Here is a 258248-nt window from a genome sequence, read left to right as displayed (position 1 = left end):
ATCTCTCGGCACTGAACATTTTCATTTCTTCATTTTCATTGCTTCCCTTTGCCCACAGAAGATATAGAATGAGGAAGGAAGGAAGGAAGGAAGGAAGGAAGGAAGGAAGGAAGGAAGGAAGGAAGGAAGGAAAAACAAAGAAAAGAAAGCAGCCTCATTTTAAGCTGCTTTAACTCTGATGTCTATCTTTAAGAGAGTTAACATGACCTCTTTTTGGGGTTTAAAGAACACAATGGTTTTTAAATAACCTGTCTCAACATGTCTTGAGAATATGTTTCAGTTGCCTTAATTATTTTCGTTCTTTAGATCTAGCTGCAGTTTTAAACTTCCTCTCCTTTACTGCTGATTTTAATTTTATGCTTCATATGTTTTGTCATATAAACGAAGTGTTGGTAAAAACTGTGTAAGCTTATGCTTCCAGGAAAAAACTAATTTTGATTTAATTAAAATGGCTAAGTTGTCATCTTATTAAAGTCATATTTACACTTAGTCATATTAAAATTATAATTTAGTAACACCCAAAGCTTGGCCAGGGAGCTATTTAGGGCCCTGAGTCACAAGATGTTTACCCGTCTTGGGTAAATTGGGTGAATCTCTACTTGTAATTATCAAAATATCTTTTAGCCAAAAGGAAATATTTGATTAAAATGTTAGTATGGGTTGATTATAAGTGCTATTTTCCCTTGTGGAAAGGACTTGTTGAATTTGCATGAAATCAATTAGGACTGGAATCTATTAATAAATATACTTCTTTGATTCAGTATAAAATCAATTATCTGTAAATAAGTCATTCCCGATTATATTTGCATCAATACTAGTTCTTTGTTATTGCTCTGGTAAATAACTGGTAAATAACTACCACTGGCAATAAGGATAGGTTAACACACTGTGCTAACAGTTGTTTGTTATACTTGTAGTTATTGAAAAAGAACAACTGTCAAGATTCACACAAATATATCATATAATATGCCAAAATCAATTCAACCACATTCTGACTTACTATGTTTTGTGAAACAGGGCTAAATGTAAGCTTAACTGTTACATTGCTTCTCTACCTCTCTATCTCTGCGTAACAGATTCTGTTTAATCTGTTTCAGACTAGAGATTGCCAATAACTTTTAGTTCATTTATAAAATATAGAAGGCATTCTAGAAGGCATTCAAAACAGTAAAAGTTATATTGGCTGTGAGAGAAAAAAATCAAAATTTAATTACCTTTATTAGACCAACTGAAATTGTAAGAATTGCTGATAATGTTTCTGTTTCAAGACTTTTCATTAGGAAAGTTGGTTTGGGGAGCAAAAGGAAAGGAGCAAAATTTGGAGCAATGTCTGCAACAGCTTCCTGATACAATGGAAAACCTTTAGAGACGCCAACTGCATATTGTCATATAAAGTAATGTCAGAAGAATTAAAACAACTTGCAATTCTGATTTTCACAATTCAGCAGTCTTATGTTTCTCTGAAACCTGGTTAAATGAATCAATTGAAGATAGCAGCCTGCATATTCCAGGGTTTCAGATTGAACGATCAGACAGAATTACAGAAACATCTGGTAAAAAGAAGAGAGGAGGCTTATGCCTATATATTAATAGCAGCTGGTGTCAGGATTTAACTGTAATTTACAAATTCTGTGACGAAAATTTAGAGACTTTAATTATCAACTGCAAACCATACTATTTGCCTCGTGAATTTTCCTCATTTCTTCTAATTGCTGTTTATGTCCCACCACAAGCCTATGTAAACAAGGCATTATGAACTCTAGCTGACCAAATCATGGAGGCTGAAGCCAAACACCCCAATTCACTGGCCATTATTTTGGGAGATCTAAACAAGGCAAACTTAAAGAAAGAGCTACCAAAATACTTTCAGCATGTCAATTGTCCCACTTGAGGCAAGAATACTTTAGACCATTGCTACACAACACTAAAAGATGCTTATCGGTCTTTACCACGAGCAGCTGTAGGACACTCTGATCATTGCATGATTCACCTTGTACCTGCTTATAGGCAAAGACTTAAAACCACAAAACCAACAATTAAATCAGTGAAGACCTGGACTGAGGAGGCAAAATTAAAGCTACAGGCCTGCTTTGACTGCACTGATTGGAATATTTTTGAAGATACCTCTGCAGATCTGGATGAACTCACAGATACTGTAACATCATATGTCAACCTCTTTGAAGACCTATGTGTACCGACAAGGAACTTGCATATATACAGTAACAACAAACCTTGGTTCACACCTAAACTTAAGCAGCTATGTCATTCCAAAGAGGAAGCCTACAGAAAAGGTGATAAAATGCTGTACAATTAGGCCAGAAATGTACTAACAAGGGAGATCAGAGCAGCAAAAAGAAGCTACTCTGAAAAGCTAAAGAATCCGTTTTCAGCAAATAAACCAGCAAACATGTGGAAAACTTAAAAATATCACCGGCTATGGCAATCCTCCTTCCCAGGCTGAAGGAAATCAACAACTGGCAGATGACCTGAATGAGTTTTACTGCAGGTTTGAAAGGAAACTACAGCCACCTATCTCCACAACCCGCATCTCAGACACACCAACAACAGCCAAGCCTCCTACAACTGACCCCATCCCATTGGGTTCACAACCCCTAGTGATCACAGAAAAGGAAGTGCAGGACCTATTTCACAGATAAAAGCCAGGAAAAGCTCCAGGCCCAGACAAGATACCTCCTTCTTGCTTAAAAGTCTGTGCTGACCAATTGGCCCCCATCTTCACCCATATTTTCAATCACTAGAGATGTGCTATGTTCCTTCTTGCTTCAAAATCTCTACCATCATCTCAGTGCCGAAGAAGCCCACCATCAAGGAACTAAATGACTACAGACCAGTTGCTCTAACATCTGTAGTCATGAAAACCTTTGAAAGGCTAGTGCTTTCCTACTTGAAAACCATCACGGATCCACTGTTAGACCCCTTGCAACTTGCATACCGAGCAGATAGATCAACAGATGATGTTGTTAATATGGCTCTGCACTATAACCTAGAACATCTTGAATCTCCAAAGACCTATGCAAGGGTCCTCTTTGTAGACTTTAGTTCAGCATTCAATACCATCATTCCAGACACTCTTCTAACTAAGCTAAACCAGCTACAGGTACCTGAAAAGACTTGTAAGTGGATCACAAGCTTCCTAACAAACAGGAAGCAGCAGGTGAAGCTAAGCAAGATCACATCAGATACCTGTACAATTAGCACAGGGGCCCCCCAAGGCTGTGTGCTCTCCCCATTTCTCTTCTCTCTGTATACCAATGACTGCATCTCCAATGAACCATCTGTTAAACTACTGAAGTTTGCAGATGACACAATAGTGATTGGTCTTATTCGAGACGATGAATATAGATAGGAGGTCAAACGACTAGCCTTGTGGTGCGACTGAAACAATCTGGAACTGAACACACTCAAAACCGTAGAAATGGTGGTAGTCTTTAGGAGAAACCCTTCCCTACTTCCACCTCTCACAATACTAGAGAACATAGGATCAACAATAGAAACCTTCAAATTTTTAGGTTCTACCATATCGCAAGATCTAAAATGGACAGCTAACATCAAAAACATGATCAAAAAAGGACAACATAGAATGTTCTTTCTGCGCCAACTCAGAAAGCTCAAACTGCCCAAGGAGCTGCTGATCCAGTTCTACAGAGGAATTATTGAGTCTGTCATTTGCACCTCTATAACTGTTCTGCAACCCAACAAGAAAGACACAGACTTCAGAGGATAATTAGAACTGCAGAAAAAACAATTGCTACCAACCTGCCTTCCATTGAGGACCTGTATACTGCACGAACCAAGAAGAGGGCCATGAAAATATTTACAGATCCCTCACATCCTGGACACAAACTGTTTCAACTCCTACCCTCAAAACAACGCTATAGAGCACTGCACACCAGAACAACTAGACACAAGAATAGTTTTTTCCTGAAGGCCATCATTCTGCTAAACAAATAATTCCCTCAACACTGTCAAACTATTTACTAAATCTGCACTACTATTAATCTTCTCATTGTTCCCATCACCCATCTCCTTCCAATTATGACTGTACGACTGTAATTTTGTTGCTGGTAATCCTTATGATTTATATTGATATTGATTGTTTCCTGATTGCTTATTTGTACCCTATGATTATCTTTAAGTGTTGTATCATTAAGTGTTAAATTTGTACCCTATGACTATTGTTAAGTGTTGTAAATGTTGAACCTTGATGAAGGTATCTTTTCTTTTATGTACACTGAGAGCATATGCACCACGACAAATTCCTTCTGTGTCCAATCACATTTGGCCAATAAAAATTCTATTCTATTCTATTTTATTCTATTCTATTCTATTCTATTCTATTCTATTCTATTCTATTCTATTCTATTCTATTCTCCCACAGCCTATACCAAACCAGGAGTCCAATGAGTCAAAATATGTTTATTCAGTAAAAGTTTTCAATTTTGTGTGGCAGTAGGCAGCTTTGTTTCCCTTTTTATAGGTTTCTGAAGTTTAGAAATTTAGCCAATCATTATCAGTGGAATGGAATTATTACAAAAAAATGTTTCCTTATCTTAGAAAGCCTTCTTATTTATTGCTAAACCAATATCTATCTAGAGCCAAAACAGTTTTTATGCATATGTTTTCTTTACACACATATGTTATTTCTACCCATTTGTTTCAAATTGCAAGAACCAGAATCTTCTTTTTATAAAATGGCTACTACCTATACTACCTTTAAGCATATAAGAAAAATATTTCAACAGTTTACCATATAGATTACTATATTAATTGCCAGCTGAAACCATGGATTACCATAAAACCTTCTTAAAGCTCGCTGGGGAGAAAATCCTTTTGTAAATCTCTATTGTAAGTATAAGACCTCATTCACTTTTGTTTGTTATATCTTAAATTGATCTTAGTATTCATTTTAGTAATAATCTTGATACAGAGTTTTGTTATAGATTTCAATGCAGTAGGTGCTCTTGTTAAAATATATGCTAAGAATATACAAGGTGCTCAAAGAATATTAAGTAATTATTCTAAGTAGCCAAACTGCTTTTTAAAAAGGGTTGGCTTATATGTCAATTAATATAAAATGACATTAATTATATTTGATTTATTAAGAATTACATAAAATAGGAGAGCCTCAGTTATAGCTGTGCTACATTTTCAGAAGTGGAGAAACATGGGAGAACTGATTTTCCCCTTTGTCTCTTAAACTCATTTAACCAAAGCAGTCCAGGTGAGAAATAGGGGGAGTATGTGAAGACCTGTGCTGTAGCTGTCTTTTTGTCATTTGCCCTAATGGTCAAAACTACACAAGTTCAAAGAGATGGTGCAATTCCCAACAGTTAACAGTTAACCTTTTAACCTTTTATTTTGTTTTGGCTATTTATCTAGTTACCAAAAAAGGGATGATATATTTGCATAAATTAATAACTTTCTTCACACAAATTTAATTGTTAAAACTAATTTATCTCACTGCTGCTGTTCCCGCATTTTCTTGCCTATTTTACCCACCAATTCCAGCACAGCTGTAATTGAGAATGGGAGGAAATGGAGGATCTTTTAAGATATTTTATTTGGACTGGGCAACAACAATCCAGATTACCACTAGAGGGAAGCAAAGGTTTGCCAAATATTGCTTCCATCCGGAAGGGATTTTTTTTGGAGTCCAGGGTGATAAATCTGATCTTGATAAAAGGTTCCTCTAAACTAATCTGAGGCTGTAATCCTATGGTCACTTAATTGAAACAGCAAGCTGAACTTCTTCGATTGCGAGGTTCCCCTGCCTCGCAGGAATGGCCCTCCGTGTTATCGAGGGCCTGCCTTAACGAAGGGTCTTGGGACCCGGAGAGGTGGAATGCGATGAAGAAGAATCTCTGGGGATTTGTAAATAGGTTTTTTAAAAAAGGTCTTTTAAAGGGGGGGAGGGAAGAGACGGGTGGGGGGAAAACCCCGTTGGGGAGGGAATGTCCAGTCCCAGGGTTTGTTCACGGCGTTTTTTCATCTGGTCCGAGGGCGGGGGGGGGAGGGGTATGTTCCAGGTGTTGAGGGCTGTTCCATCTGTACGGTAAGTGGGAGGGGCAGATATGGCGGAAGCAAGGGGCCGTATCATTTTTTGGGAGCACGTGCTCGCTGTTTAAAAGCGATCACGTGCTCTGGCCCCTTAGTCCTTCTCTGTTCCCCGGAAGGTCAAGATCCTCAGAGCTTGGGCCTCCGGTTGATGTTGTGCAATGCCCGGTCCATGGTCAATAAGGCCCCCCTGATCTGCGATCTTATTCAGGGGGAGTCCGCGGACTTTATGGGCATTACGGAGACCTGGTTGGGCACAGAAGGGGGTGTACCCCTGGTTGAACTGTGCCCTCTGGGATTCCGAGCATTCCATCAGCTGAGGGCCCAGGGTAGGGGTGGAGGGGTGGCGGTTGTGATGAGGGAAGGTCTGGAGCCAAGAGAGTCCACTGTGCCTCAGATAGCCGGTTGTGAATCCCTCCTTGTGAAGTGGGGCCATAGGAATCAGATGGGTCTGTTGATCGCATACCTGGCTCCTTGCTGCGTGACTACAGCCCTGCCTGAGCTACTGGAGGTGCTTGCCGGAGTGGCGGTTGAGATCCCCAGAGTTTTGGTCATGGGGGATTTCAACCTGCCATCGGCCGGCTTGTCATCAGAGTTCCAGGCTTCCATGATGGCCTTGGACCTGATTCAAGTAACTGATGGCCCTACACACATTGGGGAGTCCACACTGGACTTGATTTATATCTCTGGACAGTAGTTTAATGATCTGGTATTAGGAGATTTAGTGACGGAACCTGTGTCATGGTCAGATCATTTTCTCCTCCGCCTAGACTTTCAGACCGCCACTCACCTCCGCAAGGAGATGGAACCAATGCGTTGGTTCCGTCCCAGGTGCCTGATGGACCCCGAGAGGTTCCTGACGGAGCTTGGGCCGTTCCCTGAGGATCTTGCCCACGGCACGACCGAAGAACTAGTTGCAGCCTGGGAATAGGCCGTGGCTGGGGCTTTGGACCGTGTCTATTTATTTATTTATTTATTTATTTATTTATTTATTTATTTATTTATTTATTTATTTATTTATTATTTTTTATTTTTTATTCAAAAAGTTTTACAAAATTTTTTTTCCCCTTTCCCCCCCTCCTCTCCCCTCCCTTCACAACCCCCCTCCCCCCCCCCGACTTCCCGGAACGGGCACAAGGTATAGTTAAAAATAAAACAAACATATGCTAAAAATTTTCATCCCAACTTAATTATACCCCTACAATCATCAATTCCTAACTTCCCCAAAACAATCAAGAATAATACATCATAATCATTCAAAACAGTCTGATAACTCTTAGTCTGATATCTATGTTGAATATAGTCAATCCATTTTTCCATTCCTTTAAGTATCTTTCTTGTATTGTCTTTCAAAAGGCTGATATCTTCGCCATCTCAGCCAAATTGGCAACCTTCAATATCCATTCTTCTATTGAAGGTACTTCTTTTTCTTCCAGTATTGTCCTATTAGTAATCTTGCTGTTATTAGGTTTAAAATCAATTTAGTCTCAATTACTGTACAATCCGTAATAATTCCCAACAAAAAAATTGCGGCAGGAACTTTATCTTCTTTTCAAAACATTTTGTAAAATCCACCAAATTTTTATCCAAAAGGCCTTTATGTCCTTACAAGTCCACCAAATGTGAAAATATGTAGCGTCATCACAATTACATCTCCAACATTTTGCTTGCATATCTGGATACATACGATAATTTTTAGGATCTAGATGCCATCTATAAAACATTTTATAAAAATTTTCCTCAGATTCTGTGCCTCGTGAATTTAACATTTCTAACCCAAATTTTTTCCCAAGTTTCCAATAATATTGGCTCCTGAAAATTTTGTGCCCACTTTATCATACAGTCCTTTACCAAGTCCCTTTCAGAATCTATTTCAAGTAACACATTATACAATCTCTTTATATGCTCCTGAGACTGATTTCTAATTTGCTTTACCAAATTTCCCTCGTTCTGCTCTATACCAATTTTCTGATCTTCCTTCCATCTAGCACGTAGTTGCTCATATTGAAACCAAGTATAATTTTTCCCTTCCTCCTTTAATACGTGCAGAGATTTTAATTGCAAATTACCTCTTTCAGTATACAAAAGATCTTTATATGTAATCATTTCCTGATTCTGTTCTATATTTATATTTTCTATTGTATGTCTAGGACTTGCCCATATAGGAACCTTATAATTTAGTTTATAAGAGTATTTTTTCCAAACACATGAAGGGCAGTTCTTAGCACATGATTTTTAAAGGCCTTATCCACTTTTTTGTCATAAATTAAATATGCATGCCATCCATATAACAAATCATAACCTTCTATATTCAAAATTCTTTCCTCTGTTAAATTAAACCAATCACTTATTGCAGAGAGAGCAGCTGCTTCATAGTATAATTTAAAATTGGGCATTTTTAAACCTCCCCTTTCCCGAGAATCTTGAATTATTTTCATTTTAACCCTAGCTTTTTTACCTTCCCATATAAATTTGTTAATTCCCTTCTGCCATTCCTCAAGATTCTTATCTTTCTTAATTATTGGTATCATCTGAAAGAGGAATAAAAATCTAGGTAAAACATTCATTTTAATAGCAGCAATTCTCCCCAGCAAAGATAATTGCAATTTTTTCCAAACAATCAACTCCTTCTGAACTTTTTGCCATAAAACCTCATAGTTATTCTTATACAATTTCACATTTGACGATGTAATATAAACCCCTAAGTACTTAACCTTCTTTACAATTTCAAATCCTGTTATTTCCTCTAGTTTTTCTTTCTGTTGTCTGGCCATATTTTTTATTATCACTTTTGTCTTTTTCTGATTTACCTTAAACCCTGAAACCTTCCCATATTGATCAATTATTTCCAACAAAGATTTACTAGAATTTATAGGGTTTGTTAAAGTAATCACCAGGTCATCTGCAAAAGCTCTTAGCTTATATTCATGTTTGTAATGTATCTTTAAGAGATTTGGAGGGAAATTAGAGCGGGAAATAGCACGTTGCTGATTGGCTGTTGCCTCTGACTGAACTGTATATAAAGAGGGGTTTTTCTGTTGTTCGCTGCTGGGTTCACTATAAACTAAAGAGCTGTTGTCACTCATCTGGTCTCCTGCCTCGTTATTGCCCGAATCTAACACTGGCGACGAAGGTGGGATCTCGAGGCAAAAGAGCGCCAGGAAAGAGCTGAGCTAACCAGAAATACGCGAACCCAGCAAAATAAGGGTGGATAGCAACGATGTCCAGCTACACACCGCCAGCGCCATTCGACCCAGCCAAAGAAAAATGGGGGTCATACATGGCTCGTTTTGAGTGTTTCCTCGAAGCAAACGAACTCCAGGGGTCTCCGACAACAGGAAGAGAGCGTACTTCCTAAGCCACTGCGGTTCGGAAGTTTTCGACACCGCAGAGTCGCTTTCGGAGCCAACGCCGGTACAGTCGGTACCGTGGCAAACCCTGCAGACCGCCCTTCGGGCTCACTACGCACCGACGCCCTCAAAATTTGTTCAAAGGTTCGAATTGCGGCAACGGATGCAACGAGAGGGCGAATCGATTCGCGTGTACATGGCAGCGCTGAGAAAAGCCGCCAACCATTGCGAATATCGAGACTTGGAAGACGCATTACTCGACCAACTCATTTGCGGGGTCAGAGACATCCGATTGCGACGGCGGCTGCTGTCCAAAAGCAACCTAACACTGGCAGTCGCCTTGGACGAAGCCAGGGCTCATGAGATGTCCACCCAAGCGGCAGAAACCCTGCAAACGCCGATCGTGCCGGGGACTGGGGCGAAAACAACCCCGGTCCACAATGAGGAAGTCCAGGCCGAGGAGGAAGGCGAGGAAGAGGAAGAAGTCTTCCACACCGGGAGGCCAGAGAAAGAAGACCGGGGCGAATGCGCGAGTTGCGGGGGACAACACAAACGACAAGACTGCAAGTTTAAGGATGCGACTTGTCGGTGGTGCGAAAGGAAGGGGCACATAGCGCAGGCCTGTCGAGCGCCCCAACCTTCCCGCCAAAAATTCAAACCGACCAATCAGAGCGCAGGAACGACGAAGAGGCCCGTGATTGGTCGATTCAAAAAAGGCGCGAAACTTAATCAGACTGCCGTGAGAGTAGGCCAAGCAGCCACGCGCCTTGAAAAAAAGATTTTTACTAAAACGCACATTGAAGGGGTGCCGTGCCGAATGGAAGTGGACACTGGTTCATCGATCACGATCATGTCCTGGGACACTCTCGTGAAACGTTTGCCAGCCATTGCAAAGCGCAAGCTGCAACCACAGAAACTAAGGGTACAAGATTACCAAGGAAATCGCATCCCCGTCCGAGGGGTAACGTCTGTCCAAGTCAAGTATGGACAGCACAACAAGACCCTGCCCATCACCGTGGTCGACGGAACCTTGCCGAGCTTGTTGGGACTGGACTGGTTCCGGGCATTGGGCATGGGAGTGACCGGAGTCTTCCGAAACGACGTCGACCTAAAAGACGAACTAATGAAGGAGTTCGGGACGTCTTCAAAGACTGTTTGGGCAAGTACGAGGGGACCCTGATCTCCTTTAACCTTGACCCACAGGTTGCCCCTATCCGGTTAAAGGCTAGGAGGGTTCCGTTCGCCCTAAAGCCCAAAATTGACCGGGAGCTGGACAAACTAGTAAGCCAGGGAATACTAGTGCCAGTTGACCATGCAAAGTGGGAGACACCCATAGTCACCCCAATCAAACCGGACGGGTCGGTCCGGATTTGTGCTGACTACAAGGCAACGCTTAATAAAGCGTTGCAAAAGAGTGCCTACCCCGTCCCAGTAGTACAACACTTACTGCACTCTTTGGGGCAAGGCCAGGTCTTCGCAAAGCTAGATTTGGCCCAAGCCTATCAACAGTTACCCGTAGATAGCAACACGGCCGAAGCACAAACGATAGTAACGCACAGGGGTGCTTTTAAATGCACCCGGTTACAGTTTGGGGTTAGTGTGGCTCCAGGGTTATTTCAGAACCTAATGGAGCGGCTATTGCAGGGACTTCCCGGGGTGGTACCGTACTTTGATGACGTACTGGTATCCGCCGACAATCTAGAAGAATTAGGGGTACGGCTGAGAAAAGTTTTGGGCATTTTCCGGTCCGCCGGTCTCAAAGTCAAACTGAATAAATGCCAGATCGGGGTAGGATCCGTGGAATTCCTGGGCTACCGGATAGACAAGGAGGGAATCCACCCCACTGAGAGCAAGGTCAGGGCAATCAGGAAGGCCCCAGCTCCCCAAAACAAAACGGAGTTACAGGCATTCTTAGGTCTGGTCAACTTTTACGCGGTATTTTTAAAAAATAAGGCGACCATAGCCGAACCGCTACACAAATTACTAACGAAGACAGCTGTGTGGTCTTGGGGAAAGGCGGAAGCTAGGGCATTCGAAGCAGTAAAAAACCTTCTGTCTAGCGATAGCCTACTGATTCAATACAATGGCACGCTGCCATTGGTGTTAGTTTGTGATGCATCTCCCTACGGGGTGGGGGCTGTGCTCAGCCACCGGTTGCCAAATGGCACAGAAGCCCCTATAGCATTTTACTCCCGAACAATGTCATCGGCTGAAAGAAACTATAGTCAGCTAGATAGGGAAGCCTTGGCCATAGTTTCCGGGGTAAAGAAGTTCCATGAATATGTATTTGGCCGTGACTTCGAAATCGTCACAGACCATAGACCCCTACTAGGTCTGTTGGCAGGCGACCGCCCAACGCCCGTGGCACTTTCGCCTAGACTGACCCGATGGACTATATTTCTGGCTGCGTATTCTTACAAATTGTTGCATCGGCCAGGAAAAGAGTTAGGGCATGCAGACGCTTTGAGCAGATGCCCACTACCAGAGACTATCGAAGACCCCACTCCGGGCACACCCGTCCTGCTAATTGACTCTTTGGACTCGGGTCCAGTCACTTCCAAGGAGGTGGCTCGGGCTTCTTACAAGGACATTACAATAAGAACTGTAATTGGTTGGGTGCAAAGAGGATGGCCCGCTGTGCCGGGCGAGCGGTTTAAGGAATATGTAAAGAAACGCGGGGAGTTGTCGGCTCAAGGAGGGTGTCTGCTCTGGGGGGATAGAGTGGTGATCCCGGAGAAATTGCGGAAAAAAGTTTTGGAACTCCTGCACGAGGGCCACCCTGGGATCGTGAGAATGAAGGGTTTAGCAAGGAGCTACGTGTGGTGGCCCTTGATGGACACGGAGATTAGTGACAGGGTAGGGAAATGCCAAGCCTGCCAGGAGTCCAGACCACTACCACCAACGGCCCCAACTCGGGAGTGGGAGAGACCCCAGGGCCCATGGTCTAGGATCCACATCGATTTTGCCGGCCCCTTCCATGGGCAAACATTCCTAGTGGTAGTCGATGCCTATTCCAAATGGCTGGAAATCATTCTTATGAAATCCATGACAGCCGAAGCCGTAATCTCAGTCCTGCGACACCCTAGTTTCCGACAATGGCCCTCAATTCACAGCGACCCTGTTTGAGGGGTACTTGGCAGAAGAGGGCATCCGGCATGTCCTCTCGGCGCCGTTCCACCCTGCGACGAACGGCCTTGCAGAACGTTTCGTACGGAGTGCAAAGGAAGCATTGTCCAGAATCAGGCCAGGCGATTGGCAATTAAAAATTGACACCTTCCTAGCAGTACAACACAGAACCCCTTGTGTAGCAACTGGCCGCAGCCCAGCAGAGCTACTGATGGGCAGGAAGCTTAGGTGCCCATTAGACCGGTTAAACCCAAACTACACCCCAGACGGGTACAAAGGGACAAACGGTAAAACAAGAGAAATGACAGTGGGAAGTCCAGTATGGGCACACAATTACGGAGAAGGCCCAAATTGGGTAAAGGGGACAATCCTTGAAACAACCGGACCCAAATCGTATCGGGTAGAGATAGAGGATGGCCAGGTTTGGAAGCGTCACATAGACCAATTAAGAAAAAGAACAACCAAAAGTCCAGAAACAGGCCCTGACTATCCAATGTTTGAATCCATAGCTGACTCAAACCCGGGGCAAACGCGGGACTTATCTGAGTTCGATGAGGTCCACCAACCGGTCCCTCCTGAAGGAAGCAGGGACGATTCTGCAAATAATCCAGGGCCGGATGGCCTAGAGGAGGAGCTGAGAGGAACAAACAGTCCCTCCGGCCAGCTCGACTCACTCCCAGAGAATGAATTGCGCAGGTCTGAAAGAGTTAGGAGACGCCCAGTCTACTTGCGTGACTACGTAGAGAAATAAGATGCTAATTTCATGTAAATAGGGGTAAAATGTTTTCTGGGAGGGAAGGAGTGTAATGTATCTTTAAGAGATTTGGAGGGAAATTAGAGCGGGAAATAGCACGTTGCTGATTGGCTGTTGCCTCTGACTGAACTGTATATAAAGAGGGGTTTTTCTGTTGTTCGCTGCTGGGTTCACTATAAACTAAAGAGCTGTTGTCACTCATCTGGTCTCCTGCCTTGTTATTGCCCGAATCTAACAATGTTGTCTAACTCTAATTCCCTCTATCTCCTTTACTTCTCGTATTTTATCCAATAATGGTTCTAGAGTTAAAATAAACAATAATGGTGATAAAGGACATCCCTGTCTTGTTCCTTTCGCAATCTTAAAAGGTTCTGTTAAGCTACCATTGATTATAATCTGTGCTGTTTGCTCTCCATAAATTGCCCTAATTATTCTTAAAAAACCATCTCCAAATTGCATCTTTTCTATTAATTTAAATAAAAAATCCCAATGCAATCGATCAAAAGCTTTCTCAGCATCGAGAAAAATAAATGCTGCTGGAATAAAATTTTTCTTTTCTAAATACTCCAGTAAATTAACAATCTGCCTAACATTATTCCTCATCTGTCTCCCTTTTATAAATCCAGATTGATCATTATGAATTCTTCGCTGCAGAATCAACATTAATCTATTAGCTATTATTTTAACAAAAATCTTATAATCATTATTTAAAAGTGAGATTGGCCTATAGTTCCCAGGTTTAGAACAATCCTGTTCCTCTTTTGGTATCAATGAAATAAAAGAGGTTCTCCATGAGGGGGGAATTCCCCCTCCTAGTTGTATCTGATTAAATAATTCCTTAAGTGGACCTAACATCTCATCCTGTAAATTCCTATAATAACTAACTGTGAGCCCATCTGTACCAGGAGTTTTCCCCATTTTTAATTGTTTAATTACCAAAATAATTTCTTCAGAGGTTATAGGCCGATTCAGTTCATCCGTTTGTTCTAAAGTTAAATTTTTAACCTTATATTCCTTTAAATAATTATCAATATTCCTATTCAATATATTATCTTTAAGATATAAATTTGTATAATATTCTAAAAAAGCTTTTTTAATTTGGTTGAACTGTGCCCTCCGGGATTCCGAGCATTCCATCAGCTGAGGGCCCAGGGTAGGGGTGGAGGGGTGGCGGTTGTGATGAGGGAAGGTCTGGAGCCAAGAGAGTCCACTGTGCCTCAGATAGCCGGTTGTGAATCCCTCCTTGTGAAGTGGGGCCATAGGAATCAGATGGGTCTGTTGATCGCGTACCTGGCTCCTTGCTGCGTGACTACAGCCCTGCCTGAGCTACTGGAGGTGCTTGCCGGAGTGGCGGTTGAGATCCCCAGAGTTTTGGTCATGGGGGATTTCAACCTGCCATCGGCCGGCTTGTCATCAGAGTTCCACGCTTCCATGATGGCCTTGGACCTGATTCAAGTAACTGATGGCCCTACACACATTGGGGGGTCCACACGGGACTTGATTTATATCTCTGGACAGTAGTTTAATGATCTGGTATTAGGAGATTTAGTGACGGAACCTGTGTCATGGTCAGATCATTTTCTCCTCCGCCTAGACTTTCAGACCGCCACTCACCACCGCAGGGAGATGGAACCAATGCGTTGGTTCCGTCCCAGGTGCCTGATGGACCCCGAGAGGTTCCTGACGGAGCTTGGGCCGTTCCCTGAGGATCTTGCCCACGGCACGACCGAAGAACTAGTTGCAGCCTGGGAACAGGCCGCGGCTGGGGCTTTGGACCGTATCTATTTATTTATTTATTTATTTATTTATTTATTTATTTATTTATTTATTTATTTATTTGTTCACACTTTTATACCGCCCTATCTTCCCAGGGACTCAGGGTGGTTTACAGCCATATAAAACACATATATATACAGAATAAAACACCAATTTAAAAAACTTATTACATAAGGCCGAATATTTAAAATAAGAATATAAATAATAAAACCCCATTAAAATCCGATTTAAAATTTAAAACATTTAAAAATCAAAAAATTTAAAAATTCTAGTCCAGTCCTGCGCAAATAAATAAATGTGTCTTAAGCTCGCGGCGGAAGGTTCGAAGGTCAGGAAGTTGGCGAAGTCCTGGGGGAAGCTCGTTCCAGAGGGTGGGGGCCCCCACAGAAAAGGCCCTTCCCCTGGGTGTCGCCAGTCGGCACTGCCTGGCCGACGGCAGCCTGAGGAGTCCCTCTCTGTGAGAGCGCACGGGTCGGTGAGAGGCAATCGGTGGCAGCAGACGGTCCTGTAAGTAGCCCGGCCCTATGTCGTGTCGTGCCTTTGTGGCCTCTGACCTGGCATAGATCTAAATTGGCTCCTTGGTTCTCTGAGGAGCTGAGAGAGATGAAACGCCTAGAGAGTACCTGGAGGTCCAGCCGTTCCGAGGCTGATCGGACACTAGTTAGGTCTTTCTCAAAGACCTACCTAGTGGCACTGAAGGAGGCGAAACGTTCCTACGTTTCCACCCTCATTGCGTCGGCAGATAACCGCCCGGCCGCCCTGTTTCAGGTGACCCGCTCTCTCCTACATCAGGAGGGGCGGGATGACCCCTTGCAGGGACGTGCCGAGGAGTTTAGTGGTTATCTATACGATAAAACCACTCAGCTCCGGGATAGTTTGGACCAAAATTGCGATGATCCAGGTGAGATGATGGAGACGCGTCTTGTCGATGTTGTTTGGGATGAGTTTGATTCTGTGGCTCTCAAGGACGTGGACAGGTTACTGGGGAGGTTACATGCCACTACATGTTTACTGGACCTGTGTCCCTCCTGGCTGGTGCTGGCCACTCAGGAGGTGACACGAGGCTGGCTCCGGGGAATTATAAATGCTTCATTGTTGGAAGGGGTTTTTCCCCGCCGCCTTGAAAGAGGCGGTGGTGAGACCCCTCCTCAAGAAGCCTTCCCTGGACCCAGCTATTTTGGGAAATTATCGTCCAGTCTCCAACCTTCGCTTTGTGGCGAAGGTTGTAGAGAGTGTGGTGGCATGGCAGCTTCCCCGGTACCTGGATGAAGCTGTCTATCTAGACCCGTTCCAGTCCGGCTTCCGGTCCGGATATAGTACGGAGACAGCTTTGGTCGCGTTGGTGGATGACCTCTGGAGGGCCAGGGATAGGGGTTGTTCCTCTGCCCTGGTCCTGTTAGATCTCTCAGTGGCTTTTGATACCATCGACCATGGTATCCTGCTGCACCGGTTGGAGGGATTGGGAGTGGGAGGCACCGTTTATCGGTGGTTCTCCTCCTATCTCTGACCGGTCGCAGACGGTGTTGACAGGAGGGCAGAGATCGACCGCGAGGCGCCTTACTTGTGGGGTGCCTCAGGGGTCAATTCTCTTGCCTCTCCTGTTCAACATCTATATGAAGCCGTAGGGCGAGGTCATCAGTGGCTTTGGGGTGAGTTACCAGCTGTACGCTGACGATACGCAGCTGTACTTTCCCACCCGGGTCACCCCAACGAAGCTGTCGAAGTGCTATCCCGGTGCCTGGAAGCCATACGGGTCTGGATGGGGAGAAACAGACTCAAGCTCAATCCCTCCAAGACGGAGTGGCTGTGGATGCCGGCACCCTGGTACAGTCAGCTGCAACCACAGCTGACTGTTGGGGGCGAGTCATTGGCCCCAACAGAAAGGGTGTGCAACTTGGGCGTTCTCCTGGATGGACGGCTGTCGTTTGAAGACCATTTGGCGGCCGTCTCCAGGAGAGCTTTTTACCAGGTCTGCCTGGTTCGCCAGTTGCGCCCCTTCCTTGACTGGGATGCCTTATGCATGGTCACTCATGCTCTTGTCATTTCTCGTCTGGATTATTGCAATGCTCTCTACATGGGGCTACCCCTGAAGTGCACTCGGAGGCTTCAGTTAGTTCAGAATGCAGCTGCGCGGGTGATTGAGGGAGCCACATGTTGCTCCCGTGTAACACCGCTCCTGCGCAGTCTGCACTGGCTACCTGTGGTCTTTCGGGTGCGCTTCAAGGTGTTGGTTACCACCTTTAAAGCGCTCCATGGCTTAGGGCCCGGGTACTTACGGGACCGCCTGCTGTTACCTTATGCCTCCCACCGACCCGTAAGCTCACACAGAGAGGGTCTTCTCAGGGTGCCGTCCGCCAAGCAATGTCAGCTGGCGGCCCCCAGGGGAAGGGTCTTCTCTGTTGGAGCACCTATCTTCTGGAACGAACTTCCCCCTGGTTTGCGTCAATTACCTGACCTTCGGACCTTTCGCCGTGAATTGAAAACGCACTTATTTATCCAAGCGGGACTGGCTTAATTTTTTAAACTTTTAGAATTTTAATAATTTTAATTGGGGTATTTTTATGAATTTTATGGGTCAAATTTGACGGTCTTAAATTTTCGGCCATTTATAGAATATGTTATTTTAATTTTGTTTTAATTTGTATATTGTACTGTTTTTTAATCTGGCTGTACACCGCCCTGAGTCCTTCGGGAGAAGGGCGGTATAAAAATATAAATAATAAATAAAAATAAATAAATAAGGGACACATGTTGAAAGGTGGCTGGACTGTAGAGGCATGTATAGTAGCTTGCATTGGGTTGCATTTGGTTCTGCAGCCCAACAAGACAGACACAGACTTCAGAGGATAATTAGAACTGCAGAAAAAACAATTACTACCAACCTGCCTTCCATTGAGGACCTGTATACTGCATGAATCAAAAAGAGGGCTGTGAAAATATTTATAGACCCCTTGCATCCTGGATATAAACTGTTTCAACTCCTACCCTCAAAACGATGCTATAGAGCACTGCACACCAGAACAACTAGACACAAGAACAATTTTTTCCTGAACGCCATCACTCTGCTAAAGAAATAATTCTCTCAACACTGTCAAACTATTTACTAAGTCTGCACTACTATTAATCTTCTCATCATTCCTATCACCCATCTCCTCCCACTTATGACTGTATGACTGTAACCTTGTTGTTGATATCCTTAAGATTTATATTGACTGTTTCCCTATGACTAACATTAAGTGTTGTACCTTATGATTCTTGACCAATCTATCTTTTCTTTTATGTACTCGAAGAGCGTATGCATGAAGACAAATTCCTTGTGTGTCCAATCACACTTGGCCATTAAAGAATTCTATTCTATTCTATTCTATTCTATTCTATTCTATTCTATTCTATTCTATTCTATTATTCCAGTTTTCCTCCCATTACTTTGCTGAAAAAAATCAATCCTTTTGAAAAGACAGACTGATTGCACTTTAGCAGGCTTAAGGATAAAATTGAAAGACCAGTCTGATTTTTCTGTATTTATCAATGAGTTTTCTTTCCAAGTCAGCTGATGTTTTTCTGCTGAAAAAGGCAAAGTTCATTACAGACAAGCATTCTGCCAAGAACAAGTTCAAATGTAGAAAGCAGCTATTGAAAAACTGAAATTGAATAAAGGTCCAAGATGATAGTGGTATTTCTAAAACTTACTAGAAATCTTTCCAAGAAATCCTTTAGGAATTTTCTGGACTAAAATATCAATATTTTATTTAAGAATAATTATTTTCTAACCTGGAAAAATAAATTAACAGATATTTCTAGATGGAAAAAAATTAAATCTATGTTGAGTAGGGAGAACCACAGCTTTCAAAATGACTATCCTACTAAGAGTACTTTAATTTTCAAATCACTTTAGTATTTATTGAGAATAAGGCATTAGATGTTTGGCACAGCCAAATAATGAATTCAATATGGTTCAGCAAAAGCCAAAGATTATTTTTAAATAATTGTAGGATTCAAGAGAACAAGATTACTTCATGGTTCCAAATTTTAAATTGTTGTTATCATGCCAGCTGTTTAACATGGATTTCAGAATGGATTATATCTCCTAATGGTTCCTTTACCTTGTGAGAGGTGCAGGTCTTCCACAGGGGGTGCAAAGGGACTGCATCTCGATCAATACATATAAAAAATAACCTACAAAAGATTTTGCAATGCTAAAAACCCACTGAATGTCTAGGATAAATACAGGAAAAGAATAAATGTAGGTCCTCCCCCTGTCAGCTTGTTATTAATTTTTTTTAAATTACACATTTTTATTGATAACAGTGTTATGTATTTGAATTTTGGAGGGAACTTTTGGAGGGAAAATGCATGTTGATAATTGGCTGGTGCCTCAGCCTGAATGGTATATAAGGAGGTGTGCTCCTCTGTTACAGTTGCTGGGTTCACACCATACAAAAAAGAGCTGTTGTTGCTAATGACCTGTCTCCTACCTCTTCATTCACCCAACACAACATTGGCGATGAGGATGGGATTGAGGTTGGCAGAGAGACCCTAAAAGAACTGATAGCTTCTGAACCCAGCCAGTATTAGGGTGGCCATGATAGAGGCGGACCAGAGAAATGTCCACCTACATGCCGCCAGCGCCATTTGATCCGGCCAAGGAGAAATGGGGATCATACATGGCCCGCTTCAAGTGTTTCCTCGAGGCAAACAATTTCCAGGGCCTATCGGACAATCAGAAATGAGCATACTTCTTGAGCCATTGTGGGCCCGAAGTCTGAGTCACTACCTGAGCCGACACCAGTCCAATCTGTGCCCTGGCAAGTTCTACAGGCAACCCTCAGAGTGCACTATGCCCTGGTGCATCGAAGTTTGTTCAATGCTATGAGTTCCGCCAAAGAGTACAACGTGAAGGTGAACCGATCAGCGTTTACATGGCTGCCCTGTGCAAGGCCGCAACGCACTGTGAATACCAAGACCTCAATGATGCACTCCTAGAGCAACTAATTTGTGGAGTGAGAGACATTCGCTTACAGAGGCGACTACTCGCCAAATCAAACCTAACGCTCCATGCTGCTCTAGATGAAGCCAGAGCTCATAAACTATCTGCAAAAGCTGCTGAAACGCTACAGAGGCCAACTCCAATCAATAACTCTTCAAAAATAATGCCAGTGCACCGGGAAGAAATTCAGCCCGAGAGTGACGGTGAATCAGAAGAAGTATTCAAAACTGATAAACCAGGGCAAAATGAGGGAGAAGGCTATGCGAGTTGTGGAGGTGCCCATCAGAGAAACTCATGCCATTTTAAAGATGTTATTTGTAGAAGGTGTGAGAAAAAAGGGTACTTAGCGAGAGTATGCTGAGCAAGCCAGCCTTGCTGCCAAAAGAACAGAGCTGACTACAATGCGTCCAATCAGCAGCAACCTTTCAGCCAGAGAAATCCCATTGGCCGAGCACAAAAGAGCACAAAGTCTAATCAAACCAGAGTCAGAATCGGCCAAGCAACCGCCAGACTAGAGGAAAAGATATTCACAGTCATTTACATCGAAGGCGTCCCATGCAGAATGGAGATCGACACAGGATCGTCAATCACGATCATGTCCTGGGCCAAGATAACCTCTGCACTTCCGCATCTCAAAAAGAGCCAACTCCAGCCGCAGAGATTACGAGTTCGTGACTATCAAGGGAACAGAATTCCGGTTGGAAGGTGCTGCAACTGTCCAAGTAACCTACGGCCAGCATGTGAAGAACCTACAAGTCACCATCATCAAGGGACACCTCCCCAGCCTCCTGGGTCTTGATTGGTTCTGGGCCCTGGGAATGGGAGTCTCCGGAGTCCACACCATTGGAGGTGACTTAAAAGAGGAGCTGCTCCAGGAGTTCTGGGACGTGTTCAAGGACAGCCTGGGCAAGTATGTGGGGACTCCTATCTCCTTTAATTTAGACCTGGCGGTTGCCCCAATATGACTGAAGGCCAGAAGGGTACCATTTGCCCTTAAATCTAAAATAGACCAGGAGCTGGACAAGCTAGTTAAACAAGGCATTCTAATACCGGTTGACCACACAAAGTGGGAGACCCCTATAGTACTCCAGTAAAGCCAGATGGATCTGTCCGCATCTGCGCTGACTACAAGGTGACCCTGAACAAAGCCTTGCGAAAGAGTGCCTACCCAGTCCCAATAGTTAAGCACCTTCTGCACTCACTGGGGCCCGGAAAAACAAGGGAATTTCTGGCAGGCGCCCAGTGTTTGCCAGGAATTATGCTGAGGGGCCCTTGTGGTTAGCAGGAACAATTATCAAAGTCACCAGCCCAAAATCATACTTAGTAGATATGGGTGACAGGCAGGCGACAGGCAGGGTCTGGAGATGACATGTTGATCAAATACGAAACCGTTTAGAAACCAATTCAGAACAACAACAACAACAACAACAACAACAACAAAACAGTCCCTGACTACCTGCCATTTCCTCCAATAGCTAACTCAAGCCCGAAGTGGCCAGAGGACTTATCTGAGGATTTCGGTGTCCAGGATCGCCCTCTTGACCAACCAGAAATCCTTGAAGAAAAATCAGCAAATAATCCAATCCAGAAAGGCCCATTAGAAGAGCTGGGAGGAACAGAAAGTCCCTCTGACCAGCTTAACACACCGCCTAGAACTGAATTGCGTAGGTCCATCAGACATAGGGAACGCCCTGGTTACCTGCGTGACTATATATGTAAATAGTTGTAAATTTCTGACCAAGTGTTTTCTGGGAAGGGAGGTGTTATGTCCTCGGAGTTACGACCCGAGGAACCTTTGCCTGTTGCTGGCCGCCTCTGATTGGTCCAGGCGCGGCTAGCCCAGAGCGGGAAACCGGTTGCCTTTTGATTGGTTCTTCAGACTTGACAGCTAGCTATTTAAGCTGCTGTCAAGGCAAGGAATGTTGTTGTTGTTCTGAGGAGCACATTAGCTCCAATTGTTATTCTTGAATGTGGATTAGATAATAAAGCCGGTTACTGCTTAAAGCCTCGGACTTCATTATTGTTCGTGAAAACAGAACACTGGCGACGAGGACGGGGGCCAGAAACCCATCACCGCAGAAATGACAACCACGCTTCCCACATTCCCTCCGTTCGAGCCGGCTAACGAGGCTTGGGACACTTATATCGAGCGCTTTGAATGCTTCCTTCAAGCTAATGATTTGTTAGATCTGTCAAGTGCCAGGAAGCGAGGCTTCTTCTTGAGCTCCTGCGGCCGTGAGATTTTTGCCACGGCTAGGGCTCTAACCGCCCCTCAACAGGTCTCCTCTGTTCCGTGGGGGACGCTGCTAGAAAAATTACGAGCTCATTTCTCTCCGGCTCCTTCCCGCATAGCAAGGCGACACGCTTTCAGGCAGCGTTTTCAGAAGGCAGGGGAATCCATTAATGAGTACATGGCTTCCCTACGTATCGCTGCTCTAGAGTGCGAATTTCGAGATTTGGATGAGATGTTGTTAGACCAACTGGTCACCGGGGTTCGAGACCTGCGGCTGCAGCGCCGCCTCCTAGCCCGCAAAGACGCAACCCTGCAAATTGCTTTGGATGAGGCGCGAGCCTCTGAGATGTCTGAACGGTCAGCGGCCGAAATCCAGAGGTCCCATGCTGGGACTGCTTCCGAAGGCAAGCCTCAAATGGTCCACCATGAGACCGTTGTTGATGACATACCATCCGACGAAGACGACGAAGTAAGCCGCCTCAAGGCGACGCGGAAAAATGTGTGGGACAGTGACTGGAAAGACCCTCAGGGAGGTTGCCTCGGATGCGGAGGAAATCACCACCGTTCTGACTGCCGTTTTAAAACAGCAATTTGCCGCCGCTGCGGCCGGAAGGGCCACCTTTTGCGGGTCTGCCGGGCATCCCTCCCCGCCTACCAGGGTGCCTCTCCCCAAGTGAAGCCCAAGCAAGGTGCCAGGAAGATGCTGCGCCGCCGTGATGAGTGCCATGCAGTTGACCGCAAGGTGATCAGCGCTGATACCGCTGTCAGCCACGCCTCCGCCACCGTTCCCACCAACAAGATTTACCTCAGGATACATCTGGAAGGTGTCCCTCTCAAGATGGAGGTTGACACCGGCTCTTCGAGGTCCCTCATAGCTTGGCATACCCTGCGGCGCCTATTGCCTAAGTTTACAAAACGGTGCCTCCAGCCCTGTCCAATTAATTTAAGGGACTATCAGGGGAATCCAATTCCTATTGCGGGTTGCACCTCTCTTAATGTCTCCTTTGGGACCTTTGCGGGTCGTTTACCCCTCATAGTAGTTAGAGACAACCTCCCAAGTCTCCTGGGCTTGGACTGGTTTGCTGCTCTGCATCTTGACGTATCAGGGATCCACACCACCGACCTAGACACCCCGGCTCAACTCTTCTCCGAATTTGCCGATGTATTTGAGGGCCAGTTAGGCAAATACACAGGACAACCTATTTCTTTTAATTTGGATCCTCAGGTTGCCCCAGTCCACTTAAAGCCGCGAAGGGTACCGCTAGCACTCCGTCCCAAAGTAGATACGGAGCTGGATAAACTTATTGCCCAAGGAGTCCTAGAATCTATTGAGTATTCACATTGGGAGACCCCTATTGTGATCCCCCTAAAACCGGACGGATCCATTAGGATCTGTGCCGATTACAAATGTACTATTAATAAGGCCCTGCAAGCTAATCAGTACCCCCTTCCGGTGGTGCAGCAATTGCTTCACTCATTAGGGCCTGGGCGGGTGTTTGCTAAATTGGACCTCGCCCAGGCGTATCAGCAGCTCCCGGTGGATGACGTGACTGCCAGGGCCCAGGCGATTGTCACCCATCGGGGCGCTTTCAGGTGCAACCGCCTGCAGTTTGGGGTCAGGATAGCTTCCGGGTTGTTCCAGGGATTGATGGAACGGTTGCTCCAGGGGCTCCCGGGGGTTGTGCCCTACTTCGACGACGTTCTGATCTCGGCCATCGACCGATTAAGACTCGTCGAACGGCTACGGGCCGTCCTCAGCCGTTTCCGGGCTGCAGGGTTGAAACTAAAAAAAGATAAGTGCCACATAGGGGTGCCACAGGTAGAGTTTCTAGGATTCTTGGTGGACTCCAACGGAATCCACCCCGCACCTTCTAAGGTCGAGGCAATTAAGAACGCCCCAACTCCAACTAATAAGGCGGAACTGCAAGCGTTCCTGGGGCTCCTTAATTTCTATTCCGTATTCTTGCCCCATAAGGCTACCTTAGCTGAGCCCCTCCATAGACTTTTAACCTCCAAGGCCCATTGGCACTGGAACCAGGCAGCTGCTAACGCATTTCAGGCTGTCAAAGACATCCTCGCGTCGGCGGCTGTGCTCGTTCAATACGACCCCTGTTTGCCGCTGTCCTTGACATGCGATGCCTCCCCCTATGGTTTGGGGTCCGTTTTGAGCCATCAACTTCCTGATGGCTCAGAGGCCCCTATTGCATTCTACTCACGCACCTTATCGGCTGCTGAGCGGAATTATAGCCAGCTAGATCGGGAAGCCCTAGCTGCGGTAGCTGGAATCAAAAAATTCCACTACTACCTCTATGGTCGGTTCTTCTCTCTTATTACCGAACACAAACCATTATTGGGGTTATTGTCAGGGAACAGACAAACACCCCAAATCCTATCCCCGCGTATGTCCCGGTGGGTGGAATTCCTAGCTGCCTACTCCTATCAGCTAATATATAAGCCAGGAAAGTTTATTGGGCACGCTGACGTGCTCAGTCGTTGCCCCCTCCCCATGACAGATGCAGACCCTGCCCCGACGTCCCCTATCCTTCTTGTTGAGGACTGGGACATACCCATCTCCACCACCTCTATACGTGAGCTTTCTGCAAGGGATCCTATTCTCTCTACAGTTTTGGACTGGGTGCGCAGGGGGTGGCCCCGGGGACAGGTAGCCCCCAGTTTCCAGCCTTTTGCCCGCCGGCAGCATGAGCTGTCCATCCTTAAGGGATGCCTATTGTGGGGAAATCGGGTAGTAGTTCCCCCCGACCTTAGACGGCGCATTTTGGCTTGTCTGCACGATGCCCACCCTGGCATCATGCGAATGAAAGCCCTGGGTCGTAGCTATGTCTGGTGGCCGGGCATGGATCAGGAGATCGAGGCCTGGGTAACTAGATGCCCCCAATGCCAGACCTCCAGACCTGCTCCGGCTGCTGCACCAGTTAGGAACTGGGAGCTTCCTAAGACCCCTTGGGCACGGGTCCACGTGGACTTCGCGGGACCCTTCCTAGGCCAGACTTTTCTGATTTTAGTAGATGCCTACTCGAAGTGGGTAGACATCGTCCTCACACCGTCCCCCACAGCGGGGGCAGTCATCCGAGCCCTAGACGGCCTATTCGCTACCCATGGGCTACCCGACGTTATCGTTACCGATAACGGAGCCCAGTTCACCTTGGCGCCTTTCCGGCAGTTTTTGACAAGGCTGGGCATCCGCCACGCCACCACGGCCCCGTTCCATCCGGCCGGGAATGGCCGGGCAGAGAGGGCCGTATGGTCAGCCAAGGAGGCTTTGGGACGCCTGAGTTCCGCAAATTGGCATCAAAAGATATGCCAATATCTCCTAGCGCAACATACCACCCCTTGCCCAGAAACTAACCAAAGCCCGGCTGAAATGCTAATGGGTCGGCGCTTATGGACCATCTTAGATCGCCTACACCCAAGTTATGCCCCTGAGACGCCAGCAATTCCAAGTTCCCCTTAAAGGACATTCCAGGCAGGGGACTTAGTATACGCGGAAAATTATGGGACTGGCAACCGATGGCTCTCAGGCCAAATCACCCAACTAACAGGCCTAACTACCCTATAAGAATAGGGCCCAACTGGAGGATGGTCGTCAGTGGCGCCGCCATGTGAACCAGTTACGGCACAGGGTCCCTGGAGTGAGTGAGCCATCCCCTGACCAAATCAACCTGTCGTCAACAACCGGCGCCATCCCTAATCAAACCACCTCTCCCTCAACGAATGGCGCCACGCCTGAGTTCTCAGGTATCCAGCCGGAACCCGCAGAAATGTCTGTTCCCGTTGCGGTCTCGGTGGATGCCTTACCTGGGGTCTATGGTCCTCCCGCGACGCTCCAGCCGGTTCCTAGTCCACAGGCAAAGTCTCCAGCCGCGCGTAGAGATGACAGCCCAGCTCCTCCTAATCCTACAACGCCAGCCCCTATACTACGAAGATCGGGGCGGAGCCGACGTCGTCCAGCGTACCTCGCTGACTACGCTTGCGCTGTCTGGGGGTGAGGGGTGTTATGTCCTCAGAGTTACGACCCGAGGAACCTTTGCCTGTTGCTGGCCGCCTCTGATTGGTCCAGGCGCGGCTAGCCCAGAGCGGGAAACCGGTTGCCTTTTGATTGGTTCTTCAGACTTGACAGCTAGCTATTTAAGCTGCTGTCAAGGCAAGGAATGTTGTTGTTGTTCTGAGGAGCACGTTAGCTCCAATTGTTATTCTTGAATGTGGATTAGATAATAAAGCCGGTTACTGCTTAAAGCCTCGGACTTCATTATTGTTCGTGAAAACAGAACAGGAGGGGCGTTATGTATTTGAATTTTGGAGGGAAAATGCACGTTGATGATTGGCTGGTGCCTCAGCCTGAATGGTACATAAGGAGGTGTGCTCCTTTGTTACAGTTGCTGGGTTCACACCATACAATAAAGAGCTGTTGTTGCTAATGACCTGTCTCCTACCTCCTCATTCACCCAACATAACAAACAGGACAAACATAAAATTTCTCAGGGCTCTTACTATAAAATGATTTTTTGTTCCAAGGGGCAGTATGTAAAGACCTGTCCTGTACCTTTCCCTCTACCTGTTTCAGTACCTTCAGATAAATAATGCAGCAAATCATAGAGGCAAGGGGAGTATTTAGAAGTTTAAACAATTTGAAAATTTGATAACACATATCATTCACCAGTTGCTAGGCATGTTTTATAAATTATGAGTGAAGTATGATTCAGAGTCTGAAGAAGTTACAGACTGCATGATTAAAAGGATAATGAATATGACGATAGTTTTAGAGTTGTAACAATGGCAATTTGAGTGGGAAAAAATTATTTTGAACAATGTACTCAAAAAGAATTTGTGCAAGGTACTTTTCCATTGGTATATCAGTTCAATCTTGATTACTAAGATGACTTTTTTCCTTAAAAATGTTGAAAATGTAACGAGTAGGTTGGAATGTTCTTTCATGTGTGATGTCAGTGATTCAACAATATTGGAACACATCCCCTCTAACCCTATTTCACCCAGAGATATTTTTACTAGATTTTACAAAACTATACATCCCTTGAAAATATACTCATATGGCATTGCATATATTAATGGATGCAAGGACATGCCTTTTTATTGGAAAAGACCTTTGATTCCCTCTTTGAAAGAATGGTTAACTAAACTGTCAGAAGATCCCTCTGGGTCTAAAATAATTTTGTTTCCATGTAAATCTGACACATTCCATTCAAACTGGAAACCATTCTTGGGTTATAATAAAAATGGAATTGTGCCACATCTAAAATTTGGTTTTTAGTTTGCTGCATAATTCATAGTATTAGTGGAACATTGTAACTTTTTCTTAACCATTTTAACACTATTACCAATTTTTTACTTTAAAACTCAACATACATAGTGGATTTTTACTAGAAAATGGGTATAGAATGTATCACATTATACGTTTCTAATGATGTATTAGATTTTATTTTTATAACATTGTTTTTCCACACATATATTGGTATGCCTGATTTTATTGTGCTAATTATTTCTTGTGTTGTTTAAAATATAAATAATAAAAAATGAAAAAAGACATTGTTGAAATTAAGCAGTTTGTTGTTTTAAGTCAGGAATTAAGTATGTGAGCATGGTTTGTCATTTATAAATGTAAAAGGAATATTGTTGCTGAAGTCAAATCAGAAGTATTGTTACATTAGGATTTATAGACTACAACCTACATCACTGGAGTCTGCATAAAATCTCACTATAACCAGTCATTTAAGACATTAGAAGACAAGAACTTACAAATGTTCCCTCAGACAACATCACTTTATATTTAACACTGAAAATATACAACTGCAATTATTACGAAAAATGAAAAATTTTGTGAAGAAAGCCCAGTAGGTGGTGCTCTTTGTCAATGCCAAAGTTTGATGTCTTTGGGGACAAACACTTCTTGATTAAAGAGCCTTTCTGTCTTTGTAATATGAATACTGTTAACCTATAGAAATAAATGAATCTAATAAATTGCACATATCAAAGCTGTGCATTTGAAAATGTAGGCCTGGAGCATTAAATCACTCCCTCAATTTCCAGTGTTCGTGTTTTAGTGTATGTGGTTGCTTCTGTGGTGAAAACAGCTGTGCCTACAAAGAGGCAGCGGAAGGATTCCAAATTTTACTGAATTTATTAAAGAAAATTAAGGATGGATGGAAACTCAAAAACAGTCCTATGGAGATAGTTCATTTTTGTGGTTACAAGGGGAGAGCAGAAATTCAAGAAGTAGGCAACAGAGCAGAGAAAGACATTATAGTATAACTTTTGCGGATATTGAACGATTTGTTATTTATATATCCTGCCTTTCTCCCAGGAGCTCAAGACAGGGTTTCCTCTTGCATTTTTTTTCCACACAACAACCCTGTGGCCATCAAACTGAAAGAGATTCAGTGGCCTGAGGTGATCCAGATGCTCCCAGTTCTAGTCCAACACCTTAATCATGACACTATTTTGACATATTTGATTGCAATCTATCTTTCAAACTTCTTTCTTCATAATTCTACTGAATCTACTTGGAAGAAAATGCAATCTGAAACATTATAAATGAGGACTCCTGAAAATATATTGACTAAAACTGCTCATTTTGACAACCAAACACATGGAGAAATGCCATGATCTCAACCTGTGAAAACACTGAGTTCTGGAAAAACATTATATAATCCAACAGTATAGTCAAAAAAGTCAAGGTGATGGCATGATGGTGTGTTTGGAGCTATGTGGCACCCATAAAAAATAAGCAGAGTTTTGGTCCCTCTTTTATGGCTGCCACTTTGATTTTCTTGGCCATACCTTTTGGACATGCCTGATATGATCTTTTACAGATAATCCTTAACGTACTTAGTGACTGTTTGAAGTTACAATGGCACTGCAAAAAGTGACTTATGACCATTTTTCACGCTTACAATTTTTAGCATCCCCATGGTCATGCAATCAAAATTAAGACACTTGGCAACTGACTCACATTTATGACAGTTGTAGTGTTGCGGGGTCATGTGATCACCTTTTGCGACCTTCTGACAAGCAAAGTCAACGGGAAACCAGATTCACTTAACAACTTAACTGTTACTAACTTAACAACTGCAGTGATTCACTTGACAGCTGAGGTCGTGAAATGGAGCAAAATTCACTTAACACAGGTCTCACTTAGCAACAAAAATTTGGGGCTCAATTGGGTTGTAAGTCAGGTATTCTCTGCAACATAAAACATGCTATGAAAAAATATGCTACTCTCCTTTTGTCAGCATAGTCAAAACAACTGTACTGACTCCTGCAAAATGAAAAAAGCTTTACTGCTACTTTTCTCCATACAAATAGTTCTCATGAACTACTATAAACAAATAGTACTTCCCTCCAGTCACCAGCCAGCATCCATCACAGCTATTTCTTTTCCCAGATTTGCCTGTTCCCCCAATAGTTTATTTCCTGGATTCTCTCCATCACCATTCCTTATATATTAACTTATTGCTAGGCTTCACACAAGATAGTGAAGAGGAGGACAGACCTCCACTATATCATTTGAAGATCATTTCAATGTCATTTAACTCTCTGAAATAATGTAAGCAGAGACCTGCTTTTCTTCCCTGTAGTGTCCTGTAAATGTTGAGGGATGTGGACTTAGGCTTTTGTTGCTTATTTGCCACCTTCAATCACTCCTCCTTTTCTTAAGCCTGGTAAATTAAAAGACTGGGTGCGTTGCTGAGCAGCTAGTCACTTTCAGTTATTTTCTCTTTACTACCTTGCTGCTCTGCTTACACAATCATCTGGGGATCTGTCTGCATCCTCCTTGGGGCTATTTCTGTCCTTTTGTATTATTTCACCTTGGAAGATGTCCAAATGGAGCATGGCACACACCAGAAGCCCAGATAACGTTTTAGTCAGGTGCACACCATTTGTGCTGAGCTGTGCCATTGGGACATGTATTCCCTGCTGGCTCTGTGACACCGCTGACAGCTGTCAGAGCAGATGACCTTTCCTCTAACTCTTGACACGCTGACTAATCAAAAGAAGGTGATACAGCAGTGATACAGAAATGATGCAAGAGGGGCCAAATAAGGATTGGCAAAGAGGGTGGAAAATTTTGGGGCAACACAGCACTTTCATTTGACCGCTGCTCCCAGAGTTGAAGTCCGCAAGTCTTAAAGGGACCAAGGTTGGAGACCCCTGGACTATAGGACACATATTCAAAAGAAATATTTTAAAGAATAGTTCTGTTGTGGGATATTTGCTATTTAGATTATATGAATCATATGTTTATATGTTTCAGTAATTAGATATTAATACCCAGAGATTTTTTTTATTGTATTCATCATATTCAGTCTTGACTATTATGGTTACAGCCCTATGCAGGATTTTCTTCTGAATACACAGAATTGAACTGCATGTTACTTAAAACTCTAATGGACCAATAAACTTTACTATAAAATCATTTGATGTACAGTAGTTATCTATCTATGGATTTGTTAAGAAAACAGTCTCAGTAGTGATTGATATTTTAGAGATAGTAGCAGATAAATTGGATTCAGCTTTTTATTTTTTGCAAAACCTGAAATATCTTTGATTGATAGAACTGGTAAGGTGAGCTATTGCTATCTAGCCTACCTCTTTTTGTTTGCTAGAAGATGGCGTTGATATACAGAAAAGATAAGTTTGCATTATAAAGCAATGTCAGCCATCTTGCGTTTATTGACTGATGTGTGGATGTCACTGGTAAAGTTTCTGGAATGTGTTCTTAAAAGATGTTTGTTTCCCACAACTTTTTATACATTGGATTATTATCTGCTATCTTCATCCAAAAATGTCTCTGAACCTATCAAATAACATAACATCCCTTTACCAAGTTGCTCACTTTATCTTAATTTTCAGTCTATCCTTGGACTTTTAATTTTTATTGAACCAGTAGTTCTCAAAAAATGTTGATTTCAGGACGTTATTATATTCTTAAAAATGATTGTGGATCACAGAGAACTTTAGTTTATATGGGTTATATGTTTCGATATCCACTGTGTTAGAAATGTAAATACTGAGAGGTTTAAAAATATTTATTTATTTTACTTTGTAGACCCATTGCAAAGGTCCTGGAGTCTCAGGCCATACTTTGAGCACTACTATATTAGGACAGGTACAAGACAATGTTGTGGAGAACAGTAACTATAAGCTCTTTTATATTCTGTAGTGGTAGTAGTAACAATATAAGTAATAGTAGTAGTGCCTGAAGATGTATTATATAATACTATTACTTGTGGAAATTGTATAGCAATACAGTTGATATTAAGAATATGCTATTAATCTAATTTGTTTTGTTCAGGATCAAAATATGTATATATTATTCTAAAAAGTTGGATTTTATAATATTATAGAAAATATTTGGAATTATATTTCTATAAAATATCTCAAAATATGATGAATTAAATATGTCTAAATGCATTGGATATATATCTCAGACCAAAATTATTTTTCTGGCTTAGGGATAAAATTAATGCAATTAAAATGCATACCCTTAGACTGATATATATCTTAAAAGGGATTCTAATGTTGATTCCTTTTAGATATCTTACAGATACATTGAGATACCCATTGAGATTTTCCTTGGTGGCAGGAGAAAATTTGTCAGTTGTCTCTGATTAAACCCAAGTTACTAATGAAGAGAGTGGTTTTCAACTATCAGATTTTGCACTTTATCGTTGGGCTTTTACTTTAATGTTAATATTCATTTGGAATGAAGTTTTGATTATTATCCCCTCTGGGCTTATTTAAAGAGCTAATACACAACTTCTTTGAAATCTTGGTAATTTTTGCAGTCAATTTGTAGAAGCAAAGATTGACTTCCCCAGCCTTGAAAGCTGCTGTTCAGGTTTAGTCAAGCAGTTAAATTTGGACCTAGATGCACATGACAAACAGACATTCTGGAGTGTAAAGTGAAGATCGGGAAAAACTTTTCAGTATAAATTCTGAGCTCAGCAAGAAATTAACATCTAAATCATTGGATGTTGGCAGTTAATACAATTAAAGTCAGTAGTTGTTACAAAAATACAGTCCAGACTCCAGATGTTTTAGTAGTCTCAGAGACAACTGCAATGCTTAGATTTTTATTAGATCTGTATTTGAATTAAAATCAATAATTTTATGAGAAACTAAAAATGTGTTGAAGGTTAATACTGATTCTCCCTCTCTCTGTGTATGTGTATGTACACACACACACACACAATATCTATCTATCTATCTATCTATCTATCTATCTATCTATCTATCTATCTATCTATCTATCTATCTATCTACCATCGAATAGGAACTGGAATATCCAGTTCTGGAAAAAGATCAGTGGATCTAGGTTTTAAGAAGTGTTGGATATACTTGTTATGGCTTGCATGAAATCTCCTAAAATCTTGTTTTGTGTTCGTTGGACTTTCCCCCAAAATGTTTTAAAAGGATCAATATTACAGATGACCCCCATCCTGTTAAAGACCTTGGAGTTTTCATGTCAAATGATCTAAGTGCCAAAGCCCACTGCAACTACATAGCAAAAAAAGCTCTAAGAGTTGTAAACCTAATTTTGCGTAGCTTCTTTTCCAAAAACACCACACTACTAACCAGAGCATATAAAACATTTGCTAGACCAATTCTAGAATACAGCTCACCTGTTTGGAACCCTCACCACATCTCTGACATCAGTACAATTGAACGTGTCCAGAAATATTTTACAAGAAGAGTTCTCCATTCCTCTGAAAACAATAAAATACCCTATCCCACCAGATTTGAAATCCTAGGCTTAGAAAACTTGGAACTCCGTCGCCTTCGACAAGACCTAAGCTTAACTCACAGAATCATCTATTGTAATGTCCTTCCTGTTAAAGACTACTTCAGCTTTAATTGCAATAATACTAGAGCAACTAATAGATTTAAACTTAATGTAAACCGCTTTAATCTAGATTGCAGAAAATATGACTTCTGTAACAGAATCATCAGTGCTTGGAATACTTTACCTGACTCTGTGGTCTCTTCCCATAATCCTAAAAGTTTTATCCAAAAACTTTCTACTATTGACCTCACCCCATTCCTAAGAAAACCATAAGGGGCGTGCATAAGCGCACAAACGTGCCTACCGTTCCTGTCCTATTGTTTTTCTTTTCTTCTTCCTATATATATGCTTATACCTCCTTATATTTACTCATATATGTGTTTATATACTATATAATCTTTTGTATGATACTTACATATATTGTTGTGACAAAATAAATAAATAAATAAATAAATAAATAAATAAATAAATAAATAAATCAGATTTTTGTGTTGACATTGTAATACATTTGAGGGCTCTATGATTCATATGATTTGGTTATGTTCCTTCTTGGTTTCATTTCATATCATTAATTCGATAATACAATTTTGATTAAAATCACAGTAGTTATGTACTACTATTACACAATGTGTAGTTTGATATCTCATTAAGAACTCTGGCCCTTTGGAGCTTAAGACTTAATTAAGAGAATCATATGTATTAATAGAAATAAAACAGCCTTCTAGATCTTGAAAATACATTCACAAGATGTGCTGTTTGTTTTTGAAATGCCTTTGTCTTTTACAAATAGAAGATGGAGCAGAATGTCTATATATAGCCTAGATTTAATAATATATAAAGCTAGTTATATATTAATACTATATGGATCTTTTTATTTTTCCTTTTAAGATTGACTTCCCCAGCCTTGAAAGCTGCTGTTCAGGTTTAGTCAAGCAGTTAAATTTGGACCTAGATGCACATGACAAACAGACATTCTGGAGTGTAAAGTGAAGATCGGGAAAAACTTTTCAGTATAAATTCTGAGCTCAGCAAGAAATTAACATCTAAATCATTGGATGTTGGCAGTTAATACAATTAAAGTCAGTAGTTGTTACAAAAATACAGTCCAGATGTTTTAGTAGTCTCAGAGACAACTGCAATGCTTAGATTTTTATTAGATCTGTATTTGAATTAAAATCAATAATTTTATGAGAAACTAAAAATGTGTTGAAGGTTAATACTGATTCTCCCTCTCTCTGTGTATGTGTATGTACACACACACACACACAATATCTATCTATCTATCTATCTATCTATCTATCTATCTATCTATCTATCTATCTATCTATCTATCTATCTATCTATCTACCATCGAATAGGAACTGGAATATCCAGTTCTGGAAAAAGATCAGTGGATCTAGGTTTTAAGAAGTGTTGGATATACTTGTTATGGCTTGCATGAAATCTCCTAAAATCTTGTTTTGTGTTCGTTGGACTTTCCCCCAAAATGTTTTAAAAGGATCAATATTACAGATGACCCCCATCCTGTTAAAGACCTTGGAGTTTTCATGTCAAATGATCTAAGTGCCAAAGCCCACTGCAACTACATAGCAAAAAAAGCTCTAAGAGTTGTAAACCTAATTTTGCGTAGCTTCTTTTCCAAAAACACCACACTACTAACCAGAGCATATAAAACATTTGCTAGACCAATTCTAGAATACAGCTCACCTGTTTGGAACCCTCACCACATCTCTGACATCAATACAATTGAACGTGTCCAGAAATATTTTACAAGAAGAGTTCTCCATTCCTCTGAAAACAATAAAATACCTTATCCCACCAGACTTGAAATCCTAGGCTTAGAAAACTTGGAACTCCGTCGCCTTCGACAAGACCTAAGTTTAACTCACAGAATCATCTATTGTAATGTCCTTCCTGTTAAAGACTACTTCAGCTTTAATTGCAATAATACTAGAGCAACCAATAGATTTAAACTTAATGTCAACCGCTTTAATCTAGATTGCAGAAAATATGACTTCTGTAACAGAATCATCAGTGCTTGGAATACTTTACCTGACTCTGTGGTCTCTTCCCATAATCCTAAAAGTTTTATCCAAAAACTTTCTACTATTGACCTCACCCCATTCCTAAGAGGACCATAAGGGGCGTGCATAAGCGCACAAACGTGCCTACCGTTCCTGTCCTATTGTTTTTCTTTTCTTCTTCCTATATATATGCTTATACCTCCTTATATTTACTCATATATGTGTTTATATACTATATAATCTTTTGTATGATACTTACATATATTGTTGTGACAAAATAAATAAATAAATAAATAAATAAATAAATAAATAAATAAATAAATAAATCAGATTTTTGTGTTGACATTGTAATACATTTGAGGGCTCTATGATTCATATGATTTGGTTATGTTCCTTCTTGGTTTCATTTCATATCATTAATTCGATAATACAATTTTGATTAAAATCACAGTAGTTATGTACTACTATTACACAATGTGTAGTTTGATATCTCATTAAGAACTCTGGCCCTTTGGAGCTTAAGACTTAATTAAGAGAATCATATGTATTAATAGAAATAAAACAGCCTTCTAGATCTTGAAAATACATTCACAAGATGTGCTGTTTGTTTTTGAAATGCCTTTGTCTTTTACAAATAGAAGATGGAGCAGAATGTCTATATATAGCCTAGATTTAATAATATATAAAGCTAGTTATATATTAATACTATATGGATCTTTTTATTTTTCCTTTTTAAGTTTTACTTCCTCGTATGTGTGTAATTATTGCTGCTGTATCATTTTTATTAAATTTTACTAATAAAACAAACCACAAACTAAAAACAAAACCACAAAACATCTCCTGAATTCCTGGGTGTAATGAAAAATAATTAATCACTGATGCCTGAGTTACTCTGTATTCATCACAGAAGGGTTTGCCTTTCCCAAACTGATAAATTCTGGTTCCATTTTGTGAATGGAAGTTGCTGTAGAATTCTGATCCTACCATCTTTCTGTGTATGTTTTTCGGTTTACTGTTAGAGAAGGATTCTCCTAAGGATTCAGTACAATTTTCTTCCTATTAAAGAAATAATGTCACCAACAAATAGCAAGCCATGACCTGGAAAGCAGAATCAGGAAACCATAGTATCTGGGAGCTGATATGTTTTATATCACTCTATATGGCATTTGCAATTCCCAGCCAGTTTTAGTTATTTATTCACCAAAAAGAGTAAAATTCTTTCATTGCAAATGGAGTACTACCTTGCAATGTTAATTTGAAAGATGATATCATAGTAAGCAGGAATAAAAAACAAACCCATAAAGATAGTTTGGAATGCAGCCTCTGGAATATTGCCAGTTCCAATGACTTTGGCTTGTTCCTAGAGCTACGTAATTTCAGATTTTTCAAGTTCTTGTCAACAGTGATCATAACTTTTGAAATAAGCAATTAGTTGTTTTCATTAAATCCTCCCACTAACACACAATTTCACTCAAACGCTTATTGCCATCTCTATGCTACAGCATTTCAGCATACCAGAAGCGCTACAGAAACAAGTCTAAACAAGGAAAATATTGGTGCTCGTTCATGCTGCACTTTTCTCTGAATGGAACGGTTGTTTTGTCTTTCCATTTTCCTGTCTTTTACTCTCTGAGGTAAGGCTGTCATGGGCATGTCTAAGCTTGAAATGGCGGTTCACTGGATTCACAGCCATGCACCAGAAGAACAAATGATATACCAGTGCTGATGATTCACAGTTAATGCAGTCAGGATTTCTGAACTGATGCACACAGTAGCAAGTCTAAGCCTTTCTCTGCAAATAGCTCAAAATATGTTCACTTGGGTTTGCTGCTGTTCAACAGACCTCAGATCAACTCTAGAGCTGCCCATGGCTCTCAGATGAACTGTGACGGTTACATCCAGTCAGGGTTCTTCTGAAATTTGGTATTCCTAGTTGAGTCCTTTTTCTGCATGTATAAAAGAAAAACAGGCTTGTTCGTGCAGCTGTCTTCCAATAGCAATAGAGGTAGTAATATGTCTCTGTTACTGCAGTTCAAAAAAGCTTTTTTTTCAAATGCTTTAACATTTCTCCATCTGTATCTTCTTTGTATGTGTGTGGATGTATAGACTTTAAATAGGTACAATTGTTCAAATAATCTTCCCAGAATCTGATTCCTGTAATCAATTTTTCAGAAGAATGGCTATCAAAAGGGGGGAAAAAAACCCACTTCTGGAGAAAATGGGAGATCAGGGGTGAAATCTAAAATTTTTCCCTACCAGTTCTATAGGCGTGGCTTGGTGGTCAGATGGCTGGGTGGGCGTGGCCAATAACAATAAATAATAAAAATAATAAACAAAGTATACAAAACAATAAGAGGTACCAAAAACCAACTTTCACACTTTACACACACACAACACAACACAACTGACTCACACACAATGTAAAAGCAGCTGCACTTCACCCAAAATGGCCCCTGTAACAAGCAGGAACCTCACACAGCCACAAAAAGCTCAAAAATCAACTTTCACATTTTACACACACACACACACAACACAACACAACTGACACACACAATGTAAAAAGCAGCTGCACTTCACCCAAAATGGCCCCTGTAACAAGCAGGAACCTCACACAGTCACAAAAAGCTCAAAAACCAACTTTCACACACACAACACAATACAACTGACTCTCCCTCTCTCACACACATACACAAATGCCAGATATAGCTTTGTGAGATTTTGTGAGATTTTGTGTGTTTGTGTAGTTAGAGTGAAACTACAGAAACACACCAAATCTCAGAAAGCTGCACAAATATTTTATTTTATTATTTTATTTTATTTATATTTTTTAGATCAGGGGTCTCCAACCTTAGTAACTTTAGCAAAGCTGGCTGAGGAACTCTGGGAGTTGAAGTCCACAAGCTTTAAAGTTACTAAGGTTGGAGACCCCTGTTTTAGATAAAAGCAGCTAAATTTAAAACTTCCTTAACTTTAAATTGCTGTCTAAAAAAAAACTCCTTAAAAAAACTCCAATTAACTATTTTTTAAAGCTCCCCCCATTTACTTATCCAGTTGGAGGCAGGCAGATTCAGTTGCTAGCTGATGCAACTGATTGTAGCAGCCGAAGCCAAGCAAGGCTTAGCGAGCCCGAAAGAAGCAGTAATTAGACAATTGGGGACAGGGCGATTGGGTGGGCATGGGCGGGGGCTGTTGTAAGAGGTTGTAAAAAAATGATTTTAAAAGCCAGTGATGATCAGGCAACTCAACTGGGATCGCCAGAGGAAAAAAAGATTTTGAAAGGCTCCTCTGACGATCCCAGCTGAAGTTGCCTGATCACCAGAACCTCTTAAAAGGATTGTTTTAACAACCTCTTTGTCCAAAGAGCTTGTAGAAAACATGTCTACATGTCAACCCAACCGACGGGCTTGGGTTGGGGGGTGGGAGGGAAGGGGTGGGTGTTGGGGGTAACCCGTCGGGGGGGAGTCCAGTTCCTGCACATGCTCGTGGCGGGGGGTTGGTGGGTCCGAGGGTCATGGGGGGAGTCGGTGTTCCATTGGTGGAGGGTGGTGCTATTTCCACGGTAAGGGGCAGGGGCAGATATGGCGGAAGTGGGGGCTCATATCGTGTTAGGGGGGTGCGCGCTCGATGCTTACAGGCGATCGCGCGCCCCGAGCCCTCAAACTTCTCCCGTTCCCCGGATGGTCAGGATCCTCAGGGCCCTGGCCTTCGGCTGATGTTATGCAATGCACGGTCCGTGGCCAATAAGGGCACCCTTATTCACGATCTTATTCAGGGGTGCCGCGGACCTTATGGGCGCATGGAGACCTGGTTGGGCCCAGAAGGGGCGTGCCCTTGATCAGATGTGCCCACCGGTTTCGCGACCATCTCATCACCCGAGGGGCCAGGGTAGGGGTGGTGGGGTGGCGGTTGTGATTAGAGAGAGTCTAGAGCCGAGGGAGACCACTGTACCTCAGATTGCCGGGTGCGAATCCCTCTTTGTGAGATGGGGTCATAGATGTCAGATGGGCTTGCTGGTCGCACCTGGCTCCTTGCTACGTGACAGCTGCCCTGCCCGAGCTCCTGGAGGTGCTTGCTGGGGTGGCAGTTGAGACCCCAGACTTTTAGTCGTGGGGACTTTAACTTGCCATCGTCCGCCTGCCATCGACGGTAGCTCGGGAGTTCATGGCTTCCATGACGGCCTTGGACCTGACCCAAGTAGTTGATGGCCCTACTCACGTTGGGGGTGGCACTCTGGACTTGATTTTTGTCTCTGGTCAGTGGTTGAGAGATCTGGACTTAAAGGAAATAGTCATTGAACCTTTGTCATGGTCAGATCACTCTTCTTCGCCTGGACTTTCTGACCGCCATTCACCACCGCAGGGAGACGGAGCCGACACGCTGGTTCCGGCCCCAGGCGCCTGATGGACCCGGAGGGGTTCCGGACGGAGCTTGGGCCATTTCCTGAGGGTCTGGCACACGGCTCGGCTGAGGAACTTGTTGCGCCTGGGAACGGGCCGCGCGGGGCCTTAGACCGGTCGTGCCTTTGCGGCCTCTGACCCAGCGCAGGTCCCAACCAGCCCCTTGGTTCTCCGAGGAGCTGAGAGGGATGAAGCGCCGGAGAAGACGCCTAGAGAGTTCCTGGAGGTCTAGCCGTTCAGAAGCTGATCGGGCACTAGTGAAGTCCTATACTAGGGCTTACCTAGTGGCAATGAGGGAAGCGAGGCGTACCTCGCCTCCTCCCTCATTGCATCGGCAGATAACCGCCCAGCCGCCCCAGCCTGGGTGACCCGCCTCCTCCTACACCAGGGGAGCGGGATGACCCGTTGCAGGGACGTGCTGAGGAGTTTAACGGTTATCTATACGATAAAATCGTTCAGCTTCGGGATGGTTTGGACCAAGATTGCGGTGATACGGGTGAGACGGCTGAGGGCGGTCTTGGTGACATTGTATGGGATGAGTTTGACCCTGTCGCTCCCGAGGACATGGACAGGTTGTTGGGGAGGCTAAATGCCACCACATGTTTACTGGACCCGTGCCTCCTGGTTGGTGCTGGCCACGCAGGAGGTGACACGAGGCTGGCTCCAGGCGATTACGAGCGCTTCTTTGGTGGAGGAGTCTTTCCGGCCGCCTTGAAAGAGGCGGTGGTGAGGCCCTCCTCAAGAAGCCTTCCTGACCCGCTGTTTTAGGTAATTATCGTCGGTCTCCAACCCGCCGCGCGAAGGTTGTAGAGAGTATGGTGGCATATCAGTTTCCTTGCACCTGGATGAAACTGTCTATCTAGACCTGCTCCAGTCCGGTTCCCGACCCGGTTACAGCACGGAGACGGCTTTGGTCGCGTTGGTGGATGATCTCTGGAGGGCCAGGGATAGGGGTTGTTCCTCTGCCCTGGTCCTATTAGACCTCTCAGCGGCTTTCGATACCATCGACCATGGTATCCTGCTGCGCCGATTGGAGGGATTGGGAGTGGGAGGCACCGTTTATCGGTGGTTCTCCTCCTATCTCTCCGACCGGTCGCAGTCGGTGTTGTCAGGGGGGCAGGGGTCGGCCCCGAGGCGCCTCACTTGTGGGTGCCGCAGGGTCGATTCTCTCGCCTTCTGTTTAACATCTACATGAAGCCGCTGGGTGAGATCATCAGTGGTTTCGTGTGAAGTACCAGCTGTATGCGGATGACACCCAGCTGTACTTTTCACACCGGACCACCCCAACGGTTATCAAGTGCTGTCCCGGTGTCTGGAGGCCGACGGGTCTGGATGGGGAGAAACAGGCTCAAGCTCAATCCTCCAAGACGGAGTGGCTGTGGATGCCGCATCCCGCACAGTCAGCTAACCGCGGCTGACCATCGGTGGCGAGTCACTGGCCCGATGGAGAGGGTGCGCAACTTAGGCGCCCTCCTGGATGAACGGCTGTCTCTAGAAGATCATTTGACGGCCGCTCCAGGAGAGCGTTCTACCAGGTTCGCCTGGTGCGCCAGTTGCGCCTTTCTGGACCGGGAGGCCCTATGCACGGTCACCACGCCTCGTGACGCCTCGCCTGGATTACTGCAACGCCTCTACATGGGGCTCCCTTGAAGGGCATCCGGAGGCTACAGTTAGTCCAGAATGCGGCTGCGCTGGTGATAGATGGAGCCCTCGTGGCTCCCGTGATAACACCCATCCTGCGAGGCTGCACTGGCTACCTGTGGCTTCCGGTGCGCTTCAAGGTTTTGGTGACCACCTTTAAAGCGCCCATGGCATAGGGCCGGGTTATCTACGGACCGCCTACTGCGACCAGATACCTCTCACCGACCCGTGCGCTCTCACAGGAGGGACTCCTCAGGGTGCCGTCAGCTAGGCAGTGTTGCCTGGCGACGCCCAGGAAGGGCCTTCTCTGTGGGGCTCCCGCCTCTGGAACGAGCTCCCCAGGACTCCGCCAACTTCCGGACCTTCAACCTTCCGTCATGAGCTCAAGACACATTTATTCATCTGTGCAGGACTGGCTTAGATTTTAAATTCTATAGGGGTTTTAATTGATTTTAATATTTATATTTCTATTTTTAATGATAGGGCATTGGAATAAGTTTTTTAAAGATTATTTTAATTTTATGTATCGATGTTTTATATGCCTGTGAACCGCCCTGAGTCCTTTGGGAGATAGGGCGGTATATAAATTTAAATAATAAATAAAATAAATAAATGTCGGCTGAAGAGGTTGTTAAAAAAAAAACTTGTAAAGGATTCTGATGATCCCAGCTGAGCCGCGCAATCATCAAAGGCTTTTTTTTTTACTTTTAAAAGCATTTTTTCAGTTGAAGAAAAAATGCTTTTAAAAGTAAAAAAAACCAAAAACCTGATGATGGCATGGCTCAGCTGGGGCAGGGGGTGGGGCCAGGGATTTTTGCTACTGGTTCTCCGAACCATCAGCCGCCATCGCTACTGGATCGGGCGATCCGGTCCGAACCGGGAGCATTTCACCCCTGTTGGAGACATATATTAAAAACATCCACACCCGCCCATCCATAAAAGTAGAATGTCAGTGGCTGGTTTTACATGTTGGGCTAAGCCAGTGGTTCTCAACCAGTGGGTCGTGACCCCATTGGGGGTCGAATGACGATTTGCCAGGGGTCGCCTAAGACCATCGGAAATATGGGAAGTATACTTGCGAGTCAAAGAATCGTGCTCCAATGGTTGACTCTACAAGCCAGCTGCAGGATCTTCAAATCGCTAGCTGAATTCGGTTTCAGGCGCGATGAATTAAAAAAGAGAGAAATCTTTGCTCTGATGTCTCCCTCTCAAGCCAGCTGCAATCACTCCCAATCACTAGCCTAATTTGGCTTCAGGCACGATAAACTTAACAGGGGAGGAGTCTTCGCTTTAATGCCTCCGTCCTCAAGGCAATTGCAAGCAGTTCAGATTGCTAGCCAATATGGCTTCAGGTGCGAAAATTCAAAAAAATAGTTTGCCGCTTTCCCCCCCCTTCTGCGGCTGCTGAGGCGCGCTGAGATCGCTGCCTAAAAAAAAATAATTTTACGGTTGGGGTCACCACATCGTGGGGAATTGTATTAAAGGGGTCGCAGCACTATAAAGGTTGAGAACCACTGGGCTAAGCTATAATGTGACTTTTTTTTATTCTGGCTTAGCTTCATATATAATTCAACTAACGGCACTCAGTGGTTCCTACATAATTTCCTACCCAATTTGCATGAGGGGGTGACTTCAGGAGAGGTCATAAAAATCAAGATAGTAGCCACATGTAAAAAATAAAGGTCGGGATTAAACCAGGGGTGAAATGCTCTTGGTTCGGACCGGATCATGTGATCCAGTAGCGATTGTTCCTGGTGGTTAGGCGATCTGGTAGTGATGGCGGAGTAAGGCTCTGCCCACCTGCTTGGAGTGTCATTACTTTGTGGTTTTAAACAGGAAGTAATGTGTTTTTTACCTTCTGCGCATGCGCAGGTTTTGTGCATGTGCAGGTTTTGTGCATGCACAGGTCTGCGCACGCATGTGACATGCGGTGCGTCCACTTCTAAACTGGTAAGGAAGGTAAGTAGATTTCACCCCTGGATTAAACCACATTGTTAAACATGATTCAACAGAAATGAATGAAGTTTTCAGGCAAAATAGCCTGAAGCAATTAAATTTCTTGATGTCTTACAGAAGATCGGGGCCATCTGATTTTTGGAAGGATGTGTTCCATAGGACAGGCACTGCCACAGAGAAGATCCCTGACTCCAAACAACATCACATCGGCTGTTGGAAGTGACCCAAAACATTCCCTCACTGTTAGATCTAATAGACTAAGCAGAAACATTTACAGAGAGGTGGCCCTAAGCCATGTATGACTTTATGGGGTGATAAGCATAACTTTGAATTGTATTCAAATGCCCACCAGAAGTAGGTGAATGTTTCTATAGCTTATCTTAATAAAATACAGGTAGTCCTCATATAGTGACCACAATTGGAACCGGCAGCTCCCAGTCCTGAGCACATTAGGCAAACAGCTGGTCTTAGTGCATTCTTTTTGATGTGTATTCCCCCTTGTAGGCCTGCTTCCTCTCTCTTCCTCTCCAATTTCTTGGTTCTGTGAGGGTGAGGGGAACGAAAAGAAAAACAAATCAGGCACAAATCTACGTATACCAACGGACTGTAATGGCAAACACATGACAGTAAGAGAGAGAGAGAGATGCTGTGAAAGTCATAAATGTACATCTTGATTGCAAAATATTATTTTTTCAGCAGTGATGTAACTTCGACAATTTGCTGAGGAAAGCAAATTTTGTCTGCAGTCTTTAGCCTTACAAGGAGTTTATTTCTTAGTCTAGACTGCCTTCTAAGGTTGTGATATCAGTGTAATGAGAAATTATTATAATAATTATTTATTAAATGCCCAAAATTGTCTGCATTTCTGTATTTTGGAGCAGCTGCAGCTTCCTAATGCTCTTTAAAGTCAGCCTCATATAGAGCATGTTAGAAAAATCCAAACAGGAAGTGACTATCGCATGAGCCACCACAAGCAGAGCAATAGGCACAGTTGGTGTGTGACAAACTTTTGGAAAGACATCCTTCCCCTCTAGCCATGGCTACCACCTGCTTTTTGAGCAAGAGCCTGACATCCAGGAGGACCTCCAAATTGTAGACTAACTCAAACTAAGAAACTGTGCCTCCAGGCAAAATGAAATGGGAAAATCTCCAGATGTGTGGGCTTTAAAGCCAACAGGCACCTGGTCTTGTGTCAGTGCGAAAACCAGGGTCACATGTGAAGGGTTCAATTTACTGTTTTATTGCTCAACCTTATACATAGGAATCTTCTCAGACTAATGATTTACGCCTGGGTAAAACATAAGGTTCAATGGCATTCAAGGGTGGGGGGAGGTTGGACTTTGCCCTCTTGTAACTATGTAGATTCTAAATTAATTCCCTGCTTGACGTCTCCTTGTGGTTCTGCCAGTCTCTCTCCCACATCTTGCTAGGATTGAGCCAAAGCCTGTCCTCTTCCATCCAAATTCCCACAACCTGCAGCCACTGAAAAAAAACCTTGGCCATATCATATGGTTGGCCCAAAGCAGATATTTATTTATTTATTTATTTTGTCACACAGTATATATAAGAATAAGCATGAAATAACTATACAATATATGAGCATATATATAAGCATGAGTATGTAATAACTATATTAATTGGATATAACAAAAGGAAACAATAGGACAGGAATGGTAGACACGCTTGTGCTCTTATGCACGCCCCTTACAGACCTCTTAGGAATAGGGTGAGGTCAATAGTAGACAGTTTTTGGTTGAAGCTTTGGGGATTTTGGGAAGAGACCACAGAGTCAGGTAGTATATTCCAAGTATTAACAACTCTGTTACTGAAGTCATATTTTCTGCAATCAAAATTGGAGCAGTTAACATTAAGCTTAAATCTATTGTGTGCTTGTGTATTGTTGCAATTGAAGCTGAAGTAGTCTTTGACAGGTAGGACTACTTCAGAAAAATTACTTCAAAAAAAGAAACCTACTTCAGAAAGATGATGGGTGTCTATGGAGGTGGCACATAGACCAGATACACAGCCACCTCTCCCCTATGCTAACAAATCTGATAATACCGAAGTAAAATCTACTCCCTCCTTAGCAGACTCGAGCCCAATGGAGACAGAGTACATACCTGAAAAATCGGCAATCCAGCGAAGTGAATCGGTTCTGGTCAATGACCAGGCCCCACTCGAAAACCTCCAGGAGTTTCCATGGACAGACCAAGATATATATGTCCAACTGGGTATCATTAGTGTATCAGGAATGATCTCACCTAATAGCTACATGTAGATATTAAACAGAAGCAGGGAGAGTAGAGATCTGAAGTACTCCACAAAGCAGGGGCTTGATGCTCAATCTTCCCACTCTCCCCCAACACCGACTGGAACTAGCCCCAGAGAAAGAAGAACTATTTCAATACCACGTTTCATACTTTCAATCTCCTGATACCGTGACTGATATCACTGAAAGTTGCTGAGACATCAAGGAAGGGCCAGGATAGATGTACTGACTCCATCTTATATTTTTTTGAAACCTGAAATAAGCACTTGGCCTCATTGCCATGCGCTCAAAAGCCCAGTTGGGCTTATTATCAGGGGATGTCTTATTTTGGAGGAAACAGGGTACTATCCCCATTTCAAGTCTGCTAAAAGTCATCAGTGAAAGTGATGAATGCCATCTTAGTGCTATGACCAGCCACTGATGGCATCAAATTCTTTAAAGCACTAATGAATGTATTCTTACTGCTGATAAAGAAATGAGTGTTGTAATTAAAATATGATCCATTGTAGATAAACAATTGAATAATATACATTAAGGCAAAACATGCTAATTTCATATATGCCCTATGCAATGGGATCTAAGATATAATAGACTAGAAAGGGATCTTGGGGGATCTTGGGATTATGATTAGCGGTGCTCATAGTGACCATAAATCTTTATTCATCAAGCTATCAACAATACATAAATCAGACTTAGCATTCCTGGAATATTGTTTCTCTGTTATAATGGACCAATGTACACTTTCAAGAGGGGTCTTCATCTGTTTATGGAAGCGAATTCTCCAGATGGGGAACACCAAAAACCATTTATTGCTCTGGATAATTAACTTTTAGAAATATATTGTTCGTGGAGTACTTGAAATTGCAGTTCCAGAGGAAAAGTTCAAGAACAGACTACACTGTTTTGCACATCTATCGTAGAAATAGTTCGATGAAAAAAAGCAAATTCCCTATTGGAGGATTTCAGAAAATGAATCACTTAATAGTATTGATTCTAACTGCAACCACACTTTGAATACTGTGGAATGCTGATTACTGCACATCAAAAAGGAAGATAACTTACCAGAGGAAAAGAGAGATACTCAAATGTCTTTAGTCAACCTCATGAGGGAGGTCTTGGTGAAATCATATTAGTAATATTTGTTGTATTATGACATGTAGCATTTCGGGATAAAAACCTTGCTATTCCCAGGTTTGAAAAACCAAAGACCACTAGTTACTAATGTGCTTCCTGCCAGGGATAAACTACAGCAGTTCCAGTGTGGCAAAGAACAGAAATAAATACTGTTTTTCTATTGGTGAAGCCAGAGTTTAACTGTAGGTGGTGTCCTTGATAAAAAAATGCTTCTGAGACAACTTGCCTGACAAAGAATTCTGGAGAACTCAAAAGCTTTTTATTTTTTGGGGAGTGGGAGGATTATTTTGGGCCTGAACAAAAATATCACTCTACAAAGGGTTTGGAATTACTATAGTGCCTGTGTTATATATCGATTGCTTCTGATTAAATTGTCAGAGAGGTAGTTGTGTTAGTATTTTGCAGCATAAACAAGGGAAAAAGACAGGACTAGATAAACTAGGCTATTGCACACATTTTAGAACATATTCATTTTATCAGTTGCACTTGCAGGACCATCTTCCATGCAACTCATTAGGTGACTTCGAATTACACAAGCTTATCATTAAGTGTTGTAAGTGTTGTATCTTGATGAAGGTATCTTTTATGTACACTGAGAGCATATGCACCAAGACAAATTCCTTGTGTGTCCAATCACACTTGGCCAATAAAAAATTCTATTCTATTCTATTCTATTCTATTCTATTCTATTCTATTCTATTCTATTCTATTCTGTTCTGTTCTGTTCTGTTCTGTTCTGTTCTATTCTGTTCTGTTCTATTCTATTCTATTCTATAGAATACCATACATTTTGTAGGCTCAAAGTGTTTTAAGTTTCTTGCTTTTGCTTGATAAATTAACTTCAATCTTCTGCTATAAAATGTGAGACATTGAGCTTAGCCTTCTGTAAAGATGGCCACATTTTGATATCATCCAATAAAAAGATGATATCTAGATGGTTAGTAAAGTTACAAGATGTTTGCAGAATCTCTTAGTTTAGAGAAAGGTTGGTTGCAATTCCGTGTCGATTGTGTTACATGTAAGTTACCATCTCTTGAATTAATAGCATCCATCCATCCAATACTACCAGCCATCAGTCAGTCAGTCAGTCAATCAACCAATCAGAATAGAGCTGGAAGGGACATTGGAGGTCTTGTAGTCCAATCCTTTGCTCAAATAGGAGATCTTATAACATATTTTAAATTTTATTTTGTCACAACAATAAACACAAGCATCAACATAAAATATCTACATATCATAGAATAGAATAGAATAGAATAGAATTTTATTGGCCAAGTGTGATTGGACACACAAGGAATTTGTCTTGGTGCATATGCTCTCAGTGTACATAAAAGAAAAGATACGTTCATCAAGGTACAACATTTACAACACAATTGATGATCAATATATCAATATAAATCATAAGGATTGCCAGCAACAAGTTATAGTCATACAGTCATAAGTGGAAAGAGATTGGTGATGGGAACTATGAAACGATTAATAGTGGTGCAGATTCAGTAAATAGTCTGACAGTGTTGAGGGAATTATTTGTTTAGCAGAGTGATCGCCTTCGGGAAAAAACTGTTCTTGTGTCTAGTTGTTCTGGTGTGCAGTGCTCTATAGCGTCGTTTTGAGGGTAGGAGTTGAAACAGTTTATGTCCAGGATGCGAGGGATCTGCAAATATTTTCACGGCCCTCTTCTTGATTCGTGCAGTATACAGGTCCTCAATGGAAGGCAAGTTGGTAGCAATTATATATAAGCATATATATGAGCAAAAGTCTGCAATAACTATATTTATTTGATATAATGAAAGGAAACAGTAGGACAGGAACGGTAGGCACGTTTGTGCTCTTATGCACACCCCTTATAGTCCTCTTAGGAATGGGGTGAGGTCAATAGTAGACAGTTTTTGGTTAAAGCTTTTGGGATTTTGAGAAGAGACCACAGAGTCAGGCAGTGTGTTCCAAGTGTTAATAACTCTGTTGCAGAAGTCATATTTTCTGCAATCAAGATTGAAGCGGTTAACATTAAGTTTAAATCTATTGTTTGCTCTTGTATTATTGCGATTGAAGCTGAAGTAGTCTTCAACAGGAAGGACATTGCAATAGATGATTTTATGAGTTAAGCACAGGTCTTGTCGGAGTCTGTGGAGTTCTAAGTTTTCTAAACCCAAGATTTCAAGTCTGGCGGTATAAGGTATTTTGTTGTTTTCAGAGGAGCGGAGAACTCTTCTTGTAAAATATTTCTGGACACATTCAATTGTGTTGATGTCAGAAATGTGGTATGGGTTCCAGACAAGTGAGCTGTATTCAAGAATAGGTCTAGCAAATGTTTTGTATTTCATTTTTTAAAACTTAAAATTTAAAACGTTTTTTAAAAAGATAGTCATTTCAGACAAATGACTATCTTTTAAAAAAACCTCCAGTGATGAAGCACCCACAACTTCTGAAAGGAAACTGTTCCACTGGTTAATTGTCCTCACTGTTGGGAAGTTTCTCCTTAGTTCCAGGTTGCTTCTCTTCCTCATTAGCCTCCATCTTTTGTTTCTTGTCCTGCCCTCTGGTGTTTTGGAAAAAAAGTTGTCTCCCCCCCACCTCTTTGTGGCAACCTCCCAAAGAGGACGGGATACCCACAATACCAATACCCACGAGTTAGAGTTTGCGCTCCAGCGACGCTTTTGTCTATTCGAAAAAACGGGATTAAACCCTGTCCCTCTTGTCTTCGTAATAAATAGCCAATCGCTAAAAATCCACTTCGGGGCGCGCATAATTTAATCCTAAATCCTCCTTCTGATTGGACCATTCGCCACTGGATTGGCTCAGGAGGGAAAAGCGGTACTTTTGTTTCAGGTAGGTCCTTTCCCCGCTCTCGGACCGCCTCCCTCGGCTCGGCAAAAGACTCGGAAGCTTAAACAAAACCCCTTTTCCCCCTTCCTGACTGGCTTTCCGCGTGCGGCTCCTATTGTCACGCCGCATTCTAACTCCAAAGGCCCCGCTGTTCATCGCCGGCTTGGCTCATTGGGCCGCGTCGGCTTGATTGGCCGGCCGGACGACCAATAGCCGTCGGTTTCCAAGGAGTCCTCTCGCCCCGCCCTTCGCAGCGCTTGCCGTAACAATATGGCAGCAGTTGCTATTGGCAGAATGGCATCGTGAGAACCGCGGCGGCGGCGGCTGCTCTGCAGTTGGAGAAAAGCCATCGTGTGCCTGCCCTTCTCGAAGATCTCTGGTTGCTGCGGCACTCCTGTCGGCTGCAGCGCCCGATCGGTGTCTCTTTGGCGGGCAAGAAAGCAATGCTTGGTAGGTACATCGCTATGTAGTTGACTGACTTGACTGGCCGAATGAATGAATGAATGAATGAATGGATGGATGGATGGATGAATGGAAGCTCCGGAAAGAGAGAGAGAAGGAGACGCAGAGAGAGTACCCCCCCACGCTTGTCCTTCTCCATCAAATTCCCCGTCTCTCCTTTACCCACTTCCCTAGCGCAGATGCGAGTGAGGCTGGCCTGCGCCGTGTATGGTACGCATTTCTCAACCGAGCACTCTGAATGGATGTCCGTCGGAAAGGAAAACGCTCCTGAGGAGTGCGGGGCCAAAGAAAGGTGCTGGATGGTCCGGGGGAAAAAAGAGAAGATCGTGTGCGAGTCTATCTGGCAAGCGGGAGGGATGCCTACCACAGAAGCCCGTTTTATCCTACCGGTGCAATCTGAGCCTCTGTGGCTCAGGGCAGTTTTGCGGGAGCGATGTCCTCCGTGCTTCAACGTAAGCCTTCCGTGCTCTCAGATCTGAGCTTATTATACAGCCTTGCCGACCAGGAGGGGGTTTAAGAAAACGGGATAAAGCTGCCGGGCTGAAGCGCGATGTAGCCGATCGGCACAACTGCGAGAAAAAATATTCGCATAATAGTGGCGTTGTGGGGGTTGGGGGAACGGAGCCCGAGAGGAAGAAAATCGGAAGGGCATAACTGCACAGATGGATCCGAAGGAGCCTTAGTTGTAAGCGCCTTCCCCGTCGTCTTTTATTTGCATTTCAAATGCTCGGAGATCAAAGCCAAGAAACTACTCGGGGGAGATAGCGGATGCTGTATAACCTGGGACATTCCAGGGAATAAATCCCATTGAAGTCGGTGGGTTTATTTCTCAGTAGATGGGTCAGACCACAGCGTTTAGGATTGGCTCATTGGTTTGCTTGTATATGGCAGTTTCTGGGTTTTGGGGTAGGAGGCTCTTGAAGAATTTCACTATTGGATTTGGGACCCTGGGATACCTGCCTGTATTACCTGTACTAGGGGTTGGACTAGAAGACCTCCAAAGACCCTTCCAGCTCTATTCTGATTGATTGATTGATTGCTGTTGAAGTCTCTTGTCCACTTTGAAAGGAAGGGAGTAGGTTGGTTTGGGTCAGAGACCTCTTTGGGCATATATTAATGGATGGATTGTGGATGGATTGTTGCTCTCCTCAAAGAAATGTGGGTGTCAAATTGCTGAGCATTTCTGTTTATGTTGGCAAATTCCAGAGGTTTCTTGCAGTGTCCTAATAAATTATGTAGCCGTGCATGTGATCATCTTTGATGGTCAGTTTAGACAACAGTAGGGTTCCCTGGGATGCTCTGTGTAAATTCAGCTTACTACACGAATGAGTTGCATCTCATTTTTGGAGCCATAAATATTACCGACCTACCTCACAACTCGTGTTTCTTTCTTTTACAAAACCTATTGCTGTATTTGTTTCTTTACTTCAGTTCTATAACACTGTATCAATGAATCCATTCTATAAATAGCTCTAGACGAATGTCATGGGCAGTAATAAGATTTAAAAATTAGCATAAACTGGCCTCTATCTCACTTGAAAGATACTTTTTAACACAAAGGCACAGAGATAATACAACATGCATTTGTAAATGCCTAACTACTTTATATGTTCTTAATATATTGTTTAAAAAACAGTTGTACAATCTGCAGGAGTATATTTTAACTTCTGCTTGGTATATTATGTGTTGTCCTAGCCTATTTCAGATGAAGTTTTCAGTGTTTAAGGAACATATTAATTGCAGATGGTCTAGTGCCTAGTGTGTTTAGCTATGGATATGGGGGAAGGGAAGGGTAGGGGAACAAAGAGCAGGAAATATATCCATTGCCACTTTTCCCCTTTCCCTGTTGCACATCATGCTAACCTTTTAATCATAGTTTGTTGAAAAAGCCAATGTAACAAGATTTACAGACTTAAGTTAATATGACAACCCAAGATTGTGGACCTCATATTACAGTTTACAGGAGTGTCTGAACTGAATAATAAAATATTGTGTAGTGTTGCAAATTCTCACAATGTATAATCAGACCATTTTAATATTTATGTTCTCTAAATCTGTATTCGCAGAATAATGTGAAAGGCTAATCTTTCAGACTTAGTTGAGATGCAGGAATGGCATTGGAATCTATACACTACTAAAACTCTAGTGTTTGTAAACTTTAATTGGGGAAAATTGTGCAAAAATATCGCAATTTTTTTTGAATCAAATGGACTAACTTAAAGAACGTGTCCTAAATCTGGAACCCATGACTCCTATGGAATTGATAGTTGGCAAATTTTGTAAAACATTTTATGACAAAACCAGATACTATTAAAATGTTATGACATAATACAAAATGTCATAAAACATTTCCTGTGGTCAGTTTGTGATGTTTGGCTGTGCTACTTTCAAGGCAGGTACATCTCTGAATATCTCCCTGAATTTTTAAGAACTTTTCCATCATATTAGAAGCTTTACAATTGATGAATGCCATTGAGGAATTTGGTAAGGAAATATCTCTGAAACAATGACCCAATGGGTCAAGAGTTATCTAGTGTTTTTTAAAGTCTAATTGCTTTAGCTGCCAAATAATATACAAATTATTGTGTTTGATATTTTCACTGCATGTTACCCATTTCTACTATAAAAAGTCTCTTAAAAAAAGTCTAGTTGCCTCAGTTGGCAAATAATATACAAATTACTATTTTTGGTATTTCTATTGTATGACTTTGCTACCTATTTCCCCCATTAAAAGTCTTTAGATAAAGAACAACTTGTATGAATGAGTTTCGGATTATCATTATACCAGAGCATGGTTATACGGTATTCAAAAAAGAGAAACTCTCTTGGCAGTGTATCAGATTAGAAGTTCACTGCTTCTTGTGTTCCACTTTATCTAAGTCCCATAGCTAACTGACGGTCTGTTATCAGTATAACAATATGGGGAAAGAGATAGCCTACAGTGCAGGGAACAAGTGTTGTTCAAGACCAGTATGTAATATTTAGTGTAAAACAGCCAATGTGGGCTTTTCCCCCAGAATATTTTAAATAAACAAGACAGCTTTCTCCTTATGTAACATATAAGACTGAATTGTCAGATGGTATTTATTTATCAGACATTGTAAGATCCAGTGAGAGCCTATTTGTGAAAGTAGAGCTTTAGTGTCTCTGACTTTGGCTGGGTGCAGAGCAGGGGTGAAATCTAAAAAAATTTCCTACCGGTTCTGTGGGCGTGGCTTAATTGGTAGGTGTGGCTTGGTGGTCAGTTGACTGAATGTGCATGGTCAATAATAATAAATAATAAAAATAATAAAGTATACAAAACTTGGGAGGCACCCATCTACCTTCTTTAAAAATAGAGGCCCCAGTCTACCAATTGCCTTTTACTGAGAGGCCCCGGTCTACTAAGTGCCTTTTTTTGGCAGGCACCGGTCTACCCTCTTTAAAAATAGAGGCACTGGTCTACTAGCTGCCTACAGCACTGATCAGCTGTAGTGCGGCCCTTTGAAGTGCAGTCATTTAAGGCCGTTTGCAGCTATATCACCACCCAGCGCTTCAGGGATAGAGAAGAGGAACAGTGAGGCTTGGGCAGTGGTGGGGGGGCAGGGATTTTTGCTACCGGTTCTCTGAACTACCTGCCCCCATCACTACCGGATCATGCGATCCAGTCCGAACTGGGAGCATTTCACCCCTGGTGCAGAGACATCTGCAGGATAGAAAAGTGGGGGAAATATGAGACAGGGGTCAGTTATCATGATGTAAGGGCTTGGTTGAGTCCTTTATACAATGATTTTATGATGTATGTTTCATCATTTTGAAATCAATGTGGTTGGTTATGGACATTGCTGGCTTGGCTCAGAGTCAGTGGTGGGTTTCAATTTTTTTTACTACCAGTTCTGTGGGTGTGGCTTGGTGGGTGTGGCATGGTTTGGTGGGCATGGCTTGGTGGGCATGGCAGGGGAAGGATACTGTAAATCTCCATTCCCACCCCACTCCAGGGGAAGGTTACTGCAAAAATCCCCATTTCCCTGGATCAGCTGGAAATTGGGAGGCAGAGAATAGACGGGGGTGGGGCCAGTCAGAATTTTTACTACCAGTTCTCTGAACTACTCAAAATTTCCACTACCGGTTCTCCAGAACTGGTCAGAACCTGCTGAAACCCACTTTTGCTCAGACTGGGCTAAATGGTAAAAGATTTCAGTTTGGCTTATCTTGGTATGTAAACTCAGGCACTTCCGTTTGTAATCAATGTTTTATGACTTTCCTTAAAATGTGTGAATATATATTTTTCAATGTCAAGAACTTCCACACCCTTTTGTAAAGTTTAGATATCAGAAATTTTTTGTATGATAACCTGAAGTAAAAAAATTGGTAAATTTTACATTCCTGTCACAGCTTAACCAACTTTTGTAGTTTGTTAAGCCTTAGCTCAAAATTTTGAATATATCATATGCAGATTTTTATCCAGGGTTTTTCATGAGCTACGTGCTCTTGTTTTCATAGTTCCAAAAATCACAACTATTTTGGATTCAGTCAACATAAAAAGTTACATGCTTAATTAAAGCTCTGTGCAAGACAGGGTTTAAGAGTAAAATGATAGCACCCACTCATTAACCAAGCATTTTAGTGTTGTGCAAACATATCACAATTGATAACATGAAAGGTAAGTTTGTATCTCTGCACAAACCATTAATGAATGTTTCTGTTGTTATTTTAAACATAGAGAACTCAAAAATTCTGCTTTCTCCCCTTTCTGAAAGTAAGATACATAAGAATGAAAACCTGACAACTATCCCACAGAAGGGATCTTTGCATTAGCCCTTTGAGAAGGGACTTCATTTATGCTAATTGGGGAAAATATGTTTAAGAGCAAAACAGAATACAGAACTTTGGATCATTTTATTTAATGTATGTATTAAGCAAATTCACATACTGTGCTAAATCATAGTTATTTAATCATTATTTGCTTAATAAAACATAATTAGTTGTGTACAATACACTTAGCTATACACCACTGATGGACAATGTGGAGCTCCAGGCTTATATGGTAATCAAGTTTCCTGATCACATAGTTGTGGAGATTTTTTCCAAAGAAATTTAGCATATTCAAGATAGGGAACTTGTCACCTTCCATTTATTGCTTAGCTACAATTCACAGCAAGTGAATGCAACTCAACAACATCTGGAGGTCACATTCCCAATCCTCCTTCAGCAGTATCAAAAAAGCTCAGCCCAAAAAGATAAAAGCAGGGACAGCTAATTCTTTGTCCACAAAAATGGAGAATGGAAATGTTATCATTCTGGAATTAAAAAAAATCCTCTTGCTATTGAGATATATTTGTGGAGTACTTGCAACTCACCAGAGATTGAGTGATCCTTGTTACAAATTTTTGTGTTAGACATGCGCACTCAAAGGTTATCGGTTTTTTCGTCTTCTTCCAAAACCTATTTAAGAATCTGATTATCCCCCTCCTTGCTCCCCCCTTCTGTAATTTGCAATTATTGCCTAATAGAGTTGCCTACAACTCTAATCAGTTTGAGCAGAAGATGCTTTTTAAAACTACAGTATGTGTGTCCGTGCACACACTACTGTAGGTATAGGTGATTTTGAAGATACGCCTAAATTACTGCAAGTTACATGATAATGAAGAATATAATGTTTTGAATTTTAGTTCAGAATTACTGCCACTGTGCAACATTTCTGAATTTGCTTTAAAGCTGCATCAATGGAAGTGATACTGACGAGTGTAGCTACCTTGGCAGAATGACTAAAGTTTAGTAACAGAAGTCAAAGTTCTTATCTCCATAGCAACTGTTGCTGGAGCCTCTTTAGATGCGGATAACATTTTGCTTTTTTAAAAGGCTTAGCTTTTCATGCTTTATCACGTCAACTCCTCCTCCCTGACCAAATCTTGCTGTTCCTCCTACTCTTCTCTCCTTTCTTCTCTCTTCTTCATCCTTGAGAACCCCCTGCTGTTTTTTGTGCTGCCTCCTACTTCCAACAGCTCAGAGATGCATCACTACTTACATAATAATTGTCTGTTGTCTGTGAGCTTTATTTTGCAACTGTTGTATGATTCCAGCCAGGTCTACAAATAACATGCCATGATACTTTATAGACAGGATCTTAGCTAGAGATGAACTAAGACATTTTTCTTCTTGATTGAATAGACTCACATTTATGCTGTTCAGAATGAACCCCTTTCTATAAAAAAAGCTGTATTTGCTTTTTTTATGATTATATACTATATTCAAGCTTAATTTGACAAGCATAAATTCTAGAATAGATATTTTTGCCTTAAGAGCAAACTTGAAATTCTAGCAAAATTGGTCTCCCAAAATGAGCCTCAAGGGATCTCCATGATACTATATGAATAACTAGGCTATCCTATCTACTAATAAATATAGATTTATTCCCAGGTAAATAATTCCATTGAACTATCTGGGGTTACTTAAGAATATATTCATGTAAAACTGTACTGCAAAATATGTTTTTTGACTGACAGTTCTCAAATTCAACAGCAAATTAATTCCACTTTGAATGTTTGGAATGACATGTTAGAATTTCCTCTCTACAGTCTGAAGAGCTAAAATCCTATAAGCTTTTTTTTTTTATTCAAAAAGTTTTACAAAAATTCCCCTTTCCCCCAACCCTCTCCTTCACAAATCCCTCCCCTCCCCTGACTTCCCGGAACAAGCACAAGGTATAGTTAAAAATAAAAAAAACATATGCTAAAAATTTTTTTTCCCCCCAAAACTATTATACCAATTTTCCTTCTCTAGCTCTGACTTCCTCCTTACATAACCAAAATCCTTCAAAAAATTAACAATAAACAGTAATAAAATATATAGATCAATAGAACAAATTAATCCTAAAGTATTTAAAACCAGCTAAAGCATAAAAATCCAATCCAATTCAGAGAATATCTCTCTTACAGCTTCTATAACCATATAATTTTCCCCCCAAGTCTTTCTTACATAAGATCTTTCGAGAATATTCTATTTAAAATTCAATACAACAGATTATAAAATTTCAATACAGGGAAATTACAATATCTATTCAACTTTAGTCCTTCCTCGTCAAAATCCAGTATAAATCCAAATATCTAGTCTTTTATGATAGTTATAAAACATATAATCAACCCATTTCTTCCAGATCTTCCTCACGTATTGTCTTTCAGGAACGCTAATATCTTTTTCTGTTAATATTTCCAAAAAAAAATTCTTTCAAGGATGATACTTTTGTCTCTTGCCATTTTTTTTGATGCATTAGTCTCTGTCTTTCCTTCATTACTCCTTTTGAAAAGTCAGTCACAATATTTCCTAATAGTTCCTTATGTCCAAGAATCCACGAGTTACTGCCGTATATTCCCTCAATCCGAAAAGAGAACTCTTGGAAAGCATTAACCCTGTGAATTTTTCCATTTCGGGAGACAGCCTCCTGTAGCACAAATTCAGACATTTCATCCAAACTTTTTAAAAAAGGCTTCTTTACATCAACTTGTTTATTCAGGATCCTATCTTCATATTTATCCACTTTTGTTATCTCCTTCATTCCATATTCCAAGTCCTGATTACATTGGTTAATTTCCTCCAAACTCTCATCCAAAAGTCTCCATTTTTTTCCAATTCGTATTTTTGAGTAATTAAATACATTCTTTCTGTATAATCCTGTATAAAGTCACGAATCCATTCTTCTGAAAAAACCTTCATGGCAAAGTTCTTGCTGAAAATCCCCTTATAAAATACTTAAACAAACTAAAATAATCCAACAACCCACAGTCAAGTACAATAAGATAAAATCTCCATTCAGTTTCATTTTCTCAGCAAGTAGACGCCATTTTATTTCATTGTGTTGATTGTAGATGAGAGAATTTTTTTTTAAAAAAAATAGAAGTCAGATTTAATACTTGCAATTTAAATGACTGATCTCCTGTGTTTATTCTGTCTGCTTATAAATATCCATAACAATCACTTGAAGCAGAAGTGGTCGCTCTCTTCTCTGTCTGCATGAAGCAGAGACACGCTGGGGCTGGAGCTGCTGCAGAAGGATTTCCAGGGAACTTTCCCTTTCGAGTTCCCCAAACGGGGCCTCTAGAGAGAGCTCTACCTTTCCTTCTTCTTGCTCTTTCCCTTCCCCTTACTGGGGAAGGTACTTTCAGCCGCTGTTTTCGCCGGCTTTAACAGAATCCCAGCGCGGGTGCCCTTAGGGCGTCCTTCGGAGAGAGCGGAGCCACCAGAAGTCCAAATCCTATAAGCTTCTTGTATTGACTTTCATAGGTCAATCAAAGATGTGGTAACTTTAAAAAAGCCCTAATATGTTTCAGAGGAAAGATTTCTTAATCTGTATGTAGCATGTAGGTCTTTGATAATAGTGCCCTACAGAGCCTTACTTAGTGCAGTGAGATACATCGAGGTAAGTGTATAAGATTGTAGTTAGTCTTTAAACATTTTTTTCATGAGTTTTTCAGCTTCAGCTATCTTTCTTAGTTGAATCATTTCCATATTTTTGATAAATTCAAAATTGGGATGTATTCTTGCTAATTGGGAACTTTATTCTGTGAAATTCTGGAATATGCTAGATTAGAGATGCTGCTGTACATATTCCTGAGTGTAAATTACATTTGATTCAGAGGACTTATTTCTGAGATTTGCATTTTTAAACATTCCTGTCATTAATGTGTTCACAATAGATTTTATGACGTGTATTTTTTTTAGACAAACTAAATTTGTTATCATAAAAGTTCACAATGTTATTGTATTTCCCTCCCCTTTTAAAATTAAATATTTTTGCCTCAATTTGGTATATTGCACTTCAACTGCCACAATTACCCAGCCACCATCCTGACGGATATATATGGGGACTGGTCCAATATAGCTGGTAATACTAACAATTCAGCAGCACATATTTATGTAATTATGTCTCCAAAATATTGAGAAATTACAATACATAATCATTAAAATAAATTCTAAGTATAGCTTCAAATGTACTATTAAGTGGTCGTTCTATTTGATTTTTTTTCTTTCCTTATCAATATCTCCATTTATTTTTCTTGTGGTAATTAGGTATATAAACAGGCTGTTTGTTTGAATCTATTCTTCTGGCTCTGCATTTTAACCACAATGGATATGTTATGGGTAGGATCTTTAATGACATTGCTTAAAACTGTATGAGATTCCTAAATGGTTCTTATAATCCCTACAGTTACTTAGAACTACTACTACAACTGGATAGGCTATATAACTTTGATTTCAGTAGGGACATGTAATGTGATACATTTTCAAACATTTTTTTTAAAAAAAAACATTGCTCACAAGAAAGGCTCTTTCTTACTTCATTAGCTATGTATGTCTTTGCTGGATATTCAAGATTAGTGCAGTTATCAGCGATTCTGTAAAGCCTGAAGGCTGCTTAAGATCATAGGCAGAATGCCTTAAAAGTGTAAGTTTTGATGGAAAAGTATTACTGTACATTATCATTCAGGGGATCTGAATATATGTTTTTCTTTTCCTGTTTGTAGGTTTCAACTCAATCTGTCCTTCATTTGTATGCCCTATCCACAAATCCTTATCATAACTGGTTAAAGAATTGTTAAGCAGAGGGAAAAAAAATCCTTCACATAGGAAAAATATTTCTTTCCCTCTCCCCCAGAAATGGGTTAGTGTGTATCCAGCAAAAGCATTAATAGAGATGCACATAGATGATATACTTCAGTGTCTCCAGTGGGGTACCTTAATGGTAACTGAAATCTTAGCAACTTGATGCCTCAAAGGCTATTTTTAATGCAAGTATGACCTCATGATACTTTGGAGAAAATGCCATCAAGAAAATGTATTACCTGAAAAAAATCACTAAAATCTATGGAGTAGAACTTGGCAGATGAATGAACTTTAATTGCCAGGAAGCATCTCCCAGGATTTTAAATGCTGCTCTTATGTCATTCAGCAGGCACTTTGCCACACATTTTGAGATACGTAACTATGAGGGGATATTGGAAACCTCATAAGCCGGTTAGAGTAGCGGAACAGAGTATTTGCATTTTAGTAATATGTTGAAAGCTCATTTAATTTATTAAATATCAGTAAAATAATGCTTTTTGTAATGTCCAAAAGTCATTGCCTTAATACTCTGGGAAAATCACCATACATATAGACTCAAGAAATGGCAAAAAACATAACAGACGAGAGAAGGCGGTAATAACATTCTTGTTTCCTTTTATAGTAGAAAGGTAGCTTCTCTTAATCAGGCACTTCTAAATGTTTTGAGACTTCATTTCCCAGAATTCTTAGTGATCTCAAGCATATTTTCCCCTAACAAATCATATGAAACAATAGTAAATATTTTGGTGCTTGCAAATAACCTTGATTTTTGTACCATGTCTGCCGCAAAACATGACAGTAAGCCACAAGAGACTGCAGGAAAATGCATAGGGTGAGTTACTCACAGAAAGCACAATCCTATCTTACCATGCAACTCTCTCAGCAAGCAAGCAAGCAAGCAAGCAAGCAAGCAATGCACTGGCCCTCTGTGGAGGTTGCTGGACACCCCTGCCAGGGAGAACAATGCTGTTCTGTTTTGGGTTTTTTTTGGGGGGGGGATATATGATTCGGAAGTGTTGGAATGGGGTGTGTGTCTATATGTATGTGTGTGTGAAATGTAAAACAAATAATCTGTACAAGAGTTTTTATTAGGCTGATTAATAGAGACAGGCTTTCTTTTTATGAGTCCCTCTCTCTCTACTAGGGCTATAAAATCTATCAAGCCAGCAGCAGAATAATGGCTTGGGGTTGTAATGGAGCTGATTTCCTGCTTTATCATGGAAACCAGACATAGGAATAAGATGCTTACTACAGATTATTCTAACCTTCTAATATAGTCCTAAAGGCTGGAGGGAATGGGAAAGAATCTTTGTTGATATTATTACAGAACTGGGATTCAAATTCTTGATATATTGCAGATGTTTGTATAATCAATATCTGACATCAAATGTCTTTAATCATGGAATTAGAAAACTTCAATTAGGCCACTGAATCCACCTTTGTGCTTAATGTAAGAATTCAGATAAAACTTGCTGTGATAAATGATTGAAGATGTCCTAATCAACATACCAACATTCCAAGATACATGAAGAGTTAAAGACATATTTAAACATCTTGTGTTTTATATTGTTTTACTCCCATCATGTTACTTTGCTCATAAAATTTGTCATTGAGGGACTGTAAAAATCTCTGGTAGTTTCAAATTATTTTCTTATTAAATTTTTGAGATAGATACAGACACAGAACTTTCCGGTTTTTTAAGACATCATTCATTTTGACACAATTGGTGCCTCACTAACTGGTATAGCTTCAACTGAAGAATGGCACACTCTTTCGGTCTGGGGTGATCATCCTTTTTCAACCAGAATGCAATTTTGGGAAAGATGCATGGGAGCGGTAAAGGAGGAAGAGGATACCTGCCTAGTCAGCCAAATCTGCTGAATCAATCAATCTGCTGCTGATGTCGCATCCAGATGGCCCTCCATTAACTGGTTGCGTAGCAAACTCTCTAGTTTGCTGTGTTACCAACTTTCCAATTGCACAGTGGCTCCCCTGCTTGATCTATTCAGTCACCTTGGGGCTGGCTGGTGTTTGATAAAGATAAAGGTAAAGATTCCCCTCGCACATATGTGCTAGTCGTTCCCGATTCTAGGGGACGGTGCTCATCTCCGTTTCAAAGCCGAAGAGCCAGCACTGTCTGAAGATGTCTCCATGATCATGTGGCCGACACCAAAGGCCCATGGAACGCTGTTACCTTCTCACCAAAGGTGGTTCCTATTTTTTTACTTGCATTTTTTACGTGCTTTTGAACTGCTAGGTTGGCAGAAGCTGGAACAAGTAATGGGAGATCACCCCGTTATGCGGCACTAGGGATTTGAACGATTTCAACCTAAAATTCCAGGGAGAGAAATCTAATGTGGCTCCTGCTTATGGCCAGTAAGACAACCATAGGTTTGTTCAAGTTAATTTCATGTCTGACACGTAGTGGGTGAGAGGGGTAAATAAATTTTGGTCTATGTCTTGGAGCAGCTGAGATGATACATACAGAATATCTATATACAACTAAAACTCTTGTATCTGTAACATTTAACTGGGCAAAACTGTGCACTATAGGGCAAAACGTTTTCAACTAAGGTACCTCAGGTGGGTTTACTTACAGAATGCACCCATTGTTGAAACCATTGTTGAATCTGATAAGGAATTACACCTCCCCCAGCAAATTAGCAGGCATTTCTGCTGGTCACCCACGGAGGAGGAGGAGGTAGAAGTGGATGCTTCCCCAGGGCTCTCCTAAGGGTTGTGAAGGAGGGAGAAATCGCACAAGCCTATATAATATTTGGAAAGAAGAATGACTCAATGGGTCACAGGTTGTCTTGTAAGGATTATTCCATGTCATGGACTGCTTTCAGATGACCTCTGGCCCAGATAACTACTAGATCCAGTTTCATTTCCAGGAGGTGCCTGGGAAGTTTCCCAGTAACTTGGAGAGTCCAGCAGAGAGTCTAGCAAATGAAAGAAAGGATTGCCCCTAAATGGTGTCTTCCTGTGTTCTGATCTCTAGGCAAGAGATGAAGCAGGTATTTGGAATAATGCTGATGGGAAATGGGCAGCAAATCTGGATATGGGTAGAAGCCCAAATTTGAGCCTGCACTATAGCAATAATGGCAATAAAGTAGAATTACTTTTCTACCCTTATTTCCCCTGAAGAGTACTGTATGCTGTTTTTTTTTAAGTTGCCCAGACTATTTTTAGGAAGGCTGCTGTGAGAGGCTAACAGAGCACTTTGCAGATAAAATCCCCCCTGTATTCACTCAGATGAAAGCTGACTGGATGGAATCCAAAGAGGTTTGGGTAATATTTGACAGTGTTATTTGTGAATAGTTTAACGTGTTGATCCTAAGGAAGTGGACAGATTCCTTGAAGAATTGAGTTCTGTTACCTGCCCTGCCTTGCTAATACAGTAGTCAAAAAGAGAATGAGAGGCTGGATTGGGGTATTGTGTGTCATTGTGGTGGTGGTGGAGAGGGTGAAGTGTGGACCTCCTTAAGGAGGGAATTGTACACCTTCCCTTTAAGGAGGTGACTTTGGATTTAGTATATTAGACAACTAATGCCTAATCTCCAACCTTCCTTTTTGGGGGAAAATGATGGAAGGTAGTGAATGACAGCTACAAAAGGCTTTTGATAAAGTGGATTATTTTGATCCTTTTTAATCATAATTCAAGTCCAGACAAGGGACAGAAACTATACTGGTTGCTGTCATCAGTAACTTGGGGTAACATCTACATAATGGAAGTGTAATCATATTAATTCTGCTGAATTTTTAGGTGACCTAGTACATCATAACTATACCATTTTCAACGCGGCATCCTTTTGAACTGTTTGCAAGGATTGGGGGTGTTGTTTCACTGTGGCCCCATTCCTTGTTAGGTTGATAGTTCTAATTGATTGACAGGTAGCAGGAAATAGTGAGCTCCGGGGTACTACAGCATGTAATTTGGAGATTTTTGGGAGCTTCAGCTTCTAATGGAAAAGCAGGTGGATGGTGAAATGAGGAACAGATTTATCTGAGATGTATGTCAACATTATCAGTCTGGATTGCTTTATTTAGTTTTATGATAGATTGGTTTATGTTAGAAATGTCAGAGGTTATGACATGGTGGTTTCTAACTTTTATGGGTCTTTTTTATATTTTTTGCTATTGTTGGTATAAACTGCTTGGAATAGGAGGGTTTGAAGCATAAACACATTAATCAAAATGTTATTTTACTTTCTCTAGGTACTGATATTATTAAAACACTTTAAAAATGAAATCATTACTATTTTAGTGATTAGGTTCATTTAATATGGATTAGAGCCCTATGTGGAAATGGAAATACCAGATGGAAATGTCAGCCAGTTACAGAAAAGGCTGACAGACAAGAGACATTATTTCTGGTGCATGCAGGACAATTGAGAAGACCATACACTCTCAATATGTGCTTTACTAATTATAGAAAGGGCTTTGATTGAGTCCACCATGTTAAATGGAATGTGCTTAAAAAAAGTGGTAATCCCAGAATATCTCATTATCCTCATGTGAAACCATTACGCAGGCCTGGTAGCTACTGTCTGGATGGAAAACGGTGAAAAAGACAAACTCCAAATCAGCAAAGGAGTGAGACAAGGTTGTATGCTCCTTCCTTATTTATTCAACCTGTATTTTGAATATATATTGAGGGAATCTGGATTGGAAGAAGATGATCAGATTTTAAAATGGAGGGAGGAATGTCAATAATTGCACTATGCTGATGACATGACTATGATAGTTAAAAATGCAAACGACCTGCAAATTCTAGTAATGGAAGTCAAAGAGCACAATGAAAATAGGACTAAGATTGAATATAAAGAAGACAAAACTAGTGGCAACAGGTACAACTACTGTTAGAACTGACATATTGAAGAGTTTCTGCCTTTTAGAATCAACTGTTAAAAGTAAAGGAATCAGCTGTCAAGTAATACACCACAAACTAGTGTTTGAAAAGATGTCAGTGAAGGTCTTGGAAAAAATATTCAAATGCCATGGTATGTCTATCACAAATATGTCTATCACAAATATCATGTTGTTGCGATGGCCTATAGAAACAAAGATAGAAAAGTATTAGCACTTTTGTGTTGGGGAAAACTCTTGAGAATACCAAGGATAGTCAAAAACAAAGAAACAAATGGAATGTAGAACAAATTGTTCAAAGTTCTTCCTTGAGGCACGAATGTCCAAGCTCAAATTTTTGTATACATTATATAACTGAGTCACCTATGTTGTTTGAAAAGGTATAAAAAAAGAAAAGAGGAGAACCACCAGCAAGATATGGAAAAATCAATGGAAGACCTGAATGACCAAGTTGGAGACAGATCATTATGGAGAAGATCTATTACTAAGGTTGCTAAGAGTCAACACTACTTGATGGCAGATAATCAATCAATCACTCAATCACAATCAAGTATGGTTCAATTGTATTTTTAAAGTTTAGAACTGTTCAGAGATAAATCCAGGATCCATGTTAACATAGTTTAGAGCATTTTCTCTAGAAATAAATTATCTTTCTAGAATTGATGTTTCAGTTTAGTAGAATTTTGAATGTGCATTGTTAGGAAAGAGTGAAACTTTATAGAGACATTTGTTATTTATATCGCCAATATAAGATAAAGGATTTAGGTAAGTATTCATGACTAGTGCCTTTCTTACAATACATGATAAACAATATAAAATGTGAATAGATGGAGATTTTTTAAAGAAACAATGTAATATTGTATTTGTACTCTAGGTTGAATGAATAAATTTGCAAACACTCATAAAATGATTGAATACACCCTCAAACTTATTTTTTATCCTTAGAGTCTCAATGCCACGATTGACGGCTTTTTGTAAGTTGGAAAAAAAAAGATTAAATTGAAATAGGATGTTAGCTTAATTAAAAGGCTGTTGCTTGCTTATTTAGATAACTTGATTTTAATATATTCTTGGGAGAAATAACCTTCAGCCACCAGAAAGAAGCATGTGGAAGCCAACTCTTCAGCCTTCTTCCCTTCCACCCCAAACTCCCTCTAAAAATGATATAAAAAGTATTAGGAGCACTTCCTGAATGTTGGAGTTATGCCAGAAGGGTCTGAAATGATCCTGAAAAATCAGGCAGAGGCACGGTGCATGCAGGAGCGCGCCAGGATTTTTGCAAAATAGATGCCAATGGATGCAATCCAGTCAACTTCTAAAGTTACGTTAGTTATCACTATAACTCTAGCTGTGCAATTCAGTCCCAAACTTCAGAAAATGTTCAAAGAAATAATCATTATAAACATAGTATCCTGAATGTGGGGAAAGGGAGCTACTTGGAGAGAAGTAAAAGCTTGGGAGGACAAATAGCAAAAGAAAAAGAAGCTGAGTACAAGATGAAGACTCTGTACTATCTTGATTTTGTTTATTTTTGCAGCCAACTAAGTGGACCAGCTCACTTCATATTTCTGTATGTAGCCTAGAAATCACTTGGAAGCCACTGATGTTTAATTGGTATGATATATGAATCAAAAAGCGCTATTGATTCAAGGCCTCTTATAGGTGTCTATCTTATTAATATTTAGTTAGTTGCTGTGAGGATAGAAGGCTGGATTCAATGGCCTGTAGTCTGAGAGAGTAAGGCAGGTTACTTCAGTGTAAAAAGAAGATATGATCTTACTATCAGTTTTAATTTATACTCTATGTAGTATCAGATGTATGTGCGTCTACCCGTGTTTTCCCGAAAATAAGGCCCTGTCTTATATTTTTTTGAACCCTGAAATAAGTACTTGGCCTTATTTTCTGGGAGGTCTTATTATTTTGGGGCACATGGAGAAAGATGGGGCTCTTCTTGATGTCTTACCTGATTTCCAGCTCTGCACTTAATTTTTTTCGGGGGGGGGGAGGCTTATTTTAGTGCATGCACTCAGAAGCCTGATTGGGCTTATTATGAGGGGATGTCTTATTTTTGGAGAAACAAGGGTAAGCACTTGAAGAATGGGTTCACCAAAGGAAAATACCTTTTGTACAGTATGTGTATAAAAATGTATTTGATATTAAATAAAAAAGAAGGCTTTTACACTGTTGTATGTATAGTTTTTGAGGTTTACATTTTTTTTGTTCTAATCAGATTCTGTTTAGTTATCTAATCCTACTTCTAAAAAAGCCATATGGATTTATTTCCTAAGGACTATAATATGAAAAAAGTGTGAACATGATTTATTGAGCTGTTACCTGCAAAGGCTGGCTTAAATTAAGGGAGAATCAGCCAAAATAATTGTTAGAATGTATGCATCAGCTAGAGACTAGGGTGAATAACTATTTGTATAAATAAGTTTATCAGATTTGCTGATGACAAGTTAGTATATATGAATCTGAAAGTAAAGGAAGACATATGAATTGATTTGGTTTTTCCCATTAATTAGATGAAATCCTTTGTGCTTGGTAATATCCAGTCAGATAGCAAAGAATGCATGCATTTGATAGGTTTTAATGAAGGTTTCTTTTAAATGATAATTAAATACAAGAAAAGAGGTTCCATTATATGTAAATTAAGCTTCAAATTATTTCTCCAAAAGTCCTTTTGAGTTCTTTTTATTCCTCAATGTACAATAAATGGCACTTTCAAGCGTCTGATTAAAAACAAAAATCTACGAAGAATGTCTTTTATAGTGAGAGAGAATGATCTCTGGAGGCTGTTATCACCTCTCACAATGGTGACTTGTAGTTTGAATACAGCTATGCTCATTTGTCTAATGAGCAGTGGCCATGGTCATTTGTCAAAGAGGAAGAAATGTCTTTCATTGGGATATTAATTTTGGGCTCAGTTTGAAATTTGAATTGTTTCTCCTCTCCGTAAGTTATATTAACAATTTGAATTTCTTTCGTGACTCTGTAAACTATGCCTTGAAACTGAGTAGCTCTTGTAATGATTGCCTAATGATTCTGTCTACAAAATGTATATGTGTGTGTGCATGTACCTTTAAATAATGCCCAGTCCTTAGACTTTCTATTTGTGTTTGCAATTCCTGTTTGCAATTCTTACATATGGGAATTAAAGGTTCAGAAAAGACATGTGCAAGACCACTAGCTGGAGCCCAAGGATAATTTTTCTGAAATCAATGTATCTTATAAGTCCCCTTCCACATTCAGACTGGGTTAGAAATGTGCTTTGTTTGATTTTGGCTTAGAATGCCTTATGAACTTGTCTATTAAGGCTTTTAAACTATGATCTATAGTGGTGTGGTATGTTGTGCAAAGTGAGATAATTCTAGTTTATTTTACTTAATTCAGTAATTTTGGTTGTATAAGCCATGCTGCAGCTTAGTGCATTGAATGCATCTAGTGGCTAAAATCTCAATTTGTATCCATGGTTTCCTGGGTCATAAATGATTTTTAAATCTATTTTAATTCTGAAATTACATTTGCAGCATAACTTGTCCTAGAGTTTTTCTGTCATGCCTTTACACACCTACTCAATGTTCTTTGGATTCTATTTTGGTAAACAAAAATTGCAACAACTCTATATTTTTTTCATTGAGCATATCAAAAACCCAAATCTGGTACAATTGCAGTTTAGAAATTAACTAGATCACAGATGTTTTTTCAGGATTTTTTTTAAAATCTTCACATCAATATATCTTTCCAAGACATACTCAGAATAGCCTTTTTCAGCAGCTCTTGTAGCTCTGAAGATTGCATTGCTGCGATTTGCTGGTGAACTGATTTAAAAAATGCTACAACTTTTACTTCTTAAAATAATAATAGATGCATTATCTTCTGATAAACTCAATGCACCTAGTTTATTAACCCACATTTTTCATGAATACGCAATCTAGAATAAATAAATAGCAATAAAATCTGCAATTTAGCTTAATTGTCTCTTTTCTATAGAAATGTGCTTCCGACTAGATCCCATAACTCTGTTTTGGGGCTACTAAAGAAAATGTACCCTTTCTCCTTTGTTCCTGTCTTCACAAGTAACCTTGTATTGTCAGATCCCAAAATAGACATTTTCTCTGGCATATGAACTAGAATAATTCAGAAATGTTATGATGGAAATCAAATTAAAACATATTATGTGGTATTTTAAGATGATGCAGAGTGGTTTTAAAAAAGGAAATCAGATACACACTTCATTTTTAATATTAGTGCCAGTATTTTGAATAATCAACAGTTAAAAATATTATTTTAACACCAGAGGTGGAAAGGTTCATATATTGGAAGCTATATGAAATATAGATGTTAACATAAAGAAACTGAAAATAATTGTCATACTGAAAGTACTGTAGTGAAAAAAGTGGAAATAGCAGAGGCTATACAGACTAACAGTTTTTGGGCTCAATATTAATTATATATACTTATATTGGGCCTCTGGTGGCTCAACAGACTAAGACAGTCTATTAACACAGCTGCTTGCAATTACTGCAAGTTCAAGTCCCACCAGGCCCAAGGTTGACTCAGCCTTCCATCCTTTATAAGGTAGGTAAAATGAGGACCCAGATTGTTGGGGGCAATAAGTTGACTTTGTATATAATATACAAATGGATGAAGACTATTGCTTAACACAGTGTAAGCCGCCCTGAGTCTTCGGAGAAGGGCGGGATATAAACGCAAATAAAAAAAAATACTGTTAAATAGTTGTTTAATTTGAAAAGTGAGGGATTTATCATATTAAGATATATAAATAAATTGATAGCTAAGTGTGTTTTGAACATAGAAATGTTGTATCCAAATCCAGCAAATCATTTATGATGATATGTTTGAAGACTGACTTCTATGGGCCTTTGGTAAAGAAACTGCAGAGTAAGTTACTTACTGTTCATTCTATGCAAATGCTTAATAAGGAGTCTTGGTATTACGAGGAGGACAGTGTTGATAATTTGTGATTCAAAATGCTGATTTGGAATTGTAATTCATTATACCATTTTTACATGATTACTGCATTCCACAAATAGAATACTTACCTTTATGGCTTAGCCTGAATAAATAGCTAATAAAAATTTTAATGGATTTATAGATTGCAATCTGACATGATAAAATATTTTATTTTGTTGAAAACTACAATCAAAAATATACATTTCTATTTGTTGTTTTTTAAAAATATTTCTCATTTTTAAAATATTTCTCTTGCTTTATTATATAGAAAGAAAAACAAAAATAAAAAGGGGAAAGCAATCCCAAAACAATTTAAGGAAAAAGAGAAAGAAGAAAACAGAAGAAAAAAAAATAGAAATGTAGATTCTGCTTACAACAAACATCACTGTTTTAAATACATTATAAACTCTTGACTGAATAGAATAAAATAAATCTTTCTATTTTGTTCCAAACAGAGACAGAACATATCTCATAAATCTGAGACTATAAATTCAGGATGATGCTGCCATTCCATCATAACAAAATGATTTTTTCTCTGCTATGCCAAGTCAATAAATGAATATATTTTTACATATTCCAAATGTAAGGTGTATAGTATATTTAGAATCACATATACATTTTAAGCCTTTTTTCTTTACCAATGAGTAAAAAAAAAAAAAGAACCAACTTGTTACAAAGGTATCACATAATAGTTTACCAATTGGTTTAAATTCCATAAAGAAACATGTTAAATTGTATGTTAAATTAAAAAACTAAGAGTTTATTCTTCTTATAAAATGTTCTTAATATCAACCTTCTTAAGTTACTTTTAAGCTATTAACAAAGGAAATACATTTAGAAAGATACTGATGGCTTTAGTCCTGAATGGTAGGAGATATATAAAAAAATATATGTAAAAAGAAGTCTGTTTTCTTTTACAGCTGTCTGTAAGAAGCAATGAAGTTTTATTTCACCTTTTGTGATTTTGGCTAAGCTAGGTGAGGGTTATAGGCAACATTTTTGAAGAGTACCAAGTTGGAGAAGGTTTTTATACTATAGTGATGTCATATACTATAGTGGATGCCAAGCCTGCATGCATGCATACATACAATACACATTTTGAAAAGGTCAAAATATTGGCCTATTGCCTTATTGTGCAACATTCTGATAGTCTCATCCAATACTTTTCAATATCTTTCCAGTAGGAAAACAAACTTTGATGAAATGTTGCCATTTTCTGGCTGTTTTATTTATTACATTTTAAAAAATGGAAGTAATTTTTATTTAAGTTTAGAATTCTGCTAATGCAATGAAATGGAGGCACACTGTCAATTCTTGGTTTATGTGTCAATCCTCAAAAACTGACTGATGGTGATGATTTGAAAAAAAAATCTTTTTTTTTTTTGAAGCAAACAGTCTTTTTGTTGTTTGCTTTAATTTTAAATTCTGAATCCATCTGTGAGATTAGTTCTAATTCTGTTTCAGCAGGAAATAATTCTCTTTAAGTACTCACAGTGTGAGTACTTCATTTGGAGCAGTGTCCTCTTGAAATGCCTTTGTCCTGTCAGAAGGGGCCATCTAGCTCTCTTCACTTCAATTTCTAGAAAATGAAGATTTCCATAATTGAACTGGACCATGAAGTAGCTTTAAAGTAGTCTTCTTTACTTACCTTTTGACCCCAACACAGACTCACAAATACTTAGTTGCCCTTGCTGGCTGTGGAGTGTTAAGCTTCTGCATTATCTTTTGCTCCCAAAGGAAGAGATGCTTGGCTAAAGTGCTGGTTCCCTGTCAAAATAAACAGCTCCATTTTAATGCTTTGTACACTACAAATAAAGGGTAAGATTAATTGCACTTAGGTTGTCATAACTTAGGAAGAATGCCTTCTTCATAGTTACACTACACACATGATTTGACCTGTGGCTCTGAAATCTGATGTGTATTCAAATGATCTATTCTTTCCTGTTCCTTTTTTCTATTCAGTGTGATAACCTTGTCAGTGTAGGAGCCTGAAAGTCTCGTTCTGTAGTGTCGCCCCAGGAAAATTTCCTGTTCCCCCACTGAACTGAAAAGCAGAAGAAAACTGAAGGTCATGGGTGTGTGTGTGGGAAAATGTAAGCAATGAATGAACCTCCTTTTTTATTCTCTCCCTGTGTTTCTCAAACAACAAAATATTGTTCTATTTACTTCATATAATAGGATGAAATCCTGGATATCATTCTGCTAGCATTGATTTCCCAAATCTGATATCTTCAAAATCTTTAGGACCAAACTCCCATGAACACAAATGGACTAGAAGGGATTTAGTCTTGTTAAGCCATGGATAGCTTCAACAAACTAAAATTAAGAAAACTATGGATGATTTATAAATCAGATCTGTGTGAATTTCTACATACAGACATATATACAGATATACAATGAAAGTTATTCAGTCAAAAGACAGGGTAAGTGCATTACCAGTTTAGGGTTGGAAAAGCAATTTAAACATTCTACACAAAATTGATTTTAGTGCAGTTTTAAGAAATTCTTTAAAAGTCTAATATTTAAGGTAACGGATGGCACATTCAGTTTGGTTAGACTCCATAGATAACTCTTTCTGAAAACGAGAGTTATCATTGCTAAAAACCAGAAATGTGCTGATTTTCAAATGTGCTGATAGTTATGCTGCATAATAAATTTGAGATAGAATATTAGTTCTAGGGAGAATTTAAAATGAAAAAAAGGTTTATTGGCCGTATGGAAGCTGCTGAGCTAAAATTAAGGTCTAAGTGATTGGAACTGGTTGTGCTGACAGGGATGACACTGGGTACCAGAAATATAAACCAGTGATTTTCTAGGAAAGATGGCATCTATTCTTAAGCACTGTAAATTATTTATCATGGCAACGTGGTACTTTGTATAGAGCTTTATTAAGCTAGTTTTAATGGAATGGAATTCATAAAATATTTTCACCTTTTTCATTACTTCAGTGTAATTGTCTTTAATAGGTTATTTTTACATGCAGTTTTCTCCTGTTTTGCCAATTTCCTTTGTCAAATTAGGATGCCTAAAATTTATTTTAATATATATTCATTAGATGTAAGTAAAAATACTATATGTATATGAGGATATGTGTAGAAAAACCCCTTACCTTGCATTTTAGCTAGCAAGAAAATTTATGCGTATTTTAATTAATACAAACCTCCAGTAGAACGAGACAAGCATTAAATAGATTGATAAACGGAAGCTCTTGGCCAAAAAAAATATTCTAATGCAGAAAACAAAACTAACATAAGAGAATCATCCATAGGTGGGGTTTCCAATAAAAGATTTGGACTCTGCCTTTAGTGGAAGCGTGATAAAATAAGAGAAGGGGTTCAAAGTATGCTATTAAAATATTGGTGGGTTTGCATTGGGAAGAATAAACTTAAGGATTAGAGGCTAAAAGATCATCTGCTGAGTAGAGTATATCCTGATTGTGCGAGATGGAGGAAAATAATCTTAGATGTTGTGTATTCTAAGGAATTGTGTTATAAACTATGAGGGGTGACAAGGTCACCTACAAGGTCATAGCTGCTGTACAAGAAATGTATCTTGAGAGCTGTTGATTGCCCAGCATGTTTGAATGACTACTTTCAGCTGAATGAGCAGAGACTATAGAAGATAGCAGGAGGAGTTAACAAGAATATGTTAGGTGAGTTGGGGAGATGTAGGAGTCCCTAACAATTTTTCCTCTAAATCAAGAATTTACTAACTTAAGAGCCTAAGAAGGACATAAATACACGTGTTTCTAATAGTAGTGCTCTAAGGAACAAACGTGAGGATAAATGATGAAGAATCCATAATCTGCAGTGCTTGTGGTATGTTAAAAAGTAAAATAAAATGTGTTTGCAGATATTAGCAGCATAGATAAGCTCAAATCAGTGCTTAAGGAAAAAGGCAAAGGTTTGGAGAATGGCCATTTTCCAGAAAGTCATAATAGAAGCAAATATCCAAAATGAAACCAATAGCGATGTAAGCCGATTGGATAAGAGTAACTATCAGAAATAAGATGCAGAAATCATTCCTTCGTTGTTGGAACTCAGAAACATATTTAAGCCAGTGTAGATAAAACAGAGAAAGAAAAAGAAAACCTGCATCATGGGAGAACAGAATGATGGATTCCTTAAAGCAGAGAGGATGCAACTATACTCTATGAGAATAGCAAGAAAAGAATCATTGCTGTTCTTGACTCACGGAACTGAAAGAAATGTGTTCTGACCACACCCGTAAGTTTGGTAAGGTGCTGATTGTCATTAGTAAGGATCAGATATGGAAAGATGAACAACAGTTGAGAATTATCAAGCCTCCTGAAAATAATTACTTGCTGTTAATACATATATGGACGAATGAAATAGCAAAGATCAATCTTTGAAGATCTAGGAAGGAAGCATGATATCCTAGGGCCTCAGCAGGTTTTAAAAATCTATTTCTCTGGTTGATGAAAGAATATTGAAATGAGTTACAGTTTGTGTCAACGGAAGAAGTACAATTTCTGGGGCAAGAACAAAATTATCTAGATGCTAGATAAACTGGAGGCATGAAATGAGTTCATCATGAAAAGACTGGTAAAAATGTGTTTGGCCCAAACATAGGATGATTATTAAAGCTTTGAACTGAATTCTGTAAAGTTGGTAACTGTACTTGTGAAAGATAGCTTGTAATTACAAACTGAATATGAGGCAACAGATGTTCCTGCAAAGAAAGAATATACAGTTTTAGACTGCATCAACAGAAGTATGCCTTCCAAATCATAGCATCTAGTTGCTGCACTTCATTTTGCTTTGGTAAGATTCTATTTTTGTGTCCAGTTCTGAGCATTGCATTTAAAAAGGCTTCAGAGAAATTAAAATAGAGAAGAGCAGCGAGGATGATCAAGAGTCTAGAAAAGCCCTGTCAGTGAGGAGCTGTTGATATTTAGCCTTGAGAAAAGATAACTAAGGGAAGAAATTATAGCAATATTTAAATACCTGAAAGTATATCACATTGAAGAAGGTCAACCTCTATTATCTATCATTAAAAAATATAGAATGCAGAATAATAGACTTAAATTACAGGAAGACAGATTCTATTTGGATTTTAGAAAGAAAAAAAAGCAACTTCCTAACAGTTCAGAGTGAAATCAATTACAGAGAAAGTGGTAGATTTCTCTTCACTGGATTTCTCTTCACTTAACCGTAAAAGAATAACCACTCTATCACCCTATAATAAACATCCCCCTTGTACAGACAATTCAGAACGTTTGGTTGCAAACTCTTTAAATTCCCCGCCCGGTTCAACGGACCATCCTCTCTGCACCCAGCCAATTACAGTGTGGATAATAATGTCTTTAGATGATGCCTTAGCCACTTCAGCAGAAGTGACAGGGCCAGTGTCCAAAGAGTCAATTAGTAAACTCGGCATTCCCGGGGTCGGGTCTTGGATTGTGTCCAAGAAGAGATGGACTTGTTAGGATTAAGCCCAAGATGACAGAAATCTAGTTTAGGTCAATCCTTTATTTGCTTACACCTAATCGTCAGAATCTTGCCAAACTGAAGCTATAATCTTCTAATCTGATATATCCTGAGAGATTCTAGGGTGTGGCTATTCTAAACCTCTTCCCCCTCTCTCCCATCTAGTTTGGGACTGCACAGTGTCTTAATCTGAGCCTCTCTCTGAGAAAGCTCTGTGTTGCCAAAACTCTTCCCCCAATGCTCCTCCAGGTGCACATTCCATCACAAGACTAGACATTTAATTTGGATTTGTGCAATGAGTGGGGGATGAGGAGCTGGACTCTCTGGCATAGATGGCCCTTTCCAAGTTTATAATTCTATTAGTCAGTACTTTTAGAAGCCAGGTCAAAGCACATGGACTCCTTAGAATAAGTAAAGTATATTGCCTTCTGAAATATTCTATAAAGATACAGTTTGACAAATTACTTAAAAAGAAGTAAGATATATTCTTTTTGCCTTATTCCAATCAAATATTTAGCTGCAGTGAAGTCTTTTGAACATTTTTCAGAATCGGTTCCACATCCAATATCCTCATGTCAGATGTAAACACCTGCAGAAAGTAAGTTAAAGCACATTTAAAAAAAATGTAAAGCATGCACTGTATATTGCTTCCACCCACCTCAGCTGCCAGACTGTGCCTCCACCGCAGAGATGGCTCGTCTTTTATTAAAGAGAAGGGTCAGTTGAAAGTACCATTACTTTCTACACGGCTCACATACACACAATATGGAAATAGCTACGTATGTCTTCCAGCTCTTGTAAATCTGAAAATGGTAACTAGTTTTTGTTTGATATGGCAGATAGGGCATTCATAAAGCTGCTATCTTTATGAGTGCTCATCATCTCAAATACTAATTTTTGTTGCATATAATTTAAGCAAATCAGTGATTATTTTAGCTTACTAATCATTACCCATCACCAGCTCCACTTTGGTTTACCCAGAAGTTAGAGAAAGGAAAGTAGCATGCTTTTCACATCTACTAAGCCAAAACACGGTTGATTTAGTTTTGGCATACCTTATCAAGTAAGGCCATCCATTGAGATATGTAAATAATGGTTTTTAACTATTTTTAACTAATAACCAATTTTGCTGTATACATGATGTACAATAACAATAAAGGCTAATATTATTACTTGCTTAAACTTGTATAAATGCAGTCAGGGTGGCTTATACAATAAATTGCAGTTAAGCCATCACATTATTTATGTTATAGAGAAAGTAAGAAACTGCTATTTCTCATGTTTCCTGCATTTTTAATATTGCAGTCGAAGAGAGAATTGAGGAGTGGCCCCCTTTCTAGTAGACCAGAAACATTTGTCTCTGTCTTGTGGAGTTTTGGTATCTGCTCCAACAATACTCCTATTCCCCCACTATTGTTTTTTCCCCCCATTGAGCTATAACACGCACACTCCACGGGTGAGTTTGCTGCTGTTGCGAACATTTTCAGTCATGTCTGGCTGTCTCTCTTCCTTCTTCCTGGCCTGGAAGCTGTTCCTAACAGACCCCATTCCAGAGCTTTCCAATTTCACTTCCTCCAGAAAGATTGGCTACAGTTTCCAGAATTGTGAGCCAGTACAATATGGCCAACAGCAGTTGTAATCCAACATTTTTGAATTTCTGAATCCACAGCTGGATTGTAGAAGGCTTTGGTGTACAATCACATGTTCAGTGTAGGACTTTCTCTCCCTGTTTATTGCTCTCTGAATGTCCTTCTGTCCTGTTTTAGCTCAGAAGTAGAATGCTTGCTTTCCTGAAATCCTACACCTAGTTCTACAAGTTGCTCTCCTAATCCATTGCTAGTGAGAAGGCTGTTTATGTCAGTGTGCTTGTGCAATGTGTGTGGGAAGGCTCTGCAGACCAGTTCCATCATGCTGTCACTGCCCCTCACTGTTCAGTGGAATATAATAATTGAACGTGATTATGATTAGTCATTGCAGTGCTCCGTGGGAAGTTGCTCCTGCTGCTGCTTTGTTGGCGTTTTCACTCATAGCAACAATTGAAGTTTTAATTGTGTCACTAGGAGAGCATGCAATTAGAATTTGTTATTTTAGTTAAGGTTAGTGTATTGATAACTGTTTCATCAAAGCCCAATGTCTTGGATTAGTGACTTGAAGTTAATTTTCATTTCCAACCTCCTCTGTAAAATACGTTTTACACATGATTTTCCTACCTTTTATAAATGGAATTCTTTTTTCTTTGCACTATTAGGATTTGTGGCGGTGTCTTTTGTTTTAAGAGAATGAATGAAGATAAAAAAAATCTTCCATGTTTGAAACGAAATGACAGTATCATAAGAATAAGGTATGCTACTGCACAGCTTCCAGTCTATTTAATGGTCTCTATGTACATGAACTTCTCAATACATCACAACCTTTGAGGATTTTTTCCCTCAGTTACTTGGAAATGAACTGCTCATGGAGGTCTTTATACAATGGCTACACATATACTTGTTTCAAGCTAGTCTCGGAACTATTTTGAGAATCCTATAGTAATTCTTTAATAGGATGGGCTGGGAGAGTTTGGCTCTTTTTGGATCTAATTTTAAACAAAATATTACATTTTGCTATTTGTATTTTAAGCCATATACATTCAAATGATTTTTTTTTCATTTTGAAGTTCAGCATTGCTGTTATCTTTCCAAAGTTTGGGTGATCTTAAAAAGAAACGTCATTATGGAAATGTAGTTAATAAAATCCTGTGATTATTGCATTTTTACAGTCAGCTGCCATCACAGTATTTTGCCTATCCTGCATGGTCATTGGTAAATGGAGGTCATTGGTAAAAAGTGTATTGGGCGTGTATTGCATTTCAGCATCTTCTGCAACCTATTAAAATTAGCCATTTTAAAGATCAGTGGATGCCGAATTCTTTGTGTGCTGTCACTATTCATATGATAGCACTTGTGTTGGTATAAGCAACTAAAACAAAAAAAGTAGTTGTGAAATTGATCCCACTTTTAATTAAAATTCTTTCATTAGGAAGAGGGTAAATGCAACTCTAAATATTGCACATGTTTCTATGTTCAAGTCAGAACTGGCTGGTCTGACTATACAATTACGCTACAAAAATGGAATGTAACTGCAAGGATGAATTCACTCTCAGCATTGAACTGTAGCTTCCTTTTCCTGCCTCCAGTTCTGTTCTTGGCACCTCCCTTGAATTATGTCTTGTGCTTGCTAACCATCTGCTTCCTCCTGCCCTACATGCCATTCTGATGGAACTGGAAAGGTGTGTTTAAATATTAATAAAATCAAGACAGGCTGACTAGTTCCTGATGTTTGAACCAGTCAGTTCAAACTCTGTTTGCTTTGCTGTCCAATAATATTTTTTTTTAAAAAAGGTCTTAGCATTCATTTTTAAAGAAAAGTTCTGTAAAGTGCGCATGTTTATGGCTTTGCTCATGCATAAGATTCTATTCTATTCTATTCTATTCTATTCTATTCTATTCTATTCTATTCTATTCTATTCTATTCTATTCTATTCTATTCTATTCGTAACGTAGTTAATATTACTATCCCAAAGTCACATTAATCAATCTATAAATATGAAAAACACATACATAGGGCAACTTTAACAGAAAAACTGATTGTGTTTTTAGTCTGGACAGATTTTATCATTAAAACAGGAGTTTTAAACATTGGCAACACATGAAAGAAATGCAGTTTAAAATCAGAATCTGATTTATTAAACTTCAGTGAATTATATTCTAGCTTAAATCTGTATTGTAAATGTATTGGTGGTAGAATTGATATAGAACAGGGCAGTGAGCAATCAGATGGACCCTATATAGTACATTAGGGAGATGTGAAGTCCCTTTATATGTTTCATGACCTTGCACAAGACTTCATATATTTATTACATATAGCTTTGGGTGCTTGCTTGTTAGGAGCACTGATTTTGAATTGTGTGCCCTGGGCATACTATAGGAAGGACTTGGGAATTGCTTAATAGTGAAGGTAGTGAATTTTATTGTAAACCAGAGTGTTTTAAAGAAATGTTAATAGGAATGCATGTACTGATAGGGCTATTAATGTGGCGGCTGTTCTAAACAGACATCCTAGGGAGTAACTATAATTGAATGTAGTAGGATTTATAAGATAACATTATATGACTGGGCTACAAATGCTTTTAAAAAGAAATCGTAAGGCAGCTATTTATTCAACATATCTTAAAATATTATCTGTGCATAATACTATGTAGCTTGTTGACTTTTGCTACTAAATTAGCTTTTAAAGGCAAGTGAAGTAAAAATTGGTTGCCTAGCAACCTGTTCCAGTTTAAAAGTATTAGTGAATGGGTCAATAAGTAACCAGCAGTATCATGTGACATTGGTATGAGGATCTATGACCCCCCAAAATTTATGCCGCTTGTTAATTTTTAATGTTCCACAAAATTATTGTTGATGGCTAACCGGATTATAATGATTTGTGAGCTGGAATATTTGAAGATAAATATTTGAAAGATTAACTTTTCATTTCATTAGAACACATTATTCAAAACAGAAGGGATGCATTTTCCAATAGTGATGGATAGTACGAATGGGTTTCACAAATGGATATATGGTGTCATGGTTTCTGCAGTAATAAGTAGAATCAGTTGTATGAATCCTGGTTCAAACAATCTGGTACATTGTAGTCATGTTTTACAAATCATCACAGTATTGCTCACACAACAACCAAAATGAAAGCTACTTAATGGCATTGATTGATATGTGAATCAGGACCCAAGCAACCAAATTTCAGTAAATGACAATTCTGCTTCTTCACTGGGTTGAATGTGTATTCCCACTGATTTGGAGAATAGCCATAGATTTCTTCTTACATGTGTGTGCACACCTGCACATTCTGCGCATATTCTACATACACGTTTTACTTGGGATGTGCGTCGAAGTAGTCACTTTCTGTCTCTCCAGTGGAACTATGGTGAGTCTCTGTGGTTTTATCTAGAACTTTTAAGTCAGAAATGATGTAGATCTTTCCAAATTAAAAAATGAATGGTATAAGTGAAAGCAGGAGTCAATGTTAATTGACTTTTAAAAAGCATGCAGTGTGATAGCCTGTGATAATATCTTCAGTTGATGACCAGAGAAGGAAGAGAATAAAGTTCTCCAATCTCACCAATTGATACTTAGTAAAATTGATATTGTTTAAAGAAAAACAAAGGAAAATGGAAACATACAAAGGAGAAAAACAAACGGAAAAGGGAAACATTTGGATTATCTGAAGCGTACTGTGGTCTCTTATATCCAGTTCTGTGTTCACAAATGGAAACAAACATAACTGGCAGATATGTAACTTATCACAGCAGCCTTGGTGGTAGAAAACTACATTGCTGCTTTTGCCTATTACTTGGGAATGTCAGATCTTTTGTGGATTAGCATTACTGCTCCTGGTAACATTTCTTCTTAAAACAGAGTTTGTGATTTGGCTCACAGCAGGACTCACCAGGAATGACATTGCATCTCTTGGGTGATAAGTTTCTTTCTCTCCAGGCCACTATTGTTGAGAGGCCTTCTTATTGTCTGCTGAAAGCATCCTGCTGGATATATGAAAAGACGTGTTCATGCAAAGATTCCTAAGCATTTTCATAATGTCTAATTTGCAAAGATTGTGTGCTTTGATGGAAAGAAGCATATTCATTCTTACTCATTCTTGTGTACCATCAAATCCTGTAGAGCTCCCAATGGTTACTTTGTTTGCACACGTAAACATCCATGGAAGGTAACATGAAAACCTTTATGGTAAAGAAAAATAAAATTAAATAAATCAAACTATAGAAAGTACACATCATCATGCATACATACCTTGAGGTTAGATGGCACAGTCAATTTACAAGTGCTCTGTGAAAGTTTTGAGCATCTCCCTGAACCAGATAAAAAAGAAAGAACAAGCCTAACTGAGAGTCCAGGTGCTGCTACACCAGTGATGGGTTTCAAATTTTTTTACTAACGGTTCTGTGGGTGTGGCTTGGTGGGCATGGCAGGGGGAGGATACTGTAAAATCTCCATTCTTTCCCCAATGCAGGGGAAAGTTACTGCAAAATCCCCATTTCTTCCCGATCAGCTGGGACTTGGGAGGCAGAGAATAGATGGGGGTGGGGCCAGCCAGAATTTCCACTACCGGTTCTCCAGAACTGATCAGAACCTCCTGAAACTCACCTCTGTCTACACTGACTGTCCATATTAGCTGATTATACTTCTGATCCCGAAACTGATTTTTCTGACAAAGGATTGTGAAATGGCACACGGGGAGTGGAGGGAGAGCATGTCTGTGCCCTTTCCTCTCTTAACAGGGGCTATGGGTTGTCAAAGGAAGTGATTTTAGGAAGATTTGTAATGGGGTGATACTGTACGGCATGGTTTGACATGCAGAGGCCCTGTTCCGGTGTTATAAAAATCCTTTGAAAAGCATTAGGACGCTAAGCCACATGGCCCAACTTAAGAAATTTCTCTTGCCTTCATTGGTGTGGGTTGGGGAATATTTCCAATACTGAAAGCATTTTCTTTTTTAAAAAAAATGACATCCCCTGCAAAACAGTGCATTTGCTATGGCAAAAAGCACCTTCTCTCTAGTTTCCATGGTAAATACTCCCCCATAATTGAGTCATAGACACAGGAGGTGCTATAAAAGAAACAAATGTCTCGAGCCCACCTAGGAAGGTTGCCTGTGTTAATAGTGTATGTACTTTCACAACAAATTCCAGTGGTAGAACCAAAACGCATAAAGGCAAAACTGCTTAACACCTCTGTTGTGTACCTCCTTAGTTCTTAGGGATGATCAAAATGATTCATATCATCTGGACTTTTAAAAATGTTTAATTCTACCAATTTTTGTAAGAAAATAATTGAGCCAGTTTAAGCAAGAGATTAGCAGGGGTCGGGGTCTTGGTATGCTGCAGATCAGTGGGAGGGAAAATAACAGGATTTGGTGTAACATTGTTAAAAGAGAGCCATTATGATGTATTCAGAATTTTCTATTTCTTTCTTATTTTGTATAGAAGATCATTCCTTTTCAGCAGGGTGCTGAGGAACTCTGGCTAACTTGAAATACCAGCACTACAGATACTAATAAAATATACTGTCTTGTTTCAATCCTTACACACAAAAGTTTTAAGGGATTAATTGATAGTCCCAGCCCTTAATGTGAATTTCGCAGTTTCCCACTCGCACCATGGCAAAGTACCTTTCAGTCCAGCAATGCTCAATTTAGGCAAGAATAAAAGTTAAAGATTCCCCTCGCACATATGTGCTAGTCGTTCCTGACTCTAGGGGGCAGTGCTCATCTCCGTTTCAAAGCCGAAGAGCCAGCACTGTCTGAAGATGTCTCCATGGTCATGTGGTCGGCATGACTAAATGCCAAAGGCACACGGAACACTGTTATCTTCCCACCAAAGGTGGTCCCTGTTTTCTACTTGCATTTTTTATGTGCTTTCGAATTGCTAGGTTGGCAGAAGCTGGGATAAGTAACGGGAGCTCACCTTGTTATATGGCAGTAGGGATTTGAACTGCTGAACTGCCAACCTTTCGATCGACAAGCTCAGTGTCTTAGCCACTAAGCCACGGCATCCCTTAGGCAAGGATACTGAATTCAAAAGCAAAGGCAAGGGAAGAGTCCACAAAGCCATAATCTAGGTCCAATCCGCAGTCCAAGGTATGAGTCCAAAATCCACGAGCAAGTCTAAAATGCAAATGCAGCTCATTCCAGAGCCCAGGAAAACCAAGTCACAAAGACAAAACATGCACACAGCAGGAGACTGGGTGGTTGTTTCCAATAACTCCCTGCCCCACTTGTCCAACTAAATAGGTGCTCACTGGTGTTTCCTTGTGAGTAGCCTTGCCAATCTCCATTGAGTCTGCCTCCCTTTCACTCTGCGCATCTGCAGATCAGGTGGAGGAAGCAATTCTTCCTCATCCCCACTGGCCACCTACAGCTGTGCACCTTCTCCATCCTGAACTTCCGGAAGGGCCTCTGAGCTCTCCTGATGCAGCTGTGCCTCTCCTTTTTCTTCTCCAGCTGGGCATTCATTAGGTTGCCCCCTGAGAGACCCCTCTGCTGTGTCTTGCCTCTCTATTCCTGGCTTGGAGCTCTCAGCAACTTCCCGGTGCTTCTCTGTACCCCACCTCAAGTCTACAGAGCTGGCTCTTCCTCATCTTCTGAGCTGGTGTCTGGGGAAGCCATCATATATATTGCCTTATCACTTCTTATACTGGAGTGACTACTGAAGATTTTCTGGAACAAATACCTCATTCTAATTTCTTCCCCTACAAATGTAAGAACTGTACCAGTTTTGATTAATATCCCCCCCCCAAGTGAGTAAAAGTCTATGGGATTTGTTGTGGAAGCATTTATCTTTTCTTACAATTCCATGTAGGACATACAGAAATGAGATTAAAGCTTTTTGTGAACCATTGTATATTAAATTCCACCCAGAATAGGGTTACCAGATGTCCGATACTCTGGTAGGCATGGCCTTAAAATCAAATTTGTCCATTTTTTAAAAAGTGCTTTGATTTAACAAAGAAATATTTTCACAATAGTTGTTCAAAGTTTCATCTAGTGCATCTTTGTAAATTGTATGTTTCTTTTACCTCATCTGCCAACCGACAGATTTAACAGCTAGTTTTATGTGAATTAATGTATTTCCTGATTCCAGCAATCCGCTTCACTCCAGCCCCTTCAAATCTATTACCGCTGTAGTCTGTAGATCACATTATTCATCAAAAGTTGAAAAGCCCACCATTGTGGATTCTGCATTAGCACTAGTATATGTGCTTGAAAATAAAGATTTGTTAGGAAAAATACTATGAGTGAAAAACCAGTCTTTTAGATATTGAAAAAATAATTTCATATACATGTAGTAGGCCTAAGTACTTTTTTCATAGTTTTTTTTTTGCCGTGATTTATCTTGCAGATGCCAAGAAAGCTAAACATTTGGTGCATCCTCCCCTCTCCCTCCATTTCCTATTTTCTAATATGTCCCCCTTTAGCTGTTCAGATAGTAGGTAAGTCTAACCCAGAAGAACTTAAAGCCAATTGAACTGAATTACATTCCAGTTAGAATGTTGTATACGGAGAAAATTGCCACATGGTCTAATACTACCTAGAAATGTCAGATGATGAGGTTTTATTAGTACTCCTCCTCTCTTTTCAATTAATGGAGAATTTGCAAGTTTGTATCTTGAAGAATGGGTATTGCTTTCAGTTTTATGCAACAGCATAAGAGTATGAGAACAGATTACAAGTTACAGCAAATCTTAAAAGTTGTACAATATTGGCTTATGAAACAGAAGGGTGGGAAGATTTCTCTATCAAGATCAGATATTGTTGAGCAAATAGTTTAGTTATCTTGTCAGTAGATGTATTTATTAGCAGGAGAGAATGAGATCTTGTGTATTGTCCTTTAATTATATTTCAGATCACCACCTTTCTTACTCATTAACAATTAACTTAAAAATGAAATATTTTAAAAATGAAAAAAAAAGATGACTTTCAGAAATGCTCAGAAATTTTTCTTGTTTCAGTGGCCATTAAAAATTGCAATATGACAAATTGCAAAATTAAAATTGCAAAATTAAAAAGTGGGACAATTGAAAAAAAAATGGATGGAAGGTTAAAGTAATGTCTTTGATGTTAATCTGAGCTCTGCATGCTAGTCAGAAAGCAGCAAGAGTTTTACTGTTTTCTAAGTACTTTCTAAGGTTATGATTATGCTGAATTTGAGATGCTTGTAAAGAGAGATACATCTCTTAAACTACTTCAACAGCAGAGGTGATTACCATCTTTTTATTATGCCTGAAGGAAGGTAGAATACGGTCACTTATGATGAACACTTTTATAGACTCCTGTCAATTTTGGCAATCTAAAAAACTAATTTACTAATCAAGAGAAAAGACCATAAGACCTATTGAAACTGATTCAGAAATGTTTCAGGACCATAGACCTAGTCTCCTATTCTTTCATTGCGGATAAGAAAAAGTTATCAGTTTTTAAAATATGTCAGGAATTCCATCATCTAGAGCAGCGGTCTCCAACTGCTGTGACTTAGTGGTTGGGGGGGGGGAGGGAAACCAGTTCACATGAATAGTGGGCACAGAAGTTTTTATACTTGCTTAACCACCCTGGATGGCAAATATAAAGGGATACCGCTGGCTGAAAGACTCTGTCCCTGTGATTCTGGAGAGGTGGAAGCCTCTGGTCCTGTCTCTCTTCGCTACTCTTTTTATAGAGACATTCAAACAAAACGTATTTTCCCAAAAATTAATAGGTAACCTGGCCAGTGTGACACTGATTATCTTCATTGGTTGCTTAAAGACGACAGATTGTAGTCACAGTGCAGGTAGCCAGATTCTGTGCAACACTAAAGATTTGCTGGAACTTGATGAATAATCCATTATAACCATTTTATATAACTAATGCACCAAATCTGTTGATATTATCATCATGTTGTATTTTAGTTCCTAAGAACTATAGGTTTTACAATGTAAGGATTAACAGAGCCGTGGTGGCACAGTGATTAGAATGCAGTATTGTAGGCTAATTTACTGCTGACCGGCTCAAGGTTGACTCAGCCTTCCAGCCTTCCAAGGTCCGTAAAATGAGAACCCAGATTGCTGGGGGTAATATACTGAGTTTGTAAATTCTGTAAACAGTTAGAGAGGACTGTAAAGCACTGTGAAGTGGTACACAAGTCTAGGTGCTATTGCTATTACATTATAGACCTTGCTCTTGTTTATGTGATAGATAGGCTTCCAAATTAGGATTTCAACATTGTTTTTATTAGTCATTTGTCATTATTTTATTCGGAAACTTTTAACTAGATACCCTTTGAATATTTTTAATTATACTGGTCCTTGACTGTAATAAATATTTGATTTGATTTATACTTGCTTACTAAATACAAATGCAGCATGAATACAGTATAGAACAGTACTAAATTTGTTTAACAGTAGTTTGAAGCTCCAATGGTGCTAAAAAAAAGTGATCAATCTGTATTTATGACTGTGCAGTGTCCCTGTAATCACATTATCAGAACATAGATGCTTGGCAACCCACATTTATTTATGACAGATGCAGTGTCCTAGGTTCACATGATTGCTATTTGCAATCTTTCCAGGGGGGTTCCCACAAGCTAAAATCAATGGGGCAACCTGGATTCACTTAATCACTGCATGACTTGCTTAATAGTTATGGTGATTTGCTTAACAACTGTGACAAAAAGGTCATATAATTGGGCCTGATTCAGTTAATAACAGCATTGCTTTGTGATGGAGATTCTGTTCTCAGTTGTAGTCATAGGTCAAGGGTTACCTATATTCCTATTTTAAAAAATACTAAAACCATATATTCTTATAAAAATAATAAACCTAGTTCATTTACTGTTAAGCAATTACTGTTAAGATCTGAAGAAACAAGACAGCGCAATATGTGTTATCTTTGGAATAGAATCTTGTTTTCGTTGTGAGCGTGACCTCCACAAATACACACACACATTAAAAAATGTTCAGAGATTGATGGTATATGGTTTTTTAGTCTCTAGGGAGAATGTCTGACTTGCGGTGAGTGAGTGGGATTTCAAGCTCGGCTGACCAAGACGTTGTTAATAAAAACAGCCAGTAAGGAATGCCATATTGCAGCAATTAATCATCTGTCTCTAATATTTTCCACTTGCACTTGAATAAGTGACCCATACTAGAAAGTAAAGGTTGGTAGCTCTCTTCATAAGTGCCAAAAGTACCAAAAGACACTTTATTCAGCTATGGAATTATTATTTAGTAGACTATATTCAATGTGCCATGACATGTGTGTCTTTTGTCTTGATATTTTTATGCTTTAAAATTGTTATTTTCTTGTTGCAAACATTCGTACATGTTACAATTGGTCCATAAATGTCTGCTGCTTTTTGGAATAATATTCCTCTTAATCTAGGTCATTGTTTCTCAACCTTGGCAACTTTAAGATGTATGGACTTCCGAATTGGCTGGGGAATTCTGGGAATTGAAGTCCAGACAATTTAAAGTTGCCAAGGTTGAGAAATACTGATCTAAGTCATAATCACATGAAAATCTGTGCTATTCAGTCAATTTATATAACACACCCAAATGAACTTTCTGAGAATCTTTTACAGTCTTTGACTATGAAGGAAGACCAGTTTCCAGAAATGTCTGGTTTTCCTTTGGAATGGTTATACCTATTTATATAGCTTATCTAGTGCAATCTGTGTACCTCTAGATGATTCTGAATGGACATTTTATATTTATTACATCATTGATTACTTTGATATTTGGAATCTTAACATTTTTTTCTGAGAAAGTTTTAAGGGAAATAAGCTTTGGAACAAAGTGAGCAAATTGTCAGGAGGCCACAGTTACTCTAATATGACATATTTATCATTTGAATTTCCGTTAATATTTTTTTAATTGGGAAGTTTTTCAACAGAATTAAAAACAGTAAAAATTTTAAGAAGAGTAATAAAGAGAAAAGTAATAAAAAAGTGAACATATAGAAAAACAAATAGAAAAGAAAAAAGGAAAAGAAAAGAGAAAAGAAAAGAAAAGAAAAATTTAGTGGCTTTTGATCTTCTTGACAGCAGTTATAGATACATTTATATTTTATTCTCTCTTTAAGTTTACATCATAATTTTCTTCAAATTTCCAAACATATAAATCCCAAGTTTATTTTATCCTCTTTCAGCAAAAACTCCACAAGAGGTTTCCAGTCACCAATAAAGGTAGCCTTGATCTTTCTGTAATCAAACAAGTTCATTTTGTCTTCTCTGCTAGTTCAGTCATTTTTACCAACCAATCCTACAATGTGTATTTCAGAGTCTTTCCATTTTTGTACATATAATAGTCTTATAGTTGTAATCATATACAAAAATAATATTTCATGTCTCTTTATTAATTGTCCATTAAACCCACCAAGAAATTCTGGTTTCAGTTGAATGTTGATTTTGGTATGTATGTATTTATGTATGTATGTATGTATGTATGTATATATTTGAACCTGAAAATTTCTTTTCAACCAACTTTCTGTGGAAAATCTGTATGTTTATTTAATTAATTCCACATAATGCCAAAAGTACTTTTGCCTTGCCAAAATCTTTATCTTTCAAATTTCTGTCCCCTTTATCTTGATTATATTCTTTGCTGTTTTGAAATATTTAAAAATGTTATTTTCCTCTTTATTTCACTTTCTATAACTCAGAAGAAAGAGTAACTCATGGAGAAGTTGTCTTTCTCCTGTTGTTTTCAAGGAGCTCTTCTCAACTGTAAATTGATTATATCCCAAAGTGATTAAGAAAATGTGGCTTGGTCATGTTTAGTGTCATTCAAGTGAGCTGTTTCTCCCATGATCCTCCAGCTACTCTACCTATAAGAAGACCACAAGACTTCTAACATGCAGTATCCACTTGAGGAGCAGCTATCCATTGCGCAGATGGGCAAACTCTTGTTCTCTCCTTTATCTAGAAAGACTTTTGCCAGCCAGAAATCACCGCTAGCCAGTGTTTACTTTGTATACTGTTTCTGCTTCTTCAGAGAGATCTAGTAAGCAAGAGAATTTCACCTGGAAGCAAATCATTTGAATTTACTTAGAAAATTTATATTAACAAAGAGTTTACATAATGCATCTTTTGCTGGAAAGATTAGTAGGAAAGAGTAACCAATGAACCATCGTAATAAAATTATTAGGAGAGCTGAGAATTGCTATTCATATGGATCAGTCTATAGGGCTAAGTTGTGGGTCTCAAAAGGTAGATTTATGCTCATTTTTTCACAAGTAACCTAGCCCCCACTTTTTTAGAGGAGCATATAGGTCAACATGTTTTGCATGTGAACAAGTAGTACAGCAAACATACCAAATATGTGAATCACTTCTGTTGTCTTGTAGTACTACTGTCTAAAACATTTTGAGGTTGTATAAGTGCATACATAATATTCCTGTGTATGTGTATTTTTGTGTGTTTTCATTAGGTCACAAGTGACATGAATAATTATAGAGATATAATCTGTTGAACTGCCACTCTGCAAAATCTAGAATTTAAAACAAGTTAAGGCATAATACCATTTGCTTCCGTAGGAAGATTGGAGTCTATGTGTCTGTGTCCTAGTAAGATAGGTTGAAGATGCTTAATTTAAAGATGCATCTTTTAGTTTTTTTTATTTTACATGCTCGTGCATGCCATTTGATTGTTCCTTCTTGACTCCTCCCAGCAAGAGTATCTTAAAAACAACAACAGGAAGTCCCTATGTTTTAGTGTACATTCATCATGGATTCTGAACAATTTGGATTTTGACATCAGTACTTTGTTCTTTGATTCCAGTTCTTGACATATTTGAGAACAAGAAGTCAAGAGTTCTTGCTTTGCATGCAATACTTAAATAAACCAGAGAGAAGTGTTTTTATTAAAAAATTTCCCCTGTCAGGAGAATATATTACACTAGTGGGGAAGGATATCCATTTTCCTTTTCTACTAGTGGCTTCTCATATCCTCCTCTATGTCTTGAAGTGATTGGTTGAATGCCTTATGTCATTTTATTTTATTTGGTACAGTTCTTTAGTAGGATTCAGTAACTGCCTATCTAAATATCTCATGGCAAACTCTTCTTCAGTTCCTCTTGATGGCTAGCAGACAAATAAATATGGCTTCCACAGCAGTTCTGAAATAACACTTTGTCTAAAGTTGGTGCATAAGCTACTGTGTATGACTTTTAATCTTGTTTGAAGATTTGCCTTCATTGAACATCCAGATACGTTGGATTACAACTCCTGGAAATGGTGGAGCTTAATATTTGGAGAACTTGTGTATTTCTTTTTCAAATGATTCTCAGGCAGGTGAGTTCACCTATTGTATATGTATTTTCATGTCCTTTAGACTCTTTGCAGTGCTGATGAATTAAATACAGGGTGACCAAAACTAAATCTGCAAGTTGGTACATGCTGTGTCCTGATGGCTTTGTGCAATTCTATTTCTCAGATTTAAAGCTGCAAAGTGACACAATGGATTTCCTGTTTCCCTGGCTCATATATATCATACTGTAATGCTTTCCTTTGCTCTTTGTTTATATAGATCCAGGCTAAAAGAAAGGTATTTGAAAATTAAGGTACTTGTTAGGACTGGATAAGCCTTTGTCTGGCTTCTCAAATGCATTATATTGGAAGATCTTCTCCTTTGAAGTATGTGGTAAGAATAGGTTGAGAGATAAATTGAATCCTTCAATACAATATACAATTGTATGAGTCATGAGAACTTTGGAAAGGATCAGCCAGTTAAAGAGTGGAGATTTAAAGTGAAAAATGGTGCTCCAATTAGGGTTTGAGGAGAGTGGTGGTGGAGGAAAGCATATTTGAACAAGAAAGGATTTTGATGTGCATGAAGGCTAATTATAGGGTACTTGTGTTTTATTAGCTCAGTGCCCAAAATCTTGTAAGAACTCTTAATGGGACATACACTTCCTTACAACGGAGTTCCTAAATGATGTACAGTCTGGGTTGAAATTACAGGCCTGGAAAATTGTCAAAATTATGTTGATTTTCCATTTCAACACAATGCTCTTCAAAATTTTCCCATTCTTCATGTTTTAATCACTGAACAAATCTGTGCTTCAGTAGATAGTTTAAGTCAGTGTGCAAAACCTGGGAGTATGCAAATTAAAAGAGCTTTGAGAAGTTGGTTGATAGATGGATTTTATGCACTTTGTTCTTCCAGGTCTTGAATTCAGTGTTGGGTTCATTGGGTTGGTATTGATATATAATTTAAACAATGAATTGTGAACATTGAATTATTTCCGTTATTAACTTTTACTGATCAGGGAGTTACATTTAATGGCCTAAATGGCCCCTTCCAATTCAGAGATTAAAATGATTGTAGAGTCAACTCATTAAATATTAGAACACTTAGATTTGTAATATACCAGATTACTTGAAAGAGAGGAAGAACATAGTCCAAATAATGGAAATATGATCTGACCTAACCTAACCTAACCTAACCTAACCTAACCTAACCTAACCTAACCTAACCTAACCTAACCTAACCATACCATGTGTCATCTTTATATTGTTTTCCCAAGGCATATTCCTTTAATAATACTTTTCTATTTAGGAGATGGAGAGAACCAATTTGGTATAGTGGTTAAGGCATCAGGCTAAAAACTGGAAGTAGCTAAGTTTACTCTTGCCCTAGGCACAAAATCAGCTTGGTATCCTTGGGCCAATCACACTCTCTCAGCCCTAGGAAAAAGGCCATGGCAAACAACTTACAAAATCTTGTCAAGAAAACTGCAGGGACTTCTCTGGCAGTTTCCCAGAGTCAAGATTGATTTGAAGGCACTTAAAAAAACCTCATACACACATAAACCAGCTTACTCTATTTGTTCTTGATAACTGCTTCTTCCTTCCTTTTCAGGCAAAGCAGAATGTGTTTTGACTTTTTGTTGACTGATAATCCACATTCCTCTTGTAATCTAAAACATTCTTTCTCTCTTAGGTAGATGTAGACCTAGATCTAAAGCAGTGAGGAATTTATCTGTTGCATTAGAAACCAGTGTTTTCATATGATTTGGACTGTAATAGTTAACAAGCTGCCCTCCAGATGTTTTGGCTACAACTTTCATAATTCCTGACTATGCTGCAACTAATGAGTTATAATCCAAAAATCTGGAGGACATTAGATAATTTAACTCTTATTTAGGGATTCAGTTCATATACTTTGAGTTCTTTTGTGAACGGGGCTTGTACCCAAATACTGATTTGTCTGATTTTGATAATACTATTTAAATATTATAGGGTTAAATTTAAATTTATGTTGTGTCTAGTATCTTCATGATAAGTGATAATAATAAGCACAAATCAGTCCCTAGCAGAATGAATGCCCCTTGTTTCATAATAATTATATTTTTTTACAAAACAAATAACAGCTAACATGAACTAACCACCAGGAAGATAGATAAAGAGGAAAGAAGTAGATACAAATAGGGATGCAAAATGATATAAAGAAAAAGAAAAGAAAGGAAACATATGTATAAAGAATAACTTCCAACTTCTTCCAAGGTTGTAAGAAACACATTAAACACTTAGTTTAATACTATAATATGATGCCCATTTTCCCTCAAAAAGGAAAAAAATTAAGTTTTAGCAATGATCAAATCCATATGTCATAATTTGATTTTTTAAAAATTTCCTGTAAAAATTCCACAAAAGGTTTCCAATTGTAGATACATTTCTTCAGTTAATTTTTTCTCACAAGAGTTGGATGCCTCTTAATTGAAGATTATGGACCTTAGTCTACCATGCAAGTCCAGTGCAGATCAGTAGATCTTTTTAAACCCCTTGTTCTAGGGCTGAAAAAAAGTGACTGACTGAAAGGTTAGATGCCACTTCTAGGCTATCACCTTAATTAACTACTACATTACACTGACTATCATTCTCATATGAGTATGTATGTGCATGTGTATATGTATGTATGTATCTTTGTATGTATATAATATCTCCCCCTCATGATTAGCAGGAAGCCATATTTGTTGGGCAGAACCTTTTAGATCTATTTACAACTATTAAAGAGATAGTGTGCCCCCTTGGGATAAAAGCAGAGGTGGGCATCACATACTGTAACAACTGGTTTGCCCAGAACTGAAAACGTGAGCGTGTGCACATGCCTGTGACATTGAGAAACTGGCAATTATATAGGACATGATAGCTGGTGGATGGGCCCAGCCACTTGTCAGGACTACTGGTTTTCCCAAACCAGTCCAAACTGGCAGCAGTTCACCACTGGCTAAGGTGTTGTTAATTGTAGATATGCGGTTGTATGTTTTTTCGATATACTGATATTTCAGACTTTACAGAGTGATCCTTTTTTATGTATAAACAATGTTTTTTTTATGTATAAACAAATATCAGTGTGTGATATTTGTTTTCTGAGGTTTTCGCGGGTATTTGTAGGTCTTTGGTTATTCGGGTTTTCAAAACGTTGCCAAGACACTTCCAATTTTACGCGGGAGAAAACCCTAATAACCAAAGACCTACCTACCTACCCACCCACCCACCTACCTACCTACCTACCTACCTACCTACCTACCTACCTACACACACATACATATAGTAAAATTCTAGAACCCACTTATGCATCCTTCTCCCTCCCCTTCTCACCTGAGGTCTAGTAAAAGTAAAATGTAGGTAAGAAGAATCACAAAATGTTATCTGATTCTGTGATCTTCAGTTGCTTAATCCATAATTGAATCTGTACAACGATTGACCATGAACGGGCTATTCTTTTAAAAGCATTCATCCAGAAAGAACACTTTATGTGCATTTTCTTAAAATTCTGCTTAGAGCCAGGGCTGCTAAAATGGTAAAGATTCAGAGGGGCAAATGGAACATTATTCTCTCAGTTGGGCAGATGGCTGTGACTTTTGTAACAATGGTATTAATAACCTCAGTAGGCTGCAAAAGGAACAAAATGTGAAGTGATTGAGTTTATTTTGGATATGTTTATAGTGAAGAAACAACCACGTATTTTACTCAAAATGGAAAAAATTGTTGCTACCTTGGAATATGTGACAAATAGAAAGTCGTGTACATAATGATTTAAAAACTGATGAAAGACAATAGTTTTTAAACTGGTGAGAAACTGAAAAGTAGGTTTATTGGATTATGAAACAATTAGCTATGTTTCCATAGTTCAATTTATGTAGATTAATAACCACAGCCTTATGGATAAATTAATGTACTGTAGAAAAATGATACATTTTAGGGGGATTGTTTCACAGGATTATCATATACTTTACTATCAACTGTTGTAGACACTAATAATAATAAGCCCAAGTCAGGACCAAAAATATTGAAATGTGAAGAGTATCTCCAGATGTAAAGATATTAAACTATTATCTCTTCTCTTTTTGAGTAATATAAATATATTATTGTACTGTAACTGTACTGCCTTTATAAAAAGACTACCCATGTCATAAAGGGAAAAAAAGAAATGTTTTCATATTAGAAGCTGAAGCTGATCTCTACCCCTGATGTGTATCTATGTGTGTCATTTAATTTACAGCTTTCAATTTGGACATCATCTTTGGGAGCAACTTCCCTCACGAGATATGTATTGCCCTAAAGATGTGCTGGCTTTTAAAAATATGATGTGCTAAATTGTTGCTGCTGGGCCCTCTTCAGTGTGTGATTTGGAATGCTGAACTTCAAGACTATATAGCATCAAGGTCATTGAACTGCTTTTCTCATGGAGCAAAGGTATTTTTTATTATTATGTAGCATTGTAAATCCTTTGTTTTAAACTTAATGCTTCAGATCCAGATTTGAATAGTCCCATGGGTTTGGTCTGACTAGTTTTTCCCCGTAATTAACTTGGGTTTATTTTGGTTAATATGCATTCAACCCATTCAGTGATGAACAATTTGCATGTTCATTTCAGGATTCTAAGATATTCAATAAGTGATGCGAACATGAAAACAAATTTGCGAATGCAGAGCTAAGCACATTCTTGTTACCTTAACATATATCTATTTTGAGGATGGACAGTACTTTACTGTCAGAGCATATCCTGTACATCCAGAAATTCCAGATTCTATCTCTAAGTAGAATGTGGGGAAATCTGAAACCTTGGGAAAATCTGCCTGTCAATGTAGAAAGTTTTCCTTCAACTGATTGGCTAGGGAAGTGCCAAGTTGTTATCCAATATAGTAAAAAAAGGTGCAAGGTTAAGAAGGTAATATTGTACCAGTCTGTATAAAAAAATGATCTAAAATAGCTTAATATATTCTTATTACATTCTTTTATCATATATATATATATATTTATTTTCTGAGGTTTTCGCGGGTGTTTGTATGTAGGTCTTTGGTTATTCGGGTTTTCTGCCGCGTAAAATTGGAAGTGTCCTGGCGACGTTTCGGCAAAGTCTCATTCGTCATCTTCAAGCTTCAGCTTTGTGCTTCTGGGAGCAATGTATGATTGCAGCTGTTTCTTCCTTTCAAATCCCCCTGCAACTCAGACTAATCTGAGCACAACCAAGCCCCCACCCAAACAGGACACACCCCCATCCAATCAAAGCACTAAAAACCCCCATCCAATCAGAGCACAGCCAAGCTCCCACCCAATCAGTTCAAACCCCCACTAGCAGTTAAAAAGGAAGAAACAGCTGCAATCACACATTGCTCCCAGAAGCACGAAGCTGAAGCCTGAAGATGACGAATGAGACTTCGTCGAAACGTCGCCAAGACACTTCCAATTTTACGCAGGAGAAAACCCGAATAACCAAAGACCTATATATTTATATATACACACACATATACATACACACACACACACACACACACACACACACACACACACACACACAGATACATATACATATACACACACACACATACACATACAGTATATACATATATATTTTACAACTTGCTGCACATCCTATATTTTCAGAGTCTACGATTTATGAATCAGGATGACATTTGTCAAAAAATCATATATCCAAGTTTCTTTTGCCAGAATGGCTTTAATGCTTAAGAAAATTACATGAAATTCTTCTCAAGGTTCCTTGCAAAATGAATCAAGTTATGGTTAATTTGATACGTAACAATCCCCCAATCTCTTTCGTTATGTTGCTAAACAATCTGAGCTGTAGACAATTCTTTTCAGATTCCCAAGGTCCTTATCTAACAGTCCCCAAGGATGACACACATCCCATGCTGCAAAACTGTGTAAATAAAAAATGGCTTTATTTGTACACAGCCATCACTCTGAAATTATGGAGCCGTGATGTCAAGTGAGCTCATCAGATTGCATCGCTTCTAATGGAGAGACTACAATTCGTAAGTCAACATTCTAAGCATAGTATCATTTCTTATCACTATTATCATGATTGTAATTTACTAAATGTTTCTTTCTCATATCACTAAGAAAGCTTCATGCTTCTAACTTCTAATTATGCTTGAGCTACAGTCTTTTGGAATGCTAGAATTCTCCATTTTCTCTTAAAAGAAAGGTGCTATACGAAGATAGTGCACAATGATGCATAATTCTTGCAAAATAAACAAAACCCCTCCACATATATAATACATTATAATAATTAATTGCAGTGGATAGTGAGAATGTAACTTGTAAAAAAGAGGCAAATGCTATACAACAAATAATTAGAAAAAGAAATGAAAATAAAGTTGCTAGCCTAACCCTGATATAAATCTATATTATGATTGCACTTAAAATATTAAATGTATTTTTTGGCAATCTACCTTTAAAAAGATATTACAGAACTGAAAAAATGCAGAATAGAATGAATCAAATGACTGGGGAATTAGACTAATTCCCCTACAAGGAAGTATAGGAAATGGGGCTTTTATATTTGGAATAAGAATAATTAAAGGAAAGCATGATAAAGGCATATAAAGTCATGCATGGTAAGAGAAATGCAGCTAGGGAGAATATTTTTTTCTCAGAATGTTAGAGCACACAATCATTTATTGTCATGAAATGCAGATAATTTCAAGACTAATAAAGCAAGTATTTCTTTAAACAATGCATACTTAAACTATTTAATTTACTGGATTTACATGATGACCAACAAATTTTGTGTTTTGTCAAAAATTTTTAAAAGGCTAGTTTAATTTATAAAAGACGGAGCTATCAATGATTACTAGCTTGATGGCTTTGGACTACCTCTGGAAACAGTGCATGTTAAGTGGCTGCTGCGGGGAACAACAATGAAAGAGATCTGTTGCTCTTCCATCCATATTTATGAGATTCTCAAATGCATCTGGTTGACCAAGAAGAGATATATTATGTTGGACAAGGTGACTCTGCTCTGATCCAACAAGAGGTCCCCCTACATTCTCAATGTGCAAATTATTTTGAAGAATTTTATGCCAGAAGAGGTTCAAATAATATGTTATATTTTTTCTTGTTCTGATTGAATTTCTGTGTATGTAACTTTAACATTCCCCCCCCCCCGCTTAGATAGAAATAAAAAATCATGCGCCTTAACTTGCAGAGAAACTATGCTGGTACATAGTCCCCAAAAGCTAAATTAGATGTATTGTAGAGCAGGCATTTGTACTGGATACAAATTCATGTTGGCTAGTATAGCCTCAAAATGAGTGATTAGAGTTGAAAAAGCTCTCCTCCCTCCCTCCCTCCCTCCTTTTCTTTCTCTTTCTTTCTCTTTCTGTTTCTCTGTCTCTGTCTCTTTTTCTCCCTCCCTCCCTCCCTCCCTTCCTTCTGCTGGAAACCATACTTGAGATGTTTCTGAAGCTGAAGCATTGACAGGTATCTGTTTTTCTAACCAAAGATGCAAATTTTTAAAAAAAAAATAATTTGAAGCTGATGGAATAAAAGGTGAAGTTAATAATTCCCAGAGATAAATTTTAAGTATTATACATTTGCCTAATTACTGATGAAAACATTTCCTTCTAGAATTACTTTTATGGCTAAAGATGAAGGAAGGAAAGACTGCCAGTGTTTTATGTGGCTATGTTTGCACAAGTCAAGAAGTAATGCTAAGACTGCATTCTGAAAGATGGGATTTCCTGTCTCAGATTAAATTCTTAACAAGAATAAATTCTCTGGAGTGGCTTCCTATTATTCTGGGCTCTGCTAGAAGTGCTGCAAATATTTCTGCTTTGTCTGGCTTTTAATCTATGATTTATTATTGTTTTTGACTTCTAGTGACCAGTGGGGGAAGTGATTTTAAGGGTTAGCTGTGTAATTAATCTCAATGCACGTTATTGTACAAATCAGTGAGACTTAATTTTTTCACGTTGTTTGAAGTGTTTACATTCAAAGGGCATATTAGAAAATCACTGCATCTATTTTTATGAATGTTGGCATATTAATTGTACTGGCAAAAAATACAATTGCTTTGTTTTCCTAAGTTAGACTAGAGGAGATGGAGACCCTTTTCTTTAAAGCTTGTTCCAGTTTTAGGTATCACACACATCTCTCTCACTGTGGTTGCCAGTTCCCTGCTCCACCTGAATTTTTTTTTTACATTTTTTAAAAAATACATTCTTTTTTGAAGAGAAAAGGAACCTGGAATACTCTACAGCAAAGTTTTAGACTCTGCTGTCTTCATTGGAGGAATGCCTAGGGTTGACTTAAAGGTATTTGCAAAACATTATTGAGAGAAATGAACATTCGGGAGGGGGGGGAGTTTGTGCTTTTTATGTAGCCATGACTTTAGCTCACAGCCACTTTATAAGTGGGTATTTCCCCCATATTACAAAATGTAATTCTAAGAGAATTATTCTTAACTCATTACCCCTACTTTAAAATAAGTCTGATCAGATTTTGTGTTGCCAGCAAAAATTTTATGTTACTACAGTCTTATTCTTTTAACTGTATTCTAGTAACAGCAATGTACTTTCTATTCTGCCTTTTAATGATGCAATGAGAGCAGCCAACATTATTGACAAATTGTTTTTGGAACAGAACGTTTGTAAAGGATAATGTAATACTGTCTTTTGTTAGAAATGGGTGAAAATGCTTATCTCTGTGCTCAGAGGGCAGCTAGTAAACCCAAACTGGCTATGTCTTCAATAGAGACCCTAACAACATCATTTTGAATGTTGCTTGGCAGAGGTTCAACTGTATTTAATCCCAGATAAGTAGTATGGGTTTGGAGTCAAACATTAACATATTTACGTTCTTCTGCAATTTGTTCCTAGCACGGAAAGTGATTTTTATTTTATGCATTTTCAGAAGCAGTTGTACATATTATCATTGTATAATGATAATTTATTGTAAATTTCAGTCACTCTTGAGTTAAGTATCTACTTTATGTATTATCATTGTTTTTTATTTACAAACACAGAAACATAAAACAAATATAAAACACAAAAAGAAGAATCTAAATCAGGAACAATAAAGTAAATGGAATAAAACAATTGGCAGCAATTCAGGAAGAAGCTATTATGCGAGCAGTCCATTAAAGCTAAAAACAATATATCCTCTTCAAAAAGCCTGGGAAAATGAATACTTCTTTGCTTTATGTGCAAAGTTGGATGTCGGAGAGAGACTTGATTTATTAAGTCCCTCAGAAACATGAAGGCAAGTATTGGAGAAAGCCTTCAGAAACAAAGTCTTCTGTTGCTCATCTGCAATCTAAATAAATGACTCTTGTTGTAGCTTCAGAATGAACTTGCCTAGATTGGAGTTCACTTAATAGTTGTCGTTCCAGAGTTAGTAGATGATCTTATTTTGTTGGATGTTTGATGGCTCTCTATTGTCTTGTCTTCCTTACTTTGCTTCCTTCAGATTGGTTGCGCTTCAGCTTCTTTAATAATAAGAGCTGAAGTCTAGGTCAGCTGGACAGTATCAGATTATAGAAAGCTGATGTGAAAGATTATTTGCATGGAACATTTTTTTCCTGTTAAAAAAAGCCATTTTTTCCTGTTTAAAAAAGTCCTTTTTTATGTTAAAAAAAAGCTCTTCATCTTATCATGCATGATTTCATTTTTCCTATATACCCATGTTTTTTTTTAATACCGTGCTTTTGACATTGTCTTAAAATCATGTTTTATGGTTTAAAAATGCTAATGTAAATTAATAAACATTATGGCAAACTGAAGTTTGCTTGCATAGAATTCACACCCATTTGAGCTTGGAATTTATATTACCATGGTACAAGTTGAAAGTCTGACAACTTATTGGAAATACAGGATAATTAAAAAAACAAATGTTGACATAAGTGCATGCATACACATGCGCGCGCGCGCGCGCACACACACACACACACACACACACACACACACACACACACACACAAAATAGTGAGAAGGTATATAATAGTTAATAATTCGGTGCATTTCCCTAGTTTCTTTTGGGTCATTCCATGTCAAGTGGTCTGGGGCTCCCAGCTTGACATCATGGATTTCGATGAAATTTGGTGTGAACATGTACACACGTCCCCAATGAACATTGGTAAAGTGTTACTTTTGCCGATGCAGTACTTGCGGAGATATAGTCATTTGTTTGACCCCCATACCTCAGCCTTCTGACTCTGAGGTTTAGCAACTTTGAGACATAATATCTCCGGCAATATTTTGTTGAGAGAAACAAAAACTTGACCATCTTGTACAACTTGTTGTGCTCTATTAAACAAAATAATAAAAACATTCTCATGAGTGATCTCCATCTAGATAATTTGGAGCAAAGTTGGCCAAAAATGACTGCGGCTCAAATAGGGGGTAAGGGAGAAAGTTGAGGACATTGTGTGTTGTGTCTCGCCCAATCTCACCACAGCCGGGGCCTTCTTATCTGCTTCCGAACACGGAGGAATGTTCTAGTATGCCTCCCGGCCCCAGCCCTGGCTCCATGCCCAGACAGGCTGAAGAGGAGGAAATATCTCCAGCCCCCAGCTCTGGCTCCATGCCCAGGCAAACGGAGCAACTAGACCCCTCCCCCTCCTCCACAGCATGTGAGCCTGAGGGAGGTCTATTGCCAACAGCTGCCGACTGGAGTGACCCTCGCGTCAGAAGACTTGATAGGCGGAGGCAACAGAAGGAAGGGAGGGGCAGGCCTGGATAAGTGCTGAGTCATGGAGCCACACCCCATGGCCTATATAAAGGATCTGCTTTCTGGCATTCTCTGAGTCAGGCAAAGTCTAAACGTATCTTGCTGAAGTCACTTTCTGGTCTCCTGCCTGCCCTGAGGACTTTGCTAGGACTTTGGCAGAGCTGCAGAGGCACGCCTGATTCGGATTTCCCTGACCCGTCCGTCAGCGGAGGAGTGGGACACGACACAGTGTCACATGCATTCTATTATTGTTTCGTCTTGTTTGTTTTATATAGACAGCATTACTACTATTATATTGCATTGGTCCATGGTGACATTGTCACTACCAGTTCAGGCACTTGACCCAGCAATCCCATCGCCATACAGGACACGCCTGATAGCCATGCAATACCAGCCAGGGGTGGATTTCTTGGTTCAGGATCCCAAGGCTGTGGTTTGTTTTCTTCCTCAAAGAAATTTGATCATGTGATCATGGGGATGCTCTAACAGTCGTGTGAAAAATAGTCATAAGTCACTTTTTTCAATGCTGTTGTAACTTTGAACAGTCACTATTGTAAGTTAAGGGCTATTTGTAGTTGTAGTCCTTCTTTTGCATGCTGCCTTGAATGACTTTCTAGTCTATGAGAATTTTGGCAGTAATACTTGAAAGACGGGACCTCTAGAACTGGCATTTCTTGTAACAAGAATTCATTCCTCATTTCTTAGAGATAACAAGATTGTAAAGTTAGTTTTTTTTAAAGCAAGACATTTTTTAAAAAAATGCAGCGTCAGTGCAAACATCACTTTTTGAGTCATAATCATAATCCTGATTTTCTTTCATTTTCATAAGTTAGAAATGGAAAACATGGTTCCTGTAGGCAAAGGAAAGACTTTTGGAGCACATGCCGTAATTGAGGAGGTGGAGAATATTTGAACACTTTCTAAAAGGAGGAGTGAATACACTGCATCTGCTTTGTGTAGGAGTGCATCTCTGAATTCTCTCTGGCAGCTGTAGTATCCAGCTAAAATACTGTTCTCTAACTCCTACGCTGTCAGTATTCTTCCTACACCATCTTTCTTTGGATAAAATCCCTCCTGTGAGAATAGTAGAGCTAGATACCTTAGGGACTCAGTCTGCAGGTTGTTGCTGGTAAAATACCACTCTGTGAACAAAATCCTATAGGTCAGTCTTGCCGAAGATAATTCTGTCCGTTTTTGCTTCACGCTTTATCTTCTGTGTTGCATTCATAAATAAAATCAAAATGACACCAACTTTTAACAGGCAGATGTTAGATAGTTGAAGGAATTTAAGTCTGACATTTTTTTTAAAAAAACCTCTTTTTATAATACTCTACTGAGAAAAAATATCTGAATAATGTTTCTGGGAAAGGTGGGCTTGCAGTTTTGTAATCTTAGCTAAACAAGAGTGAGCAGAATAAGAAAGAATTTCAGTTTGAGCAAATGCAAATCTGATGGTGAAGGAATCCCTTTGGCACTAAGGGACTGGTGAGTAGATTCCTATGCTCTAGACCTTGGCTTGAAGAGTAGCAGGAGATACTTACATCACAGAATGGAAGATATTTTTCCCTTGTTTCTTCTAGCCAGAAAATTCTATCAGGAGACTTTCTCCCTGCTTCTCTAAAGGCCTGCATCTTCCTCTCTCCAGTTAGCAGTCTTAATAACATAGTGAGGAGATAAAAACCTTGATTTCTGACTTGAGTTGTCTTTTCTCAGAAAATAAATAAAAGTCCAATCTACTGTATTAATGTACAACTAGATCAGTGGTCGATTGCTACCGGTTTGCACCAGATTGGGCAAACCAGTAGTGGTGGCAGGGGGAGGCTCTGCCCACCTGCCTGGATGCTTCTGCACGTGCACAAGTGAACCGGTAGCAATGGGATTTGGAACCCGCCCCTGAACTAGATCATAATTGGAAGATATTGACAATCAGGGGATATTATTATTAGTTTAGGTAATCATTGCCGGTAGAACAGCCAAAGCTGTAATATCTTCAGGGTGTAAATTGAGAACATAAGAAGGACTTGTTATTTTTGATCAGACTCCTATCTGGTCAAAATTCAGTTTTGTCAGTTTTGACAATGCACAATCACATTATTGGGGAAAATAACATCTCTTAGCCAATGATATTGGATGTAATTCACAGTAAAGCTGGGTAAGGCTTCTTTGTAAGATATGCTTTTAATATATGGGTCAATGTACAACCTCTTTCTTCAAATTATTTAAACAGTCACACCCTTTTGCAGCCCTTCTTGGCTGCTTCAGAAACTGTTTTTTGAAGAGTTTCTACACTTTTTGTGAAGGATTTCTCCATGGCTAATACAAAGCCTTTATAGTTAGTAGCCACTGCTTACCTTCTATTCCATTGATAATTTATATAATTATATTTAACAAATAAAAAATTAAATCATTAAACGTTATTTTAATTTATTTTCAAGTGCAAATATGTTTCTTTTCTGTAAGATCTTTAGTGAGACCTTACCCTATTTTATATGTGAACATTATCTTTGTCAGAATAGAATCACCTACTTTAGTAGATCTCTGTCTAAATAAACTACTTTATAAAAAATGCATTGGTATGTACATTTAATAACTGAAAAGGATATACTCACAATTGGTTGCCAAATAAAAGCTTTCTGTACAGGAATCCTTATTATTTAGAGGACAAAATAAATCACAGTGCAAAACTGTAACATAGTTTGAATTAAAAAGGAGTATCTGAAAGTCAAAATCAGACTGTAGAATTTTGCAGCATGGACAGGGCTGCCAAGCAAGAAGAAGTCACAGTGGTCTCCATAGGTGCTTGCCAATTTCATCAGAAGACCAGGAGTGGTATTAACTCCACATACGTTGCCACTTTTGACCATGTGTGTGGCATTTCCATGTATGTAGAAAAGGAGCAGGGCTTGCGTTGCAATGCTGCTGATAGCAGTCCAACCCTTCCGTTCCCCCAAACCTTCCCTCTGGATGCCAGATGATATTTTTAAGAATCAGTTTTCGTAGAAGGATGGAGCTCAAGAATCTCGAAAGAGACTTTTTAACATGCATTTTAAAAACATATGCTTTTATTAATATAACACATGTCTTTTTGAATGGCATTATGGTACAGAATTCTGAAAGACTTTTGATCACAAAAACCTGTCTCTTTTTATAAATGTAACTTAGGGACTCAACATACAATATTTACATATCCCAAGAACTACTTCCTGCAAGGTCAGAAGTTAACAGCTTGACACCCAACTAGTTAATTATCATAAGGCAGGACAGGTGGAAATTGCTCTCCTACCCCAAAAAGGAAACTTCAACTCCTGCAGAGCAGGAGGCAAAGGTGTTAGAATTTGCACCTTAATTAAATTAAATAGATCTTGCATTTGTTATAAGCAGTCACTAAATTTTTCTCCTGTCAGTTTTATTATTTACAGTAAATCTGCTTATCAAAGATTTGCATCCTGAGATGTACGCTGGAGCCTCCTTCCAGTTCTAATGTTTGCCAAGAAAAGGCTGACAATACCTTTAAAAATAGCATCACAAATGACTCCATTCTTGCTGAGATCAGTGTTTCTCCCCAAGGTCTCTTGCTGCCATTTGGCTCACCTGTTGATTGCAGCAACTGCAAAGAAAATGTCAGCATTAATAAAGACATTCTAGGACTTGAAATGTTTAAGATACTTTAGGGGGGCACAATCTCGTTTTCTGTTCCCTTGAATTTATGGAGAAATTTAATGATTATTTTTAGCTCCAGTCTATTTTTTCCATTAAAGCCACAAAGTATATTCTATGTTGAAGGTGGAGTCCTTGCTGCACTCTGAGTTTAGTTATTTTCTTGCAACTGTTTCAATACCTGACCAGGTAACATAATCAGTGCTAGCGTTTATAACATGCAAGAAAACCAAACTGAAAGAACAGCAAGGACCCTGAGTTTCAAATGCTCTTTGCTATTGGTATTGAAGGTGTTGGGCAGGAGTATAATTCTGATCCCTTGTTCCCATGTCAAACGTATATTTTGGACCAAAGACAGATATATCATTGGTTTCTGAAGTCATGGGTAATTAGGTCAGCTTATTATCCTCCAAAGTTTTAAACCATTTGAATAATTGAAAGAAGAATGGGGTTTGCCTACAATTGTAAAATTTTAGCCCTTAGCCTAATTTTAGCCCAGATCTGGCCAAATTATTATGTATTGGAATATGCATTATATTCTAAGTCTACAGTATTTTTATAAATTAATGTATTACTACGGTGAATATTAGATATTTGCAAAAAAATAATAATATCTGGCATAAATTACCATACCATATTAAGAAATCAATGGCTAAGAAATTAATATTAAATATGGTTCTTATAATCTTAGCTCAACAAAAGATTATTGTTCCTGTTATAAAATAGACGTGTAAAATGGATGATGAGACATATATTTATATGACTGATTTTGCCCTGTTATTGCTGTGCTTTGATTTGATAGCCATAAGTTGGTCAGCATGCTGTAATAACAATCTGTGTAGTTTAAAGATATGAATGTATTTTTAATGAATATAGTAAAAAATTGAAATTTACTATATGAAGACTTATGGATGTATCAAGCATGGAAGATAGAAAACATTATTTTTTCACTGGCTGCTAACATTTACTGCGAGGCAAAAGAAATTGAGGGAACAGAATGCATCGATTTGTAACTTTAACATGCTCTATGCCTTTAATAATTTCCTTTTGTTGGTATTATGCCAGTGTCACAAGAAAGAATTTATTGTGGGATAGGACATGTTATGGTAATACAGTTTTCTTCCAGATAAATAATTGATGGGTATTTAATTATGAGGAACGGTGATTTCTCTTTCAATAATAAAAATTAAAAGTACTTTAGTTTAACAACAAAAGAAGTAAAACTATATGGAGAAAATTGGGATAAGAATAGGAAGAGAAAAACCAAGAATTGATATTACAAAAGTGATTGTTGCTAAAAGTAATATTTCAAAAGCAGAAAAAAATGAAGAAGGGGAACAAAAGTGCATTTATCATGTTTTTCTTAGAAAAATTAGCTGAACTCTGCCTTGTTGATCAGTATTTTAATAGTAATTTATCAAATAAAAAATATGAAATACAAAATTTGCAATAATCTTTGTATTTCAGTCAACTGTAGGTTCAAAAAACGTGAATGTGTGGGATTCAATCATTCCTCAGATGAAGCCGCTCAGTGAAACATGGGAATCTTTATAATTGGCATTATATCTTTTGAAACTATAGCTGATGTGAAAGTGCTAAGTTTATATAATGTACTCTGTATGTATGGCGTTTGCAATTCATAGCACATTTCTTAATCAGGCTAATAATTAATATTTCATAACTGGAAATGGTTCTTGAAAGCCACTATATTTATTAATAAACCCTTATTAATTTTGTTAATGTGCTCATTGGGCAACAGGAGGTTATAAAACTTGATTTTATATCCAAGATGCTTCCATATCTACAAAACTTACAGAAAAGACAAATCTGTTTTCTTTTTCTCTTTTTTATACAGTTATGAGTTCTTAGTAGTTTGAATATTATTCTAAGAAATGGGATGGTGCAATAGGGATTAGGTAACTATAAACAGGCAGGTGCAAAAGTTATCCTTAGGGGAAGACAAAGAGTATTTCACAGGTTTTAGATCTATGACATAAAAGGTACATGAGTCAGAAAGTATGCTTGCGCAATGGCTGGGAATGGCGTTGCTCAAACACTTTATGTATATATAGGTAATCCTTGATTTACAACCATTTGCTTAGCAACTGTTCAAAATTACAGTGGTGCTGAAAAAAAGTGATTTAAGATTGATCTTCACACTTATGACCATTGCAGAATCCCTGCGGTCGTGTGCTCAAAATTCAGGTATTTGGCAACCAGCATGTATTTATAATGGTTGCAGTGCCCTGGGGACAAATGATTGCCATTTGCGACCTCTTCAACTGGCTTCCAACAAACAAAGTTAGTGTAGGAAACTGGATTCATTTAACAACTATGGATTAATCATGGCTTAACAACTATGGCTTAACAACTGTGGCAAAATAGGTTATAAAATTGGGTACAACTCATGGAATGACTGTTTCACTTAGCAACAGAAGTTCTGATCCTAATTGTGGTTGTTAAGTTGAGGACTTCCTATATAGTTTTAATCGACTGCAGTAACAGAATATGGTTGGTACAACTAAAGAAAGATGTGTAGATCTTTGATACCTGACGCATGGAGGTGGATTAGGTTAGTTTAAATCAGATTTAAACCCAAGTGATTTGGAGTCAGAGTTTCCCAAGCAATTCCATTTTGCATAAACATTTTGCAGAAAATTGTTTTAGGAACTAATATAATGTTCCAAATATGTAAACTTATTTTTAGATTTGTCCCAGAGATTCATTAACTCTTGCTTAGTGTTGGCAACCTGTGTTATGCAAACCCTGAAGTAAGTATAACTCTCTTTGGTTTTAAAACTAGAGAGTAGAAAAGATTCAGTACATCAAAGGGGAAAAAAAATCAATAGATGAAAGAATTTGGGAAATAGAAAATTTCACTGCTAAAATAAATAGGACACAGAATAGTTTATCTGGCTACAAACATGTAAGTACAGTTGATATGGTTAGCAGATGGTATTGTATTGAAACAAAAACTGCATATATATTGAAGAACGGTAGATCAGTGATAAATAAGAGTTTGTAAGATGTGTGGCAACTGATACATGCTTGTAAAGCAGTCAGCTAAACTGGCAATTGACTAGGGTCACAAAGTCAGACTGATCATGATTCCTTTTGCTTCATGGTTGATTGATAACAGAACGCAAGAACAGAATTGGAAAGAATGCTGGAGATAAGTCTTCACTTTGTTTACCAAGATTGCAACCAGGGACTCTTTAAAGGCAAGTTTCTTGTTTGTTTAGTGCTGGTATGCTGGATGGGGAATTCTGGGAGTTGGTCCACACATTTTAAACTTGCCAAAATTGGAAAATGCTGATTTTGTGCTTCAAGAGACTTGCTGTTGAGATTGCTTTTTATGTAAGCCTGGATTTTTGCAAGACCATCTAATGTTATACTGTACGTCATTGGCCCTTTTTGCTGACTGAAACAGAATCGGAGCACCACAGTTGCAGAAGAACAGGTTTTCTTCTTAGTGCTCTATCTGAAAACTGAAGCTTTCTTTTCATATGAGTAAATAGTTGCATTCACAGTTTGGGATCAGAACTGTACAGGTAGTTGTCGATTTACAACAGTTGATTTAGTGACCGTTCCAAGTTACAACAGCATTGAAAAAAGTGACTTATGATCATTTTTCAGACTTGCAGCATTGTACCATTCCCATGATCATGTCATCAAAATTTGATGCTTAGCAACTGACTCATATTTATGACGGTTGCAGAATCCTGAAGTCATGTGATCACATTTTGCAACCTTTTGACAAGCAAGATTCACTTACTCACTGTGTTATTAACTTAACAACTGCAGTGATTCAGTTAATAACCAGGGCAAGAAAGGTCGTAAAATGGGGCAAAACTCACTGTACAAATGTCTCATTTAGCAATAGAAAATTTCACTGCTAAAATAAATAGGACACAGAATAGTTTATCTGGCTACAAACATGTAAGTACAGTTGATATGGTTAGCAGATGGTATTGTATTGAAACAAAAACTGCATATATATTGAAGAACGGTAGATCAGTGATAAATAAGAGTTTGTAAGATGTGTGGCAACTGATACATGCTTGTAAAGCAGTCAGCTAAACTGGCAATTGACTAGGGTCACAAAGTCAGACTGATCATGATTCCTTTTGCTTCATGGTTGATTGATAACAGAACGCAAGAACAGAATTGGAAAGAATGCTGGAGATAGTCTTCACTTTGTTTACCAAGATTGCAACCAGGGACTCTTTAAAGGCAAGTTTCTTGTTTGTTTAGTGCTGGTATGCTGGATGGGGAATTCTGGGAGTTGGTCCACACATTTTAAACTTGCCAAAATTGGAAAATGCTGATTTTGTGCTTCAAGAGACTTGCTGTTGAGATTGCTTTTTATGTAAGCCTGGATTTTTGCAAGACCATCTAATGTTATACTGTACGTCATTGGCCCTTTTTGCTGACTGAAACAGAATCGGAGCACCACAGTTGCAGAAGAACAGGTTTTCTTCTTAGTGCTCTATCTGAAAACTGAAGCTTTCTTTTCATATGAGTAAATAGTTGCATTCACAGTTTGGGATCAGAACTGTACAGGTAGTTGTCGATTTACAACAGTTGATTTAGTGACCGTTCCAAGTTACAACAGCATTGAAAAAAGTGACTTATGATCATTTTTCAGACTTGCAGCATTGTACCATTCCCATGATCATGTGATCAAAATTCGATGCTTAGCAACTGACTCATATTTATGACGGTTGCAGCATCCTGAAGTCATGTGATCACATTTTGCAACCTTTTAACAAGCAAGATTCACTTACTCACTGTGTTATTAACTTAACAACTGCAGTGATTCAATTAATAACCAGGGCAAGAAAGGTCATAAAATGGGGCAAAACTCACTGTACAAATGTCTCATTTAGCAATAGAAATTTGGGGCTCAATTGTGGTCGTAAATTGAGGACTACCTGTATTTGATTCCGATTATTTGGACTTCATGCAACATCTTGTTTCTTTGCTTCTATACAGCCACCATTTGATTCTGTTGCTTAGAGGGTTGATGATGGAGAATCAAAACAAAATGAAACAAAAGGTCAGGATTTGCAGTGGCATATTAGATAACATAAATTTCATTCAGCTCTTATTCTGTTGTCGCTGGACAAACTAGTTGTTCTTTCTAATGGGAAAATCCTGTACTACCACGGAAAGCAAACGGGAATGAATGGCAGGCCATTAAATGACATCAGCTCCCTGGGTGTATCTTATTTCAGTTTGCTATGGCATGTTTACAATAAATGATCTGGCTCTCAAAAAGCCTTAAATGAATGAAATACTTTGTGCATGATGTCGCCCTTTCTGCAACTAGGATTTCAGCACATAAATCATTAATTTTCTGAAATGTTTTATATATTATTAAAAATGCATTTTTTATAATTGTGATCAGACATTTTTGCTCGTGCTAATTAAATGAAAGAAATACATTGCCAGGAATTGTCTCATTATCTGAAAGATTACTTGTCCTTGTTTGTAGAGAATTATGGATAGGCAAGGACATCCAAACATATATTTAACTGAATAGGCAATCGGTCATGATCATATATTGATTAGGTAGATGCATATCTCCTAAAATGATGTAACTATATAATTCCATGGGCATTCTTTTAGATGTTTGCTTCCAAAATAGTTTAATGTGGAAGAACTTGTATTTTTGTAGAAGTTGGGGATTTTTTTTTTAAAAAAAGAAAAAAATAGTAATCTTACCTTGACATAATGTGCTAATTATCAATGCTATCAGTTTATCTGGTGAGTCCATTAAACAGCACCAATATTCAGATTGGTTGCTAAGGTGCAATGCTGAACATTTACTGTATGTGTTTTCCCCCTCCAAAAATAATGTATAAAAATTGGGGTGCGGTTCTAGAGGCAGATGCAAGTAAAGATACTAGGTGCAGTAACAGAAGGCATAAGAAGACAGTCTTGATTAACTTAAAAGCTGTGTAGGCAGGGAACTACTGGAAGGATAGTCTGAATATATTAGGGAAGCACCAGATTGAAAAATACCAAGATAGATCATTGAGATTGCAATCTTTTATCTTACTGAGTTTGGAACAAGTGTACAAAAGATTAGAGTGTTAGTAACATGCAGTGTTCCTCACTTCTGCTAATCGTGGAAAGTTCACTGTTATAGTGAACTACTAATGGAAGTATCTACAACCCTTACAGATATGACATTCTAGAAATATACATATGAATGACAGAGCCACGTAGTATATAAAATTACCTTCCACAAAGGACTGATTAATTGCCTACAATGTGTTGGCAATGGCTGTCAAGATGTATCTTAGAGGGTGCATATAAAACATGTTTTATACAACATGTGCTATTATATGAATACAGTAGCTTTCTGTAGGAGTAGCTTTCTGCAAGGCCTTAAACACCTGGTTTTATTACTGAACCTTGAGCCCTGGACCTGTGGGTTAGCCCATATCATAGATATGTTGATTGCGTTGGTTGGTTTTTATCTTGGCTGCTGTATATATTATTTTTTATTTTGTTATGTTGTTTTTGCCTGGTTTTTATTCATTTTTAGCCTCTCAGAATCATATATTTGAGACGGGCTGTATAAATCAAGTAAGCAAACCAATTGAGCATCCAGAATCACACAGGTGAGATGAGTGAAGTAGAAATTTGATAGAATGAAATAAAATAAAATAAACAAGCTGATTATGCATTGGGGCCATTTATTTATTCATTTACTTTATTATTTTTACAAATAACTCATGGTAGCAAACATATTCAACACATTGTTCTTCTCCTATTTTCTCCACAACAACAACAACACCTGTGAGGTGAGTTGGGCTGAGAGAAACTGACTGGCAAAGGGCAGTCAGCTGGCTTCCATTGCTAAGGCAGGATTTGAACTCAATGTATCTTGCCTGGTGCCTTAACTACTAGACCAAACTGGCTCTGAGCAGGCACTGACAATTAATTTAATTCACTCAGGCACATTTTTATACCTCTGTAACAGGATAGTGTAATATATAAAACTTGTGTCAAGCTACATAGCATGTATATTGAAAGCTGGCAGCTGACTCATAGTCTTCTTGAAATATTAGTTGAATAAAAAGGTTTTATTTGTAACAAGATGAAAACAAAATCATGATAAGAGAAAGATGTGAGGTATTAGCAGTCTCAAGATCTGCTGGGAATGTCAATAGTGTTGGAAAGTAAATTTGAAGCCTTGGATAGTTTTCCTCTCTGTGATAAACAGTCACAAATATAGAAATGTATAGCTTAATACTGAGATATTGATAAAGGACAATGCACATTCAAAGAATTATTCTTCATCAGTTGGAATACAGTGGCAAATCTCATTTTGAAGTACAGACTACTCTATCTTTATGACATTCATAATCAAAATAGGAATTGATTTGTTACTAAGAAATCTTTTTTTATATATTTGGGAAAAAACAGCTATCTACACTACATTATCCCTCTCCAGTCTAGAAGCATCCAAGATAGTTGGATCATAACTTCCAGAATTCCCATTTAACATGGTCCTTCAGAAAGTGCTTAAGAATATGTAGGAGAGCACAAGATACAGCTCTTTTTAAATCAATTAACAGGTGTAATTTTTTCAAAACTTTGTGTGGCTATACTTTGAATGAGTCTACATGCATAGCTACTTCTTTCAAAAAGGGATAATATCTATTTAATCATTTTAATGTGTTTTTTTTACAATATTTGTTAATATGGATTAGATTTTGATTATTAAAGAGAAGGATAAAAGGAATTTAAACTAACTGGAAAGGGGGATTATATATTTATATTGTTAGATATATCTGTTAATTTTTACTGGACCTTTGTTGATTAATAAGGAGAAGTGAAGATTTAGAGATGAATTAATAGAAAAATGGGCTGGGATGTGAAGATATATATGGTTATATGTTGAGAGACAGTGATACATTATTTTATATTGACTATACTTCTAGAGGGGGACACGGTGGCTCAGGGGCTAGGACTTGAACTTGTCGATTGAAAGATAGCAGCTCAGCGGTTTGAATCCCTAGTGCTGCCGTGTAACGGGGTGAGGTCCCGTTACTTGTCCCAGCTTCTGCCAACCTAGCCATTCCGAAAGAACCTAAAAATGCAAGTAGAAAAAATAGGGACCACCATGGTGGGAAGGTAACAGCGTTCCGTGCGCCTTTGGCATTGAGTCATGCCAGCCACATGACCACGGAGACGTCTTTGGACAGTGCTGGCTCTTCGGCTTTGAAACAGAGATGAGCACCACCCCCTAGAGTCGGCAACGACTAGCATGTATGTGCAAGGGGAACCTTTACCTTTACCTATACTTGCTAGGGATGAAGGGGGACATTTCTTTTCTTTCTTTCTTACCATTTCTTTTATAGATGGGAGATATTTTTTCTTCCACACTTTTGAATATTTTTGTATTTTTATATTAGGTTCTTGTATTACTTTTATTTTAAGATCAATCTTAATTAAATTATTGAAAGCAGGGTAACATGGAGACAGCTGGAACAATTTTTCAAAGTTATTTCACCTGCATGAAAAAAGTTATGGTTGCTTTAATGATTAAAAGACAAAAAGGTACATTGAATGCACTCCTGTAAGTTCCAAAGCAGCCATTTTGAAGGATTTGCACACTCTTAATGATTACCTTTCAGTGGTAATTACAGACTATCTGTTATTTCACAAGATGTCTTTCATAAAATGGTGCCTGAGAAACTGAGTTTTGGTTGCTACATTTCTGAAGTGCTTGAAGTTGGGGAATATGGGCTTGTTTGTCTGGATTTTTGCTTATTTGTTCTAAAGGCAATTTGTTGGTCATTCATTGTTTTCAGTCAGGCACCAGTCCTTCTTAATCTCTGGTGGATATTATTCTGCTGTGTCAGTGTAGAAATCCTGTGTCCAGAAAAGTTTTCTTTGTTCATTTGAATTAAAGTTAGATATATCGGTTAGATCTGTGCTAGGGCAGAGATATCCAAGTTGTTTCATAAAACAAGGATGCCAATATGCACAGAAACGCTATATCTGCTTTATATTTATTCGTTCTTGTACTAAGGTATAGATATACCTTAGATGTACTAAGGTATAGATCCTACCAAATTTACTCTTAAATGATATTTGAATGCATTAGCACACTTAAAGAAATAAAATGGTTTTCAGCAGTACTCATCTTCCTAGAGTTTTACTTATAATTAAAAATTACCTTGAAAGAACTGTTGGAACATTCAGTAAAGTGCAGTGGCCTGAATGATTTTGTGCAGACCTCAGTGTGCACATGTATCACCTCTCCTGCGGGAACTGCATTCGTTGCTGATTTGCTTCCGGGTACAATTCAAGGTGCTGGTTGTCACCTTTAAAAACCTTCATGGCTTGGAACCAGGTTATCTGAGGGACCATCTCTTGCTGGTCACATCTACCTGACCCACTAGGAGGCAAGGAATGCTGCGGGTCCCATCCCCTAGAGAGATACATCTGGCGGGATCCAAAAGAAGGGCCTTCTCTGTGGTGGCTCCCTCTCTTTGTAGCATCATTCCCCCAGAGATTAGAATGGCCCCCACTCTAACACTCTTCTGGAAGACGCTGAAGACCTGGTTCTGCCAGTGGGCCTGGGGAACCCAAAGCGGGATGGAGCCCATTAAAAGACTGATGTGATATATTGTCGCCAGGGTGAGAGGTGGGGGGGCTATTATATTATTATAATTATTTTTTTAATTATTTTTTATTATTTTTATTTTTATATGTATGATGCCCTCTGTAAGCCGCCTTGAGTTGCCATGTGCGAATAGGCAGCAATATAAATCTTCTAATAAATAAATAAACATTTCCTTGGTGGTGGTTTCAGGTCACTTCAAATATTCAAAACTTTTATGAATCCAATGTATAATATCACACTGAGTTAGAGGAAAGAATGGGAAGCATAAGAAGGAGTGAAGTGGTTGGGAAGGGAAGTGAAGGAGCTAGCAAGAGGAGAGCACTTTAGATTTCAGCTACTTTTTAAAAGATGTCTAAAAAAAAGATATACAACCATATGAATGTACACAATAATAGAGACATACTTGCTTGCCCACCTGTGCACAGGTCTCCCAGAGGGATGGCTGACAAGCAAAAGATTCCAACTACTACAGCACCACTTTGCTAAAATGGGACGAAGTGTTCTGCTGTTAGAAAATTCCCAACATTAAAAAAGTTTTAAAATTATAAGTACCTAAATGGACAGCAACTTAATAATTATGATTATAAAACTGATTTTTATTATTTTTATTCAGACAACAGTATTGACAGTCCATTTTGCTGTTCTAGTTTAAATGTTCTGATGTGGAAAATAATATGACTTGCTTGTACTGGAAATATTAGAGAAATAAAAAGAGGAAACTAAAGGCGAAATTCGGTATGAATGCTTTTAAGTACAAAAGCAACTAAAGATCTCTTTAATTACAACCTAGATTGTAGCTTTGCACAAAACCATGTTTATTTCTAGAAGGTGTTAATTTAGAGCAAGCTTTTGAATAGAACTGTATATGTGCTCTGAACTCCTGCAACCTTTGAACTATCTTGACCTGTGAGATGTGTTGCGCAAGCAATTAATAGGGACAATTTGGGGCTGCTGTCTCCCCAGAGTCTTGGATTCCATATAAAATTTGAAGTACACATATTAAGAACTTGCTCATTTAATTTGATAATTACTTCATGCTGGTGTGCTGTGTAGACATGACAGAGCTGGTTCTTGATTTAGAGGCAATTTGTTCAGGTCACCAAGGGCAGCATTCTTTGCATACTTAAACTTGTAACTTTGGGTCATTCTCTCCCTCTTTTCCCAACATGAGAATGTGGTTGATTTAAATGCTTGCTCTTTTTGCTGTTGTAAAGCATACCTGAACAATGTTTCAAAGACCAACTGCAATCCCTATTCTGCTTATTTGTGACTACCTGGGGAATAATAGATACTGAATGTTGTGTGCTTGCTTCTTCTCTGCAGAGAGATTGGTGGGATTGAAGAATAAAGTAAGAGATGGGGAATGTAAAGATCTGTTCCTATTGCCTGGAAGAATTTCAACACCGAGGTGTTAACTGTACCTGCTGACAATGAAGGATAATTTTTAGCTTGTTCTGGTAAAAGAGGAGCACAAGGCTTTTACAGAGCACCAGTGTGCATTGTTCTAAAGGGGATGATGCTTTTTCTTCAACAATTTTGTAGGTAGTGAACTTGAAGAACGCAATTTTAACGTAAGTTAAATAACGTAAGTTATTTGACCATTGGATATGTAGGAGCTCCAAAAACAGGCACATGCTTTTCCATCATAAATTTTCAGGATAATAAGGAATATATGAAGCTCTGTTCCAGTTTATAAGAAGGTTTCTCCAGTTTGAAATATATCTCCAATTTGAAAGATAACATTTTCTTTTTTCCTGTTAACCTTGTGTCTTTTTCACAATTTCCATCTGGTATGTTCTGTGTTTCTTCTAAGACCGATCCTCCAGCTTCATGAAGCTGGGCAGGCAGCCATAAGGTGAGTAACTTTTCTTGGATTAAGGGATACATTTGCTCTTGGGTGGTTTCCTGAGGATTATACTCAAAAGTAGATAGAGCCAAAATAAAACAGGCAGGGCCAAATGGGCTGGAGTGAACAAAAGAGCCAGCTGTTGATTGTTCATCAATTAATATAGGCAATAATAGAATAGTCTGCTTCTAGCATTGGCCTTCCAGAACTAGAAATGAAAACTTTAACAAAACAACATTTGTTCATATGTAAACTTGTACTAATGTTCCTCCTTTTTTTAGAAAAAAAAATCTGTTCTTTAATAATAGTAATATTAATAATTTTTATTTATGACTAAAGGATCTGAACACTATATATTTAAAATAAAATAAACTGGTCCAATACTCTTACAATAATCAATGAGGGCGTTTGAAAAAAACACCAAGATTTAAAAATAAACTAATCAAATGTTCAGTATTTCTTATCCAGAGGTTTAATGATACGGTCCTCAATATTTTTTCATTTGTCAACCTTTTTTTCTAACTTCAGCCTTCAATCTTTTCTGACTACTAAAACTGCTTCCAAGCAGTTTGCCCCTAACACTTGATGTAGTGATTTGCTGCCAAAACTCAATATGAAATTAAATTATGGTAATTTGGGTGAGGGCTGCAAGGAAGTGAACCAATACCTTGGGAGGTTGCCTCTGGCAAACAGATTGCCCATACATATTTATCTCTGTGGTTGTGCCCAGCATGAGTAATAGATTCTTGAGGCCCCAGCACCATATTCTTCGGGACAACACATAAAATACTATCTATGTAAGAAGGATTTCATATAAAAGTTTTAATAATTCTTAAGGCTTACGGGTAACTTTTTTTTTTTGCAGATGTTTGATTTTAGTTATTTATTTGGACTTTATTTCATTATTTCAGATAAAGCTGATTTTATGTTACTTTCCTGTGAAATAAGTAGGAAATTAAGCTTTAAAACAATCTATATTTGTCCCACTTTTCTCAGAAAATAAAGAATTGGGTGATTTCTTTGTAGTAGATTAAATCTACACTGAAAATCTTGAATTCCTTGGTATACCACTCTGAAAAACAAAGGGAAAACACCTCTTGGTCATGCTTCTGCAACATACTGAAAGTACATCTCAAGCATTCATAATTTTCTAATCAGTGAGATGAAGTTGGTGTTCGGGAGCAGTTAGTGCAATTAATGAGGAAAATAAAGTACATTTTGAACAAGAGGAATGTATTCTGTCATGCACGAAACAAATACATTAGCCCTTCTAATTGTGAACGGGAGGCATTTAGGCCTTGTCTTCTTTTCTCTCAGCTACTTGTATCTGAGTTCAGCACACTCATATTCTTCTGCCTGATTGGGAACACTTGTTCCGGTCCCACGTTTAGGAATCTGATTCTCAATCGTAGTATCTTAAGATATGTTGCAATTCAGAGACAATTATTTATCAAAATAAATGTTAAATAGAACATATCCCATGGCATTTTTCAATGTAGATCAGTTCATCTTATAATAAAGTTCTATAAATCAACAAATGTTTTGTAGATAATTGTTATACCATTCATCTGTTGTAATCTGAATATGTACCTTCCTCTATACTTATTTTCACTGTAACATTTAATTGGAGAGGCAAGGCTTTACAATTAAGAAAAATAAGCTGAAGCCAATGGCATTTATGGTAATTTGGCATGACCAGAGTCATGCCAAAATAATGAAACATGCATTGTACTGTCTTAGGGCTAGCTCCAGCCTTTCATGCTTGAGTTGTGAAGTTACACAGAAGTACATAAGGGACAGAATTTATATTATGACATTGTGGCTCATTTTTATCATTTTCATCATGAATTCCTTCATCTGAAGCATGCATCCAAGCACACCTGAAAGTTCTATTTTTATTCAGGCTCTGATCCTAAACGTACTAGGAAAAAAGCTGTATGAATGCAAGTCATATTTCTGAATAAAGATACCCAAAGTTGTTTGTCTATCTTATCCGTTGATAGTATTGCCAAGCTCACTCAAGTTTAACAACTCATTATAAATTGACCAGGAGCTGATAAAATAAGGTCCTATATTCATAATTAATGCAATTCACATATGAAGTTTAGATTTAAATTAGTTATGGTATATGCCTAATTATATGGTTCTGAATCTGACAACAGCATTTCTGCAAATCTTAGTTGGTTTGTGAACATAAGGAGAGGTTTTTTTCAGGTGCCCCTGATGTAGCCTGTTCCTGTCATATTTCTTGACTGATATTGTTTGAAAAATGATCTTCAGGGAATACAAGAGGTTGCTAATATTTCCTAAGCTACTGGTAGAACTTAATAATCAAACTGTAGGCAGTTGGCTTCTGAATCAGGGCAGGAATGTTGAGACCCAACTTATTTGGTCAAATGAACAGAAATAAATGCATTAGAAGAATAGGAAGAATTTTGGAAAAGGCCAAAGGAGAGCACAGACCTTCTGTTGTGTCTTGCCCGCTCTCACCGCAGCTGGGGCCTTCTTATCTGCTTCCGAACGCTGAGGAATGTCCTAGTATGCCTCCCGGCCCCAGCCCTGGCTCCATGCCCAGACAGGCTGAGGAGGAAGCACCTCCCGGCCCCAGCCCTGGCTCCATGCCCAGACAGGCTGAGGAGGAGGAAGCACCGCCCGGCCCCAGCCCTGGCTCCATGCCCAGGCAAACGGAGCAACTAGACCCCTCCCCCCCCACAGCATGTGAGCCTGAGGAAGGTCAATTACCAACAGCTGCCGACTGGAGTGACCCTCGCTTCAGAAGAATTGATAGGCGGCGGCGTCAGAAGGAAGGGAGGGGCAGGCCTGGATAAGTGCTGAGTCATGGAGCCATACCCCATGGCCTATATAAAGGATCTGCTTTCTGGCATTCTCTGAGTCAGGCAAAGTCGAACATATCTTGCTGAAGTCACTTTCTGGTCTCCTGCCTGCCTTGAGGACTTTGCTAGGACTTTGGCAGAGCTGCAGAGGCACGCCTGATTCGGATTTCCCTGACCCGGCCGTCAGCGGAGGAGTGGGACACGACACCTTCAGAAACAGTTGCAATGTCAAAGCTGCTAGATTTATTTGTCCGTCCGTTTGTTTGTTTGTTTTTCATTCAACCAATTTATTAAATGTGTATGACTGTCCTTCCAAACAACGTATCATGAATTGTATCCTAAAGTTGATAGGCAGCCTGTGCAGCTCAAGAAACAATGGTGTTTCATGGGTGTACTGCAATGGATCTGTACTGTAAAAACTCATGTTTTTGCATTTTTATATCACTTCAGTGTAGGTACAATTCTTTATCCAGGAAATAAAATCACACTATGTGGCAGGGTATTGGGTAACATTTCTAAAATTCGGTGTGGGGTTGGCCTGTTCTAGATTGAGATAATAGGTTAGTAGGGAAAGAAATTTAATACTGTCCCACCCCACTTCTTCAACATTCTACCTTTCTTTAGCATCTAAAATAGCAAAACCCTCTTCACTTCAAATAAATCCCCACAAAAGACAACTTCCCCTCCCCCCCCATTACCTTCCTCAATGATCTGTATCAAGATTGGCTTCCAAGTAAAATAAAAATCAGAGCTGTTCCTTCTACATTTTCTGATCTTGAGGTGTTCAAATGTTCACTTGAACCCCCTCAGGTTTGTGAGAATACCATGTTAAAATCAGAACAAGAAGTCTCATTAGACTCAAAGGGCTATTTGTTTTTGATTCCTAAAGCAGCATCACACCTGATAGCTTGTGAGGAATGCAAGTCAAAAGGTTTTTGCTTTTATCTAGGCTGACTTAACATTATATTTCCTGAGGCAAAAGACTACATGGTACTCTTTTCAAATCCCATCTATCACAGACAAACATCCTCCACATTATGTGAGTTAAGAGAGTAGCTTAGGGGAACAGGAAGGCTGCAAAACATACTTTTCTCTGTCCTCCAACATTAGCCTCTTCCTGCTTCTTAACATCTTCTGCCTCCGGCAGCTGCCCCATTTTGCCTAATTGTAGGGCTGGCCCTGATATTTATAGCTTTATAATACTGGTCACAGTGCATGAATTACATGTACTATGAACCAAAAATCATTTATGTTGTTTGAAATAAAATTATCACGTGACGACAATTTAAATTTTATATTCTGTGCTTAGAATTGCAAATTTTTAGTATGAACAGTTCTTATCTCATTAATCATCATTATGGAGTTAGTCCTCTTTCATTAGAACATATTTCCATATTTTTATCTGCATTTTTGATGGCAGGTCTTTGATCTGTATTGCTGCTTAATTTCTAAAATAGAATGGGTTCCCCTATTCCTTTCTTAGAAATAAATTCAGTCTCTCTATTCTAATAGGATGGTTTATTCCATGGTGCAAAGAATATGAACATCTTGGTAGCCCCTGGGAACATCGGGAATAGCCCTAGCTAGAAGTATATTAGGACTATTTTCAGATAGTAAGCATTGAGTAAAATGGGATAGTTTCATACAATTTATAAAGAAGAGAGTGGTGATTGAAAATATGAACTGTTGGTGATATTTTTGGTTCTTCTGATTTTTGAACTATTAAAATTTGAAAGTACTTTGTATGATAATGTAATTACAATGAATTGTGTGCAAAGATGTATTAACAGCTAGCATTGAATTGATCCAAGGGAGCTTCTTGCTCTCTCAGTTTTGTGGAACATTAGTTGCTGATGAAGCCCTAGCAACTATTCAAGCATTCAAGTGCTCAATACCAGTTCAAGTTCCCAAACCACATAGATGACACTGCACTAGTTAGATCTGATTTAACACCAAACATTCATAACCAAGATTATGATTGCTTTCCTTAGAAAAGATCACAGTTGTGAAGAAACAAAAAAACAAACAAACTTCTGTTTCTGAGGCAAGAAGGCAAGGAAGCTCTGTAAAACAACTTCATTTTTCATTATATCAAAAATACTGTTCATGACAAAACTGGATTAAAGTGACAAATTGTGCTCATTATAATGATTAAACTGCAAAGGCAGATGTGCCACTGCTGGGTTTTTGCCATGATCCTGAGAGTCCATTTACTTGTTGCCAAGGAACTGAATGCACACAGCATGGTTCTTTTTTATCATTTTAAAAGCCCAGCTGAGTGATTCTCAATAGAGATTTTAGCTGACAAATTAAAAAGAAATATGTAAAACAGCAGTGAATGCGAATGTGACTTATAAAAAAAATCTTTTACAAATCCCAAACATTGAGTTTGGGATGGGATGGATTAGTTTCATTTTATTGTGCTATTATATTTACTTGACTACTTTAACTGATCCGTATATATGGATTAAACTACAGTTGCTTTCTAGACAGCCGACTTGAAATCTGCTACATGTAACCAAGTTTAGGTAAAAAGAAACAAGAAAACATGGAACAAAACCTCCTTTTAACAGATTGTCTAACAACATTGTTTAGATTACAGCTAATGATTTCATTCTCATTAATGAAGACCAATGTATCCCCAATTTGTTTCTTTTGGTGAAGCGAGGGAGTCAAGAACCAACTGGTTGTATTCAAAGAGAAATCATCTTAAGAGTCTCAAATTTTCCTTTCAACACCTGAAATATTTCTCCAACAAAAGATTTAAAAGAGAGACTTGATTATAGTGATTAATGTTCCTGCAGTTTTTAAAGTGTTTCTGAAGCAATTTATTTTCATTTTTTAAAGGAACTAGTAGATTAAAGGATGAAAAAAATGATAATATGGCATTCCAATTAACGATTAGAAGTTTCTAATGTTCTTATAATGACCATATTTAATGAGCAATCCTGAAAATACAGACTCCTGCAGCTACCCAAATCATCTGTAGCAGTGTCCTTTAATTTAATATATATTCTCCTTACCTTACCTACAGATCAAAAATAGTGGCACAGCAATTTCTGAATTGTATATATAATCCATCCATCCTTTCATAAGTTTGAAATATCTAAAATGGGAGGTCATACGAGGAAGCAGAATGGAAGATCGTCACCATGCTTGAAATATTGCTTTAGTATATATTTTGATGATTGTGTGATGATCTGCTTTCAAAGGGGAAACGGTAATTGAAGGTGTGTATGGATGTGCATGGAGCACATGATGACAACATCTTTAAAAACTGCTGCTTCCAGGAGTTGCTGACAGCTCTAGATGTATGGAATTGTTTTTGACATAATTTCAAAATAGGGGCCTAGTATTGCCATAATTACTGTGTATTAAAGGGAACAGTGATAATGACATTAAAAGAAATGTGCATTATTAAAATGGATCGGTAAGAATAATTGATAGCTATTATTGATTTTACCCCCATTAGGTAATTTTCAAAGTTCATCTAGCCTCTACCTTTGTCACTCTTCTGAGGAGGAAAAAAAATGAAGAAATCTCAAAATTTAGTTCATCCTAATTTGGGAAGGGAAACTGTCTTGAGAAAGAGAAGGGAAGGTTTGCATTCTTTGAATATTTTCTTAACATCTAAAGAGCCATTGCAGCTGGATATGATCTAATGGGGCACAAGGCTTTGGCACCAAAATGAGCACTGGATTTGGGCTGAAGACCATTTAACACAGACAGACAAGTTGGACATATCCTGAAATGATTCTGAATAGGGGATTTCTGCCTGAACCTTCTGTCTCTTCCTCTCCTATTTTTACAATTATTAAATGCTCAAATAGCTTTATACCTGCTTGAAGGACGTCAGTTCCTGTTTGTAGGCATGACGTTTTATAAATACAAAATGAAAAAAGAATGAAGTGGAAAACAAAAAGTAAGGATTTTAAGCAGCAACTTTTGTGGTTGATAGTTGTGTCCCATTTGATTTTGCTATATCAGGTCTTCAGGCAAAAATGTAGAAAACTGAGGTAGATAATCTTTGGCAGGCCATCTCTTTGGATCATAGATTTAGAAGCTGCAATTTAGGCCATAAATTCCCATTCCTGTTCAGTGGAGAAATACCAATTAAAGCATCTCTGACAAATTATTTAGTCTCTACTTGAACACATCTAATGAAAAGCAGCCCAATTAATTGCTGGACAATTAGTTTCACTGTTGAGCTGGTCTTACTGTTGGGGATTTCCTCTCCTACTTTCAGCTGGAATCTGCCTTTCCATAGCTTGAATTCGCTTGTCCTGCACTCTGGAATGATGACAGGTATGTCAAGACTTTTTTTCTGTGTGACCCTGCTTCAGGTATTTCAAGAATGCTATCATATCCCTTTCAATCTTCTCTCATGGTGAACCATTCCCAGTTCCTTCAATCTTTCTTCATAGGCTTAGTTTCTAATCCTTTGATAATACTTGCTGTTCCTCTCTGAACCTGTTGAGGTGTCACTGATCTTTCTTAAAGTGTTGTGCCCAGGATAGAACACTCAAGGTCTGTTTGATCAAGCTCCAAGTAAAGTAGAAACTATATTTCACATGATGTTTGAAATCATATTAATAACTAGCCGTGGTGGTGCAATGGTTAGAATGCAGTATTGAAGGCTAATTCTGCTGAATGCCACCAGTTTGATTCTCACCGTCTCAAGGTTGACTCAGCCTTCCATACTTTTGAGGCCAGTAAAATGAGGACCCAGATAGTTGGGGGCAATATGTTGACTCTATAAAAATGTTGAGAGACTGCTTTAAGGCATTATGAAGCAGTATATCAACCTAAGTGCTGTTACTAAGTGCTATTATACTCAGTCTGCAGTCAACTACTCTTCTAAGATCATTTTCACAAGTAATGTTTTCAAGCCATATCTCTCAACTTACACTCCTGGATTTATCTTAGTTCTTTAATTTACCAAGTTTTGCTTTTGGTTGTGGAGGTTGCTGTTGTACAGATAGATTACAATGATTACTGTGCTGGCAAAAAATTATAAGTATGGAGGAACTAAGGCAGTTTGTACTGATTCCATGGTACCTACAGGGTATCTATGGCATTTTTTTAGAAACAACAGCAAATAAATTCAGTTCAAAAGTTCCCAGCATGAATGGTTTAAACATGAGGAAGAAAAATACACACTTGTATTTGAAATTTAATTTCTCTCTTTTATGGTATTAATTATATCATCCAACATAGTGTCATATGCAACTTTAACAAATATTTTATTTCTTCATCAAAGTCATTAAAAAAGGTTGAATTGAAGAAACCAGGATTGAATCATGTAGCACATCTCTTAGGACTTCACTGGGAGTTATAGTTCTGCACCTGGAAAGCCATTGGTTAACTGTTTCTTAGAGTTGTGCACTCTTGGTTAATGTAAGAGGCCAAGTTTTCTTTCCTGTATCATAGTAGATATTTCTCTTTTGAGAGGCAGGGAATGAACCCAACTCCAATTTGAATGAAGAACTGTGTTTGCATTGTTTCTGTAAAATAATTCTTTCTTCTGTTTCCATTCTCCATTCTGCTCACTTTCCTTTAGTTCTCATTCTAAGGTCTTCACATTCTGATACATTATAAACAAGAGACCATGTAAAACAGTGGGCAAAGTTTCAAGATAGTAGAATATAAAATTTTTACGCTCTTCTTTTTTCCTCTACCCTCTTTTATATTTTACCTTTTTACTTTTACCTCTTCCCTCCTCTGCAGAAATCTCTTTGCAACCTGATAGTTTCTAACTATAAAGATTATTTCAGATAGGTTGGGGTCTTAATTCCCCTGCCCCCCAATACTGCTGGCTTCTAGAGGTATGGTGCAGTATTTTGTTGCAGATCTCAAAACTATTAGAAAATTGAATCCAAATCCAACATTGTATAATTCCCAGAAGCAATATGTGTTTTGCTGACATGTTGCATGAGTTTTATAATATTAGATAACAGTTTAGAGCAGCGGTCACCAACTGGTGGTCTGCGGACCACTGGTGGTCCGTGTGAAAAAATATTTGCATTTTTTAATATTGCACTAAAACGGGGGTCCTCAAACTATGGACCCTGGGCCAGATACGTGCAATAAATGTTTGTGTTGCTGCAGAGAGTCTCCCCTTTCAAGGTGTTTTTGTGTGGGTTGAAGGGGGGCAGAAATTCTGACTTGGGGTCTGCTTCAGCCTCCTAGTGTGGGGTTTTGGGTGAAGGCTGGAGGGAAGTGCCACCGGTGGCAAGGAACAGAGGGCCTTGCTCCAGTCGGACTGCATCATGATCTGGAACTGGCATCTCAGCCCGCTGAGCCTCCAGGTGCCGGTACCTGGCATTGCACTCCTGTAGGTCTTCCCTCTGCTTGGAAAATCTAAGCTCGTAGTCCTGAGTGAGGTACTTCTGCTGAGCCTCCTTCTTGGTCAGATTCAATTTGAACTGAGCTAGGCTTTTTTGCCAACTCTTTCTTGTGGTGGCTGCTTAGTTCCAACAAATGCTTCCTGCTAGGGCCCTAAGGAGCCCGGGCGAGGAGGCAAGGAGTGGCTGGCAGGGGAGGGGTGAGTAGAGGCTGGCAAGGAGCCCCTCGATGTGAATAACATTGAGTTGGCTACGGCCACCCAGCCGATCCTTAGGCAGATCATATTAGTAGTCCCTGGGATTTAAAATTATGAATGTAGTGGAGTCCAAAAGGTTGGAGACCCCTGGTTTAGAGGATTATACTGGAATGGAAAGACAGTGAGTTCTACAAAACAAAGTTAGCAAAACTATTCCTGCTTATATTTAATTCTGAAGGTTGGGGGATCTTTGATGTCTGGGGAGGAAAGAGGAAAGCTTTTCTGCTTATCCCCTTGGATTCTGAAAAACAGCCATGACCCTGCTATCTCTTTACTTTTGCAAGTTTCCAGTTGTGTTGAAAAATGTAAGTATACCTTCAGCTATTTTTTAAAATCTTTTCAGCTAATAGAGCCAGTCTGATGTAGTGGTTAAGGCAGCAGGCTAGAAACTGAAAGGCTGTGAGTTCAAGTTCTGCTCTGGGCATAAAACCATTTGGGTGACCTTGGGCAAGTCACTTTCTCTCTGCCTTAGGAAGGAGGCAATAGCAAACCACTTCTGGAATCAAGCAAAAAACACCTGTAGGGATTCAGTCATCAAGGGCCAACCCTGACTTAAAAGGGCACACACAAAAGTCATAACACTTGAGAATATACCCTTATTACTTCTAAAACAGTGAGTGTTTTTAAAAACTCTGTTTCTCTCCCTTTTAAAATATGATTTTATATAGTGTAGTTAACTCTTTAAAGAAAAAATATTTCATTGTTTCTCATAAAACTACTTCTGTGCCTCTTACTGGCCTTTTCCTATAATGGGTTAACTCATGATGCAGACATTAATTAACAGGTGCTTCAGGGTGTGGCAACTCAATGACGTTTATTAGGGTTCAGCAGGTATCTTTCCAGTGCTCTGCTTCATTTGCATCTACTACAAGTAGATGTCATAATCCCACTTTGTTTTTCATCCTGCCTATCCAGCAGTGATACTGCTTTCTTCAGCATAGCATGGGCAATTTAACTGTTGAATAAGCCCTCCTGTTTTTGCTCCAGAGACACAGTTCCAAAATCTAGGATAGTTGCCTAATTTTGAAGAGCATGTTGACTCCTGTTTTATGGGAACTTGAAAGGATTTTCTTCAATGTAGCTGATGAAAATTTGTGTAAGAGATCTGCATGGAAACGAATAATGCTTCATTTTAATGCAATGTGTGGAGTTTGGTATGTACATAAAGAATATTATTTCATTTTCCTCAATAGTATGAAACTGGGGGAATAGGATGTGGTTGGTTTTATGGGAAGTGATTGGAGGAACCTCCCAGCATGAAAGAAAAGTGTAACAAAGGTGGCACTGAAACTTTTAAAAATGGACAGAAAGAGAACAGATTTGCTGTTTCAGTTGGAGAAAACGAGGAAGCTTCAAAACACATTTTAGAAGCAGAATTGATTAAATTTGTGTTCTATCTTTCCCATAACGGTGTACTTTTCTTGTTTCATCTATGTGTGACCCTCAATATTTAGAATATAGAGGGTTAGACTTCAGATTCTCCTAAGGCTGAACTACAAGTTGTAGATCTGGAGCTCCACAGTTTTAAGGATCACACACAGAGAGTGATAAGAACAAGCCAAGGGCAAGTAATAATGGTGAGAACTAGTTTTGTTGCTTCCAAGCCAAGCAGGGAACAAATGTAGTGGCAGCATAACAGTCAAGCTGCATAGAGGTAGGACTAGCCAGGATGAAGGGCTATTGTAGGATTTCCCAGAAATTTTTTTCAAACCTGTGGCTGCTGCTTAAAGACTAAAGAATAATGGAAGGAAGTAGAAATGGCATTGTCTCTTACTGCTGCTTTTAAGCAATTGAAGAAGAGAGAATAAGCGTTTTAATAGACTGCATTGCTGTCCCCAAAGTCTCCCTGAAAATAAAAATCCAAATTACATTATTGTTATTGGAAGCAATATATTGAGGAGAGTTGTTTTGAGACTAATGTCTTTTAGCCAAATGTGTCCGTCATGAAATCTGAAGTAGGACATGCTAATAGCCATTTGTTGAAGATTGCAAACATTGAAATGTGCAATTTTATAAAAAATGTATTTCAGCAGACAAAATCTTCTGCCTCTTCATTCTAAAACAATGTGAATGTTTCTTCTGGACTTTCTCAACTTAACTGGTTATTTAAGAGGATGATCCAGAGTCTGGAAATGCCTGTTTTCAAAATGTAGTGGGCGTGAGTTGACAAGCCACTGTTGTGCCTTCAAGGGCTATTGGCTAAGGTGTCAGTCAGACTCTGAATTTTCCTGAACTGGTATGCATCATTTGTGATTTTGGAATATGCTTAGACTGTAATATGTCATCTCCATGAGTCACCTCCTTCAATCAGGCTGAATTTTAAGCATGTCTGCTTCATTTACAGCTGATTCTTACTACAAAGGAATTAATTAAAACAGCTGAAATGCATGACTAAAGAAAAAGTGATTTTTTTTGTACAAGAAATGTTAGGCTCCTGCTAAACAAGATCAAATTCTGTTTATTGTCTGTTATTGACTAAGCCAATACAATACAATACAAGTCAACTTGTATTTCTCCATGCATCTGTTTAGTTTTTGTGTATTATTCCATAAATTGAATTTTTCCATTTTCCTTTGCCATCTAAATTATTAAAATAATTCAAATGAAAGGAAATCTGTGTAGATATCTTGAACAGAACATAAATGTAATTCCTGTATATACATGCAGTAATTAAATAAAGTAATGCAGTATTGTAAATTATGTCAGAGTGCACATGAAGAGAGGCTGACAGCAAAATGGTGTGCCCCACTTAATGTCTTTTAACTCTGCAAAATTTTTAAAACAAAGTTTCAGTAATTTATTTCTAGCTTGCTGCAGTTGAAGAAAATGCTTCTCCTTTAGAATTACGTACATATATAATTAGTTGTATTTGCTATCTGTGTCTGCTAGATATTGCTTTTGATTGAGAATAGAACTCTGACTCTGTGCAATTTTTAGCATTTTCATTTCTGAATGGTTAATAATACTTTCCAGCTGTGTGATCGTCTAAACCATCCTTTCCCAACATGGTACCCTTCAGAAGCATTGGGAACACTGCTGTAAATATTGGAAGTGGTCTTGTGGTCCAGAACAGAGATGTGCATTATAAGATTTTGCTGCCTTTAGTATGATTAGTACAAGTCAGTTATCTATTATAATTAAACTTGGAAGACTCTTTTATTTACAGTTGGCTTTCAAGCGTCAGGGTTAAGCATGTATAAGAATGGCAAAATATCTGCTATGCTTTTATCTCCTTTAATGGAATATATTGCATGTGCTATATATTTAATTTGTAATAGAAATTTAAGTAGGGATTTATCCACTTTAATTTCTTCAGTGCCAAGATGCCAAGATGTCATAGTGTCCTTTTCCCCTTCCTTAAAGAATACATCTTCATAAGTTCTGTGAGGGGCACATTGCAATGTTAATTTTGCTGATGGTATTCCTCCCAGCAGGTCTCTTTGCCCATTCCCTAAAGGCACATGGATCTGATAGGCCAAGTGGTAGTCTGCCATCAACTAATGTATATGAGAGGGAGAAAATATGGTGATTAAAGACTTATGCCTATGAGCTCTTAAGAACATGAGAATGATTAGAAAAAGAGAGAGAGATGTAGGGTACGGTGAAAATGAGTTAGGTAGTCTTCTAATGTGCAAGTTTCAGAACTGTGAAATTGCTTTGATTAAAAATTGAATGTGATGCAGAACTGTACCTTTATGAAACATTTGTGCATCCATTTTTGGATGAATGGAAGATTTAAACCTTGCCTGTTTAAAGACTGTCCAAGATACAACTTGGTTTTTAATCCAGTGAAGTAATATGGCTACTGTGTTAAAATTCTGTATCCGCACTAGGAAATAAGTAATATTAAAGAATGTGTGACACTTTCTTGAAGGCTCAATAATACCTACCATTTAATTTTATCATTGTTTTGTTTTTTGTTTATTATTATTAAATACTGTAACTACAATAGTAAAAGCCAATAAAAATTAAATTTTTATTGGCTTTTACTATAACAAAGTGCAAAAAAAAGTGCAAAAAAAAAAAAAAAGAAGAACAAGAACAAGAAGGAAGAAACATTGCAACAATAACTTATAGCTTCAGTATTACACATGGACTACTGTTTCAGCTTCTCCAGATGTAGTTCTGCTATTGACTACAAATATAACATGATATTGTTTTCTGAGTCAGAGTGGGGAACCTGTGACTCTGCAGATTTTTCTGGACTGTTAGTCCAGAAAATAGTAATATTTTCTGGACTAATAGTAAAGAATGCTGGGAATTGTAATTGATCAACAATTGGAGAAGCTTGAGTTGCTTCATATCTTCCTTTTCTTCTTTTTCTCCTTTCCCTTTTCCTTTTCTTTCCACCCATCTCATGCACCATATCCTAGGAGGTTTACAAACAGCAATAAAAAAAACAAAACATAAAACCCTCACAAAATTTCTGGTGCCTCAAAAACCATACTCCTCTACAAACTAATATTCAACATTGCTGATTTCCAGCTTTGCTTTACCTTTCTGCTTATGGGAACTGGCATTCAGGTCTTTCCAGAAAGCTAGGAGAACAGGGGCCAGCTAGTTATCCAGGGGAAAGGGGATTTATTAGATTTGTACTCTGCTGCAATCAACAAGACTCTTGACAGTTAACGTGCAATTTTATCCATGATAAAATATTTTTTTCATTTTTTTTCATTTAAAGCAAATAATCACACAATATTCAGATAGTCCATCAGACTGTAGACTAGGCAGGAAACATGACCAGATCATCTAATGCTACTTTAATATCGATATAATTTACTTGGATTTCAGTAAGGCATTTGACAAAGTAGACCATAAGCTACTACTTGATAAAATAGAAAAATGTGGGTTACACAGCATCACCACCAGATGGATTCGTAACTGGCTGACCAACCACACTCAATGTGTAGTCCAGAGATGGTATTCAGCAGGTTCTGACCAGTTCTGGAGAAAAAAATTTGAATCCCACCACTGGTGTAGTCCCCAATGGAACTCCATTTACATGGAGGGAGGTATGCAGTGGGGTACCCCAGAGCTCTGTTTTAGGCCCAGTACTCTTCAGCATCTTCATCAGTGACTTGGACAAGGGCATAGATGGGGAACTCAACAAATTTGCAGACAACACCAAGCTAGCAGGAATAGCCAACACTCTGGAAGATAGGCTTAAGATACAGAAGGATCTTGATAGACTTGAACATTGGGCGCTATCTAACAAAATGAAATTCAATGGTGAAAAAAGTAAGGTTCTACATTTAAGCAAGAAAAATAAAATGCACAGGTACGTTGCTCAATAGTGGTGACTGTGAGAGGGATCTTTGAGTCCTAGTGGACAATCACTTAAATATGAGCCAGCAGTGTGCGGCAGCTGCCAAAAAAGCCAACACAGTTCTAGGCTGCATAAACAGAGGGATAGAATGAAGATCATGTGAAGTGTTAATGCCACTTTATAATGCCTTGGTAAGGCCACACTTGGAATACTGCATCCAATTTGGTCACCACGATGTAAAAAAGATGTTGAGACTCTAGAAAGAGTGCAGAGAAGAGCAACAAAGATTATTAGGGGACTCGAGGATAAAACATAAAAAGAATGGTTGCTGGAACTGGATATGTCTAGTCTTATGAAAAGAAGAACTAGGGGTGACATGATAGCAGTGTTCCAATATCTCAGGGGTTGCTACAAAGAAAAGGGAGTCAAACTATTTTCCAAAGCATCTGAGGGTAGGACAAGAAGCAATGGGTGGAAACTAATCAAGGAGATGGGCAATTTAGAACTAAGGAGAAATTTCCTAACAGAGCAATTAATCAGTGGAACAACTTGCCTCCAGAAGTTGTAAATGCTCCAACACTGGAAGTTTTAAGAAGAGATTAGATAACCATTTGTTTGAAGTGGTGTAGGGTTTCCTGCCTAAGCAGGAGGTTGGACTAGAAGACCTTCAAGGTCCCTTCCAACTCTGTTATTCTGTTCTGTTAATGTAACACTATATTAACAGAATCTTTGTGAGTCTGAAAGTACAGTTCTCCTGCTGTCTCCTTTACAGCCTGAGAAAGCAGGGAAGGTCTGTTCTGAGCTTCTTGCTACATCCTCTATGCAGTCATGGCTATGCTGTCCCTTATCGGACCATTCCCTTGGCAACTTTTCTTGCCCTGCTCCTGACGTTTTTCCCACAGAGCTTTACAAATATATCAGTGTATTCCACAGCAACTGGCCACTATATTCTGAACCAATTGCAACTTCCAAATGATGTAAGGAAGTCATTCTGAAATCATAGTAAGTGATGAAGACATGAGCTACTGTCACAAACTCCTCTTGCTCCAGACAGGGATTCAGTTGGCACATCAGTGGAGCTGGACCAATGGCCCTCTTGCGCCTGGTCTCTACTTGCCCATCTAGGAGTAATATAAGCCCTTCCCCAGCAATTCTATGTAAATGTTAAAAAGCAAAAGGGAAATGACCAAACCATGTGGCATCCCACAAATGAGCAGCTGCTTGGTTGATCTTTCCTCTTTCTACCCTCCCCACTGAATAGAAGTTTATTCTGAGGAAGGACTAGAACAATTGTAATTATGATCCCTTTCTTGATACCAGTCCAAAAGAATACCATGGTTGATGGTATCTAAGCCTGGGGAGAAATCTGAAAGGACCCATATGGATGCATTGTCCCTATCCAAGTCCTAACAAAAGTTTTCTACAATGATGATCGGTGCCATCTTCACCCCTTAACCAGACTTCCCTGGCTAAAAAAGAGTATATAATCACTTGATTTTTTAAAACTTCTGTGTAAATTGTACACTGTTCATAACTTTTCAAAAGAAGAGAAGATTCAAAACTGGGCATTTGTTGTCAAATACTGATAGATCCAGAAGTGGGTGATTTACAGCCACTTTAAAGATTTCAAGAACATTACCACCTCCAAAGTGAGGAATGGACCACCTCCTAGATCCAAGTTGTCATGCTTTCCTCTGAAGGAGCCAGGAGGGCCAAGGGTCAAGCACACGGCTGGCCAAGGACAAACAACAGTTCACCATTCTTATCGACCAACTTAGTTTATAGGCCACAAGGAGTCCCAGACAATCAGGAATGAAATTGCAATATCTAATCTCTAGATTTTGTCCTCGAAAAAACAAAATTTTAGTGAATCTTAGTGTTCAGCAAAGTCCTGTGATAACTGGCTACAATACCAGATGGAGATCTAACTGTTGCCTTTTCTCTGAAAGGAAATTGGCCATCTTAAACAGGGCTGCTGGATGACACTGTCAATTCAGCAATACATTAGGGAGGCATTGTTTGACTTTTGAAGTGAAACATTTTGTAAAAGCTAAATTCAAATTGCAGTTATTAAAAAGGATGCATGTAGACTTTCCCTTCAGGGTGTGTTAAAAACAAGATTGTATATTGGTACAATGTAAATTGATGCAATGGGAATTAATTTCTTTTATTTAAAAGAAGTTAAAGTTTAAAATCCTGATGATTGCAAATTAGAAACAAAAATAATTTCTGCAGCTGTCTCTACTGCTTAATAGTTGACTGGAGTTTTACAGTCTATATTTGGTGGCGCCAGTAGATGGGAGGAAGTCCATTATCCAGGTCTTTTTCCATTGACTCCCTTTACTGAGAAGCATAACAGGTTTTTAAAGGATACATTTTCTTTAAATATAAAGAAAATGTATCCTTTAACATTCTTAAGATTCTGCCTAAAGATTTATTGTGCAGATGAATAGAGCAACAAGCAAATTGTTGTTGTTTCACATCTTAGACATTAGATCTGTGTGGGAAAGGCAATATATCTGAATAAAAATGGCATTTTGATAATGACCATCAAAAGCATTTCAATTTTCTGGCAGAAAAATTCAGATTTATATAATTCCTTTTTCCAAAATGATGCTTGTCTTGGTAAATTTCTCATGGTCTTCCAAGTGTTAAAAAGAGCAATAAATTGAAAAGGGTGTGGCAGGAAGGCATTCTTTAGTCCACAGTTGGTTGGCAGAGACATTGTGACACCTAATCCAGTTGTGAGTCAGGAACTGCCTTTGCCTGCTCTTTGTATGGACTTTCCTGATCGACCTGTTGCTTCACCATGTGTCAAAGACGCATGGGTGCAGCTTCTCACTTGTGGACCAGGCTTCCCTCTCTATATCTGTTGCATTATAGCTGTCAACATCTTTGGCATCCCAGCACTCCTGGAGAGCAACGGCCTAAGGAGGCTGACCTGGCCTTTTATTCCGTTCACTGTGTTTTTTCAGTGATTGGCTAAAGCTGCAGTTGTTTCCAAGCTTCTTTGTCTCCGCTGTGAGGTGGTGTTTGTAGGTATTTAGGTTTCAGGGAACTGAAGGAGACCCCCAGCCTGCTTTCCTCTGACATGGCAAAATGGGTGAAAAAAAGAAAAGCTTTTATTCTAGAGAAAAGGAGGGAGGGGGAGGAGAGGAAACTTTACAAATACACCCAAATGACCCATTCCCATTTAACATGGAACTTAACAAGTTACACCCACTTTCTGAGCCAGAAACGGAATGAGAGATTCATGCTTCCTCATTTTTGTTGCTAGAATTGGCTGCTTTCTGAAATGAGAACAGAGAATATGTCTCTGCCACTGAGGAAAGAGGTAAGCAGCTACCAGGAGATATTCTCCAATCGGGTGTGCTTAAACCGTATGCAAAAAAGTGGGATTGGGGAAAAAAGTATACAAGTGGTTGCTGTGATAATTGGTATGCTATTTACCAAGTATTCCTTGTGTTTTCACATGTCTGATTTTCTTCCATGCTAGAAGCTGAAAGGTGTGCTTTTCTGTTTATTTTATACAAATAGGCCTTAGAGAATTCTCATTTTCCTCTATCTTTTCATCGTTTATCTATAGACCTGAAATGTGAGACTTTTTCAAAAAGGAAATTTGATGCAGTGGGAGGGAGTGATTGAGTAAACGTATTTCCAGAGAGGCAGGGAAGACAGTAAGTTTCATGTTACATATTAAAGATGTGCCTTTTCCCTGAGCTGCTTGCCTGTATAATTATAGGTTATCACCTGAGTTACCTTTAAAGCTTACGTTGTGCAAGTTTCCAGTTTCAGTCAAGATTCTGCTGTGAGTACTGAACCTTTGAAAATTGGGAATGTGATTCTGCAATATTTATACTGGTACTTGCTTTCTGCACCTTTATGCCTTCAGAAACCTTAGCTTATTTCCATTCAGCAAGGCCCGCAGAATGATTCCAGCGATATTTTTCATGGTATCCGAAAGGATTCTTCTCAGGGAAAGCTGCATTTTAGTTACAAGAAGGGCTTGGATCTGTCCCATTTAGATTTGCAAAGTATTCCAAAGCACAGCTGTTTAAAATCATTTTGTGCACTTATGGCAGCTTTTTCTTTACAAACCTTTAACATTAATTTGAAATGTTTCCTTTCAAGTTGAAGTTTCTTTCTTTAGGATATTTATGAAATGTGAGTAGTCAAGGTTTTTGTCTTGTGTTTCTTTTAATTCCTTTTTTTTTTAGTCAGCCTTGCTATCTTCATTTTTCTGGTTCCCCCCCCCCAATATTTTTATTTGTAACTATTCAGCTCATTGGAAGCTGAGTAGGATATAAATTTAATTATTAATAACAGTTGGATCATGTTCAAAACTGATAGCACGGTTTAAGGAAAGAAATTACTTGGACACTGCGGTACAATAAAGTACAAAGTATGGATTGTAAGTTGATATCAGTATCAAAATGCAATAAATCTGAGTTAAGATAGATTGGTGTAGGCCAAGTCTTCTCCAATTTGGTGCTGCTGACTGAAAATGAAAAAAAAAAGTTGTTAAAAGTTGTTCAGTTAGCAACAGGTTGAGGTGTTAAAGCTCTTGCTTGTTTCTGACTCAGATTGCCTGATATTATAGCAATAGATAGGCTGCATTTTGAACTTCATGACTGGCACAACATTTTGTCACTTGGACTGATATCTCAAGGTTACACAAACAAAATTCATTTTCTTTAGCTTTATTAAGACAAGCTTTGCTTGGATCGTTTCATTACGTTTTCTGAAAATCCAGTGATCAGAACAGTTATTAATTTTGGAAGTGTTACTTTCAAAATTGTATTAAATGATCAAATGAACAGCATAAAAAGCCTCTCTGGACCAGGCTTCTGAGAATATGTCAATTTTGACCTTAAAAGTAATCATGATTTCATTTTGAAATATTTTGAAAATTTCTGACATAGTTGTATTCTTAGCGTTCAACAATGGTGAAATCCCCTCGGTTCTATCCGGCTCATAGTGCCAGCAGTGGGAGGCTCCACCCACCCGCCCACCCACCGGGACATCATTAAATCCCATTTATTAACCATCTGCACCTGGGCAGAAGAGGTTGTGAGTGTGCATAGCGTGCGTGCGCTCCCGCGCAGGAGCGCACCAAAACCGGTAGCAAAGGATTTCACTGCTGGTGTACAGTATTTATTCTTTAAAAGAACATTGTTTCTTGATTTGTTATTTCTTCCGTGATTAAAGCAAATTTTCTATATTGGTGCCCATCAGTTCCAGGAGGCTTGGGCAGGAAGTTCCTACTTTTCTAACTTTAATCTGCAGAGGGTATAAATGACGTCAAAATGCAGGTGAAACTGGGCAATGAAGGGTCCACCTTTTTTACATATATGTAATGAACATTAAAAAATTCACAGACGGTCAACTGTCTGGTCCTATTTACTATTTTGTGTCATTGACTCCCTCTGTGGATGTCCCTACTTAGATTACATTTTTTTCTTATGTTTTCAGTGCATGAATGCTGCTGATTTTATGAAGTGCCTTAATATAAGGCTGATACAAAATGTTGACTATTTAAATATGCAGTTTTATTTTAAAATATTAAAATAAAAAAATTCCAGTAGATGTCAGTTCTGTATTCCTTTCCCCTTGCCCTTCCCCTTCCCTTCTCTTCATTGCACTAGAGTACAGCAAATTATGGTCTGTGCAAATCTGATGTAGTATGTTGAGCCAGAACAAAAGTTGAGTTGCTAAACCCAAACAACAAGACTGGATATCTGAGCAAAGCAATACTCTTCTTTCTTTGCATTGCAAATTTGTAGCTAATTTTCCCTGGTCTTATTCATAATATTATCTCTTACTTCCTGGAGAAACTGCACATACTTGGTTGTTTGAAGCAATCTGAGGCACGCCTAATAATGTTCAAGAAAGAAATGTACTACATTGACTTTTGTGACCCTAATGAACTTGGAGATTTATTATGGAAAATGTCATGGACCAGAGTCATCTTTATCAGATAAGATTCATACAACATGAAATCAGTTCATTTTTAGGATATCACATTGTGTCTTTGCTGTAACAGAAGTAACATTATCTTTCTTCATTATGCAAGAAAGTATAAATAATAAACATGGTCTTAAGAACTGTTTAGTCTTTCTTTCTTCAACTTTTTCTCCATATGTGGTTGTGATTGAAATTGCCAGTATTTCCAGTCGTAGGATATCTGGAGGAGGTCAGCTTGTGGAAAACTAATTTACCTTCACCCTGTTCTCTTCTCTTTGGCTTTATTATGAAAACTGACAGGGCAACTAAACCAATACAGGTAGCAATAAAATTGCATAGATGAAATACCGGCTTATCAACTATTGCAAATAACTATTCCAGTTATTTGTTTTTAATCAGAATAAGTTTTTTTAAAATCACTGCTATATTCAGGATCATTAGATTAATATTTAAAACAGTGAATGCGCAGGGGCAGACACTGGTTTAACCATGTTTTCTTCGGAATGTCTTTCTGGGTATTTGTGCATGAATGATTCCAGCATGTTTCAGTGATTTTTATGGAACAATAATCCATCGCTGGATGAGAGAAATAAATTATTAATGGAGCTGAATGTTTCAGCATGGGGCTTTTAAGGGAGGTCAGGAGACAGAATGCTCAGTTCAAGATTAACACAGCCAGGCTACAATGCTCCAGGAGCAGCGTGGAGGAAAATCGGTAGAGAACAAGTTTAGGAATCCTGATAGCATTTATATTTTAGAAACAGATGGTAGAGAAGACTGCATCTGATTCCATCTGATTTCAAAAGCATGTTGCCTTTAAATGGTTGTGTGGTTATAACCTACTCCAGTTTTAATAATATAAACAAAAGTGACGCTTTCATTCCTTTAATTCAGCAGGTATATCCTTTGACTTTTGGTTTAATTATGCTGCGAAACATTGTCATGAGTCTATTAAGAAGCTAGAACACAAAACACTTTCAACAAATTCAAGCCTCAAGAAGAACACTTTATAAAGAATACGTTATAAAAATGCTTTGGAGAAAATTTTGTTTTCCTCTTCTTTTAGAGACTGAACTTTTTATTCAGCAATATTGAAAAAGCTTGACATATCTGAGCCAAAGTTAAGTCCTGCAATTTTGACAAAGCTAACTAACATAGCCCTTGTTTAGGCATATAACATTAAAAAAAATAATTTAGCTGGTTCTTTCAGCAGAGAGGTTAAAAATTCAATCATATTAATCCCTGTCAATATAAACAGAGTGACTGTAATGTTGACAGAGTCAGTGTAAGAGTTAAAAGCATGAAGCTTGGTGAAATAAAGAATAGAATAGAATAGAATAGAATAGAATAGAATCTTATATGCATGAGCAAAGCCATAAACATATAACACTACAGAACTGGAAGGGACCTTGGAGGTCTCCTAGTTCAACCCCCTGCTCAGGCAGGAAACCCTATATCATTTGAGATAAATGGTTGTCCAATCTCTTCTTAAAAATTTCCAGTGTTGGAGCATTCACAACTTCTGCAGGCAAGTTGTTCCACTGATTAATTGCTATAACTGTCAGGAAATTTCTTCTTGCCTCTCTCCTTGGTTAGTTTCCATCCATTGCTTCTTGTCCTGCTGTCAGGTGCTTTGGAAAATAGCTTGATTCCCTCTTCAACCTATTGGACATATCGGAACACTGCTATAATGTCACCCCAGTCCTTCTTTTCATTAAACTAGACATACCCAATTCCAGGAACCATTCTTCATATGTTTTAGCCTCCAGTCCCCTACTCATCTTTGTTGCTCTTATTTTCCTTGGTTTGCTTTGTTTTGATGAAGGCACACATTACTTGCAATTCTTGGTTTGTAAAAAATGCTCATTTTGGGATTGCAGTTTCTTTGCAATCACTAATCTTTCAAGTGGCAGTCTCTATCATGTAATTTCATGCATCCTCTCAAGAACCAACCTGGGAAATTTCATGCAAAACCAGAGAGTTCTTGTGAGTTTGATGTAATTTCATGTACAATGATTATAAAAGTTTTAGTATATTTAATTTTGTGAATTAGTTGGAAGCCAATAATTGAGAATAGTCACTGTCAATAAATAGGCATAACTCCCTTTGTTGCCTATATTTTGTATAAGTTCATCTCTGTCTTCCGTAACCTTCTGCCAGAATAAAATTCTGTCTGTCTGTCTATTTTCAGTTTATAAAAAATCTGATTCTGCCAATAGAAAACAACAATAGATGTTAAGCTAAGCGTACCAAATAGAATTCTAGGAATTCTTTGTAAGAAGCAAACATATGTTTCTGGATATGGTTTGGTGCAAATATACAACATGAGTTTGTTAAATAAATCTTAATTTCAGTATATCATGAAGAAATGATGAAATAATATTGATCCTCAGTGATGGACCATTATTTTTAGAAGGTTTTATCTATTTTTTCATAGTTTGTGATTTAGTTTGGTAGATCTTATACAAGAAATCTCACATTAAAGTTTGTGGAGTTCTTTCCTTTTTTATAATCAGAGTCTGAATAATTCCTGAACAGCAATTTGCTCATGAACTATGTAGTGATATCAACATATACTGATTTCACTCTTCAGAAAATCTATTAGGAAATAGTTGCATTATTTATCACAACTGAATAGTGGATCATAACAGAACAGTTCCTACAGCATGTTAAGGATAGCCTTTAGATATATCTAAGAGAGATGGCATTTTGATCTGTTTAAATAAATATAACAAAGATTACCTAGTGTAGATGATGAAAGTCAAATGTTTTTATAATAGGTTAAAAAAACAAAGCTAAACTGGAAAGGATTATCTAACTATGGGAGAAAATGCACTTTCAAATAATATTGTTGCATAACACAGAAGAGTATATGTTATCACATATGTATTATTTGAAGTGTATTCTCTCCCAGTATTAAGCAAATTTACCAAAATAGTTTGGGACTGACTTGTATCATCTAATATTATAGTTTACATTCACTTGAGATTTGTTAGTATACATAGTAGTGTAAACCAGCACAATCAAATTCATTTTACATCTTTCATTGTTCCTTAACACTACAAACTGGAATATTGATAGTTGGAGTATCACCAAATACCTCCTTTTTTGGGTGGCTTTTTAACTGTCTTGCTGGATTAACATATATTGGGAACACAATATTTCCTAACTATCTTGTAAACCTTTAGCTAGCTTAACAAAGATATTCCCAGTTTTCATAGGACCATTTCTACTTGCATGGAGATTAGAATATTAGCCATGAAGGGGTTCTGATAGGTCATCTTTGATTAGGTTTGCCTAAGAAGGTAATGCCTGATTTTCTGCAGCTAAAATCTGCAAACAAAGAGCCATTCATCTGTGTCTGTTCTCATTTTTTCTTTCTGAAAAAATGGAAACCAATATTTTGATTGAAATGAGCATTCTTGCATATTCTGAATTTCTTATAATTGAGATGATGCATTTGAGGACATTTTACTCATGTATTTTTAAGAGTAGCATTAATTTTATTCTGTTTATTATTTAGGGAAGGGCTGTATCTACTGTAGACCCGAGTTTATATACTCCCCTCTTGCAAGTCATGAGTTTATAACAATAATCTTCACTAACAGCCTATTTCTAGATTATCCACTTAATAATAGCACCACTTGAACACCATTCACACTGACAAAATCACCATAAGTCAATTGAAAAAGGCAGTTTTACAGCTAACATCCTGCGCCATTACTTTTACTATTATTAAACAACATCTGGCTACCCCAGATGTTTTTGGGAAGAACTCAATAGGTGGACAAAAAATACCAAATCCAGTTTAAATATCTCACTGATTGGGTGACCAACCATAAAAATGCTATGGAAATTCATTATTTGGAAATGTTGAATTTATCAGACCTGAACATCCTAATTTTACCCCAAAAGCCACACCTTGCTTGGAACGCTTAGTCACTATCTTAATAATTCTTAGTCCTTGGTTAGGACTTCAGTTATTAAGTTTTAAAAATCTTAGACTGTGAATCTAAGTGTTGATTACTACTACTATTCCTACAACTACTACTACTAATGATAATACTGATAATAAAAAAATGAAACTGCTTTCTTTTATTTTTTGAAAGCTGCAAACTTTGTCTTTATGAACAGACTGTGATCTACTTTCCAGCAGGTGATCCTTCATTTGAAGGTGCCTTTATTTGAAGGGGTGTTCAATTTAAACCTGATTTTTTTCACATAAAAAGACTATAAAAAGGCAAATTCTAATCGTATCAGCAACAGTACCTGGATAAAAGAGCTGGTAAATGGAAGATATGCTAGCTGCACTTTCCCACCATAGTGAAATGTTCTGTATTTCTTGCTAAATTATAGTAATTATTTCTAAATCTGCACCTGCATCTATATATATAAAAAATAACATATGCTGACCTTAGGCAACCTGGCATTCTGCTTTGTTCTCTTATGCATTTTTTTCTTTTTTCTGGGTGGTGATCATCCCTTAACTGCTCTGGTTTACAGTGACAGTGGGTTTTGTGTGTATTGTAATTTGCTCTGTTTAGCTGGGAAGCAAGAGATGAAAAAGTCAGACAGTGAGGAAACATTACAATGACATCTCATTATGCTTTTAAAATCTCTAGGTGTGGCTTCAGAGAAATAAGGCTCAGACCAAGCAGATTGTTTTAGTCTGCTTTCATAGATTATTTCTCATCTCCATAATGTCTGCACCACTAGTCCCAAGGGCCAAGAAGATCTAAGCAAGTCATGAATGGCATCATGGATGAATACCTGCATCTTTCCCAGCTAACCAGGGCTATTAACATTTAAATTGAGAATGATGGGGGAGCGGGGAAGGCAGTCTAGACAGAATAAACAAACTCACTTCATAAAAGTACAACACAAAAGGCAGGAGATGAAATAGAACCAGAGAAGTCTAAGAATTAAGCCATGTATTTCAGCCATAGATCAAAACAGTTATTATTTTTTAAAAATATATTTATTTTAAGGAGAGTGCACAGAGAATCACTTAGTTGTAACCAAAATAAAGGTTGATACTTTTATAGCAGCCTAGATACTAAGAGCTAGCTATCTAATTTTTAAATAGTTTTTTTAACGTATTATCTAGGACAGTGATGGCTAACCTTTTCCGGACTGAGTGCCCAAAGTGTGCGTGCACGCCCAAACCCCCCAAATGAAATGCACGCGCAACCTCTTGCATGCACCCTGCTTCCCCACTTGGCCCCCGCTCATGACCCCTGCCCTGCCATGCATACGCACATGAGCCCTGCATGAGCCCCGCCCCCACACGTGCGTTCCCGCAAACCCGTGCATGTGCATGCACTCCCCACGTGCACCCCGCTGCACATGTGCGGCAGAGACCTGAAGACCAGCTGGTTGATGGGAGGCCTGTGCGCATGCACAGTGGAACTGAGCTGGGTCGATGGCTTACGTGCCCACAGGGCACTCTGTGCACCTCTGGCATGCATGCCATAGGTTCACCATCACGGATCTAGGACCTGAGGTATAAAATTAATAGTTCTATACTGTGTACAGTAATAATCTCCCTCTCCCTCCCTCCTTCCCTTCCTCTCATTAAAAATGTCTTTTAAATAAATGCCTATTTCATATGGATGGAACACTTACAAAACAAAGACAGCTGGAAAATTACCTGGTTAGCTCTTGGTTTAAAATAGTTTGGTGTCAATTAAACTGTTCAACTACACAAAGCTTGCATCACATTGGCAATTTTTCTTTTATAGAATTCACATAGAATTAGTTATTTTAATTTAAAACACCCTTACATTACCTAAAGGAAAAGCTCAGTGCAAAAAATGATGTTGGATTTTTCTTAGTTTGCTTCAAATGCATTTCACAGCATGCCTTTAAGTATGGCTTATATGGTATGCTAAAAAAAGTTCCTTAGCATCAGTAACTGGTTAACATTCCTTTTTTTATTCCTGTTTAAAATTTGAAAAATAATTTTAGGCGTGCTACAGCCTGATAATAAAATACCTTGAATTTGTTTAGATAGCTTAAGTGTATCAGATTCCATCAGCCTGTTTCTGATTGCCTTTCCTTCTTTCTCCTCCTTCAAGTAGTAAACTTTTGTATAATTACATATATTGATGAAGTTGCACTGTGTCAAAGTGATTATTATGTTTGCCTGGTCTTCTATCGTGGTTGCATTTTATGGTAATAATATCTATCTATATCGTCTATCTTATCATCTACTTAAAACATTTAGAAGCTATCTGCTCTCCAAGGAAAAATAAGAAGGAGTCAAATATATTTTAAACAAATGAACTTTGGAAGGAGAGTAGAGAAAATTAGCGCAGGGTGATAGTGTGATATTCCACCAATCTTCTGCAAAATATTTTTTTTCTTATTGCTACACGTTGGGGAAAGGTATAGTTTTGATTTCAAAAGCATAGGTATGGAAAGATTAATTAAGCTCCCTACAAACCAGCATACAAATAATTCAAAATATCCTTTAAAAATAATTATGAAATCATGATTATTTTTTAAAGAATCTTTAAGGAAGCCTTAAAGAAGGAAAAATAGTATTAAGTCCTCTTAGCTTTCTGCATATTTAGGTATAATATGTAACATGTGTTAGAGTGATTTATTTTGATATAGAATGTAAATGTGCTCTAATGTGCAATTTGCCATATACTGTATATTAGCTTCCTACAAATTGGCCACCTTCTAATGTGTTTGGGTTACAAATCTCTAAATTCTGAGGACTGACACACTGATTTCACTAAACAAATCTGTTGGGGTGTGTGTGTGTGTGTGTGAAGACACTTGTGTGACTATTTGTTTCTTCCATTGAAGATAAAAAAATGAAATTGTTAAAATATGGCATGTGAAAATTTGTGCAAACTGCTAGCTTTGTGGAATCGTAATCTTGGATTATTGAGCCTGAAAAGATAGTTAACATCAGACTAATTACTGGGTAATGAATTGGCGTTCAGAATGCAAATAAGGCTGGAGATGAGTTGTAGGTGTCTGCACCTGGATCACTTTTTAGGCTATGATGTAAATTCTTCATGTATTAATATTTTGGTTATATTTATATCCTGATTTCTTGCAAGATGTTCATATCTCTGTTTGATATTTCATGTCAATTTTGTTGTGAGGGCAAATATTTGGTTACTACCTTATCAAAGTAAAAGCCGCTTGAGGTAGGCCATGTTAGGATATCCAAGAAATATTAGAACTTTATTGGTATGGTCTATAGTAGCAGAATTGTGAAAACCTGACACAATTTCTCCTTTCCTCCTCGTCATATCAAGGAGAGTCAAGGTGAGACAATCTTACTTTCTCATGTTTTCCTATTTCCAGGATTAAGTTCACATTTTCCTAGTGATTGCTGCATATTTTCTTTCTCTGGGCTGCAATACACCGTCTCATTCTGTTCTTCAGTTATTCTGAATGGGCATTCTGATGATAGGCTAGTTCCATTTCAGTAATAAAATGATTCCAAATCTGTTTTGTTGTTTATTTACTGACATTTATAGCTGGTAGAGTACTAGAAAATTTATTTTGAAAATACCCAGATCAGACGTCCAGATTTGGCGGGTGGAGGTAGAGCCAGGATAGAATCTGGGAGATTTCTAGATTATGAGAAGGGAGATTTTTCTCTGAAAAATACATAATTAGCTAGATGCTTTTTGACTCAATTAAGATTGTGGGTGTTAATTTATTTAAGCAGTCCTGAGAGAAATGTTTAGCTAAAACACTGCAGAGAGACGACTTGTTCAGTCAGAGCTTGAATTGCTCTTGCTCTCTCTTCCTTTCAACCCTCCTCTCCATCGTAAAAGGGAATTGAAATTGGTAGACCAGGATTTTTCTTTTTTTAATGGCTTATTTTAAATCTTAGTTTAAAGTTGAGCCTAGTTGTAAAAGATAAAATGACCATTAATTTGGTGGAAGTTTCTTACCTCTAAATTTGGTAGTGGTCTATAAAAGAAGCAGTTGGAGATATGTGTGATCTGCAGGTCACTTGCTACTTTCCTCTGCCTTAATTATGAAGAACTACTTCATACAAAGAAGTGTAACAGTCATTCCATTTATTGAAGCAGACCTGCAGAACTTCGTATTTGTTCGTAATCCTCTCTGTTCATAGCCACAAGAAATAAAAATATTTTGGATTATTACAATTAAAACATTATGATTATAATGGCAATAACATTGGTAATTAATACACTGTAATTAATAATGATAAAATATCCAGCTTTCCCTCCTCTTTTTTGTATCCAATGCACTTTTTTTTCTTTTTATAATCCTGCAATCCCTTAATTCAGGATAGAGTCAGGGTTACTGGGTGGAGTTGAGCATTTACTGGCTGGAAGCCTTTCTTGATCCCTACGTGGAGTTTGCAGTAGATATTTTTTCTTTGTGCGGTAGGAGAGAAACATATGCCAATACCTAGTTTTGAACTCTCAACCTTCTGAGTAGGAGGGAGAGCGTCTTTATCACTAAGCTACCATGCCGCACTTTGGTATCTAAACAATGGAATGTTAACAACTTAAAGTATATTATATAAATATCATTGTACTGAAATAACAATGTATCAAGAATTATACTTACAAAATAAAAAGAAACCCCCCCCACAATTATTGCCATTATTGACAACTGTAGATTCAGTGGCATCTTTTAATTACATCACTCTTCATTGTTAGCACATCAAAGGCCATTGGATGGTCATTCTCCTATCTAAAGTAACAGATATGAACTCAAACTCACGATGAGAAAAATATCTCTAGTGCTTTTCCTTTGATCTTGCAGAGCTCCATCCTTGTGTCTGCTTTGTGTTTTATTCCCATTGTCTATTCTGACTAAGGATTCTGTGAATTGGAAATCAAAATGTCCAGAAGTCACCAGATTGAAGAAGGCTGCCTAATGACCTTAGAGAGTATTGTAATGCTATTCCAAAATCCTCCTTTTTTTAGATTATTAATTCCTATTTCTCATTTGCTGATTTATTGTTGTTTGGAGGATGTGACATGTCAGTTACATATAGATGCAAGGTCTTTGGGGAGGGATAATTAACTTTCTATTTATAGTTTTGTGTAGGATTGATCTTCCTACTGGGATGAATCATTTATTTGACAGTTTTATCTGCAGCTTTGTTTGCAAATGTTCCATGAATAGACAACTATGCCTGAGAAGATAGCTGCTTTCTGAAGAAAGAAAGAAAGGAAGAAAGAAAGAAAGAAAGAAAGGGGGAGGGAGGGAGGAAGGGAGGAAAGGAAGGAAGGAAGGAAGAAAAAGAAAGAAAGAAAAGAAAAGAAAACTTTCCACATTCTTTCAGAACATTTACTTGTTGGTGCATATTTATTGAGTGGGAAGTTATAATGACTCCTGTAATAAGTTTCTCCTTTGGAAGTGGACATTAAATCAGATTTATATCAGCTATAGTTTGCAAAATGTATTTTTGCTGTTGTAGCTACTTTGATTCTCTTTGCATATTGTAAAATCAAGCTTCTCAACCATAACTTCCAGCCACAGGATTATTTCTGCATTATAATATGCTACACGAATTTCCTCAGAAACAAGCATAGTAGCATCACACCTACATTTTGAAATCCTTTATCAACATAAAAGTAATCTCAAATAGCACTTTTTTTGACTGGTGATAATCTGAACTCGGGTCCAATGATGATGATAAGGATAATACATTGCATGAGATGGATTGCAAGATGATTGCACTTTTGAAATATCTGAGTATCACTTTTCCATGCTCTAAATCATGAGCTGAACCCAAACTAGCCAATTAAATTTAAAAAAAAATCAGGGGACTCAACAGTTTCAGAGCTGTAAGAAGAGACAAGTGATAGCAAGGATGAGGAAAGAGAAAGCAGGGACATTCCTATATTGCCAGTAATTAAGAGGAAGGGGCAAAAGAAAACAAAGGGAGAAACTACTTACCCAGGGCCATATAATTGCTGTTGTTTGCCAGCTTAACAATAAAATAAAATTAGAAGGCAAAGTGAGCACTCATGCTGTGGTAATATAGCTCGGAGCTTGTATCTTAGAAATGGTAAAATAAAAATAGTTTAAAACTTATTTCTTAAAGCCATGTACAGTGGCTAGGGATGTATTTTACAGATGCAAGTAATACTGTGTGTACTTACTGTCGTTGGTATAATCCACGGTATAAGCATTCAGCGGGTAAGTAACCCTTTCACTCAAGGACTTTTTTTAAATTTACATTTATATCCCGCCCTTCTCCGAAGACTCAGGGCGGCTTACATTGTGTAAGGCAATAGTCTCATTCTATTTGTATATTTATATACAAAGTCAACTTATTGCCCCCCCAACAATCTGGGTCCTCATTTTACCTACCTTATAAAGGATGGAAGGCTGAGTCAACCTTGCGCCTGGTGGGACTCGAGCCTGCAGTAATTGCAGGCAGCTGTGTTTAATAACAGGCTATCTTACAGCCTGAGCCACACCGCGGCCCCTTGCTTGATTGACTTGCTTGATTGGCTGAAAAGAAATACTAGCAAACCATCCAAATGTGCCTTTGGATTCTGGATGTCATAGCCCCTTCCTCATGCTCAGAGGATGGGAGGAGCAGGGAAGATCTTGGGGAACAAAATCTATAAGCAGTGGCCCAACAGAACTAGGCTGGAAGGTTTGACCTCCATTAACAAAATACTTGTGGAATGTGGACCCAGCTCTGACTGGAACTCCTCAGAGCATCCTCCAAATCATCAACCCCAGGTGAGATGTCCGAGAGCTAAAATATATCAGGAATGTGAGATTGGACAGTTCCTGTGCTCCTGGAATACACCGACATTCTGAGCTGAATGAATGCAGTCCAGCATGATGAGAACAGAGATTTGAAATCTGGACCTAAAGCTTACCATCCAGATGTGAGTCAGAGATGGGTTCATCTTTGATGTGCTTCACTAAACAGCTGCCTGAAATACTACTGACCTGGATATATTTGCTTTGCCTTGATTTAATACCATTTTGGATTTGGAATTTTAGGTGGATTAGCTCAGTTCAAATATTAGGCTGTTTTTGAACTAAGCCTTAGCATAATTGCCTACCTATTGCAGTTTGTAAATTAGTTTGACCTCCCAGCTTAGTTGTCTGTTTATGAGAGGTTAGATAGGAAAAGGGACACAGATTTCTCACTTTCTATGTGCAGTGCTCTCTAGTTTCTGAGTAACTGGCTAAGGAAGAAAAAGGGCTTTTGTGGCTAACCCTCCACTCCATATTAATAAAGACTGCCTTATAAATGGATAGATTAAAAGGCCTCTATTGTATTGTAAACTGATGCACTAGAAAGAAATTACTGTGCATGCTTCTAAAAAGGAGTCTCTGTTCTTAGGGTTGGCCTGGGGCAAATCTAAGCACAGCACCTGAGCACAGGTGTCCTCCAGCTAAGTGAAATGGTCAAATGCCATATAAACATATTAAGCTTTCCTAGGAACTCAGCTGTTTGGTCTAATTGGAATATTTCTCCAGTGGGTTTATTCTATTCCTCATGGAAACAGTTTTTTCTTATCCCTTTTTGAGGTTGGGAAACCAGAAGTGCTTAGCTTTGAGTGATCTTTCTTGTTAATAACTGTTATAGTTCAAATTTAGCATTTCTTTAAGAGCCCTTTAATTAGCTGAGATGAAGAGATACGCTTTGGCTTGTGAAGTAGACCTTTTGTATCCCACAGTGATGAGTTCATAAAAGTTTAGATTTTGAGCATGGGCTTTTTTTCAGGCATAGTTAATTGATTGCTAAATACTGATTGCAACTGAGTAATAGTTGTCTCTGGATATGAGCATTTAGAGGCAGATGTCAACTGCAACTTCCAAGTTGTCTTCAGAAAGTAGCCCCACCTAAAGTACATGACAGTAGTTGACTTTACAGGTGGTAATAGAATATGAAGTGGTGAGGTTACAGTGCCTTGAACTAGCATGACCCAATAATTATTGTCACTGCATTTAGGGATGGCCCAAATATTCACAGAAAGTGTTGTTCAATAAAATACTGTAATTTAAGGCTGTGGTCTATGTCTCCATGTAAGTCATGATGCAAAAATTGAGGTCAATGAGACTTTATATAAAGTTGAAATATAGCTAGTTTCAGACACAAACATTTTAGCAAATGAAGGTAAATATATGTGTCTCAGGATAATGTTGCAGAATCTAATCTGAGTCAGTCACTGGGATCAAAAGCCCACCATCAGGGAACTTCTCTCTCTCTCCAGAATATGTACATATTCTGAAGAGAGAGAAGTTCCCTGACGATAGGCTCCAGCACAAGTCCAAAAACTTTCAGGAATAAACCTCTAGTCCCAGTGACAGACTCAGATTGGATCCTGCAACAAACCCTTTAATTTGGTTGTGTCCTGGTGATTTCCTTCTTTCTCACATGTTCCTCCTTTTTGGCAAATCATATCCTGTCCTTTACACTTGAAACTTTTAAGTATTTTCAACTTCCTTGTAAATTAGTGTTTCATTTAGGAAAAAAGAATCACATGAAAGACAGAAGGAGACCTAAGCCCACCCCTCTGTCACATAATGGCAAACTCTGATTTGTGGAATCATTGCATCCTGAGGTTTTGTCTTAAAGGAGCATGTGGAACAAATCTGTGCAATAATCTGGGAATATAGTTACACTATTCTGTTCCCAAATAATTTGCTTCAAAGTACACTAGCATTTACCAAATATTTTCTGTTATCATCCACATGTATATATTTATAAAATGTATGAATAAGAATGTAAAGTGAATACCCAAATCTAGGCGGACAACTTGCAAAGTGTTGTGAATCTAGCTTTGAAGATTGTTGGCAACTGGCATGCTAATGAAACAATTTAAATAGGAATGATCTGCCCATTTGTTAGACTTTAAGGAACAAGTGGTGTTTTCCCGTGTAATAGGTAACAATGATATCAAAATATCACAGCTTCTCTTAATTTTTGGATAATTCTTTTTTAATGGGAACATTTTTTTTTACAAAATAAATGTTGCCTTTAAAGTAAAAGTGTATGGGAAAACCTGGTCATATGTATGTCTCATTCAGTTTCACCCTATACTGTTAGTCATTTTTTAAATTGTGCAATGAATTTCAGTGAAGCCAGTCAAACCTGTTTCTCCAACTGCTGCCCTTTAAATTCAACTTGCAGGTTCTGAAATTCACATGAATGTGGAAGGCTTTTCAATGGGTTTCTTTCTTTTCTTATTGAGGGGGCTGTGTGAGAGTTGCTTCATATAGTGATTTGTGGAAATAGCAAAGAAGGGGCATCTAATTAGAATCTTCATTTCTTCACTTCACATCTTTGCGTTTTACTCCTATTTAAACCAAGAGGTACCATTTTAGGTTTGCATTTGTGTTAGACTATTTTTTTAAAATGATAATTTCTATAAGTCAACCCCCTCCCCCAATCTTTAGAATACAACAGAAAGGTTGTATTATGTGCTGTAACGTGGCTTTTATAACATCAACACATAAATGATAAATGTAAATGTAAATGATGAAAATGGAACTTTATATCCATTCTGGCTAAACCTTTGTTTTGCTTCTCTCTTTTTTCTTCTCAACCAGGATTTTGGCATATATTCACAGGCTCCTACAAGACAATAATGAAGCCTTTGAGTGGCAGGTGATGACATACATGCAGCTCCAGTAACTGCTCATTTTGTTAGAAATCTAAATTCCACATTTTTCCCTAAGAGAGTAGTGCAGTGCTTCAGGACTTGCTGGGTGAGGTATGTAGGTTCTATGCATTTTTGTATGACAGCTTTCTATCAGGAATGAAATTTTTGAGATCAGAACATATCTTATCATTATACCTGTTGACTTCCCATCCATCCACTACTGATAGCACATACACCCCTTTCCCCTCCAGGTTTGAATTGCTTACCAGCCAATTTTAGAATGTGTTTTGTCCTTTATTGAATGGATTATAAATGGCCACAAACCATTAAAACTGAAACATTTGCTGCTGTGGCACGCTAATAAAGATTAGTGTAGTCTGTTACAATTAAGCAAAACAAAAACACAAAGTTGATATGACTGTCAGCGTCCTGTCAGCTTTGGAAGCCATACTAGGCTGAAGGCTTCCACATGCTGCCACTTTCTCTGGTGTGGGAAAGTAGGAGAGTGTGGAAGCCTTTGGGCTAGTATGGCTTCCAAACAATGACTGACAATGACTTCTGAAGATTTTTCATTTTGTACAAAATAAGATTTGCTAGAGGATAAATTGAAAAAGTGACACACAGACACACCTTGCCACTACTCCCTTCACTTCACTTTGCCAGCCCATTTTTTGGAGCAGAAAGGGAAGTGAACGCACTTCAAAAGAAAACATGGGGTTGCAGTCACTGACCGTTTCCATTTGGTAAGAATACATAGATGGTCCTATGTCAGAGCTCCAGAAGTGGTAGATGCTTTGCTTTGCAGTAGGCTAACTATCAAAGGAAAGAAGGGGCTACAGATATTAGAAAAGAGCCCTGGAGTCTTCAAAGAAGGTATCCGCTAGCATTATTAGCCTTGGAAACCACCTTGTTTTTCTCTGTTAAAAGTAGTTGACACAGACTTGGCTTTAAAATAATTAACCTGCTGCTGTCATATATAGTTTGAGCCAAGAATACATTTAGTTCAGGGGACAAAAGTTTTGTAGTGTTGAACCTTTCTTCCCATTTTCACAGTCTTAAAACTTAGCTAGCAGCAGAAAGTACAGATCTTATGGTAATAGCCTCCCACCAGAATCTAATTTAAGTTTGCAATCTGTTGTCTAGTAAGGTATTTCACATTTAATTCAAGAGAGTTAGAACTTTGGAGATTTTAATTTAGTTTTTAATTTTGAGTAAAGTTAATAAAGAAAAAACCAATAACGAAATACTTAGTAAAAAAGACGATTTGTTACGAAGTGGGAGCTGGGAAAACCAACAGATTTCATTTATAATTAATATACTGTATTAGTGTATTGTTCTGTAAAGATTTACCACATAAATAGCTGAGATGTTATAGCAATAAAATCAAGAGCTTTAATCTAGAAAGTACCCAGTTCATTTTTATTAGTTTAATTATTACTATTAATTGATGTTGATTAGATTTACATTCCATTTTCCCTTGAGGACTTCAGAGTTATAAACTGAACAATCCTATGGGAGAGAGAGAGATTTAGAACCACCCAGGAAGCTTCATCCTTAAATAGGAAATATTTGAAAGAATATACAGTATCTTCAAGAAGAGGCATCTTTTGTTTGTAGGAACAAACATAAGTTGGCCTAGTATTTTCATTTTATTTCTTTTTAGCATTTAGCTAAATTTATTTCACAGTATTGAAAGTCATAGACCTGTAATGTATTTTATCAATACCAAAATAAGACCAATATTCCTTATTACAGAAGAGTGGTCAAAGCTGAGAAAGGGTTTCCTAGTAAATTAATTGCAGAATTGAGATTCAAAGAGCAAACAATTATTTTTTCTTTTCTTTTATGAGTTTTGAATGTGAATGCTCCAGGGAACTGTGCAGGCCAAAACACCATCTTTTTTTTAAATTATTATTACAAAAGCCATTTGTTTTAAAAGCCTATTATGCTAAACAGATTTTACTTCAACATTTATTTTAGACTACTAACTTTAATAAGCCAATAGACATATGACAGCAATATGCTTCCTTTCATTGAAACGTTTCACCTCGGAAATGTATTGGCCTAAGAAAGACTGAAATTTGGGGCGGGGTGGATGGGGGTGCAGCACTGCTTATTTTGCTTTTTCAATTGTTTTATCTCAGATACATAGCCAGAATGTAGCCTGACTAGTATTTTACCTCACTCTAAATAATTGAACAGTGCAAAATCTGTAGTAGGATTAACATTTTCTTTGTCCCCATAACCTTTTGAGTACTGATGAGAAAATCTTTAAAAATTAAAGAACGTGTTCTGCTATTTGAACAGCATCCATGGCACATTACAGGCTCTGAGTCTATATCAGCTCTAATATACTAGAGATGCTTAGGTCAGAGTACTGTCCTATTATCATATGATATTGGTGGCTAAAGCGTTTTCATTACTTCCTCTGTTTGTATTCCCAAACATAGCAGGGAGCCATTATCTAAGATTCTTTGTGGTAGCAAATATATTTCTACTTGCATTAATGCGCTATTCTCTTAGCTGCTTTTATTTTTCATTCAGCATAGATTACCCCAAGATTACTATGTGGGGTGGGGGAATAGAGAACCTTTTTACATTTTGTACATTTATGTCCATTATTTATATTTTATGTATGGTTCATGGTAGGTCTTAACTGAACAACATATTGTCTCCAGTTGGCTTTCTGGGAGCAAGTTTTGACATGTTTAGGGATGGAGTTTCTGTATTCAATCAGTCTAGAATGAGTAACTTGTAAAACTTCTTCATGCTTTTTCTCACACAGTGATCTCATATTTTTGAGAGTGATATGTCACAGAACAGATTTTTACAGCTTTAAAAAACCAAGGTGAAATATGGTTGCTACTGAAAAAACAATGCCTGGTAGTTCTCAAAGTTTATCTTTCTGTTTCTTCCCTAATTCAATATAGAAAACGAGTGAAGACTAATCCTCTAAACATACTAACCTTGGGATAATTGAACACACTGGAATTTCTGAAAAGGTGATTTAGGATTGTCTTAGATCTAGTAATTGCAGCTAAGAGACACGTACTCTCACACATCCTTTGATACAAATTAGCGATCATAAATGTTTAAAACTGAACTTTTGTGCTTCTGTTTAGGGTTGTAAAATAGCAATGCATATATTCTTTGTTTTTTAAAGTTTGGAAGTTTGGAAAGGGAAAAACATTTCCAAGAAAACCTTTAAAAGTATGAAACATGTGAAGGAACTATTCTCTGCATCGTTCATAAAGAAGAGCATGGGACAGCTTTTCTCAGAAGTTTGCCATACTGACTAATTCATACATTTGGAGGATACTAGATTGGGAAAACCTGGCATATAATTTTATCAGGGCTAGTGGAAAATATCTTACTGCTTAAAGCAGGGGTGTCCAAACTGTTTTCAAGGAGACCAGATTTGGTGAGGTGAAAATGTGTGTGGGCCGACCATTCAGCCTGACATTCTTTGAACCATTAACATTAAATGCAAATAAACTATTTTATGAAAAGCTAAACAAATAACTGCACTAATGTGAAGGATGATACTGAGATCTCGACTGCTTTATATATGCAGGTCTGGCTCAAAAACAGTGGTTTTGATGAGCAAGGTGTCACACAGGTGAAAGTCACTTAGTGTCGTGTCCCACCCCCTCACTCCGACGAACAAGTCAAGGAAGTCTGTGACAAACTTGGCAACGAAGCCTCTGCAGCTTGCCAAGTCCCTTCGAGGGTTATCAGGGCAGGCAGGAGTCCAAGTTGTGACTTCAGCGATAGGGTCCATTATCAGCAAACTCAATATGACTTTGCTTGACTCAAGGTTGGAATGCAAAAAGCAGGTCCTTTATATAGGCTGTGGGGTGTGGCTCCATGACTCAGCATTTATCCAGGCCTGCCCTCCCTTCCTTCTGCTGGCGTCACCTCTCAGATCTCAGGAAGCGAGGGTCCTCCTACTCTAAATTGTCTTCAGCTGGAACTGCTGGCAGCTTCTGGGAAAGGGAGGGATCAGAGGGAGTAGGGCCGAGTAATTCCAGCACCTGGCTACCTTCCTGCTCTGACAGCTGAGCTAAAGGAACACACGCTGTATGAGTGAGGTTTATCGGGCTTGTCCTCCCACTCCTGGAATCCTCTCCGGGCATGGGGCCAGGGCTGGGGGCTGGAGGCATGACAGGCTGTTCATCTTCATTATCAGACTCAGAGTCTGATAAAAGGCCCTCTTGGAGATGGGAGGGGCCCGTCTGAGGAGAGGAGGGAGGACGAGGCACAACACTTAGTCTCATCCTCATGCAGTTCTTGTTAATATTCATAACCGAGAATGTCTTCTCACACAAATATGTCGAACCAAACAAGCTCAGCATTTTCTTAGCAAATGTTTGAATCTCTTGGAACCTGTCTTTATCCAGCTGGTGGTAAAAGTTGACAAGAGGGAGCTGTTGGTGCCGACTGCGACACTTAGTGTCACACTGCAGCTCAATGAGCTCCAGCTGCAGGTGGTCTGGAGCGTCATCAAGGTCCACAGAAAAAGGAGAGGAAAAAAGCGTGATCTCCTTTTCAGTAGCTGCAAAATCCCAAAAGCGCTGTTGAAACTCCTCAGTCAGAGATGAAATGTCTGCTTCATACCTCCTTATTTGCACACTCATATTGTTCTGTGGAAAATTGGTCATTATTTCCTGCAGTGATGGGAAATGTGTGGTATTGGGCTGCGTTTGTGATAGGTACCCTTGGAAAAGTAGCAGCTTGGTCCGAAAGGCTTTGATATGTGAATACAGTTGGCTTACCACTGCATTTTGCCACTAAAGGCTCGTGTTCAGCACGTTCCAATGTCATGTTATGTCAACTAAAAATCCAAACTCAGCCAGCCAAACAGGATCAGATAGCTCTGGCATCGGTTGTCCCTTTTTTGCCAAGAATTGTCTGATTTCCTCCCTACGAGAAGCGCTGCAGTGCAGATCTCCGACTGAGCCATCTTACCTTATTGTGATACACAACATCTCTATATTTAGCCTGGATGTTGAGTAAACACTGTTGAAACTGGTGGTGGCACAGGGTTTTGGAGTGAATATAATTAATAGTCTTTATCACCGGTTTCATAACAAGAACATATTTCAGATGTTTGGCACAGAGAATTTGTTGGTGGAGTTTTATAGCTTTGCCTCCTCCTTCGCTGACTTTGTTACAGACTAGGGTTGATAATCCACTTTGCGCGCCAGCCATGGCAGATGCGCCATCCGTAATAATCCCAGTGACTTTATTCCATGGTAGTTTCATGTCATCTACGGTGGAACAAACCGAAACAAATAAATCTGTTCCTCTTGTTTGGTCCTTAAGGCTCTGGAGGTCAAGTAGCTCTTCACTCACGTTCGAGTCATTATCCTCTCAAAAAAAATCAATAACTGAGCGGTGTCAGATGCATCCGTGCTTTTGTCGCAGGCTAACGAAAAAAAGTCAAACTCTAGTCCTTTTGCCTCTAACCGTCTCTTAATATCAGATGAAACATCTTCAGTTCTCTGTAACACAGTGTTACGAGCCAGGCAAACATTGGCAAACTCTTTCTTCTTCTCAGGACAAATTTTTTTGACCATTTTCATCACACAGTCTTTAATAAATTCACCCTCAGTAAAAGGTTTGCAGTGCTGGGCAATCAGCGTTGCCACCTTGTAGCTCGCCATTGTGGCATTTTCATTTGACTCACGGGCTCTTGTGAAAAAGCGCTGCTGTGCCATTAAAGCAGCTTCCAGTTTCTTCCATTTTTTAGTTAGTATGTTTCATCTGGTAGTGCCTCTTGATATTGAATTCCTTGAAAACAGCCACAGTCTCTTGTCAAATTAGGCAGTCACAGTTGTTTCGTATTACAGTGAAAAAATACTCCAATTTCCACTTGTCCTGGAAGCAGCGGCCTTCGCTGTCAACTTTCCTTTTTTCAGTTACAGTCGCCATTTTAGAAGTGGGTGCACAAGCTCACAAGGGTCATGCAGTGAGAATGCTGACTCAGGTCTACTGCCAACTTCTGGTGAAAAATATGGCTGAGATGCTCTGCAGAGCAGGGTGGCTGTGGAGCAGGAGGCAGCAGGGGACAGCTCTGGAACCGCTTTGTGGTAAAGGGAAAAACACCGGCCGGTGGGGATGAGTGACAGGCTGAGCTGGTGGGGAGAAGAGGCTGCAGGCCACTTTTTTTTTTTTGTTTACATTTATATCCCGCCCTTCTCCGAAGACTCAGGGCGGCTTACAATGTATAAGGCAATAGTTTCATTCTATTTGTATATTTTTACAAAGTCAACTTATTGCCCCCCCAACAATCTGGGTCCTCATTTTACCTACCTTATAAAGGATGGAAGGCTGAGTCAACCTTGGGCCGGGCTCGAACCTGCAGTAATTGCAGGCTTTGTGTTCTTAATAACAGGCTTTACCAGCCTGCGCTATTCACCGGCCCACTTCACTTCACTTGAAATTTGAACGTGGGCTGCAATTGGCCCCTGGGCCAGACTTTGGACCTGCCTGGCTTAAAGAGAAGATTGTGCTTCTCAACTAACTGCAAACAATTTCAACTAAATGAATCAACAACTAGTTATCAGTCTGTTCCAAAAGGAGAAATATAGAAATGAGAAATCAGTCAAGCAGCATAGACTAGTGTGTAAACCAGCGTCTGCATTTCCTGCGTCGGATGAGGAGAGCACATTTTTCTCCTTCTGTCCTGGCCATTTTTTCCAGAGGCATGATCGAGAGCATTTTAACAAACTGAATCACTGTTTGGTTTGGTGGTTGCAGTGCCTCAGAGAGAAAGTCCATTCAGAGAATGGTAAGGACAGCTGAGAAGATTATAGCTCGCTTCCTGTCATTCAGGATACTGCTTATAAGCGCTATGTACTTAGAGCTCAAAGCATTGTTAAAAACCCCACACACCCATTTCATGGTCTGTTCCTGTTGCTCCCTTCTGGGAAGAAATTTCAAAGTATTTCTAGCAGGACTACTCAATTCTTTAACAGCTTTGTTCCCCATGCCATCCGTCTAATAAACTTGCAAGATTCGTTTTTCTCACTATGTACATGTATACATCCAAACTAGGTGGTGGTGTTTCTCTGTGTCATATAAGATATGTGGGTATATGCATATTTATTTATTTAGGCATGTTTATGTAGTGTATGAGTTTATGTTTATGTAGTGTATGTAGTGTATGAGGGACGCGGTGGCTCAGGGGCTAGGACATTGAGCTTGTTGATCGAAAGGTCGGCAGCTCAGCGGTTCGAATCCCTAGTGCTGCCGTGTAACGGGGTGAGCTCCCGTTACTTGTCCCAGCTTCTGCCAACCTAGCAGTTTCGAAAGCACGTAAAAATGCAAGTAGAAAAAATAGGGACCACCTTTGGTGGGAAGGTAACAGCGTTCTGTGCACCTTTGACATTGAGTCATGCCGGCCACATGACCACGGAGAGGTCTTCAGACAGTGCTGGCTCTTCGGCTTTGAAACAGAGATGAGCACCGCCCCCTAGAGTCGGCAACGACTAGCATGTATGTGCGAGGGGAACCTTTACCTTTACCTTTATGTAGTGTATATTGGAGGTGGTGCCCCTTTGAGACCTGTATGCAATGACATTTCATTTTAATGTATGCTGATGGGTGTACATTCAAAGTGACAATAAAGTAGTTTTAAGTTTGGGTTACACAATTATTCAACTTGATCTTGGAAAGTTTGATAGGCCGAGCAACAGGCCTAGTAATAGAGACAGGAGAGAGGAAGGACTACGGATTCTGCCAAGCATGGAGTGTATAGAGAAAGGTGGGAAGAAGCAAGTTGTGCTCACACACACTACTAAAATCTACTGGCTGAGGCCAAGGCCTCATTCAATATGATTAGTTTTGCCTTGTGACAGGGTGAGTTATCCTAACAGACTTTTGGATGGTGTAATGCCTCACTTTTTTAGATAGGATGTATAGTCAAATTTTACTGCTTGAAAGATGCTTGTAGCCTGTACATAATATTTGGGTTGCTTCTTGTAAAGCTATTCTTTTTTATTATTTCAGATTTTCCCAACAATTCTGTTTATACCATACTTTTAAATGTAAAATATATAAGCCTTAATTACGTTCAACCAAGCTAAATTTTGCAGCTTTTATTTATGGTGCAAATTAAATATCTGTTGATCATCTGCTAAGATATAATGTAAAAATGTCACATGTAACTCTAAACTTGTTTGAAATAAATAGGAATAATAAGAAGATACATCATATGGAATCATACTAACATGCAAAAGGAGATTAAGTAATACTGTAGGAAAATGCATTATCCAAATGATTAATAATTACAATGGCTTTGGTCAAAGTAATAATTACTTTCCAGGAAGAAAAGAAGAGCTTATAATTATATCTATGTAGACAAATATATGTAAGTTACCTATTTGCTAGTGATACACAAGAACATATTCCAGACTTAAAAAAAAGGGAAAAAGTCACATGTTAAAGTTTATAGAGCATAGATCATTGTATATTCCGTTTCTAACAAATACATTTTGCATTGTTGCAGGTATTAAAACAATGGGAAATGCAGAGAGCCAAAGTGTAGAACATCAATTTTATGGTGAGAAACATGCTAGTTTGGGCCGAAAGCATACATCACGTTCTCTTCGCCTTTCAAACAAAGCAGCACGCCGGACTAGACATGCATCCTCAGGAAAAATTATTCACAGAAACTCAGAAGTAAGCACAAGATCTAGCAGTACTCCCAGCATCCCTCAATCATTAGCAGACAATTGTCTGGAGTCTTTTACTCAAGAATCCAATTTAGGGGATTTTGGAAGCCCAATCTGGGGGGACAGAATGGATATGGGCTTGAGGCCAGTTTCTTACCACACTGATTCTTCTGTCACTCCAAGCATGGATAGCAGTTCAGCCCTTATGGCAGCCTCGGTACAAAGCATGCCAGATTCAGAAGGTGGAAGACTCTACAGAGACGAGTCAACATATTTGACTGAAGCAGGTGGTAGGCAACATGCTTATTCAACAAACGGGACCACATTTTTGGAGCCTATGACTTTCAAGAAAAAACGTTCTAAGTCTGCAGATATCTGGCGGGAGGACAGTTTGGAATTTTCTCTGTCTGATCTTAGTCAAGAACATTTGACAAGCAATGAAGAGATCCTAGGATCTCCTGAAGAAAAGGATGCCGAGGAGACTCCAGGTAGAGAACCTAGTAATAGTCGTCAACCATTGGTCACATGCCAGCGTGCCAATTCCTTGAGTGACTTGTATTCTCCTAAAAGTTCAACTGTTACAATAAATGGTGGACCACGTAACATGCTAGGAGGGTATTGCCGAAATATAGGGTCTCATATCTCAGATATGGAAAACCACAAAATATCATCAAATACAGTGGATAATGTGTCTTCTTATAGTACTTACAACACACTTCCCTGTCGGAAATCTCATTGCCTTTCTGAAGGAATCAGTCACATCAAAATGAACCACAGCAACAGTATGCACGGCAGACGAGCAAAAACAACACAGGTAAGAAGTCCCTATATTCTTTCAACATAGATACCGGTAAATACCAGGTTGGCTGATAACACTTTTACTTAGATAACTTCAAGTAAGTTATGTTTAGTTTCAGATCCTTTATAGGTAATAAAAGGGCAATATAGGCATTCACAGAACTGAAGCAATTCCTGTGTTTAAAAGAGAACTTTGTTTCCCAATACTTCTTATCTTACATTAAAACTTTTCTGAGAATAAGACTCTCAAAACATTCCTGATGGTAATTGAACTTAAACTGAATAGTAGAGAACAGCAATTTCCAAAGTAGAATTTTTCAGATACACTGCAATTAAGTCCCAAATTTCTCAGCTGGGTTGGCCAAAGGTATGTCCCAACAAATGTAAAAGGCATTTATGTTGGCTAGTTTAAAGGAAGTGCATTTTCACTCCATGAATAATTTATGAATTGTGAAAAATATCACTTGCTTAATTAACAGTATATACATAGTCCATGATGTTTGTATTTTACTACTAATGTTGGAAGAAGAAATTTTTCCTCTTCTACTGAAAAAGAATTTACTCTATTATACAGTAATTGTTCATGGAGTGAAATAGTATTGCTACCCATATTTCTTGTTGTGATTTTTAAACATTTATTTAAAAATAGATATGCTTGATAGGGAATGAAACAATATAGAAGTCACATTCATCAAAGCTGATTATTACAAAAATCAAATTTTGTTTATTATATGATGATTACCTGATAAGATTTCCAGCAACCACTTTCTGATGAACTTCTATTTCATTCTTATTCTAGGCATGCAATGTCAATTAATAGCCAAATGTAAAAGAAAACATTTTTTGAAGCTTTATTGATTGGCAAACCTAGAGAAGAAGAGAAACATAGAGCTGTCTTCCATTTTTAATAATTTTTATTGATTCCTTTTACCTTGACAGGTTAACATTTTTAGAAATAGTCATTTCAAATATGCATTTGTGTTGTAAGTTTTGCTTTGGATTAACATTTTTTAATGTTCTGAGCTGAAATGGTATATGAACCAAGGGCTTAAAAAAATGAAAAAAATGATATTCCATGCAATTTATGCTTAACTTGCAACTCTTCCAATTGGAGTGTTTTCAGAAAATATCCTTTGCAGAATACAGATTTAAGAAATAAGTGCTATGATAATCTTAGTGTAATGTTCTTACTAATTGGATATTACTAATTGCTTTCCTTCAACATTTGATGTGAAATGTAGTCAGTGGAGTGATACAGAATAGTCCACGAAAACACCTTGAATAAATAGGTCAAGGCTCGGTATAATTTCCTACTGTTCTGATTTTCTTATATTTTCAACCTTGATATAGTGGGAAGGCTTCAATGGTCCTGTGAATAACAGTGGCAGGAACATGAGCTGATAGTACCCTGGTGGGGGTCATCATACAAGCTTGGTCAAAAAGGAGAGGTATGAAGCTAAAGGAATTAACAATGACATGAAGGCAAGTAAGGGAAGCTAAAAAACTTAGGAAATGGAGCTCCAGAATTAAACATGGAAGAAAGCAAACCACTTTTATGTTGTTGCCAGGAGAATAGTGTAGGCGTGGCTATAACATACACAAGTTTAGGTGCCAAAGGAATTCAGGTGTCAGTGTTCTTTTCCTCTGTTCCTCATTATTATTATTTACATGTATTATGTATAAATTTGTTATAGTCCACAGCCATAGACTCTGGGTAGCTTACAACTAAATATGCAAATAATAGAATGCATTAAAAACACACAATCCATTGGGACCAAGACTAAAACAATCAAACAATAACAAACCAAACCAAACCAAGATCCTCACCAACATAACAGCCCAGTCCTGAGACCAAAGCTAGGTCTTAAGTGCTTTTCTAGGAGGGAGGGCTCTGTCTGTATCTCTGGGGGAATACTGTTCCAGAGGGTGGGGTTTGTGACAGACCCATAAGGCATGCTTCCTTCCCATAAGATGACATCATTGATTAAAAGAGTCCTAGAGCATCCCCACACTGCTGGAATGTGCCAGATGAGCAGGAACAGTTGGTGATACTTACTGGGGAAGAACATTAAAATTTCATGAGCAGATTTAAAAATGATTCGGAATAGGGAAGGAAGTGAGACAAGGATGTGTTTTATGCTATATGTCTTTAATTTACACAACAAATATGAGTGGTAGAATCTGGAGAAATGCTTCCTGGAATCAAAATTAGACACCAAACCAACAACTGAGATCTGCAAATGTTGCCACTTTGTTAACGGAAAGCTTAGAAAGCTAGGAATTTCTCATTATTAAAGTAAAAACAAAGAGGAAAAATCTTGTTTAGCATTAAATATTAAAAGATAATGTTGATATTAATCAGTATACACTATGGCTTCTATTTTGTTTGCAGTAAAGCCATTTATTTAGTCATGTTGTTCCTGTGGGCTTTGCCATTAGTGAATTCCATAGTCTTTTAGTGTGGAAATTTATTGCTGAACCGGGCATGAAATCTGACACTTAGTGAACTTACAATTTATAGGAAACAAATAAAAGTGTAGAATTTTTTTTATCCTGAACAATAGAACAATCTCTAGGAAAGTCAGTAGAAGATTATATAATGCTAGGGAGGAAGATAATCACAGCTTAGACAAGATCATGAAGGATAAGAATACTATTACAACAAAATTCAATATAGTTAAAGCAGAGTTTTAACTCTAGTGATTATATGGTTGTAAAAGCTAGATATTGAGAAAACTAGACAAAAGTGATACCTTTCAGTTATTCCAGTATATAGGTAATTTGCTAAGAGTAAAATTTGCCATGCCTAAACGAAGAATCAAACTGAAGCAAATATCAGTAAGCAGAAATTCCCATACTTTGCTATGCATTTGGAAAACTATCTGCGTTTGTCATAGGAGAGGGAAAGGGAAGACTGTGGATATATAGAATCATAGAGATTCCTGAAATATTCTTAGAAGGGCCGTGGATTATTACTGGAGACAAATTGAGATGACATTTGCCCATCAGTTATCAAGTCATCTGCCTCGGCTTGGTAGTACCAAATTAACCATATGTGACAGGGAATATAGACTGCATTTTATGACCAGAAAAGGAAAAATTCTGTATATAAAGATAAAATGGTGGTAGGATAATGAGGTGAGAAATCTCTGGATTGGCGCCCAGATTCCTTTGGCAAGGCAGCTCTCCTAAGTGCTATTCAGTTTAAGAGTTTTAAACATCCTGCAAAGTGCTTGGAATCTGCAAAGAGAATGCATTAGATAGAGAAGCCTACTGAGTAATGAAAATAAGTCTAAACAAACAGAGAATTTGGACAGGAGGGAGGGAACACATGTCTCCATTGACACTGAGGCAGCTGGAGGTGGGTTTCTGGATTTGTTGCCTGTGCTTCATCTAAGAAGATGTGCTGTTTCTATATATAACTATGACATTTTGAAACAGATGCTGCTGTTTTCACAGCAGAAGTTCTATAGCTTAGGAAAAAAATCATACCAACCTTTTTTTTTCTTTTTGAGGTTATTTATCCAGGGCAGACCAAAGGCCTGGTTAAAGATTGGAAACAAGCCGAGAAGTCCTTATAGATATCCACCTTGGTGTCTGCTCGGCTATCTTCCACTTGGACTAATTTTTTAAAATACTTTTTACTTAAAAATAGAAAGGAACATACTGCAAAACATGGTGCCAGTTTTTAACACTGAAAAAAAAATCTGAATTGCCTTAAATCCACATATGCCACATGGGCATTTTTAAAAATAATAATAATAAACGACTGCAGCCCAGTCGTTTGGTCAGAAAAAAAATAAGCTGGAATATAGAGCAGAGCACATCAGTGAGTCTGGAGCAAAATCCTTCCTTTAGGGCCATGGGCATGGCATTATAATGAAGAAGAGGACCAGTGGCTTGTGTTACAATATCATGATGCTGCTTGCATCACTCTGGCTCCCTTTGTTCTTCTCCTGTTGTCATTGCTGCTCTAGAGAGGGTCAGGGAGCTGCATCTTTATCAGTTTGCCTTCTGATAAATTTATCTTTTTATGATAGGCCAGTCTCAGTCAACAGTGTTTCCTCATAGTGGCCATTTTGTTGGCATTGAAAGAACAATCTCAGAACTCCAAAAGCTTATTTCTGAAATAAATGCTTTTTACTACTATCACAAACGATGTCCAACACAGAACATAAAAATTTAAAAAAAAGCTTGTCTTGAAGCATATCTAATACAGTCTTTTTTAAACAAAGAACACAGAATAACATCTGAGTTTCATTTTGAATCTTGTAATGTTATCCATTGGGAATAATATGAAACAGTTCAAAGCAGATTTGTTTCTCTACATAGACTAAAATTATATATGTGAAAACGAAGTGTAATTTCAGTAGGTTCTTATTCTGTGATGCGCTTTCAGTAGATCTTTATTTCTAGGCTTGTCTTTCAATTCTGGGCTGTTTTAGTATGCTGTTCTGCTGATACTTTGCAGTTTATTCTAGAAAAAAGAAAGCGATACAAATCTGAGTGCACTGACATTTCCCTTTGCTCTAAGCTACAGAAAGGTAATAAATAAAGGAATTATCATAGCTTTCCTCAGAATGATTAGATCTACATATTATTTTCATATTTTCTTCAGATGTGGAAAAAACTGATCCATCATGTACTGAATCTGGGAGGTAGATGATCCATGAGTCAAACCTGCTTCTAAAATAGAAATTCAGCTGAAATGCTGCAAATAACCTTTACAAATTATACAAACCTAGTTCCTAATTTCACTCAAAGACTATATACAGGCATATGGAAAATCCTTGTGGCTAAAATAAAAAAAAAGTATTTTGTTTTCTTTATTTAATTTAGAGGTTAAACATGAGTATAGATTTTGAGAACTGGAGTGCTTTTTGAGTGCTCTGAATGTGAATGGATGCAAGTGATTAACATCTAAAATATTGGGGTAAGGGTAACTACAAAGCACTTAAGAATTCAGCCTAACTGACAAAGATCCCCTGGAGAGTGGGAGGAAATATTGCTTAGATTTTGCAGCTTATGTTGGCATAAAAGCTCTGAAGGAAGCCAGCTTTTCGGTAGCATTCTTTTCTTTAACATAATGTTCCTTTTGGATAGCCAGGTTCTAAGCTTCTTTCTGATCCTTTCCTTTTCAAACAAAACTCTTATTATTCCAGAGTAATCTCTAGACCTTTTGCCATTCTTTCATACCACTTGAGAACTGCTGCCTATGCAAACTACCCCAACTAGGACTGACCTTCAAGATGAGAAAGAAAGATTGGTTGACCTCAGTTACCTTCCTTTCTTTTCTGAAAGACTCAGATTGGGTCCACAACCATTTCTTCTCATTAAAAAGGAAAGGAAAGGTAGAAGATTGTAGTTATAGAATGGAGTTAGTTGTTTTTCATTTTTACAGCCATTACTAAGCTTGTTTGGTGAGTGTGTGCGTGTGCACAAAAACATGATAGTTATATATAACTTCTGAAAAAGATGTATTTAGTAGATATTGCATTCTTCTTTTTAACAATTACCATACATTGATTTTCAGCTAGCATTGCTGTTCTGCAATCAATTGCCCATTGTCGACGCTCATGAATTGTCCTTATGCAATAACTGCTTATAATAGGAGCAGATATTTAAGTTGTTGTTGTGATTGCAAGATAAATAGCTATATTTCAAAATAAAATTTTAAATTGTTACTGTGTGTAGGAGCACATAGCATAAAATAATGTTAAAAATGTTTTAAGTAAGTACATACATACTGTTCACATTTCTGAATGAGATATCCACAGCCTTGGTTTTTCAGCTGTGCATCTAGCTGTGAAAAGGGCAAAATGTAAATTAGATTTGTGAGATAGCCATCAGTTGTTGACAAATCTGCTTCTAACTAGGTAGACCCAACTCAAATTTTATTAAAAATAATAAAGATTAGAAGAATATAATATGAAATATCCCTTGATGGGTTTTTGAACCTTCCTAACTGAAGATATAACCTACATTGAAAGAGGATTTGTTTGTGCTTCTAGTGACTTGCCTGCATAAGAGATTTTGTACACTAATCCCTCTGGTTTTCAATAATGGTAATTAATGTGTATTTAGCAGCACTAATTATAGCTTGAACATTGAGATATAAATATTAGAACATAAAGCCACATTGGGATTCAGATGGAATTCCAAGTGTACTTGGTGAAAGTTAGATCCATTGAAATAATTTATTTCCAAATTAGGATTAATTGAATGAGGTTGAAAGATTATATTTTAAACATACTTATTAGGCATTAAAGCATGAACAGTTTTCTCCCTTCCTTCCTTCCTTCCTTCGTTCCTTCCTTCCTTCCTTCCTTCCTTCCTTCCTTCCTTCCTTCCTTCCTTCCTTCCTTCCTTCCTTCCTTCCTTCCTTCCTTCCTTCCTTTCTTGATTTGTACGCTTGCCCATCATGTGAAACATATCTCTGGTCAGTTAGTAGCAATAATAACACAACATAAAACATCCAATAACAAACAACAAACAAACAAAAACATGGCAGTCACTCACTCAAAGACATCTATCCAGCTATACAGTCTCCTGAGATCCAACCTCGTTATCTTAATGCCTGATGGAAAAACCAATTCTTAATGACTTTCTGAAAAGCTAAGATGCTGGGAGACTGCCAAACACAAGGGGGAGGGTATTCCACAGGACAGGGACTGCCATAGAAAAAGCATCCTTCCCAAGTCTCATTAGATGGCAACATTTGAGGGAAGGGACCTGGAGCATGCCTACTTTATCTGACATAGTGGGATATGCATATACCTTCAGAAGAGAGGTGGTCCTGCAGATAACCTGTTCCTATGCCATATAGGGCTTTAAAGATTATAACTGACACTTTGAATTATACCCAGAAAGAAACTCAGAGCCAGGGAATCTCACACAACAATAGTATAATCTGGGTAAACAGAGAAGCACTCAGTGTGGAACAAGCTGTTGTATTCTAGAGCAGCTGTAATTCCCAGATGGTCTTTGAGGCCAACCTCATGAGGAACATGTTGCAATAGTCCAACTGAAAAATGACCAAAGTATGAGTGACTGCAAGGCTTCTCAGTTGAGGAATAAGAATAATTGGCATATAAGACATACTGTATCTGTGCAAAGGTCCCCTAGCAATGCTTGTCAGTTGTACCACCTCTATTGGTGAGCCCTCAAAGGTCATCCATAAGGATTAACAATGATGTTTCTGTATTATGTCCTGTGTTGTAATGGAACGGGTGGATGACTTTGGGTGATGAGAGAAAGAGATAAGGCAAAGATATCAGCCGAGGTGTTTACCTTTGGATAAAAGAGGGAGGAGACATGGTTTGATGAGCTAAATCTACTTGATTGTATGGCTACATTAATAGTAATTTAAAGGCGGATAGTACAAAAGGTCCCACTTCTACTTTTAACTGTTTGATCCATTAAGGTGAGTCTTTTCTAAGTTTCTTTCTCGGATTGTTAAGTCACTGGGGGCTCCTACCTTTCTTGTCTGATTACTGCCTAGACAGCATCTCCTCCCTTCTTTCCCCAAGGTCATTCTCACATTTCATTATGCTAGGAAACAATCAGACAAAAGAAGTAGGAGCCCCAATGGATTATCAACTAAAGGAAGAAAATTGGGAAGAATCTGCCCATAGCAATAAAAATATAGCCAGGACCATATATTGTATTTAAGATTTCTGGGACAAGTTTTCAGGCAGTCAAGATTGAAATTTAGGATTTTTATTACATTTTATGAAAAGTAACTGGAGCATAATAAAATATGGGATTGATTTGAACTTGGTGACATTCTTTAAATTCAATATTAGAAAGGACAGACTCAAAATGTTGTCAAGATAATAGCTTTCCTCTTTGCAAGCATAGAAAACAAGACCTACCTTTCCAAGTACCGTATTCCAGAATGATTTTCTGCATAGCACAAAGATGAAAAATGTATCCTTCTTGTGTCTGGAGCTCTTAAATAGAATAGAGCAAATCTCTGTAATCCTTTTTGCTTGGTTGGTTTGAATAACTGACATTATATTGCTTTAAAAACTACAGATTACTGTTAAACGTAATATATCAATATCATTATCAATAGTCAGAACAATATAAATCATAAAATGAGATTAATAATTACGTTAGTTTCTATCCAGCAAATTAAAAATGTTATGTTAATAGAAACCTAATGCAATATAATTAGATGTAATACAAGTTCATATAGAGAGTTCCTCTCCAGAAATGGTTTCAGGTTGAAGTAAATTCTGTTTGACAAGTAAATTTGATTTACTTGTGAACCATAAAGTTATTCTGGACAATAAGGCATTCCCTCAGGTTCGTTAGCCATTCTTCTGAGAAAGAATTTAGTGTACTTTTAAATAGCTATAAACCTTAATTGTTACAGTACAAAAATTAAATTTTACCGAATTCCATATTTGGTAAAAAATAAAAATACATAATTGTAGGATATGGGGTTTGATAAAATTGATTTTTTTAAAAAAAGCTGAAGAGCAGATTCAACAAATCATTTTTCAAAATTATTTAGCTTTCCAACATTGCGACCAAGTTGGAAAAATCCTCAAATCTGTTCATAATATTTCAAATAATTGTTTTCATATTTAGAGAACTGCCCCTTTTAGTGATCAGACTGGATTGTTTCACCAGTGCTAAAATATGTTACGTCGGTTTTCTCTAATATTCACTGTAAATATTTTTCTCCCATTGAAATTCCATTGTTGCATATTAATTATTGTGTGTAACTTCTTCATTTAACCATATTTTTGCTTTGTTAGAATTTATAGTAGACAAAGTAGGGAGTCATATTTAATCAACGATTTATAAACAAGGCCCAACAAATGCTTCGAAATTTATGTTACAAGGTTTTAAAATAAAGTCTCAACTTCCATAATCCTTATGCTGTGCTGTCACTGACTTTTCAGGGTAGAGACTGTGGAAACTGAAGTGCAATATATCTAGAAAAAAGATAGCTTTTTTTTAAAAAAAAAATAAAGATACCTCAAATGGGCTAATTTAGAGAGAGTATGTCCAAAATTCACAACCCATAACTCCCCTGGAATTGAAATTTGATAAATTTTATAAAAATTATCATGAAACCAGTGGTAGGTTGCTCCTGGTTCGCTCCAGTTCGCATGAACCAGAAGTGGCGGTGGCAGGAGGCTCCACCCATCTGCCCAGACATCAAAAATGCTCTGCACATGCGCAGGAGCTTCTGCACATGTGTAGAAATGCTGCACGCTCGCACACTACTGATAGCGAACCATTAGTGCCGGGATTTGAAACCCACTATTGCTTGAAACAATACAAAATCTCATAAAACATTTCCTGTGGTGATGTTTGTGCTACACAGATCAATATGGACTATTTTTTAAGCAGATACATCTTTGAATGCATCCCCACATTTCTAGTGAAGCCAGCACATTAGAAGTTCTGTCATTGCTGAAGGCAATTGAAGAATCTGGTAAGAAAATGTCTTTGAAATGATGATCCAGTGAGGCATGGGTTGCCTAGTGGCTATTATAAACCATATATTGATCATTCCCTACCATTTAATTTTTCTACGGCATCTAACATAGAGCTAAGACACAGCAATATTAAATATTAAATATTACAACAGTGATACTATTTTCCTTCATTAACTTAACATGAAATTCAATTGTATTGTACCAATTGCTCAGTGTACTATTTTTGCATACGTTCCTCAACTGAACTGAAACTTCAAGGACTTATTTAAAAATACCTTTCCTCTGGCAATAAATAATATTTATGTCAGAATGAATGTAAATTATGGTTAAAGTTAAAGTGATGTGTAAATCATATATTGGCCAGGTAGGTAGTATTCAGATGTACTATGCAGCAGCATTTCCTATTTTTTAAAAAAGAAATTTCCTGTGAAGATTCAGGAGGAATCTGCACTTTCACTTATGGCTAACGTAGAATAAATGTTAAAACTTTTCATCTGGGGAATGTAAAAATGTCATTGTTGCAGCTCTTCTGAAACAAATGGTAGGTTGCCTTTTTTTCTCTAGCACCAAAAAACTAAAGAGAAAAAGAGAGGATTCAAAGAACTGAGGAGAATAAAGGAAGTGAAGAGAGGAGAGTTAGAAATTACTGCTCATGAACATCAGTGATATTAACAAATCTGAAAGCCTTTTATGTTATCTTAATAGTAGAATATTTTGAAATGATTGGAGTTTGAAAATGGATGTTTCATTGTGTTTTCTATTTCTAATGCTCAGGTGTGAGTGCCATTGCAAATGTAACAAAAATCAGTAGGTGGTAATGGTTTAAAGTCAGTACTGTTATTTTTCATGCGCTGTCCATTTTCTTGTAAGCAGGATGATTGACAGAGCTACAGAACTCAGAAGCTGGAAACTGGAAGTTTAGAACAAGCATGATAGATGTCAGAGAACAAACCGGAGGAGAACAAACCACAATTACCATAAAAAAGACCAGAAATTTTATAGGCACATAGAACATGGGAAGATTTGGTTGCCTGAGTGGAGTTCCACTGGGAAGCACTCTTATATTTCTTCCTACTCAGAAGAAACTAGTGGCCAGTTTAAAAGCGGCTAATCCCAAAGGCTTTTTTTAACCAAGAGCTGTGGCTATCAGCCTGGGCAGTGCTTCCATATTACTGGGATGATCAAAAGAGCTTTGATTTTAAAGGCTTGATATTATTATATAAAATAAATGATTTCAACCAGTACAATAAACATTTGTGATTCTTCCTCCCACCCTGGCACTTCAACATTGTATGTACTGGATATATTCCAAATATAATGGTTTTAAATAATTACAATGATTTGGTTTGCTCTTTGTATTGAATGTACACATTTCAATTTTGTGCACACAATTGAAGTTTCTGAGTTAAGGAAATCTCTTGATTACATATTATACACTTCAAAGATATCTTGTGAAAATTTACAAATAGTTGCTACAACTGATGAGAAACTATGTTCAATTAGATGAGTGTTGTTTGGAAGAGTTAACATTTCCAGTTAAGTATATTTTTCAATCTTTTTTTCTATGAATGATTTTTTTTTTACATTTTTCTATGACTGGTTTGACATCTGGTGCATCGTAACTAATTTCTGTCTCAATTCATTTATGAAATTGTTCAGACAAGCTGCTTGTATGTAACAAGTTTGCTTCTTCAGCATTTTTCTTGTTCTATCTTGTATACTTTGAAAATATATTTAAAGGTAAGTGCAAATAATCCTCATATTTTGCTGAAAGGCAAGACTGTTTGCTCCAGCCTTAAAAGGAAGGTTTTATTTTTGTAAACATCATAAAATATGAAAACTATCTCTTCTAGCATGTTCTTGCAGTTAAGATAGCTTTCATGTAGACCACCTTAACAGTTTCTTAGGGAAACAGGAAAATAAAACGTCACATTAACATATTTTACTGAGATGAACTTGGACTTTTGTCATCAAATATTTAATCAAAAACAGCTGCAATCATTCATAGCACTCTTGTAATCATTCCATGCAGAGCACATGTTTGCAAAGCTTGTGTGTCATATTCATATTTTACATTTTAAGATACATGCATAGACTTAGAAAGAGTATGGAGTACACAATGGTCTGAATAGCTTCTTCAATAGTTTGATAACATTGGATTTGCTATTAACCATAGAGACAACTAGAAAATCCACTCTGAGTTATGTGTTAAGTTAGAACACAACTGTTATGTAGAAGTACCCCTAGGGTCTCCAAAATCTCAATAGGATTTCATATCTAAATCTGTAATTCAGTATAAAACAACCAATCCCATCCTGAATGCCATTTGGATGTATTAGGAAAACTACACCAATGCATCAAGAGGACACCCAGCTGAGGAAGGCTAGCATAAAATATTGCTTCTTTAATATTTGAAACAACTTTCTGTATCTGCTATAATTTCTCTTATTTGCATTCAAAAATGATTTCTGTCACATGATTTTAAAAAATGGCATTCAATGTTCATACTGTAAACTTGATGGGACATAATAGCACAGTTCTCTCTATATCATCATGAAGATTTAATTGTCATGAGTGCCTAAGATAAAACAGATATTGTCAATAGTAATCAAACTGTTAAAAACTCTATTGGCCAATTACTACTATTATAATTTTCATTATTTTCATCAAATACTTTCATTCAAATCTGAGCTCTATCTGGAATTCAGTTCATCTTCCTCAATCTCATAGTTCCGTTATGTAAAATAACTGTAGCTGCTTCTCAGAATGTGATAAAATAGTGTTTACTACTGATAAAATTTAGGAATGGAACATCTGCTAGCATCATAGGGGCCAAACAGATATAAGGCAAAGGTAAAGGTTCCCCTCGCACATACATGCTAGCCGTTGCAGACTCTAGGGGGCGGTGCTCATCTCCGATTCAAAGCCGAAGAGCCAGCACTGTCCAAAGACGTCTCCGTGGTCATGTGGCTGGCATGACTCAATGCCAAAGGCGCACGGAACGCTGTTACCTTCCCACCAAAGGTGGTCCCTATTTTTTCTACTTGCATTTTTACGTGCTTTCGAAACTGCTAGGTTGGCAGAAGCTGGGACAAGTAACGGGAGCTCACCCCGTTACACGGCAGCACTAGGGATTCGAACCGCTGAGCTGCAGACCTTTCGATAGACAAGCTCAACGTCCTAGCCCCTGAGAGCATTATAGGGGCCAAACAGATATAGTGAGCACCCAAATCTATACACTTAAAACATGGGCTTACATGGAACTATAATATGTAGCAATTTAAATATTTAACAAGTTTCCCTGGAGCAAGCCAGATCTTACCCTGTCAGTATTTTTCTGCTGAAGTATCTGTAAAATTCCTGCATTAATATATAGGATTATGGGTGTTGCTTCTGGGAGGAGGTTATCAGTTTTGCCTGTGGCAATATTGCTGAAATTTTACTGAGAAGCAGTAATGACTCAGCGTATCACCTGGATCAGTTTTTGATAAAGAGGGCGAAAAATTACACTTCAGATCCTATCCATTGTTTCACATAATATGAATTATGCTTATAATTGGCCACCCCTCTGTTTTGGCTGAGCACCAGAAGCCTCAAGGAGAAGAACTGAACTATGTATATAGTCTTTTAGGGTTGCCCAGTAATGCAAGAAGTCCTGGAAAGATGGAGGGGAAAAACACTTCAGGAAAACACCAACCTGAGGATTATTGCTGCTTTTCCTTGATTCTTGGATCCAGAGGAAGAGCTGGCAGTCAGAACTAAAGGATAGGCATTTGAGAACAGGGTGGAAAAACACCCAAACTTCTATACGTGATATACAGAATAATCAGATAACAACATTTTAGCTAGAACTGATAAAATGCTTTGCCAGCTTGTGAGTTTGAAGCTTGCAGGGGATTTTTTTTGGGGGGGGGGGAGATGAGGGAGGGTATTTGCTTAAAATCTATATAGACTCAGATGCTTATGTTTTGTATTAAAGCCTCTATTGACTATCATGATCTTAGCTTTCCAAAAGGTGTTCAGCTAAAGTTTAATCAGACAAAAGATGATTTAATCCATCTACTTGCAAGTTTTCATGGTTGAAAACTAGTCTAGAGCTTAGTACTGTATGCTGGAATAATGTAAATAGCAAGTTTGAAATTGTAAGTAGTGAGGTCTGATAATTATAAATTAGCACAATAAATCTTTCAGTTCAATGGAACTGACAGATTCAGGACAGATCATCTTGGAGAACGTCTTGAAGGACGTCATTCAGAGTCAACATTCACTTGATGGCATTTAGTCCAAATGATGCACTTGGAAGGAAAACACTAATTTTGATTTCAAGGGGAAGAAAAGCATTTGATGGGAAGTTTGTTACTTTTGACTGACTGAATAAATGTGTCCAATTTGGCCAATATTTAATTATCCTTTCCTTTCTTATTAATGATTCTTACATAGACTGAATATAAGAATCATTTCAATATGAAATACTTTTATTTCTGAGTTAACATTTCAAGTAAACCTATGATTGGATTGAATTGTAGCTGCATCTATTATTTTTACACACTGGATGCTTCTATACATTTTATTGATATGGTCACAGAGAACATAAACCATGTAATGTGCTTCAGTGATGAAATTGTTTGCACAATTGACTAATGTCAATTGACTAGAAAAGAACATAAATGTTGGAATAAGAGTCTAGAACCGTGATGGTGAATCTATGGCATGTGTGCCTGAAGTGACATGCAGAGCCATCTCTCCGGGCATGCGAGCCATCGCCCATTGCTCTTACAGGTTCTGGTGGGCCGGCCAGCTGGTCTTCATGCATGGGGGCGCCGGAAACTGGAAGAGCAGCTGCCCAGGATGCATGCACGTGCTGGGAAGATGATCTTCTGATTTGCAGTGTGCACATGCGTGCTGGCCACCTGGTCTTCTGGTTTCTGGCACGCACACACATGTGAAGACCAGCAAACTGGAATTATCTTCCCGGCACTCGCATGCTCACTGGGCAGCTGCTCTTCCAGTTTCCGGCACTCCCACATGTGAAGACCAGCTGGCCGGTGTGCTGGAACCCGGAAGACCAACAGGCAACAGTTCATGTGCCCTAAAATGCTTCCTAGGGGAGTAGAGCTGTCGGCCAGGATGAGCAGGCCCGGGCTTCCCTCCCTCTCTGCCCGAGTGGGCTTCTTGCACGGCCCCAGCCCTCCAGCCCAGTCGCCCCTGCCCCTCACCCTGTGACTGCTGCTGCTCCTGCTGCTCTTTTGGGGCAGCGGGGCTGTGCAGGAGCTGAATCTGCGCAGGAGGAACTTCTGTCCGGCGCCAGGGTAAAAGGCACGTTGCCTGGGAAGCAGTCGCGCTCCCTTGGCAGAAGTGGTTGGGGGGCTGCACCGGCTTGTTCTCAGTGGTGGGCTGGGGGACACTTCACTGACACTGTACTTGTTTCTGGCGTGTGCATGCACACCGGCAGGTTGGGCTTCGTGTGTGCATGTGTGCCAAAAACCAGAAGACCAGGTGGTGCACTGGAAACCGGAAGATCATCTTCCCGGAGCACGCATGCGTGCTGGGTGGCTGCTCTTCCAGTTTTTGGCACATGGGTGCACACGTGCATGTGCACACTCCCGTTTCAGCACTCAGTGCTGAAAAGGTACGTCAACTTTGGTCTAGAACCTTCATTCATTTTGTAAATATTTTTTTAAAACGTTCCGTTTTTGCTACTGTTAATAAAATGACTTGAACAACATAATCTTTCTATTTTAAAAATTCCTCTAGCACCTGTTAAATTTCACACAGGGGAGTAGAAATGGTATAGTTATGTGGGTATGTTTGTTTAAAGCTCATGGTTTGAAATTCCTTCCCCAAAATTATGAAATACCTGTTAACTTTTCCAAGTTTGGCAAAGACTGAAATATGTGAGTTAGAACACATGTGCTTCCTTCCTGTATTTTTGATACTAACTACCAGTGAAGAAATGTACATCAGAGCAAAAATAAACTGAAGTAGCTCATTGTCATTAAATACTTTATGACATAATTCAGAATGTCATAAAACATTTCCTGTGCTGACATTTGTGCTATACAGATCAACATGGACTATTTTAAGACAGGTATATCTCTAAATGTATCCCAGCTTTTCCAGTGAAGTTAGTACATTAGAAGTTCTATCATTATTGAAAGCATTGAGGAATCTGGTAAGGAAATGTCTCATCTGAAATGATGATCCAAGGGATCAAAGATTGTCTAGTACCTAATTCTAGCTTGTCTTAAATAGGTTTTAAAGAAGAGATTGGACAACTTTTTGTTTGAAATGGTATAGGGTTATCTGTCTGAGCAGGGAGTTGGACTAGAAGACCTCCAAGGTCCCTTCCAACTCTGTTATTCTGTTATTCTTGTTTGCTTGGAATAAAGAACAAGCCACAGTTTCCTATTCATGCTTAATACTAATGACATCTTGACTACAGCTGTCCAAATTTGTTAGATAAGCCCACTAGTAATGGAAGCCAAATAGAATCAATCAACCACACATTAATGGTTCCGGTTTGCTTTATTCTGCCTTACTGTTGAAGTGTTACATGTGGCCATAGTATAGTTTATATGTGTCTTTCATAACTATTATTCTGCTTTACAAGCTGTCTGCTTTTATCTGAGGCTTGCATCTTCTGCAGAATACACAGAATAAAGGAAAGTTAAATGATCTGTAGTGTAGATAATTTTTTAATGCCAGCAATCTAGAAAACCATTGAAAAACAATACGGTCTAAAAATCCTTACTGCTTATTTACTGATTAGGACATTTATATTACCTATTCTTCTTACTGGAATTCAAAGTGGCATATATGGAGTTTCCATATGAAATCTCATCTGGTGACTGTCCAGACTCAGATCCATATTTGTCTGGTTAGCTTAGCAACACATTATGGCATATTGTTGAATATACCATATATCAATAGTGAGCATAATTCTTAGGTGCTGATACTTACGTTATGAGCAGTACTGTCACTGTCCAAGATGGAGATGTTAGAACAAAAAATCCCAAGACTTGTAGATGTACAGAAAATAGCAGGGGAGTAAAAGTTCTGGGAGAACTTGCAAAAGAAGCTATTACCATATAAGGTAAAGGTAAAGGTTCCCTTCACACATATGTGCTAGTCATTCCTGACTCTAGGGGGCGGTGTTCATCTCCGGTGAGAATAACTCACCTGCTTGATAACTCAACTACACATATATTTTAAAGGATAATGCTTTATGTGACCTTCTAATGAACCCCTTTCAATTCAGTGTAATTAATCATAACATATTGAAATGCCAGTTGAAATATGTAATTGTTTTCTTAGTTTTAATATAGTGTTTAAATAATGTTATGGAGTACAGCATGACATCAAAGTTACTCGGTGCCTGAAGCTGCAATACACTTTTTTGAGACCCATTTTTTAAAAATGAGGCAACTCATGAAAATGAATAGAAAGAGAAGCAGTGATCGACAGCTTGCTTGAAGCATGTGAGTTGGAATAAGATGCAGCTGAAACAGCATTTGATGTAGTGTTATCTACATCTGTTGTTCAAACTGTGAAGGTATGAGTAAATTATGGCTTCACAGCTGAGAAGCAGGTTATAGAATCACATTTTTAAAGCATCTGTGTCCATTAATCAATGCCACATTTTTAAATGGGTCAAGTACATTTTCTCTAACTTACCCAAATCTCTAGACTAGTAGTTCCAAACTTTTCCTTTGGATAGAGTACTACATTATCACTAAAAATTTGTTAAGGATTATTGCATAAACCAGGGACCAGCAACGTAACGGCATGGATATCCTGGCACAAGTAGTTTCCATTAGATGCAAAAATTAAATAATATTTTTTATTATTATTATTATTATTATTATTATTATTATTATTATTATTATTATTATTATTATTATTATTGATTGATTGATTGATTGAATTTCTAGACTGCCCTTCTCCCGAAGGACTCAGGGCAGTGTACAGCCAGGCTAAAAAACATACACAATATACAATTTAAAAAACTAAATTAAGAAACTTATTACACAATTGGCCGAGAAATTAAAATATTTAAAATCTAAAAACCCCAATTTAAAACATAAATAGAATTTAAAATTTAAAAACTAAACAGTTTAAAAACTTGTTAGCCCAGCGAATAAACAAATATGTTTTCAATTCGCGGCGAAAGGTCCGAAGGTCAGGTATTTGGCGTAAACCAGGGGGAAGTTCATTCCAAAGAGTAGGAGCCCCCACAGAGAAGGATCTTCCCCTGGGGGCCGCCAGCCGACATTTATTATTGATACTGAGCAATCTTGTGAGATACTGGCTATTTAAAAAAAAATATATAATCTGAATTTATTTTGATAGCTGCACTGGAGACAGTCTGCCATAACTATGAACTATACATTGCAAATTTGGAAACACTATGTTAGACCACTTTTCTCATAAAAGAGATTAAGATCGCCAAATACTACCTCTGGACATTCTAATGTGAGTCAGAGTTCATAAATGTTTACTTGATTGGTGTTTTTATAGCATTTCAGACTTGCTGGAAGACAGAGAAGGCAAGGAAGCTGCCATCTTTCTGATAATGAATCAGTGGAAACTGATGGTTTCCAACTGTCATGTACAATGTGTGTCTCCTCCCTTCCAATGGCTCAATCTGACTAGCTCATCAGAAAAACAAAAACAGTCAGCTGACTGTACCATGTTTCTCCAAAAAGAAGGCCTGGTCTTATTTTCTTTTGACCCCCTAAAAAATGGCTAGAAAACCTTCTTTTTGGAAGGTTTTAATTACTGACTCACCTCACGGCAGTACCACTGACAGCCCACTTCTACGGCCGCTTGCCACCATTCACACACATCGCCCCAACCTCTGTTTTGCCTTCAGATGCCTGCCAGAAGGCATCTGCAGCCAATAACAGAGCTCCAGATCGATCTGGAGCTCCTTTATCAGCTGCAGATGCCTTCCGGCAGGCATCTAAAGGTGAAACGGTGGCTGGGGCGATGTGTGCTAATGGTGGCAAGTGGCCGTACAAGAAGGCGAGGCAGGTATTGGGGTGTGCGAAACCTGGTAAATAGGGCAGCTCCACCCCCCTCATTCCCACTCTAGCTTTTTACCTGTGTGCCTCCCCCCTCCCCCTGGACCCCAGGGTGGGCGGGATCTTAATTAGGGCTAATTTTATGGGTGGAGCTTAATTTGATCATGTGCTTAAAAATGTGATAGGGCTTCTTTTCAAGGTGGGTTGTCTTTTTGGAGAAACACGGTAGAAAAAATAGTTCTTCAATGCTACACTTCTTGCAGTTTTAGGCCACACTGTGCAACTATTTCTTAAACTGAATGTCCTGATTGCTTGCCATATGCTCACTCGCTCGCTCAATCAATCAATCAAACAATCAAATCAATCAATCTGTCAACTTGCAAAGATCCCTGGCCTGCTGACACAATCAGGATTGCTTTCTCTATTATATACAAATGACAGTAATCTGAGAGTTTTCAGCATCACCCTTCCTCCTGCTAATTATTTGTTTGGAGATATTTCTCATTCTACTTTTCAGTATAAAAACTTGTTTCTAATACGGTACGATCCAATACTAAATTATATTTTGAATTCTGGAGGGAGAAACTAAGAACTGATGCAAACATGACTTTCAAAATTGTAAGCTAACACAATTCATTTTGAATTGCCATTTCTATTATAAAATTAAATTTAAAATTTCTCTAGTTTATATTTTAAATATTTATAGCCTAACTCCAGTTGCCTATTCTCTCGTTAATATTCTGGATTATTAGAAAAATGACCAAAAAAATCAATACCTGAAAAACTGAAGAGAATTGTTATTTAAGTATCTATACCAGTGATGGCGAACATATGGCACACGTGCTGGAAGTGGCATGCAGAGCCATCTCTCTGGGCATGCCAGCCATCGCCCGTTGCTCTTCCAGATTCTGGTGCGCACATGCGTGCTGGCCAGCTGGTTTCTGTGTGGGCAGGAGCACCGGAAACCAAAAGAGAAGCTCCCTGGCATGGATCCGTATGCCAGGAAGCTGAGCTTCTGGTTTCCAGCATGCACATGCGTGCTGGCCAGCTGGTGTTCACGTGTGCATGTGTGCCAGAAACTGAAGGATCAGGTGACCAGTGTGCATGTGCTCGGCGGAAACTGAAAGCTCAGCTTCCTGGCGCGCACATGCATGCCGGGGTACTGCTCTTCTGGTTTCCAGTGCTCCCACGCATGCATGCTGGGGAGCTGCTCTTCTGGTTTGCGGCAATGCCCTGCATGCACTCTCCCATTTCAGCGCTCGATGCCAAAAAGGTTTGCCAACATTGATCTATACTTTGTTAAACTAGAAATGTTTAAATCATCCCAGTAAAGGTCATTTAGTGATAGAATCATAAATTAATTACTTATAAAATTGACCCATTTTTCCTGATAACTAACCACAAGAAATATATAATCCTCAGAGAGATTCTCATTTTTAATCAAGTTTGACAGTTTGGCCTGAGCTCCAGGGTTTGTGTTGCTCTAAAGCTGACATAAACCCCACATTAAAATTAAGCTGATTGTGTATTCATGGCTAATCACCAGCCACTTGTCCAGTCCCAGAACTGGAATCTTCTGATCCTGATACCACAAAATAGTTAAAATAAATTCACCACCTCCTATTTGCCTCTTTTAAAAAATTTTGTTATCATTTCAACCTGTATCTGACGGTGAACAATAATTTAAAATAATTTGCTTCCAGGAACTGAGAAATTGTTTTTATACAACTGTAATTTTTGCTGTTTGGTGACCAGAATTGAACAAAACAAAGCTCCAATTCTCCACGTTTCTGTTTCTGTTTATATGGATGGAAAAGTATGACAATACAGCAGTTTGCATTTCCAGATTTAGTCCCTAACAGTCTATTTGAAGGTCATTCAGACTGTCTGGGAACAGCTGATTGCTCTAATTTCACTGAATGTAGCACATCCCACAGTTATCCACTGCTACTTACGGAAATCTGCCCTAAAAGTTCATGTTGCTGTTTTTGTGCCTCTTTGTGAGAATCATTTGTATGATATCTCAAGGATCTGAGTTATTTTATTTATATCAGATTTCCAAAATGTTTTCAGGATATGCAAAGGGAGTATTTATTCTTGAATGTATTCCTAATCAGCCAGACACAATTCACAATTTTACAGGCATTCAGAAATGTCTTGGTTGCAATTTATATGTTTATTCCTCACCACTTCAAATTGAATTCTGCCTAAGGATCAGTTCAAGCACTTGGTTTATTCACAGCATTCAGTCATATTGGGAAGAAATTAACTTTGATCCTCTAGCTGGGGAATTTGTCTCTTTATTTTTGAATCCACGCACCTCATTATTATGGTTATATTTTAAGAATATATAATTCACCAACAAAATTAGCCAGATGAAAATGTATACTGCAAGCTTTTTTACATGCATTTACTTTGAGAAAAATAATCACATGATAAACTGAAGAGATATAATATATGAACTTTAATATATAAGAATGCGTCTAAAATGTGTATCAGACATTAGACATCCTTACTATATTAAGGTTGATTTCAATCCCACCTCAAAAAAAGGTCTTAAATTTTTGTGTTCTTATGAGGATGATTTCTAATTTAAAGATATGTTACAGTTGTTGAATATTAATAAAATCCAACATTTATTTCAAAATAAAATATTTTATCAGTTTTATATTCTAGTAATTTATATTCATGAGAACAAACATGTTCAGTGCAAAGTTCCTTAAGAAATGTTTAGAACTCTACCCTTCTGGCTTAAATTTATATCTGTGGATTGCTTTCTAAAGGTGGAAATTAGCATGAATAGAGATTTAAGGCAGAGAAAGAATACTTCTCTGCTGAATCATTCTAAGAATAGAATAGAATAGAATCAAGTGTGATTGGACACACAAAGAATTTGTCTTGGTGCATATGCTCTCAATGTGTAAATCGCTATCATTATTATCATCCCAAATAAGCCCATTGCAGGATGAAAACCTATTAATTGAAAGTTGTAGACTATAATTTAGCTTTCGGGCCCAATCAAGGTTGGTTGTTGTTAGTTGTGAAGTCGTGTCCAACCCATCGCGACTCCATGGACAATGTTCCTCCAGGCCTTCCTGTCGTTTACCATCCTCTGGAGTCCATTTAAGCTCACGCCTACTGCTTCAGTGATTCCCTCCAGCCACTTCGTTCTCTGTCGTCCCCTTCTTCTTTTGCCCTCAATCTTTCCCAGCATTAGGTTCTTCTCCAGTGAGTCTTTCCTTCTCATTAGGTGGCCAAAATATCTGAGTTTCATCTTCAGGATTTGGCCTTCTAAACAGCAGTCAGGGTTGATCTCCTCTAGGACTGACCAGTTTGATCGCTTGCAGTCCAAGGGACTCGCAGGAGCCTTCTCCAGTACCATCGTTCAAAGGCCTCAATTCTTTTCAAGTTTAGCCTTTTTTACTTCTCAGGCTAAAGCTGGGAGAGACTAACTGGTTGAAAGTCACTCAGCTGGTTTCTACACATAAGGGAAAACTACAACCTTTATTCTAGACCTTAACCACTACATACAGATATGTGTATAGTGGGAGTATTGATTTGGTTAATACATGCACATTAAGGCAAATTCTAATGGTTTTGATTTTTGGAATTTGCTGCATTGTACAGGAGGTTGAAAATAGATTACTGTACCAGAGGGCCTGTTATTTAAGCAATATAACCATAAAAGCTGTATCAGATACCCAAAACCTGAAGGCAATCTTTGTCAATAGCAGTGATTGATGGGATGAACCATCAAGTCCCTCTGGCAGAAAGATTCAGTCTACTTGAGTCAATTCCAGATTAAAAAAATCTGTCTCATTATTTGTTTTATTGTCCTTTATAGTTATCTCTGCCAGGGAAAATAAGATCTTTAAACAAGTTATTTGTACAGTATTTTGTCATATATACTCTAAAAGACATGATTTTTCTGGTTATCATTTATGTTACCCGGAATGTATATATTCTTTTGCTGCTATGATCTTAAATATATAGACCAACTGATGAGCCTTAATCACAATTAACTGTAAAGAATATTCTGCATTTAGAATTTAGAAGCCTGCTTGGCTAAGGACCTTAAAACTTTAACGTATGTTATAAATTCTTTCTTACATTCTTTCATTTTATATTCATAGTAATTTTGAATCTTGGATTTGATTGTATTGCATTTATTTTAATAAATTTCTTTTCTACAGCACTTTTACCTGATGACATAGGAAGAAGCACCAATATATTTAAATAAATATGAAATATGATTTTGGAGTACTTAAATTTGATGAATTTGTCTATCCTTTAAAATGTTTTAATTTAGTACACAATTATTACTATCATTAAGGTAATGCCACCTATTGTGATTTTGAAGTTCATCAGCAATTGCAAGAAAACAGCCATAAAATTCAGCATCAGTAAGGACTAGAAGAGGTTGCATTTTCATTTTCTGTATTTATATTACAATTTCAAATCAATTTAAAATGCTGCATGAATAGTTTAAAACTTAAGGCCAAGTGGTTAAGTCTCTCCCTCTGAAATCTACAACAGTTAAAAATGTTAAACTTTTAAAATGCACTTGTTTCCAATGTATTAAACGATTTTATTTGTTAAATTTTTTTTATAAAAAAGTTTTTTAAAAATAGCAAGTAAGATGAATATATTTTACACAGAACTATAAATGGTATGCTCCAGTAGTGGGTTCCTTTTACCTTTGCTACCAATTCACAATTAGAAGCGCTCACGCTCACGTGTGGCACTTCTGCGCATGCGCAGCATGTCCATGATGATGTCTGGGTGGGTGGGCGGAGCCTCCCACCGCCGCCACTACCGGTTTACCCAAACTGGGGCAAACCGGTAGAAACCCACCACTGGTAAGCTGTCTGATTTTTGAATGAAGGTTCCTGTACTAGGTGGTCATAATGAGTGCTAAGTTAGATGAAACTGCTATATGTAGACAGCAAAGAATAGAATTTAACTGCAAACATAAAGTTTTTTAGTAACTAGACTGAGTTGGAGGACTTTTTCATGCTGCTTTTTTTATTTTTAAATAGGATGTTAATACAGGAGATGGCAGTGAATTTGCTGACAGCGGAATTGAGGGTGCAACAACAGACACAGACCTCCTTTCTAGACGTTCAAATGCCACAAACTCCAGCTACTCACCAACAACCAGCCGAGCCTTTGCTGGTAGTGACAGTGGCAGTTCTTCAACTGGAGATGGGGCCCGTCAGGGAGTCTATGAAAACTTTCGGCGAGAGTTGGAATTGAGCAGTACCAATGACAATTTGGATGAGGCTGGCTCTACCCTGAGTGATGAACAGAGCAGTGGGACTTTGAGTTCTCCAGGACAGTCAGATATTCTTCTTACAGCTGGGCAGGGAACAGTAAGGAAGGCTGGAGGTCTTGCAGTGAAAAACTTCCTTGTCCATAAAAAGAACAAGAAGGTGGAGTTAGCTACACGGAGGAAATGGAAACAGTATTGGGTTTCCCTGAAAGGTACAGTGAATATGTTTTGTTTATCTGCACATTACAAAAAATATAGAAGCATCTAAAATTTATATAGAATTAATGAAGGCTTGTTTGGAAATTTAAGAATGTGTATTTGTTTGTGAGAAACATTGTGTGTCTCATTCTATTTGTAAACAGATATCAAAATCTATGTGTACCTTTTGCAGGCTCATCTTGTGAAGTAATCAGTATTCTTCTCTGAACATACTTATGTGTTGAAAGGTTATATGCTCTTAGCATGTCTGTTTTGAAGCTCTTCCCACCTTGCTTGGTGAGATGACAATTCTACTAGGATTGCAACTGAAGTGTAGAGTGTTTGGAAGGGAGGCTTGGTCAAAGGCAGTATGACTAATTTGCCAAGCACTATTAAGTATAATAAATGCAAAAAAAAGAGTCTTTTGTTGTATGACTGGGTTTTTCTTCCTTCCTTAACATGTTTGGAAATAACATACCATGTTAGTACAGGTAGTCCTCAACTTATGACCAAAATTAATGCCAGAATTACAGCTGTAAGTCACTGCAGTTGTAAATTAAGGCATCACATGGCCAGACCAATTTTTTCAAAAAAAAATTGTGGCAGTTGTTAAGCAAGCGCTATGGTTGTTAAGCAAATCCACTTTCTCCAATGAGTATCTTTTGTTGGAAAACTGGGAGTAAATGCCACCAGCAAAATAGGTTACAAATTGTAGTACAGTGACCATGGGCTGCTGCAAATGGCCATAAAAGTGAGCCAGTTGCTAAGTGCACCAAATGCAGTCATGTGACTGTGTGTGCATGAGTGTGGGAGCATTGTTGTAACTTCTAAAACAGGTCATAAGTAACTTTAGAGAAAGGTCTCTCATAATGTTGAATATCATTTGGAGACTAATCTAAGCCTGCCAGTAGAAATTAATGTAAATGTAGACAATTAACTACCAATGATTCTAATGATGGCCTCAATTGCTATGTTTTCACTCTATAAACACTGTTTCAAAATCATGAACCCTTTAAATTCATTTCCTTTATGAGTTAAAGCAAGTGTTACAAACTGATATTTGATAGTTGTTATTTCCATCAAAAGTTTTAAAATATCTTTATCTATGGATTAAAATATAATTTTTGTATTGGAAAAAAAACTCCTTTACTTTAGCAGAAACAGTGTCGTATAGTGACAAATGATAATAGTGTGAATTAACATTAGATTCCAATCCAAAGTACATTTATTTGGAAATAATCTACTTATAATAAACCTGTGGTGATTGTTTCTGAATACATATGCTAGACTTGATTTTTCCCCCCTGATTTTCCTTGTGATTACAGTTGTTTTTTCCTCAGATTGCTGAATAAAACTGACTCTTACTGTTTTTCTCATATCTTAAGCAAGTGTAGTATAGTCTTGTTCCACTGCTTTTACTTCCCAAGGGCACCTTTTCAACTGTAGTTTAAGATGAAACAGATAACAGAAACCGCAAGAGCCTGAAAGAAACAGAATACAATCCACAGTTTTAAACCACGTGATTTTTATTATTTCCCTCAGAACACTGAATAAACTCTAGGAGAAGCTCATATCAGAATAAGTCATCTTGGCCTAAATGAGAGGATTCCCATATAGTATTTGTAATGCTGCCTATACAAGAATTAGATGGTGGTCGGGAGAGTATCAGAATGGAATATGGCTCAAGGCAGATCAAGGAATAAGGGACATGGCAGCTAATTTCTCTATGGAATTATTCTAAAAAATCAACATTGAAATACTAGTTAATAGCTAGATCCAAGGGATAGGTGGTGGCTCCTGTGATTCCAGATTCCATTCAGCTTATAGAGGCTGAATGTACATACAGATAGTCCTTGACTTACAATCACAATTGAGCCCAAAATTTCTGTTGCTAAGCAAGGCAGTTGTTGAGTGAGTTTTGTCCCGTTCTTGCCACAGTTATTAAGTTAGTAACATGGTGGTTAAGTGAATTTGGCTTCTCTATTGACTTTCCTTGCTAGAAGGTTTCAAATCCTGCAACTGTCATAACTGTACAAAACAGTCATACGTCACTTTTTTCATTGTAACTTTGAACTGTTGTATATCGAGGACTATCTGTAATAGCTTTGCCTGCATTACAGCTGACTCCAGAAAAACTGATCAGCTGTGGCTAGTTAAGGATTGGAGAGAGACCAGTAATTTGTTTAACCCAAGCAGTGTGCAGGAAGAATGTGATAGTGTGACACAAATAAACACAGCCATCTGGAGAGAAAGAGGGGAAAAGATGATTAGAAAAGAGTTATTACTTTAAAGTGTGACTCAGATTGGATAACTGAGGTTTAGTAAAGTTAGTATTTAAGCTTTGAAATTAACATTGCTATGTCTTGCTGACAATTGATTTCTGAAGTCTTGGGTTTACCTGGTAACTATAACTTGAAAGTAGAAAATATATATTAAATTGAAAAATTCATCTGAAAATAATATAAACTTTAACTGCATTCTTCCAAGCTATAAGAGTCTAGCCTAACTGAAAAATTGGTGTTTTTTTTAAAAAACTTCAAACTGATCATTAGCTAAAATATTATGCTAGTTTTTGTTCCCTTTCAGTGAGGCTAGATCAGGCCACAATTTTTTCCCCAAAAAAATTCTTATTGTTTTCTTTAAGTCATCTTGGAATATATCATGTTTCAGTGGTGTGTATCTTCTTTTGCACGTCTAATTACCCCCAAACGATTTTGTTTTAGGAACCAATGATTATATCTGCTAGTTCTCTCATTATTTGGTTTCATTTATACAAAAGCAGGGATGGGTAAAAACAAAAAAGTTGTTTAAGTTATGAAAATACATTCCATTTCCCCTTGCTAACTCTGACCAAATGGGCTCTAGTCCCAAAAAATTAATGACAATCAAGAGGTGTATTAAAGAGATATAGGAATCATTCAGTATTATGCACACATGTTTTTCATCTATTTTCATTCTATCCAATCTGCTAGTGTAATGGAGATTTTTAAATTAGGATAACAAATCTGACTTGGATTCCTTTCCCCATATGAAGTGGCTTTACCTTTGCTTAGTAGTGGCATCCCCTTTTATGCATTCCTTTGCAATTAGATACTCTTTTGAGGACCAGAACTGTATCAGCTTAATTTATTTCCAAAGAAAAAAGAACTCATGAGAAATCTTAAATAATTGCTTCATGGAAGACTTTTGTTCTTTATATTTCTCATCTTCTTTTCGAGGATTTAATCAACTCCATCCAGTATGACTTTCTTAATATTCCATTTCCTTATTCATCTTCCTATACTTGCTTTGCAGTTAAGTCCTCATTCATTCACTCTGTATGACCAAGCCAATGTGCTTATTTCATACTGGTTACTCACTTTTATACAATCCGCAATACTTTCATATGCTAAAGTGGACAGAGGTGCACTGTTAGCAGAGCCATCTTTTACTTTTCACAGTCATTTCTCAACACATTGCTATTTTTCTATTAAATCTTTTTTTTTAAAAAAAAATTCTGTCTTAATAAACCTGCCACAGTATTTTACGTGTGTCTTGAAATTTTTCACTCCATTTTCCCTGTCAGACAAAAACTATATTAATTTTCAGACCAGTACTCCTGGTTGCATATAACATTCTCTGCAAATTATTTGAATCCTGAGCCAACAATACAGCATCATCTGCATACAAAAATGCAATGCAGTCATAGCATTTTTTTATTCATAAATTTGTTAAGTAATCAAGGAAGTCCTGCACATGAAAATTGTTTAAATTCAAATGCACAAAGGTTTATTTAAGTAAATATGTTAATAGGTTGCATGTGTCTCAGATTGTTGAGATGTACAGAAGATTATCTCTAGATTAGAGATTTAAGCTTGCATAAAATAGTATTGGGATGCTTGGTGTAAAATTGAGCTTTGGTTGAACATTTTCCTACACCCAAAATATGTTATAATTGACCATGACTATTGTCCTTACCATTCTGAGGGAATGCTACATATGCCCCAGATATTGAAACTGGTAATATAGATTCTATATTGTATTTCATGCATCCCTGTATTACTAAGTGTTATATGAAATATTATTATTACGATGTACTCTGAAAAATCTGTAATACTGATCATTATGTTGCCAAACTGGCATTAGCCTGAACAGAAGGTGGGGAATCAAGATATTAGTGATTTTCAAGTTTGTTAAAAATTCAAGTTTTTGGGAGAAACACTCTCAGTCCACAGAGGGCGCAGCATTCTTGGTGATCATGGAATACGAATTGTTGAATGAATAGGAATGGCAAATTCTATATATATTTATATAATGTATGAAATGGAATATATTGAAGGACATGGCTAAGTGAATGAAATAATAGATATATACAATCCACAGCAGAACATGCTTGCTTGCTTATTTATTTATTAGCATTCATACTGGCTATTATTTCTATTGTTTCATCATTCTGTATGCTGGCATTGCATAATTCTGAAAGGTTATATTCTAACCGTAGTATTATCTTGTCAGATACATAGATTGCTAATAAATTGCTGTTTTTCTCAAGGTTGTACTTTATTCTTCTATGAAAGTGATGGCAGATCTGGCATAGACCACAACAGCATCCCAAAACATGCAGTCTGGGTGGAAAACAGCATAGTGCAAGCAGTACCTGAACATCCAAAGAAAGATTATGTTTTTTGCCTCAGCAATTCTCTTGGAGATGCATTTCTCTTTCAGGTGAGTTCTACCCATCCATGTTGCTTCTGCTGCTTCTGCCTTTGATTTCATTCTTGATCATATCCTTCACAGAAATCCCTGAATGATACTTCAACATTTGAAGAGGGCACCTAATTATTGACCTGCTTAATTATTTATTACTGTATAAATTATAATCAGTAATGATATTTAGGAGTTTTCTTTTATTCACCACCCAAGGTTTTATTACATAAATAAGTGGTGTAGATAGATAGCATAGATAAATGTGGGCTCTTTTTATAAACTGAGCTCATCCAAAATACATAGTGACATGATGTAACCAAATGCTGGGAACTTTATGCAATTTAGAGTTAATAGGAATTTGTTTCCAGGTTGCTTTTTTTTTTGGTAAGACTAAACTACATCATATCATTCCTTGGCCATATTTGGGGCTCATCTCCTCCAAAATAATAATAATAATAATAATAATAATAATAATAATAATAATAATAATAGTAATAGTAGTAATAGTAGTAGTAGTAGTAGTAGTAGTAGTAGTAGTAGTAGTAGTAGTAGTAGTAATGTTGGATAACAAAGAGAAATGTAGAAAACACATATTTAATACCTACATTTAATATATGGGTAAACATAACATTAGAACTCATAAAATATTTTACTGCAGTTCTATAAACACTACTTGAGATATTGGTTATGACTGCCCTGAACTCTGCTTTCAAGTATGCATATATCTTTTCCACCAAATAAAATGTTGCCTAAAGACATCATAAAATATTTTTTCCTGTAAAGATTTACTTGCTTTAGGTGGAGAGATAGTCTTCAATTAAAGAATAGATGTAAGATTGTTTTGCCCTCCAATGTACAATTTCAATTTGTGCATCTGCCAACAATCTTTGGATATTGCTGAAGATTCTGAAATATTGAGTTGGGGTACTAATTCATGTGGGTTTCAGCCGATTGATTTTTACATAACCTGCATGAATTGAGAAGTATCCTAGAAGTGACTTTCTTCAATTTCTGCATATCTATCCTTGTGCTCCTGGATGTTTGTGCAGTTTTCAACTCTGCTGGCCAAGATGTCCTTCTGAGCTGGCTCCACAGATTGGTGATTGTGTGAACCATTTTATAATACTTCTCGTCCTATCTCTGGGATCAGTTTCAGTCATGAAGGTGAGGGAGAGATTGCTCCCTAGGACCCTCCTTTGTGGGATGCTTCAGGTTCTGTTTTCTTTCTCTTCTTTTTCACTATCAACATTAAATCACTGTATGAGGTCCTCTGCTGATTTGGGGTTTGGTATCATCAGTATGCTGATGACACCAAATTATATCTTTTGACCCTGAGCCAATCAAGTGGTACTGTCAAGATTCTGTCCCAGTGCCTAAAGACTATGATGCGATGGAACCATCTCTGATTCACTCCTATCAAAATTGAGCGGCTGTGGGTGTTTGGGCTGCCCAGATTTAGGGATATTTCATCTCTAACCTTGCACTTCACTATTAAAGGATGGGGTGCCATTTGAGAGTTTACCTGAACTCAGAGATCCTGCTCAATGAGCAGGTGGCAGGTGTAGCCAGGTAGAACTTTTCTAGGCTTCATTTGGCATGCCAGTCGTCCCCTTTTCTAGATAAAGGGAGCCTTCAGTCAGTTATGACTTACTACTACAATGTGTTCTATATTGGGGCTGCCCTTGAAGATCATCCAGAAGCTTCAGCTGATCCATAAGGTAGCAGTGAAGGCAGTGATGAGCATATCTTTGGATGTTCATGTAACTCTTTGCTTTACAAGCTGCACTGGTTACCAGCTAGCTTGCAGGTATGATTCAACGTGCTTTGTCATTACCCTACGGAGGATAAGGCATGGTTACTTAAGTGACTGCCTGCCTTCTGTAGTATCTGTCTGCTTGCTTCAATTTGGCAGAGTTGACGTGCTCATGGTTCCTTTGATTAACTAATACCATCTATCAGAACCCCAGAAATGGTCTCATCTGTAATAGCTCCTGCCCTCTGGAATGAGATTTGAATGGCCTCCAACCTACCGGTTCCTTGAAGGGCCTTGGAAGCCTGGGTGCTCACCCAGGCAAGGATGGGTAAAGTCCTCTTTGGAGCCATGGTTTTATTTTCTGTTTCTGTCTGCTTTTTACCATCTTTACTTTACTTTTACTGATACTGTCAGTCATGTGACATAAATATTTAACAAATTACAGTAATGATTATTGTTGTTGTTATATTGCTAGGGAATATTAGTAGTGAAGGCCAAAGTATCCTTCAGTGAGTTTACCTGTTTAGTTTCAGTGAGTTTGCCTCATGTACCAGTCTTATTCCTAATAAGTCTCTAAAGATACAAAATGTTTTCAGAAGGAATCTTAGAAAACAGTGGGCCAGATAGTTGCTAAATACATAGGGGCCCTCATAGAGCTAAGCCAATTATAGTGTTTTGTTTTAATTATAAAGTGATTTCTGTCAATGGTGTATCTATTAGGCCTTCCTTCCTTCCCTTCCTCCTAAGATTTAGGAAAGAAATTATGGGTAGGAAGGAATTAATAAATATAATGTATTATCATAGAATTAATCTGCATATTATTATACATCCCCAACTTTGATTTCTTATGCAAAAATTTATAAAAATATGCATAATTTAAATGTAATAATCTACCTTTACCCACATAATTCATGAATATTTACAAAAGCATATAAATGAAATCAAGTAGCTTATAAAGTTAATTTAAAGGTCTTATTCATGAGATGTTATTGTTTATAATTTCAGATATATAAGATCCCTGGCCATTTTCATCTCATTCAGGACTTCAATATATAGCAGAAACTGCTGATGAAACTGAATGCAAAACAAAACTGTAAAAATATTGCACAGGCAAAGAATAGATGTTGTTGTGGGCTCAGAGATAACTTTGAAGAAGGCACCTAATAGTAGTAATGGAAAGAAAAGACAGGAGGAGGTGAGGAAGAGACTCAAGCTTGTCCTTCCTTGATACTCCTAAGCATAAGAAGGAAGGAGAAAGGAACACTGTCAAAATTTTGTTGTTATACTATATAATAATAACACTGACCTTGTATGGTTCTTCTGCTGTCTACTTCCTGACCTACCTCATAGCACTGACACAATTTTTGCTGCCTTGTTTTCAAATATGTCATATACTCCTGCTGATTTCCTCTTCAGACAGGCAGCTACCATGGATACCTGTGCGGATCCATTAAATTTGAAAGACATCTGGTGTTAATCAGATGCCTGTGACATCTTAAAATGGCATGCTCATGTTTCAGGTACATACATTTCTTTATAAGGTTTACATTTCTTTTGGAGGCAGAACAATAGAAAACCAAACTCTGCTTAGTTTGTAATAGCTCAGTCCTCCTACTTCACTTAATTCTGAGACAACTTAAATAATAGTTACATTCCCTTTCTGTCACTGACCAGTCAAAACACTGACATAACCAATAACTGAATTCTTTGATGCAGTAAAGCATTATAATTTAAACTTCGCATACAGTTGTCTATATCGAATGTCAGCCAGAATTGCTCTGGCTTTTCCCAGCTAATGAAACTTGTTATGTGCTCCTTCCATAGTTATCCCATGTCAATTCACCTAAAACAGCTATTATTGTTATTATAGTAAGTCACACAGTCAGCCAGATGTTTAGACTGAATTTACATTTTTATCCACCTATTGAGTTTTTCCCACGAACCTATTTTATTATATTGTTGTTATTATTTCCCCATTATTTAGCTTGTTTACTGAAAATTAGATATGAATAAGAAAGCCTGGGGAAAACAGGCTATGTTTCTAAAAATAGAGATGTTATTCAGTGAAACATTTTTTAAAATATAAAACAGGTGAAAGAAAAGTAATGAAAAGGTTAACAAATATTAGTATGTAGTTAACAGATTTCTAGGTAGGACTTTGAAACTTGGATATTTGTAACATTCTCTGTGTATAGATGGATCCAGGAATAGACCCTCTATTCCTTTTTTTGCACACATGATCTAATTGCAAGTTTTCTCATGCATCTTCCAGTTATGTCTGAATCAGAGGTGGTATTCAGCCGGTTCACCAACGGTTCGAGTGAACCGTTGGCAGAAATTTGGCCAAGGTTGCCAAACCAGTAGCGATGGCCAGCTGGTCATGCCCCCAAACCGGTCCCCCCACCCACCATGTTCCCCCCCACCTACTCGCCCCACCCACCATGTTCGTTGCGACCATGTTCTTTGCATACACGCATCCCATTGCCTTGCAAGTCCAATGGAATGTGGATGCGTGAAGAACATGGTGGCGATAGCAGCAGTTTTTTCTGTAACCTCTGGTACTTTTTGGTGGCCTGTGAGGCTTCTTTGCCAGCCGCTTTCCAGCAGTGGTGGCTGGCTTGGGGCCGCCAAAAACACTGAAGCAGCCACCGCGGAAGGTAAGCAGCCTGAACAAAGAGGCAGTGGTGGGGGAGGAAGCGGGGCTAGGGACATGGCTGCTAAAGGAGGGGGAAACGGGGGCAACTGGTGAAGGGAGGATGGGGGTAGATAGGTGGAAATTCCAAAAAAATTCCTCCCTTTTCCTTTGGGCATGGCTAGGTTGGGGGGATCATGTGACTGAGTGGGCATGAATGACATCAAGTTGGCCATGCCTACTCAGTTACATGCCCCCCCACCTAGCCACGCCTACTGAACTGGTAGCGAAAATTTTTGAAACCCACCACTGCTGTGCACCCAAATTAATTATATCTAAAGGTTACAAGAACTTACTCTTACTTGAAGATTTTAAAAGAGGATTCAAATCTCATACATCTTTTCAGTGGTGAAATGCTCCCAGTTTGCACCGGCTCGCCCGATTAGGTAGTGATGGCAGCTGCTGGTTCGGAGGACCAGTGGCAAAAATCCCTGGCCCCGCCCCCCCTGCCTCTGCTGAGCCGCACCATCAGCAGAGGTTTTTTTTTTTACTTTTAAAAGTTTTTCTTCAGCCGAAACATACCTTGAAAAGTAAAAAAAAAACCCTCTGATGATCATGGGGCTGAGCAGAGATCACCAAAACCCTTTAAAAGTTTTCCGAAGGGGGAAAAAAACAAGAAAAAAGGTTTTAAAAGCCTCCTCTGGCGACCCCAGAGGAGTTTCCTGATCCTCACAGGCTTTTAAACTCACTTTTTAATAGCCCCCACTTTCAAGAGCCCCCACCCATGCCCAGCCAATTCCCCCTCCTCACTTACCTATAATTACTGCTCTTTCGGGCTGGCAACGCCATGCTTTCTTCAGCTACTGAAGAAAAAGAAAAGCTTGCTTTGACTTCCTGCTTTGCTGGCTGAGGAACTCTGGAATTTGAAGTCCAAAATAAAATAATAAAATAAAATAAAATAAAATAAAATAATAAAATAAAATAAAATAATAAATTAAATTAAATTAAATTAAATTAAATTAAATTAAAAAAAAATAAAATAATAAATAAAATAAAATAATAAAATAAAATAAAATAATAAATAAAATAAAATAAAATAAAAAATAAAATAAAATAAAATAAAAAATAAAATAAAATAATAAAATAAAATAAAATAAAATAAAATAAAATATAATAAAATAAAATAAAATAAAATAAAATATAATAAAATATAATAAAATACAATAAAATAAAATATAATAAAATAAAATATAATAAAATAAAATAATAAAATAAAATAAATAAAATAAAATAAATAAAATAATAAAATAAAATATTTGTGCAGCTTTCTGAGATTTGGTGTGTTTCTGTAGTGTTTCAGTCTAACTACACAAACACACAAAATCTCAGAAAGCTGTATGTGGCATTTGTGTGTGTGTGTGAGTTTTGTGTGTATGTAAAGTGTGAAAGTTGGTTTTTGAGCTTTTTGTGGCTGTGTGAAGTGTGAAGTGCAGCTGCTTTTACATTGTGTGTGAGTCAGTTGTGTTGTGGTGTGTGTGTGTAAAGTGTGAAAGTTGTTTTTTGATACCTCTTATTGTTTTTTATACTTTGTTTATTATTTTTATTATTTATTGTTATTGGCCACACCCACCCAGTCATCTGACCACCAAGCCACACCCACCAATTAAGCCACACCCACAGAATAGGTAGGGAAAATTTTTAGATTTCACCCGTGCATCTTTTCCTCTTTTTTTGTAAATGATAGTGATATAATGCTGGAAAACAATAGCCAGCGGATAATTTATGGAAATTTATTAACTAAGCAATTGGTTCTCCATTTTAACTGCAATTTATTTATTTATTTGTTTTATTTGCCACCCACCTCACCTCGTGGGATTTATATAATAGATATACAGTATTCTGAGGAAAAAAGCCAAGCTCACTAGCTAGAAGTGGTTGTTCAGTCCTGAGTTATATTTTAAGGGCATTTAAAATCAAATTTTGTTCATTTTTTAACCTTTCCAGGAAATAAAACAGGTAAATTGTTTTATCTCTGTGTCAGGGACATAGGCATTTCTTTTCATAAATCTATTTTCTGTTATGCTTTATTGCTTTCTCCTTCTTTTCCTGCTTCTTCATATTTATTACTGTAACTATCGTAGCAATGGTGGAGATAAATGCATATTATATAGTAAAGTCATATAGATCTAATAAAACTCTTCACGTCACTTATTCTTTGATATGGGTTATTCCATCAATTAGTTGTTTCATGTTTAATTACAAAGCTGATAGAGATATTATAGAATAATTATTACAATCAGTTATTAGGTTGCTAAATGATACTAATACTAATGGAACTAGTTTTTATTATTAAAAGCAAATACTTATGCTATAAATATTTACATACTACCTCTAAAATGCTAGTCTAAATCACTGAGTAGTCCTTTGGGGATGTTCTAGGAAGCTTTCTTTAACACAATGATTCTTTAGTTTTAATGACACATTCTGCAGTTGTTAATTTTGGTTCTAATGCAACATATTCATGATAAAACAACATATTCATGAATATCTACAAAGTTTACTGAAGCAGAATCTTTTAAAACAGCTTATATTAAACAAGATGCTTATGGCCTCTATTTTATAGACTTCTAGCCAAACAGAATTAGAGAATTGGATCACAGCAGTTCATTCTGCTTGTGCAACAGCAGTAGCACGACAACACCACAAAGAAGATACTGTGAAACTGTTGAAAACTGAAATTAAAAAACTGGAGCAGAAGATTGATATGGATGAGAAGATGAAGAAAATGGGAGAAATGCATTTCCTTAGCTTGTCTTCAGTTAGAGACTCTAAGAAAAAGAAAACGATTCTTGATCAGGTAGTTTTGCTTTAATTTATTCAATATGTAACTCTAAAATAAATTCAGGTGACCTAAAGTGCTTCTTACGCACTACTAAAAAGTTGTTTAGACTTGTCTTTTCTATTACATTTCCCAAAATGTGTATGTCAGAATTTTGTAAATGAGAAACAATTTGGTTTCTGCTTTGAAACACAAATTTCCAACATGAAAGGGATCACTTTCAAAGGATGACTTTGCTAAGGATTAAAATCATATGTAAATTCATAGAGCACAATCTCTTTTTGAGTTCATCTAGAGATGCTAATTAATATGTATGTTTAAAATTGCAGTGTATGCCATATTGAACTCCTAAAGGAAACTCAACAAAAATAAATAAACAACAAATCTTGTATTCAGTAAACATATTTGACCTGTGCTGAGTTATCTAGGACTACTACTAAATGTGTACAGAATATTATCCAGGGGAAAACTGTATCATACAGATAGTCCTCATTTAATACTTATTGGGATCAGAAACTCCATCATTAAGTGATATGGGCATAAGTTGAAAAAAAAAATCACATGACGGTGCTACTTAGTGATGGCAGTTTTGGCAGCTCTAATTGTTGTTGTTAAATTGAGGTAATTAAATAAGAACCTCGTGTGACCATGACATGCAACTTTCTGCCAGCTTTCCAATTGACTCTGTCAGAAGTGCCAGGGGATTGCATGACTCTGCTGTTATATGAGGACCAATTGCAAGTTCTGCTTGTTCAGCACCATCATAAATTTGCATGGTTTTTGAATGACCAGTCATTAAATGAGGAACACCTGCGTAATGGGGATTTCCAGCCAATTGGAAATTTTTTCCATTAGCAAGGTGAAGAACACAAATGATGATACAACTGGTGAAATTTAATACTTCCCAGAGTATTTTATTTATTTTACATAAATAAATATTGATTTTAAACTGATGATGTCAACAGTCTAGAGACTCTTTTTCTATTGAAGTGGTGTCTTCATATCCTTATGATATTGCATAAAACAGTTTCTAAGTGATTTTGAATCTTTGAGTGAAGAATTTGGCCACAATAAAGAAGAAATTGAAACTGGACATCCGTGGAAAGCATGACGATCTTTTCCTTTTTCCAAAATGAATATATTTACTTTGTTCTCATTGAGAACATCAAATTCTTCCTTCTTCATGCAAAATGTGATCTGCTTGTATGATATAAGATATATCTTTTCTCCTTAATTTATTTTGTCTTCCTGTAGATCTTTGTTTGGGAACAAAACTTAGAACAGTTCCAAATGGACCTCTTTCGATATCGTTGTTACTTAGCTAGTCTTCAAGGAGGGGAACTGCCAAACCCAAAAACACTACTTGCATTTGCAAGTCGTCCAACTAAAGATGCAATGGGTCGTCTTGGAATCTTTTCAGTGTCCTCCTTTCATGCACTGGTGAGTTTAATTTGAAGGTTATTTTTTGTTAAACTAGGTATCACTTGGTATAGAGTGAATGCTGTTGCTATGCAACATCTGGTCTCTGCTCCTGTAGCCATAAAAAGCCAAATGTATTCTTTGTGACAAATGTTTCTCTTTCTCTTCCAAATTCCTGACTAAGGTAGCTTTATCTTAATAGCTGCTTTTCTTCTGTGTTATAAATTTATAATTCCAACACTGCATGGACAGAGGTTGGGGAAATGGGGAGGAAAGGGAAAACAGTAGAAAAAAAATCTCCTGTTTCTCGAAGCTCAATAGATCTAAGTGTCATCAATCAATGGAAAAACTCCTGTTGTAGAAAAGAAAAGAAAACTATTAAGACTAACAGTATAAGCAGCAGCATCAGTACAACTCACATATAAAAAATAATTGACCTGTTGAACTAAGTGGCCTTCTGTTGTCTTCAATCTGTTCAAAAAAGACAATTTATTTATCTAGGACTTATAATGTTCTCTATTAAAAATGACTTAAGTGGCTTACAGTCCTTATTATAGTAATTTGGTTAAAATAGAAATTAGGAGCAAATAAAAATTCAAAGGCACATTACTTAATAGCAACAACATAACCATAGTAATCAACGGTACCATACCCATCACAATCAGAAATTTCCTAGCACCATTCTTCAGGGGCAATTCAACTATCAAAAGCCTTCCAAGAGCACCAGATTTTAATTGCCTTCTGAAATTATATCAGGAATAATATCAGGCTTCTTTCTGGGTGATATTACACAGGAAGGAGGCCACCACAAAGAAGGGTCGCCTTTTGGATCTTTGTTGACCCTTCTTTGTGGTGGCTGCCTCCTGTGGAACATCACCCAGAAAGAAGCCAGCCATTTGTGATATTATTCCAAAAAGCAATTAAGATCTTTGAAGATTGCCTTGTCCAAGTGGAATCAGTCTATTCAGTGAGATGGAGTTGTTCTGACCTAGGCCTTCCAAGAACATGAAACAGACTCCTTGTCCTGACATAACCCCTTTTTATTAAGTTACTGTGAATTCGTCTCCAGCAAAGTCTTTCAAGGGAGAATGTACAGTCACAGACTTTATCTGGCTTGGAGAGCTGCCAGGCCGATATATTCAAAACTTGGCAAGAAGTCTCTGAGAGTCATGAATCAATTAAGCGAACTAATTGTCTCCTGCAAATTCCCCTCCCCTTTCGCTCCTCCTTATTCCCTATGGGAGGAGCCATTCACTGTCCACCTGTGGCTTTACTCCCAAGTCAACCCTTGTTCCTTAGCTGATACCTTCTCCTGGCAGCGCTGCGCATGCTGTTCTTCTACCTCACTGATGTCTGACTTCAAAGGCAGCTGACAACTGTAGACAGCTCTGGCCCCATATCTGCCTCCAATGAGGAGCATACATCAGAGCCTTCCCCAGACTCCAGAACTGGCCCATGTTTCTCCCCAACCTCCTCACTGTCTGAGTCTGCCACCAGCTCCGCTGGCTGCTGGCGGGTCACAACAGCAGTTGGGAAGAGTTTAGTTGGGAGGACTTTTGGTTGGGAGCCACAATAACTCTTCCCAACTTCATCTCACTGGATGGACTGATTCCACTTGGACAAGGCAATCTTCAAATTGTATAACTTAATCCTCCAATTTAAGATGATAAGCATTTCTTTGATGCTGCTACAGTATTTGCATTGCCTTTAATACTCTGAAGAGACCCAAATTAAGTTTGGGTCTTTGAAAAATTTAACTTTTTAAAAAAACCAACACAGTGCTATTATGGCACATGTGCAATTGCTCTTTTTGCAGGAGCAGTGCATGTGAAGCCCAATTTTGAGCAAGTATTGAGCACATCTATCTCATCCTAAATAATAGTTTGTGTAATACGTATGTGAAGATATGTATTTCTTGGCATTATTGTGAATCTCTTAGTTAAGGAATTTTATTTTTTTTGGCTGATAGGTGGCAGCTCGCACAGGTGAATCTGGTGTCAGAAGACGAACACAGGTTATGTCAAGATCAGCAAGCAAACGAAGAAGCCGGTTTTCTTCTCTTTGGGGCTTGGACACTGCTTCAAAGAAAAAGCAAGGGAGGCCAAGCATTAATCAGGTAGCCCAGATGGTTTAATAATTGGAGGTTTTGAAGATGGTTCTTTTGTTATTACATTCTGTTCTTTTCTGTTGGGACGCAGGGCAGATATGAACTTCAATATTACACAAAAGTAACATACATTACAAAATACAAAATACTTTATTGTATTTATTCTGTCTTTCAACCTTCTCCACCAATTTTTAAAACTTTGACTATATGTCTGTTTTCTGTGTCACCAAGATTTATTAGATGGAAATTTGTTGCCCATGATCTACTTGATGCAGGCTATTTCCCATATTTGAAGCTATGATGGTTTCTTTGCAGTTCTTTTTTGCAGGAAAAAATATGATTAATTATTAATCAAGTCTCACAGGTTTATTAAAAATAAGCTATATTCCTGGCAGTCAACTCAACTTTCTTAATTTTATATTAAAACACAAAATGTAACAGATTTTCCCATCAGAGAGAGTGGGGGGATGGGGAAGAGAGCCTTCAAACCTAAATTTGCAATGGGAAACAAGTTGGAATCTGGGCTTTTGAACTGCAAAATAGCAAGTCTGTACCCTAGCTTTTCTAAGAAGGGACATGTCATGTTGTAGATACTTTTTCAGACTTCATATTACATGTGCTGAAGAGCCTGGGGGGGATTAAGCATATGTATGAGTTGCACCCAATATAATTTCATCAATTTACAAATCTAACATTTTAACACAACAGAAAAATAATCTGTTGCAAGTATTGATAAATACAATAAATAAATTGTGTCTACACAAAATCTTTTTGGGACCAGAATTAGCTTACTTTATAATATAGTGAGTATTTGGCTACAATTTATAAATGCTGCCTATTAGCATCCCTCACTTCTGGCTTGAAAAATGTTTTTCTGATTCTTGCTTGTAACTCTGTTTTTTCCAAATGGTTGCAGTTTAGAATGAGTACATTTTGTACTTTGTTTGAAAAGACCAGGTAACCAGTATAATTTAGCTATTTTTGTACTTAGAAACTAATTTTATCCAAATATAATTGATATGCAAATTTTCCTCCTGAGCCCTTCTTCGTTTCTTCTATCAACATGAAACGTTTCCAGATTTAGCAAGTATTTGCATCATCTTACTGTATTTAAAATAGCACAATTTCTTTGTGTTTTGAAGGTTTTTGGTGAAGGAACTGATTCTGTAAAGAAATCTTTAGAAGGAATATTTGATGACACTGTGCAAGAAAGTAAGGTAAAAAAAAAGAATATAATTAATTTACATAAAAGGAGTTCAATTAGCTTGTGACTCAGAACCCAGTACAGTGAAGCAGAGTGAAATAATGTGAAATGAAAATCTGAAGTGAAGGAGAAGTGAAGAAGAAGCAAAGCTCAAAGCATGATGACAGCTCAGTTCAAAGTCTGTTTGCTAGAGATATGAAAGTTTCTGAATATTCACTGGCATTTGAATGAGTAGTTGGTGGACACAGAACTAATCAGAATTTTGTTTATTTTTAAAATGATAGATAGAAATTTCTTATCATGAAAAGTATTTAGACAAGAACTTGCTATTATCAGAAGCCTATAGATTTTCATGCATATTAGGCAGATATAAGCTTAAGTAGAATTGAATTCTGCTTTCAAATCTATGGTGACACCACCTTTACAAATATGAAACTAAATATTTCTCCCTCAGATTATATAAGAATATAAAGACTCAGGTATTTACTCTGCTAGATCAGATTTCACTTCAGATTTAACAAGCATTTATGGTAATTAGCATAGGGGAACTTTATGCCGCATTCACACTTTTACTGAGTGTGTGGATAGAAAATGGACTGATTTTGCAGTCCTATTCCCACTCCGCTCCTGCATTCACATGTTCAGGAAGGACCCTGAAGGGAAGTTGAATGGGTGTACACTTAAACAAGAATACAGCTCTCCTCTTGACTTGAGCCTCAGTCATAGTGGCAATTGAATTTGCATTCAAAAGAGTACAAGTCCACTTACCCTTCATGTGTATGGCCTGAATATTATGAAAACTGACTTAAAACAGACAAGACTGAATATGTGCTTAAGTTCTTACCTCACCTCGTGTTCTCCATGTGTTTGGGTGAACATCTGTTTTTGAGACAAAGTATTTGCTGATCAGCTTTCTCCTCTCTGGATAAATATATACCTTCATTTTATAAGGTTATATCTTATTTTTTTTTGAACTGACTTTTGTTGTTAAATATTTTTCTTCCTCATGGTATATACCTTCATTTATCCACCATGCTTTGGTACTTTTCTATACCTTTTCTAAACTGTGAAGAACTTTTATACCCCACTATTTTTATCTTACAAAAACCCCTTGGCTTCACAGCTACCAGAAAGAACCAATTTTTGTAATATTTTTCTGAAGAATTCATAAGAAAAAAGTCAAATATCTTATTACAGTCACCAGGGCTATATTCCTTATTAATGATATGCATGCAAAGCCACATGCAGAGATTTTCATCAATAGTAAGTATAATTCTCATTCACATATTACTTTGCTGCCTGGACACTTCTGATTTCCACTGGTGTTCCTTCATGTTAGGAGCCCTCATTCCATTTTCTTTTTCTGCTCCCTACAGTAGAACGTTCATTAACTTTCTATCTGTGCCGTTACATGTGACTATGTCTGTTTGTGCCACCAGTAATATACTTTTCTTTTTTTAAGTAGGAATGGGCAATGCTGATTTTTTTTCAATGCTAACGTTAAACATATTTGAACATACAATAACGTATTTCAGAAAATATCAGGTCATAGGAGATGCTGTCATAAAGTCTAAATATGAATGGAGTATTTCCATTTCATATTGAAGAACCTTCATAGAAACCTCAGCTAATTTATTTTTCTATATAGTTGATCAGTATGAATAGTTTACTGAGACTTCTGTTGTGGTAAATACAGTTCTGTTTTACCTTTTTCGTATTGTATGTACATAACTGAAACTGGGTTTTGAAACATTATTACTTAGGGACAGGGGACATATTTTTAATTGAGCAAATGGGATTTAGCAAATTGAACCATTTAAAACTAATGGGAATTCGTTACATCTATCACTTGATAGAAATGGTAACCTCAGGGTCTAGTTTAAACTTACAAAAGCAGTAAGTGTTTGAAATGAATGCTGCAGTTTGCTACAGGGCATTCATAATTCTACATCAGCCAATTCCATAGTGAATTTATCACCTGAATTTATTTCTACCGTATTAATACAAGAAAATGTTAGCTTTAACTTCAGGGACACAATTCCAACATATGCAAGAAATTTAGGAGAAACAAACTTCCCATTGGGAATCCAATGCACGTATGGGATTATTCCTTCAAAGTGAGTGATCCTTTCCCAAATGTTGGGAAATTGCTAAGAAAACTGACAACTGGGGGTTTTTCTATTCAGCATCAGGTGACTAATTTCCTGTGTGTAATAAAATGCATTAGATTTTATAATTTAATTTGATAGAAAGTAACTCTACCTTAATAAGTTTGTTCTTAATAGAAAACCTGAGTTCCACTTAATCAGAAATATTTTCATGCCATTTTTCAGAGAGACAAAGAAGTAACCCTCACTACTGTCCATCCTCATAATCCCGACTCTGACATCTGGGTTCATGAGTATTTTACACCATCATGGTACTGCCTGCCAAATAACCAGTCAGCTTTGACTGTCATCCATCCAGGAGACACAGCAAGAGATGTCCTAGAAATGATTTGCAAGGTAAAGTAATAAATTATACATACATAAATAAAATAGTGTATGTGTTTGTATGGGTGTGAAACGGGGGGGGGGGAACTTTATGGAATTGGTATTCAGTTGGTAATTCAAATATTGAATTATTTGAAATGATAAGTATTTGAAATGATAAGTAATTATTGATAGGTTGCTCCAATTTCAAAGCATTTCCACTAAAGACAATAGTTCTGTGATTTTTTTCCCCTTATATGCAAATATATTACACAAAAAAGTAAAGGTGCATTTTCCATATTTGAGTGATCTGTTTTTAATAATTCTGCATGAGAAGTTCACACTTGAAGATTTTGAGTTTGAAAATCATACTGAAATCTGCTTTCCTTCCTGATGTGTTATTGGAGGATGGGAGTAGGAGAAATGCTTCAGTTTTAATTCATTGTATGATATTATCTTTTCAACTAGGTTTAATGCAATTAAATTTAATGTCAGTATAATTGTAATTTAAATGATTTAGTGGAGAACATTTCTAAAGGCTGTAAATACTGGAGAAAATAGATGCTCTGATATACCTGCATTTCACAACTTTCTGTAGTTTACCTCTTTACCCCTCTTTAAATAAAATTATGAAACCTTGATTGTGTCAGATATTCATACTAATAAGACCTTCAGGTAGTTCTTGGTTAACAACCACTTGTTCAGCAACTTTCTGAAGTTAAGACAATGCAGAACAAGTGGAGGTTTTGACTAGTTCTCAAATTTCAGCTATCCTAGCACCCTTGTGGTCATGTGGTCATGATTCAGGTGCTTGAAAATTGACTCCTACAACGTTTGCACCACTCCACTGTCACGTTTCCCATTTGTGACCTTCCCTGCCAGTTTCCCAAAACAAAGTCAATGGGGAGGATGGCAGGGAAGGTTGCAAGTTGCTCAGGTAAATTTCCCCCATTTCTGCATCCTCCCTCGGCCCCTCTTTGCTCATGCACCCTCCCCGTCTACCTGTGCATCTTCCTTGAACCTCATTATGCTTGCACTGGACCTCCCTTGCCTGCGGCACCCCCTCCTACATTAGCACCTGAAGCTCTGCCCTACTCATGCCATGTTTCTCCCACACCTTTCCCACCAGTTGTGCACCCTCTCACTCCTTCTTCCACCCGGCAGCAGGTGGGACTTGCAACTTCCTGTCAGCTTTCCCACTGACTTTGATTGTTGGAAGCAACCAGGAAGTTACAAGAAGGTGCTTGCTCAGTGATCCATAACCCTTGCTTAATGATGACAATGGGGACTGCAGGGATTATTCATTCATGTAGATACTAAATAATGTTATATTTGAAAATGATGAATGAAAATCTCGATAACCCATTAGTGGCTCTGTTCATACAAAACAGGATTCAGAAGTCTAGTTCAGTTCCTGGCTTTTCATGCAATAGCAATAAGAGGTCTCTGATTAGATATAATAGTTTGAAAACAACATAAACTCTTTCTTATAAGTTCTGAGATACTGCAACTTCCCCTGTTGTTGGAAGGAGTCAAACATGCCATCAGATAATTTATAGCTATACAAGCCAATAATAATTTTAGACTACCATTTTCTGTCAGTATGTTCACTGTGTGAACTATACTTGTGCATATATGTCAACATTTTTTTCATCAGGCTTTGAAATGTCAGTTTCTCTATGCAGCAAGTATCTTTCAACTCACCTCTTGTTCCAAGATGATATTGACAAAAAAATATTCAACATGATACGCATATATATATTCCATATACTATATGTATTGTTTGTGGTTAACCTGGGAATCTATATGTCAAAAACTGTTCTGGATTCTTAGGTGGGACCCATTAGTTATTTGATATATACAGATGTGGATATAGATCTTGACAGGCAAGTTTTTAATAGTTTCTCAATATTGTTCCTTCACATTAACAATTTATTCTGTAGCTTTACCTTTATGTTATTTCTACTTGTAGAATTCAAGATTTAGGTATTGGAATACTCACCATTTGTAAATTGTTAACATAAATAAATAAATAAATAAATAAATAAATAAATAAATAAATAAATAAATAAATAAATAAATAAATAATTATGGAAGTAAATTGAGAGAGTATTTGCTGTATTGCAACAATTTGAACTAATAATTTGTTTTCCAAATTAAATCTTTACACTTGAGAAAAGAATAATTAGATAATGATGCACATTGTAATTTACAAAATATAGGAGGAATGGATGTACAGTTATAATTCAGAAATAATCATCACTGTTATCCATGGTGTTCATTCCTCAATAACACGAACTAACCAAGTAAAGTGAAATACTAAAACAATATACTTGACATTTTGTATTCTCTATATTCAGATTATATTTTAAAGGAGATTTGCATATATTGTGTGAAAAAGTACTAATTTAGTTATATCATATATCATTTAGCAAATAGATTTCTATAGATTGATATTTTTGAAGAAATTTTTTTCCTTAACACTTATTATTTATCAAAATAAAGTGATAATTTTTTTAAAAGATACACAATAGAAAACATTTAACAGTGATTTTAGCAATAATTTTATTTTAGAACTTTTGAATAAATAGTAATTTCATATAGATAGCAATTTTATAGGTAGCATAGGTAGAACATGAGAAGCTTTTTCTCTTCTTTAGTTTACAGTATGTGAAACCTAAGCATATATATTTTTTGAGACCAATGTTAAATTGTTTTAAATGAACTCACTTTGACTAAACTGGTTTGTGATTCACACTATGTGTCTGTCTATCTCTTTCTTTCTGAATTATCTACATATGAAAATGCTGATGGTTCTGTCTGCCCCGTAACATCTACTAATGAATCTTTCTCTTCTGTCTCTTGCATTCAGCTCATTCTTTTTCCTTTAATTCTCTGAACCACATCATTTCACATCAGTTTGCCATCTGCCATCTGAGAATCAGTCGAGTTCTGGTATAGTAAACATTTCACGCTCTACAGTTCATATAGCTTCTTCATGTTCTAGATGTTGTAAAGACTCCCTATATTGTAATTTTCACCTGGTTCATGGGAACTAAAGATGAAAATTCTAGCCTTTGCTAAATGTTCAGGACTGCAATTACTAGCCGTAAATATGCTTTGATTTTGATGTTATGTACTATTCATTCATCTATTAAAAGGAGACCTAATATCTCGATTTAACACCATGTAGTTTTATATAAAAAGAAATGGACTCCACTCCTGTCCTTTCCAAGCAGGTGTGGAACAGATTACTGTCTAAAATTGCACCTACTAGTATTCAGTACAGAGAATACATAGCGATGTAAATGGATCTGCTACTTCGATCTGATTTTTATGTCATAGTGTAGCTTGTTTGGACATGGCTTATTGTCTTGTGAGAACCCAGCTAATTGTGCTATTCTATAGGTGAAGATCAAACAAATCATGAGCTTAGCTTGATGTTTGAATTCAATCATTGGAAAGCAGTTTGATCCTATTCAAGTAACCACTAATAAGAAACTTATTGTTTCAAAATAAAAAAAAAAGACTATTCTATGTTAACAGTATCATTCCTAAAATTTGAAGTCATAGGGAAAAGAAATATCTTAACTTTCTTTCCATATGACTCCCTCATACAAAATAAACTATAAGCCTCCCCCACATAAGAAGTTGTCCAGAAACTGCCTTTCGTCAGCATATGACAGAGATGTCTGTATTTAGTATGATACTCCCAAAACATTAATTTCTCTGTTCACTTTAGACTGAATTTTCCTGCCATGTTTTTTTTTTTTGGTTTCTGCATTTAAAAGTTGAATGAGGTGCAGAACGTACCCAAGCTTTCCATGGATCAGTAACTTCCAAAATGCTATTGGAAGGTCTTCAGTTCCATTCATGTGGTTTTATTTCTTTGTTCTTATGCTGGCCTCTGAAGTTCTGTTTTAATGTATTTGAGAAATATGCAAGTTTCTCAAACAATTTTTTCATCAATACATTTTGCATCTAATGTGCTTTCATATTCCACTGAGCTTCAACATGTTATGTTTAGTTGAAAATATGTCTACTTCCCTTAAATCAAGATAATTTAATTTAAAATGACAGATCTTAGAATATAATAAAAGAGAAGATGGATTTTTATTTGAACCAGCCTTCTTTTGAGGAGAATTGGTGGGTGGAGATCTGGATGTGTGAAGATTGTAATCAGTGAGCACTTCTGGGCAAGATAATTTCATCTGTGTTGGTATAAATTTAATAAGACCCACTGGAACTCATACCATAAGATACTATTAATTAGAGAACACTGCAGGAGAAATGCTGTATTAATCTATGATAGCACAGAAGTAGGAGTCTAGTACATCTTCTCTAACTAACAAAATACTAAAAGCATAAGCTTTCATGAATTGCAGCCTTTTATTAAAACTTGTTAGAAAAAATGTTACCAGACTCCCGTTGTTGTTATTGTTGTTTACTGTTAATTTGTGTGGTTCAGAATAGAATTTGTACAGGTTTACCTAATGCGAATAATTGTTGTCTTTAGGGGTGTAGGTGAATAGCAATCCTAATTTGCCCAGCTTCTTTCTCCATGACACTGTCATTTTCTTTGTGCCCAGTCAAGAAAACAAAAACAAAAAAGTGTGTGTGTAAGTTGTCATCCTTTTAATTCCAAGATATTGTAGCTGCAGCCTTGTAGCTTCTGTAATGTTATTTTTAATCTCAGCAAGAACAGGGCAGTGCTACTCTTTAATTCCAGAAGAAATATAAGATTGCCTTTTTCCCCCCAGCATGGAATCTCCTATTGCATTTTTTTTACTTTACTTTATTGATTAGCCCTTGGGCCATATCAAAGTGCAGAGTTCCAGACAAAAATTATTACTAAAATCTGATAAAAACAATTTAAAATGAAATTGGAATAGAATATGATTTAAAATGAAATTGGAATAAAATACAGTTTAAAATGATAGCTTTGATTAGCCAAAGGCCATATCAAAGCACAATGTGCAAACTCATATTGCCAATAAAAACTTATACAAATAATTTAAAATAAGAGTAGGGTAAAATACAATAGTTACAGGATAAGATACAATATAATTTAATACATAAATATATAAAATAGAATAAAATGACATAAAATTGTATTTCGGTGTCACCCATACAATCTACCCCAATCAGTCCCACGTATGCAGATCTCAACTGAACCATTTTAAGTACTGTGCTGTGTTAAATCTTATTTTCAGGTTCTGGGCACACATAAAGTAAGTTGTTTTGATATGGGGATCCCAATGGTATATGGACCAAGGTACCTGTCTCTCACCCCCTTATACAAGCAACAATCAAATAGGATGTGAGCCAAGTCTTCTACCTATTGCAGGTAGAATTTGTGAATATAGAATATTGTGGTTGCTGTCTGGGAAAGGGCAGGAACATGGGTGTCTTCAGTTGAATCACAGTGGGCAATTTTTTAAAGAAAGGATTCATATTTTTTCATTTGAAGGAAAGAATGTTTGAGGGCATTCAAGAGTAGGAAAGAGAAATATGCAAGTTAGTGGTACAATAATAAGGATATTGGTGTATAAAACTGGCTAACTTAACATTATAGCAGATTTAGACTCATAATGTTTTCAGTGAGAAGGAAATACTCTTGCTTGATTTAGTTTTGTAGTTCTTTCAGCCCATTAAAAATAACTTTGGAATGGCACCTACGGTCATCATTGATCAACTCTATTTTTAGTCTATTTTAATCAATAAATGGGCAATTAAATTGGAAATACCATAACCTATGGCTAATTATAACTAATTAATTTTAATTTATATAAATTGTTTTAGACGAGAAAAGATTGTAGGAAATCTTCAAGTATGGTTTCAGAAAAATGTTTTCACAATAAATGGAATTTAGGTTACTAATGTTCCCCTTTATACTCAGAATTATAATATATTTTATGTCCTAAAGACAGTGGATACAGTCAGTAACACACTAGGGTGTACTATATGTAACCATGAGCTTTTTATTGGGAAATAAGAGAAAGAAAGTAGTTAATTTTAACATTATGTTTAGTACATTTATTTCCACTCCGATCTGATATTTGGAGATGTTTCCATTCAGAATAATGTTGTTGCCTTTTCAAATTAAGAAGTTAAATGTGACCAGTTCTCTTTTGAGCATCAATAAAGTATTTTTCTTGGGTTGTTGAGACAATTATTTTAAACTTTTCCCTCCATTAAGAGATGGTTCAATCGTTACTGATATGGATATTTATTTTCTTTTTCCTTTCAGGCACATCAGTTGGATTACTCAGCTCACTATGTCCGTCTCAAATTCTTCGTAAGAAACCAAATAGAATGTTACATACCAAAGCCAGAAGAAGATATTTATGAATTGGTAATGTTAAACTTAAATAGATATCTTACAATTCTTTTAAATAGAACTTTGAAAAAAAGAGAGATTGCTATTACCATATCTTGTCTCTTGGGTAGTTTTGATATTAAGAACTCTAAATATAGACCAAGATAAATTGAGCTTGCATGTAGTGGAATAAAAGAGTATATTTACTTTTAGTATTTTGTCCCATCTTTCAAAGAGTTCATAGAAGTAAATAGGCTGAATGTTTATGGCTGAGGTAAGATTATTAGTGAGCATGGGATTTGAATTCAGGTCCCTTTGCGTTTAATAATGAGATCTAAGCTCTTCAGATATATTGGGACTATAATATCCACAATTCCCAGCTAAGGCAACCCCTCTGTTTGCCTAGGAATTTGGAGAATTGTAGTTTTAATACATGACACTAGATTAGAAAATACTCTTTTAGGACATGTTGACATTACTGTCATTCTTATTCACTAATATCTTAGTTTATATTGAGAAAGGGAAGGAAAATGACCCTATGAAAAGAAGGAGGAAAATAAATATTGTGGAAGAAAGAACTAAATTTAGACATTAAAGATGAATAAATATATAATTTAAAAATATTATTAAAAATTTTACGTTTTATAATCTTACAGTGTTCTGAAGTAATGTGACTGGGAAAGGCATATATACTGATCTGCAGAGGAAATGGTTGAGATCATGTGATAAAGAAGGAATATTATGTAAATTCGCTTTATCAACTGAAAACTACATGGTATATGTCCACGAGATTATCAGGAGTTAAGCTCCACATAACCCAATTAGAACTTTACCATACTGTGATTTTTTTCATCTCTGTCTTGTCTCTACATTCAAAAGGGATGCTGCATGAAAAATGACAAGGAGCAGTATAATTCTATGTAACTAATTCTTTTTAAAAATGTATTGTCTCTTCAGTTATATAAAGAAATTGAAATCTGTGAGAAAATTACACAGCAAATTCAGCTTGAAAAATCTGACACATTGGATAATTATGGTGAGTTTGGGATATGTATATTTGTATACATTTGTATATCAAGTTTTCGCTTACACGTATCATAAAATACTTTAATATTCACAACAGCAGCTTTCTTCTATCTACTTCTATTAGCATCCAGAGGTGTTGATTGCAAGCCATGACATTCTATCCAATAATGGGGGTTTGGAATTATGAAGCTGAAATCTTTAAAACCTTATTGAATCTAGTCTGTAGCCACATCTGAGGACAATCATTTTAGGTGGCTAACATTGATACTACTGGCCATCTTTCCATTTTTAAAATACAGAAATGGGCCCTGTTGAAAAATAAGCCACTTCTCAGAGAAGAAAGAAAGTAACTTTTCATACTGAAGCTAGGAGATAAAACTGTGCACTGCTGAGTATGAAAACATTAATCTTCAATGCTGAAACTTCCAGGAAATGTTACATTTCATATTTAGCATTGTTATTTGAGACATATACTTATAACATCTTTTCAAAACTACCCTGTTAGTTTGGATGCAGTATATTTCTGAGTTTTTCTACTACTATTATTAAATAATCTAATAATCTATTATTATTAAAAAAATAGTACTTTGAATTTAACAATAAATCCAGACAAAATCCTGCATTATTATATTATGTTTCCAGTCTACTTCAGTGATCAAACACCTCACATGTATAGCATTTAACTGGAGTTCTGTGAGTTCTTAATATTTAAAATTTTTAAACTTAAACGGCTTATTATACAGCTGCAGGGAAAAACATTGAGTTCTGGTATAACCAGCAATGCTGGATTCATTTGAAGGTAAAGACTTATATGATGAATATGTATTGGCTAATTTTTGACATTGGTTTGTACAGTAACATGTTAATATATGCTTCCATGTAGAAGATGTGTGTGTGTGTATGTATCTATCTGTATGTTCATATATACACACCTCATTGTCTGCTGTCCCCTTCTTCTTTTGCCTTCAATAGTTCTCAGTATTAGGCTCTTCTCCAGTGAGTCCTTCCTTCTCATTAAGTGGCCAAAGTATTTTAGTTTCATCTTCAGGATCTGGCCTTCTAAAGGGTAGTGAGGGTTGATCTCCTCTAGGACTGACTGGTTTGATCACCTTGCAGTTTAAAGGACTCACAGGAATCTTCTCCAGCACCATAGTTCAAAGGCCACTTATATATATAACAGAATGAGTTGTTTCTTGCTCATATTAAAGGTCATCTGAGCTAAAAATACTCAAAAAATATCCAAAACGCTCCAAATTTGAAACAGAAGTTTTGAAACGTGAAGCAGCAGCAGTTTCTCACTTGGGAAATTTGATGAAACAGTGAGCACAAAACTTATTGTATATCCTTAAAGTGCATCATACAATATGGTGGTCACCATACATTGGTAAATCCCTATCTAAATCTCTATGTATTGAATACACTATTAAATTACAAATACAGTATGTAACTGCTTCTTTCAAATGCAATAATATATATTTATTAAGCTTGTTAAGCCTCCTGCAAATCGAACACACCTATTTGTTTTATTTTCCACTACTAATTGGAAGAAAAATACTATTATTTGCATTTATCACCACTGAAATTGGGGTTCATGAAGATAACAAACAATGCTTCTAGACTGCATGAAGCCTGCAAGTTCTAGGCTGCCCATCTCTATTTGAAAGGAATATTACAAAAAAACCAACAACAACACCAATTACTTTTCTATTGTAAGGAAGGCTGCTACTATTGCATATACTGTAGGTATATGCATTTATGTTTATTAAATTCATGTTTTTCATAAAATCATAAAAAGTTCACCCCTATGGTCTTCCAAATTAAAGTATTCCCAATAGATTGCTGTTCAACCAGTTAGTGAAAGTTAGCTTACAGTCTTTCTTTATAATTAATTTTACTGTCAAACTTTCAGGAGTTTTAAAAACTTTTTAAAAACCCTTTTTCATACATTTTTTTCAGGCTGACTTAACTTAAATTTACTATTCCTGTTGCTCACTCTAGAGCATGAAGGTCTTGATTTTTGTTGGTGTGATATATTTTCAAGTATTAGAAAAGAGTGTTATATTCCATCATACATGGCATTCTCAAGCCTAAACTTACTCAGCTCCTTCAGTCTGTCTCTATGAGATCTCATATTAAGTCCCAACATCCTTGTGTTCTCTGAGCCTGAACCAGTTGTTCTGAATCTGTCCTAAATTGTAGTGCCTGAAGTGGACACAGCACTTAAGATGGCAGCTGATCAAAGCAGAGTGAAATGGACTAAATACTTTCCATGATGCAGCCAAAAATTGCCTTTGCTTCCTTTGCAGCTTCATCACTAGAATTATGTCAACTATTATTCCAATATCTTTTCACAAGTATAATCATATAGCAGGATATGCTCCATTCCTAAATGTCATGTGGCAGCTCTAAGCAGCATTTTCAAATGCTAAGAACAACGTTTTTTCACTAGCTGACCTTTCTTTGGAAGTTCCTTAAGAAAAAGATATTATCAATTTATTAAAGATTTCTTTTGGACCGTTAACCATTTATCCTTTCAGTTATTTTCAAGATGGTATTCTTTGCAGCTGGCAAATGGTTTTCAGAGTTAGGGTTATTGACCTCTAGCTGTGTTTTTTCATCAATATCATGTGGTTCTGAGGAATCCCACTTGTCTTTGCACAGAGTCAGCTCCAAAACATCCTTTCCTCTACTTTCTCATGGCTTGGTCCATATTAAGGCATAAATTGTTTTATTCATTTATTTATTAAACAAATTTATATAGCTGCCCAGTTTACACATATCTGACTCCAGATGGCTTACATCAATGTTTAGAGAATTTACTTTCATTGTACATCCTTAATTTAAAAAATTGAAATTCTGTTTGCATCATGTTTTCTTAAAGGGAAAGATTTCATCTTCTACATTGTCTGATCAATCCAAAGAAAGCCCATCCTGCACACGAACCATTACTGTAGCTTTGAAAGTAATGATGCTATCAATGACATCTTTAATAAAGGCAATTAAGCTTTCAGCACACTTTTTATAAAGCAGCAGGTGGACAGGCCTAATTCAGGCCTAATCCTATTACTGTAGAATAATATAGATAATATTTCTAGCCAATTCCTTCCTTTCTCTTCAGGGTCAATGTCCTTGCATTGTATACTGTAAATGATTCCTGATTTCTCATCTTCAGTCTTTTGGTTTGCTTAAGATGTTTGAGGAATTTAGTTGGCTACAGTGATGCCATGTAGTTGTAGTCTGTTGGTTATTTCTGAAACCCTTTTGATTTATGGGTGTGTTATCCTTTTCATAGGTTGTACTGGTTATGTTGAAGCAAACTGTGTGGCTATGCACTTTTTGATAAAGTTGTGTCGGTATCTATGTTGTTGGTAGATGTTTTATAGGTCTATTTTTTGTTTCTGGCATACTGGCTGCTGTACTGCAGTGTGTTTGGACTCATCTGAATGATGTTCTTTGATAGTTTCTCTTATGGGAGTTGGGTTGTTGCTTTGGTAGCGGAGCACTTGGTTGTTTTCTGATAGTCCTAGGTTTCTAATTTGCCATCATTTCCTGTTCTGATGAGGATTTCCAGGAAGGTAGTATGTTCTTTTTTTGTCTTCTCTTGTGAATGTTATTTCTTTGAAGATATTATTAATTGTTTCACATGCCTGCTGTAGTTGTTCCTTTTTTATTAGGTATGGGTTCATTATGTGACAATACATAATGGACCCAAACTTTGAATTATATGTTATTATATTTTGCACCTCAGTCTCTGCTATGAATCCTAAGACTGATGATCCCATAGGTGATTAATCTTTTTTCCATTTTATAATATTCCACTATAAATATTTTATATCCGAATCTCCAAACTAGCATCCAATCTACTAAAGCTGTTTCTCTCTTATACATACTGCTGATTTTCCCAATGACTGCCAGATTTTAAAGCTGAATTTTAAAAACCAATTTGCATGCAGTAGTATATGTAGATGACTGCAATTAAGTACACATGCTATTTAACATACCCAATTTTTCAGAGTTTTCCCAAAACATATGTACTTTGTATGTGTGCAAAATCTGAAGACTAGAACCATAATGTCTGACTCTAAGCAAAGTATATTAATGCTGGGAGAAGTGTTAAAATCTGGAGAAACGGTTGTATAACATGTCATTTATTCTCTTATTACTTGAATAAGGTAGACTTTTTTCCTTTTTTGGGGAGGAATCCGCAAAGAAAAATAGTTTGCTTGCAGAGAACCAAATGCTTCCTTGCTTAAAATATTAACAAATATTTTTATTTTGTTTATATTTTAACAGGTTTTTCTCTATCCTCAATCGAAGAAGAAGGGGTTCGCCGTCTCCACATCAACAGTGTCAAAGAAACAGGTCTGGCTTTTAAAAAAGGTAAGATGCTAGAACTTGTGTTATATGTTCTTCTCTAAAATGTCTTCAGCACAGTGGTGGGATTCAAATTTTGTTACTGTGGTTCTGTGGGCGTGGCTTGGTGGGCATGGCATGGCTTGGTGGACGTGGCTTGGTGGTATGGCAGGGGAAGGATATTGTAAAATCTCCATTCCCATCTCACACCAGGAGAAAGTTACTGCAAAATCTCCATTCCCACCTGATCAGCTGGTACTTGGGAGGCAGAGAACAGATGGGGGTGGTGCCAGTTAGAGGTGGTATTTACCGGTTCTCTGAACTACTCAAAATTTTTGCTACTGGTTCTCCAGAAGTGGTCAGAACCTGCTGAATACCATCTCTGCTTCAGCATTCAAGGATTTTCTCCTTTCTATTATTCAAGAGTATACCATCTCTTGTACTGTGTAAAAATAATTTGTGAATGACTATGAGAAACTATGATTCTTCAGAATTATATATCTATTCATCATCTTTTAGATATTATATATAATAATGGGTTAATGTACACTTTCTTTTTGCCATTGAAACATCACAATCATAAATTTACTGTATCTTTAGACATCTTTCTAATTTAACAAAGCTGTCCTAACTGTAAGAATTCAAGAATTTAAGTATCCTAGAGTGCTCAGGAGAGTGTGGGTGGGTGTAGGATGTTCCCCTAATGTCTGTATAAGATTGTCTAATGGCTATGTCATTTTTATGGAAAAAAATAAATTTCAAAAAGTCCATCCTAAAGACATTTGCAAAAGGAACTATATAGCCTGTTATTCTAAAGGAATACCTTTAAAACCTTGATACTTTGTTTTCTGGGAAGATTATATATTGAATTGGATCTATACTTAATTATGCGTAGAGTTAGACCCACTATTACTGTATTTTTCGGAGTATAAGATGCAGCTTTTTCCCCCCCTAAAAGAGGCTGAAAATTTGGGTACGTCTTATACTCTGAATGTAGCTTTTTCAAGCTTTTTTTCAGCCCTAACAAAGCGCTAATGAGGCATTAGTGAGTGAAGTGAGCCTGCTCCCTCAACTGTGCTTTAATGAGGCGATAGCGAGTGAAGCAATCTCCATACTTTGCTCCGACTCTCAGCTGTTCTTTAGAAGCTTTTTTTCAGCCCTAACTAGGTGCTAGTCAAGAGAAGTGATCTCCCCATGCTTTGCCTGCTTTTCTCATTGCTGCTTCCTCTTAGCTATGCCTTCGAAGCTGTTTTTTATCCCCAAGCGGGGGATAAAAAAACAGCAAACTAATGTGCTGAAGCTGACCAGACTAAGGACGCTAGCCAGATGAATACCTGGAAGACAGATTTTTTCCCTCTATTCTCCTCCCCAAAAACTAAGCTGCATCTTATACTCCAAAAAATACAGTACATTTAATTTGGCATGACTAAATTGTTCCAGATCTCGTGATCTGTTCTAACTTTCTGTTCTAACTGTTCTAACTTGGCATATTTGCAGTACCAGATGGAGTGGACATTTTTTTTATAAGTTAGCACTGCAGTATCAAGTGAAGTTTGTGTGTGAATATGTCTAAGAATTTTCTAGAACTTAGGCAATATAGAAGAAGGGTGGAATATTTTTCGTGGCAGATACATATATTCAGCAAAAGAGAGAAGACTGTTAAAGAATTAAGCCTGGCAGAACCTGTGTTCCTATAACTTGATTCCTGCTGGCTTTTGACTAATTGTTAATCTCCAACACTCTGAAACATCTAAAGCAGGGATCTCCAACCTTGGCAACTTTAAGACTTGTTTGCTGTCTGAGGAATTCTGCTTTGCTGGCTGAGGAATTCTGGGAGTTGAAGTCCACAAGTCTTAAAGTTGCCAAGATTGGAGACCTCTGATTTAAAGAATAAGATAATCTTGTAGGGACTGGAAAAGAGATTTCATCCTCAAAATTGACATCAAGGCTCAAAGATCCTAAGCTTGGGAGGGCATTGAAGGTTATTGAGGGCTCGTTCAAATCAACTATGGTTCATTGAATTCTAAGTTACCATATGTACATGAGGTTGCTGTGTTTCTGGCTAAACACTACAAAATATAATCTTACAAATTTTCTATCTAGACCTATGCAATTTAACATTCCTGGAGTGATGAACAAATTGTGTATGGGAGTGGGCAGCTCTATTAAATTGTGATAACAACAACATGAATAAATCTGTGAAATAGATTGGCTTCAAAAGGAGTAGGCTCTCCCCTCATTTATTTACTCTTATATGCAGAAAAGATTGAATACTTTTTCACCGAAGTCATCTTGCAAATGGCATGGTTCTGACCATTTTCATGAAGCATTGGCTCATCTTCCCACCAAAGTGGGAATCTACTTGCATATAACATGCTTTCAAACTGCTAAAAGCATTTTTTCGGGTGAAGAAAAAATGCTTTTAAAAGTAAAAAAACCCCACCTCTGATGATTGCGCGGCTCATGGGCGTGGGCGTGGGGGGGAGGAGGGATTTTTGCTACTAGTTCTCCGAACCACCCACCACCATCGCTACTGGTTCGGGTGATCCGGTCTGAACCGGGAGCATTTCACCCCTGCTTTGGACTAGATTAATAAGTAGAATGCATTGTGAATAGCATCTGGAACTGTTTCATTAATGATCAATAAAATGCTTCTTATTTCAAAATGCAGAATGTACAGGAAATGAAAGGATTTGTTCTTTGGTGTCTACGGCTTAAGGAAATTAAAAATCCTAACATCTAGGTAGAGGGTACCTCTGTTGAGCTTTAATATGTTCCTTTTCAGGTCTGAAAGCAGGTGATGAAATTGTTGAAATTAATAAGAAGGCTGCTGAAGACCTGAACTCAGCCATGCTAAGAGGTGTTCTTGTTCAGCCTTCTCTGTGCCTTATTGTACAAACTTATCCTGAGAGAGAGGCAGGCCAGAATCGAATACACTTACCACCTCGGCGGATTGATGGTTCTTTTGACTTGACTGACAGTCCTTTAAAATCTGTATGCAGCACCCAAGGTATTCATATTTATTGTCATGAGATTAGCTCACATTAAGATCTCTCTCTGCTCAAGCATGCTGTATGTAATCACTTAAGAATACAAAGTGTTCTAGACCTTTGTGTAAGCAAATTCCAGGTTATGCTTGTTTCACCATGTAAAAGTGCTAGATATCAGTATTATTTAATAGTTCAAAATGAGGTAACTACAGTTGGAAGTAACTACAGTGATTCATCATATATGATATTAGTCATTTCAGGATAATCAATCGTAGTGCTGGATTAAAAAGAGCAGTGACTTTCTGTTTATAAACTGGACTACAGAATGTTAAGAACAGATTCCAATTTCTAAATTCTTTTCTTTCTGTGTCTAGAAATTCACAATTGGATGGCGAAGAGTATAACAAGAAATAACCTGTGGGGAATTTTTCTGCATACTTGTCAGAAACAGTTTAGCGCAATTAAAGAACTTGTAGAATGTAAATATAAACTATATGAACTGGCTAAAAAAGTAATTTAATTATACAAAAATAAATTGTAAAAACTTGGAATATGTCCTTAAAAGATGTAGAAAATGAAACAGAAGTAGCTATATTTATAAAATAAAATTAAAAAATATAGGTGGATAACTGTACATCTATCTCCCTGCCTGGTGGCAGTACCTAGCCAATCTTGGAAAAACTAAACAGGTTTTACCTATTTTGTACTTTTGTACACAGAAGACAGCAAAGGCAATTTAACATATGGAAGTCAATATGTGGAAGTCAGTAGGAGTTCAATATATGGAATTCCATATATATGAAAGTCAGTAGGAGTCAGTCTTGACTTGAGGACATTTTACCTTTTATGCAATTACTTTTATTCTATATCATAGGTATGTTCTAAAGAAACTTGATAAAAATATAAAAAAGAAACCTAGGAAACTACAGCTTGGTCTCAATAAGGACAAAAACATACTTATATCAAAATATATTTGGCCACAAGATGTCAGTACTGACCTATATAGAAATTCACTTTAGGAATTACTTGTTATTATGCTTGACAATAATAAAACAAAGCTAAAAGGGTGTTATTTATAATGCAATGAAAATAGGCCTTCAAGTGCACTGTATGCACATTTTATACAATTTAGGAGATAAGTCCCTTTGTATTCACAGAATATAGACTGTATGGGTCTTTTACTGGTGTTCGTTTGAAGAATATTAAATGTTCTTTAGAAAACAGTTTTAAAGTTCTATAGTTTCTGCACAATGTATGTCTATTCAGAAAACCATTAAAGAAAGAATGGAGCAGAAATTTGATTTACCACATAAGATACGATGCACATTGACTGCAGAAAATTATTTACAGAGTATAGAGTGTTTCTTCATGCTTTCACTGAATGTAAACCCTAACATGGAAAAATATAGTAATAATATTATCATACTTGTTTCATACTATACTTGGGTATTTATATGCCTTGTATGTTTGCAAACAATCAGGCCATCCAGAAATAAGGATTGTTATATATGTGCATGTATATAACTTTGAGTGTGCATGTATGTACATGCATGGATGCATTCATTCACTCACTCACTGGGTCATTCATTCCAGGAGCCACCCATTATACAGATCATAGTGATACAAATATGCAAGTGTATTTTATATTATTTAGGGAGGCAATATCTGGTTTAATCTCAAAGATAGTCATAGGCTGTGGTTTAGTTCCTACTCTGCTAACATTCTGTGTTTCTTCATTGTTTTTCCTGAGTAACAATCATGTTCAGTCAGAAAAGGCAAGGAGATGTTTGAAAAATCAGGTCACCCAGATTGCATCAATATAACAGTTAAACTGTGGTGATTTAAATCTCCAAATTTTGAATTTGCAAACTGATGAAAAAAGCAAAGGAGGGCGGGGAAAAAAGGAAAATAGAACAGGGATACTGTTTAGCTCTTAGCAGCAACTGGATCTTTGAGCTAATACTGGACTGGGAGACGAAAGTTTAATTTGGTCCCAAATGACCCCAACATCAGAATATCTTGTTGGAGTCTCACTCCAAAAGGCAGCAGGCCTCCTAAACATATTGTAAAAGTAGCTAGGAAAGATAAGCTAAATTAAATACTAATATTAATTGTTTTATTTTAATTAGATGGCTAGTTAAGAGTATGTAGCATCATTCGTGTTTAACAAGAAAGTTTTTTTTGAAGGGCAAAAAGATTTAAAGCTACAAAAGACCTAAGGAGATTCTTAGTCATCCAGGTCATGGTTTCGCAAAGGTGCTTTTTCAAGAGGCAACTGGACTTTCTGGTTTTTCTTTGAAGATGTTTCATTTCTAATTCAAGAAGCTTCTTCAGCTTCTTGGATGAGAAGTGAAAAATCTTCAAAGAAAAACCAGACAGTCCAGTTGCCTCTTGAAAAAGCACTTTTTGGAGTACAAAGGCCCCTCAACTTTGATTGACAGCAGGTTACATACCTTTGTTGCATAGCAATAAAGCACTTGGATTCAGAACATTTGACAGCATAGATTCTGAATATACTTGTGCTATGTAATATACTAAGAGGATATTGCAAGTGTATGGATAACAGTGGTAATATTTTTTTAAAAAACCAAAGTTTAAATACTGTATGAATAGCATGTATTATCTTAGCAGCATAATTCACTAGTCTTTGGTGCCTTTGGTGAAGCAAAACAATTGTCAAATATATTTACTTATTATATTATTATATATTTATATTATATATTTATATTATTATATATTTATTGCAACCTATGACTGTCATTTGTTTGTAAATGTTGTACCTTTGATGAAGGTATTCTTTTTTCTTTTTCTTTTATGTACACTGAGAGCACATGCACCAAAACAAATTCCTTGTGTGTCCAATCACACTTGGCCAATAAATTCTATTCTATTCTATTCTATTCTATTCTATTCTATTCTATTCTATTCTATTCTATTCTATTCTATTCTATTCTATTCTATTCTATTCTATTCTAGAGACCAAAAGTTCAGTCAGTCCTTTGACTGCAGAACACATGGGTAGGTGTTTTAGGAAGCCAAACTTTTTCTATCACTTGTTCTTCTGCTATTCATCTTCCTTTACTGTATTTTTGATGTGGTAGAAATAATAAATTGTAGTAATGTATATGTTTTTAGAGAGATTCTTCCACACTGAAGGGACTTTTCTATTGAAGCCATTTGCCCTGCCTCATCTGATAGGATAAATTGGAGAAATCTTCAGAGAAATTTCCTTGGGAGGAAGGAATTCATTCAAATAACCTGGCTGCAAGTCTTCAAGGCTTGGAAAGTTGTGAAACTCATTTTGAATTAGACTAGGCAATCTCACTGCCTTATTTGGGCTACCTGAAATTTAGTTTAGATATGGGAGTGTTTTAAGGTACTTGTTTATATTTTAAAGGTGTATCTATATATCTACACGCACACACTTACATACATACACAAGCACACTTACTTTAAAGAAGAAAACATATATTAAAATTAAAATTATGTTTTATTTCGTTTCAACAGTGAATTAAATCTAAACCATGTCGCCCAGTTTTGCTTCTCTTTTGGTTCAAAATTAATTTAAAGGATGAGAATTGACAAGTTTCACTAAGCAAAGTCTTAGATCTGTAATATACACATTCTTCCATGAGTATGTAAAGACTTTTTATACAACAATCCAAGATTGTTAAATCCTTTTTTCTTCGATTTGAGGGACAAGGTTTAACAAAACATTTGTATTTTAATTGCTTTCCAAGAACCTGGCTCACTATACTAATAATATTTAATATAAAGAATCTTTTCTGAAATTCTGTAGCCCACATCTGATAACCCTAACACAATCTAATTTATTCATCTTTTACTACCATAGACAGTATTTTTATTTTATGAAAAGACAAGCTATTGAGGCTTGCATCTACTGTATAATTAATATTACAAGGTAAACATTAAGAGTCCTATATTTGCCATCTTCATTTGCCAATATTTAATCTAATTTTTCATCAATGTCAGTTCTCCTCACCTAGTCCTCATACCTTTAATGTAATCCAAAGATAATTTATTTTTTTAACGGCCAAGCAGGAAAGGTCATAGTTTGAAGTCAATGCTACATCTTTTATAGCATGAACAGATAAATAAAATGCAATAAATACAAAATAAATACAACAAAATAGGACAAGTGCTTCACTACAGTTGGTAGAAATTGTATGAATAGCTTGTATTTTTAAATAATAGCATTAATCATTTGCTAGTGAAGTATCATTGCAGTAAAGAATTTATGTTTTTAAGAATGGAAGGCACTACTGATGGTTCTTTATAACTCAATATTAAAAATAGCTCTCTTTGGGGGAATAATGTCTCTATTGCAGGAAGCAGATTATTGTATGGTTTATTTTTTGTGCAACAGGAAAGAAAGTGCAGATAGTTATAAAAAGTTCATTAGCATCAGCTAAGAAATTAATATTGATTTAAAGTCACTTCTCCATATCAAATGAAGTTATTACAGCCTCATATATATGACATATCACAGATATATGGCATTGTTTTAGCTATTTCTGTAGATGCTTTTAAACTTTTTTTTAAAGAAAGGAGTCCATTATTAGTTGAAAGCTGAGTATTTGGATATCTCAGGAATACTATAAACAGTTGAAATGGAATACACAACAAAGTAAAAATACATCTCTGCTCATATCTACTTATATAACCTTACTCTGATAAAGGATCCAGTAAAAAAAACACCATATTTTTTGAGAACTTGCCAACATTAGAAAAGAGAATAGGAGATTTTTCTTTTCTTTTTATTTCTTTTTTGTTTATAAACTGTTTTTCTGTATTGGTACTGAAATGTTATCCATCCAGTTATTTCATCCTTGTTTTGCATCCTGGCAGGACCCTTGCTCAGCAATGATCAAGACAACTGTATTGAGGTATCTCTAGAAGAGACAGAAGTGAACATCTTGGAATCCTCTGATGAGAGTGATAAAACAAGCAAGGTGTGAAACTTTCATTTTCACATTGTAAATAGCAAAATCTCTGCTGTCTCCAACTTGTAATGCCGATTTCACAAGAATGTGATCAGAGTATTGCTTCCAGAAGAATATTGTTCTTTTTTTTCCTGCTTACAACTAATATGATTGTATTAGTTCATTATAGTTCATTATCACCTGCTAAATCCAAATGTTTCCGTCTTTCCCATAATAAGTGAAAGAACTAGGGAGTCCTAATAACTACCATGAGTTTCAAATATTGATATTGCCCCTTTTTAGAGTGTCACTGCTTCTTTGAATGGCACAATTTTACACACATATGTATGCAGGCTGCCATTTTTAATATATTGTGTGTGTCAGTGGTGGGATTCAAGTAATTTAACAACCGGTTCTGTACCCTTATGATTTCTTTCAACAACCAGTTTGCCAAACTGCTCAGAAAGTTTACAACTGGTTCTCCCGAAGTGGTGCGAACGGGCTGAATCCCACCACTGGTGTGTGTGTATGTGTGTGTAAAGTTGTACCACAGTTTTCATGGAAAGAACCTAATTGGAAAGTTATTTCAGGGCCATCTACTTTTGACTGAAGCAGAAGACAATTTTATTAAAGTGACTGAACAAATGGATTTATAATTGCTGATCATTATGAGCTTGCCCATTTAATTTTCTTATCTGATAGCTTAGTGTGAAGTTTGTTATCTTGAAATTCTTCTAAAGTACATGTATGTGAAGTATAATTTAAAAAGACAGGCACCCTGCATCATATGTGAAAGGTACTTTTCATCTGATGGGAGGGATAGAGTTATGCAAAAAACTTTACATGGGAGGGATAGAGTTATGCAAAAAACACTTACTTCATCTAATCTTCAATATGTTCAGTGTCAGGAGAAGGTTCAGTCTGAAGGACAACTATATAGGCATTTACATGTGCTTGGCTAGAGCTAGTTTTCTTTTTTGTTTAAGACTCAGGGCGGCTTACAATGTATAGGGCAATAGTCTCATTCTATTTGTATATAGTTCAATTGCTTCCAGAGCATTTACTCTTATTTATGCAAATTAGAATATGGTCCTTGAACTGTCCAATGTATGGATCTTTGGAGAGAGGTGAAGTCAGGAATAGGGCGTGCTCTCTGCTGATTTCATGCTCTCGAAATAATGTCTCAGTGTAGCTGATCTGGTAATAAGAACCAAATGAGTTAAGCAAAAAGAAGGTCTTAGCTCCCTGAATCTTTTTTTATTTTTTGTGTGTGCATTTTTTGTCACGTTACTTACAATTGTTTTTAGAGATATTGCAATACTGTTATTGCATTGATGGCACAAATATCATCATCTAGGTTAATTCTGTAAGGATAGTTATGATACAAGTGCCACGTTTGGCGTTTTGATTTTTATTAGGAATGTTATTAATATTAAATTTTCATCAAGACTAAAGCTTATTCTATTTAAATGAAGTTTAAATAAAATAAACTTCACTAATTTAATTTAATTTAAATTTAATTTGATAGTTTTTGGCCACTGGTCTTTTCCTTTGGGACATAGTTGTGCTTGCTTTGAGAACACAGCCCTCAATCTATACAATCCTGATACTTGGAAATGATACAACCCCCAAGTTGCTTTATGCAATATTCATCCCTTACATAAACATTATTCTTCTGAAGGAAATGCCTTGTCTCATACATATATGCTGCCATAGGGGAAGAACACGTTAATGCATATTACTATGAGGCAGGAAAATATATTTGCTGATATTCCAAAGCATGAACAAATGGCAACAAAGATAAATCCACTGGTATGAGTAAATCATCCCTGTGAGAGAGATGGAATATCTACTTGAAAACACAATAATGTAATGAATTTACCCTGTGAGAGTTGGGTCTGACCTATGAAGTCATGCACTAATAGTGTTGCCATTGTATCGTAGTGGAAAGGAAGGAAAACGCACTTGGCCTCTGACTTCCTTACACTTTGACATATAAGCCTGTAGCCTTTCTTCTGATAGCTAGTTTTAGACAGTGGAAATGATCTAGCAGAAGGCAAACTCAAGTTTGAAGCAGCTGCAGCACTCATTCCAGCTGCTAAAGCTCAAATGCTTTGTCTTGCAAAAGACAGTGTCCTTGGTTTTATGGAAAACCAATTATAGGTAAGTAATGCTGAAAGCTTAAGTTCAGAAGAGAAGAAGAGAAATATTAATTTTTCTTAAGGCATGCCTTTGTTGTATTACTGTGAGCTTGAGCAATATACCATTGTTTCTTTGATGTTATTTACTTTTAAAGTGATTTATTAACTGGAACAGTTTCTAAATGATCTAGTGCTATTATGCTTTTTAAAAAAACTATTGTATTTCACAGGGACTATTTGGAGTGTTTCTCAAGTAGCTATTTTCTTTTCTATTTAGTTTTTTGTATGTAAGGTTTCATTTCAAGCTCTATAAATAGCAAATTAGGGAAAAAATTCAAAACTTTAGTAAATGATTTATGACCAACTTACTTAAGTAGTTGGGTCATTAATAATCACTTGTCTTAATTATACCACCCATTGTATTTGTAATTGTAATCTGGGGGAGAATGATACATTTAGGAATAGAAAATTAATTCAAGATTTAGCAGCAGAGAAACACTTTGTATAAGGAAGAATCCTTTTTAGTGTGTTCTCATAGGTTGAAATGCATATATTGTTCTTTTAAATAGAGGATATAGAATGTTAAATTATTTCTGGATTTTATTAAATCTATTATAGGAAAATGGGTTATATGGGTTTTCTACAATATCTACTTTGGAGTTGATGTTAAATGTATACTTTAGCAGTTCCTATATGATAGAACTATATAATTTAACTTAGTTCCTGGTTATTATTTTATCTTATTGTGCTCATACATAATTTTAAGAGTCAAAAAAAGGATTTCCCAAAGTGCTTAATATCAATCTCCAAAGGTTTTGCTGTTGTTAGTATCATTATTTTTTGTAATACTATTAGTTAAAGTAGTATTTATTAAATTATTTTCATATATTAAATGTTTGAGGATTGATAAACAATCTAAAACTTCACGGAGGGATTAATAGCTGAAGAGTTTAGATTTTCTCTGGTTTATGCTCAAAATATGTCAGCATATTTCTATAACTCCTGCCATCATGTCCAATGAAGTAACTGTAGAAAGTAAGGGACTTGCTTAACCTTGAGAGAAATACACTGGAACTGTTCCCTAGCCAAAAGAAGCTGAAACATTTTTTAAATACAGAACAGATGATGCCTCCCTAACCTGCTGAACTATAAGAAAGAAGAAGTACAGCACAATCAGAATTACAAGATTCTGTTATAACAGAGCCTTCTTCTGGTTCACCTAGTGCAGCTGATGGAAACTATCGCCTGACACTTATGGATTGCACAAGAATTTTGAAACGCTATTCATTTGGTTAAAATATTTTACTTCATTTCTAATTCTGCTTTTAGTATAAATTATTCTAGGTTGCACAGATTACTAAAGAATAATATTTTCCTGAAATATATTCAGACAGCTGAAATTAAAACATTTGAGAAAGTTTATATTGAATTGTTTTATAGTCAGGTCAGAGCACAATTTTGAGTATGGCACTGGAAAAGAAAAGAAGCATTTCTAATTCAGTCCATTGTGTACCTTGTTTTGCAACCAACTTTTTTGGTGCTTTTGAGTCAGTGTTGACTCCTGGTGACTATCTGAGCTGCTTTCTGCAGTTTTTTTTTTCCAGAAGATTTTTCACAGGTGTTATGCCATTGCCTATTTTAAAGGGCTGAGAAACAGTAAGTGGACCAAAATAACTCAGTTGGGATTATGCCATTGGCAGGATTAGAATCACAGTCTCATGGTTTTTAGCATGAGGCCTCAATCACTACATCAGACTGGCTCTCTGCAATTGACTATGCACACTATCAACACAAATGCTGTACTTTTAAAGACAAATATAAGTAGAAAAATAATATTTTCTTTGGCATGTAATCTTTTGCAAGGAAGTGATATTTGTCAAAATAGTGGCATATAAAATATGCTTCTTTGTTTTGTGGAAACAAGAGATTGTGGGTCAAGGAAAACATAAACAATAGGTTGTGTGTAGTAGGAATAGGTTTCTTTAAAATGAGAGTAGTGAAACAAAAAGGAATGTGTGGAAAATGAATAAGAATTGAATGCAAAATGTGAGTGACCAGTATGAAATATGTAAGAAGTATATTATTTGGCCATTTACGATATAAGGTGAAAGAATTAGGATAAATTTATAAAACAAACATATGAAAGAATGGGAAGAGTGAATGTGAATGTGAATTGAAAGGAAGGAAAAGACTGAAAAAAATGTAGTTGGATGGTTCTGAAGAGTTCATCAAAAAGACAAATGTGAGAAGTTTAAGGAACAAATTGCAATGTGTAGACATTCTGGAACCAAGTATAAAAAGTATAATGGAGATGTATAATGAAGGGTGTTTACTTTAATTAAATTACTTTCCTTTTGCCTGCTACTTTTACATGTTTTACATAACTTCTTATTCCTATGGAACAGCATGATGGATATGGATATGGATATTCTGGAATCAATTGCTGATTTATATTTTTTAAGTTTTGGTACAATATGTCACAGTTTGTTTAATTTGCATTTCTTTGAACAGGAAAATGTAGTTTAAGATGGATAATTCAAAAGAATTATAATTATGGCATTATGAATTCTGGAAATAATCATTTGTTTTAATTTTATAGAGTACAGAACAGGTTGCTGCTTTTTGTCGCAGTCTTCATGAGATGAATCCATCTGACCCTAATGTAACCTTTCAGGAATCTACTGGACCTCAGCAATCCACTGCAAGGCAGCTAACTGATGCTGATAAACTGCGCAAAGTTATTTGTGAACTGCTTGAAACAGAATGCACATATGTCAAGGTAATATGCTGTTATGTGTTAATTTGCACGTCAAAACATGAGCCATTCTAGCAGTTTTCTAGAGTTAACCCACAATGCAAACAAGTTTCATCTCTGCTCTTCTCTTCCTCTGTCCTGTCATGCCAATTTTAGCTTAAGCAGAAGTAAGATAACATCGACTCTTTAAACATCATATCTTCAAAGAAAAAAGATTGAGTGCTTTGCTATATCTCTTTCCTGTTCTCTCTTTATTCTGCTGCCACCAGCTCTTTGAAAAAGCCCTTTGGAGTACAACAGGAGTGCCTCTTTGTTAGCAGTAGAAAAATCAAAGCTGCTCACTGTTTCCTCTCTTTCTTTAGAATAAGGGTTTTCTGTCCTTTACTCTGCTAATAGAGGATCTAAAGTTTGATGCATTCGGTATAGTCGTGCTTATAATAACCAGTTGGTGAGGGTTTATTGGAGTACAGTTAGCAACTGCAGAAGAAAGGGGAGTAAGTTGCGGATCTCAAATATAAAATAAAAAGTTAAATACTACAGATACTTCTCATTTAAAAACAAATTGGGACTGGAATTTCTTTTGCTAAATGACATGCTCATAAAGTATGATTTCTTATGACCACGCCACTTAGAAATGGCAGTTCCAATACTTCTTGTTAAATGAATCCTATGCCATTATTAAACGCGACATCATGTGTCACCATCTGCAACCTCCTGGCAGTTTTCCAACTGACCTTTTTGTGGGAAACTGTCAGTGAAGGTTGCAAATGGCAATCACATGATTGTGGGATGCTGTAATGTCATACTTGAGAGCTGGTCCCCCAGCACCCAGATCACCACTACGTGACTGTGGAAACACTGTGATCGCAACTACGTGGGCCAGTCATAAATACTATTCATTCAGTATTGTTGTAAGGTTGAATGGTTGCTGAATAAGTGGTCATTAAGCAAGGACCACCTGTGTTTCTTAATGCATATCAGGAACGCATATTTCCAATGCCTGATCTTTCCTTGTGACTTGGCAAGTCCTTAAAAGTAGATTCAAAGTCCTGTTTATTAGAGAGAGAGAAATACATTTTGCCCTAAAAAAAAAAAAAGTAAACACAAAGCCTCTAACTACCTAAACTAAAGTTACCATGCGGTAAGATGGGAGGGCAATAAATTTTATAAATAAATATACTATTCCCCTTTTAAAAAAACAGTATAAAGTTTTGAACTGGAAAAGTATTGCGCATAGGTTTTGCTTTTATCATATTTATTAAGTGGAGACAATTTTAAGACATCAAATATAAATCTTAGTATAATATTATTTGACTTTCTAAACCTACTTTAATATTTTCCCAAAATGTTCCTTACTGTGATAAATGCAATACATTAAATGCTTCAGCCTTCCCCGACTAGACATCTTCCAAGATGGCTGGGGATTCTGGGAGTTGCAGTTCCAGAGTATTTTGTTTTACATTGGTAAAGGCTGATTTAAGGCTTTCAAGTCGTGTTTTCAATAGCAATGGTTTTCCTTTTCCCCCTTTGATGACTCATGATACTTTTAGGTTAGTATTTGTCATATTATTTTTCGAATTATATGGATGTTTATTTGGGCCTTTATATCAGGCAACATTGAGTTAGGAATTGGATGTAGCAGGGAAAAGAACCTATGCATTCCCTATGAAGTAGATTAATACCCCAATAAAGAAAATACAATAATATTCCATGCCAAATCAAAGCAATATGTTTTATCTAATACAGAATTTATTTGACAGTAACCAGTAGATGCTTCAAAAAAGTTCCAAATCCAGCATTAATGATGGATATTAAATGACTGAAAATCCTGCAAAGGTATTTGGAATTTGAAGTTTTTAAATTTCTCATTGAAAACTGCTAAAAGTATAAACTTTCATTTTCAGGATTTAAATTGTCTAATGGAGAGATATCTGAAACCACTACAAAAAGAAACTTTCCTTACTCAGGAAGAGGTATAGTATCTTTTGTCTTTTGGTCAAAATAAAAAAGAAACAGTAGATTTTATGTATATATTTCTAAGAGCCAATTTTCCTGAAATTCTTCAGTGATTTTTTAAAATAATGGCTAACAAAGCCAAACTTGGCTAACATAGCACCTACATTTGTTATTGTTTTTATGAAAAATATGCTTTTTATATTTTATTCCTTACTAGCTTGATGTTCTTTTTGGGAATCTGACTGAAATGGTGGCATTTCAAGTAGAGTTTTTGAAAACACTTGAAGATGGAGTAAGATTGGTGCCAGATCTGGAAAAGCTAGAAAAAGTTGATCAGTTTAAAGTAAGCCTTTAATTACAATTCTTTTATTGATAATCAGAAATCCTGCGGCAGTAGTCATATGAACATGTTTTCACAATTTTTAATTTGTTTTTACAAAACAAATCATTTTCTATGATACTACTTTGATGAGAATGAAGTCTTAAAAATAAAGTACATTAGTACTGCAAGCTGCAACAAAGAATAATTGCAACTCCTGTAAAGGCATACATAATTATATATTTAATTCCATGTCCATTTTTGATTAGGAAGAGTTAGCAACAGAAATATTGTTGCCTAAAGTCTTAGTTCAGCAACCCTAACATATCATTGCCTACAAAATAATTGAGGTAACGTTTCTGAATTATAATTGTAGCTTGAATGCTCACTGAAGCAGGAGAAAAGTAATGCCTGCTGAAAGAGTGGTGGTGAAAGCTATTAGCCTCTGACACTTCTTTTTTCTTTATCAGGAATTGTCTATAATTTAAAATGAAGGAATGGGTAACTAAAAAAAGTAGTAAAAAACAGGGCTGAAAAAACATCGGAGGCATTAAAAAATGGCATTAAGTATTACTGTAGGCAGTAATTTACAATAGGGCAATGGTGCATATTCCATAATTCACTGTGATTATGATTTCAGTGCAATTTAATTCATTTAGCTTTTAAAATGTTCATCTGATCTCAATAAGGTGACATGTTTGAATGATATTTGATCCACAGGTATGGGTTTCTTGTAGGACTGTGCATTAAATAAATAATAAGACCAGCCTAGCTGCAGTCATCTCTTTCTTTGTGTAAGATTTTTAATCTAGGAGCTGAGGTCTGTCACAATGCAGCTACCCAGAAAATCTCCCACTTTCCATGTAGAAGTAGGGGAGAATTCTACAGTGGAATAAGTTCTTTTTTCCTAAATGGAAAATTCTCCCATGTTTGGGAATGAGCATGACCAAAAATTTCATATCAATATTTTTTTAAATATTAGTTTAATAAAGAGGAACTTCCTAGCGACCCAATTCTATGCAATATTTTCTGCTTTTAGCAAGAATGTATAAGGGTGAAGGTTCATCCTCCAAGCTTGTGGGCTGGTTTCCGGAAGTTTTGTTACTAGGCTAGGTTTGGAACATGACCCACAAGCTCGGAGAATGAACCTTTACCCTCATCCTACACCCGAGCTATAGATACTTGCCACTATTGGAAAGAGAATGTATATCTTGGTGTTTATTTTGTATTTAATATTTTAAGTGATCTTTCCTACCCTCTGTCTCTTAGAATTTATAAACAAAAAACATTGCTGTAGTAAATATGAAGTCAAAAGTTGTCAATTATTATTTGGGCAATATTTTAATTTTTTTTATGATGTTAAGGTCAACAGCCTGTCCCATCCAAATCTATTCTAATTTATATATTCTTGATCCTAGAAAGTGTTGTTTTCCTTGGGTGGGTCCTTCCTGTATTATGCTGACCGTTTCAAGCTGTATAGTGCCTTCTGCGCAAGCCACACAAAGGTTCCAAAAGTCCTAGTGAAAGGTAAGAGTGGGATATACACAACTTTCTCTGTCCCATGTAGTGTAATTTAGAATTGTCTCAGAGTGTGAAGTTCAAGTTGATGTTGGAACTTTAGAAGACAAATGGGAAAGAGGAATTCTACTTTTCTGGAGAATGAACAAGGCATCCTTTTGTCAATAACTCTTTATTACAAGCTTTAAGTATAGTAGGGAGCCCTACTTCATGGCAGCTAAGGTACCTTCAAATTTTACACTTCTCTAATCATATTACATAGGGACGTGGTGGCTCAGGAGCTAGGACAGCTGAGCTTGTCAATCAAAAGGTCGGCAGTTCGGTGGTTCGAATCCTAGTGCTGCCGTGTAACGGGGTGAGCTCCTGTTACTAGTCCCAGCTTCTGCCAACCTAGCAGTTTCGAAAGCACGTAAAAATGCAAGTAGAAAAAATAGGGACCACCTTTGGTGAGAAGGTAACAGCGTTCCATGCGCCTTTGGCATTGAGTCATGCCGGCCACATGACCATGGAGACGTCTTTGGACAGCGCTGGCTCTTCGGTTTTGAAACGGAAATGAACACCACCCCCTAGAGTCGGCAACGACTAGCACATAAGTGCGAGGGGAAGCTTTACCTTTACCTTTTAATCATATTACAGATTTATATGTAAGGTTACATTTGGTGAGGTTGGTTGAAAAATACTTTGAAATGGAAGACATTTAAGTTCCATGTCTTTTCAGCAATATGAAATGTGAGAGCCTGATTTCTTTTATGTTGAAAAATATAAAGAAAAAAGTAAGCGTAACATAAATTTCTTATTTTCTTCCTATTCCATCCAGTATGATTATTTAACTACTAGTTGACCTCTTGGTATTATCTATACACAAGTAGTAGTTAAGCTACATCATTTTGACTACTTTATGTATTGAATGACCGATGGCCATTTCTTCAGTCTAATATACCAGAAAGTATCATTCACATTTTAAAGATGAAAGCTGGAATAAGTATTATTTATAATTTGTAACTTCTATGAGCATATCACAATACAATATTATTTTGAACATTTTTATTTCAATAAGAACAATTACTCAAAATGCAGAAAGTAGTGACTCATTTTGACTCTGGCTTACATGTATAAGCTAAGTCCTGACTCGTATATGAAATGAACTTGAATTTAAGGACTTCCTGAGATGAAAAGTCACACGATGTCACACATAAAGAACATTTTAATCCAATGTGTCACACATTGGATGTCACACGGAGAGCATTTTAGTCCAATGAGTTTTCAGTTCCAGTGGCTGGGTCTGTCAACTCCTATCATGAGTTTTATTTTGTTTGTATTGGTTGCATTTGTCCATATTTACCACATTAAAAATTAAAATTGATGTGCCTACTGCCGCTACCGCTGCTCACAATTGTTTGATGGAGTTTTAATATTATATTATTTTTCCAACATACTGTAGACTGGCAAATAATTTTTATTTTTGTGGATCTCATAAGAGCTTCTTCGGGTACCCCAGGGATCTAAGGACCATACTTTTTAAGAGACTTCTCAATGCTATTTTGAGAAACTCTTACAAAAGTGAACAGCTAAATAATATGGTAGAAATATTCTGTAGTAGAGCTAGTTAAAACATTATTTCTTGAGATATCTTTTTTATTTTCAAAATATAGCTAAGTCAGACACAGCATTTAAAGCATTCTTAGATGCCCAGAATCCCAGAAGACAACATTCATCAACATTAGAGTCTTACCTCATCAAACCAATCCAGAGGATATTGAAATACCCTCTTCTGCTGAAAGAACTATTTAGTCTCACTGATGCTGATAGTGAAGAACATTATCATCTTGATGGTAAACTATTCTTCTAATTTTTCTTTTGTTGGTACTTTTGGTTTTGCCATTGTTTCTGATAAAGTTTCTTAACATATTAGAAAGTTACCAATGTCTGTAAGAGATATTAATGTATCTGAAAGTATATAAAGAATGGAGCATCAGTGACTCTGTGATAAAGATGATGGGCAATGATTAAGAAATGTTCATTGTATGTTTTCATACTTAAATAAATTTGCAGAAACCTCAGTTGCGTATTTTTAGGGGTCTTGCTTGAAAAGTGTTCAAGTGTTATCCTCTATGACTGCATATAAAGACACAAAATAGGACCCTTTGGTTAATTGTACCACATATTTAGATGTGTATTACATTGCTTCAATACATGCAGAACATTCAGTTTTCTATACATCAGTGATCAAAGTGTAAGTTAACAAGGACAATGCAGTGTGATAACACAAATTTGGTATGACCATTATAAGTATGAGAACAGGATGTAAATAACTTTTTCCAAGGCTACTGTAACTTTGAACCATTGTTTAAACCTGTAGTCTTTAGATTTTATGAGACTAGTTAAAAATGCAGCTTGTTCACTTTAACTGCTGCTCCTTTGCTTACTGGGTGAGAGTAGACATCTTATTTAGTTGATGATCAGAACCCTAAAAATGACTGAGGCAATAATGCAAAAGAAAATGAAGCTCCTCCTAACCAATATAGCATAATATAATATCATCATCGTAGGACCATACTGAAGTATTAAAATTATGATAGATTTTTTAAAAACTATGACAGAAAAGAGTTTTTCCATGTTTACTAATATAATCAGGTCAACCCTGCTCTAATCTTTTTATATTGTTGCTTGTCTTCTAGTGGCCATAAAAACAATGAACAAGGTTGCTAGCCATATCAATGAAATGCAGAAAATCCATGAAGAATATGGAGCTGTGTTTGATCAGCTCATTGCAGAACAAACAGGAGATAAGAAAGAGGTACCCAGCTATGAAAATCCTCTCTCAAAGTGATGTAAATAATGATGTTTAACCTTTGTTAGATTATATCAGATATTACCACCTGGATGTTGTAAGGAGGTGGGCTCATATATTATAAGGAAAGAGAAAATAATTGGAAAGAATTGTCAGTTACCCTATAAGCGAGGCACATGAAATCTCAGTATTAATATTTTGACAAAGATTCTCCGTCATCCACGTACTTAGACTGAGGAAGTTACATGGTTGAGCAGTGAAACAAAATTAACAAAAATCAATCCAGTTGCCATGACTCAATTTTCAGATAACTCTACCTGGGTGACTGAGAATCTTCATTGACATATTGCCATGTATTTTGGGGAAGAAACCCTGAATTGGATACATTCCAACGACTCTCTGCCTAGCCAGGTTGCTCAGACTGAGGAAGTTGCTTCGGTGAGCAACAAAACATCTCAACAAAAATAAATCCAGTTGCCATAACTCAGTTTTCAGACTCAGTACTTTTTGCATTTATTATTGCATGCATAATCTTATCTCTTCAATCATGACAGGCATACTTAGGTCAGTCATGTGAGTGAAAATCTGCTTCAGTGTGTTACACATAGTGTAACAAAACATTACATGGTGAAATAACTGGGTTTGAGGTTTAGTTTCCTTTTGTTAGACATTCTATAAGGAAATGATAGCTAGAATTTTTTAGATATATTTGAAACAGTTTTAATACCTACAGTATAATGTACCTGGAAAATTATTTGGACAATAGTTTTAAGATTAAAAGGTACACAATAGGATGCTGATACTAATTTGCTTTTTACTTTTGCTTGAAGAAACAAAGCAAGACAAAAAGCAAGATTTCCTTCCTTTTGCTTTTAATCTCTTTTTTTCCTTTTTCCTTTTCTTTTTGTTGCTTTTCTTGTTTTATTTAGATAAATATTTGGATAATTTAGATAAAACATTAAAAAGGGAACAAAAAGAAAAGAAAAAAGGAAGAAAATAGATTAAAAGAAAAAAGGTGAAAGTGAAAAATTTGGGAGTATGTCTATACGTCAGCTCCTGGCCCATTTTGGCACTCTCACAAAGCAAAGCAGGGCTGGTCCTGTTTACTTCTTTATTGGGAATGCAGCCATGACAGCTGTTTCATGTTCTGGAATGTATGAACTTAGCACCTGGTTGCAACACCTGAGAGCTGCTCTGTCCTTTCTTGAGCCTGTGTGGCTAAAGTCAGAGAATCCCAGGAAAAGGAGGCTCAAATTTATTTTCAATTTTTTTTAAAAAAATTACTATATAAAGAAAGAGCAACAATTTCAATGTCTATATAAACAGTGGGTTGTCCGGTTACAGTTAATTTGAGTAATAGTAATAATAATAATGTTCATTAGTAGTGATCATATAATAACAGTATTTTCTCCACATAATATTAATACTTAATTGTTAATACTAAATCATATTGATAATAAACATAACATAATAAACCCTCATGATAAAATAAATCCTTTGCTTATAATTTTAAATATTATAACTTCTGATTCTGTTATTTAACCATAGATAAAACAAATCCCATGTTTCAAAGTATTCCGTATCTTCCTTCTCTTTAATTCCAAGTGTTAATCTATCCATTTCTGCACATTCTAGTATTTTTTGTTTACTATCTTCTCATCTGTGGGGACCTTTCCAATGTTGTGCAAATACAATTCTGGCTGCTGTTAACACATGTTATATTAAATACATAGTCCCTGTATTATATATCAAATTTATTTTCAATGAGTTTATTAAATGCCTTTTAAAAACTCTCATTTTCTTTTGCATGGGCATGTGACTGGCAGGTGGCAGATCTTTCTATGGGAGATTTGCTATTACATACCACAGTCATCTGGCTTAATCCTCCTGCATCACTTGGAAAGTGGAAGAAGGAACCTGAACTGGCAGCATTTGGTATGTGCTTCTTTTCAGAGAAAAAGCAAAGAGTGTTTCATATAAAATTAAATAAAATATGCATGTATAGTTTCCAATGACACCACTGAAGGCATGCTGGTGGGGGGGATTGTCAAGATGGCAATCACAACTGTTTAACTTCCTCACCCCTCTGTTTTATGTGGGTCACATCAGACAACCCTACTTTTGGCATAAAATGGACTAATATTTGAGGCAGATTGCCTGTTATGACATTGGATTTCAAAGCGTAAAACTGATTCCTAGATTCATAGGAAAGCTTGATTAAATATCCAAAAATGTTGGAAAACAAATGAGTAAGATTTGACTTTGCAGTCAGGTATTTTAGGCTACCCCTCCCCCCTGTGGCACACTTTAGAAGCTTGACTGGAAATGATGAGTACCAAAATACATTAGATTTAGGGAAATTGTTTTAAACTGTTGGTATTCTTGTTTTTAAAGACATTTTAAGAAGTAACAATTTAGGGCTTTGGAGTCTGTTTTTATACTTAGTATGCATCTATTTAAACTTTACAAGCTTAATAATATTGCAAAGCTCTATAAATCAGGAAATATAAAAAAGCTGTGAAATGTAAAATAGATGGCTTTAGGCAGTAGGTCTTATTTTTCCTTCCATCTTCAGAGTTCATCCTTCAGGGAGATTTGCTGAAATGCAGCTTGTATATAAATGTTGATTTTGGTTCTTTCCATGCATAATGTGTTTCCATCAGAGAAATTCCCTGCAAATAGTCTAGGAGTGAACGTTAATTTATGTAATTTATGCACTATGTAATGTTTAACTTTTTCTTCACAATTTTGAAAAATTATTAAATGAAAGTTTTACATTTTAGAACATTTTTAATTTCATAGGGGCTATTTACAGGTATGAATAGTAAATTATACTTATTAAAGTGCTTATTCTAGAGCAGGAGTGCCAAACTTGATTTCATTGAGGGCCACATCAGGATTGTATTTGACCTCGGGGGACCAGGATGGGCATGGCCAGGGTGAGAGTGACCAGCTCGATGTCACTTGTGTCGGGTGCACCTCTGGTGACCTGAGCACTCTGCCAGCACAAACAGGCTCCCAAGCTCTGTTTTCGGCTGGGACAGTTTCCTGCAATCCTCTGCCAGTGAAAATGGAGTTTAGGAGGGCCACTGGCCATTTTCACTGGCAGAGGCACTGCAGGCCAATCCTTTGCTGTTTCCAGGGTGGCCCCGCGGGCCAGATCTAAGCACCCCTGCTTAGATCCGGCCCCTGGGCCTGGAATTTGACACCCCATTCTAGAGTAATCCTCTTAAGTGAATGAATTGACTCTTATTGGGAAGATCCTCAAATCCCAGTAAATCCCAGTTTAAATATACAATTACAATTTATAACCCTTTATCAACGAAGTAAGTGCCATTGACCGTTAAAAACATTGAGTATTATTTTTTGTCCAGAATAGATATTACTTCAGTTTATCTGGCTATCACATATTTAGAAAATTATGCTCTTTCTTTTTGGCATATGAGGAAGGCTACTATATTTCTGTATGGACCTTAACTTTTGGGGTGTAGAGGAAGAAACTTTGAATATTTTCCATAAAATTAGTAGCGAATATTTTTTTCTGGTTGTGCATTGGTAAACTGCTAACTTCCTATGTTTGCATTTTTTGCCCCTGTAGTATTCAAAACTGCTGTGGTACTTGTATATAAAGAAGGGGTGAAACAGAAGAAAAAATTGGTAAGTTTCTGAACTGTAAATAATAATAATCAACAGAAAGGTGAAATATCCTATTAGATTGGGATAATTAGACAGGTCATTCTAGCGATAATTATTTTAAACTATTTTTAGTTGTAAACTGAATGCTTGGAAAGAACAGTCAAAGCTTTCCCTTTTTAATAGAGTGATTTATTATTACTATCAGTTTTTTCAAAAGCAAACACCTTGGATATACATATTCTGTCTGGAAACTAATTTCCTAATATATGCTCATACAGATCTCCTTTATCTTCTTTTTCATTGTGTCTTTTACTTTCTTACTCATCATTTATTTTATTGTTTTTACCATTTTATTATTGTTTTATTTATTGGTTTTATTATTGTTTTGATGTGCCCAGAGTTGCTTAAGATGGATGGCCTTATAAATCTTTCAGATAAATAAATAAACCATGCAGATTAGGCAAATTTTGATTGAAATATCCTGTGCTTGAAATAGAATTGCATTTAATAGAGTTGGAAAGAGCTGTTAGGGCCATGCTATATGATAATCCAAAATTTTAAAATAGTAAAAATCCATTATATCAGATTATTTATTATCAGATAATCAGATGATTATCTGGTGAATGGTAAACCAATAACTTCTTTGGGCAATTGATACCTTCCTAACATCTAACCAGAATTTGGTGTTTTGAAATTAAATATATTAGTCTGTGCCCTGCCATTTGTGGTGATGTAGAAAAGGGCGTTACATTTTTAGGGTGAATCTTTTAGATTGTTAAACTATGCCCCACTCACCCACTCTCCTTGGTCTTTTCAAGGCAAACTGATTTTATTTTTTTCATTGTTTCTTCATCGGATTTGATTTCTGATCTTCTAATTATCCCCGCTGACCTTTTTGAAACCTGTTCTATTATCTATGAATTGTTCTTAAAATATTTATAATGTTCTTAGAGAAACTAGACAAAAGTGAAATAAATTAAAATTGTATCTTCCTATAATTAATGAAATTATAATTCTGCTGGTGTAGAAACTGCACTTGCCTTTTTTGCAGCTGTAACGCCCTACCAACATATATTTAATGGAGAAAACTTTTAATTGTTTGCTATGTCAGATATAATTATAAAACTTTGATGGATAACAACAACAACAACAACAACAGAGTTGGAAGGGACCTTGGAGGTCTTCTAGTCCAACCCCCTGCCCAGGCAGGAAACTCTACACCATTTCAGACAAATGGCTATCCAACATTTTCTTAAAAATTTCCAGGATCATTATCTGTTCTCTAATTTGGGTACAAAAATGATTCAGAAGGCAATACTCTTGAGATGAAACAGAGATCTTCTATTATACCCCTGTGACATTTGATCTTAATCTTTTTCTGCTTGAGACAGAAATCTCAACCTGTTTCTGCCTGAGACAGAAAAACTATTCAGCAAGATAATGGTGGCTCTGATAATCAAATTAAGGGAATAATGGAATGACAATATATGAGGACCCAGATTGTTGGGGGAAATATGCTGACTCTGTAAACTGCTTAGAGAAGGCTGTAAAAGCACTATGAAGTGGTATATAAGTGCTATTGGTATATAAAGTTACTTTTTCAGATGGGAAATTATCATGAGGGGATGAAACAATGAAGCCCTTAGGGAAAACTCCTATAAACTTCCTTAATTCCATCACTTTCTTCACTGTGTATTGATCAAGACTGAAGGCTTTTGTAGATATTTTAAACATTTGCTGTGAAACAAACCAGTTTTCATACTCTTAATATAATATCATTAATAATAAAAATTGTTTTTCCCTACATAGGGTGGATCCCATAGGGCTTCCATTTATGAAGACTCAGACCCATTTCGTTTCCGTCACATGATTCCCTTGGAGGCTTTGCAGGTCCGAGCATTGGCAAGTGCAGGTAGGGTTAAATAGCTTTGTTTATGATTTTTTTTTTAAAAAAAATCTGGTTATTGTAAAACTTCACTTTTGAAGAAATACATCCCGGTAGTTACCAAACTACAAGTACAGTAAGTATATAATTTAGCAGGAAAAGCCAATTTATCAAAAATAAGAATTACAAAATGAACAAAAAATAGCAGAAAAAATAGTAGGATTATATTTGATAACATGTCCAAATGGGCCCTTTTGGGGTAAATATGAGTGTTAGCTTGAATTCTTGTTGTTTTCCTGTTTTCTGAATTTCAGAATAGGAACCTCATCAGAGCAGGAATTGGGTAGCTCAGTTGCTTTCACACTTTCTTCTTTTAAAGAGAGTTAAACCCTTAGTGATTGAACATTTAACTTCACAATAATTCTGATAGTCAACAAAATTACTTAAAGGAGTGGGAGCCCATCATTATTTTAGTGTTTGAACTAATGCTTGCTAAACATGGCTTTAGGAAGCTATTTCTGCTTGTCTCCCTTTTTTGTGTTTACATTGCTTATCAATCACCACAGCATAATTATTTCTAATTGGCCAGAAAACCTTTTTATCCATCTCCTCTAAAATTCCCCTCAGTCATTGTTTCCCAGCCTCCTTTCCCCATGAAGCAAAAACGGGCCATTAACAGGATTAACAAAGCTTTCCCAATGACTCTTGTTCTTGCAGATACATTTAATCTTTAAAAATGTAAAGAAAGTTGAATCTTACCTGTCAGATTATCTTTCTAACATGAAAATAGATTTGAATTGTCCTTAATGCTTTCGCAATTTTTTTATCATGTGTCTCTGTGTGTGTGTATGTGTATCATCTGACACAAATTCTGTTTTCCGATATAAAATCTGTAGCCACAAAGTATAACTAGAGCGATCTGCCGATGCTTTTCAATTCCTAATATGTGTTCCTAATATGAATGCTGATGTGCACTGCCTATGGTGTGCCTGTAGGAGTTTTTAGATTCACCACTGAGAGATTTAATTGTGATGAGAGTGGGATCAAGCAAGGGAACAGCAAGATACCTTAATTAAGTCACTGAAAGTTTTCATGACCTATGAGATTGTTGTTCATTTTCATGTTGTACCATGAGTGACATTGTAGGTATATGGATAATATTGTTTTTGTAAATACAATAGCACCTACATTTATATCAATAGGTGACAGGGTAGTTATTTTTTAGATCGCTTTTGTTGCTTTAAACTTTGAAATTTGCACTCTGTGGTTTCTCTTTAACAACCAAACATCCCATTCAATGCAGCCAATGGAAAGTGATCCAAAGGTGTTTTGTACAGGTCTTTTTGTACATGTCTAGAATTCATTATTGTAGAGTTTCAATAGATAATGTAAAAGTTGCCTATTCTAGTTTATATAAACTTCCTTGACTTTACTTTTTAGATTTTCATTTTCTGGCTTAAAAAAAATAGCATCAGTAATGGTATATTCACCCACAGCATAGAAGCAAAATTGTATTGACAAAATAAAATGGCATTTACTTAAGAAGATCCTTTAAAATTGTTTACATTTTATTATTAACAAAATGGTTTGAATGGGAGTCATATGCAGTCCACTCTGAAATGAATGGAGGGTGTCTATGCAGTGCTGCAACCGGCTGCAGCTGTTTATGATGCTACAGAGACATCCTTGTAGGAGTATTGTTTTCTTGGGAATGTCTGACAGTGATGGTCTTTAGAATCATTCATCACGTAAGAAAAGTCAGGGTAAGAAAAAATTATACCACCTTGTAGTACCAGTCTTGGACATTGGTAATGGGAAGATGCTTAATGTGATGGGATTGCAACTATGTTAAGAAGCTTTTACATGTTTCGGTCATTCCATGTATTCAGCATGCCATGGAAATAATCCGTCATTTCACAGCATCACTTCTGGGGCTATAATTCTTGAACCACTTAATATTATGTATTTCATTCACTAAGCTAATCATCACACTAATCTTCAAATTTCAGTTGTGATTGTTTTTGAAATGCTTTCAGTAAATAACAAGTCAAGATGTTGTTTTGAAAATGTTCTTTTCTCTTTGTCTAGATGCAGAGACCAGTTCTGTCTGTGAGATAGTTCATGTGAAATCTGAGTCTGAAGGCAGGCCAGAGAGGTCATTCCATCTTTGTTGTAGGTAAGGAGTGAGAGTTTGCAAAATTATATTACCATTTACCTAAATAAATAAATAAATAAATAAATAAATGTCAATATTCTGCTGACAGACCAGCACGTAACTGGTGTGTGTTCTTTCTTTCTTGTTTTCAGTTCCCCAGAACACAGGAAAGATTTTCTAAAAGCTGTGCATTCAATTTTACGAGACAAACACAGAAGACAACTTCTTAAAACTGAAAGTTTGCCCTCATCACAGCACTATGTCCCATTTGGAGGAAAAAGGCTCAGTGCACTGAAAGGTGCAAGGCCAGTTATGAACAGGACAGGTACTCATGATTAAAGTTTGTTAAAGCACTCCAGAAAAGGGGGGGGGAAGGAGTTTAAGAGCAACAAAGAATGTTCCTACTTACTATTGGTTCTGCCCCTCCCTCCACTCATACTGTACTTTAGTCTCTCACATTATATACCTGCAACAGATTAGTCTTGAGAGAATTTGCAAAGCAAAGCACCATACACACAAAGAATACTTTTCCTCATTAATATTTTTATCCCATTTATTGTAGCTTTAGAAACGTGTAATAAGATAGTATTTAATTAATAATTAATTGCCATAGTGGCAGATTTATGTAACATAACTGTTATTTGACTATTGTCGTGTCCCACTCCTCCGCTGACGGCCGGGTCAGGGAAATCCGAATCAGGCTTGCCTCTGCAGCTCTGCCCAAAGTCCTAGCAAAGTCCTCAGAGCAGGCAGGAGACCAGTAAGTGACTTCAGCAAGATAAGTTCGACTTTGCCTGACTCAGAGACTGCCAGAAAGCAGATCCTTTATATAGGCCATGGGGTGTGGCTCCATGACTCAGCACTCATTAAGGCCTGCCCCTCCCTTCCTTCTGTTGCCTCCGCCTATCCAATCTTCTGATGCGAGGGTCACTCCAATCAGCTGTTGTTGGAAGTAAACTTTCCTCAGGCTCACATGCTGTGGAGGAGGGGGAGGGGTCTAGCTGCTCCGTTTGCCTGGGCATGGAGCCAGGGCTGGGGCCGGGGGATGCTCCCTCCTCTGCAGCCTGCTTGGGCATGGAGCCAGGGCTGGGACCGGGAGGTGCCCCCTCCTCTGCAGCTTGTCTGGGCATGGAGCCAGAACTGGGGCCAGGAGGCATACATTCCTCCGTGTTCGGGAGCAGATAAGCAGACCCCGGCTGCGGTGAGAGCGGACAAGACACAACAACTATATAGTAATGTTGTGAAGTGTGAAAGGAAGCTGAATTCACAAAACTCCACATCACATTAAATATCAGCTCTCTGTGTTTTGCCCCATGACTGCTACTTTTGCTTCTCTTCAAAAAGTCTGACATATAGTGCTATTGAAGCACTACTGAATTGCCTTATCTGTTAGGATATCTTAAAATAATGAAGTGAGATGTAATAGCGGACCACCGAGTCACATGTTTCAGCTCCAATGGTCCAGATGTTAAAATTAAATCAAAGACATTTCTATCTACTGAAGAAGGAAAAAATACTACCTTTTCCATTATCATCTAATGTTAACTACAGGATATTTTAAAATTTACAAGGCAAAATATAACCTTGTATATAACTTAATTTCTCTGCCTGGATGATTTAGGTGAACATTTTCAATGATTATTGATAGTATCATCAATTTATTTCAGGCATTGGTCAGAAATATATATTTAAGGTGTGTGTGGCTGTACATAGACACACATGGACACATATAGCACAAATAGATTTTAACACATTCAAAGCATTTATTATTTATTTTGTATTTCATTGTAAATATAGCATAAATAAATAAATTTATATTTTGTGTTTTTAAAGTGCTCATCCCCCTCAAGGAGATTTAGTAGCCTTTCTTCATGTTGATTAGTTCCTCAAGTCATATCTTGTCAGATTTTACATGTTTCATTGGGATTAATTATCAGCTAGGGTTGGGATGGGGGGCAAGATGACTCAGTGGTTAAAGATGCTGAGCTTGTCAGCTGGAAATGCAAGTACTGTGCAGCGGGGTGAGCTTGCCCCATCTCCTCCCCACCAAGCAGTTCAAAAGCATTCAAATGTGAGTAGATAAATAGGTAGCAATTTGGTAGGAAGGTAACAGCATTCTGTGCCCCTTTGGTGTACAGTCATGCTAGCTTCCTTGGCCAAGAAATGGAGATGAGCACCATCCCCTATAGTTGGACATGACAGGGCAAACCTTTACCTTTATAGTGAAAGGAAGAATGCAAGGCTAATTTTAAAAATATTCAAATTTCTCTTCATAAAAGCATCTGGGATTTTATTTTTGTGTGTGCAACAGTGTCTGCCCCAAGCAAGTCACTCGGGAGGAGAAGGCGACGCCTAGCTCGAAACAGATTTACCATTGATTCAGATGCTGTCTTTGCCAGCAGTCCTGAGAAAGAGACCCATCAGACATCCAGCAATAAGGACACTGACCGCTGGGTAGAAGAGCAGTTTGATCTTGGTCAGTATGAAGAACAAGAGGACATAAAAGAAACAGATATTCTCAGTGATGAGGAGGACTGTTGTGAGCCTTTGAAGAACACCATGGTTGAAAAAGAACTCCAGGAGCAATTGCAGTCAGCCTCTATTACAAACAACCAGTCATACCGGGGAACCAAAACACGGTATACTATGGGCACACACGCATCCAGAATGGCTCAGTTAAAGAAGCAAGCTGCTCTGTCTGGAATTAATGGTGGCATGGAAGGCAACAGTGAAGAAGTCATCTGGGTTCGCCGTCAAGACTTTGTACCATCAAGAAAATTAAACACAGAACTTTAGAAGTAATACTTTCTTGTTAGATGCTAGGTGTAGGTGAGCCCCAAATTTACCCCTTATACATTGTGGAGAGCCATCCCTTAGAATGCATACTTGCACATATAGTAATGGCAGCTAAACTCGTTGAAACTACAGCCTCTTCTCCTATTTTTCCTTTAAAGTAGTATAAAAAGGAGAAGTGAAGCAAAATTTGGAAATAGAATGAGCTTGAGTCCTTCTCTATATAGTACCAAGGGCTTTATTTATTAAAAACAAATCAGGGGCTGCATAATATAATAGGCTGCATAGATATTGCTAAAAAACACAATGCCGTGGGTGTTTTTCTTAAAATATATGCGTGCAGCAAATTAGCTTAAGTGATAGCACAACAGCAAATGAATTTTATATGTGATAAGTAAAATCATAGGTTCATCTTAAAAAAGTTGCAGCAAACAAGGAACAATTGTCCATGGCTGCAGCAGATTTCACTCTTCAAAACTCAAAGCTATTCACCCTTATCCAGCAAGGGCAATCTATTCTGTACATGGAATTTCCTTCTTTCTAAGGTACCACAAGTGGGAATGGTGTTGAATGGAGGGAACAAACTTGCATTCAGCATTCAAGGACATACATACAAGGGATGATCTGCACTGCACATGCACTGCTAACCAGATGTTTGACATTACCACTGCTGAGTAGTCCAGTCGCTTATTTACAGGAACTAGAACCAGCCTTCCCTTTCTTTTCTCCTTTAACAAGTTATAGCCTTTATAGTGCCAAACATCTCTAGTAGCTGAGGTAGCTGCATGCAGTAGCATTCACAAAGCTTCCTGTTGCGAAGTGAAAATCTCTGGATTTGGTGATGCCATGTGTATTTTAGGGATGTATGAGGGAAAATCTGGAATTTATGTTGTGCTGAGTTCTTTTTGGTCTGTGGTTAGTTTAATGTCAATGTTGGAATTTCTAGTTTTACATAAAAATTATAACAATGCAGAACTTTTTTTTTCAACTTTAAAGATCAAAATTCAACACTTGAAAATAGTTTTCTGTATGTTACCTAAATTGCAAAGGCACAAATGAATGGGGATTTGATGGTGTTAAACTGCAATCTTAAATGCAATGACTGAAGAGTAAGACTGACTTTCAAGTAGACATGCAGAGGGCTCTGGTGTTTGGTTCCAAGTTTGGGCTGTAAAACAAACCTTTCAAAAAGGGTTTGAAGATGTTGGTTGTATAATCTGAACTGCAAACTTTTATGGACAAGCTCATTTCTGTAAAATGCTCCACATATTTGAGACTGGAATTAAGTTAGCAAAGTCAAATAGCTGAACATCCAAGGAGGTTAAGTTAATCCCTGCTGTGATTTTGTTGCAGTTGGTAGGATTTCACCTTGGGTGACTTTGATCCTCCCTGCCTGATCACGTTAGGCTCAGGAAAAATTAAATATTTTATGGCCAGAAAAGCTGACCTCATCTTATCCATTTGCGGTTAGTGTACATTATTACTTGATTCCCTCTCCACACTATTAGATAATATAAACAATATATTAAACAGGCAACTTTCAATTACATTTAAAATTTCCTATTTAAACATCTATAACAGGGTACAGATACAACTTATAATCAAAGATTTCCAAATAATTTTTAAAGCACTTTTTTCTTTTTAAATATTTATATGGCTTCCCCGTCTTAGTTTTACTCTGCAAAAATGGGAGGATTTGGGGGGGGGATTTTTGTTTTTCAAGTGGGATTCTTTTCGGACCTACTGTTGTTTGACACATTAGTAGGTATATTGAAAATCTAAAATTTTGTAGTAGCTTTAGGGAATACATTTTGTATAATTAGCTATGGCTATGTTTGGTGACATGAACAGGAAATATTACCCAGTACCATCTGCTGTCTTATGTCCCAACCAGTATTGACGTGTCACCTGTTTGATTCTCAGTGCACTATATTCAGTATTTTGATAGTTTTATTCTCTCAACTTTTGCTATTTTTTAACCGTTTTATTAAAAAGCTTTCTAAGCCCTGTGTATCTCATCATATTAAAATTAAACCAGTTGTGTACCAACTTATTAGACATTACAATGCTTTTGCTGTCCCCAGTGGAATACAATAAGCCTGTGAAATGCTGGATGTCCTGTGCTTGGAGGGTGCCATTGTTCTTGTACATAATATAATGACCTGCCAATGTCAAAAGTTCTTATATATTTCTTTTATAAGCTGAAAGAAGGTCTATTTTTATGTTTTTAGGCATATGAATGGAACGTTGTAAATGCCTGTCAAATAAAATAATGTTGAAAAATATTGGGGGAACATGTTCTTTTTATTTTAGTTCAGTATAAAGCATTTTGGTTATATTGGCTGGAGATTTGCAGAGTTAATACCAATTTATCTGGAGTACCATAGATTGGAAAGATCTTTTAGTAGACACAAGGACAACAGATACAACCCAAGCAAACTTAGCATCTTTCTATATCTTAAATTAAGAATAATTAAACCAAAATCACCCAGATTGAATTTCTAGATACTAGAGCACCAGCGGAATTCATAAATGGCATTCATGAACTTCAGAAGTACCAGGTAAGTAAAGGATAGGATAGACTCTACAGTAATTCATAAATAAATTGATTAGTAAGCACACTGAAAACTGCTTAATTGTTTACCAATGCTTATACAATGCGAATTTGTTAAAAATAAGTTTTATCAGAGTAATCTTTCCTTTTTTTTAAAAAAAAGGTAATTCACTAAAACATTTCACATATGATTTGATATTCAATTTATTAAATTAAGTAAAAAAATTTAATTAGCTTGAAAATCACAGACAAAGCGGGTATATCAGTGGGCTGAAATATTGAGGTGACCACAAATGCTTATCTTGGACCATCTACTTTTCAATATATATATGTCTATGGAGATTCTCAGTCATCTGGGTTATAGTTGTCCCAAAGGTGCTTTTTCAAGAGGCAGCTGGGCTTCCTGGTTTTTCTTTGAAGACATTTCGTTTCTCATCCAAGAATTTTCTTTGAAGATATTTCACTTCTCATCCAAGAAGCTTCTCAGAGCTGAAGAAGCTTCTTGGATGAGAAGCAAAGTGTCTTCAAGGAAAAACCAGAAAGTCCAGTTGCCTCTTGAAAAAGCACCTTTAGGCTTTCAATATATAGCTTGCATGAAGATGCTTCCTAAATATGCAGATGACACAAAATTATACAAATTAGCTAATGCCATAGAGTAGATTTTTTTTCTTCTGTAGTTCATTACCACGTAAGAAGTCATAACAAATTGGACTTACAATTTTTTAGCTGAGGAGAGGGTTGAATTGTTGCTAGAACTTGCTCCTGTTTCTTCCTCTGGACTCAGGGATGCCCTCCTGTGTTTGATCAGTATCTGGGCAGAATAAAAGAGGCCCCAGATTCTGTTCTTGAGAGCTCCAGTGTGGTCTTGCAGAAATTTAGCCTTGGCTGCTTGGCTAGATCACTTGTCTTAGATCACTTAGCCGGGGGCACACTGTAAGTTCATCTAGATTTGGAACACTATTGCAGGTTGCTCCAGAGGTGGAGTTAAGACTGCTCATGAAGGTAAGCAAATGTTGATTGTGCTGTAGGGGTAAGAATGGCTATTTCAAAGATAAGGCGTGAACTTCAGATACCACGTGAGGATAAATGCATTCATAATTTCACTGAGGGGTATTTTATGAATCTGATGTTTTATCTGGTTCTGATTTATGAGGTTGGATTGTATTATTGTTTCAGTTATTTTTCAGTTATTGAAAAATTGGCATTGTTTCAGTTCTTTGGTTTTTTTGCCCGTTGTTGCTTTGTTATTTGAGGAGTCATAACACCACAGAGCTTAAGAATCTCTGCAGTAGAAGATAGAAATAAAATCCAAAATAAATGATAGATTAGAGAGGTAAATAGAAGGAAATACAATGAAATTCAAACAGGTGAAACTCTTGAAAGAGGAAACAAAGATGAAAACACAAAAGTACAGTATATTATGGGGAATAGCTGGCTTCATGTACTTGAGAAAAAAGATCTTGGTACTTAATTGCAGTTTGGACATGCATCAGCAGTGTGATGTAACCACAAGAAATGCAAATACCTATTTAGGCTCATGGGTAGAATTATAGTTTCCAAATCATGAGGAGTACTTTTGAATTCTGAGTGTCCCACTTTACCATTCAGAGCAATTAGAACAGGTGCAGTAGTACAATTGGGATGATCGGTGAATCTCATTGAAAATGAGAGCGCTCTGCAGCTGATATATTTAACCCCTCCTTTTTCCAGATTTTGCTAGTGAAGTCACTGGGAAGTTGATCTTGAGGAATATAATGTTGATTGCAACAGGGTGCTTCCCACATGAATGAGAGTCATGCAGGTTTGTAGGGAAGAAAGGTATAAGTGATATAACATGTAATCTTACATATTTTACACAATATGTTGTCCAATCCTAATTATTTTTCCCTCTCTTTAGGGTGATTTTTAGAATTTATTGAGGATATATCTTCTCAGGGAGGTTCATAAAAGTAACAGAATAAAATGAAGGCCATCTAGGTGCCATCCTAGTGGAACTTGCTCTACTACTTTGGGTGTATGGGTATGGGATGCGGGTTAATCAATACAGTGATTCTGCAGGACATATAAAGATATAGGTAGAAATACTCTATATTGATGATTATCCCTGGTTATTGATATACAGTATCTAATAATATGTTATTATATCTGATCTACTTTGAATGCACTAAAATACATGCATCAATTATCTGAGCTGCACTCATAGTAAATAAAATATTAATTCTAACTAGTATGTGTTGTATTTATGTTACCCAAATGAAGGAATTTACAATATGACGATGAGTCAATTCTACTGAATACACAGAGCCTTTCAATCATTATCATTGCAATGAAGTCTGTATTAAAAATAATGTAGGAATGAGCAGATGACGTTGTACACCTGAAGAAGTAGCCACATCACACTGAACAAGATAACACATCGGTTGGGTTTACAGAAGGACCATCTCATAGCTTCCATTTTTCATTAATTACACTTTACTCTTTCTAAATAAAAATACATAATCTTATATTTTAAATAGCCTAGATTTAAATGCAATGGTTTGCAAAAATTATTTATTTATTATATGTATAGGCTGCCCATCTTGTGGTTTCCAATGATTGCTGGGTTTACATAACATTAAGCCAAAATGATGTGGGAAGTTAAGGCTTTCTATTATAAGGTTCATAAGTTTAAAAAGTCATATATTTATTTAGTTTGTTTACTGAAACCAACTGTGGTTCAGTAAACCATGACTTAATATACTAACTAAGATAGGAGTAGAACTATCATGTAGTTAAACATATCTTGAAAAAGCAGAGCTACTCTAAATTAGGAAAGAAAATTTCAGAAGCATGCATGGAGCCTTCAGTCTACATTTATGAAGCCCTGAGCTTAATTTAAAAGCACTGTGGAATGAATCAATATTTTAGATAAAATTGTCTCTCCCTTCCTTATAGGCTATTACTCTTTTTGAAACAAACAAACCGCTAACTCAGTTTGTTAAGTATAGATAGAAGAGTTATTAATATAGGTAGCAAAGATGACCGAAAATGAAATGGTTTACTAATGAAATAAGAAACATTAAAACCATGAAAACATTAACACTGATTTGTAGTATCAGTGTTAAAATAAAGAGACTGGTATTTTTTTAATGCAAGCAATTAAAGATGAAATATAACCATAATTTTTCTAACTTGACTGAATAGAATACTGCATGAGGCTATTTCTCTCCCCCTTCCCCCTCCGTATGTGTGTGTGTGTGTGTGTGTGTGTGTGTGTGTGTGTGTAGAATAGATACTTGACAGGATCACTTCAAGAATGGCTTTGAACACACTAGCAAAACCAGTTTGAGTGCATTCTTAAATTTACATTTTATTTCACAACATACTCAGATGTGATAAACAAAGGGTTGACAAAGCATTCTATATTTTTGAAGCATTCTAACCATATGTGTAAGACTGAGAAATATTTGTTGGATTGCACATAAATGAATTTTAGGTGTGGCTGTGCAACAGGTTTTCATTAGCATCATATTACTTGTGTCATCCAGTTGCATTAAATCTGATTATAGGGATAAAATATACCTGTATATTGGTAGTATTATTCTTATACTCTACACATTCAGATAGAATTAATAAAATAATATATTTTAATTGGTTGAATATATATATATATATATATATATATATATATATATATATATATATATATATATATATATATATATATATATATATCTTTAGTTATTCGGGTTTTCTCGCGTAAAATTGGAAGTATCTTGGCGACGTTTTGTGAAGTCTCAGTCGGCGTCGCCAAGATACTTCAATTTTGAGGAGCAATAACCAAAGACTATAACACCGCTGAAACCTCAGAAAACAAATATATATATATATATATGTTTCGTAGGTTTTCACGGTATATATGTAGGTCTTTGGTTGTTCCGGTTTTCTCCTGCGTAAAATTGGAAGTGTCTTGGCGATGTTTCGATGAAGTCTCATTCATCATCTTCAGGCTTCAGCTTCGTGCTTCTGGGAGCAATGTGTGATTGCAGCTGTTTCTTCCTTTTTAACTGCTAGTGGGGGTTTGAACTGATTGGGTGGGAGCTTGGCTGTGCTCTGATTGGATGGGGGTTTTTTTTTGTGTGCTCTGATTGGATGGGGGGGTGTCCTGTTTGGATCGGGGCTTGGTTGTGCTCAGATTAGTCTGAGTTACAGGGGGATTAGAGCTGGTGAGCTGCACTGCTGCTGTTTGGCTTCGTGTTCGTGGTCGTACTACATCTTCGTAGTGGGTGTCAGTCTGCTGCATGTATGGATGGATTGGAGGAGTTTGAAATGGCTAATGTTGCAGCTGCGGTCTGGCTTCTGGTCCTTGGTCGTGCTTCCTGATCAGTGTGGGTTTGGGTCTGCTTTCTGGGTGGATGTGAGGTGGTGACATCCTGTGTGGACCTCGTGAGTGTGGGTCTGGTGTCATTCCTCGTGTTAAGGACTCGTTTGTCAATAAGGGCAGGTTTCAAATGGCTGGTAGGCGGAGGTATCATCTCGCTTGTTCATGCTGTGTGGGCGTTTTCTATCTCGATGGCTTCTCTGATTATTCTGTTGTTAAAGTGTTCAGTTTTGGCGATAGTTCTGGTCTTTTAAAGTCAATATCGTGTCCTGTGACTTTAAAGTGTTGGACCAGGGAAGAAGTTGGTTCCTCTTTGAATGAGTTCTTGTGTTCTTCAATGCGCACTTATTCTTCTGTTGGTTTGTCCAATGTATGTGGTGGGGCAGGCGGTGCATGGGATTTCATATACTCCTTGATTTTCTAACTCAATTTTGTCTTTGGGGTTTCTTAGGATGGTGGATATTTTTGGTTTGTGCAGAATGCTGTCTTGATGTTATGTTTGTGGAGGATCTTGCTGATTCTGTCTGTGGTGCCTTTTATATATGGGAGGAGGCTGTGCCATTTTCTTGCTCTCTGTCTTGGGTTTTAGTGGGGGTTCTTTTGGATTAGTTTGGTAATCTTATTTCTCTGGAATCCATTGGATGTTAGTACGTTTTGTGAGAGTGTAGTTCGGTTTTAGGTGTTGTTCGTCAGCTAAGCATTTTGTTCTAGAGATGAGTGTCTTGGCTACGGAGTTGATCTGTGCTGGGTGGTGGTGAGAGTGCATGCAGATAGCGGTTTGTGTGTGTTTTCTTCTGGTAGATGGTGTGTCCTAGGGAGCCATTGGGTTTCTTGTAGACTAAGACATCTAGGAAGGAAGTTGGTTGTTAACTTCTGTTTCCATGGTGAACTGTATTTTGGGGTGTAGGCTATTGAGGTGTGTGAGGAAGTTTTCAAGTTTTTCTTTCCCGTGTGGCCAGATTATGAAGGTGTCGTCTCGTATCTGAGCCAGAGTTTGGGTTTGTGATCAGATTTTTCTAGTGCTTGGGTTTCAAAGTGTTCCATGTAGAGGTTGGCAATGACAGGTGAGAGGGTGATCCCATGGGTGCCTTCTATTTGTTTGTATTTTTGTCCGTTATAGATGAAGTATGTGTTGGATAGGCAGTGGTTGGTCAGATCTAGGATGTGCTTGGGGGGGTTATATTTGTTTTGGATAGCTGTCAAGGCTTCTTTGATTGGCACTTGGGTGAAGAGGGATATGACATCAAAGCTCACGAGTAGGTCGCTGGGCTGTAAGTTTTGTTTCTTTATGATCTCTATGAACTGGAATGAGTTTTTTACATGTGAGGCGATGGATTCTGCATAGGGCTGTAGTTGTTTGGCGAGAAATTTGGCTAGGTTTTGTAGAGGTGAGCCTATGGAGCTGACTATGGGTCTGAGTGGGGTTCCTTCTTTGTGTATCTTGGGGAGGCCGTAGAGCTTAGGGCATCTGGATGATTTCTCTCTGGGAATGATTCTTTGTTGGATTTCTTCGCTGATGGGGGAGGCTTTTATTTTGGATCTAGTGGTTTTTTCTAGGTAGGTGGTGGGGTCTGTTTTTAGGGGCTTGTATGCAGGGTCTTGGAGTAGGTTGGTTAATTTGGTTTGGTAGTCAGATGTGTTCATAACCACCGTGGCGTTGCCCTTGTCTGCTGGTAGGATTATTATGCTGGTGTCTTTTTTCAGGTTAAGTAGTGCTGTCTGTTCCTCTTTGGGTAAGTTGCTTTTGGGTGGCTTGCTGCTGCAGAGGATGTTGGTGATTTCGAGTCTGATTTTGTTAGCGTCATCGGGGTTGATTTTGGTCAGGCTGGTTTCAACTCCGCATATAATGGTCTCAGTGGGGATGTATTTGGGAGTGACTGCAAAGTTGAATCCTTTGGAAAGGACATCGGTTTCAGCTTTGGTGAGGATCCTATCTGAGATGTTATGCACTGTTTGTTTCATGTGTTGCTGTGAGGGTGGAGGGGTTTGTTTCTGGCGTTCTTGTAGTCTTCGGAGTTTGTTGTGTGTCCGTCTTGAGGGTGGTCTGTGTTTCGCCTCCAGACGGCAAGTTGTTTGGATTTGTCCCAAAGTGCAGGGTGGATCTTGTTGCTGAATTTGAGGTGAAGTGTGAGGAGATCTTTGTTGATTTGTTTACATTTTATACCAGTACATTTATACCCGCCAATTCTCGAAGACTTTGGTGGCTGCAGAGTTGTAGGAATTTCATTCTATTTGTATATTTTTACAAAGTCAACTTATGCCCCCAACAATCTGAGGTCCTCAAAATGGAAGCTAAACAAAGACCTACATACAAACACCACGAAACCTCAGAAAACAATATTGTTTTCTACAGGAAATCCACCATCTGACCAGGACCTATGAAAACTAGAAGTCCAAAGAGCTTCCATTTTATGTGACCTTATCATTCTGAACTGCAAGATCAAAATTTAATACATGCTTCCAATTGAAATTCCATCAACTCTGCAGCCACCAAACGCATCCTAAAAGAACAGAATTGGCCTTAATCAGAAATGAACTTCACACAAAAGATTCCTCCTAGATCAAATCAACAAAGATCTCCTCACACTTCACCTCAAACTCAGCAACAAGATGCACCCTGCACTTTGGGACAAATCCAAACAACTTGCCGTCTGGAGGCGAGCACAGACCACCCTCAAGACGACACACCAACAAACTCCGAAGTAAAGGATAGGATAGACTCTACAGTAATTCATAAATAAATTGATTAGTAAGCACACTGAAAACTGCTTAATTGTTTACCAATGCTTATACAACGCGAATTTGTTAAAAATAAGTTTTATCAGAGTAATCTTTCCTTTTTTTAAAAAAAAAGGTAATTCACTAAAACATTTCACATATGATTTGATATTCAATTTATTAAATTAAGTAAAAAAATTTAATTAGCTTGAAAATCACAGACAAAGCGGGTATATCAGTGGGCTGAAATATTGAGGTGACCACAAATGCTTATCTTGGACCATCTACTTTTCAATATATATATGTCTATGGAGATTCTCAGTCATCCGGGTTATAGTTGTCCCAAAGGTGCTTTTTCAAGAGGCAGCTGGGCTTCCTGGTTTTTCTTTGAAGACATTTCGTTTCTCATCCAAGAATTTTCTTTGAAGATATTTCACTTCTCATCCAAGAAGCTTCTCAGAGCTGAAGAAGCTTCTTGGATGAGAAGCAAAGTGTCTTCAAGGAAAAACCAGAAAGTCCAGTTGCCTCTTGAAAAAGCACCTTTAGGCTTTCAATATATAGCTTGCATGAAGATGCTTCCTAAATATGCAGATGACACAAAATTATACAAATTAGCTAATGCCATAGAGTAGATTTTTTTTCTTCTGTAGTTCATTACCACGTAAGAAGTCATAACAAATTGGACTTACAATTTTTTAGCTGAGGAGAGGGTTGAATTGTTGCTAGAACTTGCTCCTGTTTCTTCCTCTGGACTCAGGGATGCCCTCCTGTGTTTGATCAGTATCTGGGCAGAATAAAAGAGGCCCCAGATTCTGTTCTTGAGAGCTCCAGTGTGGTCTTGCAGAAATTTAGCCTTGGCTGCTTGGCTAGATCACTTGTCTTAGATCACTTAGCCTGGGGCACACTGTAAGTTCATCTAGATTTGGAACACTATTGCAGGTTGCTCCAGAGGTGGAGTTAAGACTGCTCATGAAGGTAAGCAAATGTTGATTGTGCTGTAGGGGTAAGAATGGCTATTTCAAAGATAAGGCGTGAACTTCAGATACCACGTGAGGATAAATGCATTCATAATTTCACTGAGGGGTATTTTATGAATCTGATGTTTTATCTGGTTCTGATTTATGAGGTTGGATTGTATAATTGTTTCAGTTATTTTTCAGTTATTGAAAAATTGGCATTGTTTCAGTTCTTTGGTTTTTTTTTGCCCGTTGTTGCTTTGTTATTTGGAGGGAGTCATAACACCACAGAGCTTAAGAATCTCTGCAGTAGAAGATAGAAATAAAATCCAAAATAAATGATAGATTAGAGAGGTAAATAGAAGGAAATACAATGAAATTCAAACAGGTGAAACTCTTGAAAGAGGAAACAAAGATGAAAACACAAAAGTACAGTATATTATGGGGAATAGCTGGCTTCATGTACTTGAGAAAAAAGATCTTGGTACTTAATTGCAGTTTGGACATGCATCAGCAGTGTGATGTAACCACAAGAAATGCAAATACCTATTTAGGCTCATGGGTAGAATTATAGTTTCCAAATCATGAGGAGTACTTTTGAATTCTGAGTGTCCCACTTTACCATTCAGAGCAATTAGAACAGGTGCAGTAGTACAATTGGGATGATCGGTGAATCTCATTGAAAATGAGAGCGCTCTGCAGCTGATATATTTAACCCCTCCTTTTTCCAGATTTTGCTAGTGAAGTCACTGGGAAGTTGATCTTGAGGAATATAATGTTGATTGCAACAGGGTGCTTCCCACATGAATGAGAGTCATGCAGGTTTGTAGGGAAGAAAGGTATAAGTGATATAACATGTGATCTTACATATTTTACACAATATGTTGTCCAATCCTAATTATTTTTCCCTCTCTTTAGGGTGATTTTTAGAATTTATTGAGGATATATCTTCTCAGGGAGGTTCATAAAAGTAACAGAATAAAATGAAGGCCATCTAGGTGCCATCCTAGTGGAACTTGCTCTACTACTTTGGGTGTGTGGGTATGGGATGCGGGTTAATCAAAACAGTGATTCTGCAGGACATATAAAGATATAGGTAGAAATACTCTATATTGATGATTATCCCTGGTTATTGATATACAGTATCTAATAATATGTTATTATATCTGATCTACTTTGAATGCACTAAAATACATGCATCAATTATCTGAGCTGCACTCATAGTAAATAAAATATTAATTCTAACTAGTATGTGTTGTATTTATGTTACCCAAATGAAGGAATTTACAATATGACGATGAGTCAATTCTACTGAATACACAGAGCCTTTCAATCATTATCATTGCAATGAAGTCTGTATTAAAAATAATGTAGGAATGAGCAGATGACGTTGTACACCTGAAGAAGTAGCCACATCACACTGAAAAAGATAACACATCGGTTGGGTTTACAGAAGGACCATCTCATAGCTTCCATTTTTCATTAATTACACTTTACTCTTTCTAAATAAAAATACATAATCTTATATTTTAAATAGCCTAGATTTAAATGCAATGGTTTGCAAAAATTATTTATTTATTATATGTATAGGCTGCCCATCTTGTGGTTTCCAATGATTGCTGGGTTTACATAACATTAAGCCAAAATGATGTGGGAAGTTAAGGCTTTCTATTATAATGGTTCATAAGTTTAAAAAGTCATATATTTATTTAGTTTGTTTACTGAAACCAACTGTGGTTCAGTAAACCATGACTTAATATACTAACTAAGATAGGAGTAGAACTATCATGTAGTTAAACATATCTTGAAAAAGCAGAGCTACTCTAAATTAGGAAAGAAAATTTCAGAAGCATGCATGGAGCCTTCAGTCTACATTTATGAAGCCCTGAGCTTAATTTAAAAGCACTGTGGAATGAATCAATATTTTAGATAAAATTGTCTCTCCCTTCCTTATAGGCTATTACTCTTTTTGAAACAAACAAACCGCTAACTCAGTTTGTTAAGTATAGATAGAAGAGTTATTAATATAGGTAGCAAAGATGACCGAAAATGAAATGGTTTACTAATGAAATAAGAAACATTAAAACCATGAAAACATTAACACTGATTTGTAGTATCAGTGTTAAAATAAAGAGACTGGTATTTTTTTAATGCAAGCAATTAAAGATGAAATATAACCATAATTTTTCTAACTTGACTGAATAGAATACTGCATGAGGCTATTTCTCTCCCCCTTCCCCCTCCGTATGTGTGTGTGTGTGTGTGTGTGTGTAGAATAGATACTTGACAGGATCACTTCAAGAATGGCTTTGAACACACTAGCAAAACCAGTTTGAGTGCATTCTTAAATTTACATTTTATTTCACAACATACTCAGGTGTGATAAACAAAGGGTTGACAAAGCATTCTATATTTTTGAAGCATTCTAACCATATGTGTAAGACTGAGAAATATTTGTTGGATTGCACATAAATGAATTTTAGGTGTGGCTGTGCAACAGGTTTTCATTAGCATCATATTACTTGTGTCATCCAGTTGCATTAAATCTGATTATAGGGATAAAATATACCTGTATATTGGTAGTATTATTCTTATACTCTACACATTCAGATAGAATTAATAAAATAATATATTTTAATTGGTTGAAGATATATATATATATATATATATATATATATATATATATATATATATATATATATATATATATATATATATATATATATATATATATATATATATGAGTCTTTAGTTATTCGGGTTTTCTCCGTAAAATTGGAAGTATCTTGGCGACGTTTTGTGAAGTCTCAGTCGAACGTCGCCAAGATACTTCCAATTTTACTGAGGAGAACTAATAACCAAAGACCCATAGAAAACCTCAGAAAACAAATATATATATATATATATGTTTCGTAGGTTTTCACGGGTATAGGTATGTAGGTCTTGGCATTTTTGGGTCTTTTCCCATGTAGGGTTGGGAGTATCTTGGTGATTTTTCGTGAGTGAGACCTCGTTGAAACGTCGCCAAGATACTCCCAACCTTACACGGGAAAAGACCCGAAAATGCCAAGACCTACATATATATATGGTAAAGGTTCCCCTCGCACATACGTGCTAGTTGTTCCCGACTCTAGGGGGCAGTGCTCATCTCTGTTTCAAAGCCGAAGAGCCAGCGCTATCCGAAGTTGTCTCCATGGTCATGTGGCCGGCATGACTCAATGCCAAGGGCACATGGAACGCTGTTACCTTCACACCAAAGGTGGTCCCTATTTTTCTACTTGCATTTTTATGTGCTTTCAAACTGCTAGGTTGGCAGAAGCTGGGACAAGTAACGGGAGCTCACCCCGTTACATGGCACTAGGGATTCGAACCGCTGAACTCCTGACCTACCTATCTATCTATCTATCTATCTATCTATCTATCTATCTATCTATCTATCTATCTATCTACCTACCTACCTACCTACCTACCTACCTACCTACCTACCTACCTATCTCTAAATATATGAAGTACATCTAGTGCATATTATGCCTGTATAGTAGAAACGATAGTTCGGTAGCTGAATTTATCTGAATTCTCCAATTTCTTGGTATGCAATAATTTATTGCTTCAATGACACTGTATCTTTCCCCCCCAGAAGATGGCATTCCTCCCTCAGAAATAAATGTGCAGCTCTCTACTTATTTATAAAAAGAGGAAGATGATTTGGATTTTGATTAAAATTAAACTCTTATTTTAGATTATGGATTTTCTACTAGAGGGGAACCAAATACTGGATAATTATTCCTTCACATATGTTAACTTTTATATAATTCAATCAGGAAAAGCAATTTCAGAGGATGAATTTGGAGGTGCTTTTTGCATGAGGA

The 258248-nt window shown here is 37.4% G+C and overlaps 1 protein-coding gene and 1 long non-coding RNA gene across 13 annotated transcripts; one reads left to right on the top strand and one right to left on the bottom strand.

The window, feature by feature from the left end:
• Window positions 1-49630: 49630 nt before the first annotated feature.
• TIAM1 (TIAM Rac1 associated GEF 1) lies at window positions 49631-246076 on the top strand. 12 transcript variants are annotated; one of them, XM_058184634.1, is made up of 30 exons: window positions 49632-49817; window positions 64658-64827; window positions 93792-93985; window positions 95486-95565; window positions 149621-149784; window positions 158186-159165; window positions 182670-183114; window positions 187632-187804; window positions 194795-195028; window positions 196265-196450; window positions 198399-198545; window positions 199679-199753; window positions 202074-202244; window positions 208462-208566; window positions 209488-209566; window positions 213850-213936; window positions 216695-216919; window positions 221769-221872; window positions 226583-226762; window positions 228643-228711; window positions 228912-229037; window positions 230432-230540; window positions 232184-232363; window positions 233210-233328; window positions 235149-235257; window positions 236921-236979; window positions 238768-238870; window positions 240932-241019; window positions 241151-241323; window positions 243310-246076. In XM_058184634.1, exons 6-30 carry the CDS (start codon window positions 158197-158199, stop codon window positions 243792-243794), a joined length of 4800 nt encoding a protein of 1599 aa, XP_058040617.1. In that variant the 5' UTR covers window positions 49632-49817; window positions 64658-64827; window positions 93792-93985; window positions 95486-95565; window positions 149621-149784; window positions 158186-158196; the 3' UTR covers window positions 243795-246076. The 12 variants fall into 12 exon arrangements, with proteins under 12 accessions (XP_058040621.1, XP_058040617.1, XP_058040613.1 ...); XM_058184630.1 differs by lacking the exon at window positions 64658-64827; XM_058184637.1 differs by lacking the exon at window positions 64658-64827 and having other exon boundaries at window positions 95393-95565.
• Window positions 162996-167458, bottom strand: LOC131199176 (uncharacterized). Its single transcript, XR_009155285.1, has 3 exons — window positions 167024-167458; window positions 164893-164952; window positions 162996-163626 (listed from the first exon to the last, which is right to left on the bottom strand). It is a non-coding gene; the product is annotated as an uncharacterized LOC131199176 (long non-coding RNA).
• Window positions 246077-258248: the final 12172 nt, after the last annotated feature.

The sequence above is a fragment of the Ahaetulla prasina genome, chromosome 5 (genome assembly GCF_028640845.1).
Source record: "Ahaetulla prasina isolate Xishuangbanna chromosome 5, ASM2864084v1, whole genome shotgun sequence".
Taxonomy (NCBI): Eukaryota; Metazoa; Chordata; class Lepidosauria; order Squamata; family Colubridae; genus Ahaetulla; species Ahaetulla prasina.
This window is presented reverse-complemented; position numbering and strand designations above follow the sequence as displayed.

What these genes read in the sequence shown, in the direction of transcription:
- TIAM1 (XM_058184629.1), top strand. An exon ending in GTATTGGGTTTCCCTGAAAG is followed by an intron (nt 183,115 to 187,631) that starts GTACAGTGAATA and finishes GTTTTTCTCAAG; the next exon opens with GTTGTACTTTATTCTTCTAT. An exon ending in TCCTAGAAATGATTTGCAAG is followed by an intron (nt 202,245 to 208,461) that starts GTAAAGTAATAA and finishes TTTTCCTTTCAG; the next exon opens with GCACATCAGTTGGATTACTC.